The 255,438-nt window shown below is 39.2% G+C and overlaps 1 protein-coding gene and 2 non-coding genes across 4 annotated transcripts; 2 read left to right on the top strand and 1 right to left on the bottom strand.

The window, feature by feature from the left end:
- Positions 1 to 51,046: 51,046 nt before the first annotated feature.
- Trnaa-agc (transfer RNA alanine (anticodon AGC)) lies at positions 51,047 to 51,119 on the bottom strand. Its single transcript has one exon. It is a non-coding gene; the product is annotated as a tRNA-Ala (tRNA).
- A 5,738-nt stretch (positions 51,120 to 56,857) lies between these two features.
- On the top strand, positions 56,858 to 250,324 carry Ano10 (anoctamin 10). 2 transcript variants are annotated; one of them, XM_027932522.2, is made up of 13 exons: positions 56,860 to 57,149; positions 68,488 to 68,640; positions 74,155 to 74,352; positions 75,489 to 75,623; positions 82,409 to 82,528; positions 82,803 to 83,372; positions 84,792 to 84,847; positions 87,824 to 87,898; positions 89,696 to 89,878; positions 101,532 to 101,723; positions 108,921 to 109,049; positions 192,401 to 192,517; positions 249,732 to 250,324. In XM_027932522.2, the coding sequence occupies exons 2-13, from the start codon at positions 68,502 to 68,504 to the stop codon at positions 249,798 to 249,800; spliced, it is 1,983 nt and encodes a 660-aa protein (XP_027788323.1). In that variant the 5' UTR covers positions 56,860 to 57,149; positions 68,488 to 68,501; the 3' UTR covers positions 249,801 to 250,324. The 2 variants fall into 2 exon arrangements, with proteins under 2 accessions (XP_071456426.1, XP_027788323.1); XM_071600325.1 differs by lacking the exon at positions 87,824 to 87,898 and having other exon boundaries at positions 56,858 to 57,149.
- Positions 92,082 to 92,159, top strand: LOC114090426 (small nucleolar RNA SNORD45). The gene has a single exon (XR_003582349.1). It is a non-coding gene; the product is annotated as a small nucleolar RNA SNORD45 (small nucleolar RNA).
- Positions 250,325 to 255,438: the final 5,114 nt, after the last annotated feature.

The following is a 255,438-nucleotide window of genomic DNA, read 5'->3' as shown; positions in this document are numbered from 1 at the left end:
AACTATGTAATGTTTTGAATAGCCAACAATAAAAAATTTAAAAAAAATATGATTCAAAACTTGTTTCTTCAAGTTTTAACAGCATCAGTAGAGTCCTAGATAACTGATCATGTTGGGGAAAATAGAAAGCATAAGCTAACAATATCAGGAATGGAAAATAGATCACTACAGATTTTACCCACATTAAAAATAAAGTTAGGCAAAGTCAGGTTCAGTGGTGCACATCATAATCCTAGTGACTGAAGCTGAGGCAGAAGGATTGCAAGTTCAAGGTCAACCTTGGCGATTTAGCAAGACCCTGTCTCAAAATAAAATATAAAAATGGCTGGGGATATAATTCAGCAGTAGAACCCCCTGGAGTTCAGTCCCCAGTAATCCTGCCCCGTGTGTGTGTGTGTGTGTGTGTGTCTTCTCTCTCGCGCGCTCTGTGTGTGTGTGTGTGTGTGTGTGCGCACATGCAGTATTACAGATAACTTTTGCCAATAAACCCATCAATGTACATGAAACAGACAAAATATTTAGAAAGCAAATCTTACCAAAACAGTCAAGATGAAACAGGCAATCTGAATAACTTGATATTTATTTTTTAAAATGGAATATGTACCTTAAAAAACTTCCCACAAAGAAAACTATTTGTTCAAATAATGAATTACCCCCTATGGTAGAGTAAGTGAGTCACAAGTTCTTTGCTACTCCTCACATCATTTGAAGTCTACTTTTTCTTCTCTTGAACTTGAGCTTGTGATTTGTTTTGATCAGTAGCCTGTGGCAGAAGTGATGCTGTGTAATTTCTAAGGCTGGAATTGAAGAGATCTGTAGCTTCAATGTTTGCCAATTCATATACTTCCTCTTGAAAGTCAGCCACTATAGTAAAAGTCTGACTCCCTGAGTACACCATGCAGTGAGGAAGCTTGCTAGCAATGTGAAGACCATGTGCAGAGCACCGAGGTCCCAGACCTGAGAGTGAAGCTTTTATAGAATTCCCAGACAACCCACCCCACCACTTGAACGCAGCTGAGTGGATGACCCCAAACAACACCATGTGGATTCAAGTACTGGCAGGAATCACCTGGAATTCCTGAACCTCAGAATTGTAAGAAAATGAAATGGTGACTGTATATTTTGAGGTAGTTTTTTACGTAGCAATATAACATCAAATTGCCCTCACGCCACGTATTAATAACCCTTTACCTCTTGCTATAGTTTGAGTGTGTCCCCCAAGCTTCATGTGCTGGAAGCTTAATCCCCAGTGTAACCATGTTGGAAGATGGGGCATAAAGGGATGTTTAGATCATGAGGGCTCCAAACTCATGAATGAATTAACATCATTATCACAGAAGTGATTGGGTTATCTCAAGAGTGGGTTTGTTAGAAAAGCAAGTTCAACTCCCATCTGTCCCCCTCTAACTCACTCTTTCACTCACATGATGCTTTCTTTTTATGTTATGATGCAGCAGGAAGACCCTCATCAAATGTGGCCCCCCAATCTTGGACTTTCCAGCTTCTAGAATCATGAGCCAAATCAATTTCCGTTCACTATAAATTATCCAGTCTGTGGTATTCTGTTATAGCAGCATAAAATGGATTAAGACGCTTCACTAGTGTATAATGCCACTACTTTATGTAATACATTATTTAGTTAATTTATTTAATTAAATTTTTACAAGCAGTTTTTTTTCATTCTTATTTTGAGCTAATTACATATGTATATGTAATTGTAAGAATAGTGCCGTGAGAGGTCCCATGGTCCCTTTACCAGTTTCCCCTTGTAGCAACAGCTTGCAAAACCATAGTACACTGTCACAACTAGGATATTAACATCGAAACAATAAAGATATGGGAAGATTTCCATCACTGCAAGAATCCCTCATATTGCCCTTTGATAGCCACACCCACTCTCCTCTCTTGCACACACACCCTTAACCTCTGGCAACCACTAATCCGTTCTTATGATTTTTTTATTTCAAGAAAGTTATACAAATTGAATCATACAGTATGTTAAACTTTTGGGAAGTAACCTTTGAGATTAATGTTTTTCAGCATAATTCCCTAGCAATTCACTGAATTGTATGCATTCATCTCCATTCCTTTTTATTGCTAAATAGCATTCCACAGGTGTATGTACCAGTTTAATCACTCACCTGTTGAAGAATGTCTGAATTATTTCCAGTTTTCAGATATTGCAAATAAAGCTGCCATAAGCATTTGTGTACAGGCTTTTAGTTGAACCTTGCAAAATTTCTCTGGAATAAATGCCAAAGAGTGCAATTGCTGGATCATATGATACCTGCATATTAAAAAAAAAAAAAACTGCCAAACTGTTTACCAGAGTGTGTCTTTTATACTCCCACCAGTAAAGTATGATTGATGAAGTTTCTCTACATCCTCACTAACTTTTGGTGGTGATGCTATTCTTTTTTGTTTTAATTTTAGCCATTTTCCTAGATCTGTAGTGATGTTCCCTTGTGGTTTCACTACTGGCTAATGATGTCATGTATTTTTTCGCAGCTTATTTGTCATCTGTATATTCTCTTCAATGAAATATGTGTTTCAGGATTTTACCCCATTTTCTAACTGATGAGTTTTGAGAATTCTTTATATTCTGTAGATATGAGTCCTTTGTCAGATGTATGGTTTGCAAATTTTTGCCACCTGTACTTTCTTTTTTTATGCTTTTCACATAGACTTCTGCAGAGTAAAAATTTTTGATGAAATCTGATGTTTTAACCTTTTGATGGATTGTGCTTTTGATGTCAAGTCTAAAACCTCTTTTTTTTTTTTTCCTAAAAGCTGTATGGGTTTGTTTATTACAGTTCAGCCTATGACCCATGTTGAGTTAATTTTTGTGTAAGGTGAGAAATTTGGTTGAAGTTTATTAATTTACTTTTTGCCTGCTAAATATTATTAAGCTCCAGCACCATTTGTTAAAATTGCAAATAGTTTTAAATTTATTAGGTAGCTCTTATGATCATAAAAGATGTGTATGTAAAGGTGAAGATATTTTTTAGTGTAAGGTCACTAAGATGAGGTGCTTAAATTCCCCTCAAAGGAAGGATTTATTGCCCCAAATGTAGCGAATGTTTCATTAGATGAACTTCCAAATTTTAGTTCCACCAGGGAATGTCTGCTACAGAAAGCTGCCTCACCAAAAACATGACCTATCTAATAATGAATGGAAACAGGGATAGAAAGGATCAGCATTTGTTCCATTTGGCCCAAAGTGAAACAATTCTGTGAGCCATCTCTGCTTCAAACTCCCTGGGGCTGCGGCTGTTGAGCCTATATTACAGCTCACCTTCTCCCTCTACCCGATCACACTTTCTCTCATCCTTCCCACAGGTGTTGATCTCAGTGATATTCCTGAATATTAAAGTCTGTCTCAGATTGCTTTCTGGAGAACCCAAACTTAGATACTTATTTTTGTTTTCATTTAATGTTAAGTACGTTTGGTTTAAGTATTGAGAATGATGAAAAGGTCATACATAACTTGATATTTTTATAGTACTACTCTAGGAGTCTGTCACCTCAGAAGAACTTTCATCAGAAACTCTACTTTCACAACCCAACACTACAAAAGAGGAGAGAGCAAGCTGAAAGGAAGGGAAAAGGCAGGTGTGGGTGGTAGGATTCATATAAGCATCAACACAGTGACAGAGAGTGAGAGCTGCCACATGCTGTCCCCTCCTCTACTGCGATGGTATGCAGTGGTTCCAATGTTAGAAAGGTAAATTTGTGGGTAAACATCTCCAAAGCAATATATCAGGACCAAATATCCTCATCAACATTAATCAGAAATCAATTGAAAACTTGAACATAATCCCTGTTGGTAAGCTTTTTGTCACTGTGATAAAATATCTGAGATAATCAACTTTTTAGGAGAAAAATTATTTTGGCTTTTGGTTTCAGAGGTTCCAGTTCATAGTTCTTGTCTGTGTCACTTTGGACCTGTGGTGACACAATACATCATGGTGGGGGAACATGTTGGAGAAGGTCAGTTAACCTCATGGTGTTAGGGAAGCATGGTAGGGGGAAGGGGCTGGATTCCAGTATTCCTCAAGAGTACACCTCTGGTGACCTAATTTCCTCTCACTGTGGCCCACCTCCCAGTAAACCCCATAGGCTGGTGATTAAGCCTTTAGTATGTGGGCCTTTGGAAGACATTTAAGATGCAAATCATAACAATCCCCACTTTACCACCTTTAATTCTGGTATTCTTTGACAATTTTTATGACTACTAGGGAAACCCAGATAAAATGAGAAGGACTCCACAGAAGTTACTGTTCAATTTAAAGCTCCAGTGTCACTCGAGTTGGAACAGGGAAGAGAAAGGATAGGAAGAAGCCAGAGGGGCTAGCGTTCAATGTCTTGTCATGACCCTTGTCCAAGGAAATTCGAAGACATAGTGATTTAGGAAGAGAATTGAAACAACATTCCTTTCGTCTGCCTTCCATTCCATTTTTACAATAGAAGAGCCCTGGATTTTTATTTTCAACAAAATCAATACTTTAAAAAAAAGGTTTTAGTAGAGGATAGGAAAGGCAGCAGAATACAATAGACACTAGTATGGCAATATGTAAATCAATGGATGTGTAACTGATGTGATTCTGCAATCTGTATATGGAGTAAAAATTGGAGTTCATAACCCACTTGAATCAAAGTGTGAAATATGATATATCAAGAACTATGTAATGTTTTGAACAACCAACAATAAAAATTAAAAAAAAGGTTTTTTTAAACCACATTTCAAGATCTTTTAACTTTCATTTTTCTTACGTTTTCTGTTTGTTTGTTTTTTTCTGATAAGTCCATGCTGAAAGAACAGGCATCCTAATAAATCAGGAAAAAGTGTTGCCCTCCAAAATATTGACATTGAAAATGTCAGTTGCCTTTCTCTATTTGAGCTTCCAGGAGCAAAACCCATCTATGTAGTAATTATTTATGCCACTGAACATCGGTAGCAGGGGCAGCTTTATACAGTTGCAGAAATAAAGTGTTCATACCCATAATTTCCTCTGACATTAATGTTGCCTGTTTATTCGCCCCCCTCACCATTTTGAAAATGCATCCTTCAGTTTAATACAGCTTACTGAATATCTGTTTAGTCCGCTTGTGGCAGAAAACAAACAGCAATTGGTGTCTTGGCTCTATTACATTTCCTGACAAGTGGAAAATAATGTGTTTGTGATGTAATAAATACTTGGTTCTAAGTAATTCAGCAAATTGGCTTATTTAGCTTTAGCTCTGCAGGGATACACAGAGGGAACAATTTTCACCCATCATTGATTCCACACTGAAATGTGTGATGATTGTCTGTGCCCACAGCTGTAAGAACTTTGTGGTGCTATGAGTGAATGAGAAGTTAGTGAAAATGCTGTTCTAAGTTGGTGCAAATCTAGCGATGATCATATTGTTTATGTGGCTAGAGATGGCTTTTGTCTATTCATGAGAACCAATTGTTAAATATTCAGTAACTTTATGAGCTGGATATTAGACCTTGAACCTTGAAATCAGGAGTATTTAGACCTCAGAAGTTGTCATCCATCTCAAATCAGAGCTCCTTTCTGAGTGCTGGTTTATGAATACACCATTATGTACTGTGTGATTGTAGGAGAGTCACCAAGGCAATGGCAAGCAAAGAATTTAAGGTTTCACAGGAAAAAGTGAAAAGCACAGACTAGACACGTAGCTTAGTGGTAGAGGGTTGAATCCCCAGCACTGGGGGTGGGGGTGGGGGTGAAAAACACAAGCAAACTAAAACCACAAAATTATGGAGGACAAAAGTAACATCTTTTCATAAAGGTGCACAGATGCAGCAAAGCATTTGAAAGACACTTTAGTATTAGGTCACATAAGTATGATAATAATTTGTGAAAGTGAGTCTCAAAGCTTTATCTTCTTTTTCATTGACGTACACACCACAAATCATAATGGTTATCCCAAAGCACACCCACATAAGCACCATTCAGATTATTAAGTAAATTTTGAAGGAGAAGAAAAAGACTCCTTGGTGGAATGTACCAGAGCAGGCAGTCTAGGCAGGCATCCAAGAGGAAGGTGACTTGTGACTGGAACAGATATGATCTTCAGGCATTTCAGCTACACACAAAACCCAGCTTTGGATTTTTTACTTTATTTGATTAGATGCTACAACTCAATTTGTGAAGACTTTTTAGCTGTGCTGATGAATATACATTTTATAGCTAAATTTAGGGCTTTTATTTTAAACGTTTTCTCCTTTGATATTTGAAGGTGTTGCTTAGCTACCCTCTCCTTTTCTTAGTGTAGGCTCTGACAGTGTAATTTCTTCAGCTGCAGATTCTGGAAATAGGCTGTTATTAAATATCTCTCAGGTTCAGTAGCATATACAGAATGTATATTACTATCTGTTATGTTTATATTATTAAATCCTTAGTGTCTTGATGCTATCCATTTAAACCATCATGTAAGTCCACTTGTGCATTCTTTTTTTGGGGAAAAGGTGTATGAATACAAAGTGATAATTATGGTGATGATTAACACATGTCATTGTACTAAGTTGACTATCACTTTTATTGTAAAAGTTAATTTTTAAATACAAGGCCCAAAACCAAAAATTATATCATAGCGTGAAATTATACCCAAATGATTTTCCAAAATAATAAAACTCCCAATAGTGAGCCTATCCCATACACCTAATTTTTCTTCTTTGAGTTCTTCAGAATTTCAGTTCACTACAGCTGAACCTGGGCTATGGAGGGACATGAGCATCCTTGTCAGCAGGTTGCAATTGGTTATATATTTGTTAGTGGTGCTTACCAACTTTTACTATTTAGATTCTATCTCTTATGTGAAGTATAATAATTCTTTGGGAATAGACTTCCTTTGTAATTCCTAAAAATACTTAGAAATTATATTGTAATCCATACACTACAGGGATCAAATAAATATATTTTATTGACTGTTATAGCTCAAGGAATTCAAAATGCTGCCCTATCAAGCCCATTGATCTTTATATCATTCTTAATATTATTTCCTACAAATAGAAAAGGTTGAAGGATATACCAACGATTATACAGAGAAAAGGTGGCAAGAGTAATGGGGACTTATCAATCTCTTTGATTTAGTTTGCCATACATCCTCTCACGATGATGGCAACTGTCCCATGAGGTGGTGGTATTTTTATAAAGGCTACCTTGTCCATGCTCATTCAAACCTGCTGCTAAGGCACAATCAAGGATTTGTGTTTCTAGTGTTAGTAATGGGTATGTGTTGTTGCAGTTAAGATAAGAAAAGTAACAATGTGACTATGAACTGGACAAGACTAATTTTGTCAACCCTCTCAGTATGGAGCAAAAACCACTGAACTCCCAGCCATAGATATACTTTTGAGCCAAATGCAAGTGTCAACAGCAAGAGTCTTTGTCTGCATTGCCCATCAGGTCATCCAAATAATCCTATAACCAGTCAGTTAGAACCAAGACCTCAGATACCCACAAAATTTGTAAATTGGTTATATGCTTGGGCAGTTTAGAGATGAGAATGTCCAATCTACTCTTTTTGTTCTGTTTCATTTACCCTGAAGTTTAAATCAGAAGGATTATTTTTCATCCTAATTGGAAACTTGGAAACCAAGTTGGCCCTGGTTATGTAACATCAGATAAAAATATCACCAAAGTCAAGTATTCTTAGTTAGGAAACTAAGAATGATCTCCAAATTTCGGCTATTGAGTTTTATTTTAAAATAAACTACACAGAGCTTAGAAAGTATTGTTCTGTCTTAACAAGTAAGTAGTTAAACAATTGAAAAAGTGACAACTCTTCTCAGATGTTCAGAAAATTTTTATCACAGGGCAGACTGCTTCCCCCCAAATCGATTCTTTGAAAAGCTTAATAACACCAGTAAGCCTCTTGCCAGACTAAGAAATGAAAAGAGACTACATAGATTACTAATATCAGATATGAAACAGGACATCATTATAGAGCCCATGAACATTAAAAGGATAATGAAGGAATATTATGAATAGCTCTCTATCCACTAATTTGATAATTTGACTGAAATAGACTAATTTCTTGAAAGAACTGTCAAAATTCACAAAAAGGAATAGTTTGACTATACCTAAATTTATTAAAGAAATTGAGTCAATAATTAATAACCTTCCAAACAGAGAGCACCAGGCCTAGACGGGTTCACTGGGGAACTCTCGCAAACATTTAAGGAAGAAATTATATCAATTCTCTACAGTCTCTTACAAAAGATAGAAGCAGAGGAAATACTTCTGAACTGTGTCTATGAGACCAGCATTACCCCAATGCCAAAACCAAACAAAGACATTATAAGAAAAATGCACACCAGTTTCTCTCATGAACATGTGTGTATGTCTCATGAACAAAATTTAGCCAAATGAATTCCACAATGTGTAAAAAAAGAATTAGATACTATGACCAGATGGGATCTATGCCACATATGCATGGTTTGTTGAGCAGTCAAAAAATCAATTAGTATAATCCACCACATGAACAGACTTAAGAAAAATCACATGATCATATCAATAGATGCAGAAAAAGCATTTGACAAAAATCCACCACCCGTTAATGATTTAAAAGTATCAAAAAACTAGGAATAAAGGGGAACTTCTTCATTGTGTCAAAAACAATCTACCCAAAACCTATAGATTCCATCATAGTGATTAGAAACTCAAAGCTTGTCCAATAAGATCAGGAACAAAACAAGAATGTCTCCTTTCACCATTCTTTTTTGACATTGTATGGAGGGCCTAGTTAATGCAGTAAGACAAGAAAAAGAAATAGTAAGTATACTGATTGGAAAGACATGAAACTGACTTTTAGATTACATGATCATCTCTGTAGGAAAAAAATTAAAGAATCATCATCATCAACAATAAAAGAAACTCCTAGAACTAAGCAGCTATATCAGGTTAGTATAAAAGAGTCAATTGCATACTGTCATGTATAACTAATTAGAACAAATTCTTAAAAAAAGAGTCAATTGCTTTCCTATGTGCCAGCAATGAGCACGTAGAATTTAAAATTAAAAACACAATACTGGAGCTGAGGCTGTAGCTCCATGGTAGAGGACTTGCCTAGCATGTGTGAGGCACTGGGTTTGATCCTCAGCACCACATTAAAAAAAATAAATAAAGGCATGCTGTCTATCTACAAGTATATAAAATATTTTTTAAAGTCACCATTTCCCTCCAGATTAAATACTTACATACAAATCTAACAAAATATGTGTATGACCTACACGAGGAAAACTACAAAACTTTAATGAAGTACATCAAAGAATAACTAAATAAATGGAGAGATAGTCCATATTCACAGACAAGAAGACTCAGTATTATCAAAATGTCAATTTTCCCAAACTCAATCTGTAGAGTCAATAGGACAATCAAAATCCCAGTAAGTCTTTTTGTGAATATCAACAAATAGATTCTAAAGCTTTTATGGAAAGACAAAGGACCCCAAAGAGCTAATTCAATATTGAAGGAAAAGAACAAAGTTGGGGGACTGACACTACCTGATTTTAAGACTTACTATAAAATAGGTGTAATAAGATAATATGCCATTAAGTAAAATAGATCAATGGAACTCTGTTAGAGGGCTCAGAAGTAAACTCATATAATCAACTCATCTTTAACAAAGGAGAAAAGGAAAATACAATAGAGTGAAGGTAGCTTTTTCAAGGAATGGTGCTAGAGCAACTAGATGTCCCCATGCCAAGAAACAAACCAACCGAGATTCAGATCTTATACCTTTCACAAAAATTAACTCAAAATGGACTGTAGACCTAGATATGAAACACAAAACTATAAAACTCCTAGGAAATAGTAGAAAACCTACATGACCTTGTGTTTGGCAATAACAGCTAAATAAAACACCAAAGGCACAATCTATGAAAGAAATAATTGATAAGCTATATTTCATTAAAACCTCACTTTTTATTCCCTCAAATGGAAACTATGAGTGGCAATGGATATGTCAATTAATTTTTGATAATCATTATACAGTTATTCATATATCTAATCATCACATTGTATACTTTTAATACATATAACTTTTGTCAATAAAATATTTAAAATTTTTAAAAAGAATAGTAGATGATATCACCAACTACCTTTCCTGAGGTTCTCTATGGGCTAAGTACTATATTGGGCTTTTTATAATCACATTTTCACAAAGCCTGGAGAGATTAACAAGACCTGTTTTGTACTTCAGGACTGCCTGATTTCTGTTTAGAAAATGAGGAATATGAAGCCCAAAAGTTACATGAATAGTAAATGCTGGATTTGAGGTTTAGAATCAGGTTTTTCATCCTCATGTTGCTTCCCATCCACAGGATCCACTATGTTTAGGATTCCAAGCATGGTACTACCAAAGGGGAAATATGTGATTTTGTATTAAAATATATTTGGGGAAATGTAAAAGTACACACACACACACACACACACATCTCTTGGAATAGAGAACAAAAGAAATTGAATTTGTAGCTTTTTTAAAGTAAAATTTCTAATTCAGAGTTTCTGTTCTGCAAACACAATGTCAAGAGAATGAGAAGACAGGCTATAGACCACAAATAAATATTTGCAAAAGACACATCTGATAAAGGAATGTAACTCCAAACACACACACCAAAAAAACCCCAACCCCTCTTAAACCTCAACAAGAAAGATAATGAACCCAAGTAAAAAATAGGCAAAAGATATGAACAGATACTACACCAAAGACACACAGATGGTAAGTAAGCACTTGAAAAGATATTCAATGTGATGTCATTAGGGCATTTAAAATTAAAACAAGATCCTCCTACAAAATTACTGGAATGGCCAAAAACCAAAACATTGACATCGACAAATCCTGGTGAAGATATGAAGCAACAGGAATTATCATTCTTTGCCAGTGGGGTTACAAAATGGTACAGTAACTTTGTAAGACAACTTAATAGTGTCTCACAAAACTAAACATACTCTTGCTATATAATCCAGGAAGCAAGCTTCTGGGTATTTACCCAAATGAATGAAAAATGTGTTCACATAAAAACCTGCACATGGATGTTTGTAGCAGCTTTATTCTTGATTGTCAAAACTGGAAGCAGGCTGGGCGTGGTGGTGCACACCTATAATCCCAGCAGCTCAGAGGCTAAGGCAGGAAGATCCCAAGTACAAATACAGCCTCAGCAAAACTGAGCATAATCAGTGAGACCCAGTCTCTAAATAAAATACAAAACAGGGCTGGGGATGTGGCTCAGTGGTCAGGTACTCCTGAGTTCAATCCTTGTAACTAAAAAAATGAAAAACAAACAAATAAAAAAACTGGAAGCAGCTGTCTTTCAGTATGTGAATGGGTAAACTATGGTATATCCAGACAATTGAATATTATTTAGCAATAAATGAAATGAGCTATGGGACCATGAAAACATATGGAGGAAGCTTAATTGCATATACTAAGTGAAAGAAGTCAATCTGAAAAGACCATATACTGCATGATTCTAACTATGTGACATTCTGGCAAAAGCCAAACTATCAAAATAATAAAATGATCAGCAGTTGTGAGAGCTTACAGGAGGAGGAGAGATGAATAGGCAGAACAAGAGGATTTATAAGGCAGCAAAACTATTCTGTAGGATTCTGCAATGATAGATACATGCCATTAAGCTTTAGTCAAAATCCATAGAATGTGCAAGACCAAGAGAAGATCCTAATATAAACTGTGGACTTTGGATGTGTCATTGTGGGTTCATTAACTGTAAAAAACATACCACTGTGGTGCAAGATACCAATAGTGGGAGAGTTGTGCGCGTGTGGGAACGATAGGTATTTGGGAACTCAATGAATTAATAATGATTGGAAAAAATTAAGAACTACAGTTACCTGAAGTGTGAAACAGTTCATCTAATTTATAGACTTAAAATTTCTGTAAAAAATTGTTTATTAATTAAAGGCAAAGTAAATATTTGCTTTATGATTGTACTATGGTTTGAATATCTCCAAAATTCATGTTGAAATTTAATCCCTAGTAAAGTAGTATTAAGAGATAGGACCTTAAGAATGTAACTAAATCATTAGGTGGAACACTCATGAATGGGATTGGAGCCTTTATAAAAGGCTAAAAGGAGTCTCTTTATCCCTTTTTGCCCTTCTGCTATGTGAGGACAGAGTGTCCATCCCTTCTTCTACATTAGGATGCAGCAAGGAGCCATCCTAGATGCAGAAAGCAGCCCTCATCAGACATGGAATCTGTTGGCACCCAGACCTTGATTTTCCACCTTCCAGAACTGTGAGAAATAAATTTCTAGTATTACTCAGCCTGAAATATTTTGTTATATCAGCAAGAATGGACTAAGAAAGGTAGACTATATATATTTTAAATATATATTTATACATCGATCATATGTATATGATTGATAGATAATATATAGATATTGCTGTCTTCTTAAGTATATTGTCAGTATAATTTCATCATATTTATTTGTTTGACAACAAATGAAAAGGAAGCAATTATCACTCTTGATAAAATACATGAAATACCAATTGAATTCCAAAACAAGAAATAATTAGGTCACTTTTATGAATTTTTAACAACTTGCATAAAAGTGATTACTGGGCTTAGTTAACAATTCAATTCTCCAAATCCAGAATGAGCTGTTTCATACTTCAGGTAACTGTAGTTCTTAATCTTTTCCAATCATTTGAATCATCACTGCAAGTTGACCTTTATTCAAGTGGAAGATTATTTTCTCTTGAGAGAAAGAAAACAAAGGGACATTAAATACTCCCTCTGAATTATTCTTTAGATTTGAAATACAGTTTTAATTCTAAAACCAATGTTTCCACTTTGAAAAGCATACGAATAAGGGTCTGAATTAAAATTCCTGAATATATGACTTAAATATTACACTAAATTTAAATGTTCTTTCACATGTAAATGATTTAAAATTACATTAATATAATTTTTGTCATCTGTGTATGCTATTGCTTCTTTGGAGTTATTAGAACAAAAATATATTGGGATCTGGGATGTAGCTCAGGGTACAGCACTTGCCTAGCATGTGTGAGGCCCTGGGTTTGATTCTCAACACTGCAAAACCAAAAATGTATTGGAAACATAAATCAGTCAATCAATCAGTATTGAACACTAAAATGACTTGCTAAAACCTCTTTTTAATTGCCTAACCATTTTCAAGACCAACGAGTAAATTCTGAGTGTTTTGCTAGTTACTCCCACTGTATTCTTGAGCAGAAGCAATTATGTTTTTAGAGAGGTCTTGGCAGAGAGGAGAAGAACAATGAAAAGGAATCATAGACCAATAAATGAAGAAAAGGTTAATGAACTCTGCAATAAGTCGCCTTAAGAATCTCCATGCTGGATGACCAAGATTTTTTGAAGGAAGGAAGGAAGAAAAGAAGGAAGGAAAGAAATTGCCCTTCACCCTTATTTTAAAATTTTTAATTAAAATACATATACAGAGGGACTGGGGCTATGGCTCAGTGGCAGAGCGCCTGCCTCACACATGTGAGGCACTGGGTTCAATCCTCAGCACCACATAAAAATAAATAAACAAAATAAAGACATTGTGTCCATCTATAACTAAAAAATATTTTTAAAAAAGAAAAAAGAACAAAATACATATACAGAAAATTGCACTACACATAAATATCCAGCTAAATCCTTTATTGTAAAGTGAATATTTATGTAACCACTACTCAGATCACAAAATGGACCATTCCAGTGCCCCAAACCTCTTTATACCCCTTTCACTCACTACTCATCAAAGGTAACTCCTTTCTTAACTTCTAACACCATGGTTTAACTTTGCCTAGTTGAACTTTATGCAGACAGATTCATGAAGAATGTTTGGCTTCCTTCATATAATATTTATAGTTTTGATTGCAGTTTCCTGTAAGTATTCAGTCATTGCCATAGAATATCCCATTGTCCAAAGATAGTTTAATAAATTATTGGTCCATGCTACTGCTCATTCTTCAATGACTTGCCCTGTGACCTTCAATCTGTTTGAATAATTTTTTATATTAGCTTATGACTCTTCTTGTGCTTTGATGACCTAGCCATTCCCATGAGCTTTAAAATATACCTTTAGATTCTGGGGGTGTCATTTAGTGGTAGAGCATTTGCCTACCATGTGCAAGGTTTGATCCCTAGCGCTGCAAACAAAGAAGAAAAAGAAATCAAAAACAAAAACAAAAATCTCCCTTTATTTAAGATATATTAGTTTTGATAGTTTGATTTTTTCTATGTGTTAGCTTCCGTTACTGTGACAAATGCCTGAGATAATCAGCTTATAAAGAGGAAAGGTTTATTTTGCTCAGTTTGGGGATTTCAGTCTATGGTATATTGGTTCCATGACTTTTGGGCCTGTGGTCAGGCAGCAAATCATGGCAGAGAATGCATGGCTGAGCAAAAAGCCACTCACTCATGGCCAGGAAGAGAAGAGGAAGGAAAAGGAAGAGTCCCGTTATTTTTTCCAAGGGGATTCCACAGTGACTGGAAGGCCTCCCCCTGGATCCTATCTCTTAAAGATTCTACCACTTTCTACAGTGCTACACTGGGGCTAAGTCTTTAATGCGTGGGACTTTTGGGGACATTTCATATCCAAACTAGACCATTCTAAAGAGGAAATTTTAAGAAAAGATTTCCAATATAATTTGTAGTATTGAAGTTATTTCATATTTTCCCAAGGACTGTTTAAATAGTAGATGTTGTGTGTTCTTTAGATGGGTTGTACCTATATGGACAGGGGATTAGCAGGCAAAAGAGAAAGAAGGAAACTCAATTTTAATGTCCATATAATGTCCATTTACTTATAATCCTAGAAATAAACAACAAGCCACCTAGATTCAATACACATGCTACAGGAAAGAACTAAGGGCTATATAATTTTTTGAGATTTAAAAAATTTCCCAAATAATAAATGAAAACATAACATAGTCATGGAAGTCTCTGTATCAGTTCAGCTCTTTGGCTTCAAACTATTTTAATTCCCTCTGGTCATCTTGAGCAAAATGAACATACCCAAAAGGATATCAGGGGTGACAGAATGAATGAGAGACTGGATAGCGGGGCCAGAACAGGCACCATCCCGAGACCCACAACATCAGATCCTCAAAAGCCATTTCATAGAGAGAAGATGGGTAGGGGCCACTAGTCAGAATCAAACTTATCTCCAGTCTCTTGATCCTCTCAAGATTCATGTTTCAAAGAGGGAGCAAAGAGTTGCTTTGAGTTGGGTCACATGCTTTCCCCTGAGCTTGCAAAGGGGGTGATGGAAGGAGGAGACCTTCAGTGATAATCCCACAAGACACTATCCAGTGATTTAAAGATAGAACTAATAAAGCGAAAGACAGGTGAGGCAAATGAATGTGAGGAAGCCCCAGATCCCTGACGTTGACTGCATCCTTTACAACATGACCCTCATTTTGGATCTGACATGGGCTGATGGAAATGGAAGCCCCTGCTTTATATAGGTAGTTTAGGAAATGCGCAATTTATGTCATCATTGCCCCTGCCTTATTCAGATTCGTGGACTGTTAAGAGCATTACTATTTCCTGACTTTATCCCAGGTCATCTCTGTCCTGATAAAAAACAGATGAAAAAAGACGGAACTTGTAAGAAGCTGATGGAGCTCCTTGAAGAACAGTATGGAGAAGAAAACCTTAATGATTATTGTCATACTTCTTCAAGTCAGTTGCATCTAATCATTCTTAGAATTGAAAGATTCATTTATTTTTGGATGAAGAGTATATTCTAAGGTTTTTATTCATAAAAAAATTCTGGTAAAAAAAATTGAAAGGCAGGCTTAGCTTGAGGCTTTAACCATCATTTGTAGAGTAAAAAACCACTTTTAAAAATTGGGATCATTATGTAACATTAGGAAAATCCATCTGATTTCACTGTGTGTCCATGATTGTTACAAACTTTTCTACGTTTAATAGGAAGTTACAGAATTTGTGATCCCTATGCTTCTGGAATTAATCTGAAATGCATATTTTTTAAAATATTTTTTAGTTATAGATGAATGCAATAATTTTATCTTATTTATTTATTTTATGTGGTGCTGAGTATGGAACCCAGTGCCTCACATCTGCCAGGCAAGTGCTCTATCACTGAGCCACAACCCCAGCCCTGAAATGTATATTTTGCTTCCTGCAAAAAATATAGAACAGATTTGTGAACACACAGACATAAAGAAGGAAGTCCAAGGGCTGTGGCCCATGCAGTGAAGTCAGAGGTGGGGCCAGTTTTTCACCAGCCCACTAGTTGCTTAAAACAGGTATCTATTCTGATGGTCGCTGCCTCTTCAGACACCACTCCTCATTATGGGACTCCATTGATCTTAACCACCCATTCTCCCCAGCCCATCTTCTGGCTCTGCCATAGTTAGAGGCAGAGGAAGGGAAGAGTAGAAGGAAAAAAGACAACAGACAAAGATTTTTTTTCTATACCTGGCTGGTGTCATTTGTGTTAGCAAACCTCTCTTGAGTGACTCTAGCTGCCTGTCATGCCTTCCATGATGGCAAGTGTCTAATCATGGCTCTTTTATGAGAAGTAGAGTTTGTCAGAGTCCTCAATCCAGGGTCTCCATTGCACAATTTCTTGATGTTATGTTAACTTTTGGTTAGAGTTAGTGAAAATAAAGATAGAATTCTTTTTCACACTCAATCCCAAATACCCTCTTTGAAATTTCTCCCCATCCCCAGTATCTGCTTGAAATGTCCAGGAGTGGGTAAAGAATACCCATCTTCCCTGTTACTTCTGACACTCTTTCAGCCCCAGAGAAGTAGAATCAGGACAGTAAGCAGCGTTGCAGCTCTAGGCTGTGCTAGGCTGTGTATATGGTTTTCTTCTGCACAAGATCATAAGACCTGTAAAAGTAAGAAGAAGTGATTTGAATGAGCTATGACATTAAGTTTTGACCTGGTTTGGACTAAGTGATAATCACCAAAAGGTACTGGTACAAAATACAATGTGCTCTGGATGTTCTTGAGGGCCAGGCAAGGAAAATTTAACACAGAATTGTTCAAGGCATGATTGAAAATTTTTTTAAAAAATGTTTTTTCATGTGTATAAATAAACCTGTTTGCACAAAGCTGAGTAAGAAGAAAATTCTGTTCTTAAGGAATTTATCATCTCACCTTCACCAAAGTGATTTGGCCAAGGCTGCCATTCACCCCTGTGGACTTTCTCTGCTGGATAGGGGAGAGGAAAAAACCCACTGCCTTTTCTTAAAATATTTTATTTCCATTTTCCACAACATTTTTATAATAAATCACAAATCGGCCACATGTACCTCATGAGTATGGTACAGACTGTACTTGCACTGCAGAATTAAACACATCAGCTGTTCATAGAGGATGAATGTTTTTAAAGTCTCCTGGTATGTCTGCTGGCATAAATTTATCTATCATTTTGTCTTGTTCATTTAATCATTTTGTATATGGTTTTCTTCTGCACAAGATCATAAGGCCTGTAAAAGTAAGGACAACATAGGACACACAGTAGACATTTATTAATGATTTATAGACTTGGATTGGGCAGAACTGAATAAAAATTTTTTGAATGCTATTATGAATAGTGTTTTTTAACCTGAACTTCATTCAAATTTCTCATCCATCATTTCATCTAATTTTATTGTCCTCCCCAAAACACATTTACTTAAAAACAGGCTTTGTACAAGTAACAGCACATTAATTGAAAGGAACATATGCTTGCTGGCACAGCAGAGGGACCAAAATAAATGATGTGATGAGCACTTTATTATTCATTCTATCAAAAGGTGCTGCCTCAAGGAGGATGTTATTGTGCTCCTTGTGAAAGGAAATTAACACAGGTATTTGTTATCATAAATGTAACTTCCATGAGTGTGTTTGAGGCTGTTGACTTCTTTCAAAGATAGTAAATTGCTCATTTATTGCATTAATGCTAATATAGTGCACAACTTGCACAGGAAATAAAAGAAGCTGAATTAATACAGTCAGAGCACAGCAGCTGGTTTAAGATAATTATTTAGGGCTATTGGGGAAAAGTTCCAAACAACCTAAAAACCTGGAAAGTAATGATCCAGTACTTGAATTCTTGCCTGTGTATTTTTCTCTAGGTGCCATTCTAATCTCTATCCAGAAATCCTTTGATGACAGTCTTGCCTTTTATTGAAGTTGTTTTTTAAATTTTTTGCAAAATGATTCTTTATGATTCACTCCCACACACAAAGTTATTGTGTGTTGTCTTTTAAAGTTTAATTTCCTCTTGATTGTTTTTCTAACCACCCAAAAGGACCCAAACCTGAGATCCTTAATTCCTTTGTTCAGTAACTCCATGGTTTTCCTAAATTTTTCAGAGTATTTCAACTACCTTTTATTTTTTTTTATCCTGTATCCTTAAATCCTTTTACCACCTGAGGTATTTCTAAAACTGAATAGAGCCTTCTAACCATTGTATTTGATGAAGTCAACATATTCTCACCATTTAACTCCACTACTCTAGTGACATTGTTGATCCTCACGTGGGTATCTGTCAGTCTCAGGAAGATATGCATCTTTATGGGTTAGTCAGCTTTGTGTTACTATAATAAAATACCTGAGATACCTACTTAAAAAGAGGAAAGATTTTGGGTCATAGTGTTGGAAGCTTCCATTCATTCATGGTCAGTTGGCTGTTGCTTTGGGGCCTGGAGTGGGGAAGTACATCGTCATGGGAGCATGCGGCAAAAGAACTTGCTTATTTCATGGTGGCCAGAAGCAAACAAAGAAAGAGGCAGGAAGGGGATGAGGTCCCAATATTCCCTTCAAGGGCATGCTCCTGATGATCTTTTCCCCACTAGGCCCTACCTCATAAAGGTTCTACCATCTTCTCATAGTGCAACCGGAGGACCAAGCCTTTTAATTCATGGACCTTTGGGAGATATTCCAGATCCAAACTATAGAAGATTTTGATTGTGGACATTTCATATAAATAGAATTATACAGGGACTAGGGTTGTGGCTCAGTGGTAGAGCGCTTGCCTAGCATGCATGAGATACTGGGTTTCACTCTCAGCACTGCCGCAGTCTGGCTGGGCACGATTCAGGAGCCACTTGTCAAAAGAAACGAACTTTATTTTTAGAACCACACACACCAAACAAAAAAGCTCCTCAGGAAAACCTTCAGAGCCCAACTGCCACCACCGGCTTCCCACAAGCCTCTCCCTCAACCCCAAGCCTCTCCACCTCCCACCATCCTCCTGCTCTTGAGGCCGATTGGCTGGGTCGCGTGGGCAGAGCCAAAAAAGTCCCCCAATGAGCAGCTCCGTGGTCTGAAAGGGCAGGGAAACAGCCCAATGAGCATCACCAAAGAGGAGCCAATCAGCTAGAAGTTGCTGGGGCCGCTGTGAGCCAATCATCAGCTGGCAGTCTGAAAGTTTGCTGGGGCCCCTTCGGCTGTGGCTCTCAACACAGCACCATATATAAATAAATAAAATAGAGATCCATCAACAACTAAAAAATATTTTTTAAAAAATAGAATCATACAATATGTGGCCTTTTCTGTCTGGCTTCTTTCACTTAGAATTTATCTATATTGTTTATTTAAATATAAATAACTTTTGTAATGCTGGGGATCAAACCCAGAGCCTCTGCATGCTAGCAAGCTCTACCACTGAGCTACATCCACAGTCCTTATCTATATTGTACTATTTATCAATACTTGATTCTTTCTTATGGCCAAATAATATTCCATTGCATGACCATATCACTTTTTTTAAATTTATTTATCAGTTATTCGTGGACATTTGGATTGTTGGATGTAAACATATATTTTCAATTCCCTTGGGTATATCCAAGAAGTGGGATTTCTGGGCATCCTATGTTGAACATTTTGAAGAACAGCGAATATATTTTGCAAAGGAGGTAAAGGATTTTTTAAAGGAGTTTGTGAAGGATTGTTGCTAATTCTTCTTTAAAAGTCTGGTATAATTCTCCAGTGAAGCCTTCTGTGTATGGGCTTTCTTGTAGGAAAATTTTTAAAATCACTAATTCAGTCTCTTTACAAATTATAGATATAATCAATGTTTTAATGTCTTCTTAGGATAGTTTTTGTCCTTCTAGTGACTTTTCCATTTCACCTATGCTATCAAATATTTTTATTATGATTATTCATAATATTCCCTTATTCTTTTTTATTTCTGAAAGACTCCTCTTTCATTTCTGACATAGTTTGAGTCCTTTCTTTTTCTCTTGATCCGTCTAGTTAATGTTTGTCAACTTTGTTTATATTTTCAAAGAAGTAATTTTTGGTTCCTTTTTAAATTCTGTATTGTTTTTCTATTCTGTTTTATATATTTTTTTTACTAAAAATAGTTATTATTTATTTCCTTCTATTTGTTTTTGATTTAGTTTGTTCATCTATTTCTAATGTCTTAAGGTAGAAAGTTAAATGACGGATAGAAGATCTTTTTTCTCTTTTAATATAGACATTTACAGACATGAACTTTGGCCTAAGCATTTATTTCATAAGTTTTGCTATTTAGTATTTTTTGTTTTGTTTTGTTTACATTCATGTCAGGGGGATTTCTAATTTCCCTTGTGATTTTTTAATTTTATGTGTTGGTTATCTAGAAGTATGTTCCTTCATTTCTAGATAATTGAGAATTTACCAAATTTTCTTCTACTATTGAGGTCTAGTTTCATTCCATTTTTGTGCCACAAAATGTTTGAAATTCTTTTAAATATAGTGGGGTTCATTTTATGACCTTAAAGTAAATGTTGATAGCACATAGAAAGCATGCATTGCTATTATTGGTTGGAAAGTTCATTTGATATTCACTGGGTCTCTGGTTTACAGTGCTGCTCCAGTCTTCTATTTTCTTGTAGCTCTTCTAATTATACTATTATATTATCTCACTATGCTGAAAGTGGGTATTAAAATCTCTATTATTGTTGAATTTTTTTCTCTCTCCAGTTCTGCATATTGTGGCTCCAGGGTTAACCACACATATTTTTATAATTGCTATGTTGTCCTGATAGTTCAAACCTTTTCATTGTAATATGTTGTCCTTTTTAAATAATAACAATTTTTTATTAAAATCTATTGTCTGGGTGCTGGGGTTGTGGCTAGGTGGTGGAGTGCTCACCTAGTGCATGTGACGCGCTGGGTTCGGTTCCCCAGTACCACTTAAAAATAAATATAATAAAAGCATTATGTCCATCTACAACTAAAAATATATTTTTTAATTTTTTTTAATTTTATTTCCTCTTTAATCTGTTTAATTGGAATGTGAGTGGTTCATTGATACTTATACATATTCATATTTGTTTCTTTTATCTATTTTCTAGCATTTTTTAGAGGTGGTTACTTTTCATGGATCAATATTTTGAGGACTAGAATGTTGGATTAATATATTTCAGTCTTGTTTTCTATTTTTATTTTTTAAAATTTTTATTCTATATCCTTTTTTTCTCTCACTTATCTGTTTCCCTTTTTTTTTTTTTTACAATTCATATCACACATATACAGCACAAATTTTCATATCTCTGGTTGTACACAATGTACAGTCACATCCTTTGTGTCTTCATACATGTACTTAGGGTAAGGATGACCATCGCATTTCACCATCTTTCCCACTCCTATGCCCCTCCCTTTTCATCCCTCCCCTTTCTCCTTTTTTTTTTTTTAATTTTTTATTGTTGGCTGTTCAAAACATTACATAGTTCTTGATATATCATATTTCACACTTTGATTCAAGTGGGTTATGAGCTCCCATTTTTACCCCATATACAGATTGCAGAATTACATCAGTTACACATCCATTGATTTACATATTGCCATACTAGTGTCTGTTGTGTTCTGCTGCCTTTCCTATCCTCTACTATCCCCCCTCCCCTCCCCTCCCCTCCCCTCTTCTCTCTCTGCCCCCTCTACTGACATTCATTTGTCCCCCTTGTATTATTTTTCCCTTTCCCCTCACTTCCTCTTGTATGTACTTTTGTATAACTCTGAGGGTCTCCTTCCATTTCCATGCAATTTCCCTTCTCTCTCCCTTTCCCTCCCACCTCTTATCCCTGTTTAATATTAATCTTCTTCTCATGCTCTTCGACCCTACTCTGTTCTTAGTTACTCTCCTTATATCAAAGAAGACATTTGGCATTTGTTTTTTAGGGATTGGCTAGCTTCACTTAGCATAATCTGCTCTAATGCCATCCATTTCCCTGTAAATTCTATGATTTTGTCATTTTTTAATGCAGAGTAATACTCCATTGTGTATAAATGCCACTTTTTTTTTATCCATTCATCTATTGAAGGGCATCTAGGTTGGTTCCACAGTCTTGCTATTGTGAATTGTGCTGCTATGAACATCGATGTAGCAGTGTCCCTGTAGCATGCTCTTTTTAGGTCTTTAGGGAATAGACCGAGAAGGGGAATAGCTGGGTCAAATAGTGGCTCCATTACCAGCTTTCCAAGAAATCTCCATACTGCTTTCCAAATTGGCTGCACCAATTTGCAGTCCCACCAGCAATGTACAAGTGTACCCTTTTTCCCACATCCTCGCCAGCACTTGTTGTTGTTTGACTTCATAATGGCTGCCAATCTAACTGGAGTGAGATGGTATCTTAGGGTGGTTTTGATTTGCATTTCTCTGACTGCTAGAGATGGTGAGCATTTTTTCATGTACTTGTTGATTGATTGTATGTCCTCCTCTGAGAAGTGTCTGTTCAGGTCCTTGGCCCATTTGTTGATTGGGTTGTTTGTTCTCTTATTGTCTAATTTTTTGAGTTCTTTGTATACTCTGGATATTAGGGCTCTCTCTGAAGTGTGAGGAGTAAAGATTTGTTCCCAGGATGTAGGCTCTCTATTTACCTCTCTTATTGTTTCTTTTGCTGAGAAAAAACTTTTTAGTTTGAGTAAGTCCCATTTGTTGATTCTAGTTATTAACTTTTGTGCTATGGGTGTCCTATTGAGGAATTTGGAGCCCGACCCCACAGTATGTAGATCGTAGCCAACTTTTTCTTCTATCAGACAACGTGTCTCTGATTTGATATCAAGCTCCTTGATCCATTTTGAATTAACTTTTGTGCATGGCGAGAGAAAGGGATTCAGTTTCATTTTGTTGCATATGGATTTCCAGTTTTCCCAGCACCATTTGTTGAAGATGCTATCCTTCCTCCATTGCATGCTTTTAGCCCCTTTATCAAATATAAGGTAGTTGTAGTTTTGTGGATTGGTTTCTGTGTCCTCTATTCTGTACCATTGGTCCACCCGCCTGTTTTGGTACCAGTACCATGCTGTTTTTGTTACTATTGCTCTGTAGTATAGTTTGAAGTCTGGTATCGCTATACCTCCTGATTCACACTTCCTGCTTAGAGTTGTTTTTGCTATTCTGGGTCGTTTATTTTTCCATATGAATTTCATGATTGCTTTCTCTATTTCTACAAGAAATGCTGTTGGGATTTTGATTGGCATTGCATTAAACCTATAGAGAACTTTTGGTAATATCGCCATTTTGATGATGTTAGTTCTGCCTATCCATGAACGGGGTATATTTTTCCATCTTCTAAGATCTTCTTCTATTTCTCTCTTTAGGGTTCTGTAGTTTTCATTGTATAAGTCTTTCACCTCTTTTGTTAGGTTGATTCCCAAGTATTTTATTTTTTTTGAAGATATTGTGAATGGAGTGGTTGTCCTCATTTCCATTTCAGAGGATTTGTCGCTGATATACAGGAATGCCTTTGATTTATGCGTGTTGATTTTATATCCTGCCACTTTGCTGAATTCATTTATTAGCTCTAATAGTTTCTTTGTAGACCCTTTTGGGTCTGCTAGGTATAGAATCATGTCATCTGCAAATAGTGATAATTTAAGTTCTTCTTTTCTTATTTTGATGCCTTTAATTTCTTTCGTCTGTCTAATTGCTCTGGCCAGTGCTTCGAGAACTATGTTGAACAGAAGTGGTGAGAGAGGGCATCCCTGTCTTGTTCCAGATTTTAGAGGGAATGCCTTCAATTTTTCTCCATTCAGAATGATGCTAGCCTGAGGCTTAGCATAGATTGCTTTTACAATATTGATGTATGTTCCTGTTATCCCTAGTTTTTCTAGAGTTTTGAACATAAAGGGATGCTGTACTTTGTCAAATGCTTTTTCCGCATCTATCGAGATGATCATATGGTTCTTATTTTTAAGTCTATTGATGTGGTGAATAACATTTATTGATTTCCGTATATTGAACCAGCCTTGCATCCCAGGGATGAATCCTACTTGATCATGGTGCACAACTTTTTTGATATGCTTTTGTATCTGATTCGCCAGAATTTTATTGAGGATTTTTGCATCTAGGTTCATTAGAGATATTGGTCTGTAGTTTTCTATCTTTGAAGTGTCTTTATCTGGTTTAGGTATCAGGGTGATGTTGGCCTTGTAGAATGAATTTGGAAGTTCTCCCTCTTTTTCTATTTCCTGAAGTAGCTTGAAAAGTATTGGTATTAGTTCCTCTTTAAAGGTTTTGTAAAACTCTGCTATATACCCATCCGGTCCTGGGTTTTTCTTAGTTGGTAGTCTTTTGATGGTTTCTTCTATTTCCTCAATTGATATTTGTCTGTTTAGGTTGTCTATATCCTCCTGACTCAATCTGGGCAGATCATATGACTTAAGAAATTTATCGATGCCTTCACTATCTTCTAATTTACTGGAGTATAAGGATTCAAAATAATTTTTTATTATCTTCTGTATATCTGAAGTGTCTGTTGTGATATTGCCTTTTTCATCCCGTATGCTAGTAATTTGAGTTCTCTCTCTTCTTCTCTTCGCTAGCATGGCTAAGGGTCTGTCGATTTTGTTTATTTTTTCAAAGAACCAACTTTTAGTTTTGTCAATTTTTTCAATTGTTTCTTTTGTTTTGATTTCATTAATTTCAGCTCTGATTTTAATTATTTCTTGCCTTCTACTTCTTTTGCTGTTGTTTTGCTCTTCTTTTTCTAGGATTTTGAGATGAAGTATGAGATCATTTATTTGTTGGTTTTTTCTTTTTTTAAGGAATGAACTCCAAGCAATGAATTTTCCTCTTAGAACTGCTTTCAATGTGTCCCATAGATTCCGATATGTTGTGTCAGTGTTTTCATTAATCTCTAAGAATTTTTTAATTTCCTCCTTGATGTCTTCTATAACCCATTGATCATTCAGTAACCTATTGTTCATTCTCCAAGTGATGCATGATTTTTCCTTCCTTCTTTTATCGTTGATTTTCAGTTCCATTCCATTATGATCAGATAGGATGCATGGTATTATCTCTACTCCTTTGTATTGTCTAAGAGTTGCCCTGTGACATAATATATGATCTATTTTTGAGAAGGATCCATGTGCTGCTGAGAAAAAAGTGTAACTGCTTGATGTTGGGTGGTATATTCTATATATGTCAATTAAGTCTAGGTTATTAATTGTGTTATTGAGTTCTATAGTTTCCTTATTCAACTTTTGTTTGGAAGATCTGTCCAGTGGCGAGAGAGGTGTGTTGAAGTCTCCCATGATTATTGTATGGTGGTCTATTAGACTCTTGAACTTGAGAAGAGTTTGTTTGATGAACATAGCTGCACCATTGTTTGGGGCATATATATTTATGATTGTTATGTCTTGTTGGTGTATGGTTCCCTTAAGCAGTATGTAGTGTCCCTCTTTATCCCTTTTGATTAACTTTGGCTTGAAATCTATTTTATTTGATATGAGTATGGACACTTCTGCTTGTTTCCGAAGTCCATATGAGTGATATGATTTTTCCCAACCTTTCACCTTCAGCCTATGTATGTCTTTTCCTATCAAATGCGTCTCCTGTAGGCAGCATATTGTTGGGTCTTGTTTTGTGATCCATTCTACTAGCCTGTGTCTCTTGATTGGTGAGTTTAAGCCATTAACATTTAGGGTTATTATTGAGATATGGGTTGTTCTTCCAGCCATATTTGTTTATTTATGTTACTAAACATGGTTTGTTTTCCTCTTTGATTATTTTTCCCCCCTTTACTGTCCTACCTCCCACTGTTGGTTTTCATTGTTATTTTCCATTTCCTCTTCCTGTAATGTTTTGCCAAGGATGTTTAGAAGAGATGGTTTTCTAGCTGCAAATTCTTTTAACTTTTGTTTATCGTGGAAGGTTTTAATTTCATCTTCCATCCTGAAGCTTAATTTCGCTGGATACACAATTCTTGGTTGGAACCCATTTTCTTTCAGTGTTTGAAATATGTTATTCCAGGATCTTCTAGCTTTCAGAGTCTGTGTTGAAAGATCAGCTGTTATCCTGATTGGCTTACCCCTAAATGTGATCTGCTTCCTTTCTCTTGTAGCTTTTAAAATTCTCTCCTTATTCTGTATGTTGGGCATCTTCATTATAATGTGTCTAGGTGTGGGTCTCTTATGATTTTGCACATTCGGCGTCCTGTAGGCTTCTAGGATTTGGGATTCTGTCTCATTCTTCAAGTCTGGGAAGTTTTCTCATATTATTTCATTGAATAGATTGCTCATTCCTTTGGTTTGAAACTCTGTCCCATCCTGTATCCCAATGACTCTTAAATTTGGTCTCTTGATGTTATCCCATATTTCTTGGATGTTCTGCTCATGGTTTCTTAACAGTCTTGCTGAGCTGTCTATGTTCTTTTCAAGTTGAAATACTTTGTCTTCATTGTCTGATGTTCTATCTTCTAAGTGTTCTACTCTGCTGGTAGTATTCTCCATTGAGTTTTTAAGTTGGTTTATTGCTTCCTGCATTTCTAGGATTTCTGTTTGTTTGTTTTTTATAACCTCTATCTCCCTGTATAGTTGATCTTTTGCTTCTTGGATTTGTTTATGTAATTCATTGTTGAAGTGATCTTTCATTGTCTGATTTTGCTGTCTGATGTCTTCCTTGAGACTCCAGATCATCTGAAGCATGTATATCCTGAATTCTTTATCTGACATTCCATCTGCTGCAGCTATTACCTCTTCTAACGTTGAGTTGACCTGCATTGCTTGTGGTCCTTTCTTTCCTTGTCTCTTCATACTGTTCGCGTTCCTTTCTACTTGGTGAAACTGTTGTGCTATTGAATTTTCCCCCTATATATTTATATTGGTGTTGTATAGTTGCAAAGTCTCCCTCGCAGGCGCGGGCGGCGGCTCTGCCCCTCCTCCAATTGGGGCAATGTGCCTACCATGCCAGCAGGCCACTGGGCCTGCTCTGTCAGTCGGTAGCAGGTCCGCCTACCTTGCAGGCGCGGGCGGCAGCTCTGTCCCTCTGCGGGCCGCTAGGCTTGTTCTGTCGGTGGTCGCAGTTCTGCCTACTTTGCAGGCGCAGGCAGCAGCACTGCCCCTCTGCAGGCCTCTGGGGCTGTTCTGCCAGTGGGTCGCAGGTCCGCCTACCTTGCAGGCGCGGGGGGCGGGGCGGCTCTACCCTTCCTCAGGCCACTGGGCCTGTTCTGTCTGTCGGTTGCAGGTCTGGCCTGTTCTGATGGTGGTCACAGTTCCGTCTACCTTGCAGGCGCGGGGGGAGGGGGTGGCTCTGCCTCTCAGCAGGCCGCTGCTCCTCTTCTGCCGGTGGGTCGCAGGCCCGCCTACCTTGCAGGAGTGATTGGAAGCTCTGTCCCGCCGCGGGCCACTGGGCCTTTTCTGTCGGTGGTCACAGTTCCGCCTACCTGGCAGGCGCGGGGGGTGGGGGGCGGCTCTGCCCCTCAGCAGGCCGCTGGGCCTGCTCTGTGGGTGGTCACAGTTCCCTCTACCTTGCCGGCGCAGGGGGAGGGGGTGGCTCTGATTTTTTTAAATCTATCGTCTGATATTGAGTAGTGTTTGCATGGTATTTACTTAAAAACCCATTTGTGTATTTGAATTTAGTTGGCTATTGATTTTCAAGACAATGGGATTAGGCAGGTAAAAATGATATAAATCTCACTGCAATTCAACTGCTTTTCTGAAATAAGCACTTTTTAGAAAGTTGCAAGCCTTTAATTAGTTTCCAGAGTTTGATTTTAACAGTTTTTGCCATTGATTCATTGTTTTTATGGGGGGATAGATGTTCAGAGATCTTTACCCCATCATTTCTGGAGACAAACAGATTATGTATTCTTTTTTCCCCTTTCTTTCCCTTCTTTCCATTTCCTTCCTTTCCCTCACCTTTCCTCTCTTTTCCTTTTCTTTCTTTTAACTATCTATCTATCTATCTATTCATCTGTCTTTGGGCAGGGCCTTACTAAATTGCCCAGGCCAGGCCTGGCTTGGAACTCATGATTCTGATACCTTATTCTCTCAAATAACTGGAACTAGAGGCATGCACTACCACCACTGGTTATGCTGTGATAGTAGGAACAAATGTGACTCCATTTTGTTTTATGACTTCATCCTGTAAAACAACCATGCCAAGTAGAAGAGTCATGACTGGAGCAAGATGTTCTTTTCCTTTTGCTATAGAAACCTTTAAGAACACGGAACTACCTAATGGGGTATTGTTTCTGTAACTAGGGTAACGGGGCTCTGTTTCTGTAACTGGCGTGACTGGGCTAACTTTGATTGGTTAGGCTTCCCTCCACTTGACTGCACTGTCCCGCTTCTGTAACCTGGCTTGCTTGCATTGGCTAGACCCCCTGAACATCCCTTTTGCGGTTTTTCAGGCTTATAAGGAGTGCCCTTGCAATTGTTCGGGGTTGATCAGGGGAACAGCTTTATGTTCTGGTCAGCCACCACCGGTGTGCTTCAATAAAGGCTTGATTCAATTATACATGAGTGGTCTGGAAGTCAGCTTATGAAACCCTGGGACAAAGCTTTAACTATAACAATGCATTATTGTTCCTTAACTTTTCAGTCTGAGTCTCTACCTTTGAAGTAATTCAGATGAGCTTAAGCTCAGGGAAGATAAACATTTAGAGATAGGAAACTCCATTTTTTTGCCATTGGTCAGAGAAGAGGTGGCTGCACTGAAGCAGGGAACATTTAAGTTCATGCATCAGTTCCAGTAGCTAGTGGCGTGATATAAATAACTGCTTGGAAGTTAACTCCACTCTTCTATAAAATGGGGAAAACGTTCTTTACATCACAGATGACTTTCTGTGTGAGTTAAATAACCTCATATAAAATTAATTACTTTAATTAATTACTTTTTAAACAAAATTAATTAATTACTTTCTGTGAGAGTTATATGACCTCATAGAAAAGAAGGAAAATAGTGTAAACTGAAAAGGAAGCAATTAATATTTCTGTCTAATCTACTTGATGCAGAATAGACACTAAGTAAATATGTATAGAATAAATAAATGGCCTCAGATACTGGCTCCTCATAGCACAATAGCTAAAGTCGTGGGTTCTGAAAATTTGGTAAATTCTAGACAGCCTGAGGTCAGATTCTACCTCAATCAGCAATATCTGTATGGTTGGGGGAACTAGTTACTCTTTCTAGTGCCTGCTTTCATTTTGCTCAATCTCTGAGTGTGCTATGATCTCCTACTCCTTCATCTCCCTGTCTCCTGCAGCCTCCCATAGCTGTCCTGTGTTAGGTATTTGAGGGAGGGTGAGATAGTTCTTCCCTATATGCACCCAGTGAATTCACAGCATTCATTCAACAAGAGTGTTGAAACTTTGAACTTCAACCTAGTTTTTCTCTCAACCCCAGGGAGCTCTGGCTCCTGTCCCTTAACTTACATGCAGCTACAATGAGATACCTTACTTAATGTTTCCAGGCTAACTTTTGTAGTTATATAAATAAAAATATTCAACTTTATTTCATAGGGAGGTAAGTTCCTGGGGCCTTGGGCAGGTAAGGGAAGAACCTCTAGAGGAGATAGGTTCAGCTTGGCTCTGAAAAGTAGATAGAGGCTGGTTCCCCAGAGAGAGGAAGGGTGTGACAATGAGGGGAGCACAGCTGCCCAAAATGCAGAGAGAGAGATGAGGACCTTTAATAATCACTATTGTTGATCTTTTTTAAAAAAAAAAGTCACATGGAGATTTTCCAAAGAATGATATTTGAGAGCAGCAGAGCCCTGCAATGGGAATATGGGTGGCTTGTAAACTAAAGGTTTATTCAAAGAGGTTGAGACTAGGGGAGTTTTAAAGGCAAAAATGAGGATTACTTCGGATATTTTGAAATGATAATCCTTGGTTACACTGATTAATAACAAGATTGGTATAAGCCCAAGATTGAGTTGTTGGGAAGATACCTTTGCAGAATTACCTTTGGTGTAAGTTTGCAGCGGCCTCTGTGCAAGCTTATAATTCTGACAGTCTTTTGTGATAGTGTGATGGTGGCTATGATGCAATCATGTATAAAAACCCTTTCTTCATAGTCTTCCAGCTTTATTTGCCTTTTTTTTTTTTTTTTTTTTTTTTGGGGTGGAGGGGAGAGGGTAAGGTTGTTAGAAATAACTCCATTTTGATTCTGGCAACTTTCACTTTTTTTTCCCCACACTGTTCGTATATTAAACTCATTTAATCCATACATAAAGTTATGAATTCTGAGTTTTTATTATCCTTACCTAACAAATAAAGAAACCAACACCCAAGAAAAGTTCCATCTATCTATATGTGACACTGCTGATGAGTAATTGCATCAGAATCCTAAACTCTGCAATCTGTTATGTTCTAAGAGCCCAGGGGGATATGGCTAACATAATTGGCATTAGACAATGAATTCTGGATAATCCCATGTGATGATTAACTCTAAGTGTCAATGTCTCTGGGTTAAGAGATACCCAGCTAGCTGGTAAACGTTATTTCTGGGTGTTTCTGTGAGGGTGTTTCTAGAAGAGGGTTGAATCAATGTAGAGCAGACCTGCTCTCACCACTGTGAGTGGGCATCATCCCATCTGTTGAGAGTCCAGATGCAGGGGAGGGAGGCAGAGGAAGGACAAATTCACATCCATCTTCTCCTGCCAGAGCTCCACGTTCAAGCCTTCATTCAGGCTCTGGGACTTCTGCCAGCATGCCTCGTCCCTGCCTCCCAACACACACCACCAGCTTCTCCAGTTCTGCAGCTTGCAGACAGCGGCTTTTTACTCAGTTCCATAACTCCCTCTTATCTCTCTCTCTTCGTGCTATTGATTCTGTTTCTCTGAAGAAACCTAACTAACCTCTTGACTGGACCCACTAGTCAAAGGAATGACACTTTAATGGCAAAATGGCAGACATCAGCATCTAGAATGTGTCACAGAACTGACCCCTGTGGGAAGACAGGGGACTTTCCCTTTTCCCCACTGCTCAGGAGCCAGCCTTTACCTTCCAGACCTTGTACCCCCTCTCCTGGGCTTGGGCGGGGGGAACTCTCCAGTACTTGAAAGGAAAGGTTTTGTGTGATTGGCACACATTTCTCCTTTCAGAGCTAAACTGGAGGTAAATCCTCATATTGGTCCATGAAAAGAAAGGGAAGATCTGTGACCTAGAAAACTATGGCTTGAACATTATTCTTTAGAGAGGGCCACTGTTTTCTCCCTGCAGAAAACATGGAGGTTGGCTTAGATGACTTCTAAGGCCCTTCCATCATAACATTGCCATCTGAAACTTTAATTCAAAGAAAAACTAAGAATCTGAATTTCACCTACTGTGAGATGAGAGTCTAAGAAGGGCAGTTAAGGTGCATGATCTCTGCCTGCTGTCCCCTCCTCCCCTGCACAAAATAGGAGACCAGGGAGAAGTCCTTCCTAGAAGCATGGGAGATAAAACTTCTGGAACTTTTCTTCATAGTGAAGCAATTAAAATTTACTCCAAAGGTCGATATTCACTAAAACAAAACTGGTTGTAACTATGAACATGACTCAGCAGAAAAATAATGAATTTCCCATGGAAGCTTCCCACTGGTCAACTAAGCAAATTAAACAGGCAGAGACATTTAACTTTGTCAGAGCCTTTGAAAAAGCTAAATACAGAAATATCATAAATATGCTTAGGAAGTAGTACGAGAGCTTAACTGTAAGTAATGGAAATTTTTTTTGGGGGGGGGTGTTGTTTTTATTTTGCCTTACAAATATATAAGAGCCACACATGCATGTTTGACTTCAAAAATAACCACTCCAGAGAGAGTACCTGCTCAAAAGAACCTAGAAATTCTTTTAATGGAATTGTCCTCAGAGGCAGAAGATACTCTTTAATGTACTTGGAGAAGTTCAACCATAAACATTTGAAGATGGGCATGATATCTGAAACCACCCACAAATTGACCAGAGAGCCTTACATAATAAATAAGGAGGCTAATCAAGATGAATAATGAATTATCAAGAATCACTTTGGATTTTTGAGATGCAGCCTCATTGCTTGATTTTTGGCTTTACCCTGTAAATGTTGTAGTCTGAGGTATTGTGGACGAGAGCCCTATCACCTGCCTTTTGACTGATGGATTGGCAAGTACTTGTGATTCTGTTGGTATCTGTGAGGTTCTTGCAGGGCACACACTATACTGTGTGATCAAAGGACAAGAGGACATACCTGAGAAAGGTTTAGGAAGGGCTATTTACAGAGGTGGGCAAGTGGAGGACACCACAGGGGACCTAAGAGGCTAGCACCAATGGAAAGGTGTTCTACATAGGCCTGAAGGGGCAGAGAGGAAGAAGGGCCTATCGAACCCAGAAAAGCTGCCACTGGGAAAGAGGTTGACCCACTGAAAAGGTAGCTATGGAGAACCCCTGCCAAAATGATGCCCAGCTTCTCTAGGTCTCCAGTCTCTGAGCAGTGCCTCCCTAGGTAAACCCAACCAGAAGTTGGGGGCAAAACTATTGAGTGATGCTGTCCACAGAGGTCAGCCTCCTGGAAGAGAATAGGCCAGAGCAGGCCGACCTTGAATCTGGAGAGGCTGGTGGGAGACAGATATACACACCATCACATGCACTGTTCCTCTCTTTTCCAAGTACAGAGAGAGAGAGAGAGAGAGAGAGAGCAGCCATCTCCCTAGGACAGTGACGGTATCTTTTCATTGATATCACTTCTCCTGAGGTGTTTGCTGCTTTATTTTAAGTTGATGTCTAAAAATAAATCAAGTTATTCCTGTCTGAGAAAAAGTTGGGCTTTTTAATAAATGGTGTCAGGACAAATGGAAAACCATCTGGAAAAGGATGAAGTGAATCTAAACCTCAGACTGAAATAAACTCCCAATAGACCAGCCATCCAAACAGGAAACATGAAACAAAGGAGCATTTCACAGGTGAATTACTTTGCAACCTGAGAATGCAGAAAGCATTTCAAAATCCAGGAACAAAAATGTGAAACTATTGATAAACTTTACTACCTGAAACAAATGAGATGCCTTAAGCAAAGTCAAAAGTCAAATGACAAATAAGGAAAGGACATTTGCAAATTATCTCACAGACAGGGCAAACACACAAAGAGCCCTTACAAATGAATAAGCCCAAACACTGGATAGAACTATAGGTGGAAGTTATGAATAGAGATAAACCTGAGGACAAGAGAAAAAGAAATAGAAATCTCTCCTTACATATATGGAATGATGCTCAATCTCTCTTATGATAAGAAAAATGCAAACTAGAATTCTCCAGGATACATACACTATTGATAACATGCACTACTAAGACTGGAAGTGCAAAATGAAACATTGGAAGAGGATTTGGCAAAATCAACTTAATAAAATTACATATGCATTAACCTTTGACCTAGCAGCCTCATTGCTAGGAATCCACATGAAAACACATCTCCACAAATAGCCAGTTATTTGCACAAGGTGATGTAACACAACATTATTTGTAGTAGCCAAAGATTAGAAACAACTTAAACACCCACCAACAGATGAGGCAGCAAATAAACTGCAGGACACACACAAATTGGAGACCAGGCAGTCATGAAAAGAGGAAAATGTCTGTGAACTGAAATAATCTCCAGAACACAGTATTAGATTTAAAGTGCTAGTATGCAGCAGTACATAGAATGTTCTATATTTTGTGTTTAAAAGAGAAAAAAAAGGAGAAATAGGAATACATTTAGATATTTGCTTATATTTGTAAAAAGAAGCAATAAAAATAGTTTCCTATAGGAGATGGAGGAAATGAAATGAAGGGAGAACTTTGTGAGTTTGGTTACTTTTTGTACAGTTTTTCACTCTGGCACCATGTAAATGTTTTTACATATTCAAAAAAAATTTAAAAAAGATAAAAATAAAATCCTAAAATGGGAAACAAATTGGGACAAATGAGCCTAACTTTATTTCAAATGTGGGAACAACAGTTACACAGAGAAAAGAATTATTTCAGTATTCTCATTATATACCCATAGTCGGATATGAACTAAGAATAAATAAATAGAAAGAAATCTTACACTTTACTCAGTTATTTATTGTTAATATAGTACTGTGATTCTGGACTAGGAGAAAACAAATATGTAGTTCTGAATTAGAAGAGAATTGTTACCTTGTTACAATTCAAGATTTTCAGTGTGAGAGAAAGAGATACAGAACAATTATTAAGTCAAAGTTAAAACAGAATACTCTAAGGTTAAATTTGAATTGAGAAAACCTACCTGAAACTATCTTTTTAAAGGGTATTTGCTTTTCCTAAATCTATCCACTGAAAGGTCTTAGAAGCATGATACCCTAGTATCAACGATTATGCCTTGCCCCCAGATTTTGGTGTCTAAATACCACATTTCACCACATAATTATCACCACCACATTAACGTGTATTCACAAGCGGTCTGCACATACTAATCTTGCACCAAAGATAGTTTGGTAATAAATGATTTCTTTTTTTTAATATTTATTTTTTAGTTATAGGCAGACATGATACCTTTATTTTATTTTTATGTGGTGCTGAGGATGGAACCCAGTGCTTCACACATGGTAGGTGAGCACTCAACCACTGAGCCACAATCCCAGCCCAGTAATAATGATTTCTAAGTATCACTGGCACAGTTTTTTAAACTTCACATAATGTTCACACCCCACTTTTTTGCAAAAGAAATTGGTATAAAATCTGCAACAATTATGCAGTGAAATATGGTACCATTCTTTACTACCAAGAAAAATGTCTATTAGAGATGCATGTTGAAATATTTAGGAATGAAATGGTGAAAGTCTTGATTTTCAAATGGTTCAGCTGTGTGTATGCTGATGTGGGTTAGTGGGTGGGCAGTAAGCAGCTAATTATTACACCAATCAGTATATTTTCCTGCACCTGGCATGACCTCAAGCTGAAGAATCAACTTGAGCTGCCCATACCCCGTTGTAGACATGGCCTCCGATCTGAAGATAAAGCCTAGAAGAGCACTCATGAAAAGTTTCAAATGACTAAATTGCCTGTCCCTGAGATTCGGAAATCCTAAAAATAAATGATGTTATGTGTGCTCTAATTTTCTGCTTAATGCTTTCAAAATCCTTCCAATTCAGATATTTTCAATAGAATACATGGTTCTTTAACCTCTTACTCAAAGGCGCTTATTGAAATCCCATTTCCCAGAGCTTTCTTTCATTTTCTCTGGCTGTGATAGGTAGAGAGCTTGCATTAGCAGTTACTGGTGTTGTGGCAGGGGATGTTGCACAAGGGGCTTTACTCGGGAATTGGGAAATCCAGGGTCTCACTGGGGCTCTACCAGCTAACTTGCAATGTAGTTTTGGGCAAGTCACATCAACTTTTGGGTTCTTAGTTTTTCAACTGCCAAATGTAGGTGTTAGATTTGATTTTCTGCCACTAGAAATGATGGTCTGGAACATTTTCCAAGTAGGATGATATGTCTGCCAACAACAGGAACAGCAAGAGAGAGTGAGAGACAAGAGTAAGGGCTCATTGTAGTATGAGGGGTGTATGGAGTGGAAAAGGAACCCCTAATCTAGATAATTTTTTGACATCAATCCTGTATCAAATTCTTTAAACATGTTAAAATGCATAAAGGCAATACATGGTTCCTCAGTTATAAGGACAATATTTTGAGCTGAGGGTGGTGGTACACACCTATAGTCCCAGCAACTCAAGAGGCTGAGGCAGGAGGATCACAATTTTAAGACCAGTCCAGGAAACTTAGCCAGGCACCTGTCTCAGAATAAAAAATATAAAGGGCTGGAGATGGAGCTTCATGGTAGAGTGCTTGCTTAGCATGTTCAATCTCTAGTAACTTAAAAAATATATATTTGGGTAATGTATTTATAATTATCCCTACTTTTAGCAATTAAATTATTTCAATTATTATTAAAATATTATCTTAGTGCTGTCTTATAAATAAATTTTTGTTTTTCAATCTAGAAAGAAAAAGTTGGATTCTAAATAGTTTCAGTCAGTCACATCTCCCTGCGGCTGTGACTCTGGTGAGAGCTGCATAGCCCTGCTAGGATTGACTGAGTCTAATACACCTCAGAGTTTGGTTTAACATGCTTCCAAATAACTTACCACAGCAATGCTATTGAAACACAGAAAATCCTCTGTTTACTCGCATGACTGGGGAATTAGACAATCAACCGTGACCATCTATCAAAAAGTCTTAGAATTCAAAATGCACTAAGCATGAAATCCTATTGAAAACCATTTCATTCCCTTAATTATTCATTAGGTTCCTCAGAGTCTGACAGACTTTCAAGGTCATTATTTTGGACATTAATTATCACCATAATGTGGCAATAAAAATATATTTTAAAAGAGTTCTGTTCAGCAGAACACTGTAATAAAAGAATTTGCCAGTTTATTTGGGTGTTTGTGTATCTATCCTTCAGCTACGTGGTAATAAAATGGGAATATTGGAAGTGAATCTTCTAGAGTCTTTGGTGCCCAGGAAAAATTCCAGTTGCAAAAATTCCTGTGGCCAGGCCCAGAGGGAGAGGGGAACTGCTGTTTGAGGTGGGGTTGGGGGAGGTGAGTAAACGGGTGCCAGACAGAGATGGTGAGTTCTCCATCACCATAGTGGTGCTTTATTCCCTAGCCAGCTTTTTTCTTTTCTTTTTTTTAATACACCAAATATTGACAGGTGTACCTTTTGTTGTTGTTGTTGTCTTGGAAACATCAGATGGGAGTTCATTTAGTGAAGTAGCTTCAAGTCAATCTGTCCATGGTATAAGCTGGAGGAGGAGATACTTTTGAACCATTTCTTCCTCATCTCCTCAGAGCACACAACCAGTAACGAAACATCCTGTGAAATGTAAACCTGTTGAATATAAATGCAGCTAATGACCAACATTTTTTTTTCCTTCAGTACTGGGGATTGAATCCAGAGTCATCCTACCATTGAGTGTCCCCAGCCCCTTTAAAAAAACAATTTTTTTTTTTAAGACAAGTTGGCCAAGCTGGCTTCAAACTTGAGATCCTCCTGCCTCAGCCTCCTGAGTTGCCAGGACTGCCGCACCTGGCCTGACGAGTTTAAATATCAGTTCTTCAAGCAAAGTTGTGTGAAGTGGCACATCTTGGAGTAACCACTTTCAGAACCCCTTTTTATCCTCTCTCCTTGGCACCCCACTTCCATCCCAGCACACACTACTACAAATCCCGTGCTCAGGACTCAGCTTTCTTTCGCTAAAGATACTCCAATGAGTTTAGCTGGTTGTGTTGATATGACAAATATTGTTGCTGAAGTTCTCTGAATGAGTAGTATTGCCATCCATAGTTGACAAGACACTAGCATATCACATTCGACTTCCTGGAAAGGCAGAATTGTCTTTTTCATCACGAATCAATTCCTCCACTTATTTGAGACATGTGGCATTATGATAAGTGTCCTAAACATTAGTGCTAGAAATGCCCTGTGAATACTAGAAAGGGTGTGAATTTGACCCCTCTGGATGTAAGAGCAAGTCAGTTTAGTCATCAGTTCTGTGGGCTCCATGCATTGCAGTGATTTAAAATGTCAAATTCTTTGTGGTTCCCTTCAAAAGACGAAGCCTAATTCTCCTCCCCTTGAGTGCAGGCCAGACTTAGTGACTTACTTCTAACAAGCAGAACAAAGCAGAAATGCTGGTGTGCGACTTTGGAGATTAGGTGATTCAAAGACATTACAGCTTCCAGCTTGCTCTCTTTCTGAGCTCTCCCTCTGCAGGAAGCCAGCTACCCTGTCATGAGGATGCAGTAGCGGCCCTATGGAGAGATCTGCATGGTAGGGAACCTAGGCCATCTGCCAACAGTCCTGTGAGTGAGTTGCCTTGGAATCAGATCCTCCAGCCTTTAGATGATGCAGCTCCCAGTGATAGCTTCACTACAGTCTTAGGAGAGATTCTGAGCTGAAGCATCCTGCTAAGCCACTCTCACATTCCTGACTCTGAGAAGCTGTGTGAGGTAATAAACATTTGTGGTTTTAAGCCACCACATCTGGGAGAAATTTGTTAAACAGCAAAAAAATAATATGAACACCTAGCTGAAGTAGTTGAGACACTTTGCTCACCCTTCCATTGGAGGGCACTATTGTGCAATCACACAGACCTGGGAAGCCCAAAGTCACCATGCAGAGGCAGAATGACTCCTTCCCAGGGCACAGTGGGAATCAGGCCCTAGGCTGCTGTTTTAACAGATCATCCAGCTGCTCTCAGGATTCTTGCAATTTACCCTTTAAATATACAATTCAATTTTAATAAGCATGTCATTTTTCATGAATGCTAAGGTAGGAAAAAAGATTTGTCACAACGTCCCATTCATATCCCATAGAGCAGATTGAATAGCCAACATTACATGTGTCAGTTGCTTTGATTTTGACAACTAAAAATCCCTAGCTGGTCTTGCTGGTACCCGTCTGTAATCCCAGTGGCTCTGGAAGCTGAGGCAAGAGGATGATGAGTTCAAAGCCAGCCTCAGCAAAAGTGAGGTGCTATGCAACTCAGTAAGATCCTGTCTCTAAATAAAATACAAAATAGCCACTGATGTGGCTCAGTGGTTGAGTGCCCCTGAATTCAATTCCCAGTACCCCCTCCCCCCAAAAATCCCATTAAAAATGACATATGCTTTTAAAGGACTACCCATAACCCAAATCTCCAATTTGTACATTTTTATTAACATTGTAAAGAAAAAAAAACTCAAAAAAGCTTTCCTCCATAACTTTTTGAAAATCATGATCAAAGAAGATTAATATAAAATGCATCAATTCAACAAAGCTCTGTTTCTTGCTTGCAAAAATTAGTCTCTCTCAATTCATCTCCTTTTTTTTATAGTATAAGTTGGAAGTTTATCCTAATAAATGTGTAGTTAATAGTCTGGTTATTCAATGATTATTTAAATATTTCAATTTGGAGAAGGTACATTTTCTTTCTTTTTTTTAAATTTTTTTTTAGTTGTAGATGCCATTATCTTTATTTATTTATTTATTTATTTATTTATTTATTTTTATGTGATGCTAAGGACTGAACCCAGTGCCTCATACATGCGAGACAAGCGCTCAACCACTGAGCTACAACGCCAGCCCCAGAAGGTACATTTTCATAAAAAATAATTTAGAGCTTGAGTTGCAAAAAATGACCTCATTAATAACTTTTTATAAATAATTTAATCAGAAAATAAAGTATATTAATTTAATCTACTTGAGTTGTTTAAGAAAGAAGATAAATATAATGTACATTTTCTTTATGCTTTATAAAAATCCACAGAAAAACTTGATGGAATGCCATTTTAAAGATTTTACAATTACTCATTAATTGCTGCCCATGATATACATATTGTACTCAGAACACTAGGTCTAGAAGGCAAAGTGGCAACTCAGATTCATCATCTAATTATGGTTACTTTTCTTTTCTCTGTAATTTGTTTTCTTATGTTAAATAATTATGTAATTATGTTTTCTTAGGTTAAATAAGAGATAAAAAGTGGGATATAAGAGAGGTATATGAATCAGCTGGGCCAGTCTGTTTAGATTTATAAAATGGGATTTCTGGAAGTCATTCTCCATCTCTTGACTCACAAAGTACTTCAAGCACAAGAAGAAACCACTCAGCACAGGTGCAGTGGCCCTGCCCTACTGTTTCCCTGTCTTTTAGGTGAGAGCAAAATGCCCTTTACCTCTTGGCCTCTTTCATTTTTCTTCTTAACTTTGCCTCTAATTTTTCTGTGATTTAACCTTTGTCCTGTCTTATTTTATTTTTGCAGTGCTGGGGATGGAACCCAGGGCCCCATGCATTCTAGGCAAGCACTTTACCACTGGGCCACATCCCTAGCCTGATTCTGTTTTCAGTTGGGGCCTTCCCAGTGGCTCCCTCAGTGACCACGGCTGCAGGAGTGTCCTGCTACCCATCGACATGGCCAGCAGGAGTGCCTTCCTGAGCCAGCAGCCCTTGGTCAGCTCTCTCACCGATTTGGCAGGAGACTGAGGTGTTGTCCCCACTGGCTCCTTGGAGTCCCAGTGGAATCAAATCCAGACACCCACTGTGGCTACCTGTTTGACATCATTGCTTTCCTGTCGGCCTTCTCCGCTCCTCTGCTTCTCCCAGATAAATTGTTTGCACTCAGGGGCTGCTTTTGGGGAAACTCACACTTAGAAAATCCCGGCTTTCTTACATTTTTGTCTATTTGTTAAAAATTCACTATACTAAAACCTTTGCCTCTCACACTGGACTACTCACAAAGAAGGTATCAGAGTTGACCAAATGATAGGAGCCAAAGAAACCGAATCTCTAATGTCAGATCAAGTCAAAGATCTTTGAAACATTGCCATTATTTATTATGGAAAATAGTATGGAGATTCCTCAAAAAAGAAGTAGGACTACCATACGCTCCTGTAATTCTACTACTGGGTATATGTTCAAAGGAGATTCCAACATTATATTTATTGTATTAAAAAATAACAATTTGGAGGCCAGCTGTATAGCTAGTGGTAGAATGTATGCCTAGCATGTGCAAGGCTCTGGGGTCAATCTCTAGCACATGGCGTACGTATGCTGTCTCTCATACAACAAGCACACATACACAAAATCATGATTTATTTTCATCTGAAATTTCATTTGAACATACTTACATAGTAGAGTTACATCTATAGTGTGTTTGGGAAAGAGTCAGATGGAAGGATTTTTATTTATGCTCAGAACATGAAAGAGTACATGAAGATTAATAACTTCAATAATTACTGTTCAACAATTAATTTTCCAGGCCCTCCAGAGTTCAAAGCAATAATATTTGACATGAGTGCTGATAATTTAACAGGAGGGTTTGAAGATTAAGGCACTCCAGTTAGGCTCAGAACATTTTGCTTCCTGTGAGAGAAGAAGGGAGATGCCAGTAACAAGGTGCCCTAAATGATGTGTAGGTTGTTACCCATGGGTTCAGCACCCTTGCTGTTTTACAGCAACATCAAAGAAGATCAGGCTGCTGCACAATCCCATTGGCAGTAGCATTGCATTTGAGACTTTCCTCTATCAACAACTCCTCCTTCTCACACTCCCTTCCTTGCTCACCTCCCTTCTGCCTCAGCTCCTAAGGCTGCTCTTGTGTCCTTGGAACATGCTTTGCTTTCCTGTTTCTAGCATTTTTCTCTGTCTTTCCTCTTCCTGGACTGTCTATCTAGTCTGTGACTCTCTAGCCCCTACTTAACTCATGACACACAACCACGTCTTCTCCTTTCTTCTTTTTAATGTTCTTTACAGCTTAATAAGTAGTTCTTGATGATTGCTGATATATAAGGCCGTTTGATAATATTCAGAAACATCAATCACAGTAATGGTGTTTTTCCTGACTAGTTTATCGTCATCAATCATTACCAGGAGTTACTTGTAGGAGACTGCTGTCAAACCTGGGAGACTGCTGGGCAGGGTGGTGCACGCCTATAATCCCAGTGACTCAGGAGGCTGAGAAAGGAGGATCGCAAGTTCAAAGCCAGCCTCAGCAAAAAAGTGAGGCTCTAAGTAACTCAGTGAAACCCTGTCTCTAAATAAAATACAAAAAATTGCTGGGGATGTGGCTCAGTGTTCGAATGCCCCTGAGTCTGAGTTCAATCCCCAGTACCAAAACAAACAAACAAAAAAATCCCTGTAAGACTGCATTTATGCATCCATCTTTTCAAGATTATTAGTGGTACCCTGGACATATTTCTCAAAAGACTTCGACTCCTTGAGTAATTTTTGCCTCTGTGATGGGACCTTTGGTAATAACACTCTAAGGTTGTATGACACATTGGCAGGCTAAATGTGGCTTTCAATTCAAGATGTGTTCTTGAAATGTAGCCATTGGCTTAAAGAATCTCTCATATTTGGGTGGTTTTCTTACAAAGCCATCTCCAAGAAAGCAGACTTTAATATTTTTCCTCTTCTATTCTTTATTTTATTATTATTATTTTTTTGTTTGAATAACTTCTAATACTTCTGATTCTCCCTGGACAGAGGGATTTCCCATTTTCCTGATTTCTCTCTCTCTCTCTCTCTCTCTCTCTCTCTCTCTCTCTCTCTCTTAAACTTGTATATGAATATAGTACCTTTATTTATTTAACTAATTAGTTTTTATTATTTGTTCTTTTTAGATATACATAACAATAGAGTATATTCTGGCATGTTGTATATATATATAGAGTGTAACTTATTCTAATTAGGATCCTCTCTTTGTGGTAGTACATGATGTGAAGTTCCTCTGGTCATGTATTCATATATAACGTTAGGAAAGTTATGTCTGATGAATTCTACTGCCTTTCCTATTATCCTCCCCACTCCCTTCCCTTCATTCCCCTTTGTCTAATCCAATGGACTTCTATTCTTCCCCTACCCCCCCCCCCACCCTTGTTGTGGGTTAGCATTCACATATCAGGGAGAATATTTGGCCTTTGGTTTTTAGGGATTGGCTTATTTCACTTAGCATGATAGTCTCCTGTTCCATTCATTTACCTGCAAATGCCATAATTTCATTCTTCTTTATTGTGTATATTGTGTATATATACCATATTTTTTTAATCCATTCATCAGTTGAAGGGCATCTAGGTTGGTTCCATAGCTTGACTATTGTGAATTGAGCTGCTATAAACATAAATGTGTCCGCATCACTGTAGTTTGCTGACTTATGCTGATTTTTGGTTATAAACAGTGGGATAACTGGGTCAAATGGTGGTTCCATTCCAAGTTTTCTGAGGAATCTCCATACTGCTTTCCATAGTGGTTGCACCAGCAATGTATTAGTGTACCCTTTCCCCCACATCCTTGCCAATATTTACTGTTACTTGTGTTCTTTATAATTGCCATTCTGACTGGAGTGAAATGGAATATCAGTGTAGTTTTAATTTGCATTTCTCTAATTGCTAGAGACGGTGAACACTTTTCATATATTTGTTGACCATTCACATTTCTTCTTCTGTAAAGTGTCAGTTCAGTTCCTTTGCCCATTTATTGTTTGGGTTATTTGTTTTTGTTGTTGTTTGTTTGTTTTATTTTGTTTTGGTGTTAAGTTTTTTGAGTTCTTTGTATATTCTGGAGATTAATGCTCTATCTGAGATGCAGGTGGCAAAGATTTTCTCCTATTTGTAGGCTCTCTCTTCACATTCTTGATTGTTTCCTTTGCTATGAAGAAGCTTTTCAGTGTGATACCATCCCTTTTATTTATTCTTGATTTTACCTTTTGCACATTAGGAGTTTTGTTGAGGAATTCTGTTCCCAAGCTGACATGATAGAGATTGGGACTTCCTTTTTCTTCTAGTAGGTACAGGTTCTCTAGGTTGTTGGTCCACTTTGACTTGAGTTTTGTGCAGGGTGAGAGATAAGGTTCTATTTCATTTTGCAAAATATGGATTTTCAGTTTTCCCAGCACCATTTGTTGAAGAGGTTCTCTTTTCTCCAATGTATGTTTATGGCATCTTTGTCTAGTCTGAGATAACTGTATTTATGTGGGTATATCTCTGTTACATTTCTTGCTAAGGATTGCTTTGGCGATTCTGGGCCTCTTATTTTTCCAAATGAATTTCATGACTGCGTTTTTCTATTTCTGTGAATATTTATTCATTTTTATGTGGTGCTAAAGGTTGAAACCAGTGCCTCACATGTGTTAGGCAAGTGCTCTACCGCTGAGCTACACCCCAAACCCCTCTCTTTTTGTTTCTTGTCCCATCATTTGGAAAGTACTTAAGCTCAGGCCTGTCCTTCTCCATCCAGCAGAAGGTGCTGCTCCCTTGGAGACATTTCATTATTGTTTGATGTTTCTCTATTCATGCATTTTGATAGCTTTTTATTTGTATTTTCTGAGTATGGCCTTCAGATCAGTTCTTTTTTCTTTTTTCTTTTTTTTTGAATGTTCAAGAGCCTCTCCACCTCCCTTCTCCTTTTCTTATGGTAATCCAAACAGTATCCTTAACATTTAGGTATAATTCAAGATATTTCTTTTGTGGCATGGTGCAGCCACAGAACCAAATTCAATAATACCTTGGGGTGTGAAGCAGCTCTCAATTTTCAGGTCTCACCCACATCTTCTCCTTTTAACAGTCCAATACAGACATCACGTCTGCCATCCAACTGCTATGAGACACTCTAGCTCCAAGTAATCCATCCCTCTTCTAATCCCCTTAGAGTACATTCATTTTTCCTATTCTAATGGTTCTTTATCTCATAACCATGTGTGTAGATGCTTTACTTTTATATGTGTGTGAACACAGTGAGAGCAAGGATCATGATACACATTTTCTTGAGTCTTCTAAAATGGTCATCAGTGTGGGAATGAATGAATAAAAGAATGCAGGAATTTTGAAAGCCACTGGATGAAATTGAAAAGTTTTCGGTTTTAGATTTTTCATGTATTAATTTTGATTGTTCCTGGTAGGTGGGGACATGTGGAAAAGTAGACAAGAACTCCAAGTAGAGGGAAGATAGGAATAAACATGCACACACCAGACATACATGAGCATTTGTATGATATATGTGTGTGTGTGTATGAACATGTTTATGTGTGTATATATATATATATATATATATATATATATATATATATATATACACATATATATAAGCATGTGTGTGTGTGTGTGTGTGTGTGTGTGTGTATGTATGTATATCAAAATAAACTGATTTCCTCTAGGAAGAAAAAGAAAGAATGGTTTGGGAACAGGGAGAGAGACCTGATTTTCATGACCTACTCTTTTTTTTTTTATTTTTTTGTAATTGTAGATGGACACAATGCTTTTATTTTATTTGTTTATTTTTTTATGTGGTGCTGAGGATTGAACCCCATGCCTCATGCATGCCAGGCAAGTGCTCTGCCACTGAGCTATAGCCCCAGCCCTCAAGACCTACTCTTTTGCAGATTTTTATACCAAGTGCCTATGTTATGCATCTTAAGTTTTTTTTTTTCAATTAAAAGACAAAAAGACTGGGGCTGGAGCTGGGGCTCAGCAGTAGTGCACTTGCCTGGCATGTGTGAGGCACTGAGTTCGATTCTAAGTACCACATATAAATAAAGGTCTATCAACAACTAAAAAATAAAACAATTAAAATTTTTTTAAAAAAGACTTAAAAGACTTAAGAAGTAAGGACTTAAAAACAGCACACTACAATGCACAGCCAAATTAATGTTTATAGCAGCACAATTCACAATAGCTAAATTGTGGAACTAACCTAGATGCCCTTTATTAGATAAATAGATGAAGAAACTGTGGCATATATACACAATGGAATATTATTCAGCATTAAAAGAGAATAAAATCACGGCATTTGCAGGTACATGAATGGAGTTGGAGAATATTATGATAAGTGAAGTAAGCCAATCCCAAAAAACCAAAGGCCAAATGTTTTCTCTGATATGGGGGTGGGGGTGGGGAGGGAATGTGGGAGGAATGGAGGAACTTTAGATAGGGCAAAGGGGAGGAAGGGGAAGGGAGGGAACATAGGGGTAGGAAAGATGATGGAATGAGGTGGACATCATTATCCTAAGTACATGTATGAAGACACAAATAATGTGACTCTACTTTGTGAACAACCAGAGACCTGACAGATTGTGCTGTATATGTGTACTATGGATTGAAATGCATTCTGATGTCATGTATAACAAATTAGAGTAAATAAATAATTTTTTTTAAAAAAATTCAAAAACAAAAAAATACATGTAAAGAGGAAATTCAGTCACCTCTGTCCTCTTACAATCTATGTAACTTGAAGGTCAGCTAGCTGGAATGTCTTTCTGCTGGGAAAACTTGTGAGTCTGCTGGTGACAAGGCTATTCTTCATTGTTAGGAGATAATTCCACATGACTCCTTTGCATCTCTACACCTCTTCTGGGTAAGGTGGTGACGTCCTTTATTCTAATCTACCTTCTGAAGGGTGTTTATGTAGCAAACAGCTTTGAAAATAGACGAGGTTTCTCCCCAGGAAGCAGAGGACAGATTTGTTTGCTGTTCTAGATGATAAAGATAATACTTCCCTTTGGTCAAGCAGGTTTGCTTTTAAGAAACCAGGGTTATCTAAATTCAGTTTCTCAGCTGTGATGTCAGAAATCGTCTTGCTGCTGCACGTTGCCCCCATGGGATTTAGGGGTTCAAGGAACTGACACAATCCCAAAACCCATGCTAGCTGCTGTCAAATGAGTGATTTATGTTCTTTGTTTCGGACCCAGGAGTATTATGTCGTTTGTCAACATTCATGACGTTGAGACAGGTTAACTCCTCCGGAGGAGGATGAAATTTCAAACCCTTTGTAGTTCTTAATGCTAATGATGCAGATTTTGATAGTTAAGATACCCATCTTAATCAAAATCCAATATTTTGAATGTGCATTTCTCCACAGGTGAGCAATTTCATAGAGAAATTCTATTACTTCAATGACTTTATTCCAGGAATGAATTGGCTACACAGAAGACTCAGAAAAGACCCATGAGCCATTTAGCCTGTTCCTGCTAAGACAAGAAATTGAGAAATAGCACCATGAACCAAATTGTGTCCTTGGTTATTTGGCAGATGTTAAATGATCATTATTCTATGTTATGGGTTTTCAGTAAAAGCAGTAGAAATAAAATAACACATTTTCTAGGATATTCAAAATACCTATGTAATATTTCATCTACCCCAATACATAGGTGTTTGTATTCAACACAGCAGGGAAGATAGAAGCAGCTTACATTATTTCCTTCCAGGAGGATGAGATTGGTCTTTTAATATATGAAAATAGATTTCTGTTTTTCATTTCTAGATATCAAAATGGAAAACAGAAAAAAAATGTTGCAACAAAAATCTAAAGGTCATTTTTTCCTGTTTATTTTTACTTGATATGTTGAGACATTTTAAACATGATGTGAAATATATGACTATAACTGACTTGATTTAAAGTTTGCTGCCAAATGTTACATTTTCAATGCAAATTTACATAATCAGAATATTAACTGTTTTTATCACCACAGCTCTTTACATACAATTTTGTCTGTCACCTTCTAGAAACCAAATTCTTATATTGACACCATTTTCACTATGTCATAGATGCCTTCCCAAAGGCTGTCTAAACATGAAAAGTCAAATAGTGAATTGCCTCCATTAAAATTGGAGTCGTGTTGGGAAGAGTTCAGGATTGTAGTTGAACCTAGTATAAAAACTTCAGTGCTGCTTGGAGATGCTAGAGAATATTTAGGGCAGCAAAACGTGTTCAATCCATAAGTCACAGTCCTGGCAAGAAACAGATGGCACAAGCAAATTTGTTAATTTGAGTAGTTTCAAAAAGAGATGATCCACAATGATGTGGGCAAAGTTTAGGGAAACCACACAGGGTGGTACAGCATGCTAAATACTGCTAATGAATGGTTGGGAGTCATAATCATTCCAGGTCTGAAGGGCACAGAGAGGAAGCAGTTACTGAACTATATGGAGAGGGCTGCCTGACTGCAGCTGTGGCCTTCCACCCATGGACACAGCCAACTCCTTGTGACTCAGCACAGAGAGAGCCAAGGAACAAATATTCTTACCTCACTCTCTTTCCTCCAGTCTCCTGCCAATGCCTCCATGAACTGAGCCCAGTCAGAGGTCAGAGGACAAGGAAGACCGTTGATGCAGTCCACAGATGACCACCTCCTGGGACACAGGAGAACAGACAAAGATGGACAGTGGATGTGGGCAAACAGAATAATCCACATAGTCAATTCAATTCAAAATGTGTTTTTGAAGCATTGAAATCCATATCATATTCTGAAGGAGACAGAGTTGATTTTAAAACTTACTTTTTTAAAAATATTTTTTTAGTTGTAGATGGACACTATTTATTTATTTATGGTCCTGAGGATCAAACCCAGGACCTCATGCATGTGAGGTAAGTGCTCTACCACTGGGCTATAGCCCTATAACTTACTTTTTTGATAGGCATTTTCTTTTACCTCAGGAAACAATGAGTTTTCTCCATTAATTGAAGTAAATTGGAAGTGTCATGTAGACTTACGGAATTTCCACACTAAAGGGGACCTAGTGGTTATCTGATGAGTCTTTCTTAGAATATTTTAAACTATTTTAACACAAGTGTTAGAAAAAAAATGCATCTCTACATTTATGCCCATCCTGAAGACTTTTTAATAAAGGGATCTTCTGTCTCAGCTTTTGCTAAAAGTAAACCCCAATTTATAGAAAATCAATTGGCAACTCTGGTTTGAGAAGGGTGGATAATATAAGCCTGCCTCTATCTCTCTCTCTATCTCTGTCTCTCTCTCTGTCTCTCTCTCTGTCTCTCTCTCTCTCTCTCTCTCTCTTGTACTGCGGTGCTGAGCCACATCCCCAGCCGGTTTTGGTTTTTATTTAGAGACAGGGTCTTGCTAAGTTGCTTAGAGCCTCTCTAAATTGTTGAGGCTGGCTTTGGACTCTCAATCTTCCTGCCTTAGCCTCTTGAGTCGCTGGGATTACAGGCTTATACCACTGTGCCCTACAGCATTTCTTCTTTCTCTTGGAAACCATCCAGAAGAAATAAGGACACTTAGAAACAGAAATGCAAATCCTACATTTGACTAAACAAGAAGACATATGAAACTCAAAACCGCACAAAACACATGTGAGTGGAATCCAGGGCAGTGAGGGTCAGTAGGAATGCTGGCAGAAGTATAGAGAGCACACTCATGTTTACAGATCTCAGATAAAGCTGCAGATCTCAGTTAAAGGTCTTGGAGGAGAGGGTGCACAAAGCCAAATCCTATCCAGAGGGTTGGCATGAAGAAACAAGGTAGAAGCAAAGGGTGTTGGGGTGAATAAAGGCAAAGACAAGCTATATATTTGCACAAAGCAGTCTGCCCATGAGTAGGGAGAGAAGACTGTATTGTGAGTAGCTCTCCAGCTGACTAGAGTTTGGCTTGGGATGGTACAGGCTGAAATATTTCAGCCATTAAATTGTGACTTGTAAGACCTCAATTGTGACCCTACCGACATACACCTCTTGCAAGTAGCTCACACAAGAGAAAGCAAGACAATAAGAGATCAAATAAGAGCTAGTGGCACTTCAAAGAAGTAAAATGGGGGGGGGGGAAAGGCATCAAAGAAATGAAGGAAGAACTGGAAGCAGACTGTGAAAGAACAGACTCTAAAGAAAACTCAGTAAGAACTCTGGAGAGTAGGAATGAAAACAGTATTCCAAATAGAGTTTAAAAAGATTAGAGAGAGTAGGTTATGGTTTTAAATAGGGAGGTCACAGTGGGATTCATTGAGAAAGTGACACATTGAACAGTGTCTTAGAGAAAAATGGTAAGAGTTGTCTAAGCTGTGTTCCAGGCAGAAGGAACAGCCTGGTGCAAACTCTTCCCACTGCCCTTGAGGGGTGACTATGTTATTTGGTGTATATAAGTGCACATGGTTGTTATCTCATCACGAATTCAACATCTTAGCTTTCTTTAAATTTTTTTTTTTTAGTTGTAGATGGACATAGTTATCTTTTTAAAATTTTTATTCTAATTTGTTATATATGACATTAAAATTCATATTACATATATACAGCATAATTTTCCATAGCTCTAGTTGTATACAAAGTAACAATTATCTTTATGTGTTTTTTAATGTGGTGCTGAGGATTGAACCCAGTGCCTCATGCATAAGAGGCAAGCGCTCTACCACTGAGCCCAACATCTTAGCTTTCTTAACACCCCTTCTTTCTTTTGCTTCATTATATTTTTGCTCTAATTTCAACTTCATTAAGGTCATGCTTTGGTCTTTTTTGGCCTCAAATTTGCCTGGTATGTCATACCTCATTGTCTAACCCTTTTTACTTTAAAACTTTTGGAATTAATTTGCTTTAATGTGTTCTTAGAGCTGAGTTTTGATTTGTCTAATCTGGGCATCTTTGTTTATTCATAAGAGACTTTAGCACACTTACAATAATTGAGAGAACAAACATGTTCATCCTAGGACTGTCATTATTTTATACTCTTGGTCCTCACCTTACGGGACCTAGCATCAACGGGTGGCATTGCCCCTCCTTCACGCATGCTCCTTACTTGCTTTGAAGACACTCTCTCCCCACATTCTCTGGCTGTGCCACCCTGGTCATTGTCGGATCCTTCTCGAGCTCCTTTGTTATTTCCTTTTTTCCCAGGTTTTTCCTATTGGAGATAAGGCTCACGGGCCCAATGGTCCTCTCTTCTCCTCCATTTGTACTCACAACTCTGCTGAGTTCATTGTCTCGCAGCTTCAATATCATCTTTGTGCTAATAATTTATAAGTTTGTATCTCTATCTTCAACCTCTCTCCTGAAAACTGGAAGCCTATATACTGACTCAGATTTCCCAAGGGCATCTCAAACTCAAGAGCATCCAGACTCCTGACTTCTCCCAAGACTGCTCCTCCCAGTCTTCCCTGCCTCTGCCCTCACTTGACTCCTCTCTGTCTCATACTTTACATCTAACATATCATCGATTCCTGAGAACTCTACCTTCAAAATATTTCTAGAATCCAGTCACTTCTTCTCACTTCTGCTGCTACCACCCTGGTAGGATCTGCTGTTGGCCTCAGTTATTGCAATAGCCATCTTCCATCTTGTGTCTCTGCTGTATATTCTCCACACAAAAGTCTCAGTGATTCTATTAAGATGTAAGTCTGGCCAGGTGCTGGTGGTGCATGCCTGTTATCCCAGCGACTCAGGAGGCTGAGGCAGGAAGATTGGGAGTTCAAAGGTAGCCTCAGCAACTTAGTGAGGCCCTTGTCTCTTTACTATCACTAAGAATAGTGAATACCTCCATAGACAAGGGAGAGTCTATGATAAAATGCAGCATTCATTCTTTTTTAAAAAATATTTATTTTATTTCTTAGTTTTAGGTGGACACAGTATCTTTATTTCACATTTATGTGGTGCTGAGGATCGAACTCAGTGCCTCATGCATGCTAGGCAAGCGCTCTACCACTGAGCCACAACCCCAGCCCCGCATTCATTCTTGATAAATAAAAAAACTTTCTGTAAAAAAAGAATTGGTAGATTCTTAATGATAAAATGTTTGTCTCAAACCCAAAGTCAACCTCCCACTTGCTGAGTAAATGTCAGAAGCATTTCCTTAATGTCAGAAACAAGACAAGAAGGAAAAAGGGAAAATGGTAATTATATTCAGATTGTATGCCTATAAAATTAGAAATTTCAAGGGAATCAACTACTATAATCTATAAGATATTTTATTCTGAGTATAAAATTAGTATGCATAATTTACTGTTCATACATATATAGGCAACAACCAGTTAGAAAATATAATGGGAGAAACAATGTCATTTATACTAGCAATGAGAAAGATAAACTGTTTAGGAATAAGTCATATAAGAAGTGAGCAAGAATTATGTGATAATAGGTATAAGCCTTGGAAGTCAAAAACATTAAGGGGCTCTCCAGTTCAAACCATTTATGTGAGATTGGGTAGGTAGAGGTTAGAAAACCCCTCCGGTGTCTCCTGGCTCTTCCCCAGAAGAGGAAGGTGGTGGTTTCTTTGTTGTGACAGTCCCAGTCCTTATTCCCTAAGCTTCCCAGGTGTCAGGAAGCAGTAGTGGTCATAGCAGTTTCTTCTTTTTAAAATTTTTTAAAAAAATTGTTCTTTTTAGCTTTACATGACAGTAGTATGTATTTTGACATATCATACATGCATGGAGTACAACTTCCCATTTTTGTGGTTGTACATGATGTCGAGTTACACTGGTCATGTATTCATGTATACATGAACATAGGAAAGTTATGTCCCATTCATTCTACTGTCTTTCCCATCTCCCTGCCCCCATTGTGAGTCAGCATCTGCATATCAGAGAGAACATTTGGCCTTTGGTTTTTTGGGATTGGCTTATTTCACTTAGCATGATAGTCTCCAGTTCCATCCATTTACCTGCAAATGCCATAATTTCATTCTTCTTAACTGTGTTTATATACCATATATTTTTTTAAAAAAACATTCATTAGTTGAAGGGCATCTAGTTTTGTTCCATAGCTTGAATATTGTGAATTGAGCTGCTATAAACATTGATGTGGCCATGTCACTATATTATCCTGCTGATTTTAAGTCCTTTGGGAATAAACTGAGGTGTGGAATAACTGAGTCTGCAGAAGCAGCTCCTGCAGCAGACCAGCCCAGCAGTGTGGTTCATGCCAAGACATCCAGTCTCAAGCTGCTTTTCCAAGCCTTCCAAAAATTCATTAAGGACTTAATGCTCTTTATGAAATCTATTACTGTGTAAAATGCACATACTGATTTCTGTTTTCTGCACTGAAATTTAACTCACATATTTGGTATTGGAAGTGGTTATAGGAATCAGACCCTCAAGCTGGGAGTCTGGCATTGAATACGACCTGGCAAGGGATGGGGACAATTGTGGCTTTGCCACCAGTAGACTACTATGAGTCTGGATATATAAAGTTACATGAATTATCATCTGTGGCATTTGAGATAAATAGATTACTGAAGGGGAGTCTTCAGTGGCTTCTGAAATATGTGGTTAGGATGGGGATGAGGGATACGAAAATCCCCAAATGGCTTGGACTTTTCTGACAGTACTAGAGGGTTTAAAGAAAGAAAATGATATAGAGCTTCGGAAAATAAAACCTTATGATTCTGGTACATAGCTAAACCAACAGATTAATACAGTTCTAGAAGAGAAAGTTCATAAATACAGAAAGAAGTTTTATATATGATAATGGTGGCCTTTAAAATTAGTATGAGAAAGATGGGTTGGGCAGATAAACATATCTTGATATAATGTTTGATTCATCCACTTATCTCTTAATCAAAAGAAATTCCTGATGGGGCAAATTTTAAAAGAAAAAAAAGTAAAACCATGAGACATACAAAAGAAATTATTATTATTATTATTATTATTATTATTATTATTATTATTATTTTGGTACTGGGGATTGATCTCAGGGATACTCGGCCACTGAACCACATTCCAGTCCTATTTTGTATTTTATTTAGAGGCAGGGACTCACTGAGTTGCTTAGTGCCTTGCTTTTGCTGAGGTTGGCTTTGAACTCGCAATCCTCCTGTCTCAGCCTCCTGAGCTGCTGGGATTACAGGCATGCACCACCGTGTCCAGCCCATGGGAGGGTTTTCAAAGCAATCTAAGAGAGGGAAAGGCCTTTCTAAGTATGACATAAACAAGAAGTAGTAAGTGGTAAAAGAGAATCTTGATAAGATCAACTAGTTAGAAATGGAAAATGTTTGCATGGCCAAGAAAACCAAAACCAAAGCAAAACAGCATAGGAGAAGTCAAGAGACATAACAAACTGAGAAAAAGTTCCAATATTCACATAGAAGAAAAAGGACTACTTTTCGTAGTGTATAATATCTATATTCAGGAGAAAATTAAGCACAATCTAAAAATGGATAATTTACGGAAAACGAAATACCAATGTCTCTTTGACATGAGAAGATACTTTCAACTTCACTCCTAATAGGAGAAATGCAAATCAAAACTTTTTTTCATCAACCAGATTGATAAGTTCCATTTCCAGCCAAAATAGAGTAATTTCATGGTAGCCCATGTCCCGCTAATTACCTCTAAAACCTCTGGACAAAATATAAAAGCAACTACCCAAGGAGTCTGAAAGTAACTAATAGCTGGTGAATCGGGGAACTCAAAACTTTTACGAAAAACCAATATAGGGGTAGTGAGATTCCTCTTTTTGTTTTTTTTTTTTCTCCACTACCTTCTGGCTTTGATCTGAGGACAGATTGAAATGGGAACTATCAAACACACACTATTAGAAAAAGTCAGAGAAGCCTGACCATATTAGCTACAGGATCAGGAGGAAAGCCTGCTGCAAGCTAGAGAAAGTGGTGGAAATTTCTTATGGTTTTCCTGCTGCTATTGATGAGGCCAGTCCCAGTCTTGAAGCTGCACTGCTGTAGTACAATGACACAGACATCTAAGACCTGAAGAGAAAATATGTCCCTCTGAACTGAGGAACTTGGAACAGGAGTTCTTGGGAGCCAGAGAACATAGAGGAAATCCCCAAATGGAAAGAGGTGGAGAAGGGCATTCCTAATTCTTTGTAGTGCTTTGTTATGCAGCAAATGGTAGCTAATACACGAATCCTCATCTTTAAGTCAGGGCTGCCATCTGTGCTGTCCAACCATTAACTTGTTGTATTTAACAGAAATTTTAAATTTATTAATTGTGGAGAGGAAAGAAGATTGTCCAAGCAAAAGGGATTATTTCATATTTACATTCAAATTTTATTTTTTCTAATCCTTCCAATCAAATAAATTTCAAAAGATGAAGTTATATTATAAAGATAGTCAGAAGTTGAGGTGATGAGAAAATAGAAACAATGCAATTAAAAATCCAAAGTCTAGCCAGGTGCGGTGGCAAAGGCCTGTAATCCTAGAGGCTGGGAGGCTGAAGCAGGAGGAGTGGGAGTTCAAAGCCAGCCTCAGCAAAAGCGAGGTGCTAAGCAACTCAGTGAGACTCTGTCTCTAAATAAAATACAAAATAGGGCTGGGGATGTGGCTCAGTGGTTGAGTGCCTCTGGTACCCCTCCTCCAATCAAAAGTCTAGTAATTAAAGTCTAATAGTATGAACAATTCATGAACATATTTTCCCCTGATTTTTCAGAAGAGAGAGAACCTCTGGATTCACTCATGCAGGAGCTGCTAAAAGATAGCCACACAAGAACTGGTTAATAAGGTCATGAGCTGCCATGACAGACTCAGGGATCTAGAACAAGAAACAGGGTAGTTGCCTGGTCTCCCTTCTTTGAACCTGGAAGACTCAGAGAAAGGATAGGGGGATAAAGAGCAAATAAGCCTTCTCTATTAAGGACTGAGGCATCGAAAGTTCTGACGAGAAAGCATTTATTCGTATTTTCTTTCTTTTCAGAGTCTTGCTTGCTAAGGGTGGACTTAATGCAGTTATAGGCACAGTGGGGTGTATCAGTGTGAAGTGGCACCCCCTTTCTCCACAGAAAAGTCTTAACTGGGTTTCTCTAGAAATCTTCTCCATGGCTGATTTTAGGACTGTCAGCAAAAGAGTCTCTGCAAAAGAGTTCAGTGTAGATAAACTTCCTATTTTCATGTCACCCTGTTTTACTTGGCCACTGACGGGGAAGATACCAGCACTCCAGGTGCTGGACACCCCCTTACTAGTTTTTCACAAACGTATCCAATATAGTAGTTTGTAGAAATGTACAAACTAGGCCTCTGGCCTTGAGCTGGGGTTCACAGAGATGTCTACATTTTTAAGATAAGTTACCAACTGGGCTTCATGGTAACAACTGGCAGGGGGAGGAAAGAGAGGGGAGAAGCAGTTCTCTCCTTCCCAGGTGTTGTCCTTGAAGGGCTAACCTGCCCAAAACAGTGAAAGAAAAAGCTGCTTTTATGTGAACTTCTGAGCCCCTCCCCTTACATGCTGGGTATAAAACTCTGAATCTAACTGAACTTGGGGTTCAGGGGATTGATTGATTACAGCAAAAGCTGTGCCCTCTGAACTTGGCTGCAGCAAATAAAACGGTTTCCTGCTATCTTCAGTGCCTTGCCTCGTCTGTCCCTACAACAAGTGGACAAATGACAAAATCCCTGCCTTTGGTAAGTGTACATTCTTTGGGATAGAGACTGACAATAAGCATGATAATACAAAAATGTTAGACAGTGCTGAATGCTTTAGAAAGAATGTATAGGAAAGTAGTAAGATAGTGGTGATGAAAGGAGAGCAGGTGTTATAAACAGGATAATGGAAAGACCTCAGGGAGCAGCTGGGATTCCAGCAGACTTGAGGGAAGCAAGGAAGTAAACCAAGATGTTAACCGGGGAAAGAGCTTTTTAAGCAGAGGGAAAAGCCAGGAAAAAGGCCTGAGGTAGGGGGTAGGAGAGTGGCATGTTCTAGGAAGACTAAGGGCACTCCAGTAATCCCAGAGGCTAAGGAAGCTGAGACAGGAGGATTGGAAGTTCAAAGCCAGCCTCAGTAATGGGGAGGCACTAAGCAACTCAGTGAGACTTATCTCTAAATAAAATACAAAATAGGGCTGGGGATGTGGCTCAGTGGTAAAGTGCCCCTTAGTTCAATTCCTGATACCCCCCCCCTCAAAAAAACAAACAAACAAAAAAAGAGTAAGGGTAATAAGGTGGCAGAAACTAGGAAGATAAAGAAGTGTTCAAAGAAGTAAGGGGAGATGGGACTGGACAACTCTGTAAACCACTGCAAGGAAGTTGGTTTTAGTTGGAATGTGAGGTTTTAATTCTAAATTGGATGTGGGATTTTCGCCACTTAAAAATGATTTAAAATTATGAGATTTGTCTTTATACTTGAAAGCTACCAGAAAATTATATTCTGGACCTTAAAATATAGAAAAGAGGGAAATGTGATGGGGCACAACCCTTCCCAGGTGAAGACTACTAGGGGTGCGACAGCCAGATAGGCCCCACCCCTGCTCGGAGTGACAGTCCACCAAGACCCGCCCCTCTTCTTCCGGCCCAACCCCGGCGCAACTACTCCGCGAGGTCCCGCCTCTTCCGCTGAGGTTCCGCCTCTATTCGGTGTGATTACACTAGGCACACCTCTCCCCCTTTTCTCGGCTCGGTTCCCATTACAGGCGATGCGGAGTTAAACCCTCCTCTTCTTTTTTCGGACAAATCCAGGCCCCATCCCCGCCCCATGCCTGATGAGGCCCCGCCTCTCCCCCCGTGGCTCCGCCCCCACCCGGAGTGACTGCCAGAGAGCCCCGCCTCTCCCATCGCGGCCCGGCTCCAACTTGAAGTGATAGCCGGCGAGACCCGCCCCTCCCGCCGTGGCCCTGTCCAGCCAGAGCGGAATAGAGTTTGGGTCCCGACCTGCGCACCACGCCTGGCGCCCCGCGACGCTCGCCCCGCAAGTCCCGTTTACCCCGCCCCACTTCGCTCCGCCCCGCTCCGGTGTCGGCCCTCCCGGCCTCCGGGTCTTGCCGGCTTACGGACCCGCCCCCGAGGACGTGAAGCGCCGTGGCGCCGGTGAGTGAGGGAGGGGGCCCTCGGGGCCCCTACGGTGGCGAGCGGGGCTGTACGTCTGCTGTGACCCGGCTGCCACCCGCGGCGGGTCGCCTCTGGCAGTCTTCCCAGCCTCCCTGCTATAGGGTCGCCTTCTGCACTGCTCCCCGCCGCCCTGCTGCCTGGCTGTCGCGGGGTGGGGAGGTGGGACTGAGGAGACTGTGGGCGGGGCGCTCTGAGGAGAAGGTGTGGGTCGGTGGCGTGGCAGGTGGGGCTGGGAGAACCGAGGTTTGGGGAGGGGTGGGGCACCGGGAAGAGGTTTTAGCGGGAGAACCCCGGAGAGGCCGAAACCCGGGCGGGTGGAGGGGATGGAGAAACTGCGGGCGATCTGGGGAGGTCCTTGATGCCTGCTTCCTGGCAGTAGAGTAGGGGTGTCCCAGAGTTGTTGGCCAGAACGAACTGTCTGGCTGATGCGCTGCCTTTAACTTTGGGGTGATCAGGTTTCCAGTCTTGTGTCTGGGACGTATTGCACAGTTTAAATAATGGTTGCAAGTCGGGCAATGCCTGGGGCACCGGAAAAATACGGATGGAATGGGATTCTACTCCTCCTACAGGCCTTGTGGGTTTTTTTTTTTTTTGGTACCAGAGATTGAACCATTGAGCCTGGCCCTTTTATTTATTAATTTATTTTTTGAGACTGGTTTTGAGACCGAGTTGCTTAGCGCCTAACTTGCTGAGGCTGGCTTTGAACTTGTGATACTCCTGCTACAGGCCAGTTTTAATTTCCTTGCCGCCTTCACAACACCGGTTTTGGTGTGTATGCTCTTCTGAAATCTATTCCGACATCTGGGAGATTGCATAGAAGTCCCACACATAAAAAATGCAGTTGAGGTTTATTTACACTCCAAACACAGTTGTATCATATTCCCTTAAATCCTCTGGAGTTTTAAAAAAAATGAAATCTACAATGAGATATCTACTTCTATTTAAAGTCACACTAACCTAGAGAACTAGATATTTTCCAAGGGCTCATTCTGTCCTAAAGCTAAACAATTTTAAGTTCAGTCATTGATTAAAATTACAACCTTTCTTGTAAGGAAATCCCTCTCACTTTCAACCTGATCAGTGCAACCCTTCATTTTCTCTTACTAAAATATTTCCTGTTCTGCTTCAAGACAGTCATTTTGTCATTTTGGTTTCTATTTCTCCTTGAGTGTGAAATAGGTAATCCCACTCCCCCCCTCGTCCCAACACTTTATCACAGAGCTACATTCCTAGCCCTTTTTATTTTTTATTCTGGCCTCAAATTTGCATTTCTCCTGCTTTAGCCTCCTGAGTCCCTGGAATTGCAGGTATTTTCCTGCATGACAGGCTCAAAAGACATCTTTGTGCAGTTCCTTCTTATCCTTTGAATTTGTGATAATTCCTTTTACATTTTTTTTAAACCCCAACTCAGAAGAACATATTCCAGAATAAAGAATTCATTATTCTTTTCCAAATCCTTGATGAAGTAAGCTCCCACTATCTCCCTCCCTTTTCTCCTCCATGGTTGAACTCACAGTATCTTTCTGTTACTATCATGGTTTTTCCCTCTTGGGGCCAGTGATCCAGTAGCTAATGTGAAAGCCACATGAATCCAGTTCCTTTGTAGGTCTATCTTTGGCCCTGTGTGCAATTCAGCACACAATAAAGAACAAAATTTGGGATACCTCTCTCTTGGTCTCACGCCCCAGGGCCTATGAGGAACTTGGCTGCTCTGTGTCCTATAGTCATTCTCTGCTGCCATCCTGACTGACAATCCTGACTAATGGGGAAAATTGGCAGTGGTAGCAGAAATCATTCTGCCCTCCAGTGCCCAGTCTATATGTTGAGTTATTGCTTGCTTTTAGATTAACCCCTCTAGCAACACGTAAAGCCTCCCTAGCCCCCTCACTTGGTACTTTGGTTCTTCTTTTTTGTCTAGGATTCACGGTAATGATAGAGCAAACTCCCATTAAGAATCTCTATTAAAAGTGGACTGCAGAACTTAATTTAGACTGGAACTTCCACCAAGTTTCTTATTTCCATGGCTTTATACCTTCTACTTGTTACTTAGTCCTTTTGGGCTAAGAGAAGAAATGAGACTGAAGTAGGACTCCATAGGCCGGTGAACTGCAAGATGAAAATCTCGTAGTAGAACATCCAGGGGCAGCAGTCCCCTGAGAGAGGGTATCCCCAGAGGTTTTAGTGTACAATAGCAGGAATCCCCTCAAGAGAGGACATATTCAGGAGGGATTACTATGTGGGGGTAAAAGTTTCCTAAGCAGTTGGCACTGCTGGTTGGGTCATAGAGATAGGAAGAAGAGAGTATAGGTGGTGGGAGAGGGGAATCTGCTTTTAGGTAATCGGGTCTGCACATCCATTGTGGCTCAATGGATGTCACAATCGCAGAGAAAAATTGGGATCTCTCTTTCTTTATCCCGACATTGCAAATATTGCTAAGCTTATCTGCACAATGAATGGCATAGAGTATCTTAAATGAGAATTTAAAAAGTGAGAAATGTTTATTATGAGTTTCTAGGTAGTCCTCATATACCTGTTTTAAATGGAAACCTGCATTAGTATCTCAGAAAAATTATTTATGACCTGGTAATTATGAATAAGGTGGACTTTTTGATATTCCTGAACTTCAGTGTATGCCTATTATATACTCTACTGAACACTTCATTGTCTCCTTAAACTAAGCATTATTTCCGGCTTTTCTCTTTCTTCACTCAAAGTTAATGTTTTAGTCAGCTTTTTCCTTGCTGTGATCAAAAGACCTGACAAGAACAATTTTAGGAGGAAAAGTTTATTTTGGGGCTTATGGTTTCAGAGGTCTCAGTCCATAGAAGGTAGGCTCCATTTCTTAGGACTTGAGGTAAGGCAGAATATCATGGAGGAAGAATGTGGCAGAGGAAAGGAGCTTGGAACATGGCCACCAAGAAGCAGAGAGAGTGAGTGTGACTGTACTCTCCAGAGACAGAATATATACCCTGAGGCACATTCCCAGGGATCTACCTCCTCTGGCCACACCCTACTTACCTTCAGTTAATTCCTATTGGGGATTAATTCACTTATTTGGTTAAGCCTCTTGTAACACAATCATTTCATCTCTAAACTTTCTTGCATTGTCTCAAACATAACCTTTGGGGTGATATCTCAGAGTTAAACCATAACAGTTATTTCTAGGTTGGAAGCCTTGGACTTATCCGTAATAAATGAAGACATTTCTGGTTCTCAGATGTCCTCCTCAGATAGTTAATGCCCCCTTTTATGCCTACTCCTTGTATTCTTTTTTTTGGTGGGGGTTGGGGTGGCCAGGATGGGGTCAGGTGGGAGGGGTGCTGAGAATTGAACCCTATAGGTCTTGTGCATGCTAGGCAAGAGTTCTACCACTGAGCTACATCCTTAGCTCTCTTTGGGTTCTTGCTAGTGCATGTACTCAGTGTATTAAAATTATTTTATGCACACTTGCTTCTGCTACTGGACAGAGGCCGCCTCAAAAGGAAGATATTAGACTTGTTTTGTCTTTAGACTCTCTTATGACTTGGTACATAAATATTTATTGTGATTGTTATTTCCATTTTGAAGGTGATGAAGTTAAGACTGTATTCTACTGGTAAAGTAATATTATGTCTAATGGCATATATAATATTTTTATTATGAAAAATTTTAGTTAAGAGTGTTGAAAGAACCATGAAGAGCCTGGTGCAGTATAATATAATCCCTGTAATCCCAGCTACTTGGGAAGCTGAGATAGGAGGATTGCAAGTTTGAGGCCAGCCTCCACACTTAGTGAGGGTCTGTCTCAAAGAAAGAAAGAAAGAAAAAATTGAGGATGTAGTTCAGTGGTAAAGTGCCCTTGGGAGCAATCCTCCATACAATAAGGAAGGAAGGAAAGAAAGAAATAATACCATGAAGCACACCCATGTTCTCATCCTCTGAATTTACCTATTAAAATCTATATTAATCCAACACAGAATCCTCTACTCATAAACTCACAGGGTCTCTGTTCATTTGCTCAAATGTAAACTATATCATTTGTTATTTGTAAATGACTACAGCTTATGAACATGGCCCATTCTCCCTCTGTTCTGGTCAGGCCAGACTTCTTTTCATATGCTGCCTTGTTCCGGCTTCATTTATTTTATACGTATCCCCCTGTATAGAACATGCTTCCCCCTTTGCTCCATCTAAAACTTTAGTGCATTAACTGTTCTTACCACATTATTAGTTATTTGAATGGGAGAATTGATCTTATTTGCATCAGTTTTTCTTTTTAGAACCTCACATGTGGACCATTGATTTGGCAGGTGTCTAAATCGCATTCCTGATGCATTTGTAGTATGATTTGAATCCAGCATTGATTTATTAGACATATATTGCTCCAAACAAATCTGTGCTGTTAGGAGGGAGCTGTTGATCAGTTTAAGACAGACAACTTGGATCTATTTGATGATATTGCTGCAAGATTGAAATTTCACCAAGAAAGGAAAGATGGTATATAGGTAGCATTTCAGAATAGGTTACTCCCTTTGTGATTGTTCATATGAGTTGATTTGCATTTGTACTTTGGAGTCATTAAAACTGATATGAAATGCAAAATTAGAATAAATAGGACTAAAGTCTAAAAATCACCCCGGTTGGGGGGAAGGAATCACAGGGCTAGATCCACAGAAAAACCATTTTAAAGGGAGGACTTTAGGCCTTAGTGGCTCATTCCATTTGCAGGTCTCCAAGTTGACTCCAGTACTTTGCAAGCTCCGTAACAGAGGTAAAGATGGTCTCACCGAGAATAGTAGGGAAACTGGGAAGGAGGCTGGGGCTGGGAGAAGTTTATGTTTAGTTTTGGATATGTTGAAACTGATGTTTTAGTGAGAGTTTCTAAGTGTTGCACGTTCCTGATGAAGCACATTTTAGAGACAGATTGCAAGGACATCAATGCAGAGGTTACAATTTGAAGTTAAGAAAACGAAAGTGATTTTAGAGGGAGAGATTGCATAAAAAGAAGGGAGAAGTCTAGAGATTGTAGCTTGAACACCATTTGCAGTAGTACTGGGAAAAGGCAGAAATAGGGAAAGGAGTTTACAGAGACAGGGAGAAAACCAAGATAATAAAGCATCCTGGAGGCCAGAAAAAGAGTCTATAATTTGATTTTAAATTGGGTGTTTAATTTTCTGTGCTCCAATTAGAGAAATGCAAATAAAACTACTCTAAGATTTCATCTCACTCCTGTCAGAATGGCAGCTATTAAGAATACAAACAACAATAGGTGTTGGCGAAGATATGGGGAAAAAGGTACACTCATACATTACTGGTGGGACTGCAAAATGGTGCAGCCAATATGGAAAGCAGTATGGAGAGCTCTTGGGAAACTTGGAATGGAACCACCATTTGACCCAACTATACCTCTCCTCTGTCTATACCCAAAGGAATTAAAAACAGCATACTACAGGGACATAGCCACATCAATGTTTATTGCAGCACGATTTACAATAGCTAAACTGTGAAATCAACCTAGATGTCCCATCAGTAGATGAATGGATAAATAAAAGGTGGCATATATACACAATGGAATATTACTCAGCAATAAAAGAGAATAAAATCATGACATGTGCAGGTAAATGGATGCCGTTGGAGAAGAAAATGCTGAGTGAAGTTAGCCAATCCCAAAAAACCAAATACCAAAATTTTTCTCTGACATAAGGAGGCTGATTATAGTGGGGTTGGGAGAGGAAGCATGGGAAGATAAGTTGAACTTTAGATAGGGCAAAGGGGAGGCAGGGGAAAGGGATGGGGCAAGGGGTGTAAAAAAAAGAGGATGGAATGAAATGGACATCATTACCCTAAGTACATGTATGAAGGCATGAATGATGTGAATATACTTTGTATACAACCAGAGACAAGAAAAAATATGCTTTATATGTGTAATATGAATTGTAATGCATTCTGCTTTCATACATAACAAATTAGACTTTTAAAAAATTTAAAAAGAGGTTTTCTACTTTATATCCTTAATAACAAACTCAAGAGTTTGTAAAATATCACTTATTCTAACAATATAAATAAAATTGCCCCCCCCCCAAAATAATAATTTTCTATGCTTTATAAGAGTTAGTTAATATTTTTAACAGCAAATACGGGCTATTGCAATGAGAGCATTGCTGTGGTTTGGATATGGGTCACTTAGAGGTCCTTGTGTTAAGGGCTTGATCCCAGCATGCAGTATTGGTGGAATCTTCAGGAGGTAGGAGCCTACTGTGAAGTTCTGAGGTTATGGGGGGTACCCTCAGTGGAGATTGTGGGACTCCAACCCCTTCCTGTTTTATCTTTGCTTCCTGGGTCATAAAGATGATTGGTTTTACTCTGCCACATGCGTCTGCCACAATGTGCTACCCTTAGAAAGGCCCAAAGCAATAGGACACCTGATTTGGACTGGAACCTCCAGCACCATGAACCAAAAATAAACTCTTTATAAGTTAATTACCTCAGATATTTTGTTATAGTAACACAAAACTGACTAATACAAGCCTCTTTAAGTGCATCATGATTTACTTGGTAAATTTCTATGCTGTGGCTAATTATTTTACTGTCACCCTTATCACACTTATTCTTGCTGGTGAGAGCTGGAACTTGATCTGAGACAGTTAAAGTTTTCTCTGAAGAGTTTAATTCTAGGATTTTATTACTTTGTGTATAATATTATAGTAGCCAGTAATAAATATGGCACTTAATTTTGCATGCCTACTTTGTGACAAGGGCTGTGCTGTACATGTGTTATTTCATCACACACTAACCCAATGTGGTCTGTGCTTTCATTGTTTCTACTTTTCAGAAGAGAATAAATTGTCTAAAGCCACATAACTAATAGGTTATGAGTTGAACTTGAATGTAGGTCTGTCTACTCCAGAGGTCAACCATTATAGTCTAATAATGTTGAGACAGATTGTAATAAAAGGCACAATTATACCAAAGCCCAAACTACTGGAAGTAAAGGAGCTGAATTAATCAGAATAACCTAAACTGCTGTGTCCTTTGGTTCCCCTCATGTGTAATAGACTCAAACAATAGATTTCTCATGATGGAACAGTTCAAGGATTGGTGGGCGGCTCACCTCCTTAGGTCAATTAGGGAGCCAGACTTTGCTCCCTAATTTGTGGGGCCCATGAAAAGGGAAACAAAACATGGAGGAGGCATGATCACATCCCTGGATTGGAGCTGGCATTCACTACTGCCCATATATCATTGGTAGGATTTTGTCCCATGTCCACCTGATGCCAGTAGGCTGTCAAATATGGTCCAGATATGTGCTTAGGCAAAGAAGGGGGAGAACACATTTCAGACAGGTGGGACTCTGCTACAGGAACCAAGAAAAAAAATTGGGTAGAGAATTAGAAGTAGAAACCTAGCGAAGAACTTGAATATTCTTGTGATATTCATCTGAACTCATCTTAAAAATCCAAGTCCTGGGGCTGGGGTTGTGGCTCAGTGGCAGAGTACTTGCCTGGCACGTGTGAGGCACTGGGTTCAATTCTCAGCACCACATTCAAATAAGTAAAATAAAGGTATGGGTTCATCTGCAACTAAAAAAAAATTTTTAAAAAACAATGCAAGTCCTTTTTGAGTTCATTTCAGCCAATAGGACTCAATTTCATAGATTTTAATTTTACAGATTGGTAAGGACTGCTTATTATTAATTTTTTACTAAATTAATTACAGATTAGGAATATTTGGTATTCATAAAATAAAATTAGTATGTGTGTTAGCATATACCTGAGATAATTATATAGAGAGCATTTTTATTTTGTCTTGGTTTTAGATGTTGTAGTTCAAGAAGGGGCTTGGGTGGATTGCTTTGGGCCTTGATAAGAGAGCACATCATGGCTGGAACGTGTGAGATAGTAAAACTCTTCGCCCCGGGAACAGAAAGCAAAGACAGAAAGAGGAAAAGACCAGGGTCCCACAATCCCCTTAAAGGACATACGGCCAGTGACCTAAATAGCTCCCATTAGGCCGTGCCTCTTGAAGGTTCCACCACCTCCCTGTAGCACCCTGGGTACCAAGATCCAGGACACATGGACCTTTAGGAGACATTCAACATCCAAATCACAGCAATATATTTCTAGGGTTCACTGAAATCTCTGATTCAGTAATCTACTAAAATGTCTGGCTGTTTTTCAGGGCCTGTCTTTGTTACAATGATTAATCTGCAGATGCATGCATGTAGATGATTGGAATTCCCCAAATTGTCTAGAAAGATCCTCAATCAAATCCTTGCCTGTATTGCATTCAATTGGTGATTTGAGCTTGAAGTTTACTTTTTGGTTGTTGAATATTTTTTGTTAGTTTTTGTTATTGGTGTTTGTTGGCCATTTTACTTATTTTTGAAAACATTTAATACTGCATTGGGCCTAAGGATTCTGTAATATGTTTTCACTTTGTCATTTTGTTTTTAACTCTGTCCTATGTCATCTTCAGTAAGAGTTGTATGGTAGGTAATTAAAAATTAAGATTAACAGTAGGAAAAAATGAAGGATTTAAATATCTCTAATGACTGTTTTCTCTATTTTTAAACTCTGTATCATGGAAAATTAATGTTTTTTCTATTGTGAGATTAGCAAAGTAACTTCATCATTTGATTTTTTTAAAGAGTAAATTGTAGGACTATTGGAATAATTAAATGGAATAATATATGTAGGTACTTAACATAGTGTCTCACTTACAGTGAGCCTTCAGTAAAAGAGAATTAATGCTGAAAAGGAATGTCTGCTTACTAAAAAGAGAATTGATATGCTCCAGATCCTAGATCATTATCTGCAATCATTTCCTTCTGCCCTACACTATTATACTCATATTTTTTGGTGGGGGTGGGTATCAGGGATTGAACTTGGGCACTCGACCACTGAACCACATCCCCAGCCCTATTTTATATTTTATTTAGAGACAGGGTCTCATTGAGTTGCTTAATGCCTCATTTTTGCTGAGGCTGGCTTTGAACTCATGATCCTCCTGCCTCAGCCTCCTGAGCCGCTGGGATTATATGTGTGCATGTGCCACTGCAGTCGTCATCCTTATTTTTTTTAAATGGGTATGTGCTAGTGACGAATCCTCTCCAGTTTTGTTTGTTTGAAAATGTTTTTATTTCTATCATTCTTTTTCCCCACTGTACTAGGGATTGAACCCAGGGCCACAATACACTGAACTACATCCCAACCCTTTTAATTTTTTTTACTTTTGAGACAGGGTCTCACTAAGTTGCCCAGGCTAACCTCAAACTAGCCTTACCCTTGCTCCCTAGTGGCTGGAATTACCTGTATGTAATTCCACCATGTCGTCTGTCTTATTCTTAGAGCATATTTTGGTGAAGGATACAGTCTTGGGTTGACCATAATGTTCTCTTGGACTGTTGAAGCTGCACATATGGTTTAATTTGAAGATACCATGGCTTTCTTTTTTTTCTTTTTACTGCTGGGTCAGCAGTCAGTCTAATTATTTAGTGTTTTGTCTTTTCTTTTTTTTAGTGCTTTTAATTTTTTTTCTGTCTCTTGGGTTTTTTGTGATTTTACTATGCTGCTTCCTTTGTATTTATCCTGGTTGCAGTATATAGAGATTTATATATTTTGTCTGGGGAAGTTCTTTGTCAGTATTTCTTTAGATACAGCTTTTGCCCTAATACATTCCTTCTTTACTTCTAGGACTCCCCATTTTTCTTTTTTCTTACTCTTTTCTATATTTTCTTTCTTTTTTTTTTAGCTCTCAGAGCTTCATTTTGGGTATTTTTCTTATACTTCATCAATTTTCCTCTTTAGCTTTGTCTAATTTTCTGTGACTTTGACTCTTATATGTTTAAATTTTAGAATTTCCACTAAAGACATTTTCCAGTTCTTTGCCAAAATTCTCAGTCTACGATAATTACTTCAAAGTCTGTTCTAGCTAATTCCATTATTTGGATTTACTGTGTAATTGTTGGTATTACTTATTATTTCTTTCCCATTTTCATGTATAATAAGTTATCTTCTGATTGAAATGATATAAACCTAGAATTTAATTTCTATCAAAAATGATTTTTTGATTCACAGTTATCTTTAAGATGAAATCTTTTAAGGTCCTTATTCATAGTAGGGATTTATCTGACCCTTTCCCTGGTGAGCTCTACTAATCACACCGTCCCCAAGTCTCTCATGGCCAGTAGAAATCCTTCTTGGCTCCCTGCTTCACTCCTTCTTTTCTCCTTCTTCCCAAATTGGCAGAGGCTTCTGGGAAACTGCAGATACTGAGCTTCCTCTCTGTTTCTTCTTATGGGCCTCAGAATTCTCACTGCCCTGTTTGCGTTCTGATATTTGCAGTTTTTTTTTTTTTAAGCGTGTGTGTGTATGTGTGTGTGTGTGTGTGTGTGTGTGTTGTTTGTCTTTAGTGAAAGAGTTTGTCTGAACCTCCTAATCTTTTGTCCTAGAAGTTGAGGTTTTGGCTTGTCTTCTCACTATTAATGGCATATTAATGTCACTTTTAGAATGTGTAGTTTTGGGGGACTTATATAGCAGTGTCTTTGCCTATGTAAGTTATCCCATCTCTGTGGGATGACTGCAATAGAGAGTTTCATAATTTTGTAATGACCATTTAGTACCCATTAACATTTTTCTAAGTCGTTTCATTCAGTCTACATTTGTCATCTTCTGTAGATTTTACCTCCAATCTGTCCTTACTGCTAAGGCCAGTACAAGCTCTTTTTAAACTATTCTAATGGCTTCCTAACTGGTCTCCCACACTCTAGGCTGAGCCTTTCTGATCTGTAATTGCTCACAGTAACTCAGTTCCCTGCTCGTGATCTATTGGTGACTCCCCTTGTGCATTGGACAAAGCCCATTTCCTTTGTAACCAGGGGTCCCACTTAGATACCAGCTCATTCCCATCCTTTCTTCCTGCTACATAGAGTTAATGCTCCAGTCATACCTGACAACTTGAGTTTCTCTGAGCCTACTGCTATTTTCCCATCATTATTTTATAGGGAAAAACTATTTCTTCTTCTTAGAATACCATCTACTGTCAATCTGGCCCATTCATTCTTTTTTCTTATCTTGTGTTTGAGCACCTTTTGTAGTTATTCTTTTACCCAAGTTGCTCTCCTTCCATGTTCTGAGCTGCTTACAAAAAAGGTTGGTTTTCTCTGGTCAGCCTGGCTTACACATGTGCTTTTGGTTGAGCCTCTTATGTAACTGTTAGGATCAGAATTTTTCTTTATCTTGGAAATCAGAATTAGGTATAATTAAGAGAAAGTGAAATCAGCCTGTAGCATATTTATTTGCCAGAATAACTCATTTTTACTTTTCATTTTAATTTTCAGCAAGTTTGTCAAAGATGAAAGTGACCTTATCAGCTTTGGATACTTATGAGAGTTCTTTCACACCTTTGGTGGTAATAGAACTTGCTCAGGATGTCAAAGAAGAAACCAAAGAATGGCTAAAAAACAGAATTATTGCTAAAAAGAAAGATGGAGGTGAGTAACATGTCATATGCTCAATGACTAAAAGTGTATTTGCAAATGTGCTTTACAATTTTTATTGATGTTTTATTTGCTAATGTATATTTTCACTTTATTATCTACCTAGGAGTTGAAATGAGGCCTTAAATCAAGATTAAATTGTAAATTCCCTTTAGCCTGTAAGCAATATGAGTGGTTTTCTTCATAACTCTTATTAATATGCCTACTATAGTACTTAGTGCATAGTAGGAGCTTAATAAATGAATGAACAAGTATCTGTTGAGTGTTCTTTGTGTGTCAGTTATATTGCTAAGAAAACTCAGAGAAGTCTCTGCCTGCAAGGATGTTTGTCAGGATAGGGAGACTGAATGCTATTTCCCAAAAATTTTAAGTAAAAAAATAAGTTAGTGAAGAGCAGTCACAGAACAGTGCATGATACTTACACATGAATCATATGTACACATACTGTAAAGAAAAAGGGAAGTGAGGATGAAACTTTGGCAGTGCTTTTTGGAATGGCAAGGGATGGCCTAAAGCACTTAGGTTTAGCCCTCTCTTGAACAGGGGTTAGGTGTGGGTGACAAGGTAGGGGGTGTTTTACATAAGCAAACATTTTATAAGGTACCAAAAATAGTACCTTAAACTGCACCAAGTACTGAACTAAACTTAAACTCTTTTTTTTTTAAAGTAACTATAAATCAAAATGGATTTTTTTCAAAAGAGAATTTAAACATTTTTTCAAATAATTGTACCCAAAGGAAAGAAAAACAAAAGTATTTGCTTGCTGCAATTTGAGGTGTTTCACTGACTTGAATTCCATCTTTAACCTCCAGTGATTTAAGAATATTTGTAGCGTCTTAGAATGAAAGGCTCCAGTGTACTCCCAGCCTCCTTTCTGTTGGTGTGTGCTTTTGGGACACTTTGGGGACAGCATCTCTGCACTGTCTTTGTCTTCCAATAAAGGCAATGCATCTACTTTAGTATCTCCTTTTGTTGTCTTCTGGACTCCTATTAAAGTGATGATAAAAATAAAAGGACCTTTTAAAAAGGTATATTAATCTCTAGGATATATAAAGAACTCAAAAAACTTAACACCAAAAATACAAATAACCCAGTCAATAAATGGGCTAAGGAACTGAACAGACACTTCACAGAAGAAGAAATACAATTGATCAACAAATATATGAAAAAGTGTTCAACAACTCTAGCAATTAGAGAAATGCAAATTAAAACTACTCTAAGATTTCATCTCACTCCTATCAGAATGTCAATCTTCAAGAATACAGGCAACAATAAATGCTGGCGAGGATGTGAGGAGAACAGTACAGTCATACATTGCTGGTGGGACTGCAAATTGGTGCAACCACTATGGAAAGCAGTATGGAGATTACTCAGAAAACTGGGAAGGGAACCACAATTTGACCCAGCTATCCTACTCCTTGGTTTATACCCAAAGGACTTAAAATCAGCATACTATAGTGATGCAGCCTCATCAATGTTTATAGCAGCTTAATTCACAACAGCTAAACAATGGAAGCAACCTAGATATCCCTCAATAGTTGAATGGATAAAGAAAAAGTGGTATATGTACTCAATAGAATATTACTCAGCTTAAAGAAGAGTGAAATTATGGCATTTGCCAGTAAATGATGGAGTTGGAGAATATCATGCTAAGTGAAATAAGCCAATCCCCAAAAAACAAAGGCCAAATGTTTTCTCTAATGGTAGAGACTAAGGAAGAATAGCCGTTACCTTAAATTAGGTAGAGGGAAGTGATAGGAGGAGAGGAGAGGGGATGTGCGAATAGGAAAGATAGTAGAATGAAACAGACATTACTACTGTATGTATATATGTGACTGCATGACCAATATGATTCTGCAGCATGTACACTCAGAAAAATGAGAAATTATATCCCATTTATGTATGGTATATCAAAGTGCATAAATGTATTCTACTGTTATCTGTAACTAATTAAAACAAATTTAAAAATTAAGAAAAAAAATAAAAGACCTAAGTCCACACTGACAAAGAAGAAAGAAGAAGATAAAACAATAACAGAATTGTAAAAGCTAGAAAATAATGGGATGAGTAGTAACTGACTTCACAAAGTTGAAAAAGGTGGGACTTAACCTGGTAGGGGAGAAAATTTAGAAGCAATTTGTTTTATGCTACAGAACACTCCCTCAAAAAGAAAAAAAAAAAACCCTCAGGAATTAGGGATATCAGAGACTTGTGGACTGGAGGAGAAGAGTAGTACCAAGGAAAAAAGAGGATTGGTGATCTACTTAAGGAATATATCGCTGGATCCCTTTAGTTTTCTACCACACCAGCAGAAGACCTGGGATTCATTCTCTGGAGAAAGTCAGATGCTTGGTTTTTGACATGGGGGTTCTAGGCACAGTTGAGCAGAGATCCATACTTGAAAATAAGGTACTGAGGACCATTCCCCTTCTACCACCCACCATTCTCATATTTCACTCAGTTTCCAAAATACTAGAAGCCAGAGTCAGACCACCTAGGAAGCAGTCTTTCTCTGGAGAATCTCACCCATTTAAGACAAAATAACTGAAGGTGCCAAAATCAGGAGGTTGCCAATGGAAAATGACTTGGCCATTCCAGCTTGCATTAAAAGCCATCTCTGATAGGCTCTATCTAAGCACTCAGAACTTCTATTTAGCTTCTTAGAACTCCTTTCTCAAGCATATAAAAGAAAGATCACCAAACTTCTGAGGAAAATTGCTTATATGAAAGAGAAAGCTAAAGCTAAACAGACAGGTAAATGCAACAAATCATGTGAAGGAGAAAACCAAAGGAGAATAGAAATCTCAGTCATCAGAGTTATGAAAAGAAGTAACATCTATAAATCAAGAATAGGATTTCATAAAAATGTGGAAAAAAGCAACTCTTAAGAAGTGAAAATATGAAATCAAAGTTTAAAAATTCATTAAAATGGTTAGAAGATAATGTTGATTAAAAATATCCAAGAACAAAAAGGTATAGAATTAAAAATTATGGGAGGAGGTAAAAATAAAGACTGATCCAAGAGATACACATCTGAATAAAAGGAATTCTAGAAAAAGACCAGGGGGAAAAAAGAAGAAATCATCAGAAAAAAACTGGAGACTCCAAGTCTCAAAGGCCCATCTAGTGACCGGCACTGTCGATGAAAATGGCATAGTCTTGGGAAGTTTCAGAACCCTGGGGAATGAGAAAAAACAAGACTTCCAGAAAAAAGGAAATAGGCCAGATGTAAAGTATAAGACTTCTTAACAAAAACATTAGAAGGCAGTGGTGTCATTTCTTTATTCCTAAAAGAAAGGTTTTTGATCTAAAATTCTGTACCAACTAGTTGCCTAAAGGTGTAAGGGCAGAGTCAAGGAAGGTTCTCTGAAAAGATGATGTTGACAGCGTATCTTTCATGTCAGTGAATCAAGGGGAGACAGATGATTGGCAGACAGTTTGGGGGAATGATTTAGATATATAATAACTAAGCAAGTGATAAGACAGCAACTTTTAGGAAAATGGAAAGTGCAGGCAAAGTTCAGCCATAAATAACATGTAATCATAATATGTAAATAGTGACTATTGAGGAAAAGCGTAACATAACTACATTGTGAGAATGGGGAGGTAGGAATGGTGAATGCACATGGTGAAGGTTGGGAAAAATGGGAGCTAAATCCTCATCTTGCTAGACTTAAAATGAAAAAAAAAATCAAGAAATACCTCTCTAGGCAATATTATCTGGTGATATGAAAGCAAATAATAAACGAATCACCTGAACAATTTGAAGGGGACGGTAACTTGGGGCAGGGAGATGAGGACTACTGTCTTTCAAAATAAGACATTAACAAAGGATTCTTTGAACTTATTCCATTTCCTACCTCCTCAGTAGGAGGAGGTTAACTCACTGTGTCAGTTTGGGTCCTTTAAGAAAGAGATGCCACGATGGGATTTGAATACACCAGAGGTTTACTAAGGGAAAGATTTGAAAAAAAGATAAAGAGAATGGAACAGGAGTAGATCTGACACTTGTGAGAGAGGCAAGGGAGGAAGAGCCTGAAAGCACAGCACAATTCTGAAGTGTCAGCCAGGCTTTAGGTTTCCCTTTAAAGGAGAACCATGTTGAGCAGGAATGGCCTTGCTCCAGAGTCTCCTGTGTATTCAGCCAGTGGCTCCGAGCAGCCAGAAGCAGCATGGCTTGGTGTAAGGAATGGTGGCTAGCACCAGCTCCTCCAAGCAGATTCTCCTGGAGTAGGGCACCTGGTGGCTCCCATACTCACTACCCTGTTATCAGACTTTCTACCTTTGCATTGCGAGAAGAGAAAAATTAGCATTTTGGTGACTTTTTTTTTTTGTATTTTTCTTAATGTGAATGAGGTTAATGATCTTATATTTAAGAGCCATTTGTAATTTTTCTCTATAATTTGAATATATCTTTTATTAAAAATTTTCATACCTCTATTGTAAATTACCTAAATAATAGTGTCATAATACATTAATCTAAATAAACTAATCTATTTGGTAAGTAAATTATATATTTTTTTGAAATTATAAATTTTAAAAATTATATAATTTTATTCATTATCCAATTATATGATTAATGTCTGTCAACTATTTCTACAGAACTCATAGTAAAGAAGTAAACAGTTGGCTGCAATGATATCACCTGTAGTCCCAGCTACTCAGAGGGTAGGGCCAGGAGCATCCCTTGAGCCCAAGAGTTCAAGGCCATCCTGGGCAACTTAGTGCTTACCCTGTCTCAAATTAAAAATAAATAAATAAATAAATGTACCTTCAAAGTTTGATGTAGGTAAAAATAATTAGAAAAAAATTCCTTTTCTCTGTTATCTTTTAAGTAATAATTATATATACAATATTATTTTTAATGTTTTGGGAAAATAGTGATAATTTTGAAAAATTTTCTGGGTGTGGTTGTGCATGTTTTAATTCCAGGTACTTGGGAAGCTGAGGTAGGAGGATCACAAATTCAAGATAGTAAGACTCTGAATTAGGGGAAAAAAGTATATTAAGACATTTATAGAAAAATCACTAAAAAGTTATATTGCTTGAATTCTTTAATATTTATCTTTTATAATATTTCTTATAGTCTAGTGTAGTTATATTACATTTATGACTTTTTTTGCTAATGTATGTTATTTAATTTTAATTTTCTTACATTTTAGTTCATTAGGCTTATATTAGGAAATTTTATCCTTTCACTCTGTATTTTTACTTAATAACTGTTTTATACTTAAAGCTAATTAACATTGGATTCTCATCTCAACTGCTCATTTGAATAAATGGCAGACCACTTACTGCTACATTTTCAGTTTTTACTTTAACACTTTATAAAGATTGAATGTCCAAAACTTGTATTTTTTTTATTTCCTTGGAATATAGATTTAAATTGTTAATATAATTTCTTCTCCTTCTACCAGACTAGATATATACTCATTTAGAAGGTTTTCATTTTTGAAAATTGTAATGTTTGTTTCTTTCTAAGGTTGTGCTAATCTTTTGTTTTTGAAGGTGCCCAGTTGTTGTTTAGACCACTGTTAAATAAACATGAGACAGAAACACTGGAACATCACAATCTGTATCTTGTTGGTGCCTCCCAGATCAGACTGTTACTGGGGGCAGAAGCAGTGGGATTGGTAAAAGAGTGCAATGATAACACCATGAGAGCCTTCACATACGGAACGCGACAGAACTTCAAAGGTTTTGATGGTGAGCCCCACGATATTTTGTTTGTATCATAATCCTCTTATTGCAAAAAAGTTTTTGATGAAAGGATTAGGAGGCTTTCTAGTAAAGGATCATTTTAACATTGAATATTAGTGAATATTTTAGGCTTTGTGGGCCATGTTGTCTCTGCTGCACTTAATACTGCCATGGTAGAGCAGAGAAGAAGCTTAGACCCTTAAGTAAATGAAGGGATGAGGCTGTTTTCCAACAAAATTTTATTTGTAAAACCAGGTGGCAGACTAGTTTGACTCATAGATCATACTTTACCACCTCTAGAATAGAGAACACCCTGGAATAGAAGGACATATGTAACTTTTTTACAGTATCCTATACTAATGTTCATAGTGATGAATATCCATGATACAGAAAAATCCTGTAAGAAACACCATAGTGGTTCTGTATCTTTAAAACATCATTTCCTGAAGTTTTTGGCTCCTACTGAATATGGTAGGGTAAGTGATTATGTCCTGGCCTTCCGGAGGAAAGGGAATGTTTTCTGGAAAGCAGCAGGAAGTCAGAGTAGCTTTATCAGGAACAGTGTTTGGCTTCAGAATCAAGCTGACCCCTTCAGAGCTTTCAGAGTTAGAAGATGTGATTAGACTTCTTCAGACCAATTCACTCTGGATTTTTATTCCTTAGTGACTTAATGAGCCAGGTGAAATTTACCTCATTTAAGAAGAGTCACCTGTCAAAAGGAACTCTGTTTTCTTATCAGACTTGGTTCTCTCTTTCACATTTGCCTCCAGAACGGAGTCTTGAGAGTTTGAAAGAGGAGGTTTTCCCATTTGGGAGTCTCTGGTAAAAAATACTGTTAGAATTCAAGAATATATTGCCTCCCACTGAGATCAAGCAAGTGTATGCTGTTTGAATGTTTGTAACATACTACATAATAACTATTAAAATGATTGAAGAATAGTAGTGTGAGAAAGCATGGCCAAATGTTTTTATTCTTATGAAATATCTAAGAAGCTTTATGTTCTGTTTAATTTACCAATTTCATACTTTGGTTACTCTTTATGTTAATTGTTATTGCTTATATCATTAAAATATAAAGTAATTGAGATATTGCTTAACTTTACTTTGTTACTGAAAAAACATATATTTTTGTTTTATTTTAGATAACAATGATGATTTCCTCACAATGGCAGAATGTCAATTCATTATCAAACATGAACTTGAAAATCTTAGAGCTAGAGATGAAAAAATGATCCCTGGCTACCCCCAAGCAAAGTTGTACCCAGGAAAGTCATTATGTAAGTCATTATAGCAACCAGTTTTGTGAATACACATTCTGATGAAATTATTTTATTGGCTACATATTTTTGACAGATTTTCCTTATAGATTGCATCTTTTATAGTCATCAAGTATTAGTCTTCATCTTGTTTACTGTTTTGTTAAGGTTGCTGTGTTCAACTTTTTTCTTGTAGTTCTTGCTTTATTTAAGTTTGCATGTGCTGGGATCTTTTTACCCATCTTTTTTTAGTCCCTCTCAAGGTTGTTTTAGGTGGATCTCTCATATTAGGATATAGTTGGATTTTGCTTGCATTCTGACGTGAGGACTTTTTTTTTTTCTTTTAACCAAATGATTTTTTAATTTGTTTTTGTGGTCTTGGTGGTCAAATCCAGGGCCTCATGCATGCTAGGCAAGCGCTCTACCACTGAGCTACACTACACCCTTATACTACTTAAGTAAATGACCTGTTTCGTGTAGAGATATCTTATTCAGTATTATGTTGTCTGTTGAAATTGCTTATTTCTGTGCTTAAAAAAATATTTTGCTATCTGGGGTGTGTCATCTTTTCTCACATTTCAATGGAAAAGGCTAAGAAATACATTTTTTTTCAAATAATGAATTTATATTAATATACTCAATTCAAATTTAACATTATGGAATTTTACTTATTTTCTTTGATTTTATATTTGTATTTCTTTTCACTTTGAAAATCTTGATTCTTAATAACATTACTATAATTACTAATTTACTTTATCTTACGTTTTACATAAAATAACTTGTAAAATCATGATAATTTCAACATTAACAATACCAGTGAGTAAAGTTTAAGATTTGTTTCTGTCTTTCTTTGTTCTTCTACTGTCTCTAGTTAAAATCTAATCTGTTTTTTTTTTTGTTGTTTTGTTTTTTTAAACTAAAGGTTTGGTAGAATTCCTTTAAGAAATCATCTGGTTTGATGTTTGTTCATGGGTTAGGGTTTGAACAGTTTTCTCTGAATCATTTGTAGAAGGGTGTATTTTGACTTTCCATTGCTCCTGGGGTCAATTTGGATAAATTCTATTTTCTTAGAAAAGTTTTTATTTTCTGTAGGCTTCTGCTATGTTTCATTTCTACCTTTTATTTGTGGTTTTTCTTTTTCCTTTTAGTGTTTGTGGTTTCCTTGTAATATTTTTTCAGAGCTCTATGCTATTTTCTTTGTGATTATTAGTTATTTTTTAATGAATCCCTGTTCTTCACAGACTGGTGGCTGTCTTTTTGATTTTGAAGGGAAGTGTGTATTTTGGAGAGAGGGGTGACTGGAGGTCTCTATGGGGGAACTGTCAAAATGGGAAGCTTAGCTCTGCCTAGCAATGCATTCTTGAGTCATCTGGGGCTCTGCAGAGAGCCCCTGTGGAGTCCTGTTCTTGCAGAGTTCTTTGATTGGGTTTGGCCTTTAGGCCTATTTTGGGCTGACCACAGCTCCAGACTTAGTCATTCTTCATCCTGGGTTCCAGCGGGCAGTTCCTTCTTCCAATATGCCTTTTTTCCTCTCTAGCTTCACCTTGTCTAGCTGTGGGGCAGACATGCTCCAGGGGTTCACCGTGCATCCTCATGTGCCTGCATGCTGGCCAGGGGGACAGCTGTCCCACAGTGTCTAGGAGAACTCTGCTCTTTGCCTGCTTGGCCCAGGTTTGCAGAGGTGTGGGTGCCTTAGCTTACCCTGAGCTATTTTCAAGGCTTTTTATAGTAGTTTAGAATTTGAGTTTTAAGTTTATTTTTCTATATTTTTGTCAAAGATAGGGGTTTCTATTTCGTGTTTCTTTTTTTTTTTTTTTTTTTCTTTCTGTTTTTAGTTCGGTATCATGAACAAAAATGGGGCAGTGGTGTCTTTCTGCTACTCTTAGTAACCAGGAATTCTACATTCTGTATTTAAGTAGTTATTTGGTACTAAGATTTTTAATCTTCCTTAATCTCTTGGTGGATGGACATGTTTTCAGACACAGCTGGGTACTGCATGAAATAAAACCCAAGCCAATTGAGACACTGTCCTGATTGTTAATGTAAACATCCTTCTTGTTTGTCCACATTGGTCAGACTGTCCTATGGAAATCATGGTTTCCACACCTGAGTTTCTACACATCTTTTTGGGTAAAGCTGGGATAGAGAAAAGTGTAAGTGTGCTTTTTTATCAAATGATACAATGGATCATCTAGTTTCCAAATGCTCCTAGCTGCTTAAAAGAGAAAAATTTTCTGCTGAATGAAAACCCTGAAAGAACTACTTGAATGGATTTCTCTTGGGTGTATGGGCTGGCACCCTGAAGCCATAACAGAAATAACTTTCTTGCTGGCCGGATGAGCCTTTTGTGAACAAGGATCCTTCCTTCCTCTTTCCCTTTCTTCTGTGTCTTTCTTTTTTGGTCCTAAATATAAAAGCAATAAAGTAATCTCAGTCATGGTCATTGGAAAGGTTTTTTATACCAGCTGACATAAAAATCCTATTTTAGTTGTCAAGTCGACATTTAAAAATTCTGCATTACTCTCTTTCTTTATGTCTTTGGAAATGTGATCTTTAAAATGCTATGTTGTCTTTTATACTATTTAAATTTATATCATATTTAGTTGAAGAAGAGGAGGTATATGCATAATTGTAAACTGTGACTATTTTCAGAACTGATAAACTTAGAGTAAGTTAAACCCTAGATTTTTAGTAGGTTACTCCACAGTGGAAAGGTAGGTCCCCTTTAAGCTTTGTGAGAGCTGCTGCTTTCTTGGGTAGCCTCTTCTCTGGGTAGGAGAGACTTCATCCTGCTCAGTGTGAAGCCTATTAGTACTGTGAGAGGTAGCCAAGGCTCTCACGGAAAATACTTCATATCCTAGGTTGACACACAATGATTATCAATTTGCTTGCTGCTTACTGTAATACTGGGTTTTGATAGAAAGCTTTCATTAAGCAGATAGAAATTGTGTCATTGGAAACATGATTTTGAGGCATTTTGGTGGTGCTCTGAGATGTGCACATGAGGGCCATTCATCATTCCATCAAATGGCCAGCAACGTGGAAAACAGAATGCTGTTTCCATGTATGTCTTGGTCGTCAAGTGGTGATCTTGACAGCTGTCCATTGCTTGCTTCTCTACGTGCTAATATCTTTTCATGCCTCAGACTCTGCTTCTCCTACTGCTTCTTAACAGAGACAGGGGTCTGTGTAGGTATACATGCATGTGCCTGGGCGGATGACCTAAGGAAAGATTTTCTTTAGAAAGAGGAGTTAAGGGACCCAAGAACTGCCCACATATTAGCTGTATCTTAAGGAATGTTATCTAGTTTAGGTTACAGTTTTGTCTCAAAACATCCTTCAGATGATTAGCACATTTCGATTGATGAGAGCTGCTATGGTTTAGATATGGTTTGAGTTTGTTCCCAAAAGTTTCATGTTGTGGAGGGTTGGTCTGCTATGTGGCAACATAGGAGGTGATAAAACCTTTAAGAGGTGGTCCCTGGTGGAAGACTTAAGATCATTGGGGACATGATCTGGCTTCCTCTTTGTAGATGTGATCTTGCCCTATTGAATGTGCTCCTGCCCTCTGCTGTGAGGTTCTCACCAGAGCCGAGCTGATGCTGGTGTCAGAATTGTGAGCTGAATAAAGGCCCTGTTAGTAGAAAGTTAGCCTGCCTCGGGTATTTTGTTACAGTAGCAGAAAAATGGACCTAATATGATCTGACACATTTCCTATTATGTCTTTGATATGATTTGGTTTTTTAAATTATTTTTATTGGTGAATTATAAGTATATATAATAGTGGGATTCATTATTCCATATTCATACATGCACATAATTTGATCACTCTCATTCTCTGGTACCTTCCCTTGCCCTTCCTTTCTCCCTCCCCTGACCTACTCGCTCTATTTTACTGATCTCCCTTCTGTCATTATCATTCTTATTTTTAATTTGTGATTATAATTATATGTATGTATGTGTGTGTGTGTATATATATACACACACACACATACATACATATAATTATAATACATATATATATGATTCATTACAGTGTGTACACAGATATAGCATAATTCATGAGATCATTTTTTAAATTCCTTTTCTCTCTTTCTCTCTCTCTAGCTTCCACAAATGAGATAAAACATTTGACCCTCAACTTTCTAAGTCTAGCTTATTTCATTTAGCATGATGTTTTCCAGTTCCATCCATTTACTAACAAATGCCATAATTTTATTCCTCTTTATGGCTGAATAAAACTCCATTTTGTATATATGCCACATTTTCTTTATCTGTCCATCTCTTGGTGGACATCTAGGCTGATTTTATAACTTGGCTCTTGTGAGTTGCATTGCTATGAACATTTGTATGTGTGTATCACTATGTATGCTGATTTTAGTTCTCTTGGATAAATACCATGGAGTGGGATACCTGGATCATGTGGTGGTTCCACACTTTTAGTCTTTTGATAATCTCCCTTAGATTAGATCTCAATTTTTTTTTTTGCTGATTTCTTACTGGTTATCATAGTTAGAACCCAGTACTTACAGGAGATCCTTCAGCAATCTTGAAGGAAGGAATCTGGTTTAAGTGGTTGCTATCTTTAAATAGGCCCAGGTGGTATCATATTTTCCTTTCAAGGTAATGCTCCTTCCTAGTAATTACATTCTTAGCTTCCCTGAAAAGGTTGAAGGATTAAAAACAAACAAACAAACAAAAAAAAAAACACACCAAGAAAACCTATTTTTAGAAGCTGAAACCAGAACCATGCTTTGGCAATGATGGTGAAAAGAAGACCAGTAATTTAGGCCTTGCAGCTTTATATTCTCTCAGAGTGCTCAGTTCACAGTCCTATTTTTAGAAACATAGAAGCTGGTTTTTATGCCTGCCTGGAAAATATTCTGTAGTAGAGTGGAGTCATCTTTTATAAAAGAACTTGGAAATAGTAAAAATAATAATTTAGATGCCATTAAGTCAATTCAAAGTTAAAATACTTTGTGTAGTAATTGGAAAGGATGGTGATAAGAAAATCTGCTATAACCTGTGCATCCCCAAATAAACGATGAGAATCAGGTTGGTTGTGACTTAAACTCTTCCTAGCTGAAAAACATCCACGGAAACACTTTAGGATAAAAATGTTTTAAAAATGGATTTGACAGCACGGGAGGCCGATGTAACTTAGCCCATATGTCTTTTTACCCTAGCTGCTGATATTTTGAGGATATACCCTTTTCAGTCACTAAGAAGGAGGATTTTATCACAACCCTAGTTTTTAAAGTTTTTCTCCTCTGTATAACTTACTTATAAGCTATAATTGTAAAAAGAAACATACATTATGAATCATTGTTTTCAAATCCAAAGTTTCCCCCATTGTTAGTATCAGGTATCTCCTCTTTTTAATGTTTTTCTTTTTTCATTTCTAAGGAGTTAAGTCTACTTTTAAATTACTCTGAAGATTTTTAAAAGATTTTTTTCCTTTTTTAAAAATTTTTTTCCTTAGTGGTCCTCACTGAGGGGGTCTCATGCCTGGGTATTCTCATCCTTGTCTTTGGTGGCAGATAGATAGGAATGAAGGGAGGCATCCATTGGAAGAGGTGAGCTGATAAACCTTCAAGAGCTCCAACCTCATCCATGGATAAAAAATGGCAAAACATTCTTTTTTTAATGCAAATTCCATCTCATAAGCAACCATGTTCCTTAACAGGAAAATATACTATAAATTCATATGGCAAATATTCCATGTCCCCCGATATGGCAAAAGGCTTTACATCCAAGTCCTCTGTTTCTACTGACAGCCCTTCTTCCTGAGGCCCTGAAGGTCCCTTCCCACCCTTTTGAGTCACTGTGAGTAATTAGGATAGAAGAGAGATCAATTAATATTTCTAGGAGATGCTGTCTTTGGTTAAGTTCATTTGTCTTTTTCAGATATGTGCACAAGTGTCAAAACCATACTAGAAAAATGACTGCTTATAGTAGGAAATCATTATTTTGATTTTGATATTTTCTGTCTGTGGGTATGTCTTTGCAATTAGGTTAGAAAATATAAAAATGATGGAAAATGCTTAGTCTCAACAAGAATGAAAGGAACTGAACATTTCCCTGCCTTCACAAATAGTAGAAGGATAAATTGTTAAAAAAATTTTTAGGGGTAATTTGTAATGTGTGTACAAATTTAAAATATATGTGCCCTTGGACCTAGCAATTCCACTTCTAAGTGCATATAATAAGGAGAGAGTAAACAGATGGGAAAAAGTATTTGTGCCAGAATTTTAGCATTATTCACAATAATAAAAAAAGGAAAACAAGTATTTGTCAATAGAGGATTAGTTGTTGATAGCATTTCATACAAGGAAATATTGTGACACTGTTAAAGAACATTTCATGTTCTATTGACATTGAAAAATATTACACATAATTACATGAGAAAAGAGGACAGAGCAATGTGACATATAAGATGATTTCATTTTTTGTTATTAAAGTATAAAGAATATATACTTTGAAGTCTGGTTATAAGTTAAGTTGCTATTTATAGTAACTATTTTCAGGAGAGGGAGAGAAAAACAGGATCCTCTCATTCTAATTTATACATTTTTATGGTTTAGAATTTTACATGAACTTTCTTTCACCAAGAAAATAGTAAAGTGATTTTACATTCTGAAAAATGAAAGAATGTACGCGTGTGGAGCAGGCAATGTGACCTCCACCTGTGTGTACTGCTCCTCTCGTGGGTGTGTCCTTGCAGTGTTTGCTGACAAGTACGTGATCTTCACCATAAGCCATCTCCAATTTATTTTATGCGGTTTTTGCGCCTCTTCCTGTAACAGTGAGAAGATTGCTCACATCTGGCATCGTGATTCAGGTGTTTCCACTACATGACCCTGAAGCCCTGAAGAAGCTTGAGGATACCTGGTACACTCGGTTTACTTTGAAGTATCAACCCATAGGTAGGTGCCAATACCTGTCTTTTACAGAAGAAGAGACCTGTAAAGAAATGTCTCCATCCGGCAGTGGAGTCATCTCTCTGGGGAAGATAATTTAGTGCTCTGCTAGGCACAAGATGCAGGATGGACCTATTCCGCATATTGATTGGGGCATGAGGGCATGAAATGACCCCCACTTCACTTTAAAAAATGTATAATTTACTTGCAGTGATTAAAAAGGAGTCTTTGGTGGTCTTTGGTAGTCTTTACTTAAGTTCTTTTTTCCCTTCCATTACAGACAGTATTCGTGGCTACTTTGGAGAAACGATTGCTCTTTACTTTGGATTTTTGGAGTATTTTACTTTTGCCTTAATCCCCATGGCTGTCATTGGGTTACCTTACTACCTGTTTGCGTGGGAAGACTATGACAAGTATGTGATCTTCGCCTCGTTCAACCTGATCTGGTCCACAGTGATCCTGGAGGTGTGGAAGCGTGGCTGTGCCAACATGACCTATCGGTGGGGGACATTGCTGATGAAGAGACAGTTTGAGGAGCCCCGACCAGGGTTTCATGGGGTCTTGGGTATCAATTCTGTCACCGGTCGGGAGGAGCCTGTCTACTCCAGCTTTAAGAGACAGCTGCGCATTTACCTGGTCTCGCTGCCTTTTGTATGCCTCTGTCTCTATTTCTCTCTGTATGTCATGATGATTTACTTCGACATGGAAGTCTGGGCCTTGAGTCTACACGAGGATAGTGGGTCCGAGTGGACAAATATCTTGTTATATGTGCCCAGCATCATCTATGCCATCATAATTGAGATCATGAACCGCCTCTATCGATATGCTGCTGAGTTTTTAACTTCATGGGGTAAGCCTTGATTTTTTTTGTATTCACGTCTTATTTTGCCTATAAGAAATGTTTCTTAGGTTCTAGGACTACAGAACTGCCACCATGCAGAGGAGATGGATGTTCTCGTTTGTTATAGAGACATGAGGAAGAATTCATCACCTCTGTGAGCTCTGATGATCTTTGTGTTAGGTTTATCACAGCTTTCATTTATTGAGTGTTACTATGTTCTGGATGTCCAGTAAGCACTTTATCCACAGTATCTTATTTTCCCCTCCTCAGGGCACTTTGAAATAGAAGTCATTTCACCATTTTGTGGATAAAAGATATTGAAAAACTTAACAAGATTTTAACAATAAACTGCAGAACCAGGCTAATCCACACCTATCTGTCTTAAACCTCTGCTCGTAATACTGTAACAGTGTGTTTCATGCTGAAGGTAAAATAAATTAAAATTATCTTCATGATCCTAGGGCTAGTATCCTAAAATTGACTTGTCTAGTTCATTTGGGCACTGAGGACTGCTATCAGCAGAGGTGGTTCTTCATGCATCTCTCTGTAGAAATGAGGAACTTGGTTATAGTTTAAAAATGGTCTGAATTCACTCATTAATTGTTTATTCAAACAAATAAATAAATATGCTATATTATAGCTTAGGAAGAAGTCTAGGCCTTAAATTCATGGATCATAAAGATGTTTTAAATTATTTTAATTAGTGATATAACAATAGAAGCAACTATGTGTTGAGGGCTTCCTTTTTGCTGGTTCTGGTCTGAGGCTGCATATTATTTCTGATTCTGACTCCAAACCCGGGAGGAGGGTGGTCTACCTTGTGTTGTAGGCGAGGAGGCTGAGTGGCAGGAAGCTAAGTAGCTGGCCCAAGGTGAGGCCATGGCTGAGCAGCTGAATTGCTGTTTTGATCCTGGATGATCCCCTGCCTCTGTGCAGGATGACACTCTCCTCAGAGTATTCCTTTTTGTTCTTTTGTTAGGCTATTTTGGGATCTGTACAATGTACCATGTTTAAGCAAGGATGGAAAGTTGAATTTCCATCTCTTCAAGTTACTCCCTGTAAGTCACCTGTCCAGAAAACTATAACGTCCTCCTCTTAGTGGTTATGATCAGTTTTGCCACTTATCCAGGACCTTCTTTTAGGCAGTCATTTATAAGATCATTTGCCGATGCTTCCCAAATTTCTTTTTAGCATTAATATTTAAAAAAATTCAGACCACATGATATTGCAGACCCATGAGGAATGTGTCCTTGCTTGGTGTTCTTGGTGGCAAGGAATGACCATGACCAGAAGCCTGGCATATTTAGTGACTGAGGATCTGTGATCATATGTCTCTGTTCTGAGCAAAAGTCCCATTTTACCTCACGTCAGTGCACCCATGTTTTTTTCTTATCTGAGAGAAATTATCTTTCCTTTTTAATATTTTAGAGAATCACAGATTGGAATCTGCATACCAGAATCATCTAGTTCTGAAAGTTTTGGTGGTAAGTAGAGTTTTTATGTACAAGTCCATCTGAATTTTGAAACTAATGGATACTACTTGGTGTTTAGGATTACAAATATGAAGAGTGACTTCTAATTTAAGATAAATTAGCCTGTTTTGTATAAATAGGCAAGAGGTGATTAATAAGCATGTGTACTTTTATGTTCAGTGACCTTATTACAAATGTGTATGTGGTGTGAGACTTTACAATATAGAGATTAGTAACGTAGCCCATTTCCAGTTATTAAATAAAAAAGGAACCACTTTCTAGACATGTTTGTATTTAGTAACCTCTTTGAATGTTTTTGCTATTTGGTGATCCTCTCAGATACCTGCAGTCTGAATAGTGATGAAACCCTAAATTATTTTTAAAATTTTGGTAAAGAAATTTCCAAAGTCCAAGAGGTTTCCAGCATGTTTTGATGGATGGGAGGAAAGAAATGGAGAGAAAGTATTGTACGATGTGCTTGCTGTTTATGTAAACACTCACCCATTACATCTCTTTCCATCATTATTATAAGTCATAAAGAAGTCCCACCTTGAAAGCACCTCACTAGTCAGAGGGTTACCCCATCATCTGTGTCATAATGTAAGAATCCCTGAATTTGTTGCTGGAATGGCTCAAACACAGTCCACATACTTCACACTTCAAACTAGGGTCTTCGTTCTAGCCATAGAATCACCCTAAGAAGTTTGCCTGTCTGGTTTTTCAGTCCTTAAAAGATCAGAAATCACCATTAGGAGAGTTCCATAAGTAGGTAAACTTAGGCAAGAGCAGTTAAGGAAATAGAAGACTTGTCATAGATAAAAATTCAGTAATTTGGCCATTAAAACAAGAGCAAGTGACCTTAGCATCTTACAAAATATCTAAAGGCCTGATTCACATTATGAAATAATGGATATTTAAAATGTTGGTGAATCCAAAGGAAGTTGCATAATAAAGCAGAGGACCTCATATTACGTTGTTTTAGTTAGCTTTTTCATCACTGTGGCCAAAAGACCTGATAAGAACTTAGAGGAGGAAAAGTTTATTTTGGGTCATGGTTTCATAGGTCTCAGTCCATGGTCAGCTAACTCCATTGCTCTGGACCTGAGTGAGGCAGCACATCATGGCAGAAGAGCATGGAACAGGAAAACAGCTCAGGACATGACAAAAAGAAGCAGAGAGCTCAGCTCACCAGGGACAGTTTATAAACACCAGAGTCACACCCCCAGTGACCTGCTTCCTGCTGTTACACCTTACCTACCTACAGTTAACACCCAGTTAATCCACATTTGTGGAATAATCCACTGATTAGGTCATTCCTCTCATAATTGAATTATTTCACCTTTGAAAATTCTTGCATTGTTTCACACATGAGCTTTTGGGGAACACTCATATCTAAATTATAACATCCATTAAGAAGTTCACTTCAAAAGACCACAAGGGAGCTTTTGCTCGCAGAGCTGAAAGCATGCATCTTTCTTAAAAAATTCAGTTATGTATAAGACTTTGTTATCTCTGGCAATGCCGGATACGATGCCAGGTGGCTGCTCTGTAAAGATCCACACGTTTGAACCAGTTCCTCCTGCATTGTGTTTGTTACTCTCTCCCTTTCCCTGTAACTTTATAGAAATAGTGTTTGTCAGTCTTTCAGGCTTTGCTGTTCAACTTCCATTCTGACTTAGCATCCCTGTGCTGTGGCCATATTGATCTCACTGCTCATCATCTGGACAGTGTCCCAGTCCTAACTAGGTGCTCACTCTTATACACATAGCAGCCTCTTCCTCAGAAGGCGATGCTGTGCCACAGAGAGTAGGCAATTGGAGACTGGGAGGCAGAACCCTAAGTGCAGGATGGCGACAGGTTCTTGAGCCAGGGAACCACTTGAAGGAATGGGACTTTTTGTGGCAGAATCTCCTGGCTGGTGCCCCTAGCCCCAGGCTGCCACTGTGCCTGGCAGGGCAGTGAAACTCATGCCTCTGCTGACAAAGATGCTTCCCAACTGGGCTGGTTGTTTTGACTGGTGCTAGTGCCGCCTGGCTACCCTGGTGTTTCCTGGAGGAAGGGAATCTTAGGCCCTTGAGCAGAAAGAGGCATTGGTATTTGTCCCTTGTTGTGATAGGCCCCCTTGCCAGAGCCACACAGCTTGCTCTGTTGTCTCCTGTGTGACTTAAGGTCTGTGGGCATGAAGAAGTTTCCAAGGTGGGGCTGTTTGTTGCTATGAAGTCTTTCTTGCCATGTTGCCTGCCTTCCATGGCATCTCTCTATGGGACAGGGAATCTTGGGCACTGCAGGGAAGAAGGGTACTTCCCCTGCAGCTTACTGCTAGTGGGGCCTGATTGAAACCCCCATGCCCATTCCTCTGGGCTTGCTGGTATGGATGGGACTCCTATTTGAATAGGGAGCAGTGAACCAAGCTGGTCTACCCAGTTCCTGGGATGGGGTTGCTGGGCCTTGGTTTTCCCTTGAGTGGGGACAACTTAAACCCCATTAAATCCAACGTTTTCAATTCTGCAAATATTTCAACAAAACTGGCACAAATGTGTTCGAATAGGTTGGATTAATCTGGAGTTTTATATATATATATATGTGTGTGTGTGTAATGTTTGTTATTATTGTATAATCAGATACTTACATGATATGTATGTTATATAGCATATAATTATATTTATAATTGCACTCAAGTTTTTACAGGTGTTCTACACGTCTGGGATGATGGGGTAAAATGGATTAGGATGCCGATGCTGTGTTGTTCCTCTGGTCCTGGGGTCCCCAACAGTTTACTTCTTCCTAGTGCCTTTCAGAGCTCTCCTTTGGTTTCCTCTCCCGTTATCCAGAGTTGATAGTGGTATTTAGTAAGAAGGCACAGGGAGGTACAGTTCTGTGCCTTGTTATCTGGAACAGAAGTTCCTCATTGTGTTTTTTAATGCTGTATTTAGGATTATAATAAGGTACTGCAAAACAGTATTTAACATTGTTATATTTTTTTGGCAGTTCAACTTTCTAAATTGCTTCGCCTCACTCTTCTACATTGCTTTTGTCCTAAGGGATATGAAGCTTTTGCGCCAGGTCAGTGTGCATAACAGAAAAGAATCTGTTTTTTCAGGTCTTGGTTAGTTTCCTATATTCAGGTAATTGTCTTCAGATTATTTTTATAAATAAAATCTTTTTCAATTTTGTATATTTCTAAGCCCAATTCTAAATATGAAAAACATGAGCATGCGTGCCCTGTGTATCATTTTAAACTGATGAGAAATTAACCAATTTGCAAAATTAACCATAAAGGGCAATAAAATCAATTATGTGGTTCACTTCAAAGCTTGTTAAACCAGTCCCAACAGCCAAATGTATTCATTAATTGAACTTCTGGGGTGTTTTAGGCAGGGGAGATTGGTATAACCTTAACAGGTCTTTTTTTTTTTTTTTTTTACCTTAACAGGTCTTGTAAATTTTATTTTTAAGTTGATAAGTTGTTGAACTTTACAGTTCAGTGGATCCTGTGCTGTGCTCTTTCTTTACTGAAATGTTTGGGAAAGTCCCACATTTATTTTGGCATCTTGTCATTTCTGGATCATGTTTTTAGTAGTTTTTAGTAGTGACTAAAAACTTGATTGCAAATTATGAATTTCTAAATTCTCATTTTGTACTTGAGCCAGTTATCGGTAAAGGGCCATTTCTTCCTGGTTCTAATATTCTGAAATGGTTTGTGAGCAGTGTCTGAAATCCTAGGATTCTTAATACTTACATGAAAGATTGGGATAATTTCCTCGGAAATTAAAAAAATTGTATAATCAGAGAAATTACAAGATTTTATAGTTGGGTGCTAATGGCTTGCATAAATGTTGTTGCTCTTATCAACTATACTAGATACATTGCTACCTTTTAAAATTATTTTTGCAAATTGGGAAAGTTAAAAATAATGTATTTGGATTTGATTAGCTGAATGTATGGACCTTCTCTGACCCCACATAGTGGTGTATTATTAAGGTATGACTTCTTATTTCTTATCTTTAGAGAGTCTCCTTTAGTTATCAGGGGGAATGAAGGAGGACTCTTTAAAAATCAGAAGTGTAGTGCCAGCACAGGTGATGTCAGATGGAAACATTCATTTCCACCTGGGGAAGGTGGAAATTGGTCCATCATCTCTGGAAACCACTAAGGTAGCTTCCCCAAGAACCTCAGCTTGTTCCTAGTACATCATCAGAGATGTGATCAAGACTCACAGATGTGGGATATCCTATGAGAGCTTTTATAATAAGAACAATTGGAATTAAATTTAATTCAGCAGCAGTGTATGAGCTAAGTAAAAACATTTTTAGTGATATGGGAAAAATGCTTTCAATATATTGAGAAAAGGAATATAAAAAAGCATGTATGTATAGGATGATTGTAGTTTAATTGTACACATGATTGGGAAAACTACCTCAAGTTGTGGTAGCAGTTCTGTCATGGTTATGGAATTATGAGTAGCTTTTTGTTTCTTCTATTTTCTACTGCAAGGTGAGGATTTGCTAATTTTATAATTCAATTTTTTTTTAAAAAGTTTTTTTTCAAAGTTGTCAACATCATTTAGATTTTTATGTTGTGGTTAGGATGAGATGACAAAGAAAACAGTTTCAGGTTACTACATTTTCCTATTGACTCAATTGGCTTATTTCTTATCATCTTATTTGTATTTTAATCTAAGTCTTTTCTGTGACAACTGTAAATCAGAAACACTTCTCTAACACATAGCTTGTCTAATATTAGTTTTTATAACATAATAGTATAGTATAATTTTAAGGCCTCATTTTATTTATTACATAATTATATGCATATTATAGTTTTATTAAGCTACCTTGCCATGACTTATGTTCTTCTCTTTAGAGCTTGGCCACACTTCTGATTACTTCCCAGCTCCTTAACCAAATAGTGGAATCTCTTCTTCCTTATTGGCTCCAAAGGAAGCATGGTGTGCAGGTGAAGAGGAGGGTGCAGGCTTTAAAGGCAGACATTGATGTTGCATTATATGAACAAGTCATCCTGGAAAAGGAAATGGGAACCTATATGGTAAGTTGGATTATTGCTGAATTAAACATTACTGGAAGTGGATAATAGTCATGCCTGTCGTACACTCATTGTCTCAGGTGACACTATTTTATAAGTGCTTCCAGCCAGTTTCCTCTCTGAACCACTTTAAAGTTGAAAAGATGGGGTCAGGGTTATAGCTCAGTGGTAGTGCACTTGCATAGCATGCAGAAAGCCCAGGATTTGATCCCTACCCCCCACCCCCCGACAATGCATTAAAATGCTGCCATCTTGGATCAAAAGTTATGCCCAATAACACCAAAGGGCAAGTTTAGGAAATTACTTGACAGTTTTGCAGAACCAGGAGGTGAGAATAGTTGCTCCAAACATGACAGAGCAAGGGAGAAGTGACTGCCCAAAGAAGCAACAGCATTGCTCACTCTTGGCATTTCAAACTCATAGAAAATTATCACTCAAGCAAAAAATTGAGGACCACTGCTGAAAATGGAATGCCAATGCGAAGATTAATTTTTAGTTTAAATTAGTGGTGTTGTAGATATAAATCAGTTCCTTTCAGACAGTTTATTTTTAGGAACTATAAGAAAATTAGTAGAGATTTAGTTGCTTATAATATTTGAAAAGTCTAGCTCATAAAAATCTAGCCATGTATGCATAAACTTTTATTGTGCTCCACCCGTGTTCACTGTCTGTATTTGGTGGGGTGGGATTTGGGGATTACATTTCTTTCAGGGCTCTTTTTCATGCATTCTGTGCCTTCCTTTTGGACATGGTAAAAGATCTATTTCTTGGTGAAATAGATCCCTCGGTAGTTCACTCAGTGAGGGTCAATTTTGTTAGACATCCGTAGTTTCATTTTTCGTGGAGAATAAGTTCATCTTTTGATTACTGAGTTCCTTAGCTGGCTTTCATAGTTTTTCTAATATGCTAAAGAATTTTGGTTTTTATGTTCATCTTCAGTAAGAGTTCTCCCTCTTCTCTCTGCTCACTTCTCCCTGCCTTATTTATTGCAGCTGTTCCCTGGGGCTCCCACCCCTGGTTTGCTGGGGATTCTCTATTTCAGGTCATGGAGCCAGTAGGTAGCCGTCCACACAAACTGTAGTTCCTGGCTGCAGTTGTAACTTTTTTCAGCCTCCCTTTCAAGATGGGTGGGGGTTGACTTTCCGCCTGGTTCCAGTTAAATTCCAAGGAAGGGTGCTCTCTGTTCTCAGTTCTCCTGCCTGACAGGAAGCAGATCTGAGCCACCTCGGCCTGCCTGTGGAGTTGGAGCCTGGCCATGTTCTGCCTTCCCATCTTGCTTTTATTCCATTTCTTACGTATGCACCTGTTTTTTTCTTGTTTCTGACTGGGGATATGTCTTTTGATTAAAATATCTATATACACAGTTGCATTTTCTATCATTTCTGTGTTTAGGGGAGAAGATATAAAGTATAAATACACAGCACAACTAGAATGACAGTGCCACGTGTGTTTATATGTGAACGGCAGAGAACATGCACACAGAGGAGGAGTTAGAGATGGGGAGCTCGTGGATACAGTGGAGCTGTCCTTTCTGAATGCCCATCTGCTGTGGGTTAAAACCCAGTCTCAGTTAAGTCACATTATGTCAGGATCCTCTTCTTGCTTGTGCAAGGAGTAGTTTTTTGGGGGAGCCAGATTTGTTTTTCTTCCTTCATGCTGTTCCAGAAACTAACCCAGCAGTCTCTCCATCATGCTCATCATTCACCCTCCCTGCCCTGGAGAGGCCACATTTTCCCAGCCTTCACCAGCTGCTCCTGGCTCTCCTTCCTTCCTCTTGGTGCCTGCCCCAATCCTCAGCAGCTTTCCTATTTTAAACTAAGCAAGCCCTTCACCTCCTGTGTGGTTTGTCCTGTCTCTTTCTTGTCCCTCACAATTTCTTGAGATAAAGTCTCCATATTATTGTCAGTGTCCTAATTTTCTTCCTATAATCCGTTAGAATCTGCTTTCGGCTATTCTTTTTCTCTGAAATTGGGTAAATGACATCACCTCCTAAAGTGCCCAAACCAAGCTCATAATGTCTCCAGAGAACTTTCTCCTCTTTTCCCTGGCTCAGTAAATGGTATACAGTAATCCAAACAACACAGACCTGTGTGTACAGTTCTTACTTCTTCTCTGAGAACTGCATGCAATAAGGTGACACTGCCAAGATCATAGATCTTGCCTCTTGTGGCATTTCAGTCCAACTGACAATGCCTTTATGAAGGAAGGTGAAGGAGGCTCATATTACCTGAATTTACTGCTTATGTGTGATAGCACTTCAGCTCTAGAATTACACTGAGATTTTGAAGAAAAGTAGAAGCTCTATGTTGTTAGTCATTTGGTGACTAAATCAGGAACAGGGGTCAAGACTTGGTTTTCCCAGTTTATAGTCTTTCTGTTGTACAGCTCAGAGGATCTGTGATGTGACATGAGAAGAACTGGTGTATTAATCTCCCTGGCAGGTCCTGGGACTGTAAGTGAACTCCAGGCTTACAGGGTTCCTTCTCAGCTTGCCTGTAGGGTCCTCCTGGTCTCCCATAAGTTCCCAGTGTACTCTCTCCACTGGAGCAGCATTAGGTATTTGTTATCTTTAATGTATTTGGAGAGAAGAAATGCTTTGGGGCACATTTGTTCTAGATGATTGTTTCTGGTGCATTGATCCTTCCCTTGTGGTATATTTTGCTCCTCACTGAAGTCAGAAAATTTAGGATTACATGTTCTGGGACTCCATCCTGACTGCCTGCATGAGTCTAAGATAATGTTGTCAAGCTTTGGGAAAAAGCAGTTTGGTTGAAATTTTTGAGAACATTATTGTAAAAGTAATACTTGCTCACTTACTATAGAAAACTTGGCAAATGCAGAATAGAACAAATAAGAAAAAGGAATTCCTCTGTCGTATCCACACCTAGGATGACCAACTGGCGCCCCTGACCCCTGCTCCACCAGCTCCAGACTAGGGCTTTGCAGCTTCTTGGGTCTTCACTGTCCACTGCTGTCCTTTTCTTGAAACTGCTAGTTTTTACCCAACTACCTAGCCAAGGAAGGTTGAATTTTCACAATGCCTGCTCCACCCAGAATAATAATCACCCCACAGTAAGTGAGCTGCTGTCTCTTAAGCTAGACATTAGTGAGGTTTGCCAAAAATGTAAGTGATGTCCCTTTTTACACTTAAACAAGTGTATTTTTCTAAAAAAAAAAAAAGAAAAGAAAAAGAAAGTGTGGTATATATACTCAAAGAAATATTATGCAGCTTTAAAGAAGAGAGAAATTGTAGCATTTGCCAGTAAATGGATGGAGCTGGAGAATATCATGCTAAGCGAAATAAACCAATCCCAAAAAACCAAAGGCCTGATGTTTTCTGTAGTATGCGGATGCTTATTCACAATAAGGCGGGGGGCACTAGAGAAGAATAATATTACCTTAGATTAGGTAGAGGGAAGTGAAGGGAGGGGAGGGGATGTGGAGATAGGAAAGATAGTAGAATGAAATAGACATTATTACTTTATATATTTTTGTGACTGTATGACCAATATGATTCTACAACATGTATACTCAGAAAAATGAGAAATGATATCCCATTTATGTGTGATATGTCAAAGTGTATAAATGTATTCTACTGACATGTATAACTAATTAAAACAAATAAAAAAAATTAATTAAAAAATAATCAAAGTTATGTTAAAAAACAAGTATATTTTTCTAAAGATATTTTATTTTTGTTAATGTTATTATTTTAATGAATTAATGAAAAAATTTGAGTTTTAATTTCAATATGATAAATATCGCTAGATAAAACTCACATGAGAATGTCCTTAACATCCTCAGTAACGTTTAAGAGTCTAAGCTACAAAGTTTGAAAACTGCAGATCCAGAATAGTCTCCCTCTCTCATGCTTGAAGACACTGACTTTTTTGAATCTGTTGTCCATTTCCTCATGAGGCCACTGTGAATGATGTTGGAGGTGCCCTGCTCTTGTACCAGTCAGGAGACTCTACCCTTGTCCCTTTGGTGGGGCTACTGTGCTTGATCACTTGGTTGACTTGCTGGCAGATTGTAAGGATTCTTTTTAATTTTATAATGAGTTATCTTTGGGTAGATACTTTGAGACTTCTCTGTTCCCTATACATGTCTTTAAAAATGTATTTTCTAATCATTGCTAGCATATGGAAATGCTGTTGAGTTTTGAGTCTTACCGAACATGTTTGCTGAATGCTCCAGTATTTTTTTCCCCAAATGTCTATTTTCTTTCTTTCTTCAGTTTTTATTCTTTTTATTATATCTTTTAGGCTTATTCTCATGTTCACTGTAATTTGGATAGAAGTGGTTATAACAGCAATATTTTTCTTGTTCCTGATTTTTTGTCTTCTCTCCATTGGGTGTTATATTTGTTCCATGTTGCTGGGGTATAACTTTTATCAGTTTAAAAATGTTTTCTGTTGCTTATTTTCTAAAGATTTTTAAAATCATGAACAATATTAAGCTTTATCAAGGGTTTTTTGTTGTTGTTGTTGCTTCTGTTGTGATTGTTATATTATTTCCTTAATTTATTAGTGTTTTTATTAATATGAGTACATTTCCTAATGGAACACCATGTTCAAATTTGAATGATTAACTATTTGTTCAGTGTTTTTATGTACATTGCTACGGTCAAGTATGCTAATATCTTATTTGGGGTTTTTAAACCATCAGCTCACAATTTTCCTTTCTCAGTCACTTGAGTTCCTTACGGAAACCCTGTTTCAAACATAGAGCATTTAGCAGGCATTCAGTATAATACTTAATAAGGAACAGTGTTGGGAAAAGAACAGCCCAGATTCTGTGGTCTCTGCCCTGGTGGCCTTCATTCTATGCTTTTTTCCTGCCATTCAAATCTACATTATATGAGTAAGCTCTGTGCAGGGAACTCTGAGACAAACGATGTAAGGAGCAAGTGGGGTGGGTCACTCCAAACTTGGAACTATATCTTCATACACTTAATAAAGTAGATATGTAAAATTAGCTATGGCTTTCACTGTCATAGTATTTTTAAAAACTATTTTGTTCTTAAAGTTTGCAATTAAGTTCTTAGAATTGTCTTAGTTGGTCATTCCTAACTTTCCAGGGAATAAAGTAGAGAAGTGCCTTAGTTAATGTATTCTTATATTATGTGTGTATTTACTTTGTTAAACATGTTTTTTTTTTTTTTCCTTCTTGATGTTGGGTTATCCTGGTTTGCTAAATTTATTGTTTCAAATGCACTGAGAAGTTTAAAAATACTGATTCACTCAGAATCCCCTGGTGGGATTGAAACACAGAATAGAGAGTGCACTGCTGTGCTGCTGGGAAGGGCTCTGTACATTAACAATGCCAGAGGCCTGTGTGTGACTCCCAGAGCCTGCCCAGGAGCATCTGAGAGATACTGACTGCACATACCTACAAAGGCTTGACCTTTACAAGCTGGAACAATATAATTTTGAATGCTGAGCATAAGATGTTAGGATTTCTTAAGACTGAACTATGGTAAAAATGGCTTGATTGCTAAAATTTTTACTCTTTCCCAACTTGTGATTTCTTCACTCTTCAAGGAAGTAAATTGATGTTATTTTCCTGGGCATATTTAAAAACCACATCTTGATGCTTGCAACACAACATAAGGAAATATTTTCTGGAGCCAGATGCAACCAGTGAGCAGTTTAGAGACTGCTCCCCACTGAGCCCAAGCTGAACATTTGGCTTGCCAGCTCCAAGGTACAAGTGTTTGGTGTTACTCTCTGCTGAATCTTGAAAATAGCCACTGAGACCTGGAATCCCTGGGCTATTTCATGCAAATATCTGGAGCATTTGAAAGAAGCACTTCCTCCATTCCTACTCCCCACAACTGTGTTTAGGATTTTCTATTTAAGTGAAGTATAAAGTAAGAAAAGAAACTGGCTGGAAGTAGAATCTGACTTATACTAAAGCTGTCAGCTACTGATCCTAATATGTTTATCTTGATGAAAGACCATGTGGGAGATATAGCAATAATTATTATATTTATTAACTTTAAATATAGTGCTCAATATTGCTTATTATTTCAATATTGTTTGGAAACAGTGTATAAATATTTCTCTTAAACTGGAATTATTATTGTGTGGTGCTGCATGATCCTGAGACATGAGGATGCCAGAAGTTGGATAAACACTGGCAATAAGATGTGAGCATGGCTTCTGGTGTCATGCAGGCTGGCTCTATACCTTGATCACTGTGCCCTGAGATCACAGTACCTAGCTAGTACACAGTACCTTGTTCTGATCTCCCAGATCAGGACATGTGAGATATTGTGAGCCCTCAGCCTCTGATGAGGCACTTGAGTGGCACTGTCCAGATGTGGTGACTGAGGTTAAGAGTCACCATTCCCAGGAGTCCCACCACACTGAAGGCTCCTTTCTGCAGTTATTAAAGATCACAGTGACTCTTTTTCACTTCCCTTCTGCAGAAAGGGGGATTTCCTTATGGTATCCCCATTTTCTGTCACTAATGAAGCCAGTAATATATCTCTTCTTTGGCCTCATTAATGTTTCTGCTACTTCTCTTAGTGACTCTGGGCTGGGTTTCTTGTTACCATCAGTGGTATTTTTCTCTTTACTTTAAATTGAGATGTAATTTACCTACCATAAAATTCACCACAGTTTAATAGTTTGTAGTAAATTTACAAGTCTGTGCTCCTGTCACCCCTTGTCACTCCAGACATTTTATCGTTCCATGTCCATCAGCAGTCCTCCTTTCCCCAGCCTTTGGCAGGCACTAATCTATATTCTATGTCTGTTATAGTTTGGTCTGGAACGTCCCCCAATGTCTCATGTATTGAAGGGCTTGGTCCCCAGCTGATGGTGCTGTTGGGAGGTGGTGGAAACCTTAGGAGATAGGCCTAATTGGAAGAAATGGGTCACTGGAAAGGGGTGGGTACCTTTGAAGGGTACATCTTGTTCCTGGCCCCTGGCGCTCTCTTTCTCTATGCTTTCTGGCCACCTTGAGGTGAGCAGTTTTCTTCCACATGCCCTCTACCATGATATTTCTTCCTGCCTCAGGCCTAAAAGCAATGGAACCATCTGATCATGGACTGAAACTCCTGAAGCTTTGAGTCAAAAAACCCCCTGTTCTCCTCCAAGTTTATTTTGTCAGGTATTTCATCATAGTGATGAAAAGCTAATACAGTAACTACAGATTTACCTATTCTTTGCATTTCATATAAATGAAATCATGTAATATGTGACTTTTTGTGTCTGACTTCTTTTTACTAAGCATAATGCTTGTAAGGATTGTCCATGTTGTAGCATGTACTGACACTTCATTCCTTTTTATGACTGAATAATATCCTATTTTATGGATATACTGCACTTTGTTCATTTGTAATGGACATTTGAGTTGTTTCTACATTTTGGTTATTATGACTAATGTTATAAGGTTTCGTATGAATATATGTATAAACATACATTACCACATTCTGGGTCATATGAGTTAACTCCCTGAGTAACTTTTGTAGGAATCACAAGATTGTTTTAAAAGCAGTGGTATGGTTTACATTCCTGTCATCCCTGTATTAGAGTCCTGATTTTGACATGTACTCATCCCAACTTGCAATTTTCTGCTGGTTATTTTCTTTCTTCTTCTTCTTCTTCTTTTTTTTTTTTTTTGGTAGCCATCCTAGTGGGTTTGAAATGATAGCTCATTGTGTGTTTGACATATATTTCCTTAAGGACTGAAGATGTTGATCATTTCTTTATGTGCTTCTTGGTCATTTGTATATCTTCTTTGGAGGAGTATATATTCACATTATTTGCCAATTTTTTGATTGGATTGTGTTTTTATTCTGTTGTAAAAATTATTTATATATTTTGAATCCAAGTCTCTTTTTAAAATATTTTTTTAGTTGTTGATAGACCTTTATTTTATTTTATTTATATGCAGTGCTGAAAATCGAACCCAGTGTCTCATCCATGCCAGCCAAGTGTGCTACCGCTGAGCCCCAGCCCCAGCCCCCGCTTGAATCCAAGTCTCTTATTGGATATATAACTTGCAAATATTTCCTTCTGTTCTGTGGATTGTCTTTTTACTTTCTCTTTTTCTTTCTTTTTTCTGTCTTTTACAGTGTTGGGGATCAAACCCAGGGCCTCACACATGCTGGGCAAGTGTTTCACCACAGAGCTATACTACTAGCCCTCCTTTTCTTAATATTGTCCTTTGATCTACAAATGTTTTTAATTTTGAAGTCTGATTTATCTCTCTTTTTTTGATGCACGTGAGTTTGGGGTTACATCTAAGAAACCATTATTTCTAATCCCATGGTCAGTCAAATCTACCCCTAGATTTTCTTGTGAAAGTTCTATGCTTTTGCTTTAATATTTAGGTCTTTGATCCATTTTGAGTTAATTTTTATGTTTGATGTGAGGGAGAGGTCATGTTCAAATTTGTTCTTTGATATCTAGTTGTCCTACCTCCATTTATTGAAAAGATCATTTCTTCTCCATTGAATGGTCTTGGCACTCTTATTGAAAATTATATGACCTTTGATGTAGGGGTTTATTTCTGGATTCTTAATGCTATATTCCTTAGACCTGTCTGTTTTCCTTATGCTAGTATCACCCTGTCTTGATACTGTAGCTTAGTGGTAGGTTTTTAAAATTAGGAATTGTGATTTTTTTTTTGAACTTTGTCTTTTTCAAGATTGTTTTGGCTGTTCTGGGTTCCTTGAAATTCCATCCAAGTTTTAGGATTAGCTTATCCATTTCTATAAAAAAATGCAATTGAAATTTTGATTGGGATTGCACTGAATCTACAGATCAGTTTGAGGACTATTGTCATCTTAATGACATTAAGTCTTCCACCTTAGTAAATACAGAATGTCTGTACATTTTTAGGTATATTTCAGTTTCTTTTAACAGTGTTTTATGGTTTTCAGTGCACAAGTCTTACTCTAATTTGGCTACATTTATAGATAAATTATGCTTTTCAATGTTATTACGACTGGAATTGTTTTCTTAATTTTATTTTCAATTTGTATTGCTAGTATATAGAAATTCCATTGATTTTTGTGTGTTTATCATGAATCCTGCAACTCTACTGAAATCATTTGTTAGGTCTCAGGATTTTTTGTGGGTTCTTCAGGAATGTATAAGATTATATTTTCTGCAAATACAGATAGCTTTAATTTTTAACTCTTCTGGATAGCTCATTTCTTTTTCTTGCCTAATTTTACTGGTTAGAATCTCTAGGTCAGTGTTGAATAGAAAAGAACAGGTGTCTTTGTCCCATTCCTGACCTTGGTTGGGAAGCTTTCAGTCTCTAACCTTTAATGTGTTAACTATGGTTGTTTTGTAGATATGGCTTATCAGCTTGACGGGATTTCCTTCTATTCCAAATTTGTTGAGTGTTTTTATCATGAAAGGGTTTTGGATTTTGTTTTTCTGTCTTTAAACTTTATTATATTAACGTGGTTGGTCACATTAATTGATACATATATGTTGAACTAATCTCATAATCCTAGGATTAATTTTACTTAGTCATGGTTTAAATTACTTTTGATATGCTGCTGGATCCAGCTTGATAGTATTTTGTTGAGGCCTTTTACATTTCTGTTCATAAGAAATATTGGTTTATAGTTTTCTTGCAATGTGTTTGTATGATTTTGGTACTAGGATAATATAGGCCTCATAGAATAATTTGGGAATTGTTCCTTCCTCTTCTTTTTGGAAGAGTTTGAACACTGTTATGAATTCTTCTTTAAATTTTATAGAGTTCACCAGTGAAGCTGTCTGGGTCTTGGCTTTTCTTTGTGGAAGTTTTTGATTATGAACTCGATCTCTTTACTTGCCAGAAACAGAAGAGATGCTCTTTTCTTCTTGAGTCACTTTTAGTAGATGTGTCACTCTGGGAGTTTGCCCATTTTATCTATACTCTATTTTCTTTTGGCATCCAATTATTCATAATATTCCCTTATAATCCTTATAATCAGTGTAATAGTCGCTCTTATATTCCTGATTTTAGTAATTTGAATCTTCTCTTTTTTTCTAGTACATTAAATAATGGTTTTTCTTTCTTACTTCTTCCTCCTTTCCTTCCATCCATCTATCCATCCATTCATGTTTTTAAAAAATGTTTTTCTAAGAACCAATTTTTTTGTTTCATTGATCTTCTCTACTGGTTTCCTATTCTATTTTGTTTATTTTCATCCAGTTATTTATTTCCTTTTGCTTGCTTTGGATTTAGTTTAATTGTCTTTCTCAAGTCTGTTTTGACAGAAGTTTATATTGTTTTGAGATGTCTTATTTTTCAACAGATGCATTCACAGTCTTAAATTTACCATTGACCACTGCTTCTGTGACATCCTGTAAGTTTAGGTATATTGTACCCTATTTTCATTCGTCTTAAAATATCTTCTAATTTCTCATGTGATTTTTTCTTCTTTGACACTTTTTTTTATGTTGTTCAATTTTCATATATTTGTGAATTTCTGAAATTTCCTTGTTACTGATTTCCAGTTTCCAGAGAGGATACTTTGTATGATTTTTAAGACTTTTAAATTTATGAGAATTGTTTCATGGCTTAACATAACATCTATCTTGGAGCATGTTCCACTTGCATTTGAGAAGAATGTGAACTTTGCAGTTGTTGAGTTCAGTGTTCTTAGCTATGTGTTAGGTCTCTGCTTTTGTGTTGGGCATGCCATAAGCACCAGGAAGTTTGCAGCTCCTGTTTGTGCATAGCATCACGGTCAATTAGAAGTGAGATCATAGAGTTTTCTCAGGTCTCTCCTGAGCATGTATATGGTTGTGAGCATGTATATGGTTGTATGCACGTGCCTGTTCTTCTAGAGTCCCAGGAAAGTGTTAGAGCTTTTTAAATCACCTATTGACTTCTCATTCCTCAGCTTTACCTTTAATTCTCTGGCTAGTCTATTGTTTGTCAGAGTTCCACCCTCCACCCAGGGAGACATAATGTTGGAACATTTGACAACCACCCCTAGGGAGAAGCCTTTGGCACTGGGAGAGACTTTGAAAACAAGTCTTTTGAGTGGGAGTGTTCTAGAGCAGCACTAGCCACGTGGAATAATGACTTCCCTTTGGGAAGGAGGCTTTCAAAGATCTCCATTCCCACTCTGTTGCCTCTGATACTGGGAATGCATGCTGTTATGTTTCAAGGCTGCTGCAGAGCCCAAGGATTGGGAGATAAAACGAAAGTATGATACAATTCCATAAAACTCAGCTGTTTTTCTTCATTATCTGCCATCTGAGTTGCTGTCAGCCGAGGGTTAGATTCTAGAATAATAAAAACATTGATTCTGGGAAACTTTTCTGATTTTTCCCCCCTTTTAATGAAAAGGTAAAGTTTTGGTGATCATTACCAAGTTCACTGGCATGATCACCATTGATTTATTTAATGGAAGGTCGGGGACTCACATTCTGGGGTGTCCATGATGCGAAGGTGCCATTTCTAACAAAAACACTGGATTATTTCTTTTTAGTTGGTTGAGCAAGCATGTTTAGCTTTGCCATTGTTTGCCAAACAAAAAATATAATGATTCAGTAATTTGGCACAAGAAAATGAGCAGCTAAATCTTTTTTATTCTATATTTCAGTGATTTAATATAAAATCACTTTGGGTAGTATTCTTATTATATAACATTAAAACAATACCTCTTTCTTGTCATTTACATTTGCAGGGAACCTTCGATGATTACCTGGAGTTATTCCTGCAGTTTGGTTATGTGAGCCTTTTCTCCTGTGTTTACCCATTAGCAGCTGCCTTTGCTGTGCTAAATAATTTCACTGAAGTCAATTCAGATGCCTTAAAAATGTGCAGAGTCCTCAAACGTCCATTCTCAGAACCTTCAGCCAGTATTGGTGTATGGCAGGTAATTATTTGAGAAAAAATATTTTTAAAAATATGAGACATTATGACAAAACAAACAAACAAAAAACACCAAACAAAAAAGCAATCCCTAAAAGAGAGATTAGCAAAACTAGAGGTTAGTCCTTACTCAGCAGCATAATAGCTATATATGACCTTACAAAGCCATTAACTTTAACTTCCTTTCTCTGGCTTCACTTTTTAAAATTTTAAATTTGGCATGTGGGGCAGATAAGATGAAAGATATAACCTCTGAGGACCCTTACAGATTTAAAACTGATAATTCTCAGGGAAAGAATCTGGCAGAGACTTTTTCTCCTGGGGTAGAAAGAGGCCCTCCCTGATGCAGTCTCAGTGGAGACCACATGAGAGCCTAGATTTCTGCTCCTACCTGTAAAGGCAGTAATGAGGCTCCTGCTAGGTGAACTCAGAGTAAGCATAATGGAGTGTGCAGTGGAGGTGACATGGGAATACAGATCAGGCATTTGTACCTCTCTCAGCAAGGAGATGTTAGTGGAGGTCTAGTGAGAAACCAGAGCACCCACTTCTCTCTAGTAATCATAAGGATTTCCTGCCTCAGCTATTAATGGTATCCATTAGGGAACCTGGACTGCTACCTTCACCTGGTAGTAACAAGATATTACCCCTCTTCCTTTGCTGGAGTGCCATCCAGGACCAACTACAACAGAAGGTTTAAAGACCCAGAGCCTCATAGTACCCAAAATGCCCAGGTTTCTATTTTTTTTTTTTTTAAAAATCCCTCATCATACCAAGAACTGGAAAGATACCAAACTGAATGAAAAAAGATAATCAGCACATGCCACCATTGAGATGACACAGATGTTAGAAATACTGGACAAAGATTTTAAAGAAGTCATGATAAAAATGCTTTAACAAGTAATTATGAACACACCTGAAACAAATGAAAAAGAATTTGATTGTCCCAGCAAAAAAAGAGAAGCTATAAAAGAGAATCAAATTGACATTTTATAATTGACAAATATAATAGCTGAGACAGAAAACTAAGTGGATGGGTACAACAGCAGAATGGAAGATGGGATAGAGGAAAGAATTAGGACCTTGAAGATGTAACAAAGAAATTACACAATCTAAACAACAGAGAAAATAGACCATAAGAATAAACATAGCCTCAGTGACCTGAATGACTGTAACATTCATTAAAGTTATAGGAAATGATGAAGGAGGGGCCAAAAATATTTGAAGAAATAATCTGGCCACAAACTTTTAAAATTTGGTGAAAGACCTAAAAAAAAAAAAAAAAAAATAGATTCAATAAGCTGTGTAAACACCAAACTAGATAAGTCCAAAGAAATCTGTGTCAAGACACATTGTACTAAACATATGAAAACTTAAGACAAATATTTGGGAACACTAAAAGAAAAATGTCATTTTACCTACTAGAGAGAAACAGTTAGAAGAGCCAGTTTCTCACTGGAAACCACAGAGGCCAGAAGAAAGTAGCATGATAGTTTCAAGTCCTTAAAGAAAAATTTTATTAATATAGAATCCTACATCAAGAGAAGATATCCTTCAGAAATGAAGGAAAAATCAAGACACTTGCGGATGAAGAACTAAGAATTTCCTGTCAGCAGACCTTTTCTAAAAGAATGACTAAAGAAAGTTCTCCAAACTAAGGAAATGGTAAAAGAAGTAACAGTAGATAAATTCACAGTTATTGTTCAGGATTTCAATACTCCTTCCTCAACAATTGATACAACAGCTAAATACAAAATCAGCAAGAATACAGAAGAATTCATCGATTCCATCAAATGACAGTATCATTACAATGAAAAAGTATAACAACCAAAAATACAAGTGAGCATAATAGAGACTTTCCTTCTTCTCTTGAGCTTTCTTAGTTTTTTTGATGTTTGAAGCAAAAGTTATAATACTAATAATTCTAAACATGTGAAGAAAATATTAAGATAAATATAGAAAAGGGATAATAAAAGAGATAAGTTTCCATGCTTCACTCAAATTGGTAAGTGATGGGACAAGTAGAATATGATAAGTTATATAACGTAATCGTAGAGCAACCACTAAAAATTTATACAAAAGACATACTCAAAATATTATAGATAAATCAAAATGGAATTCTAAAAAATAATTAAGTAAACCTCAGTAAGGCAAGAAAAAGAAAACAGAAATGAAAAACAAGGAACAAACAGAAAATGAAGAAATGACTGGCTGAAGTCCTAACATTAATGATTATTTAAAATGTAAATGGTCTAAAGATATCAATTGAAGAAAAAAATGTATGTACATATATATAGTCTATCAGAAACTCAGTCTAAATGGTGATATATATGGATTGAAAGTAAAAAGAAAGAAAAAGATAAATATGGAGCTATTGCTCTAAAAAAGCAGGAGTGGCCATATTAGTATCTGAGAAAGTAGACTTCTGAGCAAAACATTACCAGAGTGGAATATTCTATGATGATAATTTTTTAGGAAGATAATATCAGTCTTTAGGTATATATCTACCAAACAAGAGGTGAACAAAAAACCTGACCAGAAAGGAACAGTAGATAAATTCACAGTTATCGTTCAGGATTTCAACACTCCTTCCTCAACAATTGATAGAACAACTAAATACAAAATCAACAAGAATACAGAAGAATTTATTGATTCTATCAAATAACAGTATCTAATTGACATTATAGAACATTCCAACCAACAACAATAGAATACATATTTTTTTGTAATGCATTCAGAATGTTCAATAAGATAGACCATATCTTGGTACATAGAACAGAATTGAAATCATACAAAGTATGGTCACAGTGGAACCAAACTAAAAATCAGTAACAGAAAGATAACAGCAAAATATCCAAATACCTAAAAACCAAATAACACATTTCAGAATAGCCATGTGTCAGAGAAAATCAAAAGAATCGTGAAGCTAAATAAAAATGTAAGTACTGTATATCAAAATTTGTGAGGCATAGGTAAAGCAGCCCTGACAAAGAAATTTATAGCATTAAATGCATGTGCTGGAAAAAATTCAGGTAAAAAAATCTCACTTCCTGTTCAAGAAACTAGAAAAGGAAAATAAACTCAAAGCAAGCAGAATAAAGAAATAATAAAGAGAAGGTACAAACCAGTGAAGATGAAAGCAAAAATAATAGAAAAGATCAGTGAAACAAAAATCTGGCCTTTTGAAAAGGTAAATTCCAATTGATAGACATCTAGCAAGACTAAAAAAGAGAGAAAAGACAAATAACAATATAAAAATGAAAGAGGATGTCACTACAGATCTTATAGTCATCAAAAGGGTAACAAGGGTATTCTGTGGGCAGCTCTACAAGCACAAACTTGACAACTTGGGTGAAATGAACCAATTCTTTCAAAAAGTACAAACTTCCACAACTCACCTAAAATGAAATAGACCATTTAAGCAGACCTATTACCATGAAGGAAATTGAATTTGTAATTACAGACCCTCCCCTCCCCTGCCAATCAGTGATCTGACTCAGATAATTTCACTGGTGAATTCTACCATTTAAAGAAGAATTAACACTGGGGCCTGTGGTTATGGCTCAGCAGTAGAGCACTCGCCTAGTACATGCGAGATGCTGGGTTCGATCCTCAGCACAACATAAAAATAAATAAAATAAAGGTATTGTGCCCAACTATAACAACAACAAAAAAAAAATTAAAGAAAGATAGGGCTGGGATTGTGGCTCAGCAGTAGAGTGCTTGCCTAGTACAGGTGGGACCTGGGTTCAATCCTCAGCACCACAGAAAAATAAAGCATTTTGTTGTGTCTATCTATACCTAAAAAATAAATATTAAAAAAAGAAAGAATTAACACTAATTTACAGAAAATAGAGGAGGAAAAAAGATTTCCCAATTCATTTTATGAATTATACTATCAATTCAATAGCAAAACCAGACATAAAGAGTTTTTAAAAATCTCTCATGAATATATACACAAAACATCTTAAAACCTACTAGCAAGTATAATTTGGCAATGAATTATATACCATTATAAGGGGGATTTAGTCCAGGGATGAAGCCTGCTTTTGCATTTGAAAATCTATTGATATAATCCACCATAATAACCTAAAGAAGAAAATCACATGATTATACTAATCAATGCAGATGAAGTATTTGACAAAAGCTAAACCTCATTCAAACTTAGAAAAATAAGAATACTTCAAATTGATAAAGAACATCTATTAAAATCCTAAAGTTCATATCATACTCAGTGGTGAAACAATGAATGCTTTCTTTCTAAGATTGAGAAGAGTGCAAGCATGTGTATGTACTCTCACTACTTTTATTAAGCCTAAGTACTGGAAGTTTAGTGTAAATAATCAAGAAAAAGAATAAAAGACATACTAATTGAAAAGGAAGAAATAAGACAGTCCCAAGTTGCATATGATGTGATTGTTTACATAGAAAGTTCCAAAGAATCTGCAGAACTCTCTTAGAGCTAATAAGGGCGTTTGGTAGGGTTTCAGGATTGTTACACAGAAATTAGTCATAGTTCTGTATACTAACAATGAAATGTGAAGAAATTTTAAAAAAGCAACATTTGTAATTGCTTCAAAGAACTTGAAGATATACACTTAACATGTTCAGGATCTGAATGCTGATAATTATGAAATTCTGAGGAAAGAAATCAAAGATCTGAGTAAATAGAGAAACTTAACATGCTTGTGAATTAGAAGACTGAACAGAATAATGATGTCATTTCTTCCCAAGTTGATCTATAGATTTAATGCAATAACTGTCAAAAGTCTTAGTAAGGATTTTTACAGACATAGACAGTTTATTCTAAAATTTATATGGGTAGCACAAGCACTTGGATATCTAAACCAATCTTTAGAGAGAAAAATCAGGTGTTAGGACAAGACATGCTACCTGGCTACCCGATATTAAATCTTATTACATAATCAAGTAATCAGTAATCAAGATGATGTAGTATTAGTAGAAGGAGAGACACAGAAGAATGGAGTTGAAAACTCAGAAATAGACCCATACCATGGTTTTTGACAAGGCTGCCAAAGTAATTCATTCTTTAGGGAAAGGACAGCATTTTAAACCTGGTGCCAGATTAATTGGAACACTTTATTAAAAAAATCACAAAATGGATCGTGTGATTAAGTAAAAAATGTAAACCTATAAAACCTTTAGGAAAAAAATGCAGACAATCTTTTGGTTCTAGAGGAAAGAAAAAAGGTTTTAGATGTAAAACCAAAAGTATAATTCAAAAGAAGGAAAAATATATACATTGAATATAATGACAGTTTTTAAAATTTCTTCAGTGAAAGCCCATGTGAAAGAATATGAACAGACTGAGAGAAAGTATTCGCAAACCACATATCTGATAAAGGACTAGTATCTAGAATATATAAAGAGCTCTCCAAACTCAATAGTGAAAATAAACAGTCTGGTTTGGAAAGGACCAAACATATGCACAGGCATTTTTCCAAAGAGGACAAAGATGTTGCACATTATCCAGGGAAATGCATACCAAAACCACAATTAGATACTACTGCCCACCTATCAGAGTAGCTAGAATAAATGAAGTGACAGTACCGGAACTGGTAAGGATGCAGAATAATTAATATAAAATGACACACAACTCTGGAAACAGAGTTGGCTCATTCTTATCAGACTGAACATGCAATTGCCTTATAAACTCATGATTCTACCTTTGGACATTTATCTCAGAGAAAAGTTACATTATGTTCATATAAAAATCTGTACAGAAACGTTTATAGCAGCTTTATTTGTAATAGCACAAAAGTGAATCAGACCAAATGTTCTTCATACCATAGAATGCCACTGTGCAATAAAAAGGAACAAACTCTTGCTTTGTGGAACAATTTAGATGAATATCCAGGCAGTTATAATGAATGAAAAAAGAGGTTGCATAACATATCACTTCATTTATGTAGCATTTTTTAAATGACAAAATTTTAGAAGTGAAAAGTAGCTTAGTGACTGTGAGGGGCTAGATAAATTATACAAGGGCAACAACAGGACTCCTTGAGGTGCTGAACTGTTTGTTGTCTTGACTGTTCTGGCAGATAAATGAAATCAAACATGTGATACAATTATTTGAACCAACATGTGTACACAGATGAGTGCAAGGAAAACTAGAAACAGGAATAAGAGTAATACAGATCACCTTTACTTAAAGATATTAAGTACACAGTAAAACAAAACCAAATGGCTTTTAATAGATGAGGATGTCTGTGATCACTTTTAGTGTTGAGTATGGCACTAGAATTACTGCCCAACCTAATTAGACAAGAAAAGGAATTATAAGTATAAAAAGTAGGAATAGAGCTAAAACTCTGTTTGGAGATGATGTGATCATTGGATTATATGATTGGGAAAACCCAGAGAATCAAAATTGCTACAAATAATATGAAGATATAATAACTCACAAAATTAACATACAGAAGTAAGTAACTGTTTCATATACAAAATAACCATTAGAAGATACAATAGAGATAAATATATAATAGGAATAAAGACTTTGTATTTCTTGGAATTAGTGGTTATCAAGTAGTGATAGCTCGAGCTTTATGTTAAAAAAAGAAAAAGAGCCACGGCCAGTACTGTTTTCTATCCATACCTGGAAGTGTGCACCAAGATCTTCTTCACAAGATCAAGGATGAGAGTAGGTCTCAGTAGAGCCTGGCATCTCTGCATTTCCAAGGTTCTATGGTGGTTTGGTAAGTGCTACTAGGAAGGGATCACTCTTTAGAATTGGTATTGGTTACAGCTAAACTGGATGTGTTGTGTGATCTGTCAAAGTGGAAAGACAGCTTCACAAAATAAATTGTTTCAAGTATTATGTGTATTTGTGAGATATTTTCTCTGGTGGCCCTTTAGATTCCTCTTAAATATGAGTAGAGTAGAATAGCTTTAACAATGTATTGGATGTATTCCAAATTCAGGTGCCTGATCACCTCCAGTTGAGACAGTAGAACATATTTCTACAGGATAGTCAAGCCAAATTGTCTACAATACCTTCTAACAGTATAGCTTTTTTCAACAAAATAAAAATCAAAACACAACAGGAGAAAAGTTTAAAATGTACTTGAAATGTGTAGAATGTGGGGAAAGACTTTTTCTTGATTTTTAGATAATATGAAAAAGAAAAGGATAAGGAACTATGAAAATGGTCATTACAACTTCACATTCTTCTTTATTTTAGCTGGCTTTTGAAACAATGAGTGTCATATCTGTGGTCACTAACTGTGCTCTGATTGGAATGTCACCTCAAGTGAATGCAGTCTTTCCAGAGTCAAAAACAGACCTCATTTTGATTGTAGTAGCAGTGGAGGTAAGTGAAAATTTATTATTTGAAATAGCATCCATATCAGATGTCTCTGTTATCTATTCTAAAGCAGTGCTGTCCCTGCTGACCATGACAATTTAGTATCATGCATTTACTGGTAAGAAAGCAGCACAGTTCAAATAGAGGACATGAGGATTCAGGCTGTTTATTTATGGTTACTGCCCAGACTATCAGGATGCAAATAGGAAGTGACTTTTTTTTAGCTATTGTGCTGAGTGGATAAATCCTCTTTGGAATAACATCCTACAAATTTAACAGGTATTTTTTGTCTATTCTGGGGAAATGTCACTTCTGTTTTCTTAAGCAAATCCTAAGTAATGCTTGTTAATAATGATTTATGTCTCATTTGCCACAAATATAAAATTTGTTGTGAAACACTATCAAACTCCACAATATAATTTGTGGAATAATACATAATTTAACAAACAAAATACAGGTAGGCTGTCTCTGTACCTTTCAGTTTTTCCTTTGTTATTATGTTTCAGAATATGGATTCTTACAACATCTTAAAAATTAAACACTAATCAAAAGTAAATAGAAGAATTTTCCCAAAGATTTTTCATTGCTAGTGTTTATCATTGTTAATACCATAACCTTTCATTTTTCAAAATTTTAAAAATAGAACAGTTATAGAAATTTGTTAAAGCAGTATTTAGCAGGAACAAAGAGTGGTGTTTCATATCCCCAAGGCCTTTGGACTCAGGGTTGAATAGAAGAAATGAAATTATGAACGTGTATATTTCTGGAATTAGCTAGAGAAATATATTCTGCTTTGCCCTTTTTGCTCTTTTATCATATTTCATAGGAATCTATGTTCATGATAGATGCTACATGTAGAATATGCATTTTGAGAGTGATTTTAGACAGTTGTGTGTAGGAGGGGAAAGAGATTGGCCCTGGCAAATAAAAGGAAGTTGATTTTGAATGTTGTGAGTTGAATACAATTTTGGAGAGCTATTTGCAAAACTGATTTATTACCTGCAGAAATGAGTGAATAAGTCGGAGGTTCTTTGGAGAGGGAGAAACCAGCTGGCTGGGCTTCTTGATTTAGGTTATGCCCCATAACTTTGTTTTTTTTTTAAATATTTATTTTTTAGTTTTCGGCAGACACAACATCTTTGTTTGTATGTGGTGCTGAGGATTGAACCCGGGCTGCAGGCATGCCAGGCGAGCGCGCTACTGCTTGAGCCACATCCCCAGCCCCTGCCCCATAACTTTGAATATCTAGAAACTTGCCTTTGCCAATACAGAATTATTTGCCATCCAAAATTAGTTAGGCTTTTGGGATTGACATAAACTGCATACTATTAAGATGCATAAGGATGTCAAGTAGCTAATTTCAGGTAGGAGATACTTTTACAGTGACCATAATAGTTAGTGTTATAGTGCAAGTGGAATTGGTTATTAAATGATTTCCTGGTGAATGGTGAGTCAGAACAGGGAAAAATGTAATAGTCTTGAGGGACACAGAAACCTAAAAACTACTCCTGCCCCCAAACAGAGCAAGTCTCTGTTCTGAGCCAGGTCTTGGTGTCCATTTGTCAACTTCTAAGCAGTGCAGGATGAGTTCAGTGTCGCCCACCTCTTGATTTTGTCTTCTCTTTCTCCTGATTTCCGACTAGCTATCTTCCTTCTTGTACAGTACCATTGATCAGACTGCTGCTTTCTTTTGCATTTAATGATACCTTAATCAGGTACCCAGGGCCCAGTTCTCTTTTACTTTGGGAGATTTGCTGGCTGTCTCCTGTTACTTTACTGACTTCCTACATTTGAGAGTGCCCTCACTTTGGCTTATAAATTGAGCATTTTGTGTGTAAGTACAAAACTAATCTCAGAGAAGGTGTTAGAAGTATCCAAAAAATTAGTAAGTTAGCTAATTTTATTCTAGTGTTACTGAGACCTCAACTGAATGCCATCTGGCCTTGTAATGATCCAAAAAGTGGAACATTTACAAATAAGGAAAAGTAAGTTTTTGGTTTGTTACCATGTAAGCTTATAAAATCATGCTGAAATTACGATTCACATTGTTATAAGGTAACTATGTGAGGTGATGGACAAGTTATTTAGCTTAATTGTGTTAATATATGTAATATATTTAAGTATTTCACAATATATGTTGTGAAATACTTAAATATATACAATTTTTATTTGTCAATTATACCCCAGGAAAGCTGGAATCAAAAAAGGTTGTTATGAAAAGTTTATCAAAACTATCAATGGGTCAAATTAACATGTTTCTTTATAAGATTTTCCTCTTAAACCTGGAAATATCTTTTCAGGTAACTAAGTAAAATCTTAAATTTATTATTTTAAAATAAAATTATTATTTATTTCTTATTTTTTCTGGAGTCTAGATAGTGTTAGTATTTATTTGGTTTTAAAAGAATTTTTTCCTTGTAACATGTTAATGGCATGCTGTACTTTCATAATTTATTCATGGCTTCTAAATGAGTTGAGATTTCACTAATTCCCAAAAAGCCATAATAAGTAAACTCTAAATATATATTTGAAGTAAAGTCTTGTATACATTTTTGACATCTTGATGGAAAAATCAATTTAAGTTAAAATTTTTCTCCAAATTAATTAGCATCTAAATGTAATTTATATAGTTAGAATTTGGTAGCAAAGCAAAGAAGTCTTAGAAAATGCAATAATTTTTTAAAGTTGATGTTTAATTTAAAATTGGATGAATTGATAGTTTCAATAGCTTTTTTTGTCTCCCATTTTCAAAGCCAGCTACCTTTAAATTTTAAGTGAGGTTTTTAATTAGGATGTTTTTTAGAGCTTGATTTTAAATCAGCACGAAATTGAGTAAAGGGTAAAATGGTCATTATTACTTGCTGAGAACTGCCATGTCTCGGCTTTTGTGTATTTACTGCCATCTAGTGTTGCCTTTGAAAGTCGATGGTAACTGAACTCTACTTTTTTTTGTAAAATAGTTTATTATAGACCGAACAGGAGAATTAGCCAACTGATGTATAAGATGAAAATTTACGAATATGCCATTTTTGTGGGTTGAAAATAAGCAAATACTAGCAATGTCACAAAGTTTAGCCTGCAAGATCAAATCAGTAATTCCCCTTAAGGAGTAATGCTCCTCACTTTTAAAACAAATTTAGTTCACTTCTTTGATGTAATTTCAAGCAAAGGATCGTTGATTTAAATGCAGAATTGCACTAAAACTCCAAGTTAAAAAAATAGAAATGACCTAAAAATCTTACAAATATAAAATGTTAGATAATATTTCATTTTAGTATTAAATGAAGTTACAGTGTCCTTTTAATTCTGAGTTTGGCAGCTGTACCAGTTAGACATATTAAGTGCTAACAATTTACCTGCTGAAAGCTATTGTTTTTCTAAGTGAAAAATGAGTTAACTACTTATTCCAGAAGTTACATTGCATTTTTAATGTTTAGGACCTGGTGATCAACATCAGAATAAGTCTGATCAACATCAGAATAAGTCTGCACCACACATGTTTAATTGTAGTTCTTCTCAGCAAAAGAAACAATCAGTGAGGTGAATAGAGAGCCTACATCTTGGGAGCAAATTTTTACCCCTCACACATCAGATAGAGTACTAATCTCTAGGGTATATAAAGAACTTAAAAAGCTAAACACCAAAAAACAAATAACCTAATCAGTTAATGGTCCAAGGACCTGAACAGACACTTTTCAGAAGATGATATACAATCAGTCAACAAATATATGAAAAAATGTTCATCATCTCTAGCAATTAGAAAAATGCAAATCAAAACTACTCTAAGATTTCATCTCACTTAGTCAGAATGGCAGCTATTAAGAATACCTACAACAATAAGTCTTGGTGAGGATGTGGGGGAAAGGCACACATTGCTGGTGGGACTGCAAAATGGTGCAGCTAAAATGGAAAGCAGTATGGAGATTCCTTGAAAAACTGGGAATGGAACCACCATTTGACCCAGCTATCCCTCTCCTCGGTCTATACCCAGAGGACTTAAAAACAGCATACTACAGGGACACAGCCACATCAATGTTTATAGCAGCCTGATTCACAATAGCTAAATTGTGGAACCAGCCTAGAGGCCCTTCAGTAGATGAATGGATTAAAAATGTGGCATATATACACAATGGAATATTATTCAGCAATAAAAGAGAATAAAATCATGGCATTTACAGATAAATGGATGGAGTTGGCTAACTTCACTTAGTATTTTATTCTCCAATCCCAAAAAACCAAATGCCGAGTGTTTTCTCTGATATAAGGAAGCTGATTCATAGTGGAGTAGGGAAAGGGAGCATGGGAGGAATAGACAAACTCTAGATAGGGCAAAGGGATAGGAGGGGAAGGGAGGGGGCATGAGATTAGAAATGATGGTGGAATGTGATGATCATTACTATCCAGAGTACATGTATGAAGACACAAATGGTATGAATATACTTTGTATACAACCAGAGAAGTGAAATTGTGCTCTATATGTGTGATATGAATTGTAATGCATTTTGCTGTCATATATAACAAATTAGAATAAAAAAAATTTAAAACCCCACTTAATTAGTTTTTTGACACCCCCCCACTCCCACTCCACAGTGTTTCTCATGTGTTTGTAATGATTAAAGTTATCTTCTAAGGATGGACTGAGCCCTCATGGTTTTTTATGTCCTCCCAGGGTTATTTTTCTAGTTTTAGACTTAAAGAGAATTTGCAAGACAATTTAGATAATCCCTATATACTCTACCTATATGAGGATCTACTAATTTGGAACATTTTTGTCACATGTATTCTCCCTTTCTGGAGAGAGAAGGTGGGCAAAAGGAGGAAGGAAAGAAAGAAGGGATGGGGGAAAGAGAGATACGAGAGATTGTATTTACATATAGACGTTTAAAACTATGCAGATGTGGGATCTGTTTCTGCCCTGCCTCTTAGTGTCATCGCCTTGTTTTGTGACCCCATTTCTTTGACTAGCAGATTGAGGTGAGTGCAGCTTCCCTTACATGGATGCTCTGAAAAGTAGAAGTGACAAAGGCATATTCTAATCACAAGTGTCTGGCACTTAGCAGATCCTGCTACCACTCTTATAAGGTGCATGTAAGTGAGATTATTTTGTATGTGAAATGCCAGACCTGGAGCTGAGTACAGGATTGAGACACAGGGGATATGAGTGGCAGTTCTGACTTGGCTCAGCCGTGGCAGAATGACACTTTGATTATCTTATTAGTGTTGTCCTCATCGTTTGTTAAGCAGGTAGTGTCACAGCATAGAATTAGCTTGGGGTGTCAGAGTCAGTTTATAGCTGAACTAGAATTTCAATTTTTCCTTCAATCTCTATGCATCTTCCGTTTCCTCAGATGTACAATGAGTATGTTGGTAATTTGAGTGAGAAGTGACAGGTATGTGTTTAACCCAGAAGAGGAATTGGAAGACTGATAACAGATAATAGTACCATGATTATTAATGGGTTGATCTTTTAGTGATTAGTCTATGTCTCCATTGGCTCCTGAATGCATTTCCATAATAATGCTGAATTGGTTTTGTTGGTTGTTTATATGTTAGCTTCCCTCTCTTCTTCCTTCCTGTGGCATGACTATGTTTCTCTCTTCTGGGTCTTGCCTCCACACCTCAGTCCCCCCCCCCCCCACCCTCTCTTACCTATCCATTGATCAAGTCCTTCCCATTTTGACTTTGGAATATTTGTTTGGTTTCTCTCACTCATCAACATTGGCATGGTTTGAGTTCAGGTACTCTCAGTTTCTCATCTAGGCTTGTTTTTTAAAATGGATTTACTGAGGATAATTCTTTTTTTTACCTCTCAGTGTAATTCACATACCACATGGTACAGTTGGTGGTTCTTACCTAGACTCTCATGGCAGAACCTCACTAGCCATTTGACTCTCATGCTGCCCTTCCTTTGCCCCATGCACTCTGTTTCTGGAATTGTTATTCCTAAATGAAATTCTGATCTTATTTCTTCTCTGTTATGGTGCATGGCTTTCAGAAGACATACCTCAGTGGAATACAATATCCTTTTCCTTTCACCTCCACTGATTTCTATTCCATCCTTGGACATCCAAGAGCCCTTCTTATAAGTCCGTGTTAGCATTTACTGGAACCTGAACCGGCAGCATTCGTAAGTCTCCTTTTCCAACTCTGATCTTCCTGAGAGCCTGGTCAAGGTCCAGCACACAGAAATACTCAGGAACTGAGACATGTTTATCAAATTATTTTAACTCTTTGTTTTCAAGTGATTAAGTAATTGCTTAATGGGTGAATGAGTCATTTGTAATTTTTTCCCAGTGCACACATATTATACTTAGTATCAGACATTTAAGAATTATTTTCAGATTTATAATTGCAGACTTTGATATCGAACTTTTGGGAAGTATATGAAGAAACCTCTTAGGTAAAATATTAACATTCTATTATTTATAAGATCATCTGAAGGATATTAGGTGGTATTGCACAGTGGTTAAGAACAAGGGCTCCGGGTTCAACTCCTGACTACACATTAGCTAGCTCTGTGTCTTTGAATGACTTCAGTACATACTTCCTGCATTGTTATGAGGATTAAATCAATAAATGCATACAGTATATTTATACAGTGCCTATGAAGATTAAATAGTCAATATTTGTTAGTTGTTATTGTCATTGTTTTTTTCAGGAAAAGAAAATCTGTTCTTATAGAGGACTCTTTATGCAATTGAGAGGTTTGATTAAACACTGAGAATGCAGTTTAAAACTTAACTTAGGAAGGAACCCACAGCCAATCAAGTCATTCATCTGGTCACTACTTCCCAATGTTGAGCACATGTTGGGTTTTTGGGAAGATAAAAAAGGGCTTTGACTTTTGGATTAGGGTACATACAAATGGAATTATGGAGTTATATTTTTTCTTCCTATTTTTGTTTCCTTTATTCCTGTTGATAATCTTTGCTATTTCCTAGTCTTTCTTCAATTTTTATCCAAAAAAAACTTCTTCTGTGCTTTCCTAATGGGTGGGGAATAATTAAGGATAGCCAAGGCAGATTCTTTCATTGAATACATGTTTACTGTGTGCTTAATGTACACCAGGCATTTTGTAACACACAGGCCCTGCTTTGGAACTCTACAGAGCTATCTGAGAGAAATTCTGCCGCCTTCCTGCCCCAGATGACCCAGCTTTCTCCATTCCCTCCTGTGGGTGTCCTGACTATAGAGGTGCTCCCCCTGCGGGGAGTTGGGATGAGAGAGTGGGATAGATGTCTACTCACTGAGTTAAGTACTTACCCAGAGGTATTTTGTTACCAAATTTGTTTATGTGTGGCATTCTTGTTACTGTAATTGGCATAATTTAATTAGATGGAATGAAAACTGATGAAAAACATGTGCTAAAATAGAACCATCATTTCTGTGCAAACTTTTAGAAAGACTCCATAAAGACAACTTACTATCAGGTTGGATAAAAATGAGAGAGTTATAAAGGATTGGGGAGAAACCATAAAAATATGGGCAGTTTCCAGATTCTGTTTTCACATTGCTTCATAAGTATCTTCAAGTTTTCACTCTTCTTTAAAGAAAAGAAATCTGAATATTGTAGGCATTGTCTTATGGGTTATTATTTCACTGCATGCATTCTAAAATGTACAAATATATACATGTTTATGATTCTGCATTTCTGCTAACTTTATTGAATAAATGAGGAATTACTGGCCCCAACTGGATCACCTCTGTGGACTTCTTCTGTCCTTAGATTCCTAAATTAGAGGCCTGGCTTTTAGGTATGTTAGTTAATGGGAAATATTTGTTTGGTTGAAGAACCAAGTGCCCTGATGGTTAGCACATATTCTTCTTCAATATAGTTTTTTTTGTTGTTGTTGTGTTTTTTTTTGGCGGGGGGGGGGGGGCGGGGGGTAACGGGGATTGAACTCAGGGGCACTCACCACTGAGCCACATCCCCAGTCCTAAATTGTATTTTATTTAGAGACAGGATCTCACTGAGTTGCTAAGCACCTCACCGATGCTGAGGCTGGCTTTGAACTTGCAATCCTCCTGTCTCAGCCTCCCAAGCTGCTGGGATTACAGGCGCACACCACCACTCCCATCTTAAATACATTTTTGTTAACGTGCAACTTTTGAAAATTACTCTGCATTTGTATTTTAAGATCTTACAGTGGTTAGCCTGTTTCTTGACCTGGAAAGTTTAGGAAAAGGCAAGTCTCAACTTCACATTCACAATAGTATTCCTTTCAGAAAAGAATTACACAGGGGGTAAGAATTAGAAAAGCAACTCCACAGCTTTTCTACCTTGTAAGTCATCATTTCAAAGTCTGGCTGTATTATTTTTGTTAAAGTGAAATCACAGAAGGTCATACATATGGGCATTCAAATGTAAATACTCGCGCTCCTCTCCCCCAGCAGCATACAAGCTTGTTTCAGTAGTTTCCCCTTGAACTTGCCTGCTAACCTTGTTCTTGTATGACAGTGACCTTTCCTTTTAGATAGGTGAACCAATTCTAATTCAAACTTTCTGATTTCTTTGATTTTCTATCTATGTTATTCCTTTGGGAAATGGGGAGATAAGAAAGCATTTTTAGTTTCAATTGAAACTAGAATTGAAGCATAGAAGACACTTCTGCCCTTTAAAATATTGGATGGGGTGTTGAGTAGTTTCGAATCTGCAAGAAATGTACTTGAGGAGGCTTTGTGTGGCAGGGAACACCTTCAAAGGAAGAGTGGGACATTGGGGCAGCTCTAGAGGTAGGAGCAAGTGAGGGACAAAATCAGATTGTGGGTTTTCTTAGGGAGAGGGGAAAGCGTGAATTGGAGGTGGGGGATGATGATGGGGAAACCAGTGGAGGGCTCTGAGCTCATCACGAAAATATCGCATCCCCTTTCATTCCAAAATGGCCTCTTAGCGCACTAGTTTGAATGACTTCAAAATTTATTTTCCTTTACTAACATAAACTCTAAACTTGACCATTTCAATGATGGGTAAAAATGAAAATTGAATTTATCACTATGAGGTTGAACCTCCAATTTTGCCCTTGCTAGGGAGCAGCTCCCAAGTGGGGCTGTGGGGTGGATGCAAGGGTGGTGTCTGTAAAGCACCCAGCCCTGTGTGTGTAGACAGCAGCTGCCTCTGCTCCTGCCCACCGACCTCACTGCCCTGCAGGTTCCTTTGCTTTTTTCTACATCAGTCCAAAAGAACAGCTGGGGTCTACCAATTGCTCTTCTCCATTATTTTTAAACCCACCTTGCCTTTCCCATTTCTGCAGTCCTGATATTTCTCATTATTTTGATATGTTGTAATTGTTCTTTTGTTATTGCTTCTGTCTCTCCACCTCCTTTAGTCTATAGCTTAAAGGCTTAAGAGCTTTGGATTTCTTTAGGCTTTAGTTTATTTTGTAGTCCCCCAAGGTGCCATGATACATCCTGGATTAAATTAGAAACTGTGTGAGAGCGTTTTGTGGACTCCAAGGTGCTTGCAAATGTAAAATGTTAATATTGCTACTATAATTTAATTAATAAAATGTGTTCCCCAACCCATTATGTTATCAGTGTTACTAAAAATGGACTACGGATTTCTAAAGATGTTAAGGGCCATGAAGGGAAGAGAAGGAAAAGTTTTTAAATGTTGATTACTTTCTAAGAAATTTTCTTATTTTACATGTATTAGTTAAAGACCCTCATCTTCCAAATGAAAAAATACATAAATGCCATATACATCTATATGTGTATTTTTTGTAAGGTGTGCCCATTCTGAGCCTGAAGGTCAAGGCTCTCCTTGGCAGGCTGAACACAAGGTGAAGATGAGCTTCAGAAGGTACAGACATGGTTGTCCCCAGGCTCTCGTCGTTGAGCCCCAGCCGTGACCATTCCTACACATGCAGGGAAGGCTGTAGTGCTGTCATTATCCTTTGCATCTCTGCACTTCACACAGAAACTAATTGGCACCATCTGTGCTAGTAATTAAGCCTGTGATGTGGTCACTGGATGAGGAACTTGGGTTGAGGGAACATTTCACAACAAAGGTGAGATAGGAGCAGAAAGAATACAGTTTGTTAATATTCTTTTATGATACTCTCAGTCATAGAAAGGAAAACGCAGCTGTCTGATAGATAAGTTCTGTTCATCCACAGCCTAGAAACACAGAATGTCAGGAAGGACTTATGAACAAGATCATAGGTAGAGCTCTGTATTGTCTTCTCTTTGCTAACAGATTTGTCCTGAGGTTGCTGTAACATACATCCCTTCTAAACCAAGATATTAAAATTTACTGAGGGTGGTTGCTAGTGGTTAGGAATAAGGTGCAGGTTTAAGGGTAGTTTCTGGAGTGATGGAATTGTGCCATATATTGATTATGTGATGATTTCATAGCTCAGTACGTTTGTTAAAGAACGGTACAGCAAGATGAATAACTTTTACTGTATGTAAATTACAGCAAATTTTAAAATGTATAAAAATATATTTTAAAAATGTTTGGAGAATATTTTATCTGTGATTCAGGATATGTTATAAGATAAAGAATTTTTTCTTTTTCAAAATTCAGAGTGAAACAATATAAAACCAGTTAATCTAAAATTTGATTTTCCATAGCAAGTGGATCTTTTCAAACAACAAATAAGATTTTGTAATTGACTCTTTAGAGACATTGTTAAAAGGAACATATCATGAGAAGTAATGGGCTTCTTTAGCTTTTCTTGCTTTGAGTACCCGTAACTTGAGTTCATCATTTTGCTGATAAGAGGAAATTAATGAGGCGAAGCTTAAAACACATTTGAGAATTCGCTGATCATATGTAAGAACAAAAATGATATGCTGTTTTATGCTTTTGTTATTTGCAGACTATGTTTTCAGAATGTGGTTCATGCACAGACATGCAAATAATTATGAGGAAAGTGATGCAGCACTGTAATTAAACCTTTTGGAGGCAAAAGGTAGTCGTGTGCTCCTAGGACCAACAGGATCTGTAGAGCAACAGGAGCACAGTGGTGGTGACTTGAGAATCCCAGTGTTCTAACCAGTGAAGGATTGAGGGGGTGCAGGGGGAGGTGTCAAAAACAATAAAGTTAATTTCAGGTAATTTTTAAATAAATAATTTCAAACTAAGAATAGTATACAACTTGTAATGTTAAATTTACTCATGTGCTTGACATTTATGAGGAATATTTTAATAACTTATAAAGTAATCTAAACCAAGAACCTATTTAAGTAAACTAAAGAATATATATATTTTTTAAATATAAAGACTAACACATATGTGAAGAGTATGGCTCAATAGAAAGATGTCTTAGCAGTTGGATTACAAGGATTTGTTGGGTACATATCTTATAGGACTTTGCTTTTTTTTTTTCTTTTTCTTTTTGCTTTAAAATAAAGGCCAAGCCTGGGAATGTAGCTCAGTGGTAGAGTGCCTGCACAGCGTATGTGACACTCTGGGTTCCATCGCCAGCACCACACACAGGCATGTGCACACATATACACACACACACACATAAAAAAACCAAAAAAACAAAAAACATAAACCTAAATGCCTTGTCCTGCTTATTCATTACTGCAGGAGAAAGGTTTATAATCTTTAATGTCCTTGGAAAGGGTCCTATGCAAGCCCTTGTCAACTGATGACATAGTTATTCATTCACACAGCATCAGAATTTAAGGGAATTTGGATTTTTAGGATCTCTCCCAGTTGTCCTAGTTATTGTTACTGAAACTTCCTGTCATTATACTCATATTTGTAGTGCTACTATAGGTGTGGTTCACATACTGTGCTGGTCTGAGAACTGCTTAGTAATTCCACAGTAAGAGAAGGAACTCATGCTAAACCAACAAATCAACATACTGTTTCTTTCATTAAAAATGTTTAGGTATGGAAAAAAAAAAAAAAGGAGTTGATTTGCCCCCTGGCACAAGTCCCCCCTCCCCATGTAAGCTGGTCACAAGCATGTTTGACCTGCACTGGCTTACAGTGCTGAGGTTAAATACATCACCCTCTTGTCCCCAGGAAGGTTGATGGATTTGTATGACATTCATCCTACTGAGCAGGAGCACTGTTGTCATTTTGTTCTCATTCCTGACTCTGAGGCTGTCATGCTCCACTGCCTTATTCCTTGCCTGTGTATTTGCAGGTGGACCCTGGGATCACAGGTAGGGGTGGAGGACTGTCCTGTGGAGAGGTCACCACTGCTCATTGGCTCACATTATTGTTGGAAGTATTGTCTGGGTCAGTGAATGGAACCCTGCAGAGCAACTGTGCTGCTACTCTCCCTTCCTCCTCCCCCACTACACATGCGTATGCGCACAGACACACACACACACACACACACACACACACACAAACCGAGTTCTGAAAATAGCAGAAGGTATTCAGTTGGTTCTTTCAACCTTTGGGAGAAAGTGCCATTTGCAAGCATTCCTTCTCAGCTCTCTGTAAGAAGTGTTTTATAGAAATTGTTCTCTCCATACCTTTCATGTGTATTCTGCCTCCGTGTTGCTTGGTATCTGATAGTCTTTTAATAAAGTTTCATTATTGTTGTTAACTGACAACATGTAGAAACTAGAAAGGTATAATTTACAGAAATAGTTGTCTTGATTTAAATTTCAAGTATGTGTTCTTTGAATAGCAATGCATTTACATGATTCAGAATTTCTGTTTCCTAGTCAACAAATTCCCTGCTTTGGCAGCCAGCGGGATGGTTTCTTGTGCAGGCTTCTAGGGATGTTTAATGTACTGATAAACAACTATGTATATGAATAATGATTCATGAGCAGAATTTAGTGAATTTCCTAGTTGTTTAGTATAAGTAAGAGAATGCTATTATTAGCAGTTGAAATTTTTTTTTTTTTTAAATACTACAGATTGAACTCAGGACATCACACGTGCTCATCAAGTGCTCTAACACTGAGCCACGTCCCCAGACTATCTTAAATTTTTTTAAATTTTAAGACGGGGTCTCGTTAAATTGTCCAGGCTGGCTTCAGCCTCCCTAGTAGCTGGGATTACAGGCGTGTGCCACCACACCAAATGAAGAAAAAGTGTTATGCAAAGGAATGCATATGTAAGATGACCTCTTGATGCTGGTGGACTTTAGAACTTATGATTTGAATGATATTTCACAAAGCAGTTTTGACCTTTTCAGAATAAGATAAGTTCTTGCTTCATGAATAAATGACAAGTTGAAGAAAAGTGATTGGTACCCTTGTTATTTTAGGCTTGGATCAGCTTTACCTCCAGTTTAGCAATATTAAGAGCTGCTAGTAATAAATATTTTGTCATGCTTTTTTGCCAGAGATGGGACCAGGACTAGATTGGGGTCAAAGCGAAGGAGCAGTCTATTTGTGGACCTATTACATTGTTTTTTTTTTTTTTTTCTTTTTAAAATAAGAATGAATTTCTTTAGAACTGCTCCAAAGGCCAAAGCCTATTTAAACAGATAACTGTGCAACTCTGGAATAAGAATCAGTTTTAACAGTATAATTCAACAAAAAGGCATTGGATTAGGAAGTCTTGAGGTGTTATTGAAATAAGCCTCATAAGATTTAAACAAATGTGAAACAGGTATATTCTTCGACCTACAAATTCCACACCAAATAATTTATCTTGAGGAGAGATAACTGGAAGCCAGGGTAGGGAGGTACACCTGAGCCTCAGTGAGACAGTTCCTTGAATGCACTTGCGGTAACCTTCCAGTTCACAGCCCATTCTTATTTCCATTTTTCTGCTATATTTGCTTCCCCGTGTCCCTCAGCATTCCTCTCTGTTTCATTTGACAGCGTGCTTCTCACTTCACTACCATCGTCTGAAATGTGTTGCCATCTCTTCTGCTGACAACCCCTATTTTAGATGTCTGTCTTTGATTTCTTTGACTGTTTTGATGATGTTTGGGCCTGTATCCTGGTCTGGGAGTAAGCAGGGGTATATTGAGCCCCTTCTGAGTTCAGGCCCTGGCCTTGCTATAAAATCCACAAAGAGAATATCTTATGGGGTGTGGATCATGGACACCTGGCTAAGGAACACTGCCTTTAGAGCAGACTCTAGTTTTACATGAAAAAGAAACTGAGCACACAGAAGCCTAAACATACCATGGGTTCTTTTAGTGCCTGTATCAGTGATTCCAGATGTTTTAGAGGGATTGTTTCTGCTGATCGTTCATGGGGAAAAGCATTAAAATAATGTGAATTAAGATTAATTTTGGGGCTGGGGACGTGGCTCAAGCGGTAGCGCGCTCGCCTGGCATGCGTGCGGCCCAGGTTCGATCCTCAGCACCACATACAAAACAAAGATGTTGTATCCGCCGATAACTAAAAAATAAATATTAAAAAAAAAAAGATTAATTTTGTTGTGTGTAACATGAGGGAGTTTTCAGGTGATGACACCTGATTATGATATGAATCTGTGTGGGTTCAGATTTGTAAAACTGTACACCAAAAAGTAAATTTTGTTGTATGATTAAAAATTTTGTATATTCCCTGCAAATGTAGGTATGTACCTGTGAAAGCTATTTCACTATTATATTGGATGAACTGTTATATGACCCGCTCTTTATAAAAATTGAGATTTCCAAGGAATTCGATTATTACCTTTTATCTACAAATTGAGTGAGGATGGCAAGTCAGTGATGGTGGCTGTTGTTTTTTTCTTAATCTTTGATAAGAAGCTTGAACCATTAAAAACAGGAAGTTTAAGGGCTGGGGCTGGGGCTCAGTGGTAGAGTGCTTGCCTAGCATGTGTGAGGCCCTGGGTTCAATTCTCGGTACCACATATAAGTAAAAAATAAAGGTACATTGACAACTAAAAAAATTTTTCAAAAATATAGGAAGTTTAAGTAAAGGCAAAGCATTTGCAGCCATTGAAGCATCTTGCGTCTTAGTCCTTGTCCCTTTGACTGTTGGACCCTTGTCTCCTCTGCATTAATGGGAATATTGAGATTTTAATCCTGACTGCTCGTAATAAGCTAGCATCACACACAGGGGTGGCAGATAAATGGGCAGGGCATTTTCTAGGGCCATGTCCATGGTGAAGCTCAGTGATGGGGATTTCTGTTTATTGGGTGAAGCATCACTGAACTCTTTGACAGTGCTATTAGCTCCCGGATCCTTCATTTTTATGTTTTTAGTTACCATGGAAATGAAAGAATTATGAAATCACACATTATATTGTCATATTTGAGATCTGCTATGTATTTTTATACCAATTAGAAAACAGAATTGTGGTACCCTTTTGTTTCATATTTTTAAAATATTAATACAAGGAAAAATACTAGCATATACATCAGAAAATAGAGAAATTTGGGATTGGGGCTGGAGCTAAGTGGTGGAGTGCTCACCTGAAACGTGTGAGGCACTGGGTTCAATCCTCAGCATCACATAAAAATAAATAAATAAAATAAAAGTATTGTGTACCTCTACAACTAAAAACATTTTTTTAAAAAAAGAAAATAGAGAAATTTATGTCATGAAAGTCCCTTATTTTATCTTCATTTACATAAAATAATTTGGAAAAATTAATTAATAAACTAATATTAAAATAACAGAGATCTTGGAGAATTCTTGGAATAAAGAATAAGCCCAGACTTGTAATCTAAAGACTGTTAAAAATATTTTTCCAAAGTAATAATAGAATTTGCTTTTAAATATAGGTTGGTTCTTGAAGATTTATCATTTTGTTTTGTCTTCAGAAATACTGGAATACGGACCTGGTACAGTGGCACACACCTGTGTGTGTTCATATTTTTAAAACTGTACACCAAAAAGTAAATTTTGTTGTATGATAAAAAATTTTGTATATTCCCTGCAAATGTAGGTATATACCTGTGAAAGTTATTTAACTATTATATTGGATGAACTCAATTTTTATAAAGAGGCAGGAAGATTGCAAGTTCAAAGCCAGCCTCAGCAACTTAGCTAGGCTCTAAGTAACTCAGCGAGACCTGTGTCTCTAAATAAAATATTTAAAAATGTCTGGGGATGTGGCTAAGTGATTAAGCACTCCTGGGTTCAATCTCTGATACCAAAAAATTAATAATAATAATAATAATAAAGAAATAGTAGAATATTAGTTAAATAGTATGTTGTTATCATCAAAAGTTAGAATACCTGTACTGGTACCATGGACTTATTTTTTCCCTTAGAGTTTACTAATAATACTTAACAAGCAAGTTTTAGTTAAGAATTGTATCTGGGTACATACATGCCACTGGAATTTGATGGTGGCCTCTGACTCTGTTTCTCAGACATGTTCTCCATGGTTCCACACTCAAGGTGGCAGTATCTTCCTCTGGAGGTGATTTCACTGTGTTCCCATACCTCTATACCTTTGTTTTCTGCTCTACTGCTTTTTCCCTTAATGCCTGACTCAATTTCCCACTAAATCTGAGCTTGGGAGCTGGTCTCACTGCATTTGGGTATTTATTCCCTGTTGCACATGACATTGAGTATGTGGCCATCCCTATCCCCTAGGTGTGTTGTAGATATGAGGGATTGATGCTTTCATTAATTCTTTCCTTATAGATCTGTTTTTCATTTTTATTTGTGTGTGGGTTTTTTTTTAAGGACTTATGGAGAGATTGGGATTTTGGTGGTTCCATTATCCCATGGCAGTTCAGAGATCTGTAATAATAATTTTATATCTGGAAAAACTGAATTTATCTTGGTGTTTTCAGGCAATTTTAGTATGTTATGTTCATTTGTGAACTGAAGAAGAGTGCTTCATCAGCTGTTCAGTTTATGGCATATTTCATTTTACATTATTTGAATTATCATACTTATTCTGATTTATACTTAGTTCACTACAGAATCTATTCTCATTAATGCAGTGCTAAACCTCTGATATATCATCTATGGGAGCATGCTGGGCATGTTGTAATAGTTTAATTGGATAAGGGACATTTTGAAATTGAATTTTTATAAATATATAGCTGTTGAACAAAATGTGAAAACCTTCCCCCAGAAATCCATTGCACAGATGAATCCATAAACCTGTGATTTAAGTCCTGTGTAAATTGTTCCAAGCTACTGAAGAGTAGCCTGGTATGTGGGTGCGTTCATTGTATGTGACATATGTGTATATACACATGTAGGATATTTTATAAACATATACTGTTTTTTTCCAGTATTGTTGAAGTCAAATAATAAATTACAAATTATTTTAGACCCTCAGAGAACTTAAGGGATCTCCACTATTCCTGATTAAAGTAGGGCTGCAATAAGAATGTAGCTGCTATATTCTATTACATTTATAGGATGTTTTAATTAAATATTCAGAACATTTTAAGGAACTTTTTAAAAAAAATTAAATGTAAGTATTTCTAGATACTGGTTGTGGGTGTAAAACTCAACTGAAGTTTCCAGAAATGAAACCATTTGTAGGGCACAGAACATTTACCAGAAGCCCTTTCCTGCCTTTCCCAGTCACTGCCATCCCAAAGCAACCACTATTCTGACTTGTACTGCTATTTGGTTTTGCCTCTGCTTAAAATTTTTGCATAAATTTTACCATACAGTATGTTTTCTCAATATATATATTTTTAAATATCCGAGGATGTTGGAATTGTTTCCCAACTATGGTGCTTTTTAGCAGTTTTCTCCTCTGACTTGTTAATTAATCATTTCGGATCGCTGTGTTGATGTGCACGCTGCCGCTTCCCCAAGGCTGGCAGCGAGCTGCCGTCCTCACAGATGCACTGTTTCAGGCTTTACAGAAATAACCATAAACATTACAACTCTAAATCCAGTGAAGAAATTGTCAAAATGATGGTTAATTAGAGAGATTAATAAAATATGAAGATATTTAAAGATCTGGTGACTGAACAGGACAATTAGTATGTTGCTAATTCTGATAGTGAATCTAAAATGGGAAAGATAATTTTACAGTCCATATGTTTGTCGTATCCCTGACTAAAGAGATCAGTTGGCAGTCTTTTTAAAGCTTCGTCGTTTTCACCATTCAATTGGTTTTATTTCTCTAAGTGTGCTGATTTTAATGACTTTTTTACTTAATACTTTCTAAGTATATTATGTGAATATGCTAGTGTATTAAATGTTGGTGCTTGAGGATAGAAGTGATAACTCTGTTGCAAAACAAAGTAAATAAATCCAAAGTGGAGAGATGATGTTGGCTGGCTACAGGAGTAACAACAGATCCTTGGATTTGGAAGGAACGACTTCCAGAAAATCTGAGGTTTGCTCTGACCAACCTTTATTAGAGATCTCATACATGGCTGCCATTTTGATACTGACGACAGAAGAGGAAGAACTTGCGATGGAGAGGAGCAGATGGGAAAATGGCCTCTGCTCTTCTTAAATGCCTCAGCTTCCCTCCCCTGCCACCATCACTACAGGTTTTATTTTAGGAACTTAGAGGATAAAAGACAGACAAAACATCTTTTCCTACTTAATAATTCTGCTCCCTTGACATTACTTCCTTCCATGAAATGTGGGTAAGCATGCCTTGTTGTGATGGGGAGAGGGAGTTTGTTGACCATGCCTCCTGGGGGATGCTCACCTGTCGATGCCTATAAGCAGAAGTGGGCTTGGTCCCTGGCCTTGGAGCTTTATCTAGCATCAACACAAAACATCACATACTCCTGCCAATAGACATAAAATTACTGTTGTATGGGGTACGGGAATTTGACCTCATCAGAAGTCAGGAAGAGCTATTTTTGAAGAGAAGTGAATCACAAACATGGAGCCTGAAGTGAGAGTTGGGGATGAGAGACTGAGGAAGGGATGTTTTGGGCAGAGAGGAAGAATAACCCTCCTAGGGAGTACAGAGTCTCCAGGGCTATAAGGATGCAGAGTGGAATGTGGTTTGAGGCTGGAGAGGACACAGAAGCCAGAGAGGCCAGATGATCTGTGGATATGCTGAGGAAATTTTCTTCCCTTAGGAGCCCTGGGAAGTTATGGATCAGGGGAGGCTAGGGATAGGAGTGTGACAGTGGAAATGTGTAAATGTGATCTCATCCCATTTACAGTTTGAAAAACTAAAACAATACCTGTCTCACTCACCATGGAGATGTTTCAGGAGATCAGAAGAGGAAGTGAGATAGGAGGTACACTTAGTGGTCCAGGGGAGGGATCCTGATAGGCTGGATCAGGGCAGGCAGTGGCTCTTCTGGAGAGGCATGTGTTGGAAGAGGTATTTGGAGAGTTTAATGTATTGGATATGCTGTGTACCAGGGGAGAGAGAATATAATAGTGATCATAGGTTTCTATCTTGGGTACTAGATAAGGGCCATTCATTGAAGTAGGGGACACTGGATTAGGTCTTTTTAGACAGGAGATCCCCAAATTTGCTTCTGGTTCTGCTAAATCTTAAGTTACCTGGGAAATAGACAGGAAGAACCCAGTAGGCACTTGGGTGAGCTAGAAACCTATGTCTGTAAATTGTCTGCGTGCAGGATCCAGGTTGCCTTTTCCCTTTCTGTTCTCCCTGGCTCCATGTTGTTGCACATAATCACTACACAAAGCCACTTGAAGAAGGAAGGAGGACTTGGTCTCTGGGACAGGCCAACTGTATTCTGTGGCAAACTATAAATGTAGGGTCTATTACAAGGTGCAATGACCACCTTCCTGGTCTCAGAGGTCTCAGAATTACATGAGAAAGGGTGAAGTTGAGGAACTTAAATAATACTGAGTTAGAAATCTGACAGAACTGTTTCCCAATATTTTCTTGGGATTTTTTTTCTTCCCCCAAGAATCCAAGTCTTCAAAAACCGGTAGGAAATGCACCCTTAGTGGGAAAAGTGTTCGCCTGACTATTACAGAAGCTTGAAATTTTATCGTTACCTGCGTGAGAACTTCTGGAACAGAAGCAAGGCAAGATAGTAGCCATATCCATGCTCTGTGCTTGTTTGAGGTGAATGACTCAACTCATTCTAGAAATTCCTTCTTTGACTGCTGTGAGAGACTTATTACCCAGTTCTTTTCCCACTTCTTTGACTATTCCTTCTGGATCTTGTTTATTCCTGAGCTTCCTTCTGGCTTCTCCTTTTCCAGGTTTCTTTTCAGTCCTCCTCTGCTCCCCTCATCCCTTTCCTGGGTAAGCTTGTCATTTCATGGCCTGTCCAGCTTTGCTATTTACCTAGGTTGCCTCCACCTGAGTGTGTGTCAGGGATCTCAAATAACTGTCCCCGTGATCTTGGCTAGAACTTGGGGCTCTCAGTACCTGACTGCCCATGTCCACAGACCACCGTCCGGGCAGTTCTTTCATCAGGACCCAGTTTCTCTCCACTGTTGCCTTATGCATAGCCTCTGAGCAGGTCCTTATCATTTCTTGTCTAAATTGCTACAGCATTTTCTTAACTGGCACCTCGGCTCCCCAGTCCTAGCACCATCCAATTCGTTCTTCTGCTAAAATAATGATTTTTAAAAAAACTGATTTTATTCTCTCCTTAAAAGCTGTCACTGACTCTCTACCATTTTCAGGTTTAAAGTCCTCACTTTCTAGGCCCTTTATGAAATCATGCAGCTCTTCTCCACTGCTCTCCTCTCCACATTTTGATAATACTGAGCTCCTGTGGCTTCTCCATGGACTGAGCCCCTGCTTGGCTTAGTATTTTAAGTTTTGCTGCTACCTCTGCTGAGAACCCTCTTTTCAGGCATAGTTAGCTTTAAAAGCTAATTGTGCATATTGGTTTGTGTGTAGGCATGGTGCATATAAGTCATTCTGTTTCGTTGCTAAGCATCTAAACCTCCTCCAGGGTCCAGAGGATCTCTGACTATGAGCTAGAGCCCCCCCCCCCCTTCTAGAATATGACAATGCAGATTTTCCTTTCCCAGCCTCCCTCACTTCTAGGGCATGAACATGGATATGACCTATACTGAGCCAGTGTAGACCTTTCACCCTAAACTTTGAACTAGAAGCTAGTAAGCTCAAGGTGCGAGTACTGTACACAATCCACTTTGGCAAGGGCAGGTATAGCATGGCTGTGCCGATGGTGCTGTGACTGTGTCCAGTAGTAGTAGCTCTAGTGTCCTTGCTGTACAGCTCTAGGAGTGATTTTTGTACTTTGCTCTTGGTTCTGTGACTGCTAAGTCTGGTTCCTTATGCCTTTTCTGGTAAGAAACCTGCCTGGTAGGTTTTTAACCAACAATTTCTTGGTTCAAGTAAACCAGAACTGGTATTTTGGGCTTGCAAATTAGAACCCTACTTAACTCAGATTTCCAGCATTGATACTTTCATGGATAGAAGGCAGAACACAATTATCCTTATTACTGTGTGACACACCCTTAATGCATTAGTATGATGTAAAGTTCTTCACTTGCAGGTAATTGAGTAATCACAGTATGTAACAGGAGAGTCTTGTGCTACACATACAATGACATGATTGTGGTCACAGAAAAGAACACCAAAACATTGCTATGATCATAAAGATGGTAAAAGTGTAGATATGGAAATAACCATAGAGTTTCTTTTTCAAAATATTTACTTACTGTGATAAATGCATATAGCACAACTTGCCATTTTAGCTATTTAAGGTAATAATAATAATAATAAAAGGTAATTTAATGACATTAATTATAGTTATAGTGGTATACACCATTATCACTATCAATATCCAAAACTTTTGCATTGCCCTAAATAGAAATTTTGTATCTGGTAGATAAAAACTGCCATTTGCCTTTCCCCAATCTCCTGCTAATCTCTGCTACACTTTGTCTCTAGGAAGTTGCCTATCTACACATTTCATAAATGTGAAATTGAACAATTATTTGTCCTCTTGTGTCTAGCTTATTTCACTTAGCATCATGTGTTCAAGACTTTGTTGTAGCATGTTTCAGAACTTTATTCCTTTTTATGGATGAATAATATTCCATTGTGTATTTATGCCATATTTTGTTTACCCATTCATCTTTTTTTTTTAAATTGATTTTATTTTTTAACTGCATGACAGCGGAATGCATTACAATTCTTATTACATATATAGAGCATAATTTTTCATATCTCTGTATATAAAGTATGTTCACACCAATTCATGTCTTCATACATGTACTTTGGATAATGATGTCCATCACATTCCACCATTATTGCTAACCCCCTGCCCCATCTAGAGTTTTTCTATTCTTCCCATACTCCCTTTCCCTATCCCACTATGAGTATGTCTATTCACCTCACAGATTAAGAAGAAACTTTTTAGATTGATTCCATCCCATTTATTGATTCTTGGTTTTAATTCTCCTTGCAGTCCATTCTTTTTTTTTTTATTTTTATTTTTTTTAATTGGTTGTTCAAAACATTACAAAGCTCATGACATATCATCTTCCATACATTTGATTCAAGTGGGTTATGAACTCCCATTTTTTACCCCAGATACAAGTTGCAGAATCACATCGGTTACACATCCACATTTTTACATAATACCATATTAGTGACTGTTGTATTCTGCTACCTTTCCTATCCCCTACTATCCCCCTCCCCTTCCCTCTCTACCCCATCTGCTGTTGTTTAATTCTCTCCCTTGTTTTTTTTTTTTCCCCTTTCCCCTCACAAACTCTTATATGTAATTTTGTGTAACAATGAGGGTCTCCTTCCATTTCCATAGTTTCCCTTCTCTCTCCCTTTCTCTCCCCCCACTCGTCTCTGTTTAATGTTGATCTTTTCCTCATGCTCTTCTTCCCTGTTCTGATCTTAGTTGCTCTCTTTATATCAAAGAAGACATTTGGCATTTGTTTTTTAAGGATTGGCTAGCTTCACTTAGCATAATCTGCTCTAATGCCATCCATTTCCCTGCAAAATCCATGATTTTGTCATTTTTTAGTGCTGCGTAATACTCCATTGTGTATAAATGCCACAGTTTTTTAATCCATTCATCTATTGAAGGGCATCTGGGTTGATTCCAAAGTCTAGCTATTGTGAATTGTGCTGCCATGATCATTGATGTGGCAGTATCCCTATAGTATGCTCTTTTAAGGTCCTCAGGGAATAGACCGAGAAGGGCGATAGCTGGGTCAAATGGTGGTTCCATTCCCAGCTTTCCTAGGAATCTCCATACTGCTTTCCATATTGGCCGCACCAGTTTGCAGTTCCACCAGCAATGTACAAGTGTACCCTTTTCCCCACATCCTCGCCAGCACTTATTGTTGCTTGACTTCCTAATGGCTGCCAATCTTACTGGAGTGAGATGGTATCTTAGGGTGGTTTTGATTTGCATTTCTCTGACTGCTAGAGATGGTGAGCATTTTTTCATGTACTTATTGATAGATTGTATGTCCTCCTCTGAGAAGTGTCTGTTCAGGTCCTTGGCCCATTTGTTGATAGGGTTGTTTGTTATCTTGTTGTTTAATTTTTTGAGTTCTTTGTATATTCTGGATATTAGGGCTCTATCTGAAGTGTGAGGAGTAAAGATTTGTTCCCAGGGTGTAGGTTCCCTATTTACCTCTCTTATTGTTTCTCTTGCTGAGAAAAAACTTTTTAGTTTGAGTAAGTCCCATTTGTTGATTCTAGTTATTAACTTTTGTGCTATGGGCGTCCTATTAAGGAATTTGGAGCCCGACCCCACAATGTGTAGATCGGAGCCAACTTTTTCTTCTATCAGGTGCAGAGTCTCTGATTTGATATCTAGGTCCTTGATCCATTTTGAATTTATTTTTGTGCATGGCGAGAGAAAGGGGTTCAGCTTCATTTTGTTGCATATGGATTTCCAGTTTTCCCAGCACCATTTGTTGAAGATGCTATCCTTTCTCCATTGCATGCTTTTAGCGCCTTTATCAAATATAAGAAAGTTGTAATTTTGTGGATTGGTCTCTGTGTCCTCTATTCTGTACCATTGATCCACCTGCCTGTTTTGGTACCAGTACCATGTTGTTTTTGTTACTATTGCTCTGTAGTACAGTTTGAAATCTGGTATCTCTATACCTCCCGATTCACACTTCCTGCTTAGAATTGCTTTTGCTATTCTGGGTCTTTTGTTTTTCCATATGAATTTCATGATAGCTTTATCTATTTCTACCAGAAATGCCGTTGGGATTTTGATTGGCATTGCGTTGAACCTGTAGAGAACTTTGGGTAATATCGCCATTTTGATGATGTTGGTTCTGCCTATCCATGAACAGGGTACATTTTTCCATCTTCTAAGATCTTCTTCTATCTCTCTCTTTAGGGTTCTGTAGTTTTCATTGTATAAATCTTTCACCTCTTTTGTTAGGTTGATTCCCAAGTATTTTATTTTTTTTGAGGATATTGTGAATGGGGTGGCCCATTCATCTTTTGATGGACACTTGGATAATTACCAACTTCTCACTGTTTTAATATGATTCTAAATAATGCCATGGTGAAGGTTGACATGCAAGTGTCTGTGTGATTCCTTTTGTCAGTTCCTATGAGTGTATACTTAGGAATAAAATTGCTAGGTCATTTGATGATTCTGTGTTTGACTTTTTGAGAAATCTTCAAACTACTTTCCGTAACAGCCGTACCATTTTATATTCCCACCAGCAATGTTTAAGAGTTCGTTTCTCCATGTTCTTGTCAACACTTATTTTTATTTCTTTTCAAAATTATAGCCATCCTAATAGATGTGTTGTGGCATCTCACTGTGGGTTTTGATGTGTATTTCTTTAATAAATATTGATGTTGGGAGCTTCCTTACTATCTTGACTCAAGAGCATCTTTATCAGTTAAATAAAGTTCCATTTCTATAATTGGCATTTTTCCTAAAAGTAAGAGATCAGGGCTTCTTTGCTTTTTATCATTTTATGGCCAGGCCTGACTTCAGACATGAGGCCTCCCTGTAAATGCCAGAGAAGGCTTGATAGTCAACAGCTGTGAAAATAAATTCCTTCTCTTCAACCTGATACAGGACATCTATGCAAAACCTACAGCTTACGTCATGCTTAGTGGTTAAAGACTGAACGCTGTCTTTCTAAGATCAGAAATAAGAAGAGGAGGATGCCCATCCTCAGCAATTGCCAGCTTTATTCACCATTGCCCTGAAAGTCCTAGTCAAGGCATTTAGTCAAGAAAACAAAATAAAAAGTATTTAGATTGGAAAGGGAGAAGTAAAACTGTTTATATTTGTGAATGGCATGGTCTTATAGAGAGAAAATCCTGAGGAATCAACTAAAAACAATTAGAATGAGTAAATGAGTTCAGCAAGGTTATGGAATATGAGAACAATGCACAAAAGTGAATGGTATTTCTATCCAGTAGCAATAAGCAGACCAAAAATGAAATTAACAACACAATTCTATATACCATAAAAAATAATAAAGTAGAAGGCTTAATGTTGAGATGGCAGTACTCCTCAAATTGAATGGTAGATCTAACACAAGCCCTATTAAAACCCCATGTGTTAGTCAACTTTCTGTTACTATACAAAATACTAGAGATAGTATTATGCATTAGTATGATGTAAAGTTCTTCACTTGCAGGTAATTGAGTAATCACAGTGTGTAAAAGGAGAGTCTTGTGCTACACATACAATGACATGATTGTGGTCACAGAAAAGAACACCAAAACATTGCTATGATCATAAAGATGGTAAAAGTGTAGATATGGAAATAACCATATGGAAAGAGATTAAAATAGGTCTTGTGCTAATGGTGTAGAATTGGATAAAGAGAGATACATACAAATCCATGTTTGTGCATGTGTGTGTATAATGTATGTATGGCACTGTAAGTTGAGAGATAGTCAACTTACACAGAGAAAAGGTTTATTTTGGCTTATAGCTTTAAAGGTTTCAGGCCATAATCATGGCTTTGGTCCTTTGACAAGACAGCATATCATAGCAAGAGTGCATGACAGAGAAAAAACATGAGGACACAGCAAGAAGACACCATTCTGTGAACCAGCAAGACCCCCTTCAGACACCAAGTCTGCCAGCACTTTGATCTTGGACTTCCTGGCCTTTATAACTATAAGAAATAAATCTCTTTTTTTATAAGCTACCTTGTTTATGGAATTTTGGTATAGCAGCCATAATGGGCTAAGACACACCATGTACAGAAATCAACCCAGAATGTATCAGTGGCCTAAATGTTAAGAGCTGGGAAGGTGGAGATATGCAGGGTGGCCAAAGGGAGAGTTTTATGGACCAGGCCTGAAAAAGGCAGATGTCACTCCTACTCACATTTCACTGGCTGTGGAAATCAGTCATTTGGCTGTTAGGAGACCATGGGAAGCTGGGAAGGAGGAAGAAGAAATTATTTAGGTGAACAACTAGCTAACTCTGGCCCAAGGAGGTTGCTGCTGGTTATTCCTAGGAATCTTTACAGTTCTGAAATTCTGTTCTGTTTTAACTCTCCCTTGTTGAATCCTATAGTTAGTTATAAGAACTAAAAAGAAGTGAGGACAATAATACTTAGTTTCCTTTTTCTTGAACATAAAAAAGGAAAAATTCAGCTAGCAAAGTTAATTTCACAGTAGTCATGCTTACGAAAATTATGTTCTATAATCTTGTATACCTATCTGTTTGACGAGGCATGATGCTGGCTTTAGACCATGATGGTCTCTGCCAATCTCCATTCTGTCTCCATGTGAGTTGGAGGGATAACTGATTCTCATTTATGAGACAGAAGCTAATTGAAGCTTTTGAAGATGAACCTCTCTTATGGGCGGACACATAGCACATCAATAATGACTTTGAGTTAAAAGCCCAATGTACGGATTAGATTTCATCGAAGATTCTCTGGAATAGTTATCAGAGAGTTGGATAGCTCCCCATAGGGACCAGAGAATTCTTCCCCCAGTGGCAGGATTACAAGCACAAGTTTGCTCATCCGTCTAAGTCAGTCTCTTGAGGGCATCTGTTTCATGAGTTTGATAGATATTTTCAATTGAAGAAGAAGTAATAGTCCAGCTGTAAGTGTATAATCTAATTGTAATGTGTTCTGTGGATATGATTACAGAGACTGGTGGAAGAGCTAAAGAAAAACAGACTGCAAGGGACATTATAAAGAAGGCTCAGTGCAGTTAATTTCTCAGAACCCACATTCTGCCATGTCTTAAGGGATCTTGCCCAGATATGATATGATAAGATACTGAGCTTCTCTGTTATTCCATCACTCTGCAATATGCATCTGATTCTAATGTGTTTAAAATCCATGCCTTTGAGTTCTGTGTTTAAACATAAATGTTGCATTTCCCCCCCTAAAATAATCACAGAAAGACTATAAACCAATGTTCGTTGAAATGTGGTCTACAGACTGTTGTTATTCCCAAGTGTTGTTGCCAGTCCATGATGAGATAAGCACAGAACTTGAGGACAAGCATTTGAAACTTTTAAAGCAGTTTGACGTGGTGCTATTTAAGCAGTGGGCTCATCTTGTTGAACAGTTTAGACCAGTTGGGGTAGTGTTCAGCTTGTATAATGAGCTGCGTATGGTGCAAGCTTGCTTTTGATCACATGCAGTATGCATTAGTGTGCATACTACTGCCAACCGGGTGGCTTAAACAGAAATTTATTTTCTCACAGTTCTGGAGGCTGAAAGTCCAAGATCAAGGAGTTGTTAAAGCAGGTTTCATTCTGAGGTTCCTTCTCTTGACTAGTAGGCTATGTGTCACATGACCCCTTTGTGCATTCAGAGTGAGTGTATGAGTACAGGAGTTCTCGGATGCCTCTTTTTTATCACTACATTAATCCTATCATGCCAGGGCCCCAGAATTGTGAATTCATGTAGCCTTATTAATCTTTCGTAGGCTCCGTCTTCAAAGGCAGTCATATAGGGCTTCAATATATGAATTGGAGAGGGGGTTGCAGTCCGTAGTGCAGTAGGACTGTAATGGATTGACAATCTTAAAATTTATTCCTTCATCACAGAGTTTGAAATGTGCTGTTGCAGGCATAACTAATCTAAACTTGACTACCTATCACAACATAGAAGCAAGAAACAATTTGCTTTAGATCAAATTTTTGAATATTTATCAAATCTATATAATCTTGATATTCAATAGAATTGTTTTATGTGAAATAGTGAATCTTTAGAAGAGATTAGTTTGTAAAAAACTGGATCAGACACTGAAAAAGCTGTATTGGGTAGTTAATTCCTACAGAGCCTTGGCTTAAGCTAGATGTGATTACAGCATGCTCGCGTCTCTTAGCATAGCCAGCTCATAAATCTTTGCCTCCACCTGCTGGCTCTGGCCTTCAGGCTGCCTGAGGACCATCTCCCTGTGGCCATTCCACAGGTACTATCATCTGAGCCTGTGGGAGCACAGTTCTTCCCAGGGACCACACCCTTGTCTTCCCTTCCTTCTCTGTATTTTATGTCCCAACAGATAGCAATGTTATTTTTAGGGTTACTTACTTTGAAACCAAGGGACCTCTTTCAGTTTTCCAATTGTCTGGAGATCTCTTTTCTTTCCCACCTGCAGATTCTGCCTCCAGAATAACACCTCTCCTCTCCTCCCCCAAATGGTCCTGTGCTTCTCACACTGCCCACCCTCTCACGCCTTGGAGGGAGCACTGCAATGAGCATCTTGTGACTCTCTGACTTCAGCTTCTTCCTCTCTAGTGTGAGGCACAGTTTTGACTATACCATTGGCAAGCTGCAAATCCTTTTCTGGATTCCCTGTCCTATAAATTAAGGTTCAGCCTCCTTAGCGAGGGACTTATTAAGGTCTTCAGAATCTGCCTCTTCTCCATCTGTCTTCCCCCTCTGTTCTCCTGTCACTCAATCCTTTCATCATGTACACCACACACAAGCAGGTTATAGTTTGCATATTCCTGCCTCTGTGTCTGGAATTTCCTGTGGCCTGGAATTTTCTTCTATCTAATTTCTGTTCATGAGAGAACTCCTTGCCCTTCAAGATCTAGTTCAGACACCACCTTTCCCACAGTGCCACTGCCCTCCTCATTTAGGATTAATTAGTGTTTGCCTACAGTGTGCTGAGATGTTGTCTAGTATTTTACTGTGTAATCTCTCTTCCCCAGATGTTGGACTCTTTTGGAGCAGGAGCCCGTATTTATGTTGGTATTGCCCCAGTCGCAGGTCATGGTAGTAGGTACACAGTCAGGATGTTGCTCATGTTGAATCTGTGATCCATTTGTGAAAGAGGAGCACAGGAAAATCAGACTGTGGAGAGAATAATAATGCCTCTCTCCATCTCATTTAGGAATCAAACATGAATAGAAAACAAATGAATGTCCTCTGCCTGACTCTGTTTATTTACAGTCATGATTTACATGTGAAGAAAGATGTTCAAGTTTATAAAATAAAAGATGATATTCAGGCAGAGGTAGGCATTGGACATTAGGCAGACATTAATTTAATATAGGAGAGTTTGTGCAGACGCCACTCTGGGGCTCAATAGGATTGGAAATGTCAGTCTAGAGCTAGGACATTGTTAAAACATTTTTTTTCTGAGATTTTGCAGGTACTGTCAAGTCAATGAATAAATTGAAATATGACCTATATTTTGTGTTTTTAAAAAATCTAATTTGTTACTGGAGCAGCAGTAAAAAAAGCTAGACAGCCATAATGTATAAGTAAATTATGTTGGAAATATAACAATACTCACTTTATATTGTGCATATGGCACTCCATTATTTTATTGGATTAACTTTTTGCATTAACTATCTCTTCTATGATTTAAAGTTATAATCTTTAAAAATGAAATCATTAAGGAGATCATGAAATTTTGAATGTTGCATATAAAAATTCACTAATTGGTTACATTAATCAAACTATATCATCTTACTTATTAACAGTTTTAATTGAAATATGAAGTGGGCTAAGCATTAGGTACTTAATTTTTGCCACCTTGAGAACAGTGTGATTATACTAAAACTAAATATGATCATGTTGTACTACTTAAAAAGATCATCTCTTTAAACTATAGCTGAAGATATATATGAGTAGTATTCAGAAAATATAAACTCTGTCCAACTTAGTAAGAGAACTATTGGTTGGAGAGTTTTTAATGTAAATTTTATGGGTTTTAATTAAGCATCAGTAGGACCAAACACATTTTTCAAATCTACAAATTCATTCACTCCCTTGTACTCAGTAGCATGTTCATTTAGGTTCCAGGGATTTTGGAAAAGGTATCTGATCAGATGATGCTAAGGTAATGTCTTTGTGACTTTTTCAATTGAAATTTTTATTAAGATAATTGTAGAGTCACATGCAGTTATAAGAAGTAATACACAGAAATCTCGTGTCCCCTTTATCTAGTTTCCTCTAATGATGTTTTGCAGAGCCATGTCGTAACTGGGATATTGATGGTGATACAGTTCACCAGCCTTATTCACATTGCCTCCATTTTAGTGGGTTTTGTGTGTGTGTGTGTGTGTGTGTGTGTGTGTGTGTGTGTGTGTGTCTGTTTAGTCCTCTACAGTGTTATCACACGTGTGGGTTTGTGTATCTACTACTACAGTGGAGGTACAGAGCTATTCTATCACCACAGGATCTCTCTTGTAACTCTGCCCCCAATCCCTGTCAGATGACAGACATGGGCCTCCCTGCTCCTCTCTGGTTGGCTGCACATCCTAAAACTAAAAGTGGTTGCTAAGGTGCTAATTACAGACATGAAGGGCTCGGACAACCATTTCAAAATTTTTATCTTTTAAAAAAATGTATAAATGAAACTGTGCAGTGTATAACCTCTTAGGATTGGCTTCTTTCATGTAGCACTGTTCCTTGGAGATTCCTCTAAATTATTGTGTGTATCTATAGCATATGCATTTTTATTGCTGAGTATATTTGTTTAAACATTCATTCATTGAGGGACATCTGGACTGATTTCAGCTTTTTAGCTATTACAAGTAAAACTGCTGTGAACATTTTTATATTGGTTTCTATGTGAACTTTAGTTTTTCATTTCTCTGGTATGAATGCTCAGGAGTAATATTGCTGAGTTGTGTGGTAATTGCATGTTTAATTTGATAAAAAACTGTAACAGTTTTCCAGGGCGCTTCTGCACTTTACTTCCCCACCCTCAGTGTGTGAGCCACCCAGTTTCTCCACATGCAGAATTTGGTGTTACCACAAATCTTTATTTTGCCCATTTTATTCATTTCATTTCAACAATTTTTGCAGTCCTAGAGATTGAACCCAGGGCCTCACACACACAGGCAAGTGCTCCACCAGCCCTTGTTTTGCCCCCTAATAGGTTTGCAGTAAGATCCCATTGTGGTTTGATTTTTCATTTTCCTGATGGCTAGTGATATAAAACACCTTTGCAAAGGCTTATTTTCCATTCATAAATCTTTCAGTGACTGTCTGTTTATATCTTCTTCTAGTTTCCTAACTGGATATTATGAACCATTGTGTTTAAAATCCATTATGTGCCCTAGGTGGTGGTCTTCTTTTGGCTATGTGGTTTATAAATAATGTCTTATATAGTCTGTACATTCACATAAGCTTTCAAATGTTTTAATTTTGGTGAGGCCCTCTTTATGACTTGCTGATATTTGGTCTTTTTTGAAAAATAGAGGAGAATTAGTTTCAATTAAATCAGAACATTGTTCTGTTTTAGCTATTTTTATTCTCTTCCTTTTTTTATCCCACTTTTGCTCCCTCTTTAGAAACGTAAACTATCTCTTGGTTGTGAAAAATATTGTAAATTATTTGAATCATAATTGGTTTCCAGTGTTCTCAATTTCTCTCACCCTTTACAAACATCTGGAACAATTTCCTCTTTGACCACATTTGCAAGTGCTTTTCGGTAATGGTTTATGCACATAAACATTCATGTGCTGTCTTTAGAATCTTCCTTCTTTTCAAAACCAGACCCATATGCCGATGGCTTTTTATTTTTTATCACTATTAATAGTGACAGAGTGGTTCCCATAGAGGAGATCCCTGAGTTTATATATTCAAGGTTTTCCAGTTATGAAAAGGCCCTCCCCACCTATCTGGATTTAAAGACATGTCTTTTCTAATTGTCCCTGAGTGTCCCCCAAGTGCCTCCTCTGCACTCTAGCCGCCATGGCCTTGAGACATTTACCACGTTTCCTTCCTTTTGAAGTAGAAGGATGGTGGGAGGATGCCTCACACCCTGGACCTGTCTGCCTGCAGTGGTCCTTGAAGGAGGCAGCCCGGGTAAGTGGGAAGAGTGCTCTACATCCTGGGAGCCTTCCCTGAGCTAGGTCACGGAGCCCGTCTGAACACTGTCTTCCCTCTTATAAATAATGGGAGGGAAGAGATTAAGTCCAACCCTTTCTTTCACAAGGGACATTGTAGGAACATTCCCATCTCTCTTTTTCTGTCTTATCTGGACTTGGGTAAGAGAAGATGGTACCTGATGAGTTTCCTTGCTGTAGGGATGCAAAGAGAGATCAACTCTTGGTAAAAAGGTAATGATACCAAGTCTACTAACAAAAAAAGCTCATGAGAATAAAGCAAACTTAGAATTTTCTGGTAAATAGGAATAAGAACTCATTCAGGAGTTAGGGTTGTGGCTCAGTGGTAGAGTGCTTGTCTAACATGCATGAGGTACTGGTTTCAATCCTCAGCACCACATAAAAATAAAATAAAGGTATTGCGTCCACCTACAACTAAATACGTTGTTTTTTTTTTTTTTTAAAAATAACTCATTCAGTTAATTCAGTGAGGATTTACTGGCATCTACTTGTGCCAGCCACTTTTCTTGGTAGTGGTGCTACTACAGTGAACAAGGGGAAGAAAAACCTCTGCACTTGTGGAGCATGTATTTTATGAGAGAATAGATGACAATTAATTGAGAAAACAGTCAATTAATTAGTGATAAGTACTTAGGAGAAAAATAAAGTGAGGAAGGGAGATAGGAAGTATTGTTGAGGGGGTAGTGGTATGGTTTTAGGAACATTGGTCTGGAGAAGGTTTCCCAGAGAGTTTGACACCTGAGTCAGTCCTGGGATGAGGGATGGGAAAGGCAGGCACCTGGAGGAAGAGGGAACAACAGGTCAGGGCCTGGAGATGGTGGGCCTGATCTGGGTGCTCAAGGACAGTGAAAAGTGTCAGTGGTTGCCGTAAGGGGAGTGAAGGGAACAGTGGAAGGAAATGACCCCAGAAATACAATAGAGGGAGCATAGAGGCAGATCACACAGGCTTTTCTGGTCATGGGAAAGACTTGAGTTTAACCCTAGATGTTCTGACCTGCACATGAATGGAGTCACTCTGGCTCTTGGCTGGACTTTAGAGCACATAAGCAGAGGCAGAAAGACCAGATAGTTGACCATGGTGTTGCTCTCAGAGAGAGACAATGGTGTTTTGGCCACAGGAATACCTGTGGAGGTAGCTGAAGTGGTCAGGCTCAGGATAGCTTTTCAAGGCAAAGCCAGGATTTGATAACGTGTTGGAGGTGGGATATAATGAAAGCAGGGCATGGAAGGTGACCCCCAGCTTTCACCTGAGCCACTTAGAGAATGAAATTGTCATTTCTGAGATAAGGACAATATTATATATGATTTGTGGCAAATAAGGTCTAGATCATGCTGGAAGAGCATTATGTCATTTTTTTTTCAAGTTGAAGTTTAGTAAGACTGAAGTGCATTTTAATGTCCTCAGTATAAATTACAGTTTTTCAGGAACTGTATCTTAAATATATCTTATTCATTATAAAAAATTTGGGGGAGGGAATAATTTTTTTAAAAATTTGCATCTTAAATTTTTTACCTTTCTTAGCTGTTCTGAGAAGGAAAGCATGTCTGTCTCTGCCACAGACTACAACATGAACTTTATTTTTTCAGTAAGAATCTTGTTTCCTTGTTGTGCAAGCTCATAATGTCTCGGCCCTATAGGGAGAATTAAAAAGTACAAACTCAGCCCTCAGGGACCATATTATTTAGTTAAACATAAATGCATGATCTGAAAAGCAGAATAATACCACATTCAAACAAACTCTGCTGACTGATGGCTTTTGATTTCTTGTCCTTGCATGTGTGTATGTTACCTCCTCCTCCTCTGGAATATCTGTCACAAAATAAGTGTTTTGGTTTTGTGATCTGAAAAATGACTCAATGAAAAGAGCATGTGAACAAAATGTGTTACATCATTCCTGATGAGTAAGAGAGCCAATTGAGGTTTTGATGTATACCTCAAGTAAAGGGCTTTGATGTGGCATAATTTGGGGGTTTACTGGTACTGGAGATGATGACATCTTGTGGAAACATGTACTCTTCCGTCAATTCACTAGTGAAATAATGTCAGGGGAATCCAGCTTGCAGGCAGTCCTTGTGCTGGAGAAGAAAAGTGCTCTGACAATTAAAGCAATTTTAATTTGAATCTGATTTTCCCATAGAGAAAGAAATATGAGAGGCAATTTTAACTCTGACCAGGGACCTAATGCTCAACATTTTATAGAAATTGCCATAAACCCTAGATTTAATTATACTTATCTTTAAGAACAACTGTCATTCTAGTTAGTACAAAACTTACATGGAGTAGTATTTTTAAAACTCCAGACCAGCCCTGGCATTTTACTTATGCTGACATTATGTCAATCTTTCCCAGAGAGCTACTTTTGTTCTCAAATATCCCACCTTAATTCTACTAATGCAGAGAAGCTGTTATTGCATGATGGGATTCAGAAGAACTTCATTCATATTTTTGCCATCATATTTGAAGAGACTGGACAATTTGACTTCTTGGTTTTTTTTTTTGAGAAACTGATTTAAATCAGAATTATTTGCTGTTGTTTCTCATCCTGATATTTCCTTGAAAAGACTTCTTTTCTCTAAACTATGTGAACTGATCTGATTAAAAAAAAATATCTGTGTTAGCAAAGGCAGATATCACAGCCAGAGCTGTGTTCATTTAAGTACCAGTCGTGTTGCCCATCTGGTTCATAATGGTTGTTTATGCTTTCTTAGTGGAGTTATTTCACACTTCTCCTTTGATTCCTCTGCCCTTGGTTTGTTTGTTTATATTGAGTTTGTTCACCTGCAGAGGCCCAGCACTTTTTTTTTTTTTAACATCATTCTGTAACAAAGCTCAAAGCTTCAGTGCACATGGCCCCCTTGCTCAGATCTGCTGCACTGTGAAAATCCTTTCATCTCAGCCGTAAAAATCACCTGATTACAGTGCAGCTTTGAATAGGATGCATGACTATGAAGCCAGGAGACCTTTCTCATGTAGCATTAAGAAATTCAAACAAATCTTAACTGTCACAGCAGCCACAGCAGCCCAGAAACTTTATACTGAGGTTGGCCTAAACCCTGTTTGAAACTGTTTGTAATTTTCCACAGACAATTTCATAGCCACATGAAGAAGTTCATTTCTTATGTCATATTTGTAGTCCACTCACTCTTTGCCTTAAGACCGTCTTATTTTTCCAGTCTCCTTATGGCATAGGCTTAGTTCTGTCCCCATTCCTTCATTCCTTGCTGGATCAGTTTTTGATGGAATTTTTGGAAGGAAACAGACTTGCTTTGCAACTTTGAAGTCATAATATTTGACCTCTGGGCCCACCACCTGATGTATTTGTAATATTTGAATTTCTCAAGAGGAACTGCACTAGGTTGATAACCCCCACCATTCACCACCCCCAAAAGAAATAAAAATAAATGAAAGTCCATTTCCAGATCTGAGGATATTTAAAGGTGTTTTAAACCACTAGAGGGCGCCCATATTGTTCTGATTTCTGAATCCTGAAGTATTTTAACAGGTTGATTTCATTGGCTATAGAAAAGGGTACCTCCAACCAATAATTTACTCATCCATAGTGATCTCCTTTGGTTTGGAATTTTCTTTTCTCCCCAAGTTTTTTAAAATTGTGGCAAAATATTCATAACAGAATTTACCATCTTGACATTTTCAAGTGTGCAGGTCAATGGAATTAAATACATTCATAATATTGTGCAGCCACTACCACCATCCATCTCCAGAATGCTTTTCGTCTTGTTACCCATTAAACAGTAACTCTCTCTTTGCCCCTTCACCCAATTCCAACAACAACCATTCTGCTTTCTGCCTCTGATTTCAATTACACCGAGTATCTCATATAAGTGGATTCGTACAGTATTTGTCTTTTTGTGGCTGGCTTATTTCACTTAGCATAACATTCATCCCCTAGGTTCATCCATTTTGTCAGCATATATCAGGATTTCCTTTCTTTTCAAAGCCCAATAATAATACTAGTTTATATGCATTTTGGTTATTCCTTTATCTGTTGATAGACAGTTGGGTTGCTATTGTGAACAGTGCTTTATAAACAAGGGTGTACCAATATCTCTTTGAGACTCTGCTTTCAGTTCTTTTGGGCATATGCTCAGAAGTAGAATTGCTGGATCATATGGTACTTCTGTTTTTAATTTTTTGAGGATCTTCTATAATATTTTCTTGGTGGATGGATATACCGTTTTACATTCCCACCACTATGTACAAGGTTTCCTAACCAACCCTTGTTATTTTATGTTGTTTTGTTTAAATAGTAATTATCTTAATGAATATGAGGTAGTCTGCAAGTTACTTATAAGGAGAAAAATGGCAGAACACCAAATGGAAACTAATGTTTATGCATGTTCTTGTACTTTATGTCACTGAACGTGAAGTTGGTGAAGTTACTTTGAGAGGGCATTGTGATGGCTCCTTGGCTGTCTGCCTTCTCCACTCCATAACTCACTGTCATCTTCTCCCATCTTTCTTTCCACCCATATCTGGACAGATTTAGTTCCATTCAGTAGAATATTGTCATGCATAGACATCACTCAGGGCTCCATGGCAAATTGGAAGGTGAATAATCACTCCTCTTCAGTGTTCCTGGGAATGTGTTTTGGCCTCTTTCAGTTTCTCTTCCCCTTGCTTTCCTTTACCTCTCCTTGAGGAGCTTTTTCCTCAGGGTTTCTTGGATTCCCTTCAATATTTTGAATTCTCTAGGTTTTCTGTATTTCTGTCAGTGGAGTTATCTTTCCTTTATTGTTTTTGAATGATAAATTCCAATCGCAGAGTACAATTAATTTCCTTAATGAGATCTCTGAGTTGATTTGTTTCTATACATAGCACCCTCTCCAATCCTTTTGCAAACCTTCATGCGGTGCTTTGCCTTTTATTTATTTATTTTCTTTTGTAGATATGGAAGCTTTTTTAGCCTTTCTAAACCTTAGATTATGGCAAACTTAATGCACACTGCATACACCAATAAACCTATTTATTGGGATAATTTTTAGGATAGTTTCTGTATTGATTATGTGTGTGTTTTGACGTTATCTGTTCAGGATTTAAAAGGCAAATCCTGTCTTCAGTTAATTATGTTCAAGAGCAGTTTTACTATCTATATCTTTAGAGTTAATTTAGGAGAGATGATTAAGAGATTATCTTTGGCTGATTGTAAGGGTATATTCTCCACATTTTAACCTCCCTGAAATTGAATGCACAAATTTACAGTGACTGTTACAGGACTACCACGATGTAGTTGCCATTGTCAACATGTGTGCAAACTTGAACACCAACACATGGGCATTTCTGCTGATGTGATTTGGTGACTGCATCTCCTGATGGTTTCAGTCAACAAGGAAAATGAGTCTTGGGAGGTTCTCTAAGCCTTTCATTGACCCCTCTGATAAGGTCAGGACAGTACCAGCATTGAAACTTCAAATGGATGTCAGCTGCTTGGAGGGAAATCCTGCATATGGTAGAGCACTGCTCCAGAGACTGCCTGCACGGCTGAGGCCACAGAGAGGATTCTGTGCGGGAAACCTGTACATTATCTACTCTGAGATCAAACTTGGTGTGGAAGTGTTGGGCTCTGACTATTGAAAAAAATGAGAAGCACATAAGCTAATATATCATGTTTATGCTTTCTTTTATATGTAGCATAGACTAATGATAAAATAATTCTATCTAAAGAAATTTAAGAGTCCCTACAAATTGGAATTCTAGGGGGTAAGACCCTACCAATAGGAATTCTAGAGGGTAAGAACATACCGTGTAATTGTTTGGCAATATTTTTTTCTGTCTTGGTACAGAAGAGAGTGGCACATGCTTTGCAGTGAGTGGTATCTAAGATTGGATGAGATAAGGTAACAGTGGGAAGCGTGGTCTTGCCTCCCACTTCTGACTTTTCTTCTCTCAGCATCCCGAATGCTGATCCTGGCTTCTGAGGCTTGCAGATGCCCTCCTCCTCTGCTCACTGACCCTCTAGTCTGCCTACTGAGTCCCCTGCTCCCTCTGGAGCCCAACCCAACACAGTCTTCTGTGCCAGGCCTCCCCTGGTAAACACTTCCTTTCTACAGCCTTTCTCCATATTAGGTATCCTGATACAGAGGCACACGATTTGAACTATACTTGGATGTATGTTGCTGTTGAAATGTTTTCTGTCTCTTCACAGCAGATTGTAAACTTTTGACTATAAGACCTATGTTTTCAGTGTCCCTCTTAATTTACCCATAATGCCTAGCATTGCTGTATGCTCACTTGATAAGTACTTGTAGAGTTTGTACTCTACACTGGTAGTGTTGCCTGCACCATTATTGGAAATATAAAGACATCTTATGTGAAAAACAAGGGCAAGTCCTTTAATTGTCCCTGATATAGTTTTTTCTCTTCCTGAGCTCTGGAGGGCTGGTGGAGAAGGCTAAAAGTAATCCCTCTGGTTATGAGTGTGATACAATTTTAGCTTCTTTCCCAGGACTTACCACCACCTCAGGACACTCCAGTTGAGGCATTCAATCCAACCTCAGAACTGTTGCCTTGCAGAACCATTTGATGATGAAAGAGCATGTGTCTTACATACAGCAAGGATTAAATCATTCCATGTCACTGAGCACAAGAAATGTTATGTCATCTGACTGTTCTGAGTTTTGTTCCTCTCTGAACTCCATTTACTGAAAAGAACAGACTTACTTATTATGTTTTGGCTGGTTTTATCTTTCTTCTCCCTAGAGATGTGCAAGAGTAAGAAGGAGGGTTGTATTTATTGAGAATGAGGGACAGCGTTAGTGAATCTCAGTTACAGTTAGTTAAATAGTTCAGACCATGAGGTACAAAGAAGTAATGGCAGGTTTCCTCTGTGCTGAACTTCAGACCTGGAATCTTCCCCCACAGGTTTTGAAAGCCACAGCCATTGCTGCTTACTTCCCACCTAACCTCCATTGCTATCCTATCAGAGTTTCTGTTACTTCCTAGGACACACAAGGCAGGTCTCTCCTACTAATACAACTGGTTGGTAACACTCCCCATTTGGGAGCATCCTGTCAGGTGAGGTCACCTTGCACAGTTCTCCTTAATCAGCTGGATTAGGGGTGTGGGCTGCCTGCTGTGTGCCACCCATATTCTGTGGAGGCATTAGAAATCCCCATGGCCGGAATGCCCATTGGCTTCCCAAGAAGTGAGAGGGAAAAGTGACTCCCATGGCTGTCTGCTGCACCTGCCTGCAGCCAGATGGCAGCCAGGCCTGGCTTCAGAGTCCTATCCTACTGCACGTGGCCACTCCACACTGCAGAATAAGGCTTCAGGACTCCATGCCTTGTACAAAATACACGAGCAGAGGATTTTATGCTACTTAAATCCTTTTACAGTTATTACCAGATTAGATTGTTAGTGCTTGATTCACAACTGAGAATTTATTCTGATAGGGACACAGAATGTGAGTCATTCTATATAAGAAGTACAGAGATTTTGCAACAATATTGGAAATTAAATGTCAACATTTAGATACATACTGATTTTCATTTTCAAGTCTTCTAATTTCCTATTTGTTAGCTCAATTTGTATTTTGTTTTCTTTAACTATATCATGGCAAAAGTACTACCAAGTATATTATTTAGGGTGAATTCTCAAGTTCTACAATGAACTTGCAGGGGGCAGTCCCTCCACTCTCCTGCCCTCCCACCCCCACACAACAGTGACTCTGTGAAGGCTGATGGGGGGCAGAGGGCATCCAGAATGCACAGAGGGCCTCCTGCCCTGCTCACTCTAGTGACTTGTGCTCTTCTGGCGGTGTTCAGGGATAGCTTCACAGGGATCCAGTGAGATGGAACCTTTGCAAGCACCAGGCCCATGCAGCTAAGGGAACACAAGCCTGAAAGAAAGGGCAGTCCTTTCCCCCTTTCATAGAATTCGAGTTTCTGTGATCAAGGAAAACGGAGCAGCAATAGTGCATGGTGATTGCCAAAGGATGGAAGAGTCCCCCCAAAGAAAGAAGCTGGAAAATGAGCATGCTGGGAGCAAGGGTTTTGTGGCTAAGGTGATACATTTTTTAAAAAATCTTATAAGCTATTAATGTTTTCTGCCTTTACATTTCAATTGCAAAAGTATAACCTTATTGCAATCAGTTAAAAAAATATGGAGGTTTCCTTCTGTGCACATACTGACATGTGCCCATGGATAAGACTGCACATTCCTCCTTTGGAGGTGAGGAAATGGAAATTATCCTCACACATTCACTATGCAGTAGGTTTATTGTCTCCACTTAATTCAAAATCACGAAAATCTTTTGAAATGTGACAGAATTAAAAAAAAAAAAAAAAAACAGTGCTCACATACGTATCTTCATCCCATCTGCCAAAGAGAATTCTGCCATTGTTAGCTCATTCCCACCCCCGTAATTTGAAACAGGGTTGTTCTTTGACTTGAAGGATGCCAAAAATAAAGATGGGCAGAGCATATAGGATTCCTCCTCTAAGGGAGAACAAGGGTCTGAACATGAGAGGTTAAATCACTGCATCTTCAGAAACAAGGAAAGTAACAGAAATCAGCAGGATTGGAATCTTGGTCCAGGTTTGGGTTTGTTAAATGCTGCACTTGGTGGGGGCAGGGTGAAGGAGAAGTGAACTCTTTGATGGTCAAATATTACAAATATTGTTTTCTTATCAATTATCTTTTAATTTTGCCACTAGCATATGTTGCATAATGCGTTTTTTCCCCATTTTTAAGTACCCCAAGTTTGTATTTTTGTTTCTCCTGGTTACCTGTGTTCATTAAGAGGATTTTTCTACCTATTGATTACTTTGGTGTCTTTAAACTGACCATATATGTGTAGCTCTATTTCAGGACCATTTATCTATATATCTAAATTCTTATATTTTCATTAATTTCTTGGAGGATTATTGATTTTTTTGTTTGCTAGTTTGGTGTCTTATTTACATTTAGGTTGGAAATTGTTTTCATTTTTGAAGTAGGAGTACAACTTCACATTTTCTAAAGGAATAGTCATTTATATTATATTGTTTATTAAAACATCTTTTCCAACAATCAGAACCTTTAGCACATATATTTTTAGATTCTCTAGTCTATCTCAGTGATCTATTTGTTTTTTAGCCAATCCATGTTTTCATTATAGTTGTTATAATAAATTTTTGTTATTGATAGGGCACATTTTTCCTAAAAAATTGTCTACTACAATTTTTTCCTAAAATTTTGTTGGTAATTTTTATGCCTTTATTTCTACATAAACTCTAAAATTATTTAGTTCCCAGATTGGGTTATGGCTCAGTGGTAGAGCTCTTGCCTTACATGTTTGAGGCCCTGGCTTCAATCCCCAGTACCACAACCGCAATAAAATTGTCTCAGTTTCAACAAAGCTCATTGAGTTCTGATTGAAATTGCATTTAATTTATATATGAATCTTGGAAAGTTTAACATTTTTGTGATGTTTGTCTACCTAAGGACACTATGTTCACTATCTCCATTATCGATGTCTCATGATAAATATATACATCAATAAAATTTTAAGGTTCTTTCATATACGTTCTATATCATTCTCATTTTTCTTTAGTAATTCATTGAATTTATTGTCTTTTAAATAATATTTTTATAAGCAATCTCTATTTCCCATTAGGTATTACTAATATAAGGAAAGTCTTTTAAGAATATTTATATCCAGCAACTTCTAAGCTCTTTTTTTAGTTTAAATTGGTTGTTAACTTTTTTCTTGGGTTCGTACTCATAACTGTACATTAGAATAATGTTTTCTTTTCTCTGCAAATACTTCTACCATTTATTTTGTATCTTTGCCTATTGCATTAACTAAGCCCTCCGGAACTATGTTGCAGACATCCCTGTCTGGTCTTGAATAATAAAGGCCTTGGAATGTCACTATCTAATAAGTTCTTTGCTATAGATTTGTGGTAAGTAGACTTTATCTTATTTAAGCATCTTTTTCTATTTTAGGTAGTATTTTGTTTGTTTTAATTAGGAATGACTACTGAATTTTATCAAATGCCCTTTTAGCCTCTGGTTTATTGACATGGGTTTAATCTTTTCACTTTTAAAAATATAATAAATTTTATTGGTTTTCCCAATGTTGAGACATCTCTACTTTTCTGAAGTAAACTACATTTGGTCCTGGTGTATTATTCCATTAATTCACTTCTAGGTTCTATTTGCCAGTACTTGATGTAGAGTTTTTGCTTCAGTATTTGTAAAAGGAATTACTCTCTGGTTTTCTTTAACAGCTTTGGTGTTAAGTATATTCTAGCTTCTTGTAGTGAGCTGGAGGAGCTTTCCATCCTTTTGTATGGTTCAGACCAGTTGGAGTTATTTTGCCCAGTGTTCATAAGGCTTTGGGGCATTACTGAGCTTTGCATTTTTGCTATTATGATTTAAAAATATGGTCCAATTATTTTAAAAATGGAATCTCTAAAATAACCTCTGTCTTGTCCAAGTTTTGAGGATTTTGGCTATTTTGTTATTTTGCTTTTAATTTTATTGCATTTAAATGAAAACTTTTAGATTTTTAGTGATTTTTATGCTGGAAGCTTATTCCAGCAGGTTGGAACAATGGGAGGGGACCACATAAACCATCCAAGATTTTTGTTGTGGTGTGGCGAAGATCTCAGAAGGGTAAGGAACCTGGATTTAGCAGGAGGAAGGAGGACAGGGCTGATTGTGGAAAGCCTGGCTCCAGCCACCTCCTTACAGGATGAATGACTTGAAGCAAACCTTCTCTGAGCTCCAGGTTGTTTTTTCTTCATGTCTGTTTCATGTTGATAATTGCTCAAAGCAATTACTGTGAGGATCAACAGAAATAGTATTCAAAGACTTCTAAACCCTTAAAGCACTATATTGATGTAAAGGGTACATTTATGGGTTTATTCTTTTCAGATGAGTAGTTATTATAGATCTCTTCAATGAAAGAAGATTTTTATTCAAAAATGTTTAGGTAGTTGTTGATTTATTATGAGAGAGTCTATTGTGACCAGATCCACTATTGACTGAAAAAATAAAAACAGATTTTAAATTTTGTTAAGCAACCTCAGTTTTAAAGGTGTGACACTGTACCTCAGTGAGCCAGTCTCCCACAACACTTTAACATCGCCATGCTTTTAGTATATTAAAAAGTAACAAAATACTAGCTCATTTATGTCGTAGGCATTACTATTCTTTCTGCTGTTTTTCTTGTGTTACAGAAATAGAGAAAGACTTTTTCAGTACTCCTGAGAAAAGTTTTGTAGCAAAATACTCCACTAGTTCAAAGAAAGGAAAAACCATTTTCTCTGTCATGCACTTTCCATAGCAGCTCATTGAACCACATGTTCTGAGCATCTCAAATGAAAGTTATTGAAGGGCTCATTCTGCCATACTATATAATGTCCAGGTCCTATTGTGAAAACTTGCTATGTCTTCTTTGGCTCCTTCTGACCTCAGTGGTTCTCCTGAAGAATATGTAATCAGCTCACACTGGGCCTTACTCAGCAGTGCAATAATCTGCAAACATGAACAACAAATACTAAGTCACTGGTCATAACCTGCTGGGAACATACTACCTCTGCCTCCGTAATCAAGCATGTGGAGAGTGTTGGCTCATGAATCTGCTGAGCAGTGTGAGGTACTGGGGCGATTGATTTTAGTCTTTTGTATCTGTTGCACAGTTAGGTACATGGCCAAGTGTTATGTGTTAGCCCAGAACATATCAGCATGAACCGTTACATGGGAATCTCTTTGTAGAAGGTTGGCTTCTCTGATGAAAACTGCTTTGCAATACAAATGGAAAGAATAAAAATATACCACCTGAAGAAAAAAATTCTAACATCTCCAAAATACTGTAAAGGTGTATAATAAAAGTGTATAGTTATCAAACCCATTGAGAAAACAAAAGGGCTTAAGGCCTGGAAACAAGTCTTTTTGATTATGGATAGAGTCACCAGAAGGTCAGTGTTTCCCCAACAAATGAACAAAGAGAAGAAAACGTTCTTTTAAAAGCCATATTCATCTTGTTGGACTTGCTTTGTGGCATTTGATGCTGACCACCCTTCAGCATCCCAGAGTCCAGGAAGCTTATAGAATAAAGTTATTACTTTGTAGAGAAGATGTAATTAAAGAATTCTTAAACATGACTTGAAATTGAATCTCTTAAGAGACAAATTTAATAAGCAGACTCTTTCTTTAACATCAATATCCTGTTGATTGGACTGCCTGCCTATTACCTGTTTCTTTGGGAAACTTGTACCCTCCCCCACCAGCTGACTGAAGTTGGTATGGCCATGAGGGGACTATGCCCTGCCCCTGCTTACTACCCTGCTGGTAGTAAGCACATGAGCACCAGCCTGGAGTGTATTGTGCAACCCTTCCTTGGAGGGTTGGAGATAGCCACAACGAGGAAGCCATCTTGGTTGGCTCCTCACCTAGACAGGAGATGTAAAATTGTGACTATGTTGGTTATGGCCTGTTGGGTTACACAGTGTGGGAAGCAAAGAGAGCCTCTCAGAAACTAGAGAGACCAGAATTAGGAATGTTGATTTGCATAATGATCTGTGTCCTCAAGGATAGTCCTAGAAGATGTGTATGTTGGCTTGGTACCCTATGGCAGAGGCACTTCCACAGGGTCTGTGGCAGGGTCTGTGGCAGCAGCCCCCAGCCGCTTGGCTGTACTTCCACTTCCTCTCACCTCAAAATTGAGATGGGATTTGGAAGTCTAATGATGTGTTGGACTTTTTTTCCCCAACTATTTGATTTTGGGGCTTGTGCCAAATTTTAGATCACATTCCATTCAACACTGAGTTATCTCTTACATATGCATGATGTGGATATCTTGTATTTTTAAATGAGAGAAATTACATAAAAATGAACATGATATAAAAGTGAAAGTTAAGCATTTATATGAATCAATTCCTTATGCCTGAAGACTTCTCCCTACTGGAATGGCCGCCCACATTAGCACAGGTGTAAGCCCCCAGGGTAAACAGAACACTGTATCTCTGACCATGAGGATGTTGGGTTTCTCACATGCATACACAGAAGCACTGTAGTGTAGCTAAAGCATGTGGATTGGAGAATCAGGCACAATCCTGGCTCCAGATCTGACCAGCTAGGGAAAGTTATTTTCCACACCTTAATTTGCTAATCTATAAGACAGATGAGTAAAGGGACAAACTTAAAGGGGTGTTGTTAGGATTGAATTCTGTACTTGTACAGTACTTACATAGCACAGTAGTAGGTAGGTCTGGGTTGGGTAGGTCTTCTGCCAAAGCCAAGGTTCTGTGCTCTTGTGAGGCATGCATGCTCCCTTTTCTGCTCACAACACAGCAGACACCTGTGTTGAGATAATGCTTTTTCCAAATGGAGTGACCCCAACACCCTGTCTTCCTTTGTATTCTTGCACAGGATCACACCTTATGGTGTCAGACAGGCCAGGGGAGCATAAGGACATTTAAATAAAAGGGACATTTGTCATCAGACCATTCCCTGTTCTGAGCTTTCTACAAGTGCAGTATGGTAGTCCAGGATCCAAGGAAGCATTTAGAGTCTTAGGCTTGTGTTGATATTATTCCATTTGATTTGCCAATAGCTTTTATTAGACAACTATTTCTTTTAATGACATATTGACTTAACATTTAAAAAATAATCTCTCCTATTTGAACCCAGTGCCTTGTGTATGCTAGGTGAGCACTCTACCACTGAGCCACAACCCCAGCCCACCTATTCTTGACTACTATCTTAATACAGTGAAATGGAAGGCAACAGTGGGCAGATTGTATCTCATTTCATTTTCTGTCCCTACCCACTAGGACTATTCCTAGCTCAGTGGTAGATGCTCATTAAGTGTTCATTGAGTAAATAAGTTATAACTTGTTTTCATATTCACAAATAAAAAAGGAAAGGTAGAACATGTTTTTAGCACATTTGGGTAAATCTTATTTGATATCATGCTTGCTTTCTCAGCAGTTTGTTATATCGTGTCTTCTCAATGTCATGTAGTATGCTGATCAGTTTTAATTAAGAAAGGATTTCTGTATTTGTAAATTAGTCAATAAATAGCAAGGCTTGTCTCTAGGGAGAGCAAAGCACTCTAGGATGGCAGAGGGGCCAGCAGGAATGGTTAGAGAGCTGCTTTTTAGTGCACTCTCTCTCTCTCTCTGTCACTTTTTAAAACCATATGTACACATTACTTTCCAAATGAAGAAAAAAAAATCTTATCCATGTTTACAAAAAGAAAAAAGACAAAAAACATTTTATAAGTGCCCAACCTAAGGGGAAAAATGACTCATCTTGTTAATTAGATAAATAATTTGGCAGCCATTTTAACTTCTTCCTGGGTCTACCATTAGATCTGGGGACAGGAAATTTTTCAAAGAGACTTTTTCTAGATTCTTCAATCAGTTGACTATTGTAATTAGAAAGCTTGGCTTCTTTTTGAGAAAGGCTCAGATATATGCCCACTGAGGAGTTCTGCTTTCGTTGAGTAAACCAGAGAAATGACTTATTGATCAGCAAGAGAGTTTACTATGCGTTCTTGCTTGTTTTTCTTTTTAACAGTTAACCTAGAGTTTTCTCACTAATTTGATGTTTATTAGTGATACACCTTACTCATACAAAGTTCCACAAAGTGATCTAACTCAAGATTTACAGAGTTAGATGTGGCTTCACACAACTAAATCACTCAGGGTCACTCCAAGTGAATTTGAGCTGCACGAAATAATCACACAAAGACAGAGAAATACCTTTTTCTTTGGGTTTAGTGTCTGCTCCTCAGCTGCAGCTCCCATAAGGGGGTCAAGGCAGGCAAGAAAGAGAAGGAGCATGATCAAATCCAGATTTTGTTAATGGGGGGAGCTAATCCATAGAATATTCTGTCCAAAAAAGTGCAGAAGGGTAAGCTTACAATAAAATAGGTAGGTATAATTCAGCCACATCAGGTAACACCCAATCCTGGAGCTGCACCTTTCTTATTGAAGCAGAGGTAAAGTCCAATTGCATTGCAATGGGTGCAATTCCAGTTCAGTACCTCTTTACTCAGGACTTAAAGGTGTGTACATAGCTTCTGTCCAGAGCAGCTCCCGACAGTTAGAAGAGCTCAAGAACTTAGTGAAGTCAGGAAAGTAACTAACAAAAATTACAAAGAGCGGGACATGGTGGCATTATACCAGTAATCCTGAGGCAAGAGGATCATGAGTTCAAAGCCAGCCTCAACAATTTATCAGGGCTTCTAAGCAATTTAATGAGACCCTGTTTCTAAATAAAAATACAAACTAGGGCTGGGGATGTGGCTCAGTGGTCGAGTGCCCCGGAGTTCAAACCCTGCTACCAAAAATAAATAAATTAATTTAAAAATATCAAAGACAAAAAGTAAAGAGAAAACTGAATCTGTGCAGAAACAGGGAGCTGGCAGACAAGTGATGTCTATTGTGTCCTATAATGCTAATGTAGCAGGTGAAGGAAGGAAGGACAGACTGACTTCAGGAAGACTCCCAAGAACCAACCCAGATTTCCCTTCCTGAGAATGTTGGTGCAATGCCCTGAGAATTAATTTTAACAGATGTTATTAGAACACATAAACATTGCTAACTGGAGAGAGAGAATAGTCCTAGGAGAAGCAAGGACCCTCCCTGCCCTGGAAGTCAGTAGCAATCAGATTGATACAAGAATGATTGCCACAATAAACTGAAAGTGTGGAGACAACCTTCAGGTCCACTGACAATTACTTTGTGGCACTTTATTTTGTTGCTCTTTGGTTTTTACTTAGACATGATTCAGTATATGATAATTGTAAGGAAGAGGTACATAAGCTAAAAGAAAAAAAATGACTTAAATACCCAGAGAAAAAACAGTTAACTTTATAAAATAACATAATGAGTAAACAGGGTTTCAAAATATATGGTTTTTAAATAAGTCAAGTATAATAAATATATATTATATAGTTTTATGTTTTGTATTTCATAACTTATAATGTATTTATATTTTCTTATGTATTTGTATATTATAAAGCCATAGTAACTGAAAAAGTATGGTAATGGCACTGGAAGAAATAGATAAATTGAATAGTATACAAGATCCACAAGATGTCAAATGTATAGATATATTATGGTATATGTTAATGGTAGACATTTCCTACTGGTAGAAAAACTGTAAATTGGTTATTAGTGGTATTGGGATAAGTGGAATCCATTTGGGGAGAGTATATAAAGTAAGTTCCCTCTTTTAAAGTATATGTTGAAATTAATCAGTAAAAATAAGGAAATAGATGTAAAAACTAAATCACAAAAGTACTAGAAAGAATGTGGGTTAATATTTACCTGATCTTTGAATGGGGAGACCTTTACTGTAAGAATAATACCAAAGGAAGAACCTCTTAAAAAATGCATAGGTTCTTCATACTGATGTTATGTATAAAGTTCAAGATTGAGAAGGAGCTGTGTCCAGTATTAGATCACTGATTAAATGTCTGCCCATCCTTGAAATGGTATATCTTGACATCATAAAAATACAACTGTATGTAAGTCTTTATCACTGGAAAGACAGCCATGATGTAATGCTAAGAGAAAAACTTATAAATAGATGTGTTTAGTTGTACAGTTTTATGTAGGAAATGGCCTGGAGGGATATAATCCAAATGTTAACACCAGTAGTTTTCTCTGTCAAAGATTTGTGTAATTTCTTTCTGTTGGTTTTTCTCTTTTCTTTTTCTATCCCCTGCTCCCTATAATCCTTATTTAAATAATCATGTCTAATTTTTTTTAAAAAAGGGCAAAAAACAACAACAGGAAGTTCTACAAAATAATTGATGATAATAAAATCGGAGAGAAAACCGAGAAAGTATTCTCTTGTCTAGATTATGCAAGTTTCTTCAGGATTTTTGAAATCCTGTTTTCCTACATAACAACATTTCTTTGTGTAGCCACTTGAATCTCTCATGACCATAAATGCAGGTTTCTTTAAACACAAACATGAATAAGCATTAAAAAAAATGTGTTCCTTCTCAACCAACTCTAAAAGGTCATATTTTAAAATGCTGATTTATTTCATTATACTTGACATGATTTATATGTACACATTCTTTTTAGTGTTTGTTTCTCTGAATTAAGCATCAAAGAACTATTTTGAAATACAAATATATTATGGAGAACCAAAGTTAGTAAATATGTCTCTTAATGAAAGCTTTGGTTTAGCTAAATTAAAGATGTTTACAAGTCAAAAATGCAATCAAGGAGACATTGTTTTAGTTTATTGTCCAACAAGAAGTTCTCATCTGCCAGCTAGAAATCCCCTCATTTGTTTTGGGAAAATTGTTGCCCTCCAGCTTTGTATCCTCTGATGTTTTATTGACATAAGAAACAGCACACTCGTTTTGGATAGTCAAGCCTAATGGAGCCTTCTGAGCCCACCAGCTTCCTCTTATGAGTTCTAGTCTTCCACTGTGCAGAGGGAAGGAGTCAGGATGGAGAACTCAGGTATTCATCAGAGGTGCAGCCACTCACTCGTCAGCCAGTAGCCATCATTCTGCTTGTGCTTGCAATAGTTTTATGCTAAAACACAAAAGGTCTCTGTTTCATATACTTTCAGTCTTCCCCCAATATAAAATACTCTCACCCATTCCAAAGCTGTGCATGCAGGCTGGCCAGAAGAAGGGCTTGCATGTGTTTGTGCTGGTCTCTCCTCTCCATGTACTCACTGGGCTCCCACTGCCTCTTCCCCTGCCTCTAGAGCTCTGTCTTCAGAATCTATTGCTTTCTTTGCATAGCCTCCCATCTACACCAGTAATTGCCATTGGTATAGAAATACCTTGGGATTGTTCATTTATCCAATCAATATTTAAGCATTGCTAAACAGCCTACAATGCCCAGGATAGAACCCACATCCAATAGTTTTCCAATCCAAAATGTCAGCAGGGCTGGCTGAAGTCAGGAAACCCTGAATTAAATTAGCTGTTTTCTTTAGTATATTCAGAGATTGTATTGGGCATTAAAGATTAAAAAAATAAATGGGACCTCTGTCCTGCCATTATGGGAAGTTGGCATATCAGAAAAGTCAACCAATATCTGCAGTGGCTTGAAGAGCACATAGGGGTGTGCTGCATTATGCGAGCACAGAGGTGGCAATACTCTGCCTCTTCCTGGGGGGCTCCAAGCCTTCCAGAAGTTCTCCTCATGTAGACAGGCAAGGAGAGTGGGTCGAGTGCAGGAGCACAGCAGTAAGAAAGGCTATGACGTAGCATCCGGGAGGATGTGGACAGGGATGCACAAGGGTGCAGGCTGGCAGGTAGGCAGAGGCTGGTCAGGAGGTCTGACACTAGACACTGGTCAGGTTTAAAAGAGACCAGATCCAAATACTGTGCATGAATTTGGACCAGATCCTCCGTGGAAAACAGTTATAAAAAGATGGTTAATTTAGAACAAAAATCCCGCAGAGAGAGTTTCAAAATTTACTGGTTTGCCAAGATCACTTTTGTGAATGATTTTTCTCAACTTCTTTATTTTAAAATTGTTAAATATACTCAAATGTTAAAAGAATAGCTCAGTGAACAATGGCATGCCTTTCACCAATATTCAGTGACTATATTCATATTATTTTTCCACATTTGCTCTGTGTGTACACGTACATACCAGCAAACACATACACATACAGCTTCATTTTTTTCTTACAAACTTCTAAGATGCAGACATCAAAACATTTTATCCTTAGTATTTCAGCATACATTTCCGAAGAATAAGAATATTCTCTTATTTAACCACATTGCCATATCACACCTTGAACATAAACAGCTTGATAATATCCTCTAACTGCAGGTCAATAGTCACATTTCCCTCGTTGTCTCTTAAGATTTTTTTATAGCTTATTATTCCTCTCAGGCAGGAGCCAGACAAAATTCATGTATTTGATTGCAGGAGCTAGTTGGAATTTATTGTTTGATTGTTATGCTTCTTTGATCTTTTTTAAACATACAGTTCCACCACCTTCTTCCCCATCAGTGACTTTTTTCATTTTTAAAATTTTTGAAGTTCTAAAAAAATTCCCTATAAGAAAACACACTCTTTTTGGAGCACATTGTTTTTTTGTTGTGACAAATGTGTGACTTTTTATGGTGCCCATCACAATCAGGATACCAAACAGTTCCATCATACTTCCTCTAATTCTTTTATGCTGCTTCTCTCTAGTCAAACCCTACCCTTAACCACTAATCTGTTCTCCTTCCTTATATCATATCAATGGAATCTTATAATATGTAGCCTTTTGAACCTTTTCTTTAACTAGACACAATGCATTTGTGATTTGGCCATGTTATTACATTTGTCAATAATCCTTCCTTTTCTTTGCTGGGTAGTGTATCATTGTATAGATGTCCAGGTTATTTATCCATTCTGCAGAAGAGGGACATTTTGATTGTTTGCAATCTTTGTGATTTTTAGTAGAGCTGCTATAAACATTTGCCCAAAGGTTTTGGGTAAAAATAGATTGTCATTTGACTTGGATAAATATATAGGAGTGGGATTGTTGAGTCATATCTAAGGTAATTGACATTGTAATAAATTGCCAGTGAAACCATAATGACTATGATAGTTTGCATTCCTACTAGCAGTGTTTGAGGGTTTCAATTACCCTAATTCATTGCCAGCCCTTGGTATTGTCAGTTTTTTATTTTGGCTTTCTAATACATGTATTGTGCAGTTCACAGTTGCCTTTTTCTAATGGCTAATACTGCTGAACATTTTTTCAAGTATTTGTCATCTCCATATCTTCTTTGATGAAGTGACTACGACATTGGTATTTGAAGAGTCTAGGTCAGTTTCCCTGCAGTCTGTTCCACAGTGTGGATCTGAGTGTTTCCCATGATGTTTTGCTTTATTTTCTTTTTCTTAAAAAAAAAAATACTAGTTCCTCAGTCCATCTGTTATATTGGAAGTTGCATCTAAAAGGTTGAGTAAATTCTGTTTAATAATTTTGGCAAGAACATTTCATGAGTGATATATGTATGTGGGATTAAAAAATAAATAAATTGGAGCAGATTGAAAGCCACACTTTGAAGGTCCCTTGGGAGCATTGCAACAGCTTCCCCAAGGGTGAGAAGGTAGAATGCTGTCTTTACTTCCTTAAGAGTGATGGATGAGATAAAATCACAAGATGGCAAGTGAGCCTCAAGACAAGGGGAAAGGTAGACGATGTGGTCCAGATGCTAGGGGAGAGAGGAGAGGGTATGATCACGCATGTGTTCTCTGCTGGAATACCCTGTTCTCTCCAGGAAATAGCAAGAGAGGACATGCTGCACTGAAGAGGTGGGGAGGTGTGAGGTGCTCTGCAAGAGAAGAGGAAGTACAGAGTCAAATCACAGAGGGAAAGATGGAATGGACCTGGGAAAGACAGCATATGCCAAGCTCTAAGAGGGCATGAGAGTCACTCGACTGTTATTTTCTCTTTAGTTATTATGGGTATATCGTCAATAGCTAGAACACTAGTAATTAATTGTAGATCTTTGCTTCTGGGGATTTTATCAGAATATGGGAGTGACTGGGAATGTATCATATATAGGAATGTTGCCAGTAAAACTGGTTACAGTGTCAATTTTGACACCCCTTATGTTCATCTAGAGGCCCTGAACACCCTTCCTCTATAGCAAGGGACGATGAGGTTTCAGATTGAGAATAGGAAAGGGACAAATAGACTTGCAAGTAGAACATCTGTTTTTTAAGCATAGAATTGTAAAAGAATTTTTATTTTTGTATTTATTGTAATTATTAGCAAATATTTATTGCACAAAGTAATGGGTTTCTGTGTGACATTTTCATACATTCATATAATGTATCTTGATGGTACTTCTTCCCTATTCTTTTATACATCCCCTTATATAAGAGATATTTTATGGCAAATAAGGGAAAAAATAAGAGAAAAAATGTTTTATTTATACTCGATTTCTTTTCTTAATATTTCTTTTTTAATTGGATATACTTTTGACTGTAAGTTAAAGCTGGGATTGAGCATTTATATTTCTGTAAGTAGATTTCCAACCGAGGGAAAGTGTTTTCTGAATATTTTCTGGGTCATAATAGCAGTGTTATGTAATATTAGAGCATCCTTCTAAAAGTACTTAATGGAAATTTGTTTTATAATCAGAATATTTCTGGTTAGACATATAGCATTAAAAACTCTGTAATCTTGATTTACAGTGTAATTTTAATTAATCAACTTAAAAATTAAATAAAACTAGCCCTGTTTTGAGATGATCTCACTAAATTGCTCAGGCTGGCCTGGAACTTGCAATCATCCTGCCTTAGCCTCCTGAGTAGCTGGGATTATAGCTATGTGCCACTACACCCAGCTATAAACTTTATATTTTAGAGCAGACTTAGTTTTACAGAAAGTACAGTCATCTGATATACTTATTCCCCCAAACTGTTTTCACTATCATCATCATCTTACTTTAGTCTGCTATATGTTATAATTAACATTGATGTTATTATTATTCAAAGTCCTTAGTTTACATTAGTGTTCACTTTTTGTGCTGTATATTCTCTGAATTTTGACAAAGGAATGAGGTCATATATCTACTGTTACAATAGCATGAAGAATAGTTTTACCATCCTAAAAATCTTCTATGGTTCACCTATTCATCCTTCTCTTCCTTATCCTCCCAAGTCCTTTGACACTACTGTTCTTTTTATTGTGTCTATAGTTTTCTCTTTTCCAGAATGTTAGAATCATACATTATGTAGTCTTTTCAGACTCACTCCATTTACTTAGTAGTACCCACTTAAGATTTCCCACATCTTTTCAAGACTTGATAGTTCATTTCTTATTACTGAATAATATTCCGTGGTAAAGATATACCACAGCTTTTTTATCTGTTCACCTACTGAAAGACATTTTGGTTGCTTCCCATTTTGGCAACTGTGGATAAAGTTGCTATAAACTACAATGTAATTTTAAATATACAATTACAATTATTTATAAACATATTTGTCAGACCTTCCATTGACTAAATACAGTGTGTCCAAGAATGTTTCTAGATGACACTAGGCATCACAAAAGTAGACAAGTTCCTTGTCTCTTAAGAGCTTTCAGTCTATCTAGGGAAGAGCTGGGTTATGCTTATGACATGTATGCATTTATGTGTATACATATACACATTTAAATATGTGAACAGACATGTGAATGCTTATAAGAACTTTGGTATGTTTTAGGCATTTAAACATTAAACACCGAGCACAGAAACGTGTTAGGGAATAATCAGAACCATAGCCAGGGTTTTGGAGGGTCTTGAAGAAGAAGCCTTTGACTATGATACCTGATTAATAGCCATTACACATCTCTCATTTAGAGAAGTTTCATTTTCAAAGATGAAAGTGATGGTTCTTGGCATTTGCAGAGGCTTCAAAGTTTTCACTCCAAATAGCACTAGTTCTGAAACAATGATTTTAACAGGATCTGGATTATTATAAAAGAGAATAGAGAAAGGTCCCTGTCTGGTCATATGCCTTCAAGTCCTATTGATTTGATGAATCAATATAAGATCAATATAAACTTGAAAGAATTGTCAGGAGGGCACATCATGAAAAGAACCTGTTTGATGTAGGATTGAAAACCCATATAAAGGTTTAGGTAAAAGATTTAAATACTGCCACCACAGGCTGACCTTCCAAGATTACTCAGTTTGAAGTCTGGATATGTTCATTATGACAGTTGGCATATAAGGTGCTTTGGAGCTTTGTACAATTTGATTTATATTCAAAGTTGTATGAGCTCCAGAAACCCTGAAAAACCATTCTCTCTGCAGTCCTGGATCCATGTTAAACTGCCTGCAGATGTGCCAGGTGCGGTGTGGCTGTTCTTCCTCTCCTGCAGTCTCTGCCACGATGTGTTCTCAGTCCTTCTGGCTGACTTTGCATAGGAACCTCACCCTTTTTTCAAGACTTTTTCTATAACAGGAAAGTTCTCTGGCTTTAAGATGATCCCTTCAGTCCTTCTTTTAGAATCCCTGAGGGCCTGGGGCCCAGTACTGTGCTGCACACTGGGGATGCGATGGTGACGGAAACAGGGTGGGGATTGTAGAACTAACTCGAAGACTGGACTACTGTTTGAAATCCTTAGACATTTCCTGCCTGCCTAGCATCATCTCACAGTTATTTTTAAACAGCACATAATGCATATGAAAGAGTACAGCTAGGAATTATTAGACACCATGGCCAAAGCAGGAAAGTAATTAATTTTGCTCTGAAAGAAAAACAGCTTGTGGATTGAAAGGATTCATAATTAAAGCTTAAAATATGACGTTGGATGCTTGCATTATGCTTCCTTGGGCACTACAAATGAGTACTTACACTCAATGCTAAGGACTCCTTTACTTTGATGAAAGCTAAATAAATCATCAGTGTTTTCTCATGTAATTTTGTAGCTACATTGATGGGAAAATTCTAAATTCCTCTGTATCTTATTTTAATTATTTTTACAATTTGATGGGTACATATGTAAAGCTGACACTATTGTTAGGATTACTGTTAAAATTAGAAAAGTAAGTATAACTGCACCATGTTATACAGTCCTCTTAATCAACTTTATTGAGGAATAATTTGCACATAATAAAATGGCAATTTTAAATGTTCAGTTTGATGAGTCTTTATAATTGCACTCTACCACCACAGAAAGATTTAAAACATTTCCATTACTCCAGAAAGTTCCCTCCTTCTTCCCTGCAATCAGGCCCTCCTGCTCCTCATTACGGGCTGTCACTGAAATGTTTTTTTTTTTTTTTTTTAAATCACATAAAAAACAATTGCCTAGTCTAGAAATTTATATATATGGAATAACACCATAAGTATTCTTTGTATTTGGCTTCTTTATTCATCATAATGATTTTGAGATTCATCCACGCCATTGTGTGTATTTTGTTTCTTTAAGTACTATTTCATATTATAAATATACCATGATTTCCTTATCCATTCATTCAATGATGGACATTTTGATTGTTCCCTGTGTTTATTCTTGTGAATGGGGCTCTAGTGTACAGACTTTTCATGTGCATGTGTCTTCATTTCTCCTGGGTGCATCTTTTGGTAAGTGTATAACTCCTTAAGAAATCGTTTAACCTTTTTCCAAAGCAATTCTAACATTTTACATGTCTACCAGCAACGTTTGACAGTTCCATTTGTTTGTTCCAAATTCATGCCAATATTTGCTATCATCATTCTGGGTTTTTTAAAAAAAAATTTGATTTTTTGATTTTATTTTTTTAAATACACGACAGCAGAATGCATTACAATTCTTATTACACATATAGAGTACAATTTTTCATAACTTTGTATATAGAGTATGTTCATGCCAACTCATGCCTTTATATATGTACTTTTTTTTGCATTGCAATTCTTTTTTAAAAAATATTTTTATTTATAGATGGACACAATACCTTTACTTTGTTTATTTAGTTTTCTTATGTGGTTCTGGGGATCGAACCCAGTACCTCAGGTGTGCTAGGCAAGCACTCTACCACTGAGCCACAACCCAGCCCTACAATTCTTATTACACATATATACCACAATTTTTCATATCTCTGTCTGTATAAAAAATATGTTGACACCCAATTTGAGTCTTCATACATGAACTTTGGATAATGATGTCCATTACATTCCACCGTCCTTGCTAATCCCCTGCCCCCTTCCTTTCCCTCCCACCCCTCTTCCCTAACTAGAATTTATCTAATCCTCCCATGCTCCCCTTCCCTACCCCACTATGAGTCATAGCAGAGCAAACATTTGGCATTTGTTTTTTTGGGGGATTGGCTGACTTCACTTAGCATTATCTTCTCCAACTGAAAAAACAAATAACCCAATCAACAAATGGGCCAAGGACCTGAACAGACACTTCTCAGAAGAGCATATACAATGAATCAACAAATATATGAAAAAGATGCTCATCATCTCTAGCAATCATAGAAATGCAAATCAGAACTACTCTAAGATATCATTTTACTCCAGTCAGAATGGCAGCTATCATGAAGACAAACAACAGTAAGTGTTGGCGAGGATGTGGGAAACACTCATACATTGCTGTTTTTTTTTGTTGTTGTTGTCGTTTTTTGCTTTTTAACCATTGTAGTAGGTGTGTGGTGTTATATCTCACTGTGTCGTTGTGGTATAAGTTTGCATTTCGTTGTTGACTAATGATGCTGCTCATCTTTTCATATGCTTATTAGCATCATACATATGTAAGGTCTTATTCAAATATTATGCCCATTTGTATAGCATTGTCTTTTTTAAAATATTTTTTTAGATGCAGATGGACACAATACCTTTATTTTGTTTATTTATGTTTTTCATGTGGTGCGGAAGATCCAACCCAGTGCCTCACATTTGCTAAGCAAGTGCTGTACCACTGAGCAACAAACCCTCTAGCATTGTCTTTTTATTATGGAGTCATTAGTGTTCTTTTTGTGCTGTATACACAAGACCATCATCAGCCCATATTGATGTATTTTCTCCCAATCTGTGGCTTACCATTTCACTTAATTGCTGTTGTTTTGAAGACAAGTTTTTAATTTTGGGGAAAGTGTAATTTCTCATTTCTGTATGTGTGATGAATATTTTTTATGTCTTATCTTAAAATATCTTTGGTTACCCTTTTAATATTCTGTTTATAATTATGATCTCCTTTAAGTTAATTTTTGCTTATAGTTCAAGATAGGACTTTTGTCATAAGATACTTTTTTGTCATATGGATATCCAGTTGTTACTCTAGTCATTTATTGAAAAGACCCTTTTCTACCTATTGATTACTTCAGTGTCTTTAAACTGATCATATATGTGTAGCTCAATTTCAGGACTTTTTATCTATATATCTAAATTCTTACATTTTGATTAATGGGCTTTTAAATCTTCATATCAAATGGTGTTAGTCCCTCAACTTTGTTGTTCTTTTTCCAAATTGTTTTGCTATTCCAGATTCTCTGCATTTCCATATAAGTTTTAGAATCAACTTGTCAATTTCTACAAAAAAGAAGATATATTGACATTTTAACAGTATTGAGTCATCTAATCTATAAATATTGTGTATCTCTATTTCTTAAGTTCTCTTTGATTTTTATAGATTTTATTGTATGGAATTTGTGAGTATCTTATTAAATTCATCTCTTGGTATACATCCATTTCCAATTTTAATTGCTAATATGTAGACGGAAAATCAATTTTTGATGTTGAGTTAGTATCCTGCAACTTTGCTTGATTTGATTTGCTCATTAGTAATAGTAGTTTTATTTTCTTTATACAGTATAAATCAGGATTTGCTGTCTATATAATCATGTCATCTGCAAATAAAAACAATTTTTATTCTTCATTTGCAATCTGTATGCCCTTTATTTACTTTTCTTTTCTGATTGCACTGGCAAGGACCTCCGGTAGAATGCTGAATAAAGTAAAAGTTGATGTCCTTGTTGTGTTCTTGATTTTAAGGGAAAACAATTAGGGTTTTACCATTAAGTGTGATATTAGCTATAGTTTCTTTTTTTTTCTAGATGTCTCTTTTTAAGTTGATGAAGTTTTCTCTATTTTTGTCTGAGAATTTTTATTATGAGTGAGTGTTTGATGTCAAAAATTTTCTGCATATATTGATGTGATAGGTCATTTTCTCCTTTATTTTGTTAATGTATTGACTGCATTAATTTTCTAATATAGAACCAATAACTTTCCTGAAATATGCCCCACTTGGCCTTATTTTATTATAGATTTCAGGATTTGGTTTCCTACTATTTCACCAAAGATTTTTTACATCTGTGCTTCATATAGCTTTCATCTAATGAATATTGGTCTGTAATTTTTTTTCTTATATCTCTGTCAGGTTTTGGTATCAGAGTTATACTGTCCTCATAAATATTCCCTCCTTGTTTTTTTCTGAGAGATATGTATAGGATTGATATTGTTTATTCCTTAAATATTTCTATAATTCCAGTAAAACCATCTGGACCTGAAAACGTCTTTAATTATAAATTAAACATCTTTAGTAGATCAAGGAAGCCTTTCAGACATTCTGCTTCTTTCTATGTTGGTTTTGTTATGTTTGAAACAGGGTCTTCCTTTGCTGTCTAGGCTGGTCTGAAACTTGTGGGTTCCAGTGATCCTGCTGCCTTAACCTCCAAGTAGCTGGAATTATAGGTGTGCATAATCACACCCAGTTTTCCTGTGTCAGGTTTTGATAATTTCTCTATTTTATCTAGGTTATTAAGTTTATTTGTTATAGAAAATTTCCATGTGCTGATGGCCTTCCCATTGTCTTCATTATTATGAAAATGTGCCTTTTTTTTCTTTGCTGCTCTTTTGATGATCTTTCCAAATAAATATGAGAGATGAATGGGAACCCTCAACTTCCCCACTCCCTGCCATCTGGGCATTCTTTAAAACTGTTATACATGGTAGTCTGTAACATTCCTGATTTCTGATCTCATGATGCCGTTTACTGGCTTGTGAGCCTGGGTAAGACATTTGACCTCTCTGTACCTCATTTCTTTTTAGAATAGAGATAACAGTAGTGCCTGCTTCATAACTTTGTGAAGTCTCAATGAATTATTACATATAAGTCCCTTCCAATAACTTACAGCATGAGTAAGCCCTATGTGACTGTCTTCTGTATCATGGGTAGCTTGCTGTTATTTATGCTCATCCACACTGCTCAGCTCCGAGTTCCCCATGTGTGTGTTGCCAGTTTCCACAGTGCTGTGCTGGGTATCCCAGTTTAAGGTTCCTGCTTGTGATGTATTGTGAGAGTTTCTCCACAAAAGGCAGGTGTTCCTAGGGGAAGTACAATGCATTCTAGACTTTCATAGAAAGACCAGATTACTGTCTTTCATTGTTCCCTGCACCAACTGTGGATGTCTCAATGGTCTTTATCTTTTTTCCAAGCTGACAGGCAATGGGGGAACAATAATGTACTTGGATCCCTTGGTTGTGGAACAGCTAGAGTAATGATCAAAACAATTTAATTTGTATTTAGAATTACAATACTCTTGAACTGTGGGATAAGGCTGGCCTCACTCATGAGAAGTATGCTTGTGGAGAGAGGCAGACCCCTGAGGAGCACTCAGCTGTCCTGGCCATCTGTGGTGGTAGAAGAACTACTTGCCAGCCCGGATCTCAGGCCTCCTGTCATGGCTGAGCCTCTCCAACCCCACCATCCAAAGTTAAGCTTGCCTGATGCACAAAACACTCCCTGGGAGGGCTGAGCAGGAGCAGAGGTGTTGGCAGACACTGGCAGGAGGTCCTGCCCTCAGCTGCATCCGGGGCAGCACTGAAGCCCCTGCATCATGAGGGTCCACCTTGCCTGTCAGCCATACTCACCTCACAGTGCTCTGCTCAGAGTTTCCTTCCATAAGTCATTCTTCTACTGTGGCCTCAGGAAAATATTTCCATGGCCATCTAGAACCCTGGCCTGTTGACAGCAAGCCCTCCCTCAACCCTCAGCCTTTTTCCAGAAGACTGTCTGGCTGTTTTCCCCCTGCCCAATGGACCACATGTGTATTGCTCACTGAATTGGAGGATGTCAATTTTGTCACACCCCACATACTAGGGAAGTGCACTGGATTGAGGTGCCATCTGAGCCCAGGCCCAGTCCTCTTTATTTGTGACTACCAATAAAATGGAACATAAGGTGAAAGAAAACAGCATGGCTGATGGGACAGAAAATGAGTCTGAGAAAAAGAGAGGTGTCCTATGGTGGGATGGCAAGGTCACCCCATGGCCTTTGGACCAGTTTGACACTGTGGTACTAAACAGTGCTATCTCTCTGCTCTCCAAGTGTTTATGTTCAACTTAATTCTACATCATTCAAGGGCTCAGAGATTTGTCTCACCATGGTAAATACAATTGATTCAGAGGTATACAAGGTATTGATTTAAGGTGGCTGAGAGATTGAATACTCTGTTTCTTTCTTTTTTTTTTTAGATGTTGATGAATCTTTATTTTATTCATTTATTTATATGCAGTGCTGAGAATTGAACCCATGCCTCACACATGCTAGGCGAGTGCTCTACCACTGAGCCACAACCCAGCCCCTGAATACTCTGTTTCTTGTCTCCTACTTCTTCATTTGGTGTTAATGGAATTCATAGTTTTTAGGAGAATTCACATGGGAATATTTTCCATGTGGAAATATTTTCAGAATATTTTATTGATATAGAAAATAAAAGGAAGGTATAGAAGAATTTTGTGCAAATTAACTTATTTCATATTAAATTTTTAAGACTTTTCAGGTCTACGTTGTCTAGTTCTAAGAACATCTTATTAAGAAGGGAAACCTAGGAATCCTGGTATTTTAGAACAGATTTTTACAAGGTGTGTCTGTCTTACATCTTTAAGGAGATTCATCTGTGAAGTGCTGTTAAGGATCTTGTCGCACAGTCAGCTTTGTTTTAAGGGGTCTCTTGATAAAAATTCCAGGATCAGCATAACAACAGGTCTCCAGTGTTTCAGTGTTTCTACTTACAAATAAGAAAGATCATACATAGCATAGTGAGGATATGTTGTTCTCTCCCTTTTTATAGGTAGCAAGCTAGGGAAGGTATAAGGGTCCTGATTCTTCTTCCAGGCTTTGCTCAGCCACTCTCTCTGTTGCCAGGAGCTCAGTGTCACTCAATGAAAAGAGACAAAGAGACTAAAGTGATTATTCCAAGATCTCACAAAAACTTCCATATGATTAGGAATTGGGGGCCTTGCATATACCATTGGGGGCCCAGATATACCATAACAGAGTGTTTCTCACAGCACTGAACATTTTTAATGTGTTTTCCACTTGGTGCTGATATCCTTCTTGCAGTTAATTTTATTTTAGAATGTAATTTGTATTTTAGAATGAGAAACAACAACAACCACAAAACATGTGATGAACTGGCAGCCATTAGGAAATATATATCAGCTCTAAAGTGAAACATGAGCATATTTTTGCAATAAGATGGAGCTGTCACAGTTAACTCTGATATGTGCAGATTACAATCTGCTAAGAGGTATTTCATGTGCTAAGCAATTAATCATGGTGTCAAGTTCAATTTTATAGGAGACTTTTCATCTACTCTTCTCTCTGAATTTATTTCAAAGCATAATCAAAGCTTTACTCTTCATTAGATTCAGCATTCACTAATTTAGATTTTGGCAAGTGTTATCTAGTTCCTATTATATGCCATCCATAAATTGAGATAATGATGGTACCAAAACATGTCAAGATGTAGAATGGTAATATATTGTTGGGTGCATTGTCATGGTACATTACACATAGCTCTGAAGCAAGATTTATAAGTAACAAATACTAGGAACTTTAAGAAACACAATCCTACTGTGTTTTATTCACGAAAACAGTGTTGTCCATTTCCCCACATGATCACTGTCAACTCAACTATCCAAAATCAAGCTCATCCTACTCCGTGCTTCATGACACAGGCATCTTTGACTGTATTTCATTGATTTTCACTTTTATAACCTTCTACCTATATGAACACCCAGTTGGTGTATTTTGTTTGTGTCTTTTTCTTCCATCTTCTACTCATTTACTTAAATAGTATTGTTTTGTGTATGTTTTAATTTTTGAGAACGGTTTTGGGCTCTGACTCTCTAATTGTATTTTCTCTCAGTATCATATTTATGGCATCTATGTTACTGTATATAAATCTGGTTCATTGCTTCTGACTGTTGCATAGATTTCCATCTTTTGAATATACTAAAGTTTATTTATCCAGTCTCCTAGTGATGCACCCCTACAGCTACAACTATATAAGGATGCACAACATTGTATTGGCTTCCTTGTTGGATGTGTGCAGGAGCTTACACTGGAGCACAGCTGAAGAAAATGCCCATGGTTAGCAGGTTTTTAGCATTTTCAAGGTAAAACTCAGTGTAATATAAAACTTTAGGAACCTTAAAATATTCATGTTTTATATAAAAGATGACATTCGAAAGTGCAGTTGAGATTACCATTAATTATAAACTGCAGTGTCTGAAGAGTCTATTTTTGTAGCGTCCTTTTCCTTTTCTCCTAATGACTCTGCAGGTGTTGGTGACTGCTGCACCTGCTGAGCACCAGGCTGCCAGGCGGGAGCCAACTAGAGTTATCTGAGGAATAGGCAAATGTAGCACATCAGTTTCTATTTAGAGAATTAATTATATCATCTTGTAGCAGGTATTTAGGTGGTTTGTAAAGATTGTTTATATCCCCTTTGCTTTTTCTTCATCTTTCTGTATCTTAAGGATTAATTAACTCTGTTCCTGTTATACTTTGAACTTGTAAAATAGCACTGCCTGGAGGGCATAACTTTCAAGAATAAATACTGCCTCATGTGCCACAGGCTATATATATAAGTCTGCTAATTTTAATCCATTTTCCTCTATACATAGATGTCCTCCTACCCTAGCTTCTCTCAAGATTTTCTCTTTGTCTTTAATCTTATGCAGTTTGAATCTGAGATATGCCTAAGTATAGATTTGGGGATATTTAACAAGCTTGGTGCTGTATGGGCTTCCTAGATCTATGATTTGGTGCCTGTCATAAATTTTGGAAAGTTCTCAAGTATTTCTCCTGTTCCATTCTCTCTGTTCTTCTTCTGTTATTAAAATTAAGCATATATTATACCTTTTGATAGGTTGCACAGTTGTTCTTTTGTATTGTCGTGGTTATCATTGTTACATTATTTTTCTCTTTGCATTTCTGTTTTGGAAGCTTCTTTTGAATTGTCTTCAAGAGCACTGATTTTCCTTGACTGTATCTAGTCTACTGATGAGCCTATCAAAAGCATTCTTCATTTCTTTTATAGTATTTTTTAAATTCTAGCATCTTCCTTTAGATTGTTTCTTAGAGTTACCCCCTCTTACAGTAATCATCTTTTGCAGCTCTCAGCTGTAATCCATTGTTACTATTCTGCAGCCCTGTTGGTGTGGTGAGGTGTTGGAGGGGATGCATTCTATAATCTGATTAAACCTATCTTTTAGTGGGCTATGTTTCAGTACTGTGGCTGCCACATCTATGCTTCCAGTGGTAGAACTTTATTCCAGTGTCCACTCCTATTTTTCCTGGATGCATGACTCCCAGTCAACCCTTTTGAAGCTGTCACCCCTGGCAACTGTTGACTTCATCCTTCCCCTCACTCTCAACAGATAAAACAGGGTGGAGAGGCTTCTTCTAGCTGGAATTGAGTTTCAGAATCTGCCCTGATACAATCCTCCTCCTCAAGTAAGCCTTGGCAAGGGAGGCTCTGGGCAGTGTTCCATGATGGCTTCTCTTCCCTTTTCCCTGCAAGACCCATGAGAGCCTAGTGGGGCTCCCAGGGGAAACCTATAAAAGTTGGGGGTGGGGGGCTTCCATAAGCCTGCTTCCTTTAGAAGTTTCTCACTCATGCTGATTCACATTCAGCCACCAGCAATTCATCAAAATTAATTATATGGCCATGTACCTGTTCCTGTGACTTTGTGGCTCCAGCAGCTTCTGCCTCAGCTAAGGAGTTCTTGGTGGCTGTATCCCCTGGAGTGTACCTGTCTCCAGATCTGGGGATCAGTGGTTTATCTTCAGCTTGTAGGCAGGTTCAGTAAAATAGTTGATTTTCACTTTGTCCAGCTTTTTCTTATATTGACAGGAGCTGTAGCTTCCAAGCTGTTTACATGTTGGAGACCAAACCAGAAGTACTTCTTAGTCTTTTTGAGGAGACTTTATTTGGTTTTACATAAGTTTGTCAGAAATAGTAAACCAAAGTCTAAAGTTAATAGTAAATGTGCGACTTGCTTCCAGAGGAACTTGTTAGGCAGATGTTTCAGTGACAGAGCAAACGTTATCGGTCAGTGGCAGCAGCTGGGAAAGGTCCAGAGTAGGGCAGGCAGAGTTCTTGTACTTTCCCACCCCCACTCTTCCAGGGTTTTCTTCTCTGCAGATTAGGTTTCCCATGATAGTTTAGGACTTCCCTGTCATTTGTCACCCGCTTAAGTAGCTGAAGCCATTGATTTGGTGCAGTTTGGTGCCAGGGATATAAAGCCCATGATTTCTGGTCACAGGTTCTTAACAGAAGTACATTGTAACTAGAGCATTTCTCCTAAAACTGTAGGCAGTGGCACTGTGACCTTTAGAAGAACTTCTTTATATATCAATGGTCAGAGTTGGTTTAGATTGAAGACTTACAAAAGCAAGAGGAGCCATTTTCTCATCTATAAATAGGTACCATCTGATTTTTAGGAGGTGCCATTGAAGGACACAGATATTCTTTGAAATAATGTATTTCTTCTAAACAATAACTATTAAAATGTTGCTACTAAAATTTAGAAGTTCCAACTGAGTTGAAAGTAGTAAGATGAACCTATTTGACAATATAGCAACATAGTAATTTTAGAGATTAGCTGTGTTTTACCAGTCACCAAATATCAGGTATCACAGTTCAGATGTTAGTCATCACTGGAGGAGAGCCAAGCTTGAATGACTCACTAACCTGCTCTGTGTTCTCCAGAAGGCACCTGAGCGTAGGTGTTCCTATACCCAGATTGTGCTCTCCCTGGTCACCATCCATTCAGTGGCACCACAGAAGATATTGTGGGTAGAAACAGCATTATACAGAATGAAGAGCCTAGGGCAGCCCTGCCATGTAGTCTACTCACCACTGAAGCCATTAACTTATTTCATCTCCTGAGAATATTTCAGCTCTAAAACCTCCACATTCCTGACATGGCAACAGACAGGACTGTCCAGCAAGTTGCCCTTACGTGAAAGATCTTCTCTTTCCTTCTCTATATACTCAGTTGAGCTTCTTAACTGCTGTATAATGTGTTAGGAGTAAAGGAATATGGTTTCTGGTGTCCTGGGGGAGGAGAAGGAAGCACAAGTCTGGCAGGATCCCTGGCAGAGCAGGTATGGAAGTAGCAGTCCCTGGGGACACCACTGCTACCCTTCTGAGACTTCATCATCAAAGATTCCTCCAGTGTTCACCATGCCTGCATATCTGAATATAATATAAACAGAATTTGGGGAGACCAAGAGTTAAGGGACAGTTCAGCTGGACCTGGACTACACCTCAAAAGGAGCATCAAATCCATTTCCTGTTAAGACTCCACCACTGAAGTTTGCTGAACCCTATTTATCTTGACGTGTGCATGTCAGCTTTTCATCACTGAGTCAGAAATAGTAAGTTAGTGAGAGAAACTAACTTAAAAGGAAGAAATGTTTATTTTGGCCCAAGGTTTCAGAGGTTTCAGTCCATGGTGCCTTGGCCCTGTTGCTTTGGACCTGTGGCAGCACAACAGGTGTGGCATACGTACATGGCAGAGGAGTCCTGTTCACCTCATGGCAGCCAGGAATTGAAAACTGAGAAAAAAGAAGGGGCCAGGACCCCAGTTTTCCCTTAAAAGAGTAGCCTGCCCAGTGAGCTAATTCCCCTCATGAGGGCCCACCTTCTAAAGGTTTTACCACCTTCTAATAGCACCATGGAATGGACTGGGGACCAAGCCTTCAACCTGTGGTGGGCCTTTGGGGACAGTCATGATCCTCACTGTAACACCACAGCTGTGTCAGGTGACGAGCCAGTTACTAATGAGCCAAGCATTTGGCAGGTGGCATCAGTGCACCCTCTCTGCCTGCTTGCAGAGCCATAGCCCTCGGTGTCCCCAGGAGCACCACATCTGGCCTGTGCTTAATGGTTTAGGGGTTACAGGTGTGTGTTTCTCCAAGGTGACTTAAATTCTCACTTAATGGTTTAATTAAAGTAAATGAAGTGAGCATATAGTAAAATTAAGCGACTATTGTAGTGTATCACTTTGCTTCCAGGCCTTCCAGAGCATCTCCAGGCACACAGTTATTAAGTGTGGCTTGTTTTTTGTTTTACTTGTCAAGTAATCAAAATAATTATTGAAAAAGCAAAGCAAGCTCCAAATAAAACAACCCTTTGGAGATCTCACTTCCTTTTCCCATCATCACATCTGGCTTAGAAACTGCTTTGTGCATGAAATGTGAGTCTGAATGGGAGGAAAACAAACTTGACACATGTAAATTGCTTTAAGAAGGTTTAAGGTGTGTTCTTTGGTGACACAGGGGTAGCCAACGCCTTTAAAGCCAACTTTCTCACCCCAATGACAATTGACAACCCCATCATACAGTGTCCTCCACCTATTTGGAACCTCTTGGTTAGCAGGTGCCTACAGTAGAGATTATATTTTTAAAAGGAAGAGCCCATGGGTCATAGATTTTAACTTATTCATAACCCCTTAAATTTGTTCCTTCTATTAATTTGATCTAATGGGCATATTTTTTCCAAGCTACTGTTGAATTAAGTGAAGGGATAAAGGAGGAGGTAGAAAACATTTCATGTTTTATTGTAATCAGGCACTCTTATCTCTCATTATTTTGACTCTCCTAACATTTTCTCACTGTGGTTTTTCCTTTATGTTTCTCTTAGATTTCAGCTTTCCATTAACCTTTGAAGCCCAATTCTTTATGCACTTATCTTGGGAAATAGCGCATGCAGACAACCCAGGCTCCAAGGTCTACCAGGTCCCTGGTGCTGTGCTGCCCTGAGGGCATCTTCTCAGGGCAATCTACCAGGCGGTTGCAGACCCCGCAAGAGGCCTCCTTTTAAACTCCAGAGAAATTTCCTATTTGTTATGTTATTGAAACAAATTGGATAATGCTTTCTCACCTTTTGATAAATATTCATTTGAGTCAGTTAACTGATTAAAATAATTAGGGAGAGTTTTCAGGCCCTTGTGCAGGCTTTTTTGCCAAAGGATTGCAAACTCCAGCCAAAGGACCAGATCATCCTATTACTAATTGGCACCCATTTGTTTAGTGTTGTCTGTGACTGCTTTTCATGCTCCAAGGATGGCAGAGTTGCATAGCTGTGATAGAGACTATGTGGCTGCAAAGCCTAAAATATATACTCTGAGGTCCTTTGAGCTCTAGACTAAGAGAATCTTCTGTGATAGAGATTGCATTGACCCTATAGCTCACTTTGGGTGGCACAGGCATTTTCACAATATTAAGTCTTATAATAAAGAACGCAGGATGCCCTTGAATTTGTTTGTATCTTCTTTAATTTCTTGTGTCAGCATTTTGCTGTGTTCAGCATAGAAGTCTTTTAAATTCTTTATTCCTAAGTATTTCAGTCTTTTGCTGTTGTAAATGGGATTGTTTTCTAAATTTTCTTTTCAGATTGTTCATTGTTAATGTATTGAAAAGCAACTGATTTTTGCATGTTGATTTTGTATCTTGCAACTTTACTGAATTCATTTTAGTTCTATTTGTGTGTGTGTGTGTGTGTGTGTGTGTGTGTGTCTGTTCAGTATTAGTGTTTACCACTTAGGATCTTGTCATCTGCAGACAAAGGTGATTTTACTACTCCTTTTCCAATTTGGATATCTTTTATTTATTTTTCTCTGGCTGGAACTTCCAGTATGTGTTGGATAGAAATGGCAAGAGTAGGCATCCTTGCCTTGTTCCTGACCATAGATGTAGAGCTTCCAGTTTTCCACCATTGGGTATTATGTTAGCTCTGAGATTTTCAGATATGGTCTTTATTACTTTGAGGTAGTTTATTTTTTTCTTTTGTTTATTTATTTTTAAGGTTTTTTTCCTTTCCACATTTTAATTGGTGTGTAACATTGTATATAATGATGGGATTTATCATTACAATTTTGTGCATGCACACAATGTAACAACATAATTTGATCAATATCATTCCCCAGCACTTTTCTGTCTCCTTACTGTCCTCCCATCTTTTCCTCTACTGACCTCCCTTTGATTTTTCTGAGATCCCTGCCCCCCGACACTTTCTTTTCCTTTTGTTCTCTAGCTTTCACTTCTAAGGGAAAACATAGGACCCTTAACCTTTTTAGTTTAGCTAATTTTGCTTAACCTCAAGTTTCATCCAGAGGTAGTTTATTTCTATTCCTGATTTGTTGAGTTTTTTTTTAATCATGAAAGGGCATTGAATTTTATCACATACTTTTTCTGCATCAATTGAAATATCATGTGGTTAATATACCATTTAATATGATATATTAAATTCATTGATTTTCATGTGTTGTTCCACCTGTGCATTCCAGGAATAAATTCCAGTCATGATATATGAATGTGCTGTTGAGTTTGGTTTGCTTGTATTTTGTTGAAGATTGTGCATTCATCTGATCCAGGATATTGGTCTGTGGTTTTCTTATTAGATCTCTGGTATTGATATCATGGTAATGTTGGCTTTACAAAATGATTAGGAAGTGTTTCTTCCTCTTCAGATTTTTGGAAGATTTTTCAAAGTAGTATTAATTCTTTAAATGTCCTGGGCTTTTCTTTGTTGGGTAATTTACAATTACTGATTTAAATTCCTTAATAGATGATTCTGCTCAGATTTTTTTCCCTGCATAATCTTATCATGGTAGGTTGTATGTTTCTAGGAATTTATCTATTTCTTCTAGGTTATCCAGTTTGTTAGTATATAATTATTCATAGTTAGATTCATAATCCTTTTTATTTTTATGGCATCAGTTATAATGTCTCTTCTTTTATTTGTGAATTCTGATACATGATTTTTCTCTTTTTCAGTAGTCTAGTTAATTTTATTGATCTTTAAAAAAACTGAGTTTTATTGTTTTTTAATTGGTTTTCTAGTCTCTATTTAATTCTTCTCTAATCTTTATTATTTCTTTCCTTCTGTGGACCTTAGTTTTAGTTCTTTTGTAGATTCTTTTTTTTTTTAATTTTTTATTGTTGGCTGTTCAAAACATTACATAGTTCTTGATATATCATATTTCACAATTTGATTCAAGTGGGTTATGAGCTCCCATTTTTACCCCATATACAGATTGCAGAATCACATCAGTTACACATCCATTGATTTACATATTGCCATACTCGTGTCTGTTGTGTTCTGCTGCCTTTCCTATCCTCTACTATCCCCCCTCCCCTCCCCTCCCCTCCCCTCTTCTCTCTCTGCCCCCTCTACTGACATTCGTTTGTCCCCCTTGTATTATTTTTCCCCTTCCCCTCACTTCCTCTTGTATGTACTTTTGTATAACTCTGAGGGTCTCCTTCCATTTCCATGCAATTTCCCTTCTCTCTCCCTTTCCCTCCCACCTCTCATCCCTGTTTAATGTTAATCTTCTCATGCTCTTCGACCCTACTCTGTTCTTAGTTACTCTCCTTATATCAAAGAAGACATTTGGCATTTGTTTTTTAGGGATTGGCTAGCTTCACTTAGCATAATCTGCTCTAATGCCATCCATTTCCCTGTAAATTCTATGATTTTGTCATTTTTTAATGCAGAGTAATACTCCATTGTGTATAAATGCCACATTTTTTTTATCCATTCATCCATTGAAGGGCATCTAGGTTGGTTCCACAGTCTAGCTATTGTGAATTGTGCTGCTATGAACATCGATGTAGCAGTGTCCCTGTAGCATGCTCTTTTTAGGTCTTTAGGGAATAGACCGAGAAGGGGAATAGCTGGGTCAAATGGTGGCTCCATTCCCAGCTTTCCAAGAAATCTCCATACTGCTTTCCAAATTGGCTGCACCAATTTGCAGTCCCACCAGCAATGTACAAGTGTACCCTTTTCGCCACATCCTCGCCAGCACTTGTTGTTGTTTGACTTCATAATGGCTGCCAATCTAACTGGAGTGAGATGGTATCTTAGGGAGGTTTTGATTTGCATTTCTCTGACTGCTAGAGATGGTGAGCATTTTTTCATGTACTTGTTGATTGACTGTATGTCCTCCTCTGAGAAGTGTCTGTTCAGGTCCTTGGCCCATTTGTTGATTGGGTTGTTTGTTCTCTTATTGTCTAATTTTTTGAGTTCTTTGTATACTCTGGATATTAGGGCTCTCTCTGAAGTGTGAGGAGTAAAGATTTGTTCCCAGGATGTAGGCTCTCTATTTACCTCTCTTATTGTATCTTTTGCTGAGAAAAAACTTTTTAGTTTGAGTAAGTCCCATTTGTTGATTCTAGTTATTAACTTTTGTGCTATGGGTGTCCTATTGAGGAATTTGGAGCCCGACCCCACAGTATGTAGATCGTAGCCAACTTTTTCTTCTGTCAGACGGCGTGTCTCTGATTTGATATCAAGCTCCTTGATCCATTTTGAATTAACTTTTGTGCATGGCGAGAGAAAGGGATTCAGTTTCATTTTGTTGCATATGGATTTCCAGTTTTCCCAGCACCATTTGTTGAAGATGCTATCCTTCCTCCGTTGCATGCTTTTAGCCCCTTTATCAAATATAAGGTAGTTGTAGTTTTGTGGATTGGTTTCTGTGTCCTCTATTCTGTACCATTGGTCCACCCGCCTGTTTTGGTACCAGTACCATGCTGTTTTTGTTACTATTGCTCTGTAGTATAGTTTGAAGTCTGGTATCGCTATACCGCTTGATTCACACTTCCTGCTTAGCATTGTTTTTGCTATTCTGGGTCTTTTATTTTTTCATATGAATTTCATGATTGCTTTCTCTATTTCTACAAGAAATGCCGTTGGGATTTTGATTGGCATTGCATTAAACCTATAGAGAACTTTTGGTAATATCGCCATTTTGATGATGTTAGTTCTGCCTATCCATGAACAGGGTATATTTTTCCATCTTCTAAGATCTTCTTCTATTTCTCTCTTTAGGGTTCTGTAGTTTTCATTGTATAAGTCTTTCACCTCTTTTGTTAGGTTGATTCCCAAGTATTTTATTTTTTTTGAAGATATTGTGAATGGAGTGGTTGTCCTCATTTCCATTTCAGAGGATTTGTCGCTGATATACAGGAATGCCTTTGATTTATGCGTGTTGATTTTATATCCTGCCACTTTGCTGAATTCATTTATTAGCTCTAATAGTTTCTTTGTAGACCCTTTTGGGTCTGCTAGGTATAGAATCATGTCATCTGCAAATAGTGATAATTTAAGTTCTTCTTTTCCTATTTTGATGCCTTTAATTTCTTTCGTCTGTCTAATTGCTCTGGCCAGTGTTTCGAGAACTATGTTGAACAGAAGTGGTGAGAGAGGGCATCCCTGTCTTGTTCCAGATTTTAGAGGGAATGCCTTCAATTTTTCTCCATTCAGAATGATGCTAGCCTGAGGCTTAGCATAGATTGCTTTTACAATATTGAGGTATGTTCCTGTTATCCCTAGTTTTTCTAGAGTTTTGAACATAAAGGGATGCTGTACTTTGTCGAATGCTTTTTCCGCATCTATCGAGATGATCATATGGTTCTTATTTTTAAGTCTATTGATGTGGTGAATAACATTTATTGATTTCCTTATATTGAACCAGCCTTGCATCCCAGGGATGAATCCTACTTGATCATGGTGCACAATTTTTTTGATATGTTTTTGTATCCGATTGGCCAGAATTTTATTGAGGATTTTTGCATCTAGGTTCATTAGAGATATTGGTCTGTAGTTTTCTTTCTTTGAAGTGTCTTTGTCTGGTTTAGGTATCAGGGTAATATTGGCCTCGTAGAATGAATTTGGAAGTTCTCCCTCTTTTTCTATTTCCCGAAGTAGCTTGAAAAGTATTGGTATTAGTTCCTCTTTAAAGGTTTTGTAAAACTCTGCTGTATACCCATCCGGTCCTGGGCTTTTCTTAGTTGGTAGTCTTTTGATGGTTTCTTCTATTTCCTCAATTGATATTGGTCTGTTTAGGTTGTCTATATCCTCCTGACTCAATCTGGGCAGATCATATGACTTAAGAAATTTATCTATGCCTTCACTATCTTCTAATTTATTGGAGTATAAGGATTCAAAATAATTTTTGATTATCTTCTGTATTTCTGAAGTGTCTGTTGTGATATTGCCTTTTTCATCCCGTGTGCTAGTAATTTGAGTTTTCTCTCTTCTTCTCTTCGCTAGCATGGCTAAGGGTCTGTCGATTTTGTTTATTTTTTCAAAGAACCAACTTTTAGTTTTGTCAATTTTTTCAATTGTTTCTTTTGTTTCGATTTCATTAATTTCAGCTCTGATTTTAATTTTTTCTTGCCTTCTACTTCTTTTGCTGTTGTTTTGCTCTTCTTTTTCTAGGATTTTGAGATGAAGTATGAGATCATTTATTTGTTGGTTTTTTCTTTTTTTAAGGAATGTACTCCAAGCAATGAATTTTCCTCTTAGAACTGCTTTCAATGTGTCCCATAGATTCCGATATGTTGTGTCTGTGTTTTCATTAATCTCTAAGAATTTTTTAATTTCCTCCTTGATGTCTTCTATAACCCATTGATCATTCAGTAACCTATTGTTCATTCTCCAAGTGATGTATTCTTTTTCCTTCCTTCTTTTATCGTTGATTTTCAGTTCCATTCCATTATGATCAGATAGGATGCATGGTATTATCTCTACTCCTTTATATTGTCTAAGAGTTTCCCTGTGACATAATATATGATCTATTTTTGAGAAGGATCCATGTGCTGCTGAGAAAAAAGTGTAACTGCTTGATGTTGGGTGGTATATTCTATATATGTCAATTAAGTCTAGGTTATTAATTGTGTTATTGAGTTCTATAGTTTCCTTATTCAACTTTTGCTTGGAAGATCTGTCCAGTGGTGATAGAGGTGTGTTGAAGTCTCCCATGATTATTGTATGGTGGTCTATTAGACTCTTGAACTTGAGAAGAGTTTGTTTGATGAACATAGCTGCACCATTGTTTGGGGCATATATATTTATGATTGTTATGTCTTGTTGGTGTATGGTTCCCTTGAGCAGTATGTAGTGTCCCTCTTTATCCCTTTTAATTAACTTTGGCTTGAAATCTATTTTATTTGATATGAGTATGGATACTCCTGCTTGTTTCCGAAGTCCATATGAGTGATATGATTTTTCCCAACCTTTCACCTTCAGCCTATGTATGTCTTTTCCTATCAAATGCGTCTCCTGTAGGCAGCATATTGTTGGGTCTTGTTTTGTGATCCATTCTACTAGCCTGTGTCTCTTGATTGGTGAGTTTAAGCCATTAACATTTAGGGTTATTATTGAGATATGGGTTGTTCTTCCAGCCATATTTGTTTATTTATGTTACTAAACATGGTTTGTTTTCCTCTTTGATTATTTTCCCCCCTTTACTGTCCTACCTCCCACTGTTGGTTTTCATTGTTATTTTCCATTTCCCCTTCCTGTAATGTTTTGCCTAGGATGTTTTGAAGAGATGGTTTTCTAGCTGCAAATTCTTTTAAGTTTTGTTTATCGTGGAAGGTTTTAATTTCATCTTCCATCCTGAAGCTTAATTTCGCTGGAAACAGAATTCTTGGTTGGAACCCATTTTCTTTCAGTGTTTGAAATATGTTATTCCAGGATCTTCTAGCTTTCAGAGTCTGTGTTGAAAGATCAGCTGTTATCCTGATTGGCTTACCCCTAAATGTGATCTGCTTCCTTTCTCTTGCAGCTTTTAAAATTCTCTCCTTATTCTGTATGTTGGGCATCTTCATTATAATGTGTCTAGGTGTGGGTCTCTTATGATTTTGCACATTCGGCGTCCTGTAGGCTTCTAGGATTTGGGGTTCTGTCTCATTCTTCAAGTCTGGGAAGTTTTCTCGTATTATTTCATTGAATAGATTGCTCATTCCTTTGGTTTGAAACTCTGTCCCTTCCTGTATCCCAATGACTCTTAAATTTGGTCTCTTGATGTTATCCCATATTTCTTGGATGTTCTGCTCATGGTTTCTTAACAGTCTTGCTGAGCTGTCTATGTTCTTTTCAAGTTGAAATACTTTATCTTCATTGTCTGATGTTCTGTCTTCTAAGTGTTCTACTCTGCTGGTAGTATTCTCCATTGAGTTTTTAATTTGGTTTATTGCTTCCTGCATTTCTAGGATTTCTGTTTGTTTGTTTTTTATAACCTCTATCTCCCTGTATAGTTGATCTTTTGCTTCTTGGATTTGTTTATGTAATTCATTGTTGAAGTGATCTTTCATTGTCTGATTTTGCTGTCTGATGTCTTCCTTGAGACTCCAGATCATCTGAAGCATGTATATCCTGAATTCTTTATCTGACATTCCATCTGCTGCAGCTATTACCTCTTCTAACGTTGAGTTGACCTGCATTGCTTGTGGTCCTTTCTTTCCTTGTCTCTTCATACTGTTCGCGTTCCTTTCTATTTGGTGAAACTGTTGTGCTATTGAATTTTCCCCCTATATATTTATATTGGTCTTGTATAGTTGCAAAGTCTCCCTCGCAGGCGCGGGCAGCGGCTCTGCCCCTCCTCCAATTGGGGCAATGTGCCTACCACACCGGCAGGCCGCTGGGCCTGCTCTGCCGGTCGGTAGCAGGTCTGCCGACCTTGCAGGCGCGGGCGGCGGCTCTGTCCCTCTGCGGGCCGCTAGGCTTGTTCTGTTGGTGGTCGCAGTTCTGCCTACTTTGCAGGCGCAGGCAGCGGCACTGCCCCTCTGCAGGCCTCTGGGGCTGTACTGCCAGTGGGTCACAGGTCCGCCTACCTTGCAGGCACGGGGGGGCGGGGGGGCGGCTCTACCCTTCCTCAGGCCACTGGGCCTGTTCTGTCTGTCGGTTGCAGGTCTGGCCTGTTCTGATGGTGGTCACAGTTCCGTCTACCTTGCAGGCTTGGGGGGGAGGGGGCGGCTCTGCCTCTCAGCAGGCCGCTGCTCCTCTTCTGACGGTGGGTCGCAGGCCCGCCTACCTTGCAGGAGTGATTGGAAGCTCTGTCCCGCCGCGGGCCACTGGGCCTTTTCTGTCGGTGGTCACAGTTCCACCTACCTGGCAGGCGCGGGGGGTGGGGGGCGGCTCTGCCCCTCAGCAGGCCGCTGGGCCTGCTCTGTGTGTGGTCACAGTTCCCTCTACTTTGCCGGCGCAGGGGGAGAGGGCGGCTCAGCCTCTCAGCAGGCCGCTGCTCCTCTTCTGCCGGTGGGTCGCAGGCCCGCCTACCTTGCAGGAGTGATTGGAAGCTCTGTCCCGCCGCGGGCCACTGGGCCTTTTCTGTCGGTGGTCACAGTTCCGCCTACCTGGCAGGCGCGGGGGGTGGGGGGCGGCTCTGCCCCTCAGCAGGCCGCTGGGCCTGCTCTGTGCGTGGTCACAGTTCCCTCTACCTTGCCGGTGCAGGGGGAGGGGGCGGCTCTGCCTCTCAGCAGGCCGCTGCTCCTCTTCTGCCGGTGGGTCGCAGGCCCGCCTACCTTGCAGGAGTGATTGGGAGCTCTGTCCCACCGTGGGCCACTGGGCCTTTTCTGTCGGTGGTCACAGTTCCCCTACCTGGCAGGCGCGGGGGGTGGGGGGCGGCTCTGCCCCTCAGCAGGCTGCTGGGCCTGCTCTGTGGGTGGTCACAGTTCCCTCTGCTTTGCCGGCGCAGGGGGAGGGGGCGGCTCAGCCTCTCAGCAGGCCGCTGCTCCTCTTCTGCCGGTGGGTCGCAGGCCCGCCTACCTTGCAGGAGTGATTGGAAGCTCTGTCCCGCCGCGGGCCACTGGGCCTTTTCTGTCGGTGGTCACAGTTCCGCCTACCTGGCAGGCGCGGGGGGTGGGGGGCGGCTCTGCCCCTCAGCAGGCCGCTGGGCCTGCTCTGTGCGTGGTCACAGTTCCCTCTACCTTGCCGGTGCAGGGGGAGGGGGCGGCTCTGCCTCTCAGCAGGCCGCTGCTCCTCTTCTGCCGGTGGGTCGCAGGCCCGCCTACCTTGCAGGAGTGATTGGGAGCTCTGTCCCACCGCGGGCCACTGGGCCTTTTCTGTCGGTGGTCACAGTTCCCCTACCTGGCAGGCGCGGGGGGTGGGGGGCTGCTCTGCCCCTCAGCAGGCCGCTGGGCCTGCTCTGTGGGTGGTCACAGTTCCCTCTACTTTGCCGGCACAGGGGGAGGGGGCGGCTCAGCCTCTCAGCAGGCCGCTGCTCCTCTTCTGACGGTGGGTCGCAGGCCCGCCTACCTTGCAGGAGTGATTGGAAGCTCTGTCCCGCCGCGGGCCACTGGGCCTTTTCTGTCGGTGGTCACAGTTCCGCCTACCTGGCAGGCGCGGGGGGTGGGGGGCGGCTCTGCCCCTCAGCAGGCCGCTGGGCCTGCTCTGTGCGTGGTCACAGTTCCCTCTACTTTCCTTTTGTAGATTCTTAAGATAGTCTAAGGGCTGGGGATGTGGCTCAAGTGGTAGCGCGCTCGATCCTCAGCACCCCATACAAACAAAGATGTTGTGTCCGCCAAAAAATAAATATTAAAAAAATTTCTCTCTCTCTCTCTCTCTCTCTCTTAAAAAAAAAAGATAGTCTAAGTTACTGATTTAAGAAATGTAGGTATTTACTACTATAAACTTTCTTCTGAGTGCCACTTTTGCTGCATCTCTTAGTTTTGCTATGTTTTTGCTTTCATTTGTCTTGAGATAGTTTCTTAATTGGGAGTGCAGCTCACTGGTAGAGCCCTTGCCTAGCATTCATGAGGCCCTGGGTTCAATCCCCAACATTGGAAAAAAAAATTCTAATTGCCCTTATGTTTTCTTTTTTGACCCATTGATTGATTTTTGTTGCTTTGTTTTAATTTCCATACTCAAATTCCAGTTTTTCTTTTGCTTTTGATTTCTAGTGTTATTTCATTGTGGTTGGTAAAGATACTTGATGTAACTTCAGTCTTCCTAAATTTGTTAAGACTTGCTTTGTGGTCTAATGTCATTTATCTTGGAGAAAGTTCTGAGTACCCTTGAAGAAGTTTACTCAAAGTTATTGATTGGAATATTTATGTCTACTATGTCAAATTGGTTGATAGTATTGTTTGAGTCCCCTGTTTCCTTACTGATCTGTGTCTGACTGTGCTATCCATTACTGAAAGTGGGATATTGAAATCTCTGACTTGTTTTACTGTCCATGTCTTCCTTCAAGTCTATCAATGTTTGCTGCAATATTTGACTACTCGGATGCTGGATGCATATGTATTATAGTTGTTCTATCTTCCTGGTGAATTTTACCCTTCCACGATGTCCTCATTTGTCATTTATTATAGTTTTTGACTTAAAGTCTATTCTGTCTAATGTAAGTATGATTACCCCTGCTTTCTTTTGCCTACCATTTGCATGGAGTATCTTTGTTTCACTTTGATCTGATGTGTATCCTTTCATCTTGTAGCATATAGTATATCTTACTTTTAAATCTATTTAGCCATACTATGTCTTTTTTACATTTAAAGTAATTATCAGTAGGACAGACTACTATTACTGTTGCAAAATTTTTTATATATGTCTTGTAGTTATTTTATCCCTCTTTTCCTGTCTTGCTACCTTCTTTTATATTTTGCTAGTTCCTTTTCTCCTTCTGCTCTTCCTGGTAATGGCTTAGTTTGTTCCTTTCTTATTTTCTTTTTTTGTATTTTCTACAGGTATTTTCTTTGTGATGACCATGGAGATTACAGTAAACATCTTATGATATGCTAACAACTGATCTTATGAATCTGATAACAACTGACAGTAACTTCAGTAGCCTACAACAACTCAGTGCCTTTTTACCTCTTCCCCTTGCCACTTTATATTATTAGCGTCACAAATTACATTTTGTCCCCATTGTTTTATACTTTTTACTTTTATCTTTTCAATTCAATACCAAAATTGAAGGTGATGTACACATCACCATTATTGAAGTATTTTGTATTTGTCTAAATATTTATCTTTACAGGATAGGTTTAATTTTTCATATGCATTTGTATCGCTCACTGTCTAGTGTCTTTGAATTTGAACTTGAAGGATTCCCTTTAGCATTTCTTTTAACTCAGATTTAATGGTTATGAACACCATCTTCTTTTGTTTATCTATTTATTTCTTCTAATGACAGTTTTTCAAGATGTAGTATTCTTTCCCTTCAGCACTTGGAGATATTATCCCATTTCCTTGTGCCTGTAATGTTTCTGCTGTGAACTCTGCTGATGAAGCTCCTTTGTACGTGATGAGTCACTTTTCTCTTGGCGCTGTCAACATTTCATCTTTGTCTTTGATTTTTCATAGTTTGGTTATAATGTGTCTTGGTAAGGGCCTCTTTGAGTTCATCCTTGTGAATTTGAATGTTTTCTTCCTCAAATTTGGGGAGTCTCAACCATTATTGAATAAGCTCTGTCCCCTTTCTTTCTCTCTTCTCCTTCTAGAATTATCCAGTTGATAGTGTCTCATCAAAGTTTCTTTACTTTTTTCCATTTTTTTTTTATTAATTGTTTTCTTTTTCCTGTGACTCAGTAATTTCAAATTACCTGTCTTTTGAATTTGCCCATTCTTACTTCTGCTTGGTCAAGCCTGCTGTTGAATTTTTCAGTTCAGTATTATATTATTTTTTTTTTTAAAGAGAGAGAGAATTTTTTTTAATATTTATTTTTTAGTTTTTGGCTGACACAACATCTTTGTTTGTATGTGGTGCTGAGGATCGAACCCGGGCCGCACGCATGCCAGGCAAGCACGCTACCGCTTGAGCCACATCCCCAGCCCAGTATTATATTATTATCATACATGGGCCCAGCTTTTCTGAATGCTGTTCTTTAATGTATCCACTTTGTACTGACTCCTTGGCACAATCTTTTCCTTTTGGGGGAGGGTGTGGGCAAATCTGACATTGTCCCCTCTCTAGGGCTTCTTTGGGAAAGAACCTGCTTTTGTCTCAGAAGACTTAATCAGCATTTTCCATCCACATCATTGGTCCTCTCCTCAGAAGTTTTGTCAACTTCTCATCATTCAGTCTTGATCCTTTTAGAAAATAAATAAATATATATATATATATATATATATATATATATATATATTTTTTTTTTTTTTTCTATCATTTCAGGGAACCCTTGGGAAGAGGTAGATATATATGTTTAGCAGTCTACTACCTTAAAATGAAAATTCCTGAGGTTATTTTCGTAAAATCCTAATTCCATAATATTTACTATCTCTGCCCCACTGGTCACATTCATAAATGTATTTGGACATATAATTTGTCTGGTAATCAGCAGAGGACTCTTTCTGAAGGAGTTTCTGTTGTTCAGTTGAGGCTGGATTCTGAATGCAAAGAGATAATGCTGCAGATATGCCACTGCAAGAATCAGATTAGCTTTTCAGAATTCTAAGAATTCAACTCTAGTTTACATTTTTATTTCAGAAGAGATTGGCTTGAAGACATGCCACTACAAAACACAGCTACTACTTCCAACCATATAACGAATTTTCTAGTTTTTGTAAAATAAAATGATTTCACTCACTGTTTGTGCACGTGGCACTAGATTCCCAGTGTTCAACAGTCCTGTAGTGACCAGAGGTGAGCAATGGGCTGAGGGCTAAATACTTTGTCACTGGCACCAGGAAGTCTTTAGCACTAATGCCAATTTTGTATGTCCTATTCTTTGTATTTTTCCAACTAAGATACCCTAAAATCATGCTTAATGAAACTTTTGAAGGGAGCCAACTTTTTTGTATTTATTAGTTTTAAAATTCTGCCCATCTCCCTCCCTTCCCCTTCAGTATTTCTTTTCTTCTTTACTTTGTTTAGGATATAATTTTGTGAGTTTTATTTTAAAAGCAGATTGTTATTGAATAATCACAATTATGACCTATGAAATATCATTGGTTTTCATAGCTAAGCTCCTTCTACCCTACTAACTTATTCATTTTGAGTATGTTTTTCTTCAAATTTGAGCAGTTCTTATTTCAACTTAAGTTTTCATTTATTTAAAAAAATAAGTCAAAATAGCTAAAATGCTTTTTACATTTTTTTTCCTTGATCAGTTAGCATAAAACAGTTCCCAGCCTTGAAACAGAGTAGCAGTGTGGAAAATATACAAAAATATAAACAATTTTAAAAGTTGAGCTTTTGCTGTAAATGTTATTTAGGTTTCAAGTCTAGACTACAAAACTTACTTAATCCATCATAATGACTTGAATTCTGGATCTTGGATAAAAGATACCAGTTAGCAGGATATGGAGGGTCTGATTTACCTCTCCGGACTATGGAGCCACATTGGATTCTTTCTTCTTCTCTTTGCCCCTTTTCCTCAAAGTCATCCCTGTGCCACTGAAGCTGCATGTGTCTCCCTCACCACAGTCCCAGGCATTCAGTGCTATTTGCCAAGAGTGCGGATGAGGTGGACATCGAGAAGGGATTTGCTAGCTCTGACTAATTAAATTAATTAACCAGTGTCTGTGAACAGTTGACATTCCTTGGCCTTCCCAGTGGTGTTTTTCACTTTTTAAAAATGATGTGTATTAAAACAAATATGTAGTTCTACTTATAATTGGTGGAATTTCTGGAAGTATAGCAAAGTAGGGGGTGGGAATCAAAATGATAGATAGGGGGAGGTTAGAAAGTGGTGGATGGCAGCCACATCTTAGCTTCTGTCCCTACATAAGTGTTCTCTACATACTTGAATAAGTATGAAGTGACCACTTCATTCAGCTTTTATTCTTGTACTCCATATATAAAAGCTGGATTCTCTGTAGGTTGTCTTGTTTTGGTCTGTTTACTGGGCAGGTAGGTAATAGTGACTATATAGAGTTAGGAGCCTGGCAGGGCATATATAATTTATTTATTAAGGGAGGAATCCCTGTGTTATCTTTTTACATAAAGTTTCCCCTCATATTAATGCATGTTCATTAAAGTCTAAGGATAGAGAGATCACGCATGCCACCATCCAAAGAAAACCACTGTGGAGACATTTTAAGAAAATAAATTATAGAGAATTAATCATAAAAGTATGTTGATATATGTACTTAAATCAGTTTCAGTGCTCTCATGTTTGAATTAATATTGCCAAATCAGTGCCAGCTGTTTTAGTTCATGAGAGTTGTAAATAGTTCCTATGGAAACCATGTCACTAAGGTCTGTGGCAGCCTTGCTCAGTCAGATAGCCAGTCTGAGCACACCTTCCAGATGGCTTGCCCAAGGGAAGCGTGTTCTTCCTCAGCAGGATCATTTTGTTTTGTTTTGTTTTTTAAACCAATTCCCACCAAGACGCTGAGGAAGAGGAAATGGGTACAGATTTGTTAGGAGAGATGGAAAGGGGGCAGTGACGTGGTCTTCATGGGGCTTTGGCAACCTAAGGCCACCCAGTTTCTGAAAAATATGAAAGATTTTTTTTCATCTACTAAATTATTTATTTCTTATTTGATATGTCAACTGAAGAGAACATCTTACATTAAATTATACCTCAGTACTCTAATAGAATAAAATAATGGTGCAGCATAGCCTTTTCTTAATTGTTTATTCTCTGTAGATTATATCCAGGTTCTTGTTAATTGAATTCATTCAGTTCAGAAATACAGTATTTGATATCATCTGATCCAGGCTGTACCATCTAGTTTTCCTGCTCTTGATCCCTCAGCATGTTCCAGTGTCACCCTTGGTCATGGTGGGCAGGACCTGCCTAACCCTGGTCCACTCCAGACCTCTTGCCTGGCCTGACCAGTCTTCTGATTGAATTATTGCTTGTTGTGGCATTTCCCATGTCATGCTTCTCCCAGGAGTTATCTACTTACTATTTATTCCTCATCCTTCTTTTGATAATGTCACAGTAAAGAATTCATTTAATTTTTTTTAACTGTCTTCTTTTTCTGTTGATTGTGTAACATTTCTTGAAGGATAATCTGTCTCCTTCATTGATTTTCTTAATGCCTTTTAATTATTTCTTACTTTTAAAAGTACACAGCAGTTAATGTTTTGTAATTCATGCTGTCATCACAGATGCTTTATTCTTTTGATTGCTCAGATATCTGTGGGTGTGAATCCTAGATCACAGGTGATGCTAGGTTTGGAGAAGCATCAATAAGTTGAAGCTAGATGTCTGAAGAGCACGGTTGCCAATGGAAGCAATATCTTTGGGTTAATTTTAAATCTCACGTCATTATATAATAGAGAACTGGTCATGATGCTAATGTAGAAGGGAAACAACAGCCAGGTTTTAGATTTTCTATATTTTCATGGAAACACGTTACATTTCTCAGTATTGATCCTTCTATATGTGGAGTTAGCAGCATAAGGTTACAATCAGTTATCATCAATCATTTAATCAATATTTGTGGTTATCATGTCATGAAAGAAATTGCACCAGACACTAAGGGGAGGCGGAGGGTTTAAGGCACCTTGTATCGAAGACACAAGAACATTGACTGAAGCTCATCCTGTGCTGCAGCACCGAGGGATATTGTTGGGCAGAGAATGGATCAGCTTGACAAATAGTGCACATTGAAATACATTGTTAAGGCTCAGGTAGAAAAAAAAATTGTGGAAGACTTTGGAATAAACTTTATTTTTCTATAAAACATTGAGGGTGGCCTAGGATATCAATTTATGGTAAAAATTAATTTTAAAAGAATAAATCAAAATACATCAATCATAAGAGAATGGACTACAGTGGGGTGGACTAAATATAACTGATTAGTCTTTGATACTTCACAAGTCAATACTTAAAAAGTACCTAAGGTTAATGAAAAGAATCCCATACTGGGTAGGTTCCAATTTGTTTCCTTGCACACATGAGTGAGTGTTAGCATATCAACATATGCTCTTTCTTGTTTTCAGCATGCACTCCTGGCTTTAAAGTTTATACTTGCATTTGCCATACCTGATAAACCACGACATATCCAGATGAAACTGGCCAGATTGGAATTTGAGTCCTTGGAGGCACTCAAGCAGCAGGTAAGAGCAACTGTCCTGAAAAAAATGCCCAGCATTTCTTCAGCAAATGAGAGGAAGCATAATTCATGGGAGTCAAACGTTTTCTCTTGCATTGAATTACCAACTTAAATAAATCCAGAGGACTCCAGTTTAAGATGGCATAGCCAAACCAAAATCCTAATAACGTGAGCAACAAATAGGTTTGAAGGAGTAAACTAAGCATATGAAAAGATTCAAGCAATGTTAAATAAAGATTAGAACTAGCATTCAACCAAAGTACAGACAGAGAATTCAGAGAATCGCCCTGGGGCTGCTCCCTATAGTTTCTAATTCTGCTCTATAGAGAAATCTTAGGGAAGGAGAAGTGAGTAAATAGAATCCTGAATAATATCCTGCGGAGAATGAGAAAGAATGAAAATGTGTGGGTAGAAGCAGCAAAAATTGCCATGAAAGGAGGAACTGCTTTTCCATTTTTTCCACATTCCACCAGATAACAGAGAGAGAACCAAAAAGCAGCCATGCTGGAGCTCACATTTGGGTGACTTTTCTGCTTGTAATAAGGAGACAGAAAATTCCTGGATGCCCAGAGCTAGTTATTATCTCTGGTAAGACATCGGGATTTAAGTACCAGAATCTATAAGGCAGTATCTTCTAAGGAGACGAGCTCTACATCTAGGACATCTTGGACAACAGTCTCGTCAGCCTTTTACCACTTTGCACAGGATTTTTTGTTTTGTTTTGTATGTTTGGAGAATTGAATGGGGAAAATATATAAAGAGGACCCGCACTAGCTGTCCCTCTTACAGAAGCAAGGAGGTCAAAGATAGCACAATAGACAGGGGATTCCCACGTTAAAGTACTATATATCCCTGATTAGGTGGGGTCTCCCCAGAAGAGGGAGAGCCTGGCCCTGGACAGAGCTGTGCTCACGTTGATCACATAACAGAGGAGAAGATCAAGGGAACTGTGCTCCTGAGTCTTAGGCAAGGTCACTTTTGGCACATGGGCTAGCCAGTGTGTTCACATCTTAAACCAAAACCCAGCATCATGCTCCATGGTGGAACCTGAAGCATTCACAGTCTTGGCAGGAGGCACGTTTTCTCCACTGGTACTCAGCCTTGTTCTGGAGATGCTTACCACGGCAGCAGAGGAGAGGAAGAACTAAGAAACCCAGAAGTAACCTGAACTAGGCAAGTTCGTCATTACTAGAAAACTAGAAGATTATGTATATAAAGGTCACAAGATAAAGTATTTAAAATAATAGGAAAATTTGGTAAGGAAGCAGGTTATAAAGTTTATATAAACTCATTTGTTTCCATTCATAAGAAATAATAACCAGTTAAACATATTATCAAAGGAAAATTCTCATTTACAAAAGAAACCAAACATAAAACCTTTAGGTGATAATTTATGAACATAATGACCTAAATTAAGAATATTTTTAGTGCTGGGCTTGTGGCTCGGTGGTAGAGCTCTTGCCTAGTGTGTATGAAGCCCTGGGTTTGATTCTCAGCACCACATATAAATAAATAAAATAAAGATCCATTGACAACTAAAAAATATTTTTTAAAAAGAATATTTTTAAAACTCTCCTGAGATTTAAAAAAAAATTCAATCCTGTGAAAATGAAATGACAGGCCAGGAGCAATGGCTCTCAACCACCTCCCAGCAATTCAGGAAGCTGAGAAGGAGTATTGCAAGTTTAAGGTGAGCCTGGGCAGCTTGTGAGACCCTGTCTTAAAAATACATACATATATAAATAAGTAAATTTAAAAAATAAATGCAGTCCCAATTCAAATATGTAGAAATAAACATTTGAAAACAGCAAGAATACTTCCAAAAATGAAGAAAAAGTCCCAAGCTCTGTCAAATAGTAAAGCATTATGAATAATACAGTAATCATAATAATTAAATACATTTTTAATACGGGTGTAAATGAACAGATCAATAAAATAGAGCAGAATTCCTAAATGGACCCAAATAAAACTGGGAATTTAGTTGATATTAAAAGTGACAAATATGTTAGTGGAAAAAAGAAGATATTATGTGGTTTGAGACAAAGAGCTGTTTTGGAAAATCACTGCATTTTATTTGTTTTATTACTTATGAATCCCCTTCCTCCAGCCTCAGATACAGATGGTTGAAGGATTCAAATAGAAAAACTTGAACCATAAAAAGTATATTAAAAAGCCTGGGGATATCTTCCAATGGGAGGTGCTTTCCTAATTAGAACCCCAAACCCAAATCTTAAAGGACAATTTAAAGCTTCTATATGACCAAAAAAAAAAAAAAAATGAACTCAAAGGAATTGGGCAAACTGGGAAAATATCTGCATATGTCACAAAGGATTACTATCTTTAGTTCAAAAAAAGTCTCTACAAACCGAATCTGGTAATTAAAGGGTAAAGAATGAAGAAATGCTTAACCTCATACAAAATTAATGTAAATTCACACACCAGTGAAATGCCACATTCTGTTCTATTAGGAAATGTTGTTGATAACCCACTGTCATTGGATATGAGAAATGGACATTCTTTTATGTACTGTTGGCAGAGGTGTAAATTGCTTCAGCCTTTCTCGAATGCAGTTGAATCACGATTTGAATTATTCTGCAACACAGAAATGATTCTTGCTAAGGTTATGGCTGTATCTGCAGTGTATCAAAATATAGTTGCAGAGACATTTTTACTAGCAGAAATCTGGAGACAACAAATTCTTCTAATTAAATAAATGATGGTATATTCATATAATAAAATCATGATCCTATCTTAAAAGAAATTTGTGCTGGTGTGTGTATGTGTATTTGTACATGCATGCATGCACACACACACATATGCACTGGCTGTAAGTAGAAAAAAACAAGACACAGAAATACAATCGCCTTTGAGTCAAATTACAAAAGGAAAAAGGGAAGCAAAGAAAAAGGAATGACTACTGATAGGTGCATTTGTTTATCTTGGAAGATCTCACAGCAAACTCCATATGGTAGATACCTTTGAGGAGAGTGATTAGATTTTCCTTTCCATATACAGTTTGAATTTTCTGACTATGTATGTCTTACTTTTTTGAAGTCAAAAGTAATTCTCGGGAGGGGGGGGTCTTATTTGCCATTTGTTATCAGTACACTTTTCGGCACTTAAAAGGTTAATGTAAGTAAATAGGGAATGATCCTCATGTTGGTGATTTGAATAATTCCTTAAGCCATTTTTTGGACACATGTGGGCACATGTGAGCACATCCTCCACTTTCCCTTCTCTTTCCTCCTCTATTCCCTGCCCCCACACTCATCGTAAGCCCTTTTTCCCCCTTAGAAAAAGTACACATCAGGTGAAATAGAATAAACTTTATTTTAACATCAAATAAATTTTTTGCATTAAGTTTGTGGCTATGAATCAAGTATGGAGACCAAGTAGCAATATGAGGCAAATGAGGTTTGTTTGTAAATTCCTCTGTAAACCTCTCAGTTAAGGTCAGAGAGACATCAAGACAGGAGGACAGACCCATGGGCTGGGAATTTCAAGTGTTTTAAAGTATCTGCTTTGCATTTGTTTGAAGGAGAGACAGAGTGAGGGCCAGAAAAATAGGATGGACAGAGAAGGGTAGGCAGAGTGTAGCGCCTCCAAACAGCCATGCTCCTCCGACTTTGGTAGGAACATGTGGGTGCAGATAGTTTTGGGGCCCGGGTTTTCAGATGTTTGGTTTATTATACATGTACTGTTTCCTAAGATGTTAACTTCCCAAGGATGCCCCTGTGTCCTGCTGGCCATCCTGGCCACTTCTCCTTTCTTGATGACCCTTGTCCCACTTTTCAGAAGAAAGGAGCACCTCCCTTCTAAAATGAGCCTTACCCTTTGCCTGGATCCCAGTATGAAAACCTCTCAGGTGACAGAACCTTTTAAAATGGAGATGTTAGAGGCTAAGCTGAGTTCAGTAAAGCACCACCCCCCAATCACCAAAGCCAAATCCTTCTCTTTAAGAGATGAATCTCTTCAGTGTATCCAAAAAGTTATGTTCAGCAGTTGTAAGAATATTTATTTTTAACACTTACAGAGAGAGATGTATGTCACATGAAATTTTAAAAGCTTTTAAATTTCAACTTATAGCTAAGTATGAGAGAGTGCTTTATAAAGACTTTAAAGCAAAAAAAAAAAATTCTAGGATAAAATTCCTTGAATGAAAATATGATTTCAGTGAGGGGGAAAAATTTAACTATTAATTAAGAGCATATTTATGTATTTTTCAAATGGATGGTGATGGATTTCATATCACTACAATATGAAAAATCCTTTGAATGGCTTTAAAAGTATGACTTTATTTTTGTGTTGATACTTATCATATGCTAGAAAATATATTTCACATCTGTTAATTTATGATGAAAATTTAGGTGTTCAGTCAGAATGGTGGTTATCAAGAATACACACAGTATTAAATGTTGGAGAGGATGTGGAGAGAAAGGAACATTTTTACACTGTTACTGGGATTGTAAATTAATACAACCACTATGGAAATCAATATGTGATTCCTCAAAAGGCTGGGCATGGAACCACCATATATGATCCAGCCATACCACTTCTTGGTATTATTCTGAAGAATTAAAGTCATCATATTATAGTAATACATGCATACCCATGTGTATAGCAGCACAATTCAAAATAGTCAAACTATGTAATCAACCTCAGAGTCCATCAACAGATGAATGAATGGAGAAAATGGAGTACATATATAAAATGGTATTTTATTCAGACATAAATTAAAAAATGAAATTATGGCACTTTCAGGGAAAATGGATGGAACTAGAGACCATTAGGTAAAGAATAAGCCAAACTCAAAAGATCAAGTGTTGTATGTGGGAGATGGAGAGGTAAAAGGCCAAGAAAGGTTATGGGGTGAGAGCATGGGTCTCATGGAAATCAAAGGGAGATCAGTGGATGAAAGGAATCAGGGAATGGGAGAAGGGCAAGGTGGAGGGTAGTTTAGGGAGTGATATGGCCAAGTTATAATACCATTATTATGTGCAACTATAATGTACCAATAAAAATACTAAAAAGAGGAAGAAAAAAAAATGTGTGTTGAAAAAAACTTGAGGTGTTGGTTTAAAGTTGTGTGGGAGGGTACATGTTTTAGCTTATTCATTGCTGTGACTAAAAGATTGACACAAGAACAATTTTAGAGGAGGACTCACGGTTTCAGATGTCTTAGCCCATAGACAGCTGGCTCCATTCCTCAGGGCTCAAGGTGAGGCAGAACATCATGGCAGAAGAGTGTGGTGAAGGAAGTGGCTCACTTGATGATCAGGAAACAGAGAAAGATTCCATTTGCCATATAGAAAATACATACCCCAAAGGCATGCTCCCCCCACCATGCCCACCTTCAGCCATACCTTACCCACCTTCAGTTACCCCTCAGTTAAATCCATTGGAAATTAATTTATTTATTGGGTCAAGGCTTCCTTCCATAGCCCAATCATTTCACATCTGAATGTTCTTGAAAATGCCATGATTTCATTTTTTTATTTATGACTGAATATAATACCATTGTATATATGTACCCCATTTTCTCCATTCATTCATCTGTTGATGGACTCTGAGGTTGGTTACATGAGCTTTGTTTCTCCAATGATTATATTTTTGGTGATGTTTGTAGGTTATGGCAGGCAGATTCCTGACTAGTGTGTACATGTTTAATTCAATGTCAAGACAAGATCTTGCCTTGTGTTAATAATCTTTCCCCTCAGTATTTCATGTTACCACAGCTTTATATAAAAAGCAAAAAATGTTTTTATTGATCTCTGTTATGATTAACATGCTTCAAGGTCATTAAATACATTTACCTGAAGGCCTGAGGCAGGGCTGTTGTTTTCTGCTGGGGTGTCAGGGTGTGTATTTACTGTGGCCATGGCTGAGTGACATCTCCAGTCAGCTCTGAGACTCCTTCAGAAGCACTCTTCCTGACAGCGGGCAAGCCATAACTCCAAAGGAAAGTTTATTTACACTCATCTTAATTGACAAATGAAAACTGGCCAAAATTCTACCTCGAGTTACTTGAAAAGAAGGAAAAAATCTAAGAGATTTTAAGTTTCTGTGGAGTTTTTTCCTCCTGAGGACATAGATGTGATTCTCTATTAACAGTCTCTTGTAAGAAAAGGTGATTTGGATGCTGATATTGCTCTTATGTTCTGGAGAGACAGAGAATTGTCAATTGGGCTTTGACTTGGTGTTATTTACCACATGCCTTCAAACAGGACATCCCTGGCTTCTTCTAAAGAGGATTTTTCCCCTCAGTACTGAGGTGCGAACCCATGTTCTACCACTGATTCACACCCCAGCCTCAAGATGGTTTTTAAGCTCTCTGTGCCAAAGAAAGGGCAGGAGGCCATGATGAGTACTGTGGTCAGGATCTCTCAGCATCGGACAAACTCAGGAAGAGCGCTCCTCCCTTCCTGTCTCTACTTTTTCCTTTTCTTGTAATTATTAATCTGAGAATCAAAGTTTGGACAGAAGATCCAGTAGCAGTGGCTTCCTTCTTGCTGACCTAAGGCTTTGCCACCTTCTTGCTGACCTAAGGCTTTGCCACAAGGCCCACACTGCTGCGAGGGCCCGCAGTTCGTGCTGCTATCAGGGAGAGACAAAGATTTTTCCTAGTCTCACAGCCCAGGGGGTCCAGAAGGACCAGAAGGTCAGCACCACCTCATGCTTTTCAAAGAGTGGAGCTAATTGGCAAGGCCTTTGGTTTACCTGCTGAACTGGAGCCATTTCTAGGATGTAGATTTTTTTTTTCTCCTTTGCTTTCCTGTGACATTTTACCATCTGCTTTGTAACTAAGTGTAGCCTCAACTCACTGGGCTGCTCCCCTGGGCCAAAAGCAGAGACAGCTTCTGCTGGGTCCCTGACCCAGATTAAAAAAAAAAATAGAGTAACTGAAAATATATATATTTAAGAGTGCATCTCATTAATAATCTGTCCTGTCCCTGGACCTTGTGACTGTTAAGTGACTAGAAATTGATAGTAGCCTGTCAATAGAAATTGTTAATAGTTATGAATAATTATTATATTATATTTAATTTATGCTTGAATTTTTCTAGTTTTCAACTCAATTCCTATTTTATGGACAAGGTATGATTGAGAAATTTAAGTTATCAGACAGTTTTTGAATAATGCTGTTTTTTGTTGTTGTTTGTATTTGGTACTAAGGATTGAACCCAGGGCTTTGTGCATGCTACACAAGTGCTCTTCTCACTGAGCTGTGCCTCCAGCCCTTTTTACACTTTTTTACTTTGAGTCAGGGTCTGGCTAAGTCACTGAGGTTGGCCTTGAACTTGTGATTCTCCTGCATCAACTCCCGAGTTGCTGGGATTACAGGTGTGTGCCACTGAGCCTGCCAAGGCTGTGTATTTTAAATGTAAAACTTTTGAAAAACACATGTATCTGGACTCTGTGCCCTGAACACACTGATTCCCTAAATCTAAGGTGGGACCCAAGAACCTACATTTTAAGAAAACCTCCCCCTTACTACATCTCTCTGCCAAACGCCACCCTGCAGCAACGAAAAGTCCTGAGTTCAGATGAGTGAGTGTGTGAGCAAGTATGCTCTGGACCAGGTTCACAAAACCTTTTTTTTTTTTTTTTTGCTTTATAAAGTCAAAGACTCATCCCATGGTCTTGGAAAGGCCCAGAAGTCAACCTTTTAACCAGAGCATCAAATGATCCTGAGGCAGGAGCTCACGTGGAGAAATGCCCTGTATAGTCAGCTGTTTCTCTAGCCATGGGAGGGGTGGCAATGAAAGCAATAGAGAACATGGAAGGAAATGTCCTGCAAACAGAGCTTTTTCCATTTCAAATAGGAAACTGCAGTGTTTCCAAATATATAGGCAAATTAGATACATTTAAAGGTGAGAGGCCAACTGAGGAAAGTAAAACAGTTTGCTTTGCAAAGGGCATCTTCAAATGATCAGGCTTCAGTAGGTTGAGACCTTTAAGAAGAATTCTACACGGTAAATACCATCCTAGTGATGCCCTTTTATTTCTATTCAAATTGATTTATTCAACTCTCAGTCATTTTAAGATCCAATTAAAAATAGAAAGGAGTCTTATCCAGGAACCATTTGATAACTTGATGGACTGGAGCACAAGGACACAACATCCTAGAGCTGTCACCACTTAACCAGCCCAGGCAACCAGCCCTCCCTAAGCCAGGGAACACATCCCAGCCAAGGATCAGGGTCAGCTGCCTGGAGCCTCTGAGAAAGGTAACAGCCTCAGGAGTCAGTTAAAAGAGCAAGATGAGGACCTTAAAAAGATATCACTATGCTTATTACAGCTCCCAGAAGCCTCAAGTCAGGCGTGAGACTCCCAAGCCTCATCAAAAGTTCTTTGTTGGGCAGGGGGACTACTAGCTCAGGGGTAGAGCACGTGTCTAGCATGTGTGAGGCACTGAGTTCGATTCTCAGCACCACATAAAAAATAAATAATAAAGGCATTATGTCCATCTATAATAAAATATTTTTTAAAAAAGTTCTTTGTTGGGCAGGGGGAATAGCTCAGTGGTAGTGCACTTGCCTAGTGTGTGTGACTCTGGGCACTGAGTTCAATCCCCAGCACCAGAAAAAAATAAATAAATAACAACAGCAACAAAAAACACATTAATAGGGTTAAATGTGTTTTAACCATTTCCCCAACATTTCCTAAGAGCTTCTGAACTTTTCTTCCCCTGCTTTGTGCTCTCAAGTTATGGTAGATACATGAGCATTTTTAATGGAAAGTATGAGAATTCACAGCATAGAATGAGGGTGCTAAAGTGTTTGACTTGGGTATTCAATCACATAATGATTTGACAACATATATTCACATTAAATGTTTGTGGTAGGCTATATGGGGCTCTGTACTGTCTGCTTGATCTTTCTGAAAATCTAAAGTTTCTAAAAACTAAAATTTAAAAATCAATGAAATTTTGAATCTGAAAAAAGAGACTCTAAGAAAGCCAGTGTCCAGCAATGCCAGAACCACAGACTTTGGGGACAGGGTGGTTCTCAGGTCTAAAGTCAGGTCTGGGTCCAGTAGGCTGGAGGTAAAGGGAAGCTAGAATTGACACTGTTTTCAGAGTTTGGGTGGCCATCTGATCCAGTGCCCCCACCCCAACCCACCCACCCCAATTCTTCCTGTACCAGCAGCTTGTTCACAATCCTTTTCAGCCACTGAGCAGGTGACATGACCTTTCTGTGTTAGTCTCCTTGACACTTGAATAGGGCCAAGGAATATGGTGCCTGCCTCATAAGATCAGAATGAGGCTGGATTGTGACAGTGTCAGGTGCACATGTGGAGTGCGGGGCATAGAATGCTGAGGGAGGAAGAGGATACCTCATGTGTGGACACCCTGGGTCACTTGGGGGACCCCAAGGAGTTCTAGGATAGAGTGGTACTCTAATGCCAGATCCAGATCTTGAGTCAGGATTGCACTTCTGCAGAAGTAATAGTCAAGAGGGCAACAGGAGAGGGCAGTAGTAACCGGCGCGTAGAGGTTGAGAACCAGAGCCAAGCACTGTTTTAAACCTCTGCACGTGCCAGTGACTCTTCAGAGCTGTTCTCGGGGCAAGGCCTGTCAGCCTGTCACAGGCTATTCTTCACACAGTAGATCTTTCTCCAGCTGATACATGATAACCTTCTTGAAAGGAGACTGATGCTCTTAACAATTATTGGCTCCTGTCCACCTCTTTTTAGTATCCTCTCCTGCCATTCTTCTTCTCACTTTTGGGTCTAGCAGGGCTCCCGGGCTCCCCTGCTGCTTGTAACTCTGACTACCCTTGACCTGCCCCCTGCGGTCAGCCTCCCCCATAGTGTGATGTAGGCCCTGCCCCCATTTCTGAGTGTGGCCCACTGTGTTTGGTTCTGCTTCCATCTCCCATTTGAGTTGTGACATCCCCACCACCCAGGCGATACCTGGCACAGCGCAAGGCCTGGTGCCCAGCAGACTCTCAATAAATCTTTGCTTAATCAAGGTGAGGTTGTTGACTCATACATAGTTCAGAAGCCAATGTATTAAATAAATTATGATGATGTCCTTGGATAAAAAGAGAAGAGTGTTAGAGTAAGTGCTCTAGCAAAAATGGAAGCAAGGCACATGCCTTTCTGTGATCACTGGGGAAGAGAATGCTTTCTGAGGAGTCCCACACAGTGCTTCCAGACCCCATGCCTGGCCTTGACAAAGTTCAAGTACTTTTTTTTTTTTTTTAATAAAAAAGAATGACTGCAATTGACATCAGTAAAAGTGATAGCTTCCTAAGACCGTAAAATAACCCCAAGTCAGGCCAGATGGAATTTGAAAACAGTTTGTCCTTTGTACTTGTTCTTGTTAGCTAGAAAACCAGCTAACAAATTCAGGCTCCAGAGCAGTCCTCTCTTACCACTGATGGCACACTTTCCCCCCTATGTTGTCGGTTCTCCCTGGAGAAAATTTCTTTAAGGCATCCAGATATTAAATAAGACTACAGCTCTTGAAAGCCTTTCTGATCTTTTTTGTCTCTCCCAGTAAAACAGTCTATGTGAGTTGCTGCTTATCTCATTGATTTTCTAAGAAAAATTTAAAATCTGTATATCTTAATTTTTCCCCCAGATATAAGACGCATGGCCAAATCAGAACCAGATTTGTTTTTACTTGTGTAACTACTAAATCGGCCACGATATGGAATAAAATTTATCATTTTCCTAGTTGCCATGCCAGTAGATCAGAAACAGTGTGAGTGGCAGGTGTGGAGGCACCGGTCCCTTCCACTGGGAAGGCCTCCAGGTCAACGTGCTGTGGAAGCTTTGGCTGTATGCTTTGGATAGTGTTCACATGTGTCACTAAAACCTATCTGTGTTTGTAAAGAATAAAATTGCTCCAAAACAAATTATTCTAGGTGATTCAGAATGCTTAAAACTGTGTGTTTAAAAACAACAACAAAAGATATATTCCAGTAAGACATGTAAGGTCCCCAGTCTCGGATTCTGTATTTATTAACAGTTCCGTGGCCATGAGGGCTAACAGATGTAAGAGTAGCTCTTGGTTTTCCTGGCTGGTTATCAACATACTCACTTTTTTACTAAATGATTTAGGATATTAAAGATTATACTGGTCAGATCAGAAGTTGTGAAGATGTGCTGTGTATAGAGCTCAGTGGTAGAGCACTCTTCTAGCTTGTACAAGGCCCTGGATTTGATCCCTAGCACTGAAAAAAAAAAAAAAGTTATAAAGAAATATGGTGGCGGCGATGGTTGTTACCAAACCCAGGTCCATTTACTCACCACTAAAATAGGATTCAGTGAACCAAAGACAAGTTTCAGGACTAAGGAAAAAGATTCTTTGGTAATCCAGAAAGAGAAGATGCTGGAGTAGCATCCTAAAAGAATAATCTTAACACAGTTGTTGTTGTTGTTGTTGTTTTTCTAGCATCTTTTATCTTTAGGAGTGAATCATTGATGAAAACAAATCTTTTAAATTTGCATTTGTCTTTAGAGGGAGTAGAAAGATTAGGGAAATATTGGGTAAATTGACCTTGTACTGCTAGTTTAAATGATTAGTGAGGGCTCTGTGCTCAGGGAGGCAGGAGCTTTATCTCACAAAGTGTAACCCAAGTGCGATGTATTTAATACCTAAACATTGTTAAGATCTAAATTATGTATATTTCACCACATGCCACCTTTTATGTTATGACTGTGGACTTCATCAAGGTCAAAGATAATTTGTCTGTGACCACCTACTAGAAGCTTCCTGGGGCAGGATTACTTCAGATGAATTTGTATTTGTTGAGTGAGTGGATCATTAGTTAAATATATAACATTAGGGGCAAAATTTCATCCCTTTGTACTTTTTATAGTACTAAATGTTAGTCCTTGGAATTTGAAATTATCTTCCTTGTGTTATATTTGCATATGAAATTCAGGAAGCCATTATTGAACACTTATTATGGGTAGGAAGCCACACTTTTTTTAAGGTTTTTTTATTACTATTGAACTGCTAAAATAGGAAATTTTTATTTAACATAATAATCAATATTATTTTCCATTGATTTACAGTGCTACAAGATTTCAGTGATGTGATTGAATGTTATATCTTGCAATGATTGTAGGCCAAAGAGATTGGATTAAAAACATAGTGACCTATGGACTAAGGAATATGGACTTTTAAAGTAATCCCTGAGAACAGCACATTTGGTTAGCTGTCTCTTTCACCAAAGGATAGAATTAAAGAAACAAGAAATGTTTGAATTTAAGAACTCTTTGAAATACTACCTTAAAGGAAAACAATCACTTCACACTAATAATGGTTCTGCCAACATAAATGATAATATTATGGTAAACATAAGTCAAAATGAAAATACAGATGCTAAAATTCAGTAGCAAATATTAATTGACTACAGTTTGCCTTCCATGTTTATGGTTTCTGTACCCGCATGTTCAACAAACCTAAGATGGATAATATTATGAAAATAAATTGTGTCTTTAATAAACATATACAGACTTTTACTACATCATTATGTGCTGAACAATACTGTCTATTAACTATTTAGAGAGCATTTACATTGTGTTAGATATTAGCTGTGATCTGGAGATGTCTTACTTTATACAGTAGGGCTAGGGTGTAGCTCAGAGGTAGAGCACTTGCCTCACATGTACATGGTCCTGGGTTCAAACCCCACTACCCCCCCCCACTATATATATATATATATATATATATATATATATATATATATATATATATATATATATTATACACACACACACACTCACATATACACACATACAGAGAAGGATGTGCATAGATTATATGTAAATGCATTGCTATTTTATGTAAGGGATTTGAGTATCTACATATTTTTGGTATCCATTGGCCCAAGGGGAAGGGTATGTGTGGCTGAAATAAAATCCCTCATACTGAGGGATGACTGTGTATTCTGTGATTGAAGTTCAGAAATAAAAACATCTCAGAAATTCTCTGCATTATATAATTGTCAATTGTTAGAGTTGAAAAATTCTAAAGAAATTATCCTATCCTATCCCCTGATTTTATAGTGTAGGGAATAGGTCTGTACCTATTGATGTCAGTTTCTAAGAGGGTCCTCAGTGATCCATGCTTCTTGGTAAGTGTACCTTTGGGAAGTCCCTTCCCACCGTGTATCTTAGTGTTATAGTAAGCAGTAAATATAATACTGCAAAATGGTATGTCTCTTCCAAGGGTTGGTTATTTAAAACACACACACACACACACACACACACACACACACACACACACAATGGCTCTGCCCTTATTCCCTTGCCTTCAGGAAGCCAGCTCCATGTTGTGAGGACTCTGAAGCATCCAGAGGAGAGGCCCACATGACTAGGAACATGGCCTATTGTCAACAGCCCTGTGAGCAAACCATCTTGGATACAGATTTTCTAGGCCAGGAGTTTCCAGATATTTTCTGTAAATTACCAGATAATAAATATTTTAAGCATATGTCTTATGTAGTCTCCATAACGACTATTCTGCTATGGTAGTGTAAAAATAGCCATAGGCAACATGCAAATGAAAAAGGATGGCTGTGTTCTAATAAAACTTTATTTACAAAAACAGGCTTTGGGCCAGATTGGGCCTGTGGACTGTAGATTGCAACCATTCCTTAGCTTTAGCCGTGCCTTCAGATGACTATTTCCTGCCTCCATCCTCACTAAGCTTCACAGAAGTTCTGAGCCTGAGCTACCCAGCTGATTCCAAATTCCTGACCCACAGAAAATGTGAGATAACAAATGCTTTTATCAGTCCACTAAGCATTAGAATAATTTGTTATAAAATAATAAATAATTAATGCACAAATAGTCCAGGAAAGGAAGCTGGTGACTTATGAACCAAGTTTGGCTCTGAGCTCATGATTGTGTTAGCTAGGTGGCAGGCATGGCATGGGGTTCTTAATCTGCCTACTCTCATGGAATAAAAAAGGGGCAAAAGGGAATTCGGGTAACATCCAACATCTGTAATCCCAGAGCCACACCTCACACCTGGGCTCTAGCTCTGAAGCCCTTTGTTGTCTGGGCAACCTCTCCCTCTGTAAATAGCAGCCAGTAAAGATTTAGCCCTTGGGCTCAGTTTTCCCACAGTTCTGTGTCACCTTAGTACTTCCAGCTTACCATCCAGGGAAGTTCCCTGGACTAGGATGCCACTGCTATTGTTGCCATCCTATAGGCCTTGTTCCTGCCTCTTTATACAGTGACTGTGGCATTCATCAGAGCTGAGAGATGGGGACTTGCTCACTCTGACCCAGGATATAATAATACCCGAAATTTATACTCTTGATGAATTTTACTTTGACCGAGCACTAGCAGTCCATTAGCTTAATTCATCCTCACATAGTCTATAAGGATCTGGCTGTCAGGTCTAACTACAGCGTTTTATACTTGATTTTAAATAAAATAAAATCACTTGGAAAAGTACCTGATAGCGTGGTTGGCACATAGCAGGTTCTAAAACAGCAGTTATCTTCCCTCTAAAATCTCTTTGAAGCTGGGTGAGACGACTCATGCCTGTAACTTCACCTACTGAGAGGCTGAGGCGGGAGGAATCCAAGTTCAAGGCCAGGTCAGGCAACTCAGTGAGACCCTGTCTCAAAAAAAAGGGAGGGGAATGGGGATGTAACTTAGTGGTAGAGCACCCCAAGTTCAACCCCCTGTACCGTAATAAATAAAATCCCTTTGAAATCGGAAATAATTTTAGAAGGGCTTTAGCTGGCATTATAAATAAATTAATGTGCTCATCATTAGGTACACAAAATGGGTGCTTGAAATAACTTGTCTCTTATCCACTGCATTGACGTCACACAGTTACCTCCCCAGAGTGGCTGATGAGTGACTATTTAAATCTATGAACCTGTTAGGTTAAGAGGATAGGTCTGGATTGATCCTGTGGTTTTTCCAAGATAACCATGAAATAAGATTTAGTATTAGATTTCCACTGGGTCATGTTTTCTAGACTTTTAACTAGACGTCCTTAGTGATGCCACTTACAAGTGAGATAAAATTGTGTGACAAGGTCTCTTGAAAAATGGTAGAGCCAAGTGCAGAACGCCGGCCCCATTAAAATGCTATCAACTTGTGAAATTCTGTTCCCAGCACATCATCTTCTCTCTGTTTTTTCTATTCCTTTTATTTTCTTTAAAGCCCTTTTTTGGGGGGTGGGGGTGTGTGGATTTTGTTGTAATTTATTTATTTTTTGTGGTGCAGGGGATGGAACCCAGGGCCTCACACACACTAGGCAAGCATTTTGTCCCTGAGCTACATCCCCTTCTTTTTCCCTATTCTCAAAAAGTGGTTGGAGGCACACATGATTTCTTCCCCCTCCTGGTAAATTTTTTAGGATTGGGTTTTTTGTTTTGTTTTCTTATTGGCTATGTTTTTTACATAGAATCTACAAGGCAGTTAGTATCTGCTAAGTAACTGTATTATCAGGACTGTGACTTTATATTCTTGATCTTTACCCCAACCAATTTGGAAAAAAAAATCTCTTACCATTTGTTATTTGGAAAATAAATAGATCTCAAGGTTGTTTCTAATTCTTCATTCATGTTGCTTAAATCAATGTTTGTGTGGGTAGTTTTGCAGATTCTTGTGTTTGAATTGTCCTAGAAAAAAATGATAGGCATATTTTTAATTTGCAAGTCTGGTTTTAGTCACAGGCATGAGAGAAAATGAACTGCCAAGTGTCTGGGGAGCACAGTGCCAACCCTCTCTGCTTTCACATGTGATAAGTATTGTTTTGATGAGAGGCAGAATAAATCCAGGTTGCTTTTTTTGTTGATGTTGTTCCCCTTCTTTCTTTTTTTCCTCTTGGACTAATGAGTTCACTTTTTAAAATGTAAGTTGTGGAAAACCATTTCTAGAAACATCAATCTGGTTTATTTGAACTTTATCCAGGATAGCTATCCTCAAATCGTGTCTGTTGAAAACCATGAGTGATTTTAACAGTTACAATCAGAGAAATTCACTAAGGAATTTTTATTCACAGACTATACCAAGACAATGGCCTTAAATGAAGCTTTTCAGTTCATTGGGGGAAATAATCAAAATGTGCCAGGAATAGGACGGGTGCTTTGCTTGCCATGGTTTTAATAACGTGTCAAGTATATGTGTCTGGAATCCCAGCTTTCACCATTACTGTGTCATATTACCTCTCTGGGCCTCAGTTTCTTTATCTATGGAATGGGAATGATAGCAGGGTGAGTCAAACCATGTTGGTGACTCCCCATCTGGAAGATACAGACTGAGCAGAGCAGATGGGTATGACTAACACAGAATTCCTGACTGAGTGTGACAAAGAACCCCTTGACCATTGAGGGATAAAATGCTTCCATCCTTGGAGATGGATAGTTTTTTGTTTTTGTTGTGTTGTTCATAGTGCTGGGGATGGAAGGAACCCAGGGCCTTGTGCATGCTAGGCAAGTGCTCTACTGGGCCACAGCCACAGCCACAGCCTGAAATGGGTAGTTTTGATTCTCATCCTGGAGATCTTCCAGAAGAGAAGAAACTGCCTACTCTTGAGATTTACCTGCTTTTTGGCAAGGAGCAGTCTTAGATTCTGCCCTGCCCTGTGCTTCCTTTAAAAATATTTGCAAAAACATATTGTTTTGAAATGCTAATTAATCAAAACTAATTTGGACTTCAGATGAATTTCTAGAAGTGAAGAACAATGGCTGGTCAGTGGACAGTGGCCTTCCTTCAGAAAACCCAGTGGGACTCCTGTCACATAGCTTCTTTCAGGCTCACACTTGAAAGAGTGTCTCCTCTTTTGGTGGCAGAATTCACTGAGTAGTTGATTTGAAATAAATGAGATCATAGAGTTTCTAACAAGAACAGTGACGTTGGCTAATCATGGAAGAACTGAGCTCCCAGTACGATATTCATTAGAATCTTTGTGTGTATGTCAATCACTTTTTTCTTTTCTTTTCCCCCCACCCTTAACCTTTTTTTTTAATGTTTGTATTACTATTTGTGTCCTTGGGTTTTTGGTTTTTTTTTTGCTTCATTTCCTGCTTTTCCTTCTGTCTATCTTTGTGGATGCTCATGCATCGATCTTTTATTCTGGTGGTTCTGTCTTCTAATCTTCAAAGCTCTTGCGCTCAAACCTTCCTGGACCAGCCTTGTGATCTGTGCTCTCAGAAGCTGGACTTCTCTTAGGAAGGTGACTCTCTCATGGTCAAGGGCAGGACTTAAGGAGCCCTGCCAGTGTAGCTGATCAGGTGGGGGCATGGGAGACATGAAGACAAGGGTAAAGAGTAAAGATCTAATCCAGATCCTGCTGTTAGGAATTCAGCCCAGCAGTCGAATCGAAGCCACTGTTCTCTGAAGGTAGTGGATCATACAGTGATTCACTTATAAATGTTGCCAAACTAGACAGCAGACAAGGAACCTATCTTAAATTGAAGTGGAACCAATAAATACATGCAGTGTGGGGAAGAGAGTGCTTATCCATCCTCTCCTGTGACCTCATCTGTGGATGGGGGCAGAGGACATTTTTCCACTTTTCTCTGTGCCAAGAATCAGGAAACATGGAACATGTGAGAACTCCGGCTAGCAGAGGTCACCTTATGCCATGCCTGGTTTGTTTTGTTTCCAAGTACAGGCTCTTGTGTGGCTCACCATAGTGAAGATTTTGTTTTGAGATCACAGCACCCATATTTTTCATTGTTCAAATGAGACAGGGAATACAGACAGTTGTTTGCCATTTGTATGGTTTCTTTCATTGCTCAAAAAAAAAAAAAAAAAAAAAGAATAACTGTGGATGAGAAGTGGTGCAGAAAGGCCTAGCTGTAGAGATGAGCAGTTGATTCAGAAGTGCTGGAGTTCACTCTGGAGTGGGAACACTGGTGGCTTTGTTGGCTCGGAAGAGGAAGTGAGAGCCGAGCCAGCTCTAAACCAGGGAGCCCAAGGTCTGGCCTGCTGGTGGTGCGTCTGTCCCCGGCAGCAGCCATGCCTGCCGCAGTGAAAAACAAGAGTCTTGGCAGGTATCTCTCCCCCGTTTCCACCTTCTCTTAGAACTAAGCGCCTTGGCATTTCTACCTGCTCCTAGTCTCCCTCCGATGCCCTCAGCCCTATGCTTGGCTCAGGGTGGTGAGGTGGTGGTGGCCAGCTAGCGTCACTGTGGGTTTGCATTTGTGTTGGTTGTGTAACCTGGCCATTTTTCCACCCCTAGCTTCAGGAATCTTATTGGAGCCATCAAATGTCAGTTTGTGATAGTCCAGATACCCCTATTATTTGGACTTGCTAGTTGAAAATACATACATAACATAAATCCAGCTCCTTCTCCAGTATCTTGGTCCCATCCTGTCCAAGGATATAGGGAGCTCAAGTCAAATAGCTTAACTATAGAGAGAGAAAAGAACTTAAGTTATTGCAAGTTAATTACATCTTATCACAGTGGCAATCTTGGGAGAAATAGCTGGTTAGCACTTGGTTAATGCCCTGGAAACTAATTTTTCTGTGAAACAGAAACTCCTAAATGCAGTTGTTCCTGGGCCCTAAAATACAGATTGCGGCATTTGAAATGGTCCTCCATTAGACTTGAAGCATCTGCTTGTTTGTAGCCAAAGTATAAATTTTCCACTGTAGTAAGCACTGTGACAGTGGCGTCACTCCAGAGAGGGAGGCAGTGCAAACAGGCGCCCCGTGGCAGGGCTTCTGCCAGCTCTGCTCCAAGAGGCACTGCAGGTTCATTTCCATTGATTTGATCAGGGAACAAAGAACCAAAGAAGAATATAGTGTCTATTCAGCCCTGAGCTCCACTCTCCTAATATTCTCCTGGGCTTCCAAAGGATTAAATCTCACTTAATCTGCTTTGATCCAGTGCCATTTGCATTATGGCTCTCCAAGTAATTAGCCCTCAGCTGGAAGACAGTTGTCAAATCAGTATGATCTGCTTTTGGAGGGATATAAATAAAATGGAAAGACAGGTTTCTCTCACAGAAAACTTGTTGGCCATAAAGGTGGTATTAGTAGGGCACCAGAGTGGGCACCCTTTGATTCTTAATGTGGCTTGCAGTAAATTCTGGATTAGCATCTTAGCCATGCTGTATTTGTGCATCTTAGCCAGGGTGTATTTGTGCATGTCCACTTTCCCATAGCTCCCCTCAGTGTCACTGGAGAATGTACCCTAGAGAATCAATACACTGCTTGCCTAAGGTTGTAGACATCATCGCTGAGGTAATAATTTGGTTTTCAGTGGACACGAACTAGCCATTTGCTGCTCTGGCTGCTGGGAACGTTTTTTTACAGGGGAACCTGTGAGGTGGGTGGTAGCTTCTTTTTGCCCTGTTACCAGAACAGCAGCCATTTATTCAGAAGTTATCAGAGTTGTGTTCGTGTATGAATCTGTAACAACGAATCCCACCATTATGTACAACTATAATATACCAGTAAAAAATGTGGGGGAAAAAAGTACATTAAAAGTATTTTTTAAAAATATCAGAGAAAGTTATGCTTCAGACCACTTAAAATCATATTCTCTACTTGGAAACATTCACATTAGATTTCTTATTCATAAATATAGCATTATGGTATTCAAAACATATTTTCTCATGCAATTAAATTCAGTAAGCCAGCAGGATTTTCTGAGTATTCAGTTAGATGCCCTGAGGCTGGGTACATTGGAATGGGCTTGGTAATGTTACTTTCTTTCTAGTTATATAAATTGCATCCTGGTTCAAAAAGCATATCTGTGTTTTTCTGAGCTTTTCAAGATCACATCAAAATAGTTTACTATGCTGCTGCCTTGAAATGGCTTTATTTTTTAAAGAAATTTTAAATGCACAGGCCTCACAATATTGCAGTTATGAAAGGTTCCATTACAATCTAGGTCATGGAATTCAAATGGTATTGCCCTGCAGAATCTGCTAGGGGATTAGCAAGGAAATTTTAACATTTTAAAACAAGTTTTTAAAATGACAGTATTAGGACAGATTTAAGGTCGTGTATAGGGAAAATCTTTGTGTAACAACTTCTTAGTAAAAGTAAAATATAGAGATGTTGAACACTTTTTTATAAATTTGTGGATCGATTGTATTTCTTCTTCTGTGAAGTGTCTGTTCAGTTTCTTAGCCCATTTATTGATTAGGTTATTTGTGGGGTTTTTTTTTTTTTTGGTGTTAAGTTTTTTGAATTCTTTATATATCCTAGAGTTTAATGCTTTATCAGAGGTGCATATGGTAAAGATTTTCTCCCAATCTGTAGGCTCTCCCCTCATGTTATTGATTGTTTCCTTTGCTGAGAAAGCTTTTTAATTTGAATCCATCCCAATTATTGATTCTTGATTTTCCTTCTTGCACTTTAGGGGTCTTGTTAAGTCAGATCCTAGGCCAATATGGTGAAGATTTGGGCCTACTTTTTCTTCTGTTAGGTGCAGGGTCTAATAGACATCAAAGACTTAGTTGAGTTGACATTGAATTGATTTTTGTGCAGGATGAGAGATGGAGGTGTAATTTCATTTTGCTACATATGGATTTCCAATGTTGCCAGCACTCTTTGTTGAATAGGCTATCTTTTCTCCAGTGATGAAAAAGTATTCAACATCTCTAGCAAATTAGAGAAATGCAAATCAAAACTACACTAAGATTTCATCTCACTCCAGTCAGAATAGCAATCATCAAGAATATAGACAACAATAAAAGTTGGCGAAGATGTGGGGAAAAAGGTACACTCATACATTGCTGGTGGGACTACAAATTGGTGCAACCACTCTGGAAAGCAGTATGGAGATTCCTAAGAAAACTTGGAATGGAACCACCATTTGACCCAGCTATTTCACTCCTCAGTTTATACTCAAAGGACTTAAAATCAGCATATTATAGCAATGCAGCCACATCAATGTTTATAGCAGCTCAATTTACAATAGCTAGACTATGGAACCAACCTAGGTGTCCTTCAATAGATGAATGGATACAGAAAATGTGATATATATTTTTCCCCCAATGGAATATTACTCGGTTTTTTTAAATATTTATTTTTAGTTGGACACTATCTTTATTTATTTTTTTTATGTGGTGCTGAGGATCGAACCCAGGACCTCGCACGTGCTAGGCGAACCCTCTACCACTGAGCCACAACCCTAGCCCCTATTACTCAGTTTTAAAGAAGATGAAATTATGGCATTTGCCAGTAAATGAATGAAGTTGGAGAATATCATGCAAGTGAAATAAGCCAAACCCAAAAAACCAAAGGCCGAATGGTTTCTCTAATATGCAGAAGCTAATTCACAATGGGGGCGCGGGGCACTAAAGGAGAATATAGTTACCTTAGATTAGGTAAAGGGAAGTGAAAGGTGGGGAGGGGAGGGAGTGGGGGGATAGGAAGGATAGTAAAATGAAACAGAAATTATTACTTTATGTATGTATGTGACTGAATGACCAATATGATTCTGCAACATGTACACTCAGAAAAATAAGAAATTATATCCCATCTATGTATGATATATCAAAGTACATAAATGCATTCTACTATCATGTATAACTAATTAAAACAAATTTAAAAATTAAAAAGAAAATAAAGTCCAAAAACAGAACTCATGTGACATCATTATCCCCTTTGTCTTGCCTTCCTATCATCATGGGATCAGATCTGGTAGACTTTGAAAGGCAGGAAAAACACAGTCTTGCAAAATGTGATATATTTTGTTGTTATTTTCTAAAGCAGTTGGCAGGATATCTCATTTGAGAGGGAAGATACAATCCCAGCTTCTCAACACAAAAGAAGGACTCAAATTGCCCTCTTTCTCTTTCCCATTTTCTTCTTAAAGATGGATTTTCAGGAATAATAATATTGAAAAAAGAAAGAGCAATATTCAAATGTAATATAAAAGTTGTAAAAGGCAAATCCCCTTCAAACTTTCGAGTGGACACTTAGCTTTGATAGGGCTCGTCTGAATTCTGTATTTTATTAACTCAGAATTAGCCCCGGTGTGAAATATCAGTTAGGTAGTCTGGTTGGGTTTTATCTTAAAACTTAGACCTATAATATGCATATGGTTTTGAATGTTTGTTATTTTTTTCATAATTGATTGTAAACATTCTTTTGTTGTACATTAAGATCAATAACAATTCATTAATATAGTCATTCATTCTCAATAGTAAAATTCAATTTAGTTCCCTGCAGTAATTAAGTAACATGAACTGCAGTATATATCTGGATAAATACAATTTTGAAAGCTATAAACCCACGGCTGCAGAGCAAGGAAGAACAACACTTCCTTCTTTCCTTCTTTGCATAGACACCCCCTCTTCCACGTCCTGTTCCTGAATCCTAGATATCTGGTTGGGTAATGCTGGTAGTAGTGATAGTGGCAATGGGTGTTTAGATCCACTTCAAGTACTGTCTAATAGTTCATCCTTAGAGCAACTTCAAAGCAAGAAAAGATTGGTGCTGGGCAGATATTGTGCCTAGTTAGAAAATGTCTGGAGCTGTAATGCATTTGCACTACAGTGTTCGCAAATCTGGAGAAAGTAAAAATACAGAACTGGCACGAGAGAATTCCCATGAGCTCAGTGGAGGCGCCACAGGTGTCTCTTTAGTGGTGTCCCAGAGCTCGAGGCCTCTGACCTGGTCTGGTTTCCCTTGTGGCTCATTGACTCAGTAGATGTTATCTGTGCACCTTCTGTGTGTTTTTAACTGGGCAGTAAATTAAACATGTAGCACATGAAAGGAGCAGATTTGGAAGGTGTATATTTCTGGTAAAGTTGTGTTAATTATTATTTAGTAGCCAGCCTCTGAAATGAAACCTATTTTCAAAATCAGAATATATATTGCTGAGGGTTGTGACTGTGGCTCAGTGGTAGAGCACTCACCTGGCATGTGTGAGGCACTGGGTTTGATCCACAGCACCACATAAAAATAAAATAAGAAGTATTGTTCTACCTACAACTAAAAAAAATACATATTTTAAAAAAAGAATATATACTGCTGGTTTGTGTTATATCTCGATTTTCATCTGGGATTGTAAAAAGAACAGAAATTATTCAGAGGATTATAACAATATAACTTAAACCTCTAAGGTTAATTATTTTAATAAATCTACTCTTAGAAGAACTTAGATTCTTCATTTACATCATTTGAGAATTCTCCGTGACCAACAACTGCTAACTATGGTAACGGGCTGTATTTTTAGGTTAGTTTTCCTTTGTCAGGGTTAAGAATTTAAGTACCCAGCTCAGGAGGCTGAGGCAGGAGGATTGTGAGTTCAAAACCAGCCTCAGCAACTTAGTGAGGCCCTAAGCAACTCTGAGACCCTGTTTCTAAATAAAATACAAAAAAAGGGCTGGGGCTGGGGCTCAGTGGTTAAGTGCCCCTGGGTTCAATCCCTGGTACAAAAAAAAAAAAAAATTCAAGTACCTACCTTGTGATTTTACCTGTTAACTAGACTTTGCCAGTTTCTCTCTTTTTTTTAATTGAAACTTGTTTTTTAGTCAGGAATATGTTATAAGCTCTCATCCTCTCTTCCCTGGACTTCTGCCACAGGCCTCTGGCTGGTCTTCCTCCTCATCTCCCTCCTCTCTCCAACCAGTTACCCTCTGGCTGCCACATCCTGCTCTTCCCAGTATAAACATGACCCCATCTTCTTATGGCCCTGCTCAGTATCCCTCAGCATCCCCACATTCTACAGAAGATAGCCCGCCACTCCCCATAGCTTTTCTACCCTGAGATCCCGGCTCAGGACTCCACTATCCACAAAAAGGAACTGCGCCCTGTTCCCAGAACTCCAAGGGTTCTTTTGCTGCTGCCCATTCTCTTCACTCCATTGCCTCTCTTTTGTCCCCTTGTCTTCCTGGACACTTTTTTGTGCTTTGTTGAGAGTTTATGGCTCACCCCATGAGGCCATCCTCTGTGGGCACTCGAGCTGCACTGTAATTTCCTGGGCCGCAGCCAAAGTAGGACTGGTCTGTGTTCTCTTTGTACCTAGATTGTGACGATGTGCCCTAAAGAGTGACATCCTGCCCCTTGGCCTGGTGATCCTCAGTGGGTTGAGGGAGCATGGCCTGCCACCTGAGGCAGTCCCGTTCTGCTGAGGAGGGATGCTTAGGGACCGCCCAGCCTTTGACGTGCCAGTGAGAAAGGGCAGCATTACCTGTGAGGCTAGAACACGTGCATTCTCTGGCGAGTCTCCTTAGGTCAGAGATGCTAACCCACATTCTAATAGCTTAAGAATCTGAGATCTGGATTCCAGTGTAAACCCTGGCACAGAAAAGCCACACAGGGGTGGATAAGACTTATGACCTTTGGTTTTGCATCTTATCACTGAACAAAGGCCTTGGGCCCACAATCCTCCAAGTGCCTCCGTTACTGCAGGGCCGTTTCCTACAGACACTCAGCATGTATACCACAGGGTGGGTGACCCAGAAGGCAACTCCACTAGGTGTTCAGATGACAGTCCTGTGATCATCTGGCACCTCTGTGTAAAAATGCGCATGTTCCCAAAGACAAGGAAAGAACTTGGAATGTCGTCAATGGCATTTAGCATCCACGTCATCATCTTTGCTGTCAAGTTGTAAACTAATTTTAACTTCGTAAAAGTATGCTGCGACTCTGTGGGTAACAAAAGATAGAAAGAAGTAATTGGCTTTGGGAGAAATTTCCAACATACCTATCTTTCCCGTGAGTTTTGCATACTTTTACCATCATGTACTGGATGCATGTGATTTATCATCTAAGTCTCTCCATGTCACTAATGATAGTCTTTCTGTCTACTGTGAAATGCATACAAGAGAAAGTGCTCCAAATGTTTAAAACTTACCAGAGTAGCAATGTGACTGTTGTTTCACAGCTAGGATCAGGAGACCTGATGGGAGCTCCTTTTTGCCTCTAAGATTTCAGTATTGGCCCATGATGTTTTTAAAAATGCCTCTAAAAACGTGGCTACAATTAGTTTAACTGAAGATTCCAGGGTTTGGCAAATGGGTTGAACATGAAAGTAGTTGCATGTCCTATGGTTTTTTTTTTTTTTTCCTTTTCTTTTAGTTGTAAATGGACATAATAACTTTTTTAAAAATATTTACTTATTTTTTTTTGTAGTACTGAGGATTGAACCCAGTGCCTCACACATGCTAGGCAGGTGCTCTACGGTTATAGCTCTACTTTCACTGAGCTTCCACCGCAGACCCTCTCCTATGCTTTCAATGTTCCCCGTGGCTGTACACATGGGCTGTGACTCAGCAAGATGACCTGCAGCCTGCTCAGGTCTCAGCCCCAGGAATAAAGCCCTGGCGTCATCCTGGGGCCATTCAGTAGTCATCAGAAGATGGCATGCAGTGGTTGCTATGGCAGGTGGGATTCTTCCTGTGACCCTGACAGCCACATTTCTTTAAGTCTGGGTGTGTTCATGTTTGCCACTATAGCATTCTGTGAGCAGCCTGCTTGTATTCCGATGGGGCCCAGCTCTGATATGATGATTTCTTTCTTTTTTTCCCCTCATTTTTCACCATATGCTTTCAAGAATAGTTAAAAATAATTATTTCACCTAACTACTGTGCTACTTGAAGTAAATAAGAGGAGAAATTAATTTTTTTTCTTTAGGCTTCAAGAAGTAGATAATTGCCTTTGGCAAAGTAGCTGTTGAGAATCAAGTGGTGTCAGATAAATTTTTCAGCAATTAGGCAATGATAAGTATATGTTTTAGGTTGAAATTCTAACTCTTTGTGAAAAGTCTACAGGTTAAAAAGTGTTAAGGAGTAATTTTCCAGTTTCTTATCAATCAACAGTAAGCTTTCAGTCTTTATAGTTACAACACAGTGGGTTCCTAGAAAGTCAGTAGGACATCATCTTTGTTCATTCAGGCTGCTGTAACAAAATAGAGTACTTTATAAACAATAGAAACTTGTTGCTTGTAGTTCTGGAACCTGGGAAGTCCAAGATAAGGCACCATCAGATTCAGTGTCTGGTGAGGGCTGCTATCTGCTTCAAAGATGCTCTTTTTAAAAATTTTTATTCTTTTTAGTTATACATGAAAATAGAATTTGTTCTTTTTAGTTATACATGACAATATCAAACATACATAGAGTATAACTTCCCATTCTTGTGGTTGTACATGATGTGGAAGTTACACTGGTCATGTATTCATATATGAACACAGGAAAGCATGTCTACTGTCTTTCTTATTCCCATTCCCCCTCCCTTCCCTTCATTCACCTTTGTCTAATCCAGTGAATTTCTCTTCCCTCCCTGACCCCCTATTTATTGTGTTAGCATCCACATATCAGAGAGAACACTCAGCCTTTGGTTTTTTGGAATTGGCTTATTTCACTTAGCAAAGATTCTCTTATTTAAAGATGGCGCCTTGTTGCTGAATGCTCACATTGTGGAAGGGTGAGGGGAGCTTGCTTGCATCTCTTTTATAAGGCCACTAATCCCATTTGTAAAGGCAGAGCCCTTGTGACTTAATCAGTTTGCCAAAGCCCCACCTCTTGATGCTATCACATTGGTTACTAGGTTCCATCTTGATTTGAGGGAGGATCCCAACTTTCAGACCATACAACATTTCCTGGCTCAAGATGGCCTTTCTCACATCTTACCTCAGGATTGCTCTGGCAATCCACATGTCCTTCCTCTAATGAAGATATAGCACCCTGCTACTCCAGAATTCCTCCAAGTGGAATTGGTTAGCACTCTGTACAGGTGAGCTGACTAAGCCTATTTAAAACAAAATGTGGCTCATCTAAAATATTACTATGCAATTTACCCTGGGTTTGGTGTAAGGTTGGGGCATGTTCAGTACAAGAAAAATGTTTCTCATATTCTGGGACATAGTGTTCTCCTGTCTAAAAGCTGCACAGTCCTCCACCCCTAGCTGAGCCTTATTTGGTGCCTCTTGTTTTGCCACAGACCTGGAGGGGCCCAGCCGTCTCTCATGCCCCTGAGCATCTTGCTATTAGCCACAGAGGCCCCTCAGCCCCCAAGCTCCCATGTGCCTAGATACGTTTCTTCTCCTCTCCAGGCCACCAATCGCCCTCAGTCAATTTCATCTTCCTAGGTATTGAACTGACAGATGAGAGACTGAGAGCATCCAGTGTGGAAAAGGGAGGAAAATTACCAAGGACTCTTAACTCTTGTGGGACATCTGATAGATATTGATGTTGCTTTGTTATATCACAGTAAATCTCACATATAATGATAATGCATTGATTAAAATAATAATAAGTAATAGAGTAGAGCAAGCAGATCATGGGGAGGGATGAGGAGAGGGAAAGAGAAGATGCTGGAAAATGAGACTGATTGAATTATGTTATGTGCATATATGGAGAGGGTATAATAAATCCAACTATTATGTATAATTTTATACAAGTAAATAAATAAAAAATGTAAAATACCTCAGGGCACCCCTGTGAGTCTAGGACAGGCCCATGGGTAGCCATGCAGAGTCTGGGAGCTGAAGCTCTCCCCTGTGTGGGATTCTGCCTGCATTGAGCATTTGCTGTTTGCAAAGTCCTATGCAGCAAGTAAAGAAAAGATATGGAACAGCCAGCTGGAAGACTGATAAGGATGAGTCAGAGGTTCAGCAGGCCTGCTGAGGGAGGCAGAGAAAAGTACTCACCTCTGGGGTGGTGCACAAGTGGCATTTTGCCTTAAGACAAGACAAATATCCTTAGAATTTGCCTGAAGCAGAGCTTAAATCCTCAGCAGACCACAGATGAGGGCTTGGCACTCTGTTGATTTATAGTAGAGCTTTTGCTTCCCTCTTCAGTGATCTTCTGTTTAATTATCTTTAATGAGAACACTGAAGCTTGTCTTAAGTCCCATGTGAAGAGAGACATGTGCATGTGTCACTTATCCCTGCTCAGCTCTCACTCTTGGGCTGACTATCCCCAGTGGTGATGGCAGAGTGTGGCACCATGTTAAAAAGAGTTGGGGTGCAGGGCTGCCGTGGGATTGATGGCACAGGTAAGGGAATGGCCTTGGAAGGGACCAGGACTCCCTCGGCCTCCAGCCAGGGTGATGATGTTTTTGCAACTTTCTGATGGGTGGAAGGTGGAAGAGGAGATTCGGAGAGGCTAAAGCTGATGGAGGGGCTGATTATGTCATTCTTTCCAATTTCCAATCACCGTGAAATAACTTCTGATTTTTAATGAGAAGATTTGTGGGAATTAATTTTTTTTAATTTGCTAATGTTGCTTTAAGAAAAACCAGTGAGCCAGCAAGTATGCCAGGGAGCTGTCAGTCATCAGAGTTTTGTTGGCAGCAAATTCGAGGAAAAGTCCCCAGGAAGTTGGAGACTGTATGCCCAAACCGAATTGTGCCCAGAGTGTCTGCTTTTACCCTGGGGCACTGTGACCCCTCAGCACCATGCTTCCTCATCAGTGAATGGGGTGGGGAGGGGTGGCTTCCCGGAGCATCTGCACAGATTATGGGAGACAGGCGCATCTGGCACTTAATGGACCACAGAGTCAACATCAGGTAAACCTGGGTCCGAAAATACCATGGCTTTTAGGTGCTTCCAAGAATGCAAAGGAAAAGTTAGGAAGTGTGGGATGATATATTTATTTATATTATTTATGTATATCTATTATTCTATTATAGAATATATTTATACTTATGGAAAGTGCTCCATTCTCTAATGAGAACAAAAAAGCAATCATGTAGACTTGTTTCCATTTTAATTCATTAATTTTTCAAACCTGAAAAGAGTCTGGGATATTTTGTAACAGTTCATTTTTGCCTGGAACAAATTGAACCATGAAATTACTAGCTCATGAAATGACTTGAGCAAATTAAAAATGTGTGTGAACGGCCATGTCAGAATTAACACAGCAGCCCGACAGCATATAGAGAGCCATTAACAAAAGAAGAAATCCATGTGCCTTTGTGGTGTATTTCTCTGTTTCCTTTTGCCCCCTTTAAAACATATAATGTATCTTAACACAGAGAGACTTGACAGTGGGACCTCAGCCTAGAAGGGAACCTGAAATTCTGTAGTTTTTTTTTTTTAATCTGTTTATAAAGGAGAAACTCTGGGGCTGGGGTTGTAGCTCAATCATACAGCGCCTGCCTAGCACCTGTGAGGCACTGGGTTTGATCCTCAGCACCATATAAAAATAAATAAATAAACTAAAAGGTATTGTGTTCATCTGTAACTAAACATTTTTTTAAAAATGAATCTCTGTCCTGCTTTTAACATGAATGTTTATGGGATGGAAAGTGTGGATTTGATGATGCTTATTCTTTGTACATCACCCTGGCAGATAAATGCTGTGACTGTCTTAATCAGGAAAAAATACTGCGGGAACGAAAAATAAAAGCAGTGGAATCAAGATTATTGATGCTTTAAGGACAAAACAGAGTCTCAATCTTGTACTACTTTCAGAGATCTGGTACTACTAAGTACTCACTAGATTCTAGAAATACACACGAGTAATTTTCCTCCAGGAAAGAGAAGCAGACCAAGATCATGAAGGACGAGTAAGGCTGAGGGCTTGATTCTTGACAGCTCCTGAGCGCATGCTTGATTGGCAGTTTAGCTTTGCATGACTTCATGTAGTGCGACCTTGTTCTTGCCCGTCTCCTTCTACGGAGCCCTGGTGTTCTACAGTTAGAACAGGTCTTTTAGAGATGCAGCGTTTTGCAGATGGGGACTGAGACCCAGAGAGGCAGAGAACTTTCCTCAGCTTCCAGCCAGCCATCTGTCTGTATGTGGCAGCTCTGGTTGACCTGCTCATGTGTCCAGCTATGCATTTCATCCAGGGAGTGACCCAGTGGAAAAATCTGGGCAAAAGTGGGGTCGCGTATCCCCAGCACTTACTATCACCTACCTTAAGCAGACTGCACCTGCTTTTGCCTCCTCCACAACCATAATTAAAAGGAAAAATATTTAAAAAGCTTAAATCCATTAAAGATGTTGGAAAACAAGAAAAAGTACCATTGGCTAATCAAAAAAAATAAAATGGAGGGGGTGGGGAATTCTGTAAAATGGAAAACAGGATAAGAGAGGGTGGGTAGAGAACTAGAGCAGAGAAGCTGCATGTTCTGCAGACCTAGCGGACTGCAGGGGGTGAGGTTGCCCTCAGCGGGGGCCTCGCGCAAACTGCACATCATTTGCCTGCTACCTGCTCACCCACCCTAAAGCATCACGCACTCGCTCACACAGAGCCTGTGCAGAGGCCCCTCTTTCAAAGGGAAAGACAAGGTGGAGAGGCAGCAAGGACAGAGCCATGCTTGTCACCTAGTCCTTTTTTCCCAAATGGGAAGAAACCACCAGGATCAGATGACTGAAAAAACTGACCTTTAAGGAAAGAGCAATGTAACAGAAGATTCTAATTTATGAAAATTTTGAGAAAGGCTTGAAAAGGTATTTCAGTCATAAACAAGAAAGGCTGATAGGTAAAAGACATGATCAGGGAACAAAAAGGAGTTTGTATTGGCAGCCACGAACACGATTGTCATAGTCATTGGAAATGATTCCTAGTAGAATAGATGCTGGATAATAGTAGAAGAGCTGACATTTATTGAGTTTAGTAAGAGCTGACATTTATTGAGTTATTTGCAACAAAAGCACTCACTATTATGAGATAGATATACTTCTCTCCATTTTACAGACAGGGAAACTGAGGTCAGAGCTAGGGAAATTTGTAAAGACCCATAATGTCAAGGAAGTAGAACTAGGATTTGTGCCACGTGGTCTAATTCCAGGGCCCCCATGCAGCAGTGTTGAAGACTGGATTAGTATTGTGATAAATAGGCAAGCCCCCCTAAAGCAGACCAGCCACTGGCCCACAAGTAAAATAGTATGTTCAGGGTAAATACCAGACTCTGCCAGAATTATCTATGAGGAGGAGACCAAGGATAGAGCCTTAAAGGGATATTCACCTTCTCTATGTGTCTTTATTACTTCACTTTTGACAGAGTGATGTTTTACGTTAGTAACTTAAAGGAAAGAAGTTTTGGTGACCATCTTTTTTTGTTTTCCACTAAATTATCAAAACTTTACAGTAATCTACAATATTTTTGTATATATTATATGAAAACCCCACCAGATAGCCATGGAAGCAGTTTTTAAAAGTGAAGACCACTAATGAGATCTTAAGAGTCTTTGTTATTAAACTGCCAGAGCCAAGTTTGTTTTTATTTGTTCCAAACAACACTTTGATCCCATATTACAGGAGAGATGACATGGAATTGGAAGATCCTGTCCTCTTTTTTTTTCTATTTCCAGAACTAGACCTTGATCAAGGTAATTTACACCCAGGAACCCCCAGTTTCTCAGTCTATAAACCCAAGTAAGGTATCACATAGTTTTGAAGATCAAAAGTCTGTGAAGAGGTGCTGGGGTTGTGGCTCAGTGATAGAGCACTCGCCTAGCATGTGTGAGGCACTGGGTTTGATCCTCAGCACCACATCAAAATAAACAAAATAAAGATATTGTGTCCATCTACAACTAAAAATTAAAAAAAAAAGTCAGTGGAGAAACACCTGCTTCCTGCCAAGATGGAGTAGTGGGGACCAGGTCCCTTCCTGCCAGAAACCACCCCCAAAACAGATAAAATATGTGCAATTGTGTTTCTCTAAAGACATAAGACAACAAGGGACATTGACACTTGAGACCATTTGAGTTGTGGAGTGACTGTCACCCCAGCTTAGCACCTTGAGAGGGGAAATCTGAGTAGGCCAGGGCAACCAGAGTTCACAGGAGAGCAATGCAGAAAAAGAGCCCCAGAGATGGCCGAGGGCTCCAGGTAGCTGAGCTCAGGGCAAAGAACCACCAAAATGGACCAAGGGAACAGCATCTCACATGCATGGCTGGGAAAAGTACCATTCCTACCAGCCTGACTGGAAAAACAGAATCCACCCTCAGGAGGGTGTCCCCTGTTAGTAGGGAGTAAGCTCTGGACTGAGCCCTACTCAAGACCCACCTAGCAAATCACGAAATTAAGACCCCAGAATATCAAAAATCAAACATTTCACAACAAATATAAGTATATACACAAATAGAAATATTTATACACACACACACACACACACACATACCCTAATGAGGTGAATTCATCAGAACTGACCCAAAGATGAAATACATGTCATAATTAGCAGGCAAGGACATCGATGCTGTTATGAAAACTATATTCCAAATGTTTTAACAGCTGCATAGAGACATGGAGACACTTAGCACATCTGATGTCTAAAGATGAAAACCACAAAGCTGAAGATGAAAAAATACAACAGCCAGGATGCCCAGAAGAGTAGACATCGTATAAGAAAATCAGTAAATTTAAATCACAGAAATTAAAATTACCCAAAATGAAACACATAGAAATAGAATTTTTTTTTTATTGGTTGTTCAAAACATTACAAAGCTCATGACATATCATCTTCCATACATTTGATTCAAGTGGGTTATGAACTCCCATTTTTTACCCCAAATACAAGTTGCAGAATCACATCGGTTACACATCCACATTTTTACATAATACCATATTAATGACTGTTGTATTTTGCTACCTTTCCTATCCCCTACTATCCCCCCTCCCCTTCCCTCTCATCTTCCCTCTCTACCCCATCTGCTGTTGTTTAATTCTCTCCCTTGTTTTTTTTTCCCCTTTCCCCTCACAAACTCTTATATGTAATTTTGTGTAACAATGAGGGTCTCCTTCCATTTCCATAGTTTCCCTTCTCTCTCCCTTTCTCTCCCCCCACTCGTCTCTGTTTAATGTTAATCTTTTCCTCATGCTCTTCTTCCCTGTTCTGATCTTAGTTGCTCTCTTTATATCAAAGAAGACATTTGGCATTTGTTTTTTAAGGATTGGCTAGCTTCACTTAGCATAATCTGCTCTAATGCCATCCATTTCCCTGCAAAATCCATGATTTTGTCATTTTTTAGTGCTGCGTAATACTCCATTGTGTATAAATGCCACAGTTTTTTAATCCATTCATCTATTGAAGGGCATCTGGGTTGATTCCAAAGTCTAGCTATTGTGAATTGTGCTGCCATGATCATTGATGTGGCAGTATCCCTATAGTATGCTCTTTTAAGGTCCTCAGGGAATAGACCGAGAAGGGCGATAGCTGGGTCAAATGGTGGTTCCATTCCCAACTTTCCTAGGAATCTCCATACTGCTTTCCATATTGGCCGCACCAGTTTGCAGTTCCACCAGCAATGTACAAGTGTACCCTTTTCCCCACATCCTCGCCAGCACTTATTGTTGCTTGACTTCATAATGGCTGCCAATCTTACTGGAGTGAGATGGTATCTTAGGGTGGTTTTGATTTGCATTTCTCTGACTGCTAGAGATGGTGAGCATTTTTTCATGTACTTATTGATAGATTGTATGTCCTCCTCTGAGAAGTGTCTGTTCAGGTCCTTGGCCCATTTGTTGATAGGGTTGTTTGTTATCTTGTTGTTTAATTTTTTGAGTTCTTTGTATATTCTGGATATTAGGGCTCTATCTGAAGTGTGAGGAGTAAAAATTTGTTCCCAGGATGTAGGTTCTCTATTTACCTCTCTTATTGTTTCTCTTGCTGAGAAAAAACTTTTTAGTTTGAGTAAGTCCCATTTGTTGATTCTAGTTATTAAATTTTGTGCTATGGGCGTCCTATTAAGGAATTTGGAGCCCGACCCCACAATGTGTAGATCGGAGCCAACTTTTTCTTCTATCAGGTGCAGAGTCTCTGATTTGATATCTAGCTCCTTGATCCATTTTGAATTAACTTTTGTGCATGGCGAGAGAAAGGGGTTCAGCTTCATTTTGTTGCATATGGATTTCCAGTTTTCCCAGCACCATTTGTTGAAAATGCTATCCTTTCTCCATTGCATGCTTTTAGCGCCTTTATCAAATATAAGAAAGTTGTAATTTTGTGGATTGGTCTCTGTGTCCTCTATTCTGTACCATTGGTCCACCTGCCTGTTTTGTTACTATTGCTCTGTAGTACAGTTTGAAATCTGGTATCGCTATACCTCCCGATTCACACTTCCTGCTTAGAATTGCTTTTGCTATTCTGGGTCTTTTGTTTTTCCATATGAATTTCATGATAGCTTTATCTATTTCTACCAGAAATGCCGTTGGGATTTTGATTGGCATTGCGTTGAACCTGTAGAGAACTTTGGGTAATATCGCCATTTTGATGATGTTGGTTCTGCCTATCCATGAACAGGGTACATTTTTCCATCTTCTAAGATCTTCTTCTATCTCTCTCTTTAGGGTTCTGTAGTTTTCATTGTATAAATCTTTCACCTCTTTTGTTAGGTTGATTCCCAAGTATTTTATTTTTTTTTTTGAGGATATTGTGAATGGGGTGGTTTTCCTCATTTCCATTTCAGAAGTTTTGTTACTGATATACAGGAATGCCTTTGATTTATGCATGTTGATTTTATATCCTGCCACTTTGCTGAATTCATTTATTAGTTCTAGTAGTTTCTTTGTAGACCCTTTTGGGTCTTCTAAGTATAGGATCATATCGTCCGCAAATAGTGATATTTTAAGTTCTTCTTTTCCTATTTTTATGCCTTTAATTTCTTTTGTCTGTCTAATTGCTCTGGCTAGTATTTCAAGGACTAAATTAAATAGAAGTGGTGAGAGAGGGCATCCCTGTCTTGTTCCAGATTTTAGCGGGAATGCCTTCAGTTTTTCTCCATTTAGAATGATGCTAGCCTGAGGCTTAGCATATATAGCTTTTACAATGTTGAGGTAAGTTCCTGTTATCCCCAGTTTTTCTAGTGTTTTGAACATAAAAGGATGCTGTACTTTGTCGAATGCTTTTTCTGCATCTATCGAGACGATCATATGGTTCTTATCTTTAAGTCTATTGATGTGGTGAATAATATTTATTGATTTCTGTATATTGAACCAACCTTGCATCCCAGGGATGAATCCTACTTGATCATGGTGCACAATTTTTTTGATATGCTTTTGTATTCGATTCGCCAGGATTTTATTGAGAATTTTTGCATCTATGTTCATTAGAGATATTGGTCTGTAGTTTTCTTTCTTTGAAGTGTCTTTGGTTTCGGGATCAGGGTGATGTTGGCCTCATAGAATGAATTTGGAAGAGCTCCTTCTTTTTCTATTTCTTGAAATAGCTTGAAAAGTATTGGTATTAATTCTTCTTTGAAGGTTTTGTAAAACTCCGCTGTATACCCATCTGGTCCAGGGCTTTTCTTGGTTGGTAGTCTTTTGATGGCTTCTTCTATTTCTTCCTTTGTTATTGGTCTGTTTAAATTGTGTGTGTCTTCCTGACTCAATCTGGGCAGCTCATATGACTTAAGAAATTTATCGATGTCTTCACTGTCTTCTATTTTATTAGAATATAGGGTTTCAAAATACTTTCTAATTATCTTCTGTATTTCTGTAGTGTCTGTTGTGATATTGCCTTTTTCATCCCGTATGTTAGTGATTTGAGTTTTCTCTCTTCTTCTCTTCGTTAGCATGGCTAAGGGTCTGTTGATCTTATTTATTTTTTCAAAGAACCAACTTTTAGTTTTATCAATTTTTTCAATGGTTTTTTTTGTTTCAATTTCGTTGATTTCCGCTCTGATTTTAATTATTTCTTGTCTTCTGCTATATTTGCTGTTGTTTTGCTCTTCCTTTTCTAGGGTTTTGAGATGTAGTGTGAGTTCGTTTATTTGTTGGTTTTTTCTTTTTTTGAGGAATGAACTCCAGGAAATGAATTTCCCTCTTAAAACTGCTTTCATTGTGTCCCATAGATTCCGGTATGTTGTGTCTGAATTGTCGTTTATCTCTAAAAATTTTTTGATTTCCTCCTTTATGTCTTCTGTAACCCATTGATCATTCAGTAACATATTGTTTATTTTCCATGTGATGCAGGATTTTTCCTTCCTTCTTTTTTCATTGATTTCCAGTTTCATTCCATTATGATCAGATATGGTGCATGGTATTATCTCCACTCCTTTATATTTACTAAGAGTTGCCCTATGGCATAATATATGGTCTATCTTTGAGTAAGATCCATGTGCTGCTGAGAAGAACGTGTATCCACTTGATGATGGTTAATATATTCTATATATGTCGGTTAAGTCTAGGTTATTGATTGTGTCATTGAGTTCTATAGTTTCTTTATTCAGCTTTTGTCTGGAGGATCTGTCTAATGGCGAGAGCGGTGTATTGAAGTCACCCATAATTATTGTGTTGTGGTCAATTTGACTCTTGAACTTGAGGAGAGTTTGTTTTATGAACGTTGCTGCACCATTATTTGGTGCATATAAATTGATAATTGTTATGTCTTGTTGGTGAATAGTTCCTTTTAACAGGATATAGTGTCCTTCTTTATCCCTTTTGATTAACTTAGGTTTGAAGTTGATTTTATTTGATATGAGTATGGCCACTCCTGCTTGCTTCCGAGGGCCATGTGAGTGGTATGATTTTTCCCAACCTTTCACCTTCAGCCTGTGTATGTCTTTTCCTATCATATGAGTCTCCTGAAGGCAGCATATTGTTGGATTTGTTTTTTTGATCCAGGTTACCAGCCTGTGTCTCTTGATTGGTGAGTTTAGTCCATTAACATTTAAGGTTACAATTGAAATATGATTTGTACTTCCAGTCATGTTTGTTTGTTTATTTATTTTAGTTTGGCTAGTTTTTACTTTTTGGTTGTTTTCCTCCCCCTTTACTGAGATACCTCCCGCTGTTGGTTTTGGGCACTGTTTTTCCATTCCTCTTCTTGTAGAATTTTGCCCAAAAATTTAAATGAAAAAAAATTTAAAATGAAAAAAAAAAAGCAGTTGTGAACCATGGGACATCTGGCAGATGGGAACTTCCTCAACCTGGTGGAGGCATCCATGAAAGATGACATCATGCTTGTGACAAGAGTCTGACACTGTCCCCTTATGTCCAGAACATTAACAAGCACATCCATTCCTACCACTGCCATCAGCACTGTACTGAAGGATCTGGCCAGGGCAGTCAGGCAGAAAAGAGTTAAATTAAAAGGCACCTAAATTAGAAAGGAAGGAGTAAAACTCTTTATTCACAATCTGATCCTCTGTATAGACGACCTGAAGGAATTTACAACGAAAATGCTAGATTTTGGAATATGGTCATTCCCACTCCTTTATAAGTTGTCTGGCTGCCTTTGTACCATAGTAGTAAAGTCCAGTCAATATGACAGAGACTCCAGGGCTCACAAGCCCACAATATTTACTGTCCAGTTTTTTTTAATTAATTAATTTTAATTAGGTATATATGACAGCAGAATGCATTTTGATTCATGGTACACAATTGCAGCACAACTTTTCATTTCTCTGATTGTACACCATGTAGCATCGCACCATATGTGCAGTCATAGGTGTACCTAGGGTAATGATGTCCATCTCATTCCACCATCTTTTCTGCTCCCATACCTGTGCCCCTCCCATGCCTCCCCCTTGCCCAATCAAAGTTTCTCCATTTTTTCCCATGCCCCTCCCCTACCATTAGGGATCAGTATCCACTTACCAGAGAGAACATTTGGCCTTTGTTTTTGAGGGATTGGCTTACTTTGATTAGCATGATATTCTCCAACTCCATCCATTTACTGGCAAATGCCATAATTTTATTCTCTTTTAATGCTGAGTAATATTCCATTGTGTATGTATACCATAGTTTCTTTATCCATTCATCTATTGAAGGGCATCTAGGTTGCTTCCACAATTCAGCTATTGCTACTATAAACATTGATGTGGCTGTGTTACTATAGTATGCTGATTCTAAGTTTTGGGGGTATAGACCGAGGAGTGGGACAGCTGGGTCAAATGGGGGTTTCATTCCAAGTTTCCTAAGGAATCTCCATACTGCTTTACAGAGTACCAGTTTGCAGTCCTATCAGCAGTGTGTGAGTGTGCCTTTCCCCCACATTCTCACCAAAACTTATTGTTGTCTATATTCTTGACAGCTGCCATTCTAACTGGCAGTAGTTTTAATTTACATTTCTCTAATTATTAGAGATGTTGACTGTCTGGCTTTTTAATGAAAGTTTTGGCAACCCCTGTTCAATAGACTCAGCAGATCCCAATCAAAGTCCCAGCAAGCTTTTTTGTAGAGGTTGATGAGTCTAAAATTGATGTGGAAATGGAAAGGACCTAAAATAACCAAAACTTTGAAAAAGAGAACAAAATTGGAGTATTAATGCTGTCTGATTTCAAAGCTTATTATAAAGCTGTACTCACCAAAACACTAGGGGAGTGGTATAGACTAGGGGAATTGAATTGTCCAGAAATAATCCCACACACATCTACTATTAATTTTTGACAAAGGCACAAAGATGTTGCAGTAGACAAAGGATAGTCTTTTTCAACAAGTGGTTCTTATCAATGTATCAATATCAATAACTGGATATTCATAGGGAAAAAAAAGGAACACAGACACATAGTTCATGCAAAACTGGATCATAGACCTAAACATAAAACCTAGGAAAAAATAAGAGAAAATCTTTGAGACTTTGCTTTAGGCAAAGATTTCTTAGATAGGATTCCTAAAGTATGAGCCATAAAAGAATTAAGTCTATAAATGGGACTTCATCAAAATTTAAAACTTATGCTCTTCAAACTCCTGTTATGTGTATGATAAGAAAGCCAAAAGAAAAGCTAGAGAATCTACAGCAGACTGTCCTGGGGCCTGCCATGGCCTCTCTGGGCTGGGGCGAGGCTGCAGCCTCCCCCAGCCCCACCTCCTGCCCTCTCTCCACTGGGCAGGAGCACAAGGCCAGCCCAAGCAAGTCCAGCAAAACCACAGTTTCCTGAAATCAAAAGATGTTTTTAGGAAACATGGCAGAGAAGCTTCCCTGAGAGGCCAGAAAACAGGGACATTGAGGGATTAGGAGGAGTAGTGGTTTGGAGCCAAGAGCCCTCCCTGGTTTAATGCCCTGAGGCCTCAGCTCAGTAGCTTTTGTGGCCTGGGCATGTGACCTTCCTAGACACACCTTGGTTACCACATTTGTAAACTGGGAAGTGTTGTGAGGATTAGAGGCGAAGATGCAAAGACACACACATCACACACACACACCACACAAGGTAGCCTGGGGTTAATGGCTGTGGCTTACATAGAGGGGCCTGGTTTTCTTCACCAGCAGGGGAATGAATTCTATAAAATGTGAAAACTAATGCAAGTATAAGGGCACTTTTTATTTGTTTGTTAATTATTTCCTAGAGGGGGAGGCCAAGGCTCTAACTTTTTAGAGGGGATTAAACATTCCTACAAGATGGGGGAAAAAATTCTAGAAAGAAGCCAGGAACACAAGTATCCTGAAGAGGCTTAGAGTCAAGAGGTGAGGGTAGAAGAATTTGACACAAGGGAGAAAGAAAAATGCAGAGCTACTGGTAGTGTATTTATGACAAGAAAGTGTTCCCAGAGGTCAGAGCTGGACTTTTCCAGACGAGGCTGTGTGCCAGGCCTTAGGAGGAAAGATCACAGGCAGCTTGGAGCAAGCCTGCTGCTGACCACCAGGGCCACAGTGCCTGAGTGGGGCTCAGAGGAGGCAAGTCTAAGGTTGCACTGCCCGGTAGGAGATGTTGTCACCTTGGCATCTATTTCCAAGATGCAGGGCAGATGCCAGCACTTAGCAGGCCTACCAGGTGCCCTGACTTGCCCCAATGCTTGTGCAAATGAAATGTAATTTGGGGGAAAAAAAAAAAAAAGAAGTCCCCTGTGAGTTCCATAGCCTCTCTGCAGCCCTAGGAAGGTTCTTTCTCTGGTAGTTTGGCTCCTGTGATTGCCTTACAGGGGAAAGGGCAGAGGGATGGAGGTAGAGGGAGGTGGGCATTCAGGAGACCAGAGTCTTCCCTACTGAGAGACAGAACATGAAGAGGGGGATCCTGGAGAGAGGGAAGGGATGCCTGAGGCCACAGGGCAGCTAGCTCCCTGGGGAGGACCACTGAAGTTGGTGGAGAGAGGGGGACCTGGTGGTGTCTCTTGTTAGAGTCAAGACCCTGTAACCAAAGAGGAGAGGAAACAAATAGCTTCATGGAATATCAGAGAATGTGATTTGAGTTTCTAAACAAGGCTTAAAATATTAGAATATAACAACCAATAGAAAGTATCCCAAAATATACCAGAAAAATGGACTTGTTAGAAAACTGGCCAGTGTAATCAAGAGAGCTTTAAATTTTAATTTAAGCAAGAAAAAAAAAATGCTTAATGCCCAGACAAAGCCTTCTGACTAGGTAGAATTATAAATAGCAGCTTTGACATATTCCATTGAGAAGGTGCCCAGGAATTTACAGGAGAGGATAAGAAGGATGAGATTTAGGAACTTTCATAGCCTAGAATAGCTCTGGGTTGTTTCCATATAAAGAACAAAAGTTATTGAGTGACCTTGAAGTGTAACAAGTCCATAAATGGGCCTTTCCCACAACCGGGAGAATCGCCCAGTGGTGTCGTGAAGGACCTAGGGAGGCTTTTTCCGTTTTCACCTCCAGCCATCCTTGGCATGTTGGCTTTCATCATGGTCTCAAGGTGGCTGCCACAGCTCCAGGCATCACATTCTCACACCCAAAGGCAAGGAGGAAAACAGATAGCCTCTCTTTGGAGTCACTGTATTTGGAAGGTGAACCTTGTCAAGTGCCACCAGTCAGGATCTAGTTGCTAGTTCATGTTGGGGAGACTGAAAAGGTAGGCACCTAGTAATTTTCACTTCTAGGGTGAAAAGTGGGCTCTTAGAGCCAGGAGGAAGTAGAGGCGGGGTGGGGCTGGGAGGGAAGGCATTGAGTTAGCAGTAGAAGAGAATGATCCTTGTTCTTACAGATGAAAGCTTGCAGGTTGCTCTCAATGTCCAGAAAACACATACCCAATGTGAGAAGCATGAACTTGAAGACAGAAAGATAGTAGAGTACACAAGATGAAGGAATGAGAAAACATCTTGATAGGCTTCCAAGTGAAAATCAAAAAAGACCATGTTACGGTTTAATCAGGAAAAACTGAAGGTCTTGCACTGTATTTAAAAAAAAAAAAAAAAAATCTGGGCTGGGTGCAGTTCAGTGGCAGAGTGCTTAGCTAGCACGCCCAGGACCACCCCAGGCCCAGACCAAGTACTTGTGATAAAAGCAGGCCTGGTCCTGGGCTGCAAGTTCAAATGAGCCAGAAGCGAGATTGCCAGGGAATTTATGTAACCAGAGACTGTGGCAGCAGAACTGTCCAGAATGGAGGAGCAAGACCGAGGCCTCCCAGGCCAGCCCTGGCTGCCTCTTCTGCACCAGCTCCTTCTCTCAACTTCACCACCACCTTCGTTCCTCTTTCACTGCTCAGAAAGCTCCTGTCCGCGACGGCTCCTCAGACTCCTGCCCTCTATTAACACTCAACCCAAGTGCTCTCTTCCCCTGCCTTGCCTGAGCTGACCCTGCCTCCTCCTCTCTCCACTGAACTCCAGGCCCTGCAGCCACACACAGCTCTCCCTGCTGGACTCTGAGTGGTTGGAGGATCCCTGGTGCTTACCTAGTGTCTGGTGTGAAAAGGAGGTATTTCCTGACCCCTCTTTGGTTGAATGCATCTATAAATGAGTATCTCAACACTGTTCTGTGTTAGACTGGGCACATGAAGAGCCATGTCCTCGAACCCCCTGGGAATCTTATTAAAGAGCAGATTCTGATTCTGCAGGTCTGGGTGAGCCCCATATCCTGCCTTGTGACAGGTTCTTAGACGAAACTGATGCTGCCTGTCCTTTGACCACACTTGGCATAGCAAGGACCCGGTATCAAGTTGAACTGTAGGCACTGCATTTCTGTCAAGACATTGAGGAATTCAGGAGTGATCAGAACGCCCTGAGACTGAGGACAAACTGTTTTTCTTCTCTGAGTTATAATAGGTTCTTGCCTTACAAATGGAAACAATAATAGAATCCACCTGACAAGAGTTGTTGTGAGACTAAGTCCTGGCAGAGGGACAAGCACAGGGCACAGGTTAGCTGCTGTCAGCTTTATCACTTTTCTTAGGACTTCAAGAGGTGGGCCTAGGACCTCTGACCAGAAAGAACACTGGGGGAGATTTGGCAAAGCATAATGAAGATCTTTGTAGTCACCCAACTGGACTAGAACTCGGGGAGGAGCCCTGTTTGTGGGGAGTGCCCCCCTCTGACTGGAAACCTTCAAGTAGACTGTACCTCTCAGCTGCTGGAAGGGTTAGCAGAGGACAGGTTACCACAGTGCTTCCAACTCTGCTCTCTTGTGGAAGGGACGTGGGTTGATAAACACAAAAGGGAAGAAGTCAGTGAACTGGGCTTTTGTTCCATGGCAGCTCTTTGGGAAGCTCCATCTATGGGGTGGGTAACAGCAGAGTTTTGGTTTGCTTACCAAAGGTACCAAAGACATTGGCCAAAAAGAAATGATAAAATCCCTCCAATCAGTCTTTCTGACTGCAGGGGACAGGAAGAAGACCATGTGACTGGAGAGGCACAGAGCATCGGCCTGCAGTTGGCAGGGCTGGGTCTCCTGCACGGGAATGCTGTCTTTGTCCCAAAAGTCCAAGAAGCCACTGAAGGATCCTCAGCCTGGGTGGATACCTTCAGGTGTAGATTTAGGTTGCATCCTGAGGACACATTGGGGGTGTGGCCAAAGAAGGTATCTGTCAGTGGGGGAGGCTGAGGCAAGAGGATCGAGAGTTCAAAGCCAGCCTCAGCAAAAGCAAGGTGCTAAGCAACTCTTAATAAATAAAATATATAATAGGGCTGGGGATGTGACTCAGTGGTCAAGTGCCCCTGAGTTCAATTCTCAGTACCAAAAAAAAAAAGAAGAAGGTACCTGTGCACCAGTAAGGAGATTCTAGCAGTTTCTATGATGGATTCATGTGAAGGTAGCCAGAACATAGAGAAGTAGACAAATCTGAGGAATGAGTAGGAGAGGAAGTCATCCAAACTTGATTTCCTAAGGCTTCAGAGCTGCATGCTTGGGGTAGATGTCTGGGCAGTTAGCTGGATGGGAAGCTAGACTGACTTTGGAAAATGATCTTGAGTTTAGTTTGGTTGATTTAGTAACATTCAAGGGAAGACGCCAGGTAGGCATTGCTTCAGAGAAAACCTGGGCTGGACAAAAGATGTGTGGGTAGTCTGCGTAGAGGTGGTGGCTGAGGTCATGGGTGCCACGGCCTATCAGGGAGGGCATCTCAGCCCTAGCCATCTGTGGCTATTTAAATTTAAATTAGTTCAAATTAGATCAGATTAAAATTCAGTTCCTCAGTTGCAATAAGCAAATTATCAATGCTCTATCGAACATTCCCATCATCCCAGAGATCTGTTGGAGAGTGCTGGTCTAGAGGGAAAAGAAGAGAGGGCCTGGAATGGATTCCTGAGAAATGGCAACTTGTAAGGGCCTTCCAGGAGAGGACGAGCCTGCAAAGCTCAGAGGAATGAGACCAGGGAAACGTTCTGTCACACATCCAAAGGCAGAACCTCAAGAAGGAGCTAGTTTCACAATGTCAGACACTGCTGTGAAGTCATAAGATGAAGACCAGGAAATGTCCAGTGGATTTAACAATATGGCGGTGAAGGATAACCTTAGAGGGAGCGATTTCTGTGGATTGATGGACCAGCAGCCAGTTTGGAGTGGTTTGGGGAACTACAGCTGAGAAAACAACCAGGATAGAAATTTCTGTCAACACATTTGTCTGGGAAAGGGAGGAGAGCAGGCCAGTGAGCAAGGATGCACCCCAAATGGAAACTCCAGTGTCTGTGACATCATCTCTGAAGTGACAGTCCCACGCTTTGCTGTATTCTCCTGGTTAGAAGTGAGCAACTAGGTCCAGCCTACACCCCAAGGTAGAAGGGATATTCCAGAGGAGTGAACCTCAGGAGGTGGAGATCACTGGGGTGGTTCAGAGACTGCCTACCACAGATCCCCAAATTCAGCTAGGTTGAAGGCTTTTTTTTTATGGTAGTTTTCTATTCCAGTTCATTGAAACAATTTTTGTTTCATGAACAAAAGGGAATCCATGCATTTATCGTATGTGTTTCCACAGAATAGTCAGTTGCTGCTTTATTTTCTGCAGAACAAATTTAGGGACTCCCATCTGGTTTTGATACTTTCTGTATTCTATCAGTGTGATACTGTTTGGGAAGTTTGACAAAATAAGAAACTGATCATCACGTCTCCCTTCAAAATCATTTAGGGAACATTTTCTTATATAATAGAAATATCATTTTCTTGTAGAAAAGGAAGACCTTGTTTTTGGAGAATATACATGAACATATTTAGGGGGACAAGGGCATGAAGTACTTACTCTCTGAGGATTCCAAAAACATGATGTAGCAAGAATGACCAAGCAATGCAATGAAGTGTAAGCAGCTGATAAAACTGACTCTTTTATACTGTTTGCAATTTTTCTATAAGTTTGGAGTAATATCAAAAGTAAACTTTGGAAAAAATATTCTTTCTCCTCTCCAGACCTACTAAATGAGAAGTACAAGTAAGACCTGGGAGACTTACTTTATAAAAGGTCTTCAGATACATTCTGATCACTGCTCAGTAAGGTCTGAAACTCACTATGTGACAGTAGACCTCATTTTACTTTTTTGGGGGGAGGGGGGTATACCAGGAATTGAACTCAGGGGCACCCAACCACTGAGCCACATCCCCAGCCCTATTTTGTATTTAGAGACGGTCTTACTTAGTTGCTTAACGCCTTGCTTTTGCTGAGGCTGGCTTTGAACTCACAATCCTCTTGCCTCAGCCTCCCGAACTGCTGGGATTACAAGCAGTTTTACTGCCCTCATTTTACTTTTAAAGCTGTCTATATAGATCATCCAAAATAGCCAGTTGGATTTTTGCATAAAAAAGATTGTCCCATGAGACAGTGTTCGTGCTGTAACCACTGCCCCTGGATCTCCTCCAGCTACAGAATTGGCCTCTCCAAGGGAGTGGGATTTGAACAGCAGAGGGGCGAGTGTAATCTTGAAACCCAGGGAAGAAAGAAGAACCCTCCCCAGGGATGTGTTTGTGCAGAGGGAAGAGGGCGATGGTTTCAGCACAGGCTGCTTTGGTGCTCTCACCCCGATTCTTTTGGCCACCACTCCAGATGGGGGCACCAATAGGCAAGAGGGGCCCTGTCAGCTCCCACAGCAGAGTCTATCATGGTGGGAGCATGAAGTGGAGCTTGCCAGTCACCCTGTGGCAGGCCAGGGAGGCCGCATGGAGGACATGACGCACATACTGTGTCTTCACAGAGCAGTAGGGGTTTGAGGGTTTCTGCAAAGCCACGGAACTCCGGAACAGGAAGATCTGAAACGAGAGGCCTGCTGCTGGAACAGTGGGCTGGGCAGCAGGTTGGGAGCGAGTGCCAAGAGTGGCATCTGTGATTTCCCCAGAGCTTCCTGCCCAGCGCGCACAGCGCCCTGCCCTGAGTTTCCCAGGCAGAAGGCTAGCGGGGAAGGAATGGGCAGGGATCCTAGAGGCCTGGGGGAGGAGGCCCCAGAGGGGCTTTCAAGGTCCAGTCCAGGTGGCCAGAAGCCCAGCTGGCTCCTGCACTCCACCAGGGGCTGCAAGTTCCCCATGGCTCACAGGTTAGCCCAGGACTGTTGGCAGTTCCCTTCTCCTGTGTGTCATTAATGCGGTACCTGATGAGGGCTTTGTTTGGAAACAGTCGTCCCCTCATGGTGTAGAGGCCTCTGGGCTCTGACTCACCCCCGCTGTTTTGTTCTGTTTCCCTCTAGTTCAGTGTTTTCCTCTGTGGTCAGCCCTCACTTCCTCCCCGCCCAGGACATTTCTGCTATGCTGGGCTGGGCTGTGCACGCGTGGGGGTGACGGCCTCACTGAGGCCCTGCAGGAGTCTTCCTACTGACATCAGTTCCTTTTTGAAAGTAGGAATGGTGGGGTTTTGTCCTCAGGCTTATTTTAGCAGCCAGGATGGTGTTTTGCTCCGCCCTGCAATGGGTTTCTTGCCCTTTATCCAGTCAGAGCGCGCAGCCGTGGCCTCTCCATGTGTTTCTGTGCAGTGCTTGGTTCACAGGGCAATGAAAGAGACCCCCACAATCTGGTACCATCGTCTGAGAGTTTCTTTGGTTCAACGTTGTTTGTTTGCATTGTACAAAATGGCTTTTGGAAATATTGTCCCCCCACCCACCCGCCCCTGCTCCCAGAGCCACGTAAGTTAACTGTGAATCAGCCCTGGGCTTTGCTACTTGACAGAATCACTCCCCAAATGCCTGGCCATGTGCTCCTAAAACATCTATCTATGTCTTCTTAACAAAATGACTCGCAGGTCGTCCAGGGTAACAGGACGAAATCATCCATATTTTATGGCTTTCACCAGGGAATTCCCAGTTAGCCAACAGCTTATCTCTTATGCTGTCGCTGTTCTTGGCACCACACAGGAAAACAGTAGTAGTGTTAGAAGAAGGACCGAATATCTGAAGTCATGTTTAATTCAGTACCTATCACATGGATCAGCTCTTCTTGTTTCTGAAAAGCTAAGCAAGGAGGTTCAGGTTCTGATGCTGTGGATGTGGTGGCTTCTGGTCAGAGACTCCTGGTCTGTAGCCATCTGACTTAAGCATTGAATTGACTAACAGCCTAACCTGACCTGTGACCAGGATCCCTTTCCCAAAGGTCAGAATAAAGACAACACTGGTCACATGGGCTAGGTACTGCCTTTCTAGAACTTTCCAGTGTCTGTGTGGCAGGAACAGAGAAGGAAGTCATGGCAGTCAATCTCAAAGGAGACAGTGCAGCTACATTTTTATACTTGGAAGCAACAGATCAAAACAGAGGGAGTTGAAATGAAGGGGGTATTTAGCACTGGTTTCTTTCTGCGGGGACTTGAGGGGCCTTAGGAAATGCACTTTACCACATCTCTTCCTGTTTTTCACTCTCCTCTACATATGCTGTGGAGACAAAAACAGCAGGTTAGTCCTACCTTTCATTATTTTGAATTTCTGAACTAAATTTGGTAATCCCAGTTTCACCCAAAGAATCAGAACATCTTCAAAGTTCACCTGTACCTTTGGGGCTTAAGAAAACACAGAACTTTCCTGTTTCCATTAGGTGAGTAAAGGGCGACATGTGATATTACAGACAGGATGAGAAATGAGCTGCTGTAATATTGCTATTATTTTGGTAAGAATTCAAAAGAGCCTTTGAAATATGGTCAGAAACAGGGAAAACCCATGCATTTTCACATGCTGTCTCAGAGTCACACCCTGACATCCAAGACCAACAGGGACATATGTGTCACATTCTTAGCAATTGACGCAATTGAGTCCCTAATTAATTTCAGTTCATCTGAGATGGGCCACCTGATGCCAACACACACACACCCCACAGCCATGCCCCCTTGGAGCACATGTGCGTGTGCAGCCACACACACACACACGCGCGCGCGCGCGTGTGCTGGAAGAGCCTGACCCAATTTGACAAGGCTTCGTGGGGTGCCAGTTACCCAGTCCCCATGTTCCCATCACACTTGTTTCTTGCTTTTCTTTGTTCTCCAAGACTTAGAGTGGAAAGGGTGATCTGCGCTAAGGCACATGCTTGTGCCATTACATGCTGTTCCTCTAAACAAGGTGAACCTTCAGTTTTCTCCCAAAAAAAGGGAATTTGGAAACAGAGCCATGTCCCCTGAGTGTAGACAGATCACACTCTCTCTCAGACCTCCACAGGGAGCCTCTCTGCAAGCCCCGCACTGGGCCGACTTTGGGGCCCGGTCACTTGGGGACTCGTGCCAGCACAGGTGCAGCTTCTGCTGTGCTCTGTCCCATCACCCCTACCTTCACCTGGGCAGAGCCCCTGCTTCTCAGAGAACAACAGCACCATCCACCTAGAAGCAAGCCATTCCACTTCTCTGTTGAAGGCCGGCAGTGACTTCCCCTGACAGCCATGGTGCCTGCGGTATTCAGTGAGATCCATGTGGCCCCAGAAGCTGCTGACTTCTCACAGAACTTTCTTTGGAATACCTGGGAGAGGCAGGAAGGGGATCTCACAGTGTTCCTCGCTTGGCATAAACTACAGGCTTCTCCATGTTGGGTCCCTGCTGCAAAAACACCATCCAGAATCTCACCCACCTCCTCTTGCTTCCTCAAGCTCTCCCTCTGCCCAGTCCCTTAATCCTTCCAGGTGAGGTTGTACCAGGCCATCTGTAAGGTCCAAGGCCACATGGGGGTTGGTGGGGCTGAGGAGCAGGCCAGGGCAGCCCCTGTGTGTTCTCTGCACCTCTAGCGGTCAGCTGATTTGGATGTACTCAGACACTGTGCAGCACCCTGAATCCCCACTGAGGAGAAGGAACTTTCCATGTGGGCAAGACCACCTGCAGAGATCCAGCCCACAGTAGGGTCCCCTTTCCCACTGCTCTGAGGAGCAGTTTTGTTTCTCAGACCATGTATTAAACTCTCTATTCAAACTCTCCAAGATGTCCCTTCCTGTCTTCCTTCTCTCCCTCCTTCCTTCCTTCCTTTTTCTTTTCTCTTTCTAAAGTAATTTGTCTCAGATGCTTTAGGAAAAAGACTGATCATCAACCAGAAGCAGGGCTCCCTGAAATGGAAATTATCCCCATCAGGTCTCCTGCTCTGCTGCCTCAAAGAAGCAAGTGAATCTTGAAATCACAGCTTTCCCACAGATAAGATCAAATTCTCAGGTGGTCTCTTAAGGCTTCAAATCAGAAAGAAGAATAGGACAACTTGTTCTTCCCTTGTTCACAACCAGCCACAGGAGCCTGGGATAGAAGGGCATCTTCCAGGATCAATTGTAAACACTTTGAAGGATGAATTTCATGCCCCTATAAATGATTGTGTGAGTCTGCTTTCTGTTAGTGTAACAAATGGCCTGAAATAATCAACATGCAAAGAAAAAAAGGTTTATTTTGGCAAACAGTTTTGGAGGTTTCAATCCATGTTTGGTTGATCCTGTTGTTTTAGGGCCTGTGGCAAGGCAGCACGTCACGGCAACAGTGTATGGCTGAGCAAAACTGTTCTCATCGGGAACCAGGGAGCAAAAGGAAAAGAGAGAGAACAGGCACCCACTATCCCCTTTGAGGACACACCCCAATGCCCTAAAAGCCCCCGCGAGGCTCTGCCTTTTAAAGGTTTCACCATCCCAGTGGTGCCAGGCTTGGGTCCAAGCCTTTAACACACAGGTCTTTGGAGGACATTTCAGATCCAAACTATGAGAATAATACTTTTTTAATGTACTTTTTAAATTTTGTTCTTTTTAGTTACACATGACAGAAGAGTGGCAATAACATTGTTAATCATTTAAAAAGAAAAACTTTCAGCCAGGCACAGTGGTGCACGCCTGTAATTCCACAGGCTCCACAGGCTGAGGCAGGAGGATTTCACAAGTTCAAGGCCAGCCTCAGCAACTTAGTGAGGCCTTGCCTTAACAACTCAGGGAGACCATCTCAAAATTCAAAAATATAAAAAAGGACTGGAGATGTGGCTCAGCTGTCAAGCGCATCTAGGTTCAATCCTTAGTACTCCACCCCCGCCAAAAAAAAAAAAAAAAACTACACATTTCATATCCAAACTACAGCAATAATTTTTTTAATCAGAAAAAATTAAGCATGTGCTTTAGAAATCATTTAGCTTATTATTAACTAGACCATCCTAGAAGGTCTGACCTGGCGGAGAGAGAATGGGAGGATAGTCCCTGAGTGGTTCAGTGCTGTGGGTTACCCCAGATGGGTTTCCACAGCTCATTGTCACCAACTGTGTGTCACTTCAGTCCTAGATTTCAGAAAACATAGACTGGCAGCTTCATGTGCTCAAGACCCTATAACTAAACAGCGAGGAGTGTACAGTGACATTACCGTTACCCTGCATTTAGCCATCAGTATTCCTTACAGGGGCTGCCACTCCCCCAGGAGGGGACACAAGTAATGGAAAATCATAATGAAATGAAAGTCATAGGACAGAAGCAGCCATTAATTCTGCTTATTGAGGCTTATAGATGGAAATATGTGAGAATTAACTGTGTTGGGGGAAGGATGTCAAGTGAATATGGCTAAAATCCCTGCCCAGCACTTTCTGTGTTTTTCTTGGAGAAAAAAATGATAAAATCAAGCATAGTGAAGTCAACCTGGCCAGCTCGCCTGGCTGTTAGAAGCGTGCCCAGTGCCAGCAGTTCTAGAGACAGCGTCAGCACCCCGGGGCAGCCGTTCTCACCTGGCCGGGGACCAGGCCCACCCCAGGGGTAAGGGGTATCTGGTAATCTCTTGTGCAGTGAAGAAATATGGGGTTTTGAGAATTGTACACTGTAAATATATATACTATTGTTATCCATTTTATTTTAGTCATTATACTGATTTTGAAATATTAGATGACATTAATAGAGAATAAAAATATGTGTTCATTAAAGGCCAAAAAAGCCAGGCACTGTGGCCCATGCCTGTAATCCCAGCGGCTGGGGAGCCTGAGGCAGGAGGATTGTGAGTTCAAAGCTAGCCTCTGCAACGTTGAGGCGCTAAGCAACTCAGTGAGACCCTGTCTCTAAATAAGATACAAAATAGGGCTGAGGGGGGTGGCTCAGTGGTCCAGTTCAACCCCTAGCACCCCCTAAAAATAAATAAATACAAAATAAAAAGGTCAAACAGTATCCGCTGGGGAACTGCCCTGGGCAAGGAAGGGAGAAGATGCTGGGGACACTGACGCTTTCCCCTTGTCCTGGGGTCCTGGATGCAGTTGTAAGGGTCTGTTTCTAATTGGGTGCTGGTGTAGCACTTGTGGGGGAAGGAACCAGCCCTCTGCAGTGACCAGGGCCCTTCAGTGCCTGCGCGGCCCCCTCCCCTTTGTGGGTCCAAGGAGGGGTGCAAAGCCTCTGGCAGAGGGAGCTCCCTGTGCGGCCTCTCCTGTCACCTGCCTTTTCTTTTCTGGTGGCAACAGACAGTGTTTTCTTGAGTTAAAGTTTATCCCCCGTTCATATTGAAGAAATGTCTACTTTAAACAAATCTTTGTTGACATCCCAATGCGGGCAGTGGACTGTCTCCCACATTCCATTTAATGAACTATCTTCCTCATCCTTTTATTTTCTAAACTCTGGGTTTCTTTCTCCTGCCACAGTGAAATTGTCCCCTTGTCCCCATGACTCAGGACTCTTGAGTGGGAAGTCAAACCCTGAATGGCCGCTGACCACCACAGGTACCTCCCTCAGGTGGTCACCCCTGAGTCATCCCAACTCGGGGTCCCTAAAAGACCATTGATCTCCATGGTTTTATCAGTGGTGTTTATTTCTACTTTGGGGGCTTTTCAGCCCTTGTGTCCTGTTTGGACTAAACTGGATTATCAGATCTGAAAATGTCTCCCAGCCACAGCTTTCAGTGAAGGAGCCTACGAGGGTTCCTTTGGAGCAGCCACTTGTGTGGGGTCCACTGGCCTGTCATGCATCCTCTGCCAACACTAGCCCCGAGCCCAGGCTCTTGCTAGCCATCAACGCGGAACCTGCAGTTGAAGGATGAGGGCTAACCAGATCATCATCTCCACCTTGGTTGGTTATACATCTCCCTGGGTCTCATCTCCCAAGGGACCTAGCAACATGTGTGACTACACAAGGGGCACCTGGCCTCAGCGAGTTGCTGCCTCCTTAGCTGCCAAAGCTCCCAGACAGGATGGGTAGGCTTTGCATCCTGGTTGCCAGAACCTTCCTTAGCACCCAGGAGGAGCCACTGGGGGCCTGCATTCAGAACAGGAGTGAGCTACCTCCAGTTGATGCCTATTCCAAAAATAATTGATGGTACTTTTCACATATACTTAATTTGATTTCTTTAACAGTCCTCACTTGTTTTGGATCTTGGAGACTCTGACTCTTTCCATTTGCACTTCTGCTTTACACATTGATTTGCATTCTGTGTGATCCCCCAGAGATCCTAAGTGAACAGGGTTAAAGCACTGCTCCCGGCCAGGCCTCCAGTCACTGCTCTGTTGTCCCCTTGGTGGATGTCCCCAGGCTACTCCAGAGCTCTCTCACCAGTTTTGCTTTGGCATTTGGTGTTAGCATCCGTTCTTTTCAGCCACCTGTGGAACTTCATGGCAGGCATATAATGATGTCCACAGCCCAGGTTTGAGAATTGGCTGTAGTTCATCAGATACAATGGGATCCCTGTCCCAAGAGCATCAGGATGAACATGTGCCCAGGGAAGCGAGCCTCTAGCTCCTGCAGGCTCCTCACTCCTGGAGGGAACTTGCCATCTCAAAATACCTGTGAATTTTTCTTTCAAAGCATCTTTACTTTTTGCTTTTGGAAATTTTGCTCTGAAACCCAAATGTATAGATAAAGTAGAGCTTAAAAGATTATTTGAGCCAGGCATGGTGGCACACGCCTGTAATCCCAGCAGCTCAGGAGGCTGAGGCAGGAGGATTGTGAATTCAAAGCTAGCCTCACCAACTTAGTGAGGCCCTAAGCAAATCCGCGAGACTCTCTCTCTAAATAAAATATAAAAAAGGGTTGGGGATTTGGCTCAGTTGTTAAGTGCCCCATCCCCCCAAAAAAGATTATTTGAGAAGTAGATATCCGGGGAAAAAAAAAAAACCCTGTTCTTGTTTGTTTTTGCTTGAATTGACTCTGCCTTCCTCAGGGTCAACCCACAAGGTACTGAAGGGTGCAGCCTGCACCACACTGCTGGTGAGTGGCGGCCCTTTTGGAGTGGAGCTGGAGTCTCTTGAAGGAGGCTTAGTTTCTGCTGAGAGCAGGCTGACAATCATGCAGCCTTCCTGGTGGCCCTGTTTCCTCCTTTCCTCCTACCCTGCAGTAGCTGCAGACCAGCTTCACCAGAGCCTCACCTGAAGGGCATGGTGGAAACTCCAAAGATGCCTGTTGTGCCCACTGAGCCAGAACCTTACTGGCCGGGGCCCACATCTGCACCACTGTTATCAGGGCAGGGAACTGTGGGAAACTCTGAAGTTCTGGCACTTCTGACATAAAGCCCAAGCTTTGCTGTATTTTCTGCCATCCCACACATGTGACAAACATACAAGAGTGACACCAACTTCAAGAACTTGAGTATTTCTTATTTATGTCCACAGGAGAAAGGAGGCTTCCCCTGTTGGTCGTAACGATGCTGAGATCTTCGGCTGACTTGGCATCTCTGGCTGCCCCTATGGGTCAGCCGCTGGGCTGGTCACTCCCCACAAGTCCTGAATGAGCCCTAACTTGGTGCCCAGCACTGCTGCAGGCCTGGGATCTAGTCATGGGTCCTAAAAAACAGGAAAGCAAAAAATATATGTAAACAATGAAAAAACGGATGGCGTGAATGAAGCACAGGAATTAAAATAGAGGGATGTGACGGTGACAGGTGACCCGTGGGGAGAGATAGGTTTAGGACTGAGTGGCAGGGAGGAACCTGCCAGTGGAGCTCTGGGGCTGCACGGCTGGAGTGCAGGGCTGTCAGGGAGAGGCATGAGAAGTCGGGGAGGGTGAATTTTAGTCCAAAGTAGAGTGGAAACCCTTCAGAGCAGCATGTGTGGGTCACACTTAGGCTTCTTTGGGACAAAGAATCTAGGAGAATCTGGGATGTGGTCTCAGCACAGGTGGAAGGAAGGGAGTTCTTGGCAGGTGGAAAGGGCCAGACCCAACAGTAGACCCCAAATCAGGGAGAGGCAGCAGACCTTGAGGGAGTTTGAGGTTCTGGGGCTCTGAGAAGCCGAAGCCAGATGGAGGATGGGGGCATGGTCGGGTGGGGAGGGAGATAAGAGCACTAGTGCCTTTGTTTGCCAGAAAGTCTGCCATGGTACTTTGGCCAAGTGTTGAAATGAAGCAGCCCCTGCGGAGGGACTGCAGGCATGACTCCCTCAGCACCTGCTGCCGCCCTCTGCCCCTCTGCTCCTTGTGTCCCAAGAGCCACAGCTTCCTTTCTCCACCTCAGCTGCACATTACAATCACCTTGAGCTTTCTGAAGTTCCATTTCTGGGCCACACTGCAGACCAGTTAAGTCAGCCTTGTCACCAGGCCCGTACCCTGAGGCTGCAAGAACTCAGGGGAGCCAGTGCTGCCAATGAGCTCACCCGAGCACCCCTTCCTGTGTCAGCTGCTGAGGCAGGATTGGTGGGGCCCACAGCCTGGCTCCATCCTGGCCACTGTGTTCTGCACTGAGAGGGTATGGGAGCTTGGGGGGCCACCAGGGCATGGGAACCCAGGAACCAATGTTTTCCCATCCTTCAGCCAAGGTTGCTCAGATCACTCTTCAGTGGTTGGGGGGGCAGGGGTGGTGGAGTAGTTGCTAATAGGCTTCTGGTTGGGCAATAGGTGTAATCAGTTTGGTCGTGATTTCCTGAATGCTAAGAATAGAAGAATCCTAAAGTTCATTGTGGGTGTGGCCAAGGAGAGTCTCAGCTACAAGTTTGAGAAGCCAAAGGGACCAACTGAGGTCTGTGGGGTCCAGACTCAGAAAATCTTGCTGTGTTCCCCAGAGGGGAAAGGGGGTTTGATTACACATCCTTCCCCAGGTTAAGCTGTGCCTTTAGTGGACCCATTTAATGATTAGGTGCTTATTATAATCATTACTAATAATGATGCAAAAAATCAGCCTGTGCTCTATAAAGAATAATTTTGATGCATGAATGTTTTAATGAGTCACGAGTTGCAGAAAAATTCCATTCTCGCTCTTCATTCTGTTACTCTTTTGTAGGGAAAAGGTCAGCTCCATTATCTTCCCTGTGTTTTTATGAAAGTTTTAATTTGAGTGTCCCTAAAGAAGCCAGGTATTTTTTAAAGGGCATGATGTTGCTCTCTCCCTCCCTGTCAGTCCCACTCTGCGACCAGAGTTGCTGAAGAGAAGAAGCCAAAGACCTGAGTGAGCCCCAGGCGGGGTGGAGCACTCCTGGGAGGAAGTGCCTAGCCGGTCACTGCACTGCAGTGGCCCAGGGAGCACAGCCTTCTGGTCCCCACCCGCTTCCTCTGGCCAAGCTGACCTTGAGATGTCCTTGGCTCCAGCCCAACTTGGGAGTCCCAAAGCTCCACTGAGGCAGATCAAACCCTGAGGGACCAGCCACACAGGAAAACTAGGGTTTAGTCCAACTGACTAGGCCATTAGGCTCGGTCACTCGTGACCTTACTCTAGGACATGTGAAGAGAAGGCAGAAGTGTCACCTGAGCCACCTGGTCAGCATCAGGAGAGGTCTGTAGGGTCCTTGGCCACCCTTCCTATCTTTGCAGTGTACATGACCCTGTGACCTCATGGACATCTTAGAAATGCCCTGAGCAGGGCAGGCACTGCAGGGGGAACAGGTTCTGGGCATGTTCCTGAGGCCTGGAGGAAGCCCTGAAGTTGGATCGGAAAGAAGGGCTATAGTCGCTGGGAGACGCCCCCTTGGGCATTTTAGTTTTAAGGACAAATGGAGACACAGATGGGGAGCTCCCAAAACGAGACAAAGGTCAGTTAGGGCTTGTCTTTCAGGGAAGAAGGCCCATCTGCCTGACTTCTGTGAGACCTTGCTCCTTCCAAAGGTCCCCTCCCAGGATAGCCACCAGATACTACTGTTCTGTCACCTAATGGCTCAGGCCTCCCACATAAGTAAGGGAGCAGTTTGCACCTGGAGAGGAGTCTCAGATGCACCCATTTTGATTTTCTTCTCCATGTCAAATGCCATGGAAATGTGGCTTCAAGATTCTGTGACAAGCTGAGGTGATCCTCATTATTGTTCTGCTTTTTATCTATTTGGCCTTTAATTTCTTATGGTTACATGTCAATCAGGAAACAGAGTCTCATTCATTCTGTCTTCTTTGTCTCTGTCATAAAGATATTTTAAAAGTTTTATAGGTATTAAATGATACCAGCTTGAATAGTCTGCAGTGAACCTTGACTGACACATTACAGTTTCCTTCGTGGGGACATTTTATCTCTGCAGCTGACAGGCACAGCATGCTTGTGTGACGCCCTGCAGTGTCTGTGGTGGCCAGGGACAGATGCAGGAAATCACCTCTGGAGAGACACACTAGGTATAGCAGTAACTCAATCAAACTGTGTCCATCACCCCGTTGAGCCAGAAGTTACAGAAACATCGCAACTGTGTGCCACTGGGGAAGACCTGTCCCCAACCAGTGTTTACTCCTGTGTCTACCCCTGCTCCAGGGCACTGATGAGTGAAAATGTCCCCCACTAGTCACCTAGTCACTCACCATGCTCTGCCTGGCTCTACCCCCCATCAAAAGCCACCCTAGTCTGCTTAGATGTGGATGAAAAGGGCCAGGAGTGTCCCAGCCCAAGGAGGAGTCAGCTCTGGAGCCCATTTCCGAGCTGCCCTTGGAGGACAGACCAGGCACAGAAAGGATGGGAACTGTCGGGAGCAAGTGGGCTCTGTCCCTCCTGAGAGGGACAGACCTGAAGGATCCTTCCAGGGGAAATCAGCCTGACGCAGAAGACAGGCTTTTCTTTATGGTCTGTCAAAGAGGCTCCTCTCCCTGAAAGGGAGCATGGCGTTGTCCCAGTGTTGCCTATGAGACTCCCAGCAGGTTTTGTGCTCAGATTTTTTCCGTTATCAGAAATCTGAGTGTGGGGGCTGGGGCTGGGGCTCAGCGGTAGAGCGCTCACCTAGCATGTGGGAGGTGCTGGGTTCGATCCTCAGTACCACATAAAAAGAAATAAAGGTATTGTGTCTAGTTAAAACTAAAAAAAATGTTTTTTTAAAAATCTGAGTGTATTTTAAGTATATTTTAAGCCAAATTCCAAAATACTTGCACATTTATGCAAGAAGTGGGGCAGAGCTGTGGCCCTGTTTTCTAGCACCTGCAGGACAGAGGTGGCTTGGACCTGCATGGGAGGAGGTGGGGTGTGGGGAGCCACATGACCCTCCATGGCTCCTTCCTCTGACTCCTCCCTGCCAGGCTCCCATCTTGCTGGCCAGGAGAGCACCTTCTTCCTGGCCTCGCCCTCGGGGAGACGTCTCAAGGTGTTCCCAGTGAGGATGTAGCCAGGCGGGGGTGCAAGGTGGTTCCGTGGTGGGAGGGACAAAGGACTGGTAGAGTGTCTGATGCCTTGGAGCCACTGCCCTGGACCAGGGCTTTCGTGTGCACTGCGTTGCTGTCACTGCGGAAACAGACTCAGCAAGGTCCAGCTGCCGAGGTCACTCAGCTTGTGGGGAAGGGAGAGGACTTGGCCCCATGTCAGTGCCTGTCCTCTCCTGGGCCTGTCCCTCCACGTCATGCAGGGAAGAGAACATGACCTGAAAGTCCCTGCTGCCCCGTAGCTTGTGCAACACAGCCTTTGTCCCCTTTCTCTTCAGAGCCAGACCCAGGGACTTGCAGGAGGCCATGGGCAGCGTCAGGGTCATCTCTTCCCCAGGGTTTGAAGTCACTGCCTGGGCCTCCACGGAGAGCGGGGGCATCTGCCACCACATAGGGACCTCCACTTAGGCTTGTGTGGCTCATCCCGTGTCCTGTGTTCTCTCAACAGCAAATGAAGCTCGTGGCTGAGAACCTGAAGGAGGAACCGAGGGAAGATATAAAAGAGAAGGCAGCCTGAGCGCCCAGCACGCCCGGCTGCCCCGTCCACTGAGGCCTGCGTTGGGAGACAACTGCCGGAGGGTACCCAAGCAGCACCGTGCACCTGAACCCAGACCCACTGCTTGGCCACGTGGAGTGGCTCCCACGTGGCAGGTCCTCACGTTGCAGTGCCCTGGCTCAGGGGTAGAAAAGGGCAGCCAGGACCCTTGGCCCTGCCCGCCCTGCCCCTTTCTTGGCCCCACATGCCCGTCCAGCTGCCTCACTCTGCTGCAGAGCCACTGTTGCCCTTGAGCCTCGCCACACCCTCACAGTGAGTGCCAGTCACTCATGACCCCACCAGGACCTGTGGCAGGGCACTGGGTTGAGGCATGTGCCTACCCAGCTGATCCTAGCTGTGCTGTCTGGTCCTGCCGAGCATCAGTTGAGAGAGGGGCGTGTTTCCTACTCCCAGGCCTCCTTCCTGATTCTGTTTTGCAATATGTTAACAGACCTTTTGTCAAAAAAACCATAGAACTGAGCTATTAAAGGCAGCCTGCCCTCTGACTCCTACTTCCCTTCCCAGACAGGGACAGAAATGGCCTGACCTGCTCTATCCTGAAACTAGACCTGGGTCAGGTCCTTAAAGGTAGAGTGGTAAGAGGTGGGCAAGGTGGAGGCCGGGCCTGAGCTTGCAGCCAGGGCCAGGCCTGGGGAGCTGGTGCTGGCCCCGGGGGAGCCCACCAAGGTCCAGGGGCTGTTTTTGTGTGTACAGTATGCATACAGTGCCAGGCCAGGGGCCAGCTGCCACTTCTGGCACCCTGGCATGGGCCTTGAACCTGCAGCGGAGGAGACGTCCTTGCCTGGTGGTGCTGTCCTCCTCCCTGGCTGTGTGCACAGGGCTGCCCGTTATTCACAGGCACAAGAGTCCCACCTGGAATCCCACAGGAGTGTGGCCCTCCAGACCCATAAGCCATGCCTCCTGTGGCTGAGGACCACCCTGTGAGGGCAGGGCCTGGCTTCCGCCATCCTGCCTCATGAAGCAGGCGGCTCAGGCAACCCCTCCCCTCCACACCCGCTGCCTCAGAGCCCAAACTGCAGACCCTCGGTGCTTGGAGTCAGGAAGCCACAGATCCCCAACCCACCTGGAGAAGAGGGGAGAACAGGGAGGGGATGACGTGCTTCCTGGGTGGTGGGGTCCGGCTCCCTCGATTCCCTCCTCCCTTCAAGCTGATTCCAGCATCACTTGTTCTGGAAGCCCCAGCGCTATCCCTGCCTGCTGCCCTGCTGGCTTGGCTGGGTCCTCCCAGACTGATATTTTCCAGCAGGGACACTTTAAGTGATCTTGCCCCTTCTCTTGCTGGGATGAGGCTCTTCAGAGCCTAATTTTTCAGTGCTAGTTTAGTGTTTGACAGAACTTTCTGGATCAGGCTCATGTTTTAAGAAGCCAGTGAATAGTTGTCATCAATATATGTCTGAGCCCTGTGACCCCAAGATCCTCCTGTCCCAGCCTGGGCACCTGTAACCACTGGGAAAGGAGAGAGTTCAAGTGGGTCCTTGACCCCAGCCCAGGGCCCAGCTTTGGGTACCAGTCGCGTGGGTGCAGCTGGTTGTAAAGCAGTGGGTCCCGAGTGCCCAGATGTGAACCCGAAGGCTCAGCTGGCAGCTGCCGTCACAGCTGCAGCCTCCCCCCAGGCCGGGCCTCTGGCGTCCTGCACTCAGGGCTGTTGTTCCCAGGAGCCTCCCTCCTCCCCTCGGCACCACCTACCTAAGCCTAAGCATGAACCAGGACCCTGCACTGGGCCAGCCCCGGGCACAAGGCCACCGGAGATGGTGGATGTGGGAACAAGGCAGGCTGTGGAGAGGGAGGCTGGTGGGAAGGAGAGGCTGCGTTGGTCTCCTAGGCTTCCAGAGAGCTGGAGTAGTGGCCAGTACTCTCTGTGTCACCCACACTAGAAACAGGTGGCATCTAGCCCATGGCAGGTGCTCAGGAGTTCTGTGGCACAGTGGAAGAGTCGGGATGGGGCAACGTCACTGCTCCATGTGTGCAGTCCTCAGCTGAATTGAGGACGATGTGCAGGTTGGTGCTGGGCCACCTCCTGTTCCCTTTGCTCAGCTTCTCCACCCGGAATCCCTCGCCTCACCTGCCTCCTGGCCTCACTTCATCCTGCCTCATCACAAACCTCAAATCTCAGCCGCACCGCTGCCCTGCAAGCCATGGCGGATGCCCCCAGACCACCCCAGCTGTGCCATCTTAATCCCCTGGCACAGTGAGCCACACCCTCTGCTCCTCCTGACCCCTGAGGATGTCACCACTGATTGTTCATGGTCCACCTCCCTCCACAGAGTAGCCAAGAGCTGAGACACCTGCTCCCCAAGTACAGATGACAACCCAGAACCCGAGACACCCCCCCGACCCTGGTTAGGAAAAGGCACAGGATGACGGCGGCAGCCCTGGATAGATCAGGGGGGCACAGGGCTGGAAGAGGCTTCGGAACCCAAGTCCAAACCCCGCACTGAGGGTGCCTGAGGCCCAGAGTGGGGAGGATCTGCCCACACCGTGGGACATGAGAGGGACCCCAGCCCAGGGCCTTCCCCGCAGGTTTTGCAGAGGGCAGTGGGAGGGACGCTGTGGTGCAGGTCATGGGAAAAGAGCCACCCAGGGAGAGCCCAGGCCCAAGGGAGGCACATGGGCTTGATTCTCGTGCACAAGCCCGTCCTGCTGTCCCTGCTTCCCACCGCTGTGACACGGCCCCCGTTAGGTGGAAACGCCTCTGGGACCCGCTGCTTCCCCAGCCACCCCGCTTTGCACACCCAGGGCTCCTGAGGGCCGGATGCTCCAGGGCCCCGCTCTGCCCAGACACCACCCCACCTCACAGGGGCCATGCCTGGAGCTCCGCTCTCTGCGCAGCAGGGAGAGCAGCCAAGGTTCCTCCCTGTCACCCTCACCCTGCACTCACCTCCCACGGGCCCTGAGATGCGGACTTGCCAAGTCTCACAGGTTGTTGGTGAAACTTGACTCAAGTCAGTCCCCAGCTCAGTCTTCTCACTCAGACGTTCATCTGTGCCACCCACACGCTGAGCACCTCCTGGGGGGAGCACTCACACCACGAAGGAGGCCTGTCCTCCTCTCCAGGCCACTGAAGAACCATGCCAGAGGTCAACGGGTGCCCCCAGGTCAGGCTGGGCCTCTGCCAACAGTCTCTGGGTTTGTTGGGGGTCTCTGCCAGTGGGCCTCTCTCCCCCTCCCCGTGGCCACACAGTCACACACCCCACCCCCCATTGGCAGCTCAGAAGCTCAGACAGAACAGAGCTTTCTGGTAATAGCTTCTAGGAGGAAACAAGGGGCAAGTGTCCAGGGATCCACGACCCTGTGGCCAGGGGCTCATGGCACTCATGCTCCCTCACCCTGTCCTTGTCTTAGGAAATGGAGGCACATAGGCTCGAGTGACCCTCAGTCCTCATGACAGCGTGGCACACTCTCCACAACCCTAGTCCACCCACCTGTCCTTCGCCACCTGCCAAGAGGATGCTTGCCACCCTCAATGGCCCCTCTGCCTGCAGCCTCCCTTCCCCAGCCCCTGAGCCCTCAGTCCCCAGCCTCTGCCTTCTCCCAGCAGGAAGCTGATAGCCAGGAGAAAGGTCAGAGGCCACAGGTCAAGGGTCATGGTGTCCCAGCTGGTCCCTACTTTTTCAGAACCCCTGGGTTCTACAAGAACAGTGCCTGATGCAGTGCCTCAGCCAACACCAGATGATGTGGCCCTGCCCTCCCTTCAGGTGTCCATGCCCTGCCCTCCCCCCAAGCCTCCATGCCCTGCCCAAAAGGGACTTGAGGAGAAGGGCACCTATCAACCTCCAGGGACCTGCAGGACCTGGAAGAAGGCTTCTGCCTCCAGCTTGGGAGCACCCATCCTTCCCAATGAGAAGCTCATTCTGGTGACCAGGGACAGGTGTGGAGAGCTGATTATCCCAGCTCTCCACGAGTCAAAGGTGAGGTGCTTGCAAGCTACCCCAGGGGCCCAGCCAAGCCTGCATCAGGATGGGCCTGTTTAAGGACTGACAGAGGTCACCACAGCCAGAGCAGGGAAGTGACCTATGATTTAGACTTGTGTTTCTGGCCATGATGGAATCAGAGGAACCTAACTGGCCCTCTGACCCTTAATAGAAAACCAAATAATATATTTTGAAGCCATAGTTTTCAGACACTGGGTGACAGATCACATAGGACTGTCGCCCTGAGCCCAGGGAAACAAACGTGCACTCTGGGGCCTCAAGCTCCTGCCTGGAGGCAGCCGCCAGAAGACAGGGGGTGGGCAGCCCCCATAAAGCCAGGTGGATTTGCTGAGTGGAACAGACCAAGTTTGCTTCAGGAAAACTGATGTAGATAAAACCTGCAGGACACAGTAGCCACAGAGGAGGGTGCTGCAGAGTGAGTCAGCTCCAAAAATCTCCTCTCTGGTTTCCTATTGGTCAGCACTCTACGTAAGAAAACTAGCTGAGGCTGAAGAAAGTACTACAGGAAAGCAGTTGGCTGAACCACACTCAGCACTTAGGTAAGGCTGGGCACAGTTTGTGTTCCAGCCATAGTGAGAGGATCTTAGACCGTAGGAGAATCTTTAGAGGTTTAAAAAAAAAAAAAAAAATCTTTAGAGAGGTATTGCCTCAGTAGTGGGCCAAATTAGTCCTAAAGGCTACTCTGAACTGCTCCAGCAATTTAAAGACAAGACCCAAAAGGATCCAACTTATTTCAAGTAACTATACGAAACCTGAAACTCTTCCTGAATACAGCAAAATGCAACTTTCAACAACAATATAAAATTCACCATGTCCAGCACTAGAATAAAAAAAGGTCAACCTAGAATTTTATACCCAATAAAAATATCCTTCACAAATGAAGTGAACGTATGTTGTTGTTTTTTTTTTTCATCTGAGCAAAAGCTGGCAGAAGAAAATTCCAAGATGTGGACCTACACAAAGAAATGAAGCATGCTAGAAATGATAATAAGTAAAATGCTTCCCTCATGTTGAAGCTCTTGAAAATTATTAAAATGAAAATATGTATACATATGTAAAGATAAAATGATAGTATAAGGAACAGCAGAAGGAAATGGAAGCATCTACAGTTGTAGGGTTTTTACGTTCTACACAAAGATTATTTTAAGACATACTGTGATACATTAAGATAGATATTGTCTCCAGGCATGGTGGAGCACGTCTGTAATCCCAGTGGCTTGGGAGGCTGAGGCAGGAGGATCGTGAATTCAAAGCCAGCATTGGCAAAAAGCGAGGCACTAAACAACTCAGTGAGACCCTGTCTCTAAATAAAATACAAAATAGGGCTGGGGAATGTGGCTCAGTGGTTGAGTGCCCCTGAGATCAATCTTTGGTACCTGCCCCAAATATATATATATATATATTCAATCCTACTACAGCAATTTCTTTTAAAAAAAAGAAAAGAAAAATGGTACAGCCAATAGTGGAGATTAAATGGGTGGGTGGGGAGAGTACTCAGTTAAGGAAAAGAAAGAGCAGATAAAATAAATAGAAAACAAGTAAAGAGATGCATAGGTTTAAATTCAACTATCTGATAATTACAGTAAACACAATTGGTCTAAACACTTCAATAAAAGGCAAAGATTTGTAAAGTAGATAAAAAACCAAATGCCAACTCTATGCTATCT

Source organism: Marmota flaviventris, chromosome 1, assembly GCF_047511675.1.
Source record: "Marmota flaviventris isolate mMarFla1 chromosome 1, mMarFla1.hap1, whole genome shotgun sequence".
Classification (NCBI taxonomy): domain Eukaryota; kingdom Metazoa; phylum Chordata; class Mammalia; order Rodentia; family Sciuridae; genus Marmota; species Marmota flaviventris.
The sequence above is the reverse complement of the archived record's forward strand: the minus strand, read 5'-3'. Positions and strand labels throughout refer to the sequence as shown.

What these genes read in the sequence shown, in the direction of transcription:
- Ano10 (XM_027932522.2), top strand. Translation starts at nt 68,502, where the DNA reads ATGAAAGTGACCTTATCAGCTTTGGATACTTATGAGAGTTCTTTCACA. An exon ending in TAGTTCTGAAAGTTTTGGTG is followed by an intron (nt 84,848 to 87,823) that starts GTAAGTAGAGTT and finishes TTTTTTTGGCAG; the next exon opens with TTCAACTTTCTAAATTGCTT. An exon ending in AGGAAATGGGAACCTATATG is followed by an intron (nt 89,879 to 101,531) that starts GTAAGTTGGATT and finishes TTACATTTGCAG; the next exon opens with GGAACCTTCGATGATTACCT.